This window comes from Hemitrygon akajei, chromosome 13, assembly GCF_048418815.1.
Source record: "Hemitrygon akajei chromosome 13, sHemAka1.3, whole genome shotgun sequence".
Classification (NCBI taxonomy): domain Eukaryota; kingdom Metazoa; phylum Chordata; class Chondrichthyes; order Myliobatiformes; family Dasyatidae; genus Hemitrygon; species Hemitrygon akajei.
In genome coordinates this window covers 82,211,509-82,499,866 of record NC_133136.1, presented here as the reverse complement: position 1 = coordinate 82,499,866, position 288,358 = coordinate 82,211,509, and the positions used below count along the sequence as shown (strand labels likewise).

The window sequence follows — 288,358 nt, the reverse complement described above, 5'->3', positions numbered from 1 at the left end:
ATGTACAGCATGAAGCAGGCCCTCTGAGCCTGGGCTGAGCATTACACTAATCCTTCACTAATCACATTCCCTCCACGTTGCTACCATCTGACTCTAGATTCTAATGCTTGCATCAACACCCTTAACAATTTACCGTGGTCAATTAATCAAACAACCCAGCCAACAGAGGGATGTGGGAGGAAACTGAATCTCCAGAGGAAGTCAATGCGATAATGCAAACTCCACACAGACAGGACTGACTGGCAGTCACAGCTGAAGATGTGTCACTGGAGTGTAGGGCAACAGCTCTGCTATCTATTCTGCTGTACCATGGTATGCAGTCTAACACCATTACATTTCTCCAAGTGACCTCTTTCATGATACCCATGATAATTAAAGGCATTCGGGAGCAAATTTGCTGTACTCATTCAAACACAAAAAATTAACAAGGTAACTTAAAACCACGTATCACTGATGTAATTTAATTACAGAGATTGATATCAATTAAAGTAAATTGAAGAAAAAAATTAACTTCACTTGCCTTTTTGTTGAAGGCTAATGGGGTGGCGCGGTAGCACAGTGGTCAGCACAACGCTTTATAGTACAGGTGACCTGGGTTCAATTCCTGCTGCTGTCTGTAGGGAATTTGTACATTATCCCCGTGACCACGTGGATTTCCTCCAGGTGCTCTGGCTTCCTCCCAAAGAGGTTGGTAGATTAATTGGTCATTGTAAATTGTCCTGTGATTAGGCTAGGGTTATATCGGGGGTTGCTGGGCTACGCGGCTCAATCAATCCATCCATCAGACCATAAATGGAGCTGCCCTTGATGCATCAGCTTGGCTGGTTTAAGGGGAAGGGCAGAGTGGCCAGGTACAAGATGTCTCTGGTTCTTTAGCTCAGTCTTTAGGAAGCAGCCCGAGACTCAGTGGTGACACCAGGGCAGAGTGAGCGGTCGGATCTCCAGTGAGTGTTGTGCTTCTGTGCTGCTGGGCAATGGAGTGGAAGCCTGGAATGCATTGATGCATGTGCAACAGCTGGTGGCTCTGCACGGAACAGTTGGTCAGCTATTAGTGCAATCTGGCCAGAGGATTCAGAGTTACCATCGTGGCAAATACTATTTATAGATTGCTTAGAGGAGAAATTTAGTTCTGTTCACCAGTGCACGCAAGAGCACCTGCCTCCTGTATTTACCCCTCACACAGTCAGCTACACTGAAGAATGTAACCTTATGCATCACATTGCTCACTTGCATTCATTGCTAATGACCCGAGATTAATTTTTCCCTAGTACACGGCACACAGAAGAAATTCAATTGAACCATCAAGCTTGCATCATCCCTTACAAAGTACAATCTTACTACTCCCTCAAATTCTTTCTTCTGGGAATGGTGGAGACAAGGAAGTTAGATAATGGACGGAGGGACTTTGGTGTACTTTGGACTTTGGTGAAGGCTAATGGAACACTTCCCTTCGGCAAGGTGGAACACAGAATGCAAGAGCAGAGAGGTAATGGTGCAATGTTGGTTAGAACACAGCTTGAGTACTGTGTGCATTTCTGGTCACCAAACCAGAGGAACAGTGTGATTGCTAGGAGTGGGTGCAGAGGACATTGACTAGAACATCTAGAACATTGCATGAGATTGAGTGGTTCTACAACAAGGAGAGACTAGTTCTCCTTGCAGTGGAGAAGGACACGATTTAGGTAAAATTAGGGTTGTAGATAGCAGGAAAACATTCCTTTTAGCAGAGGTGTCCATAAGCAGAGGGTGTGTACTCAAGGCAAGAAATAGAGGATTTATAGGGTGTCTGAGGAAGAAATCATGGGAATGAAGAACACTCTGGAAACATGAATAACTGTTTAAAAATTACCTGAATGAGCACCTCAACCACTATTGCATGAAAAGCTGTGGGACAAGTGCTGGAAAACATGAGTAGTGTAGATAGATCTATTGCCCAGTGGCCCTCACATCTACAGTGATGAAGTGCTTTGAGAGGTTGGTCACGGCCAGAATCGACTCTTGCCTGAGCAAGAACGTGGACCCACAGCAATTTGCCTATTGGCACAATAGGTCTACAGCAGATGCAATCTCACTGGCTCTCTACTCAGCCTTGGATCACCTAAAACTTACAGCACGTTGCTGCTTGTTGGCTTCAGCTCAGTGTTCAACACAGCCCTCAGTTTTAATCAAAAAGCTCTGAAGCCCGAGCCTCTGTACCTCCCTCTGCAACTGGATCCTTGACTTCCTCACCGGGAGAGAACAGTCTTGTGTGGATCAGAAAAAAAATATCTCCTCCTTGCTGACAGTCAACACTGGGCACACCTCAAGGATGTGCGTACTCTCTCTACACTCACGACTGTGTGGCTAAGCTCAGATCTGGAAATAGCACTGGAAATAATTAGCAGTTATTCCGGTCGTATTTTTTTCCTGCAGCTTCCGCATGACTGTTGGTGGGGATTTACCATAATTGCACTCTCTCGCTGAACTCCACTAGGAGTCAAATGTCACAGTGTAGACAGCAAAACCATCACAGACAGCTGATGCCTTTTTCCCTTGCCATGTCATTATTAGCTCACACTACCAACAAGTTACATGGCAAAAAATATTCAGCTGAATGATACAGGTTGAAGCCTAACTAACTGTGTTTGCTGTAAAGTGTCTCGCTGTAGTCAGAAAGTGCCCAATAATCACAGCTCTCAGCCTGTAGGGAATGCATGACAACACACACTTCTGATAAGCTTACGTTTCTAGAGATAGCGGATTAAGCCAGGGTAGGCAGATAGGTACGTCCTACAAAAAAAATTTTCCTACTGAATTGAATTTGCTCAAATTACATTCATGAAGGAATATCTGTTCTGGCAGGTTGAGATAATGAACTAATCCAGGTGAAGTACTTTCTTTGTATTAAGACTATTCTCCTATCACTGTTTCAGCAGAAAAATATTTCCATTAGACAAAACCAAGAATTTTATTTAATGTGTATTAACATGTTGATCCTGGCCCATTTAGATTGAGTTGAACTTAAAAAGATATGTTTCTTACTTTTTATAGAAGAAATTAACTTTTAACCAGTAAAAGTATATTGTAGTTCCACATCCAAATATCAGAAGATTATTAGTATGGGGCAGCGGAATCTAAATTAAATATGCCTCTTTTGCAGTGAACAACTCCAAGAGAGTAGAGTCCTCTGCTCGACCTTTGCTACAAATTTCATACAAAGCCTCTTATAATTTTCCAGAAATGTGGAATGTCACAATTACTGTATGGTGCCATATGACTGCCTGGCTTGTAGTTCATATCCTTAAGAAACAACGTATCATCTATGGAGAAATCTGAAAGCAGAAAATCATGAATTATTTTTGAAATTCCCAAATTCATGCAATATTAAAAAAGTAAGATTCAGTGTCAAGTGTTCATGCTGCCGTCATTATTTATTTGTTTTACCGTCAATGTTTTGGCATGAATGGCCTGCTACTGAGCAAATGAAATACATCTGTAGAGATATTTACCAACCCAGTATTAGTAAACCACAACAGAATTCCTGAGGTTTGCTTTTATATTACCAAAACTGGAGATGACTTTGATGAGTTATTTAATTCAGATCACAGACACTTCTGCAGCAAGAGTTAAAACAATTATCAGAGATGGAACTAGCTGTGGAATGAAAGAAAAGATTCTGAAAGTTTATTGTCCATTAAGTATAAAGTTGAGCTTTAACCATTAAGGATAAAGGTGCCAGGGATCTGAGAGGAGATGTTGAGGCTGGGATTTAAAAAAACGGCATAAACAAAAGATTATAGTCACAGGAATGAGAATTTGAGCGAAGACATGAAATAGGCAGAATTTCTACGGACAATACACTTAAGCTATGGAGGCATGAGAGGATACACACAAGAAATTAAATTTGAAAAGAGATGGATACAGTAACAAAAACATCTGCATATCTATTTGGAGACGTTCATGTAGAAATAGTGCGTGTCCAAAGAAGTCAGAGCATGCAAAATTTTACTCTGAGCCATGTAATGAAATATTAAAAGAGTTACCTCATTTCCAAAATAATATCTTTCCACTGTCGAGAATTGATGAGGACATTAATATCTTCTCATTCGGTGACACTGTGTCTGCAGTCATGGTATCCTGACACATCACCAAAACTATTCACAAACAAGAGAAAATCTGAAGATGCTGGAAATCGAGCAAGACACAGAAAATGCTGGAGGGACTCAGCAGACCGGGCGGCATCCACGGAAAAGAGTACAGTCAATGTTTCAGGCTGAGACCCTTCAGAAGGACTCCAAAACTATTCACTTCATTGGATAATGAAACAAGGCAGTAATGTTGCTGTCTAAATATTTTCACTTTGTTTCTATTATTAGTGTAGAGTTGGTGATGGTAGGGAATATGGCTATTGGGAAATAGGTACACATGAACATAACATTTAAATCTACAATAATCCTTTGAAAGAAAATAACTTAGAAGCTAATTTGACAAGGCAGTTAAACATAACATTTTATAATCGTGTTTATGCAAATATTACAAATTATGACATAGATTCACAGCTTTTCATAAATTCAAGCTACATCTCATGTACCAACAACAACACACACAAAATGCTGGTGGAACACAGCAGGCCAGGCAGCATCTATAGGGAGAAGCACTGTCGACGTTTTGGGCCGAGACCCTTCGTCAGGACTAACCAAAAGTAAAGATAGTAAGAGATTTGAAAGTAGTGGGGGGAGGGGGAAATGCGAAATGATAGGAGAAGACCGGAGGGGGTGGGATGAAGCTAAGAGCTGGAAAGGTGATTGGCGAAAGTGATACAGAGCTGGAGAAGGGAAAGGATCATGGGACGGGAGGCCTCAGGAGAAAGGAAGTCGGGGTGGGGGAGCACCAGAGGGAGATGGAGAACAGGCAAACAACTAAATATGTCAAGGAGGGGCATTAACGGAAGTGAGAGAAGTCAATATTCATGCCATCAGGTTGGAGGCTACCCAGCCGGTATATAAGGTGTTGTTCCTCCAACCTGAGTTTGGATTCATTTTGACAATAGAGGAGGCCATGGATAGACATATCAGAATGGGAATGGGGTGTAGAATTAAAATGTGTGGCCACTGGGAGATCCTGCTTTCTCTGGTGGACCGAGCGTAGATGTTCAGCGAAACTGTTTCCCAGTCTGCGTCGGGTCTCACCAATATATAAAAGGCCACACCGGGAGCACCGGACGCAGTATACCACACCAGCCGACTCACAGGTGAAGTGTCGCCTCACCTGGAAGGACTGTCTGGGGCCCTGAATGGTGGTGAGAGAGGAAGTGTAAGGGCAGATGTAGCACTTGTTCCGCTTACAAGGATAAGTGTCAGGAGGGAGATCGGTGAGAAGGGATGGGGGGGGACAAGTGGACAAGGGAGTCGCGTAGGGAGCGATCCCTGTGAAAAGCAGAAAGGGGGGGGAGGGAAAAATGTGTTTGGTAGTGGGATCCCGTTGGAGGTGGCGGAAGTTACGGAGAAATATACGTTGGACCTGGAGGTTGGTGGGGTGGTAGGTATGGACAAGGGGAACCCTATCCCGAGTGGGGTGGCAGGTGGATGGGGTGAGGGCAGATGTGCGGGAAATGGGAGAGATGCGTTTGAGAGCAGAGTTGATGGCAGACGAAGGGAAGCCCCTTTGTTTAAAAAAGGAAGACATCTCCTTCGTCCTGGAATGAAAAGCCTCATCCTGAGAGCAGCTGCGGTGGAGACGGAGGAATTGTGAGAAGGGGATAGCATTTTTGCAAGAGACAGGGTGGGAAGAGGAATAGTCCAGGTAGCTGTGAGAGTCTGTAGGCTTATAGTAGATATCAGTAGATAGGCCGTCTCCAGAGATGGAGACAGAAAGATCAAGAAAGGGGAGGGAGGTGTTGGAAATGGACCAGGTAAATTTGAGGGCAGGGTGAAAGTTGGAGGCAAAGTTAATGAAGTCGACGAGCTCAGCATGCGTGCAGGAGGCAGCGCCAATGCAGTCGTCGATGTAGCGAAGGAAAAGAGGGGGATGGATACCGGTATAGACTTGGAACATGGACTGTTCCACAAAGCCAACAAAAAGGCAGGCATAACTGGGACCCATACAGGTGCCCATGGCTACACCCTTGGTTTGGAGGAAGTGGGAGGAGCCAAAGGAGAAATTATTGAGAGTGAGAACTAATTCCGCTAGATGGAGGAGAGTGGTGGTAGAGGGGAATTGGTTAGGTCTGGAATCCAAAAAAAAGTGAAGAGCTTTGAGACCGTCCCGGTGGGGGATGGAGGGATATAGGGACTGGACGTCCATGGTGAAAATAAGACGGTGGGGGCCAGGGAACTTAAAATCATTGAAAAAATTCAAAGCATGAGAAGTGTCACGAACATAGGTGGGAAGAGATTGAACAAGGGGAGAGAAGACAGTGTCAAGGTATGCAGAAATGAGTTCAGTGAAGCAGGAGCAAGCTGGGACAATAGGTCTACCTGGACAGGCAGGTTTCCCATTTCCCGCACATCTGCCCTCACCCCATCCACCCGCCACCCCACTCGGGATAGGGTTCCCCTTGTCCTTACCTACCACGCCACCAGCCTCCGGGTCCAACGTATAATTCTCCGTAACTTTCGCCACCTCCAATGGGATCCCACTACCAAACAGATTTTTCCCTCCCCCCCCCCCCCTTTCTGCTTTTCACAGGGATCACTCCCTACGCGACTCCCTTGTCCACTCGTCCCCCCCCCCCATCCCTTCCCACCGATCTCCCTCCTGGCACTTATCCTTGTAAACGGAAAAAGTGCTACACCTGCCCTTACACTTCCTCCATCACCACCATTCAGGGCCCCAGACAGTCCTTCCAGGTGAGGCGACACTTCACCTGTGAGTCGGCTGGTGTGGTATACTGCGTCTGGTGCTCCCGGTGTGGCCTTTTTATATACTGGTGAGACCCGACGCAGACTGGGAGACTGTTTCTCTGAACACCTACACTCAGTCCGCCAGAAAAAGCAGGATCTCCCAGTGGCCACACATTTTAATTCTACATCCCATTCCCATTCTGATATGTCTATCCATGGCCTCCTCTACTGTCAAAATGAATCCAAACTCAGGTTGGAGGAACAACACCTTATATACTGGCTGGGTAGCCTCCAACCTGATGGCATGAACATTGACTTCTCTAACTTCCGTTAATGCCCCTCCTCCCCTTCTTACCCCATCCCTGACATATTTAGTTGTTTGCTTGTTCTCCATCTCCCTCTGGTGCTTCCCCCCCCCCCCTCCCCCCGGCCATCCCATGATCCTTTCCCTTCTCCAGCTCTGTATCACTTTCGCCAATCACTTTTTCAGCTCTTAGCTTCATCCCATCCCCCCCGGTCTTCTCCTATCATTTTGCATTCCCCCCTCCCCCCACTACTTTCAAATCTCTTACTATCTTTCCTTTCGGTTAGTCCTGACGAAGGGTCTCAGCCCAAAACGTCGACAGTGCTTCTCCCTATAGATGCTACCTGGCCTGTTGTGTTCCACCAGCATTTTATGTGTGTTGTTGTTTGAATTTCCAGCATCTGCAGATTTCCTCATGTTTGATCTCATATACCAAGTGTGTACCTGTTTCAGCCCAGCCTTGCTAAGGTCATAGAGCAAATCTGCTGTTGCCTTAAACAATAGAATTGAGATATTTATTCGTTGGTGTCACATTGGAATGCAATACATTATTGGATGTTGCAGTTACTTTCATTTAAAGTTGTTTTGATTATTTATGCAAATGATACAAAATAATGCACAGAAAGTAATCATATGACATTACCTGTGTATATATGACAAACTATAAAATATTGACAATCTTTTCAGAATTTTCAGGAAAAAAGTAATCATATCAATGTTAGAACATAAAACAGTATAGGAATTGGTCCTTCGATCTACAATGCTGTGCTGAACTAATGAAATTAATAATCAAATGCCTAACTAAACCAATCCCTTTTACCAATATCGTGTTCATATCCTTCCAGTCCCTGTATGTTCATTGCCTACCTGAGCCCCTCGAATGCCTCTGACCCACCTCAAGTAGTACAATCCAGGCACCCATCACTCTCTCTATGCAAAACTTGCCCTGCACTTATCAAAGCAACACACACAAAAAGCTGGAGGAACTCAGCAGGTCAGGCAGCACCTATGGAAATGAATAAGCGGAAGATGTTTCCGGTCGAGACCCTTCTTCAGAACTAGAAAGGAAGGGGCAAGATGCCAGAATAGAATGGTGAGCAGAGGAGGAGGAGGCCAGCTGGAAGGTGATAGATGAAGCCAGGTGGGTGGGAAAGGTCAAGGGCTGGAGAAGAAGGAATCTGACAGGAAAAGAGAGTGGACAATAAGAAAAAGGAAGGAAAAGGGAACCCAGAGGGAAGTGGTAGACAGGTAAGAAGAGGTAAAAGGTCAGAGTGAGGAACAGAGGAAGTCGGGGGGGGGGGGATTTTTTTTACTGGAAGAAGAAATCGATATTCATGCCATCAGGTTGAAGGCTACCTAGACAGAATATAAGGTGTTTCTCCTCCACACTGAGGATGGACTCATCTTGGCACAAGAGGAGGCCATGGATCGACATGTTGGAACAGGAATGGGAATTGGCCACTGGGAAGTTGGGCACTTGAGGCAGATGCAGCAGAGGTGCTTGGCGAGCGGTCCGCTAACTTGAAATGGATCTCACCAATGTAGAGGAGGCTGCATCAAGAGTACTGGACACAATATGACGACACCAGCAGATTCACAGTTGAAGAGTTGCCTCATCTGGAGGGACTGTTGGAGGCCCTGAATGGAGGTGAAGGAGTCATCTTCCCCTTTCTTCCCAGTCCTGAAGAAGGTTCTCAGTCTGAAATGTCAACTGTTTATTCATTTCCATGGATGCTGCCTGACCTGCTGAGTTTTTCCAGCATTTTGTTTGTGTTGCTTTGGATTTCCAGCATCTGCAGACTTTCCTGGGTTTAGGATTTGCTGCACCTACGAACTTTAACTTTCCATTACACTTATCTACTCTCACCTCTAATGTATATACTCTGGTATTAGACATTTCAAAGCTGGGCAAAAGATTACAAGCTGTCCACTCTATCTATGACTCTCATAATCTTACCAACCTCCATCACATCTTCCTTTATCCTCCATCATTCCAGAGAAAATAACCCAAGTTGTCCACAGCACATATTCTCTAATCCAGACAGCATCCTGGGAAACCATTTCTGTACCCTGTTCACAGCCTCAACATGCTTCCTATAATATGGCAGCAAAACTGAATGCAACACTCAGATACAGCTTAACTAGAGATAAATCTTTCAGACTATTTCAGTTCAACAGACTTAAAGAGTATTATTATTACTGTTGGCTTCACACTTACACATGCTCATGATAATTTTCACGCTCAGGATTATCAGAATCGTATTGAGAAATAAAAAAATTCCATCATGATTGAATGCCAGGGCATTCAAAACAAAAGGAGAAAAGAAAACAACTGAAATTGAGCCATGGTGTCAACAGAGATCGCAGCTCGGTGCCTTTTTGAGGAGCTACTAAACACTGTTTTCGACTGTCAAAACTCTATCCAATCAGACCAGCAGTTAAAGTGACTATCACCTTCTGGTTGGATACTTGGAACTGACATATATTTTTGAAGAGTGACCATACTACCTTTAGACAGATATCTTTGCCGCCAGCACAGAACAGGTTTAGATTGATGTTAGTGTGAACTGAGTAGGATATTGTCAGGAAAATCTCACAGGAAATTTGAACCAGTCACTTGGATTAAATTTCCCTTAGTATTCAGGAAAGTGAGGTTTTACTTTTTACAGATTAGAATGTGAATTTATATGTAAAATACCTGTTGCTGTGATTCAAGTCTTTATGATTATAATTCAGCAGTGATTTGGTTTAACTTAGAAAAACATTCAAGCTACTTCGTAAAAGTGAGATCTACTAAAATCAATGCTATGAAGTAACATTTGGTGGGATGATATGAAGCTCGATCACAGAAAAGAGTTTTAGAGGACCTATTAAAAAAGAATGACACAGGGGGGTGGTCTACATTTTTTAACAGGGGATCCATTTAGGCAGGTATTGTTGATACTCTCTCAGAAAGAAACAAGTTTAAAGAGAGTACAGTGAAAATTAAATGGGACGGGGGAGGTGAAGGTTATCCATTTGCTCCATAAATACTGAGACTAATTTTGTCTTTCCAGCTGTTTCTGGTTTTTGAATAATGGAAACTATTTTCGGGAAAGTATTCGATTTCAGCAATTATTGTCATGAAATGTGATGGAAATCTTCATCTCGGTCCAGGATATATTATTTAGTAATTATCTATTCTACTCAGCACAGGTTGATTAATAGAGCTGGACATTTGGAGAAACATGTAGGAATAAACCCTGGAGGGCAGGACAAAAAAAAACAAATGCCAAGGAGATTGGAATAAGCAGGTAACAAGCTGTTTGACTTAAGTGTTTTGGCCTGAAGCAAACAGAAATGTGATGGTACCATAATATATTATAGTTTTGTGCTTAGTGAAATTGAATGTATTAACTGCTTAAGTAACATTCACTTCAGAGCTTGTCAGTACTAATAACTTCTTAATTCCCAATTGTTGCCAATGAGTTAACCAGCCCAGAACCACGATGACAGCCCTTAGCTCAACGTGCACTTGGCTGTAAAACTTCAAGCACACAAGCTGTAATATGGAATTGCTCATCAACATTTTTTGGAACATCAACCAACATTGGTAGCTATTCTATTAAAAGTTCCACTCTGAAGATTGTTAATTAATAAGAGACACATGCAAAGACTTGATTTCTTGAAAATGTCTTGAAAGACCTGTAAAGGGGTTCAATAATGCAAGTGAGACTATACTTCCTTATAAATTCAGGAACACAATTTCCCAGATGGAGACAACCCATCCTCCCACACCCAAACCCTGGCCGTGCCATGTCATTCCTTACATTTTCCAATTCCTCCGCGCCTTTTAAGAAAGGGCTACAGTGCATACACGGTCTCTTTCTTGACTCTAGAGATAACTTTGGGATCTAATGTCAGTAAAATAAAAGGGACGTAACAAAAAAAAACATAAGCTGACAGCTCAGAAACAGGCTAAGAAAGAAAATCAATAGCTTTCATTTATTTAGTATCTTTTTTGTGGCCTTTAGACATCATGTCTTGCTTTTATATTTTTGAAAAGTAGTCAAATTTTGTAACTCAGGAACAATGACAGCCAGTTTAACTGAAGCCCACAGCAACACAGAATTAACTGTCTGGATCATTTATCTTGGTGCCATTGGCTGAAGAATAAACATTGTGCATCTTCAGATGGATCTATTGGGTCATTTAGATCCACTTGAATGTACAGACAGGATCCCATTTTAAATCTCACTTGAAAGCTGGCATTGCTAACAGTGTACCAGTTGCTCATTACTAGCTAAAGGATCTGAAGTGAAGACCTGAAACCATTACCATTTGACTCAATAGTGAGAATTTTATCGATGGGTCAAAGCTATCACTTCAAATGTGATTATTATTTTCTTAAATGATCCTTGAATAAAATAGTCATATAAGCTGATGGAGATTAGTTACCAACAGACAACAAAATATGGGGAGTGGTGGGGAGAGGAGGTGGAGTGGCTGTGGACAACCTAGGTCACAGTCAGAGGTTATAGAAGGGGATAACAAATAATAGCTGTGCAAACGATGGGAGGAGGAATCAGGAGGATAAGAAACAAAGAAAATCCATGCTTTCACCAGCAAATTATTGAATGGAATTTTCCACTGCAATTATCATAAGATTTTTGGCAAGACTCCTCAGCACTATTCACCAACAATGTACATATTCCTTATCACAACACCACCTTGCTCTCTATTTAAAGCTGAAAAAAACCAGCAATACTTTGCCAAATCTTGAGTTTATATGCATAACTGCATAAAAGCTAGTTACGGAAATGTTTGATTTGTTGCCCATCTTGTGAATTATTTACATGCAATGTACCGTTCCTTTCCTTCTCCAGTCAATTTGGTGCATGCTCCATTTTAATGACTTTCAGGCACAGATGTTGCTGATACATCCATACTTCAACAGCACCAGGAATTCAGTGCGGTGTCCCAGAAGCTCTGGTCCATTAATGCCGTCTTGTCAGATGGGCTGATCACCGCACTCCAGATACTGGGAGTAGCAATGACAAATTACAGCGGCTGAACTGGTTCATTTAATATAGAATTTCACAAACTGGGAAATACATCGACAATATAAGTATTAGTAAGCGTTGCTGATATTGTGCTTCAGGGACAATTTAAGGAGCTGAGGATTCCAGTTTGAAAGACTACCAATATGTGAGGAGTGTGGTAATTGTTAAAATCCCTCCAATAGGTTGTGATTATTAGCAGGATGCCAAGCAGTTCTGCAAACTTTTACACATGGCTTTTAGACTTACTTTTTTTTTTAACTTCCTTCCTTTCCAAATGGCTTTGTCCAGAAGTGAAATGTCATTGCCAATTTAAGTGATTTGACATTTGAGTGCTTTTGGGAGTAAAATTCCTACAAGTGTGTGTGAGTAAATACAATCTCTTTTTCATTGGATTTCTATTCTCTAATAAATAAATTAATTTTAATCTTTTTTAAAATCATATTTTAATTGGTTTACTTACTTTTTATATGCTAGCATTATATTACTTGCAGTTATAGAACCCTTGAGACCACAAGTGTTCCTTGGCCTTTGTATGCGTGAAAAGGGTTCCATTAAACCCAGACTTATAATGAATGTTGAAGCTGTATTTGACCTTGGAAAGCTTTAATGTCCTTATTCTACTAAATTCTTGAGAGGTAGCATTAAATAAGGAGCTAGACAGGTAGGTCACCAGCTGCCAATGCACCCACAAGCAGTAGATCATGGCAAGAATCCAAACCCCACAAAGTTTACAAAAAGAACAACAAGGCCCAAGCCTTACTAAGAGAATACCTTGGGAATGCAAAAGCAGGATCCCACTTTTTTACAGCCTTATGTATCATATTATACAAGATTATCATAGTAGCCAAAAGGCTATAGTGAGCTACAAACCTTGTTGTTTTGTTCTGCGAAAAGCACAGATGCAAAATCAGGTTAGCCAGGCCCTGAAGTGTCGAGGGTAAAAGCCAAGAAAACAAATTTAGCAAAATTCTGAGTGAGAGAAATATTAATTAAAATTAAATTGCTGCCGTACCAATCCTTGTGCTATATTCTACTTAACCTCAATTATCATTATTTATTTCCACTTACAGAAATAGATTAATTATAAATTGATTTAATGAATGATATAGAAATAAAATTCACCATATTTATTAAGCATATTTCTTTGTGCATTATATGTGGTCTTATTTGATCAGTTGAGAGTATATAGGTTATGTCTAAATCTTTCTAGTTACTATTTACTGAGGAGGGGAGCGAGTTAACTACCTGCTGAGAATTTTGGATTGCACATCAAATAAAGGTGTCTTCCTACTATGAGGTGACACAAATTCAACTCTTAAGGCGACTCAGAACCATGGGAAATTTGCAGGGAAGGTGGTGCAAAATGTGTAACTAGAGAAAATCAAGAGCAGTGGATTACATTTCTTAATATAGCATAACTGTATGGATATCTCTAATCATATTGGTAAATCTAGAGGTTATATAGCACACAAGTGCCTTCTGAAAACTATTTCATGAAGCTGTATCAATTGAACTGCATTATATGTCTTTTGTTTCTTCTGTTTAAGCACATGTATGAGTGTACATGTGCACATGTTGTATGTGTGTGTGTGTGCATGCCCGTCCTTCAGTATACAGCATGCACACATATAATGCGATAATGTATAAGGTGTGTCTCCATCTTTCACATGAGCAGATTTGAAAATTACAGAGAAAATTGCTCTGTATAATGATTTAATTAAATTAATTGTGAAACCAGATTTGGACTTTGGAGGTAAGCCAGATCATTTGGAAAAGACCACCACTTTTTGAAGATTTAATGTTATAAAACATTCTAATAATGGTTCAGCCATTAAAATTGATTGGAAGTCTGGAAACTGTGCTGAAGTTTTGCTTATGGTGCCAAAACCTACAGATGAAGTAAGAATTAGGAGCAGGAATAGACCACCGAGCCCTTCAATTATGCCCCGCTATTTATTAAGATAATCCATGTCACTGCACAATCATTGTAACTCTTGATTCCCTTGATGCCCACAATGATGGAGCCTCAATAACTGTAAGAGGTAGAACATTCCAAAGTTCACTTTGTGAGTAAAGAAGTGTCTTCTCATGTCAGTGCTAAATTGCTTGCCCATTATTTGCAATTAATGACCACCCCTCATCCTCCAGTCCAGGAAATCCTAGCCTTTCAAGCCATTTAAGAATGTTGTAAATTTAAATGAGATCTTCTCTCATTATTCTAAACTTTACAGAATATGGCAAACACAACATCCCTGGAATTAGTCAAGTGTACATCCCTGGAATTAGTGAAGTGAATCTCCACTGTAGTCAAGGAAAAGTTATTAAAGTTGTACACAGTATTCTAGGTGTGATCTCACTAAAGCTCCCTTTCTGTTCAACATAAGTTTTCCTGTAAAAAAGCCCAGCATACTATTTGTCTTCTTAATCGTTTATTTCAGCAGCTTGAGGGAGTTGAGTACAAGCACACCTAAATCCCTTTGAACATCAACACATCACATTTTACCACACAATATTTCACCTAACATCTTTACACAAATCACATTGTTTGTCCATGTCCCAATAAATCCTTTTGACACCCTTCTCTTACTCACAATCCAATTTATTTAGTATTGTGACCAAACATAGAAATACAGTATTTAGTTCCCTCATCTGATATAAATTGTGAATAGACCCCAAGCACAATCCCAGTCATAGACTGCCAAACTATAAATAATCCATTTATTCCTACCCTTTACCTTCTGTCCAGTAACCTATTTCTATATCAGTATATTGTCCTGAATTATACGTCAGCGATTTTTGATCAGCATTGAGATCCTCTTGAAACATCACATCTCTATACCTATTCTACTAATAATCTATTAATCACTCCTCACAAGAAGTCCAGCAGAATAGCCAAACATATCTCTCTTATTAATTGTATGTTGATTCTGCTTATTATAGATGCTGCTATTTCCCCTAGTAAGTTTGGTAGTTCCTCATTTATTCCCTCCCTCACCTCCTGGTGAGCTCATACTTGCTCTGCTCCAATCCACAGGAAGGAGTGTTAAAAGACACATGAAAAATATTAAAATCAGATTTAAAAAGACATTTCATTTTTTTTCATCCAAGTATTATTATTCAGAATATACATTTTTGAAAATTAATACTATGCCATTGTTGCAATAAAGTTGTCCTTGAATTTACCAGTTTACATTTTAATCCCCAATATTGTAACTTGCTTGAAGCAACTAGAATCTTTCTGGAATATGTGTACATGTTCTGCATATCTGTAAATATTCATAGTGGGGCGTTGTATTTTCTGTAATTAGAAAAACTTCTGTAACTCAGTTAACATGATGTTGCACTTCTGAAACTGCTGATACCATCAGAATCTGCACACTAGCACAATTGCTGCATTGATAGTAAGCAGCTAAGCCCTCATTATCATGTTGCAGAATTATTCTGCAGGATACACAAATATAAAAAAAGAGTTTTTGACAACCAACTACCTAATTGTGGTTTGGAAAATAAAAGGGGACTGAAGTGCAATGAGACATATTATGTCTGCCTATTTTATGTTTGTATTTCAACTACAAGACTACGTAACCACGTACTATTCATAATCTTCACTAAAACCAGCAACAAATACGAAGGATGCCCATTTGATCTTCATATCCTCACCACTTACTCAATCTACAACTTAATCTTTAGGGAATCTTGCATAGGGACTCCCAACTCACTTTGCAATTCAGATTTTTGAATTTTCTCCCCATTTAAAAAAAGTCTACGTTTTTATTTCTCCCATCAAAGTGCATGACCATACACATCCTGACACTGTATTACATCTGCCACCTCTTTGTTCATTCTCCCAAGTCCTTTGCAGCCTCCCTGCTTCCTCAATACTACCAGCCCCTCCATCTATCTTTGTATCATCCCCAAACTTGGCTACAAAGCCATCAATTCCATCATCCGAATCACTGACATACAACATAAGAAGAAGTGGTCCCTAGCCAACCTCCTGTGGAACACCACTAGTCACCAGCAGCAAATCAGAAAAGGCTTCCTTTCTTCCCACACTTTGCCTCCTGCTGATAGGCTAATGCTCTATCCATGCTAGTATCCTTCCTATAATACCATGGGCTCCTACCTTGCTATCATGTGTGGCAGCTTGTCAAAGGTCTTCTGAAAATCCAAGTTCTCAGCATCCACCAATACCCCAAAACCTCATCCTTAACAATCGACTCCAACATCTTCCCAACCACTGAAGTCAGGTTAACTGGCGTATAATTTCCTTTCTTCTGTCTCCCTCTTTCATGAAGAATGAAGAGATATTTACAATTTTCCAGTCCTCCAGGACCGTGGCAGAATCTAGTGATTCTTGAAAGTTCATTACTAAGCCTCCACAATCTCTTCAGGCACCTCTGTCAGAGTGCTTGGATATATTCCATCTTCTCCAGGTGACTTACCTACCTTCAGACCTTTCAGCTTCCCAAGTATCTTCTCCTTAGTAATAGCAACTGCCCTTCCTTCTGCCCCGGGACATTCATGAACATCTAATGTCTTCCACAGTGAAGACTGTTGCAAAATACTTATTCTGTTCATCGGTCGTTTCCTTCTCCCCAATTCCTATCTCCCCAGTGTCATTTTCCAGTAGTCCGATATCTACCCTTGCCTCTCTTTTACTCTTTATGTATCTGAAGAAACTTATTGTATCATTTTGATATTTGGTCTAACTCATCTTCATATTTCATCACTTTGCTCCTTATGGTTTTTTTTTTTGTTTGCCTTCTTTTGGATTTTAAAAGCTTCCCAATTTTCTAACTTCCCATTAATTTTTGCCCTGTTATTTGCCCTCTCTTTGGGTTTTATGTTGTGTTGACTTCTCTAGTCAGCCACGGTTGTGTCATTCTGCCTTTAGAATGCTTCTTTTTCTTTGAGATGTGCTTTCCAAATTGCACCCAGAAATTCCAGCCAGTGCTTCTCTACCATCCTCCCCGATGGGGTCCCCTTACAAGCAACTTCAGCCAATTCCCCTCTCATGCCTTTACTTCACTGTAATACTGATACATCTGACTTGAGCTTCTCCATCTCAAACTGCAGGGTGAATGCTATCATATTATGATCACTGTCTGCTAAGGGTTCCTTTACCTTAAACTCCCTAATCAAATCCAGATCATTACTCAGCACACAATCCAGAATAGCTTATCCCCTGGTGTGCTCAACCACAATCTGCTCTAAAAAAAAACATCTTGTAGCCATTCTTTCTCTCTTTGGATCCAAAATCAGCGCCAACCTGATTTTCTCAATCTACAGTATCTGCATATTGAAATCCCCCAAGATTACTTTAACATTGTGCTTTTGGCATGCATTTCTATCTCCCATTGTAATTGGTAGCACACATCCTGGCTACTGTTCGGAGGCCTGTACGTAACTCCTTTCAGGGTCCTTTTACTCTTGCAGTTTCTGAACTCTAACCACAACAATTATACATCTTCCGATTCTATGTCACCTCTTTCTAAGGATTTGATTTCATTTTTGACTAATAGAGGCACACCACCCCCTCTGTCTGCCTGCTTGTCCTTTCAATACAAGTGTACCCTTGGATGTTAAGCTCCCTGCTATGTCCTTCTTTCAGCCACGACTCAGTGATGCCCACAGGTCATACCTGACTATCTCTAACCGCACTACCTTTACTTTATTCTGTATACTATGTATTCAAATATAAAACTTTCAATACTGTATTCATCACCCTTTTTGATTTTGACCCCCTGCTACATTGCAACTCATTCCACTGACTGCAATTTTGCCCTATCATCTGCCCGTCCTCCCTGACAATCTCACTACACACTGTCTCTGTTTGTATAACAAATGCCCCATCATACACCCTGTCACTCAGTTTCTCATCCCAACCCCCGCTAAATCATTTTATACCCTCACCAAACCTGTCCGCAAGGATATTGATCCCCCTCAGGTTGATCCCTTTTGTACAGGTCACACCTGCCCCAGAAGAGAACCGCCAGGACTTAAGAACTTTTTAAAAGCTATTATTAATGCTTTTTGAGATAGTGATTTAGATGCATATCATATTTTTTACTGAGTTAAGTATTGTATGTAATTAGTTTTGCTACAACAAGTGTATGGGACATTGGAAAAAAGTTGAATTTCCCCATGGGGATGAATAAAGTATCTATCTATCTATCTATCTATCTATCTATCTATCTATCTATCTATCTATCTATCTATCTATCTATCTATCAATGATCCAGAAATCTGAACCCTTGGCCCCTGCGTCAGTTCCTCAGCCATGCATTCATCTGCCAAATCATCCTATTCTTACCTTCACTGGCATGTGGCACAGGCAGCAATCCAGAGATTACTAACCTGAAGGTTCTGCTTTTCAGCTTTCTACCTAGCTCCCCAGATTCTCTCTTCAAGATCTCTTCCCTTTTCCTCCACATGTCATTGATACCAATATGCACTCAGACTTCCGGCTGCTACTCTCCCCCTTTAGAATGCTGAGGACCATATCCAAGATGCCCTTGAGCCTGGCAGCTGGGAGGCAACATACCATCTGGGCGACTCTTTCGCGCCCACAGAATCTCGTGCCTGACCCCCGAACTATGGAATCCCCTATCACTACTGCAGTCCTCCTCTCCCCCCTTCCCTTCTGAGCTACAGCATCAGACCCAGTCGTCAAGGCTTCCTCCCAGTAGGTCATTCCCCCCACTAACAGTATCCACAGTGGTATACTTATTATAGAGGGAAACGGCCACAGGGGTACTCTCCACCCTCTGCCCATTCCCCTTCCTTCTCCTGACAGTCACCCAGGTACCTGCCTCCTGCAACTTTGGAGTAACTACCTCCCTGTAGCTCCTACCTATCAGCTCCTCAGTTTCACTCCCCGCTGAACATCGACGGCTCCTCGGTAGAGATCGTTAAGAGCACCAAATTTCTTGTTCACCTGACGGAGAATCTCACCTGGTCCCTCAACACCAGCTCCATAGCAAAGAAAGCCCAGCAGCGTCTCTACTTTCTGTGAAGGCTGAGGAAAGTCCATCTCCCACCCCCCCATCCTCATCACATTCTACAGGGGTTGTATTGAGAGCATCCTGAGCAGCTGCCTGGTTCGGAAATTGCACCATCTCGGATCGCAAGACCCTGCAGCGGATAGTGAGGTCAGCTGAGAAGATCATCGGGGTCTCTCTGCCCGCCATCACGGACAATTACACTACACACAGCATCCTCAAAGGAAACAGCATTATGAAGGACCCCACGCACCCCTCTTACAATCTCTTCTCCCTCCTGCTGTCTGGGAAAAGCATTCGGGCTCTCACGACCAGACTATATAACAGTTTCTTCCCCCAGGCTATCAGACTCCACAATACCCGAAGCCTGGACTGACACCTTGCCCTACTGTCCTCTTTATTATTTATTGTAATGCCTGCACTGTTTTGTGCAGTTTATGCAGTCCAGTGTAGGTCTGTAGTCCAGTGTAGCTTTCTCTGTGTTGTCTTTTACATAGTTCAGTCTAGTTTTTGTACTGTGTCATGTAACACCATGGTCCTGAAAAACATTGTTTCATTTTTACTATGTACTGTTCCAGCAGTTATGGTCGAAATGACAATAAAAGTGACTGGACTTGACTTGACTTCCTGTATGAGCTGAATGTCATCAAGCAGCAGCTCCATTCCCTTAACACATTCTCTGAGGAGCTGCAGCTCGGTGCGCCTGGTGCTGATGTGGATCCTGCGTAGTCTCCTCCCTGCTGTGAGTGGGACAAACAGTCTCTGCGTAGGGTGGGTGGGATCCTCCATAATGGCACTGGCCCTTTTCTGGCACTTTTCTGCAAATATGTTCTTGTTGGTGGGCAGGCTGGTGCCAGTGTTGCATCGGATCATTTTGACTACCCATTGTCGAGCCTTCCTGTCCACACAGTGAAGTTTCTATACCAAACAAAGATGCAGCATGTTAGGATGCATCTGTAGAATGATGTGAGTATAGATGTGCAAAGTCCAGCTCTCTTCAGCCTCCTAAGAAAGTAGGGGTAATGTCGAGCTTTATTAACTGTATTCAATACGGTCTGGGACCATGAGAAGTTGTGTGTGATGTGGGCTCCCAGAAGTTTGAAACGGTTTGTAATTTCCACTGCTGTGCCACTGACCTAAAGACAGGGTGTGAGTGGTTTCTCAGGTGTTTGGCCATGCAGTCATGCGTAAGCAGATTATACAGCATCGGGCTCAGCAAACAGCCCTCGGGGCAGGGGCACCCATACTGAGGATGCTGGGGAGGGAGGAGTGGTTGTGCACCCTGACCATCTGAGGTCTGTTGGTTAGGAAGTCCAACGCCCAGGTGCACAGTGGTGCACTTGGATCGAGGAGCAGGAGTTTGTTCACCAAGGTGTGTGGGACAATAGTGTTAAAAACCAAACTGAAATCCAGAAGTAGCATTCTAACTTAGGTGTCCTTGCTTTCTCGGAATGTAAGGGGAGGTCCTGTGGCATCTGTCATTGAGTTGCTCCATCGGTAAGCATGTTAGTGAGAGTCCAATGTGGCAGGCATAGAGTTTTCAAAATGTCAGCCATTTAAAGCATAGCACATGGTTGTTATGCCAATTGCGTTGTCAGAAATCATGGTTAGTATTTCCAATGATGATCATGCAGAATGAAGGACTAGATCAGGTTTTTAACACACTCAGAACACAAAGGGGGTAAATATCAGCCATTATGCAAGGGAAATTGACACCTCCCTGTGAACCTGCAAAACTGATTTACGCACTTAACATTAGGACCTTCAGGAAGATGGAACTGAACTCCTGCACTGCTTGAAGAGATGGTAAATTATTTGTACAGTAGTTTTGTAGGGAGTCAGTTGCAGCAGACCTTGCTGGCCTCAGCAAAAATACATGCTTGGAGTTGCAATGCATCTGGAGCGAAATCTTCTGATCTTTCCTTTAAAGTATGGGCTGCAAAAGTTCAAGAAGTTGGCTCACCACCACCTTTTCAGAATGTGTGTAATCATTGCTGGACTTGCTAATACTGTGTGCACATTCTGAAAAAATGAATCAAGTAAAACAGGTTAATCATTAGCTCTGCCGTTCCAGCAAAATCCATCATCTATGATTAATAATGAACCCAGAGCAACAGGTAATCTGGCAGATGGGCTCAACATCCTCTGTGGGGACAAAAGTGCTGTGTATTTATGTTTTGTAATATTTGAGTAATATTGTAAATATTTTGTTTGATTAAGCATCCTTTTTTAAAAAATAATTCACTACAGGTTATATGCAAAATTACATGAATTGAATACGCCATGATGCGACCACGTGATAGGTGCTCAAACAGCTAAGAGTAAATCAGAACTACGTACTCGCATCTCTCAGCTCCTGTGCCTTTCTTTCAATTAGCTTAATGTTTGCAATTGTACAAAACTCAACAGTGGTGACAAGGTTTTTTTAAAACGAACCTGAGACTACTACCTACCCGTTGAAGAACAGCGAGACATCCAAGTCTTTTAAAAATAAAACAGAAATGAGCTTTGCTGATATCGTAAAAGTAACGCGGGAACATTTAAAACCAAAACCATTGTTGGTTGCAGAATGCTTTAGGCTTCATAAGTGGAATCAAAAGGAAGCATACGTGGCTGAATTGAAGAAGTTGTCTGAGCATTGTCAGTTCAGTGACACCCTGAGAGATTATTTAGTTGGTGGAATCTTACACGAAAGCATTCAAGAAATGGCTCCTAACTGAAGTTCTGAATACTATTTGCTTGTTTTTATTATTTGCATGATTTGTTTTTCTTTCTGTACATTGGGCGTTTGACTGTCTTTTTTTAATGGGTTTGTTTGGCTTTGCTTTGCTTTTGTACTCGAGTGAGAGGTCTGAGCTGCTGAGCTGCACCGTAGTGCATCACTGTTTTGTGGAGGCAGACCTGAGCTCACCAGTTTTGTACTCAACTGGTGAACAATGCAAGACCTGACTCCACCAGTACTGAGCGCCAGTGTCACAAAATGACAACTGCTGCCAGACAAGAACACCTCTCTGCTCTACACCTGTCTGTGCTAAACTTAGCTCATTATTTTTACTGATGTAGGGTCTTCAACTTGAAACAAATACTCCGTTTCGTTTTTCACAGATACCGCCTGACCTGCTGTGTGACTCCAGTATTTTCTGACTTCATTTAATTACTTTTCTTTTTTTCTTCTTCTCTTAAAGCTGAAGTTTGAGATGAAAGAACTGTTCCAGTGTGACAGATTCTTCAATAGAGCCACCAAGGGGTTAGAGGATTAATGCACATTGTACACAGGGATTTTCAGAAAGCACGGAAGATTATCAATTAAAACAAGGGCATATGGGACTGGAATCAACCTTGTGGCATATCTGTAAGATTGTTTTGGGAACAGGAGGTGAAAAGTTGTAATAAAAGAGACATTCTCGAGTTGGTAGTTGAAGTCCTCTGGGGTTTGTTGCTAGAACTATCACTTTTCTTTCTATACACAAATGACTTAGATTTAATAGTGCCAGGAAGCATATCTGGGATCTGCAGATGATGTGAAGGTTAAGGTTTAAGAGTAAATTTTCAGCAAGTGACTTTGAAGTGGAATAGGCAAGAGATTTTCTGATAAATATAATGAAAATTAAGCAATCATTTGAGTTGTACTTTTCAGTTGGGGCTGAATCTTATACATCCATTGTGGGATTTGAGAAAGTAGATATTCAGGAATTTTCAGCCCAAACAATACGGGACCTCTGAGGAAAAGTGACCAGCAAAGACAATGGACAACATCACCCCAGCTAAAGTGTTGAACCCAGGAGTTCGAGCAACAGCTGTTACTCTTGCCAGACATTTGTAACAGTGTGGATATTCCCAGGAACACAAGTACAATGAAATCCATAAGACCATAAGATAGAGGAGCAGAAGTAGGCCATTCGGCCCATCAGCCCAATCATGGGCTGATCCAATTCTTCTGGTCATCCCCAATACCCTGCTCTCACACCATACCCTTTGATGCCCTGGCTAATCAAGAACCTGTCTATCTCTGCCTTAAAAACACCCAGTGACTTGGCCTCCACAGCCACTCGTTGCAACAAATTCCACAGATTTGCCACCTTCTGAGTAAAATAGTTTCTCTGCATCTCAGTTCAAAAAGGACGTCCTTCAATCCTGAAGTCATGCCCTCTTGTCCTAGAATCTCCTACCATGGGAAATAACTTTGCCGTATCTAATCTGTTCAGGCCTTTTAACATTCAGAATGTTTCTATGAGATCCCCCTTCATCCTCCTGAACTCCAGGGAATACAGCCCAAGAGCTGCCAGATGTTCCTCATGCGGTAAACCCTTTCATTCCTGGAATAATTCTCGTGAATCTTCTCTGAACCCTCTCCAATGTCAGTATATCCTTTCTAAAATAAGGAGCCCAAAACTGCACACAATATTCAAAGTTGGTCTCACGAGTGCCTTATAGAGCCTCAACATCACATCTCTGCTCTTATATTCCATACCTCTAGAAATGAATGCCAACATTGCATTCGCCTTCTTCACAACCGACTCAACCTGGCGGCTAACCTTCAGGGTATCCTGCACAAGGACTCCCAGTCCCTTTGCATCTCTGCAATTTGAATTCTCTCCCCATCTAAATAATAGTCTGCCCATTTATTTCTTCCACCAAAGTGCATGATCATACACTTTCCAACATTGTATCCAGTCAATTACTGGGCTGTAGGTGACTTCAAATCATCAGCAAAATAATGGACGGTACCATTGCTAGTGCTGTCAAAGAGCCCACATCCACCAGTAGTTTGGAGATACAGAGGAGTGGTGATGCTGGAAGCAATTCAGAAGGCACAGGATATATACATACCAAAGAGGAAAAAGTGTCTAAAGAAAAGATGACACAACCATGGCTAACAAGAGAAAGCAAAGCCAACATAAAAGCCATAGAGAGGACATATAATAGAGCATAGACTTGTGGGAAGTTAGAGAATTGGGAAGTTTTTAAAAACCAACAGAAGGCAAGTAGGGGATATTCTTGCGGGTAGATTTACTAGAGATGTTTGCAGTGGTATAAACTAATATGGCAGGGGAATGAGAGCCAGGATGATAGAGCTGAGGATGAGCAAGTAGGTTTACAAATAGATGATAGGTGTAACATGAATGTAACGAAGAACAAGCCGATGACTGGGTGCAAATGGAGAGCGAGCAAAGAGGTAAATTGTACCACAGAGGCAAAATTCAAAAGGGAAAAGAATGCAGGACTGAAGGTGCTGTATTTAAATGCGTGTAGCATTTGGAATAAGGTGGATGAACTCATGGTGCAACTAGAGATTGGTTGGTAAGATGTTGTGAGCATCATTGAGTCCTGGCTGAACGAAGGCCATAGTTGGGAGCTTAACATCAAAGGATATACTTTGTATTGAAAGGACAGGCGGGAAGGAATAGATGGTGGTGTGGCTCTGTTGCTAAACGATTGAATTATATTTTTAGAAAGACGTGATATAGGGTCAGAGAATGTTGAATCTTTGTTGGGGAGTTAAGAAATTACAAGGGTAAAAAAACCATTATGGGAATCATGTATAGGCTTCCAAATAGTAGCCAAGATGTGGGGTTGAGATTGCAAAGGGAGCTGGAAAAGGATGTAATAAGGGTAATGACACAATTGTAATGGGGGACTTCAATATGCAAGGGGACTGGGAAACTCACGTTGGGCCTGTGTTCACTGGAATTCAGAAGAATGTGGAGTGACCTCATGAAACTTATCTAATGGGGAAAGGCCTTGATAGAGTGGATGTGGAGAGGATGTTACCTACAGTGGGAGAGTTTAAGACCAGAGGACACAGCCTCAGAATAGTGGGGTGTCCTTTTAGAATGGAGATGAGGAGGAATTTCTTGAGCCAGAGGATGGTGAATCTGTGGAATTCATTCATTACTACAGGCAGCTGTGGAGGCCAAGTCTTTATGTATATTTATGGCAGAGATAGATTCTTGATTGGTCAGGGCTTGAAAGGATTCGGGAGAAGGTAGGAGATTAGGGCTGAGAGGAAAATTGGACCAGCTATGATGAAATGGTGGAGCAGACTTGACGGGCCAAAAGGCCTAATTCTACTACGATATCTTATAGTCTTGTGCTGGAATTCAGAGCTAAAAAAATACAGAAACTGCTAGAGCAAGTCAGCAGATTAGGTAGCAGCTGGGAAGGAAAGGTGGTACTTGATGTTTTGAGTTGAGATATTGTACCAGTCGACCCCTTTTTCCCTCCACAGATATGGTCTGATCCACTGAGTTCCTCGAGCAGTTTGTTTCCTGATCCACTAGTTGTTCCCACACCAAATCTGTATTCCACCAGGACAACATATCTCCAGATTTTACTGAAACCTTGCTCCAAACAAAGATCAAAGCAATAAATTCTAGGGATAAATGCGATTCTGCCTTATTTCAAGGAGCGCTATTAAAATAAAATCAATAGGAATACTGGGAACAACTCTATTGACTGAATTCATACTGAATCCAATGAAAGATGATAATAATTGTGATTTCCTCTCTCTCAGAGCAGAGTTCCGTAGGACTGCATCTGATGTCTAACCATCTTCGGCGTAAAATGCATGATTCTCTCCTTCATAGAGACAACAGTGGGCATTCTTACTAATGACTGTATAGTTCCAATCATAAATCATTAAATAAGAAAGTATTCTGTCCTTACAAGCAACAAAATCACCTGGACTTGGCCAGTTCACATTTGTACCACACAAGTGTCAGGTAGCAACCATCCCCAGCATGGACGTCCGCTCTTCTTCTTCACCATTATCCTCACTCAGTAAACCATCAACATAAATACATTATCTACAAAAGCAGCTATGAGAACAGATGTCCTACAGTGACTCAGGTCCTCACACACCAGAGCTTTCCCATACAAGCTTATGAGGGAAGATTGAGCAAGTTAGGCTTTTCTCTTTGGCGTGAAGGACGATGGGTGATGGTGACTGTTCAAGACTGTAAGAAATCAGAGTCGACATCTAGTACATTTTTCCCTGGGTTGCAAAGACTAATACCAGAGGACATCCTTTGGAAAATTTATGGGGGGCAGGAGATGTCAGATTTTTCAGAGGTTAGGCATCATATAGGTTTTTTACATACAAAGTGGTTGGTATCGGAAATGCACTGCCACAAGTGATAGTAGAGGCTGATATAGTAAAGAACATTTAAGAGACTCTTAGATAGCGACATGGATAAAAGAAAATTTTGAGAGTTCTGTACTGTGTAGGGCCAAGTGTTGGGTTGATCATGAAGTAGGTTTGTACAGGTCGACTCAGTATTGTCAGCTGAAGGGCCAGTACGGTTCTAGGTCCTTTCTCAGCTACTGCCTGATTGAATGCGGCTCCAGGAAGACTCAGTATCATGGAGACGAAAACAGATCTTTTCAATTGTTCACTCTAACTATCTATCTCCTTTCCTATCAGCACACTAGGGCTTCATTGTGAAACCAGGCACACTGCAGCAACAGCTGAGGTCAGCACTGATTGGTGTCAGTCAGCATAATCCTGCTGTGAGTGCCAGTAGCACGGCCCACTGAATTCTGACCTCAATAATTTCATCTTTATCCTTACATCTATTGCAGCAGAACACTTTCCAAGCATGAGTGGTTTTTGCTGACTCTTGCTGAGAATCTGCTCTGCACTCTATTCAACCAGATGAAAGAGGCAGTGTTTCTGGTAGATAGTTTTTAAGTGTTTCTGGCATTACAGAAATCAGAGATCATCAAAAAGCGATTCTTTTCTTTCACTTGGAAATATTTTCTATTTTCAGTACTAGTATTCTCATATTTCTTTCAATATTAAGATTCCTCACTTATTCAGTGTAAATTTACCGTATATTACATTGCCTGCTTTTCTTTATGGGCGATTGAGTCTATACAGGCTGAAAGAGCAATCCCTTTCTCTCACTAATTTTTTCCTATGACTAATTATCCCCACATTCCCATTGAATCCCACCAGATTCTAACTAGTCACTTACACACTAGGGGTAATTTACAGGGGCTAGGTCTTTCCAACAATTTGGGATGTAGGAGGGAACCAGGGAAGGCAGGCAAAAGTCACACAGTTATGGGGAGAATATGGCAACTCTGCATCAACAGTGCCAGGGATCAGGCTTGAACTGGGCCATTGGGACTCGGAGGCAGAAGTTCGAATCTCTGCACCACTGGGTCACACTTCCTGGTTCCATAGGAAACCAGAGCACAGGAGAAGGCCACTTAGCTTCCTCTGACAATTCCAAAGCCCTTCTGAAGTAACTGGAATCTATCATCACAGTGGGATCACCCTTCATTTCCCTGTATCGGCATGCTGCAGCAGCACTTTGCATAAAGTCAAAGCCCTACGAAGATCCATCTACAGAAAAAGTATGGCTAGATTGTACTGCCTCTTGTGGTTTGATCAAAAGACCATTAAACATTCCCCTGGTTCTCTATCCAAGTCCGGTGTCCAGCCTGCAGATCATTTACAACATTTTCTATTTCCATTAGATCTTAGAGGTACCATTTCATGAATGGTGCATTGATGCCCATGGTGGGACCTCCAATTAACTTCTGGCACAGAGGTGCCCGACAGTAATATTACAAACCTCGACATTTATACATCAGGTTTATTTCAGTTCTCATAGAGTCACAGAGTACTGCAGTATATAAACAGACTTCTTGGTTCACCCAGTCCATATTGACCTGATCTTCTCCCTAGTTTCATCCACCTGCTCTCAGTACATATCCTTCCAAACCTCTCTCACCCATGTACCTATCCAAACTTCTCCGAAATGTTACACTTGAACCTGCACTACTACTTACACTGACACCTCATTCCATGCTTGCGTCACCCTCTCCGTGAAGAAATCACCCCTCAGGTTCCCCTTAAATATTTCACCTTTCACCCATGAGCTAAGATTCTAGCTCTGGTCTCACCCAACCTGAGAGGAAAAAGCCTGCGTGCGTACATTTACCCTCTCTCTACCCTTCATAATTTTAGTATCCCTCCGTAAGATCTCTCCTCATTCTCTTGCACTCCAGGAAATAAAGACCCAACTTTTTCGACCTTTCCTATAACTCAGGACCTCAAGTTCCAGCAACTTCCTCGTGAATTGTCTCTTTCCTGAAGGTAGGTGACTGAAACTGTTCTAAATTTGGCCTCACCAATGACAGGTACAACTTCAGCATAACAACACCTGTATCAATGCCCTCATTTATGAAGGTCAATGTGTGAAGAGCTCTCATTACTACCCAATCTACCTGAGATGTCACTTCCAGCAAATCATGATCAACCCAAACAAAGTTCCTTTGTTTCATTATGTACCCCAGAGCCCTACCATTCACTGTGAAACGAAATTCTTACCCCGGTTTGTCATTTGTCACAAAGGATACCAGCAAAGTTATTTAACCTGCTGATCATAGCTACATCAAGTGGGTGTCAGAAGCACAGTTTTATACAGAAAACAATATTATCAGTGTTAGTGACTGGCATTGTAATGATGGAATTCAATACTTAGCTATGATACAGAATAAGCTTGTTAGTCCCTACATCATAGATTGTGGTGCAGGGTAATGTAATGGCTAACGGATGACACATATTGTTCAAAATAGAAACTGTTCTACAAAATTCACAAACACCCTAATTGAGTTGTTGCATTCACTTTAAGAGATGGAGTCTGATGTAATGGCGCCGGTGTAGAGTGACTGCTTTTGGTTTGTTTGTATTGGAAGTAAAGGTCTGCGTCTTTTGTTAAGCACATAAAACAATCCTCCTGTTTAATCCACAAAATCCTGCTTTAGGATTCTCGGACAATTCCAGAGCTCCTCAACAACGTGCCCACCAATGTAGTTGCTATGAAGCTGCTGGCGTTTTGGGGGCAGCATGCTATGGAGTGGTTTGCACAGGCAGAACCGCAGTTCACACTGCGAGAAATCACTGTGCACAATATCAAATTTTACTATGCCGTAGCATCACTCAGTAGTTCCACTGCAGCCAGAGTGGTGAATCTGCTGGAAGACCCACCTGCACATGATAAATCTGTCACTCTGAAAACTCACCTATAACAGACTTCTGGACTGACTGAGTCTGAGTACGCCAGACAGTTGCTCTCCTTGCCTTGTCTGGGTGACGCTAGGCTTTCAGAACTAATGGACCACATGTTATCTCCTGGGCAAACACCACCCTTGTTTTAGTTTTAAAGAGCTCCTTATACAACTAAAGCCTGATCAAGTTTGCACAGGCCTCACTAATACATCTGTGAAGAAGTATAGGGAGCTTGTTAAAATAGCCGATAGTCTACACTCAGCCAGAGAGAGGCGCATCGTTCCACCTCTTTTCCCTAACTCAATAAGCCATCAGCAGAGTCTCCAGCAGACTCATGCCTATGGCTCTGAACCAGACAACACTAGATTTATGTTTTTATCAAGCACGATTTGGCACAAATGTCAAGAAGTGCTGACCATCATGCAGCTTAGATAGCGCCTGTGCATCAGAACATTGCAGGACTTTGAACACCCATGGGTTCCAGCTGCCAGGGGCATCTATTGTTCTTTATGGACACCCTTTCAGGGCAACGCTTCCTATGGGACACGGGTACTCAAGTGAGATTATGTGACCACAGGATGTAGGAGCAGATTTAGGCCATCCAGCCCATCAAATCTGCTCTGCCATTCAATCATGGCTGATCCTTTTATCCTTTTTTTTCCTTCCTCCTCAACCCCAATTCCCATAAACTTTGATGCCATGTCCAATCAAGAACCTATCAATCTCTGCCTTAAATACACCCAACGACCTGGCCTCCAGAACTGCATGTGGTAACAAATTCCACAGATTCACCACTCTTTGGCTAAAGAGATTTTTCCGCATCTCTGTTTTGAAAGGGCACCCCTCCGTCCTGAGGCTGTGCACTCTGGACCTAAACTCTCCCACCATGGGAGAGATCCTTTCTACATCTTCTCTGTCTAGGCCTTTCAACATTCGAAAGGTTTCAGTGACATCCCCTCTCATCCTTCTGAATTCCAGCAAGTACAGATCCAGAGTCATCAAATGTTCCTCATATGATAACCCTTTCATCCCTAAGTGAGTGTGCTGCCAGTATTGCTTATTGATAAGAAAGCACAGCGTGACAGATCCTCACTGGAGGCTGCCAACGGCAGCAGGATCCAAGCCTATGGGGTACTTTGGGTGACGCTGTGTTTCCGTGGGCGATGTTACACAGGGGACTTGGTCCTGACTAAAGTGGCTAGCCGTCTGCTCAGTGTAGATTTCCTATGTGCCAAAGGACTGTTAGTAGATGTTAAGAACTGCTAGCTTGTGGATGCAAAGGACATTGGGTCGTTATTCTGTACCCCACCCCGTAAGTTCCCCATGACGACTCTGTCTAGTACATGCACCATCACGTGTGAATTCACTCATCTGCTGAGCAAATTCCCAATCCTCATCAAGCACACATTTTTCACTGCAGCCACAAACATGGGGTCGAGCACCACATTTCCACAACTGGCTCATGGTCCACACCCTCACATGCAGACAGGGCTCAGAAAAGCTGGCCAGCACGAAGGCTGAATTTGCGAACATGGAAATGCTTAGCATCGTAATACAGATTGAGTAGCCCTTGGACCTCACACTTCCCCACAGCTCTTCAGCCCAATGGTGCTTGCCATCCATGTGACCAATACCACTGCCTTACTGAGGCCACCACACTGATCGTTACCTGGTTCCACATATTCAAGACTTTTTGGCACATTTTGCTGGAATAATAATTTTTTCTTAAGTGGTCTTTGTCAGAGGCTCCCGTCAGGTGCCAGGGAACACTGAGGGTGTTCCCAGAGCTGCTGTTATAACCCCATTTGGCCTATTTGAGTTTCTGCACAGGCTGCTTGGTCTGAAAAATGCAGCACAGAGTTTCCAATGGCTGATGGATTCTGTGTTAAAAGACTTAGAATTTCTATTTACTTGTCGGCAATGCATCCAAAACCAAACGCTTAACACATCTCCACACACTTCTGAAGCACTGGGCTGATTATTAACACCCCACCCCAAATGCTAGTTCAGGTTGTCTACCATTGACTTTCTCGGCTTCCTCATTTCTGCAGAAGGTGCGGCACCACTGCCATCAAAATTTGCCGCTATTATGGACTTCCTGCTGCCCTGCACTACCAAAACACTGCAAGAATTTTTAGATATGGTGAATTTCCATCACAGCTACATTCTATGACCTGCTGAAATTATGCTCCCCTGGTATAGTGCCCTTAAAGGCAGTGTCCCTAATCACATGCCTGAGTGGTCACAGGCATGACCAGAGCATTTGTGCACACCAAACAAGCTCTTTCAAAAGCAAACCTGCCGGCACACCCACTCCCCAACGTACCTACAGCTGTCACCACTGACATCTCAGACTACGCTGTGGGTGCTGTGCACAAACGGCTGGTTGGAGGCCTGTGGCAACTTCATCAGCCTTTTTTCAGCTGCCACTTCCAACCCCCTGAAAGAAAGTACAGGATGTTTCACCATGAGCTTCTAGGTCTCCAGCTGCCTGTCCGCCATTTTCGCTTTCTACTTGAGGGTCGACATTTCACAGCGATCGGTGACCACAAACCCCTGGAGCACGTGATGGCCGAAGCGTCAGACCCCTGATCTCCATGGCAACAACATCACCTGGCCTACATTTTGGAATTCACGACTGACATACAGCACATCGAAGGGAAGAATGATGCTGTAGCCGATCGCCTATCACAGCCTGCCGTTGATGCCACACACATCCGGGTTGACCAAGCTACCACCCAGAAGTCCAGGACAGCAGTCACAGGACTGTGATTGGCTGATATCAAGTTTGGGACGCAGGAGTTTCTCTCCAGTGCAATGTCTCAAGTAGTCACCCTCGCCCCACGGTGGCTGCGAACATGAGATGTGCTGTTTTTAACTGGATTCATGCCCTCTTGATTCTGGGGGTGGGGAAGCTTCACAGAAACTGTTTGCTCTGAAGTTTCTGCGGCACAGCCTTAGGATGGATGTGCGAGACTGGAGTGCAGCCTGTGTTGTGTGCCAGCCGGCAAAAATTAACCGCCATGTTTGGGCACCCTCAGCTCCTTTTGAGGTCCACAAGCAATGGTTTGACCACAGCAATGTGCACCTAGTTGGCCCTCTCGCGTCCCCTCCCATGATTTCATCTATCTCCTTACCATGGTGGACCATCCCATCAGCTGGTCAGAGGTTGTCCTTCTAGCGTTGATGACGGCTCTGCTTGGTTCAGCACCCCATCTGATATTTCTTTTCCTACCACGGTCCCCAATTCACGTCAGACCCCCAGGCCACAATTGGCCAGAACCTCAGAGTGAAAAATGTATCACACCGCAGTGTATCTCCCACAAACCAAAGGCCTGTGTGAGTGGTTTCACTGTTCCTAAAGGCTGCTCCCATGGACAGGTGTTGGCACGGACATCTCCCTTGGCTGCTGCTGGGGTACCCAAAGAGGATGGGCTGCCAGGTGATTTTATTGCTGATACTGACTCCTGGTTGGCACCTCAGGAGTATTCCGCCCTCCTCAGCAAGCACTTTTATATCTCCTATTGTGGCGTACATCAGACCTATGTCCTACCTCGCTTCATTTTTGTCTGCCATAATACACATCAACACCCCTCTAAGCCCCCTTACCATGGTCCGCTCTGCATTTTGGAATGGGGTAAACCTGAATGTATTTCTGTAGATCACCTCAAACTGGCCCACCAACACCTGAATGGTTCCATACCAAGCTCCCTGCATCACGACATGACAACGTGTGTGTCAGCCACCCCTGGATGAGCCAGAGGCACCTACTGTTACTCCAACGAAGCAGGATGGCTCGTACGAGATCCAGCCAGCCTCACAATGTTGGTTTTGATGAAGTCTGGGTGGTGCGGGGGTGTGTGTAGGGCAATGTAATGGGTGACAGATGACACAATCGTTCATACTAGAAACTGTTCTACGTAATTCACAAACACCGTCATTGAGTTGTTGTGTTCACTTTAAGAGATGGTGTCTGGTGTAATGACGTTAGTGTAAGGTTTGGTTTGTTCATATGAAGGGCTGCAGCCTTTGTTAAGCACATAAAACAATTCTTGCATGTTTTATTCACAAAGTCCCACACTGCCTTCAGTCTTCCCATTCTAACTTAGACAATCAAAAACAGGACCATGCAAAAGGTTATCAGTTGTCCAGTTACAGTGCCTTGAAAACATGTTCGGTCCCCACCACTATTTTCATGTCTTGTTTTCTATATTTAAAATATATTGAAGTAGGATTTTTAAGCTAATCTTCAAAACATTATGCATCATGTCAAATCAAAAGAAAATTCCAAAACCTGTCAATAGTTTATCAAAAATTAAAAACCAAAACTGTAAGGCTGAGAATGTATTCATCCCCTTTGTAAATACTACGCTAACTTTCCTCAGGTGCAGTATATAGTATGACCTTGCCAACTCACCCAATTTGATGATGTAATGTAGAAATTTGGAGGATCACCTGTTTTCAGTGAATTCATAAGAATGAATACCCCTCTCTCTGTCAGTTCCAACAGTATGGTAGACGGAACCAACCTGAAGACAAAAGAGCATTCAAGACAAGTCAGATAAATGATAACAGAGAAGCACAAATCTGGGGAAGGGTACAAGATGATTTCAAAGGCACTGAACATACTTCGGAGCTCAGTGCAGTCCATACAGAAAAAATGGAAAAAATATGAAACCATTGCCACACCGTCTAGTTCAGGCTGCCCGTCTAAACTTAGTCGCGGGTGAAGAATGGCACTTGTAAGAGAGGCTACTGTGACGCCAACAGTCACTCAGAGTGCACTGCAGAAGTCAGTGTCTGCAACTGGAGATGAAGTTCATGACTCCACAATCTCCAGGGCCTTGCACATGAAAGGTTTTTATGGAAGAGTGGCAAGGAAAAGGGCCTGGCTAAAAAAAAAGCATATCTTTGTCTGTAAAGACTTTGCAAGGCATCAGTTAGAAGGTACTGTAAGGTTGTGAAAGAAGGTCTTGTGGCTCAGTGAGCCTAAAGTGGAAATTTTTGATCTCAACACCAAGCAATACGTGTGGCATAAGTATCATACTGCACATCAGTCAGGTAACACCTTCCCAAGTGTGCAGTATGATAGAGGTAGCATAACACGATTTTCAGCAGCAGGGACTGGAAACCTGGTCAGGATCGTAGGGAAGATGAACGCTGCAAAATACTGAGAGATCCTGGATAAAAACCTGCTAGCTTCGACCAGAAAGGAGGTTCATCTTTCAGCAGGACAACACACCAAAGCACACTGCCAGAGCAACCACGCAGCAGCTTCAAATGAAGAAAACTGATGTCCTTGAATGGCCCGATGAACATCTCAGGCAAGACCTCATGATTGCTATCCGCCACTGCTCTGAAACTCAGCTGACACAGCCTGAACAATTTGGCAAGGGGGAATGGGCAGATCTTGCTCCATCGCATTGTGCAAAGCTAATAGAGACTTATTCAAAAAGACCCCTGGCTGTAGTAGCTGCGAGAGGAGGTTCATCCAAGCACTGAGCTAAGGGGGATGAATATATTTCTACTGCTGACATTTCAGTTCTTGAATTTTTACTTTTTCATCCTCTACGATTGACCCTTTTTTTTTAGCTTATTTCGAGGATAATGAGCTGCCATACTCTAGCTCTGGCTTCAAACATCATAAAAATACAGAAGTATTGCTGATTTAGTCAACAGGAAGCATTATCAAACTCAGAAAAGACATGTTCAATTTCTAATTCAGATACAAAGATATATCAGAAAATATTCTATAATTTATTACCATACTGATGAAGAACTTGGAATATGCAGCTTTCCTTCCTCAGCCAGAGATTACTTGAGGTATGTAGAGACCCATTGAAGGATATGCATGACACACCTTGCTGAATGTAAAATCTGTTCTTGACAAAGATTTGTCAACTGCAAAAATTGCTCTGTTGCTCGGAAGCTCAAGAGAGATGAGTTCATGTCTTGCCTAGTCCCAGTGGCACATAACAGAAGGTGTGCATCAAGGTGTATGCTGGTTGATTCAGGCCCAGTGGGAGAGGGTAGGGGAATCGTCTTTTGAATTATACCTGTGAAGAGAGTCAAGAATGGAATCAAACCACCCTGATTCAGCTGAATTGCAGCAACAGCTGTGAATCCTTTTGGCTTCTGACTAACGACAGTAGTCTGAAGATGTCTTCAGATTAAAAAGAAACATTTGCTGGACACACCTTCCTTCCTGGGTGACCCTTTCTCTCTCTTTACAATGTCTCTCAGATCCTTTTAATCCAAAGAAGTTCAACTTCCATTTCAAGATCAAGTTTATTGTCATCTAACTGTACATATATACGACCAAACAAAACAACGTTCCTCCAGACCACGGTGCACCACGAAACATATATCACACACAGCACATAAACCACGATATTACCATAAATATAAGTATAAATTTACCTAAGGCAGAAAGGAGTTGCAATCAGAGCATCAATGTTTAAAGATGACAGTGTCCAGGAAGAGGGATGAGGTCACAGTGACGGAGAGTGTTTCAGCGGAGCTGGGAGAAGCAGCAGCCGGAGGATTTCCTGCTGGAGCAGATTGAAGGTGCAGCTTGGGACGTCCTTGGACATGTGCCAGCTTCATCAAAGGGCAGCTGAGGAAAACCTTCGTGCTGATCCCATATTGTGTTCCGAGCCACCAAGTGACCATTTCATTTCAACCAGCAGGTTTGAGAAGATTGGAATTTGAAAACAACTGCAACCATTTTTTTTACAATTATCATTCTGAATTTCTCAAAAATGCACAATTGCCCACATGCTTTATAAAGTAATTTAAGAGATATTGTTGTTTACATGAATTTTATGTTATGTAGCTGATGTAAATTATAGGTGTATTTATCATCAGGAGTACCAAGGATCAACTTTATTCCACATAAACATTTATATGTATTAAGAATGATGTGCAACAAAAAACAATTATAAAATGACAAATTATGTAAAACATAGAACATACAGCAGTACAGCGCAGAACAGGCCATTCAGCCCACAGTGTTGTGCTGAACCAGCTAAAAAGCCAATCAAAAATACCCAAACACTAATCCCTCCCACCTACACCATATCCATATCCCTCCATCTTCCTTACATCCATGTGTCCATCCAAACATCTCTTAAAAACCTCCAATGTATTTGGCTCTACCACCAAACCAGGCATCCACCACTCTTTGAGTAAAAACTTACCCCTCACATCCCCCTTGAACCTACTCCTCTCACTTTCAATGCATGCCCTCTGATATTAGACTCTCCAACCCTGGGGACTGTGGATATGGAATAAAATGTGCAGAAATACGTAAATACCAGCAATGCTGACAGCATTATAAAAAGTGGTTTAAGGTGTTTATGGCACAGTGCAGTGACTGAGGTAATAGAGGGGGGTATATCACCCTGTCCATGTTTCTATATCTATGGCATGTCAATGTTGTAGGCAAGCTCACCCTTGATTTTCTTTCAGATGCTATAGTTTGTGTGATTAGGGTAATGCCAAAATGTTGCTGGGGAGGGAATTCCAGGATTTTCTCTCCCCACAGCTGATGTATTTCAGGGTCATGACTTTAAGGCTGAGATGTTACAAAGTGTGGTGGGGTTTGCAGATCTGCCAGGTGTTAACTTGGCAACTTTCTGCAGTCCTTTTTACAAATGTTACACATTGCGAAAACAGTTAAGAGTGAAAGATATAAATACTTAAGGTTGTGCAAAGAGGTAAAATTAAATGGATTTCTTTATTTTGGGAAGTGCTGAGTTTCTTGAGCTTTACGGAAGCTTTACTCATCAAGACAAGAGGAGAAAATTTCATCACAGAGTCATGATCCTAGATAGCGAGAGTTTTGAGAATCGGGATTGAGTTTCTTGCCATAATACATGGCTTCTAACCCATACCTTTAGACACAGCATTTTTGTAGTTGGTCACTTCTGATCAGCAGTAACTGCCAGGGAATTAGTCAAGGATGAAGTCACTGAATGTTAAATGGAGATTGTTAGCATTTCCTTTGCTGGGGATGGACATTACCTGACTCCTATGGTGAGTTATAAAGAGAGACTGGATAGGTTAGGCCTGAATTCCCTGGAGCAAACAACACTGAGGGGTAACCTTATAGAGCTCTATAAAATAATGAGGGGTATAGGTTCGAAGTATCAATGTATGCTTGCAGAATACAATGCCGAGATGCACCCTCTTGCAGGCCGCCACAGAACAGAGAAACACCATGGAAAACTGAAACACCCAATGTGTGAGAAATGAACAAGTTGTGCGAACGGCAAAAAGCAAGCAAGCAGCACGTAGAGTATCAAACATCAAGCTAGGAGTTAGTATTCAGTTCCACGCTGTGCTGCACTGCTCGCCCACTGCAGGCCGCAGGGCCACTCTTTGCCCTGGTCCGCATCAGTCACCGTGATCAAACTGCTCAGAAGCAGAGCAACCAGGATCCAGGCGCACGTGGTGTTGGGTCATGACCCTGGCCAGGTGACTGACCTTTCAGTGGGTGGCCAGTTAGGCAAGAGCGACCACAACTCCTTAACCTTCAAGAGTAGCTATAGATACGGATACGTATGGTCTTCGTGGGAGAGTTTTAAATCGGAGTAGGCAAATTATGAGGGCATTAGGCAAGAACTAAAAAGAGTAAATTGGGAACACCTTTTCTCTGGCAAGTCCACATCACACACATGGAGGGTTTTTAAAGATTAATTGCACCTAGTGCAGGAAAGGAATGTTCCTGTTATGAGGAAGGACAGGAGTAGGAAGATAAACATACCTTGGATGTTCAGAAAGGTGATGAATTTTGTGGTAACTTCTACTTTACAAAAGATCACTCGACAATTTGATGGCCAAAAGAGCATCTTTATCAGGGACGGCAAATTATATTTACAATACAGAGGCTTCCAGGTACCTCGTGCGGCATGGGTGGAGGAACTATATACAATTCATACTGGGAGTAAAAAGAGCAGAAGTAAAGACCCCGCCAACCCCGGATCCCACCTCTTGCTACCAACAGCTTCCTGATTAGTATTAACTCACTTTTAATAATACTCACATTACGACACTTCTCCCCCTTTAAAATCCAACATTCCCCAAATATAGAAGAACTGGGAAATAAAAACAGTGGTATCATTAGTAACAGGTTACCAATCAGTCAGCTTAACAACATAGGAGACTGGATCACTCTGCTCAAGAATAACCCTAGGTAGCCATTGCTGATTATTGCTACTGCTGAAGTTTCTCACATAGACATTGTCATCCGGTTCTAACTGTCTCTCTTGCGCATGTTGATCATGTCCCTCCTTCTGCTTTTCCTGCTTTCTCTTCACTTTTGCCTTCATGTCTGGGTGTAGCAGGTCCAATCTTGACTTAGGCCTACGCCCCATCAGCATCTCTGCTGGAGTGCGTGCAGTCGTAGTCTGTGGAGTGAGGCGGTATTTAAACAGGAAACGTGAAAGCCAGGTACTAGGAGACTCCCCTGTCATCCACTTCAGGCCTTCCTTCACTGTCTGAACAGCCCGCTCAGTCAAACCATTTGAGGCTGGGTGGAAAGGGGCCATCCAAATGTGACAAATGCCATTCTGCCGCATTAACTCAGTGAACAGCTCACTGGTGAACGTCGGGCCATTATCAGTGACCAGAGTGTCAGGCAACCCGTGGACTGCAAACACTTGCCTGAGTTTGTCTATGGTTGAGGGGGCTGTGATGTTGCTCATGATGTGAGCTTCGATCCATTTGGAATGCGCATCTACCATTACAAGAAATATTTGTCTCATAAAAGGGCCAGCAAAGTCCAAATGTAGCCTAGACCAGGGGTAGACTGGCCACTCCCATGGGTGCAAAGGAGCCGGTGGTTGCATGTTCTGATTGGTCTGACATTGCATACATGATTTTACCTTGTTCTCCAGATCCTGATCCATTCTTGGCCACCAGATGTAGGATCTTGCAAGGCTTTTCATTCGAGACACCCCTGGGTGAGTCTCATGAATTTCCTCCACAATCTGTGAATGTCCAAGGGGAGGCACGATGACCCTCACCCCCCAGAAAATGCAACCATCCTGCAAACTCAGTTCCGTCTTGCGTTTGGCATGAGGCCTCAGTTCCTCTCCTTCCATGACCCTGGGCCAACCTTGTAAAAGAAAAGTCTTGACTTGAGACAGGACTGGGTCCCTCTCTGTCCACAGCTTGATCTGGGTCGCCTTACAGGTGTCGCGGACAGCCTCTCCAATGAAAACACAGTCTCTGGAGGAACCTATGTAGTAACAGGCGTCTCAGGTAAAGGGAGTCGACTCAGCACATCGGCATTTGTATTATCCCCACCCACTCTGTACACGATAGTATACTGGTAGGCTGACAATGTGAGAGCCCAACGCTGTATCCTGGCTGAGGCTAGCGGTGGGATGCATCTGGTCTCCCCAAAAAGGCTCATCAGTGGTTTATGGTCCATATAAATTGTGAATACACGTCCATAGAGGTACTGATGAAAGTGTTTGACCACAAAAACAAAGGCCAGACCTTCTTTGTCTAGCTGTGAATATCCCTTCTCAGTAGCTGTCAGGGTACGTGAAGCAAAACCAATAGGCTTCTCTGAACGGTCCACCGTTACGTGTGAGAGAATTGCCCCGACTCCATAGGGCGAAGCGTCACATGAAAGGGTGATCTCCTTGTCTGGGTCATAGTGAACGAGCAGCTTCTCTGAGTGTAGGAGTTCTTTCACTTCCTTGAAAGCTTCCTCCTGCTCTTCACCCCACCGCCACTTAGTGTCATTGTGAAGCAGCTTATACAGTGGGGCCAAAACCTTTGAGAGGTCAGGAAGAAACTTGCTATAATAATTCACCATGCCCAAAAATGATCTGAGTTCAGTGACGCTCTTGGGGCTTGAAGCCTCCTTGATAGCTCTCACTTTGTCCTCCACTGGGCAAAGCCCCTCAGCTGTAATCTTGTGTCCCAGGTAGGTCACACTCGGAGCCAGGAACACACATCTTCCGCATTTCAATCGCAACCCTATGTCTGAGAGTCTCTTCAGCACCTGTTCTAAGTTAGCCAGATACTCCCCCTCCGTGGCTCCCGTGATCAAAATATCATCAAGATACACTGCTACATGCAGAATACCCTGCAGCAAAGAGTCCATTGTCCTTTGGAAAATGGCGGGGCTAGACGCCACTCCAAACACCAGGCGATTGTATTTGAATAGTAAACACAAAGTACACTGCAGATGCTGTGGTGAAATCAAGATGTACAAACAAGCTGGATGAACTCAGCAGGTCGGGCAGCATCCGTTGAAAGGAGCAGTCAACGTTTCGGAGAGACCCTTCATCAGGACTGGCGAAGGGTCTCAGCCTGAACCGTTGACTGCTCATTTCAACGGATGCTGCCCGACCTGCTGAGTTCATCCAGCTTGTTTGTACGTCTTGATTGTATTTGAATAACCCCTTGTGCGTATTGATTGTGATGTACTCCTTTGAATCCTCGTTGAACAGCAGCTGTTGGTAGGCGTGGCTCAAGTCCATCTTTGTGAACAGCTTACCCCCTGACAGGGTCGCAAACAGGTCATCCACCCGTGGCAATGGGTGCTTAGAGACCTGATTCACTGTAAGCTTGTAGTCCCCACGTATCCTCACTGTTTTTTCTGCCTTCAAAACTGGAACAATAGGAGCCACCACCTGGAAAACTGGATGGGCTCAATGATGCCCAGCCCCTGTAAATGTACCAGCTCTGCCTTGACTTTGCCTTTCTTGGCAAAGGGCACCGACCTGGGCTTAAAAAACCCCAAATGTGGCCTTAGGGTCGACATGGAGTTTCACGGTCACGCCCTTCAGTGTGCCCAGCTCGTCCCTGAAAATGTCACTATACCACTGCAGAATGTCCTCCATTGTGTGTGCATACTAATTCCATGCCAGTTGAGCCGGATTTTGCAAAGCCATTCACGGCCCAAAAGACTGGGCCCACTGCCCTTAGCTATCACCAGCCTGGTTTCAGACCTTCTGGCCCCCGGCTGAAATATCCACATATAACACCCCTAAATGAGGTATGAGCTGCCCCATATAGGTCCTGAGTTGGAGCTTAGATGGTCTGATGGGAGGCAGGTTGGATCCCCATGTCCTCCTGTAGGTCTCTTCACTAATGACTGAAGCAGTAGCCCTGAATCAATCTTGAACTTAATGTCCTTTCCCTTGACAGTGACTGTGGCGTAATATGGTTCAGGTGGTCCTTCATCCATTTCCACCCCAAAAATGTTGTAGGCACACGCTGCCTCCTCGTCTGCTTCTCCTAGGTGGTGTGTGGCTGCCTGAGTCTGTTGAGCTTTCCCCTGCCCAGGCTTAACCTTACCCTTTATGCTCCTGCACTTTTTAGCTAAATGTCCCTTATTGCTACAAGCATGGCAGACAGTATCTTTGAATTTGCAAACATTTGCATAGTGCGTTCCTCCACACCGAAAACATTCCACCCGCTTTTTCTGTTTACCAGTCTCCCTCCTGACTTGGAGCTCCGCCGTCGACTGCGACCCCCCCATGTCCTTTCTGTACATCCTTGGCATTATTAGCAGCCATCTCCATGCCTTGAGCAATCTCTAGGGCTGTCTTGAAAGACAACGGTGGGGTTTCCCCCAACAAGCAGTGTTGTACGGCATCATTATTAATGCCGCATACTAATCTATCACGGAGCATGTCATTCAACACAGCTCTGAAATTGCAATGCTCCAACAGCTGCCGAAGCTCGGCCACAAAATCACTCACAGACTGACCTGGCTTCCGGACATGGCTGTGAAACTTGAACTGTTGAACTATCACCGAAGGCTTCGGATTGTGGTGGTTCCCCACGAGCCTGGCCAGTTCGTCGTATGGAATTTCTCCCAGTTTCCGCGGTGTAGCTAAGTTCCTTATCAGCTTGTACGTCTTTGCCCCACACACACTCAGGAGAATAGAGCACTTCTTAGCCTCCTCAGTAATTCCATTAGCACAGAAGAAGTGTCCCAACCTTTCCTCATACTCCAGCCAGTCCTTGGTCCACTCCTCGAACTCACTGATATTTCCGAAAGTAGCCATCCGAATGCGAGGCTCCTCATCCGCGCACAGCTCCTGTTTGAAACATGCCGACCCATCCACAAAACCAGTTTACCTCGTTGCCAAAAATATGTGGTAATTTCTACTTTACAAAAAGACCACTCAACAATTTGATGGCCAAAAGAGCATCTTTATCGGGGACGGGAAATGATATTTACAATACAGAGGCTTCCAGGTACCTCGTGCGGCATGGGTGGAGGAACTATATACAATGCATACTGGGAGTAAAAAGAGCGGAAGTAAAAACCCCGCCAACCCCAGATCCCGCCTGTTGTTACCAACAGCTTCCCGATTAGTATTAACTTACTTTTAATAACACTCACATTACAACAAATTTAGTCAAGAAAAAAAAGGAAAAGTATGTAAAGCTCTGGAAGTCAGGATCAAATAAAGCACATAAGGAGTATAATGAATCCCGAAAAGAACTAAAGATGGGAATTTGGAAAGCCAGGAGGGGCCTTGAGAAGTCCTTGGCAAGTGGGATTAAGGTGAATCCCAAGGCATGCTATTCAAGGGTGAGAAGGTATCTAGGGAGAGGGTGGGACCACTCAGGGATAAAGGGGGGAACATTTGCTTGGATGTGGAGAATGTGAGTGAGGTACTTAATGATACTTTGCTTCAGTATTTACCAAGGAAAAGGATATGGAGGCCCAGGAGATCAGTGCTGAGTGTATAAATATGTTAGGGCATTTAGAGATCAAGGTGGAGGAATGCTGGGCCTCCTAATGAGTATTAAGGTGGTTAAATCCCCTGGGTCTGATGGGATTTACCCCAGTTTATTAAAGGAGGCAAGGGACGAGGTTGCTGGGCCCTTGTCCAGTATCTTTGTGTCCTCTCTAGCCACAAGCAAGGTCCCGGAGGATTGGCCAGTTATTTAAGAAGGAAACAAAGGAAAATCCTGGGAACTATAAACAAGTGAGTCTCACGTCAGTTGCAGGGAAATTGCAACTTAGGGATAGGATATATGAGCATTTGGAAATCCATGGCCTAATTAGGGAGAGCCAGCATGGCTTTGTGCTTGGCAGGTCATGTCCTACCAACTTGATTGAGTTTTTTGACAAGGTGATGAGAGAGATTAATGAGGACAGGACAGTGGATGTTGCCTACATGGATTTTAGTAAGGCGTTTGAAAAAGTCCCTCATGGGAGCCTATCCAGAAGATTGAGATGCATGGGATCCGCAGTAATGCAGAACTGGCTTGCACATAGAAGACAGAAGGTAGTGGTTGAGGAGACTTATTCAAGCTGGAGGTCTGTAATCAGTGGCGTTTCGCAGGTATCACACAACATGAATCCACAGCCTCGCCGATCAATCCTTGCTGCAGGATCTCAGAACTCCTGCATTTTCCTCCAACAGAGAGGGAGAGGAAGTGAGAGAGCACAGCAGCTAGTGAGAGAGAGAAGAAGACCAGTTAAACGCAGGCAGACAGTGCTGAACATCCACCCATCCTCATCAACTTCAACCTCAGCTGGAGAGAGGCAATGGAGTCGGTCATGGGCTTGAGTCCCGTCTCTTGACTTTCAGGCCTCCGGGCTGCACAAGCCGCTCCAAACCTCACCGAACTCCCTCGGAGACAGCAAAGGACTAGATTGCTCAATCAGACCAAAAACACACCATCAAAAGATAAGGGTGATGTTCCCAGCATTTTTCCCCATGATAGGGATGTGAAAAACTAGCCAGCACGGATTTAAATTGAGAGGGGAAAGACTTAAAGGGGACCCGACAAGCAAGTTTATTTTATACAGAGGGTGGTGAGTAATTGGGACGAACTGTTCAGGAGGAGGTGGAAGTGAGTACAATTATAACAATTATAAAAGGGTCCGTTCCCACGCTGTATAACTATATGACTCTGAACGTTTCTTTGCATGATCTAGTCTGAATATTGCCTAAAGCTTCTCCGTGGGCTGTTTCAACAAGCAAGGAAATGCAAGCTGAAATAAGTACTCCATAATAATCAGAGAAATTACCAACCTCAGTATTTAAGCTGGGGGCAAGGTCACTGTTAAAGGAGGTGAAAATAAATGCACCTAGAACTTGTCCTGCTGCATACTTGGAGGTTTACATAATAGGAAAAACAACCACAACCGTCATCCTTTCTATTATGTTTGGCTCCATGCAGAGGAGTTTTTCCCCTTAATTCCTACTGATTCCAATTTTACTAGCTCACCTAGGTACCTTACTGAGTGAAATTCTACCTGATGTCAATGGTAGTCAATCTCACTCCACACTTGGAAATCAGTTTGTTCATTCACGGCTGCAGTAAGGCCTGTTAAGAGCCAAGTGGTCCTGGTGTGACCCCAAGAGAACATTTCAGAATAAGCTCTTTGTGAATGCGTGTCATTAGTTAACACTTTGCATTAAACCTTATATTGTGTTGTTGTTGAGTAGTGTAGACTGAAGCAAATGTAACTACCCAGATCATTCTTCTTAGGACATGATACGAATGCTTCGAATTGTTACTTGACGAGAATGTTCTAACAATATTTTCACAGCTTGGCCGGAACGGTGATTAATTTGAGAATTCATGTCTTCGTTACTGAGTTGGAATATTGTAAGGATTGATGGGATTTTGACCCCTCCTTTTCTTGCTATTGTGCTGAATGAATTGAATTTATTGATGGATTAGCATCTGTGATGGTACATGCTGTATCTCAAGAAGCCAAAATAAATCACTCATAAAACATTTCAGAGTGAAGATGACTGCAGTAATGTCTCATTTTTCATTGGATATAGAGGAATATTTGAGGTGACTTCAGTCCAGTAATTTTCTTATTATTTAATTTTTTGTAAGCATTTGAAAATGGATATTAACCATTCGTTAAGCAATGATATTGGACATTTCATTTAATACTATCAGCCTTTTAAGTTGCAGAACTATAATAAAATCACTCAAATCTGTTGGTTTTGCCATGTCCAAAATTAGCCCAATGAAGGTATGTGTCTTATAGCGAGCTTGCCTTGAGACCACATTGGTAGGCACAAAACTCATTCATATCCTTACAAGTGTAGTTGAATGAGGTTACTTTTAAATTGTATTCAACCTGTACTGAAATATATAACACATGGCACAGGAAACTCCCTGTTTTGTTCCAGTTAAATCTTGAGTATCTTGAAAACCAAATCATCAGTCATCATTCAAATGGGCTAATTGTTAAAGGTTTAGATATTAGGGAGTGGAACCAATGTTTTTTTCTGACACTCTCACCTTTCTTTATCAATCAGCGTTCTCTTATTACTGATTAGGTTTCAAATATGTTCTAGAGTATTAAAAGAACTCCATAATGTGTTAAATATATTATGAGGCCCACATTCATTAAGCCCGGAAACATTGCTGCACACCAGTAATCCAGTGATTTAAATTATAGACTGGTAATTCAAAAATCCTGGACTAACAATCTGGAGATGTGAGTTCAAATCCTGCCATGACAGCTGTAACATTCAGTCAAGTACATAATCTAGCCCTTGTGAAACTACAGATCACAATAACAATCTACTGATGTCCTGAAGGGAAAGAAATCAAACGTGGTTACCCAGTCTGCCCTAAATGTGACTCCTGACAATCACTCGCCAACATACTTGAATATCAATTGCTCACTGAAAAGTGTTGGCAAACCACACAATTGAACAACAGCTGCTACAATTTAAAAAAAATGACTGTAATGGTTCAAGAAGCTTTCTAGCACTTTTTCAGTTTGAGATAGGCATTGTGCTGACCAGCTGTGATAGCCACATAGAATAAGTGAATAATAATACTGTGAGTTGGACTTTGTTGCCTCAGAATCCAGATCTCCTGCTTAAACTAATTTTCCCTGTTACAACTATTGCTGCACACTCTGTTGTAACTACTTCTTACCACAACTGTGATTAACTTCATATTGTTTAGAGGAAGAACTTCTGGCTATTTCAGTAAACTTCCGGATTTTAACACACACTCCCAACACTCTCCACTCTCAATCCAATCTCTAGATTTGCGGTCTTGCGTTATTTTTCTCTGCTGAAGGCAGCTTCTTGCACCACCTTTGCAACTTAAAAGCCAAAAGCTTACAGTTATCAAGGAGGAGTCACATTCCTATTTAAGCCTCACCTGTCATTCATGCTGCCGGATATTCAATAACTGCTCAGCTGTTGTAGATTTCTTTCCATTGCTGCCAGTGATGTAGGTTTTTTTAATTTATTCACTTTCGGGATGTGGGCGACGCCAGCTGAGCCAGTATTTATTGCCCATCCCTAGTTGCCCTTGAGAAGGTGGTGATGAGCTGCCTTCTTGAACCACTACAGTCCCTGAGGTGCGGGTACACCCACAGTGCTGTTAGGGAGGGAATTCAATGATTTTGACCCAGAGACAATGAAGGAACGACGATTTGTTTCCAAGTCAGTGACTTGGAGGGGAATTTGCAAGGGGTGGTGTTCCCAGGAATCTGCTGTTCTCATCCTTCAGGATGGTAGTGGTTGTGGGTCTGGAAGGTGCTGCCTTAGGAACTTTGGTGTGTTGTTGCAGTGCATCTTATAGATAGTACACACTGCTACAACTGTTCGTCAGTGGTGGAGGGATTGGATGTTTGTGGAAGGGGGACCAATCAAATGGTAAACACAAAGTACACTGCAGATGCTGTGGTCAAATCAATACGTTCAAACAAGCTGGATGAACTCAGCAGGTCGGGCAGCATCCGTTGAAAGGAGCAGTCAACGTTTCAGGCTGAGACCCTTCGCCAGGACTAAAGAAGGAGGGGGCAGGGGCACTATAAAGAAGGTGGAAAACCAATCAGAGGAAAGATCAAGGGGTGGGGGAGGGGAAGCAGAGAGGGGATAGGCAGGAGAGGTGAAGAACAAATGGGTAGTAGAAGGAGATGGAACCATGAGGGAGGTGATAGGCAGCTGGAGGAGGAGGCAGAGTGAAACTGGGTTGGGGGAAGGGAGGGGGAGGGAATTACCGGAAGTTGGAGAATTCAATGTTCATGCCAAGGGGCTGGAGACTACCCAGCCCCTTGAGGTATGAGGTGTTGCTCCTCCAACGAGTTTGGCCTCATCATGGCAGTAGAGGAGGCCATGTATGGACATACCCGAATGGGAATGTGAAGGAGAGTTGAAGTGGGTGGCAACCTGGAGATCCTGTCTGTTGTGTGGACTGCCTCATACTGGATGGTGTCAAGCTTCTCGAGTGTTGATGGAGCTGCACTCACCCAAACGAATAACAAACAAGAACAAAATCAGGATTCAATCTTTGGTTCTGTTCTCCTATTGCTATATCTTTGCCACAGGAAAATAAAACTGGTCAACCAGGAAACTCCCTCAATGCACCATCAATACCTCTTTATACGTAATTACACAGGAAGTATGTTGGTAATCTAAGACATCTTAGGTGAAGTTGAGGGTGGTGTTAAAAATTATTGGAATCTGGAGAATTATACTGACTCATACTGAGTCTAATGTAGAACAAGAAATAGAGGCAGGATTTGGCCTTTTAAGCCTGCTCTCCTATTCATCAAAATGATCATTCGTCCTTCACCTGAAAACTATTCCAGCACTTTCTCCATGTTATTGTTATCTGTTAATAATTATAAATCTATAGTTCTCTGAATGAATTCAATGACTGGAGCTCCATAGTGCTCTAGGGTAAAGACCAACCTCTTCTGTAGGACCTGGCTGGAAGTCTTCTGATAACATTATAGATTTAACAGATTTAAAGATTAGCTTTACTTGTCTGAACGTTGAAACAGACAGTGAAATGTGTTGTTTGCATCCACAACCAGCACACTCTGAGGATGTGTTGGGGGCATCCCACAAGTATTGCCATGTTTCTAGTGCCAACATAGCACATCCACGGTTTACTGACCTTTGGAACGCAGGAGGCATCCGGAACAGCAGGAGGAAACCCACGTGGTAATGGGAGAACGTAGACAGCGGCAGAAATTGAATTCAGGTCACTGGCCCTGTAAAGCCTTATCCTAACCGTTACACAACCACTTAGATAAATCACATCTGCTGTGTGCTTAATCCACTGGTCACACCCTCAAAGAACGACAATAGATTTCTTTTTCATCAAACCTTACTGACTCTGCTCACTCCCACTCTCCCCAGATCATAACATCCCCTCGTACTTTTATCCCTTAGCTTAGAACTCTAGTCACAGAGCGGCAAAGAAGTGGTCATTTTTGCCTAAGCAACATTTCCTCAAAGCAAGTTCCATGATTTGCTTCTGCACCAATTTTTTTAACCTAGCTAAGTAACTTGATTCCGGGCTACAAGGTATTTCCAAAATGATGCTCAGAGTATGGAGCATTTTTCTCTTCTTAATGAAATGGTTACTATTAGAATTATTTCTAATAGTTAACAGCAGGCTGCATGGCCCAAGTCTGCTCCTTCATCTTATTTTTGCAAGATTTATGATTTTACTATTTGTACCAAATGCAGGAAGCCTTCTTATGTTTATATTAATGATACACAGGAGGAGCCCTGCAGTTAACCACAAAGCAATAATTCTGTAAGCACGCTGTGGCTTCTTTTTCGCTATGTTTTAAATACACACAGAGACATGAGTACAAGGTGTTTACCAGAATCATCAGATTTTGGAATTACTGCTACAGTGACCAGCAGAAACCCTGTTGGCTCAGAACAACTCACAATTTACTTGCGTGTCCAAACAATCTAAAAACTGCTATAAGAAGATAAATCCCCTGAGAATGGAGTATTAGTTTAGAAACTCCACACATTCACCTGAAATTCTTTGCAGTACTTGGTAGGGTTTGTATTTATCTCTATAAGATTAATACTTCAGCTAAAGAGGCCCAGGGGAATTTTGAAAGGATACGTCAAGCATTTGGATACTAACATCCCATGGCTTACGTCTAGGGGCAAAACATTTGCTTTCTATTGATTTCTTATATGTGAGAGAATAATTTATATAAAAAAACATTAGCATTGTTCTGAATAGGCAGATTTAAAATATTTAATATGTTTAATGTGATAATGAATATTATGCTGGTTGTGTTATGTTTTGTAACTTCAAAACATTAACCTAACTCAAACAGAGACACAGGTGTCTAAAATGCAGGTCTAACTTCGAGTTTACATACTTTAAGTGGGGCATGCATTAATAACATGGTTGTGTGATAATGTATGCAATTCATTAATGAATTATTTAAAGGAACAATAATGCTTAACAATACACACACACACACACACACACACATGTATATATATATATATATATATATATATATACACACACACACGTGTATATATATATATACACACACTTGATTACTCAAATATTACTGAAGTATTAAATACACAACAGTTTGCTTATATTTCCAATTAAAAGGGGTGAATGCAGTTATATGGGCATTATATTTCAGTAAATGTCTAGCTAGTCCTGCATTAACCCTCCCTACTTCATGAATGGCCTAAACACTGCAACAACATTTTTGCAATTCATGCTGATGTGCATCGCTGGTTAGGTTTCCCTTGCCCGGGTGTCTCTCACCATAAGGCCTGTCTGCATTACAAATGTTCATTAGAAGCTAGCAGACTTCCAGATGAATCTTGGATTATTGCATAAACTAATACCAATAATCTTTAATTTTAACAAAGCATAGCAAATAAAAGGACAGTAGAGAATGCATTCCACTTCATGTTTACTATGTAAACACATTCTGGTTCAGTATGAGTGTGCATATTTAGGCTGCTGCCATTTAAGGACTCCTTAGACTGCAAAGAAGGGAGGGTCCACATTTGATTTATGAGAGCCTGCCTATGACATTTGGCAAGCAGGAAACAAATTATAGTTATTGAAAGAGGAGTTTTCTCAGACCAATGATCTTCTTATAATAGGAACTGCCTTGGAAAAAAATCAGCACAATAATGACACTCTTGTACTATTTTTTGAACTTACTCATTATATAATGTCAATTGTTGGGCAACTCCAATTGAAACACTTTCTTCAATATTTCATTGCTCTGTCAGCTAAATAGAATACCTATGTGTTGATGTTAGTAATATTAATCTTAATTTTTCTAGATAATAAGCTGTAATTCAAACCACTGATGATTCACTCAGTGGTAATAACTGGTTATTGATATTTATAATTATATCTAAGTATTTTAATCGAGGAACATTTAATCAGTGTTTGCTTTCTACAACACCTTCTTTCAGAGTGTAAGCGTGGTCATAAACCTTTGGGTGGTTCTTTCATGCTAGAAGACCTGCACCATTAGACTGAGAATATGGGATATAGTATATATTCACAGTTCAGAGACCAGAATAATTAATCCAGATTCTGTCATGGCAATTAGCCATCGTCATAGAGTTATACAGCACAGAAAAAGGCTCTTCAGCCCAAATCATCTGTATCAATCCTTGTTAGTCCCATTCGCCAGCACTTGACCTGTTTACCTCTAAACTTTTTCTATCCATGCACCTGTATAAATGTCATTCTAACATTGTAACTGTACAGATTCCTCTGGCAATTTGTTTCATACGCTCACCAACTTCTGAATGACAAAGTTTTCCTTCAGCTCCCTTTTAGATCTTTCTCATCCCACCTTAAATCTGTGTTCTCTAATTTTGGACTCCAGTACCCTTGGAAAAACACTGTGCCCATCTACCTTATTCATGCCCCTCATGACTTCATATATCCCTCAGCCTCCTGCACCAATACCAGCCTATCTAGTCAGTCCTTGTATCTCAAGCTGTTCAGTCCCAGCAATATACTTGTGAATCTTTCCTGCACGCTTTCTTTCCAGCTTAATGGCATCCTTCCTGTGGCCGTAGAACCGGAAATTAGCCACATGCTCCAAGATGATCTCAACTACGATTTCTACAATTGCAACATGATGTCCACGCTCTTGTACTCAATGCCCTAATTAATGAGGGCAAGCATGACAATTACCTTCTTTGTCATCTTGTCTACCTATAGTCTTCTTCAAGAGAACCATGCACCTGTACCCCTGGGTCTCCCTGTTCTGTAACACTCTCCTGATGGGGCACACTGAGGAGGAACAGTACCTTTTCTTGCATAACGGACAATAATGAACAGCTCTTTTCTAATCACAATCTGACAGCTTCCTGGTAACACGGTCCCGATGACCTGAATTATTGGCCATTTCTTTCACACTACAGATGCTGCCTGGCCTGCTAAGTTTCTCCAGCAGTTTGCATTCAGCTTCATGGTCACATCACAGACAGTTTTCTTTTACTGTGCAAAATTCAAATTGAGTAGATCTCTGACCTGTGGTCTACTCAGCAAAAAGTGCTGTTGTTTGTCATCTATTCATCTTGTTGGGAACAATGTGTGCGGTTTTGCACTTCACATTATATGTTTAGCCACACAGAGGTGAAGCTAATAGCCGCTGTCTCACAGCACCGGAGACCCAGTGCTCTCTGTGTGGAGTTTGCACGTTCTCCCTGTGACCATATGGGTCTCTTCCAGATACTCCACTTTAATCCCACATCCCAAAGGTGTGCAAGTGTGTAGATTACTTGGCTACTGTGAATCACCTCCAGTGTTAAGGTGGGTGATGATGTCTGAGGGGACTTTAAAAGAATGGGGGTGTGGGAGGGGGACAATAAGAATGAAAATTGGGAATAATGTAGAATTAATGTAAAATGGGTGGTTGGTGTGCAGATTTACAATACAGATGCTATCTAGTGGTGTGGGAAAAAGAAATTATAAGATAATTGACCTTTGTATTAGCACAGTAGAGATTCAGGTATCTCTAGAGTCTGGGCTTTTCCACTATTGCTGATCAGAAAGTTAATAAGAGGTCAAAATATCAACAAGTGATTCCTTATTAAAGGCAATCAATTCTCAACTAAACTGTACTGGATGATCCAACAATGTATCTAAGCCATACCTTAACTTGTTTCTTAAAGGTGCATTACATTTGCAGCTGCAGTGTTTCTCCTTCAATAAAAAGAAATAAACCTTAAAAATGAAATTGGGCAAATAAAGCCCAGTATACAAAAGACTAATGGATACACAATTATCGATTCAACCATTTATAAATCTAAACCATTTAATGGTCATTTTAACTTTGATCGCGTTAGCTGCACAGGTACCTTGGTTATTCCTAAAGTTACCAATTCCGGTGTGTCATCTGAACAGTTCCCAGTTCCCTGTGGCTCCTGACACATGTCCTAAGCAAAATTGGCTTGCTCGCACATGACCCATCATATAACTCAGATCCACGCTTGCTCTGCATATCATATTCTCAGTAATCAGCTACTTGGGTGCTATACGCATGTATCTACTGATCAGCATGAACCATCCAATTTCTGTCTCCTTTCTTCACCGATACTTTCACAATCTTATCATGGTTCCACTTTGACAATTCTTTGTGGCCAAGAGGATCAGACCACCCTCACAGTGTCACCCCCACCCCACTCCAACCATCTCTCTTGATCTTGTTACTTGTGCCACTTCTTTTGGCTCCTCCACTTTACCTCCATCTACTTTTCCAAGTCAGATGACACCAAGGCCAACCAAGCTTCAACGAATCAGAGATGGGGAATACCCTGTGGTGGAAAGTGGGATGGCCTTGCATATATGCATATGTACATGTATTGTAAACTAAAGGTTAGGAAGCAAAGGAGGGGGATATGCAGCATTACCAAAAAACCTGATCAATAAATGTAGGATTAATGAGGACACTAGAGGGGGAAAGCCAGAAGAATTTTAAAAGACAATCCCAGAAGTAAGGGGCAAACCAACTGAGGGAGAAATGGCTATGTTGGTGTGAGGACGGGGATTAAATTAAAAACCAGAGAAAAAGGAAAGGGGAATTCTGAGAGGGTGAAGTTATAGCCCAGGAGTAAAGTACAAGGATGGAAACAAAAGCATTGTCACAACAGGCTTTCAAACATTTGAACAAGAATGTTAAATGGCCCAAGACAGAAAGGACTACAGATTTAGTTAAATGAGTTGAATTTTACAGAGAGCAAAGAAGATGGACAGGAGAATATTGGTACACTTATATAAGTGATAACACACATATGGATTTGAGTTTTGATAACATATGGGCTGAGGTTAGAAGTACACCATTTACAAAAATAGAAACTGACTATTGTTGTGAACGAGGACAGAAGATTACAACTGAAAATGGGGATTGCAAAATAAACTAACCAATAGGAATTTACATCAGTTTTACCACGTCTAATATTTTAAAATTTCATGTTTGTAGTACGATCATATCTACTGATATTTTAACCTTTACATTTCAGTGCATCATAGACTTCTTTAACAGAGAAGGCTACTTAGCTCATTGACCTTCTAGTAACTCTTTGAATGTCTAAGCACTCAATTTCAATTCCATTGCCATCCCCAAGGTGTGATGCAGTTTTCCTTATCACACTTTAATGTTCATCTCATTTGTTTGCAAGCATTGCAATCAAAGGTTCAGCAGTAAAGTTGCAGTTTAATAAGTCTAAATGCTGTTAAATAATCTAGTACATCATGAAAATTATATAAATCTTACAACTATCTAATCCAGTTAAGATATGAGTTCAATATTAACTTCGCTGCAACATTTTGAAAAGATTGCTACAGGCAGATTTCAGAAATGATGATAAGGAGGGTGACCTGTACATTTGCACTGGCATATTCTTTTACAGTGGATATGCAGTTGTCTACATCCCATAAAAGAGAATTGAATGTTCATTTGTATATATACTGTTAAATCAGGTTCTTACAGCACACTTGAGAGCTTGATTTACATTTTGGGACTGTAATTGAGTTTCTTTTATTAAGAATTTATTAGGAACCACAGTAACATGGGTTGTTAGCTCCAAAAGACAAGTACGTTGGAATGCTGTTCATAGACTTCAGCTCAGCATTCAACACAATCATCCCTCAGAAACTGATTGGAAAGCTGAGCCTACTGGGCCTGAACACCTCCCTCTGCAACTGGATCCTAGACTTCCTGACTGGGAGATCTCAGTCAGTCTGGATCGGGAACAGCATCTCCAACACCATCACACTGAGCACAGGGGCCCCCCAGGGTTGTGTGCTCAGTCCACTGCTGTTCACTCTGCTGACCCACGACTGTGCTGCAACACACAGCTCGAACCAAATCATCAAATTTGCCGATGACACGACCATGGTGGGTCTCATCAGCAAGAATGATGAGTCAGCATACAGAGAGGAGGTGCAGTGGCTAACGGACTGGTGCAGAGCCAACAACCTGTCTCTTAATGTGAACAAAACAAAAGAGATGGTTGTTGACTTCAGGAGGGCACGGAGAGACCACTCCCCACTGAACATCGATGACTCCTCGGCAGAGATCATAAAGAGCACCAAATTTCTTGGTGTTCACCTGGCGGAAAATCTCACCTGGTCCCTCAACACCAGCTCCATAGCAAAGAAAGCCCAGCACTGTCTCTACTTTCTGCAAAGGCCACCCCCCATCCTCATCACATTCTACAGGGGTTGTATCGAGAGCATCCTGAGCAGCTGCATCACTGTCTGGTTCAGAAATTGCACCATCTTGGATCGCAAGACCTTGCAGCGGATAGTGAGGTCAGCTGAGAAGATCATTGGGGTCTCTCTTCCCGCCATTACAGACATTTACATCATACACCGCATCCGCAAAGCAAACAGCATTATGACAGACCCCACACACCCCTCATACAAACTCTTCTCCCTCCTGCCATCTGGGAAAAGGCACCAAAGCATTCAGGCTCTCACGACCAGATTATGTAACAGTTTCTTCCCCCAAGCTATCAGACTCCTCAATACCCAGAGCCTGGACTGACACCAACTTACTGCCCTCTACTGTGCCTATTGTCTTGTTTATTATTTATTGTAATGCCTGCACTGTTTTGTGCACTTTATGCAGTCCTGGGTAGGTCTGTGGTCTAGTGTAGTTTTTCTCTGTGTTGTTTTTACGTTTTTGTACTGTTTCATGTAGCACCGTGGCCCTGAAAAACATTGTCTCGTTTTTACTATGTACTGTACCAGTAGTTATGGTCAAAGTGACAATAAAAAGTGACTTGACTTGACTTGAAAATGTAAATGGCTTTCCCAGTACCACTGGAGCAGGATTAAGAATAGCCCCGTGTTCTTCAGTGATGCTGCCAAACTCTCCCACCTATCACAGAATTCTCGCTTCCCTACTGTTGCAATTGCCTCCCACCTGATTCCTAGCATTTCCTTCTCTAAAATCCCATCGACTGACTCCCCCCCACCCCCTCGTGTTAACTGAGCTATTGTTTTACCTTGCAAAAAAATTGTTAGTGAGCTTCTGCTTTTAGGTTTGACAGGATCAGTATGTTACTAGCCTGGCTGTGTATTTCAGATATTTTGTCCTCTGCACCTTTCCTGCCCTCTCTGTAAATATTGACTTAAAGCTATTGGTTATAACCACTGGACTTAGATTAGATTTTTAAGTAGCTTAAACTTTAATCTTGTGATTTATACTGTATTCTGCTTTGTTCAATCATGTTGGGACGGCAACAAATTCAAAAGCAAATGTTATTCTACACGCAACAGCTGAGGAAAATACAGAAATCGCGTTGCTGATGCCTGTGAATTAGGAGTGTCGGGGTTGTGCAACTTGAGATGAATTAACGATGTGACAAGGCCTGCAATATGAAGGACAAAAAAGTTCCTTTTTTATCATTAACTGATCATTATTATCTGGTTCCATACTGAGTTAGAATCCTGATTATAATTAAAGATAGTATTCTTTCAAATAAAACATTAATTCTTTTATTACACATGCAATGTATGCAATATAGCTGAAATATGAGTCAGAGATGAATATTTCCTGATTTTAGTATATATATCCTATGTACTATTGTAGATAGGACTATCTATACCTATAATAGTCTCCAGGAATCAGGAATTTCAAAACATGTTTGTAACTTCATTGCAGACTAACAACCAACAACTGTGCTAATGTAACCTGACCAGCAACATCATGCTCACTTAACTCATTTACATACAACTAAACTGCTCCACTTTCCCTCCTTAACAAACGTTTTGCAGTACCTTGATAACAATAATCAGTTTGTTTCTGCTAAATGATTTTCTCAGGTGCCTAGACCTTGTGTTTAACTCACTGACATTACAGTTAGCACTTGACCAGAATGATGTCAATTCACTGTTGACCTATATCTCCTCTTCAGTAGTTGCTTCTACGTCTACTGTATTTCTGTATACAGACTGTCATCATGTATTTTCCCATTTTGCAGTGTTTTGAGTGTGCCTCTTTCTACAGTCTGATGATCAATGTGGACGGTAACCTTCCACAAGATATTATTTTGTGTTGCACCTTTGTACTAATGGACAAGTATCCCACTTCAATGGTGCCGTGCTTTTTCATTTTTTCTCTTACTTTCTTAGGAACTGTTTTGCTTCACCTCTTCCCAATGAGTTGATAAAATGTGAATCACGATTTTGCTTTTGTTCAAACTGTTCTTTTCCTTCCGATTCATAATTGATCAGATACTTTGTTGTTGTGAGTCATACAATAGGAAGAGAAGTTTTCTGATGGTACAAGGAGTTAGTAAAATGATAATTCATGGTTAAATTCAATCAGCTTGGAAAACAAATCTCTGTTAGATGTCCTTAAGAACATATACAAACCACTCAAGGTGCAGGATGTGATAGGGAGGGAATTAATGAATACTTGAAATTACTCTACTTCATCAGTGGACAATATAAATTGATGCTCATCATTTGAGACAATATAAGACCACAAGACATGGGAGCAGAATTAGGCCATTTGGCCCATCAGTTCTGCTCCACCATTTCATCATGATTGATCCATTTCTCTCTCAATCCCAATCTCCTGTCTCACCCCATATCCCTTCATGCCCTGACTAATAAAGAGTTCATCAATCTCTGCCTTAACAATATCCAAAGACTTGGCCTCCACAGTTTCCTGTGACAACGAATTCCACAGATTCACCACTGCCTGGCTAAAGAAATTCCACCTCAGCTCCGCTCTAAATCGACAATGCTCTGTTCTGAGGCTGTGCCCTCTAGTCTTAGACTGTCCCACCATAAATACATCCTCTCCACGTTGACTCTATCGAGGCTTTTCAACATTCAATGGGGTTTAATGAGATCCCCCCTCATTCTTCTGAATTCCAGTGAGTACAGGCCATCAAATGCTTATCATATGATAAACTTTTCAGTTCTGGTATCATTTTTGTGAACCTCTTTTGAACCCTTTCCAATATTACACATCCTTTCCTAGATATGAGGCCCAAAACTGCTCACAATGCTCCAAATGAGGTCACAGCAGTGCAGGGTAAAGCTTCAACATTATACCCTTGTGTAAAGGAGGTATCTTCTTCTTCAAACCGTTTGGACTTTGATAAGTTTGGCGCCTTTTCTTTATTTTCCTCCGTGTATACTGTATCGTTATTAATTACTTAGTTATAGTAATCTTTATAAACTGTAATCATTTAATTGCATACGGTGTACTGTCTGTTTTTGGGCGAGGCGGGGACATCACACAGCATCCACACCAGCTGATTACCCAGTTTGGCGGGGCCAAAGGCTGCTCCCCCTAGACGAGAATGAGCTGAGCGAGCCTGAGGTGACCCAGGGGGTTACACTTGCTTTTATATGTTACTCCTCTCCAAATGAATGCTAACATTGCATTTGCTTTCCTCACCACTGACTCAAACTGCAAATTAACTTTTAGGGAATCCTGCAAAAGACTCCCAGTCCCTTTGCAATTCAGATTTTGGAATTTTTTCTCCATTTAGAAAATAGTCTACACTTTTATTTCTTCTACCAAAGTGCATGACCATACATTTCCCAACACTGCATTCCATCTGTCACTTTTATGCCCATTCTCCTAATCTCTCTAAGTTGTTCTGTAGCCTCTCTACTTCCTCAAAACTACCTGCCCTCCACCTATCTTCATATCATCTGCAAACTTGGTCACAAAGCCATCAATTCCATCATCCAAATCATTGACTTATAACATAAAAATATGTGATCCCAACACAGACACCTGTGGAACACCACTAGTCACCTGCAGCCAGCTAGAAGAGGTTCCCTTTATTCCCACTCTTCGGCTCCTGCCAATCAGCCAATATCTGTCCATGCTAGTATCTTTCCTGTAGTACTATGGAACCTTAACTTGCTAAGCAGTTTCATGTGTGGCACCTTGTCAAAGGCCTCCTGAAGATCCAAGGATTCTCCTTTGTCTATCCTGCTTGTTATTTCTTCAAACAATTTGAACAGATTTATTATGCAAGATTTTCCCTTTAGGAAACTATGCTGACTTTAGACTATTTTATCATGCACCTCCAAGAACCCTGAAACCACATCCTTAATAATTGACTCCAATATCTGCTCAACCACGGGGGTTAGCCTAACTAGCCTATAATTTCCTTTCTTCTGTCTCCCTCCATTCTTAAAGAGTGGAGTGACATTTGCAATCTCCGCTCCTCTGGAAACATGCCAAAAATCAATTGATCCATGAAAGATCATTACTAGTACCTCCACAATCTGTTCAGCCACCTCTTTCAGAACCTTAGGTCCTGATCATCTGGTCCAGGTGACTTATCTACTTTCAGACCTTTCCACTTCCCAATCTCCTAGTAATGGCAACTTCATCCAATTCTGCCCCGATACTATCGAATATCCAGCATACTGCTTGCATCTTCTACAGTGAAGACTGATGCAAATTACTTATTCAGTTTGTCTGCCATTTACTTGTCCCCCATTACTACCTCTCCAGTATCATTTTCCAGTGGTATAATTTCTACTTTTGCCTCTCTTTTACACTCTATATAATCTGAAGATGTTTTTGTATCCTCTTTAATATTATTGGCTAGCTTATTTTCATATTCCATCTTTTCCTTCTGTATGACTGCTTTAGCTGCCTTTTGTAGGTTTTTAAAAAGCTTCCAAATCCTCTAACTTCCCACTAATATTTGCTCCATTATATGCCCTCTCTCTGGCTTTTATGTTGGCTTTGATTTCCCTTGTCAGCCATGGTTGCATCATCCCGCCTTTAGACTACTTCTTCTTCTTTAGGATGTATGTATCCTGCATCTTCCGAATTGCTCCCAGAAACTCCAGCCATTGCTGCTCTGCTGTCACCCCAGCCAGAGTTCCCTTCCAATCAATTATGGCCAGCTCCTCTCTCATGCCGCTGTAATTCACTTTACTGATCACTGGCCGCTAAGCCTTAAGCCTTCAATCCATTCTGGTTCATTGCATAGCACCCAATCCAGAACAGCTGACTGCCTAGTAGGCTCAATCATGAGCTACTCTAGAAAGCAAAATCGTAGGCATTCTACCGATTTTCCCGCTTGGGATCCAACATCAACCTGCATTTTGAAACCCCATGACAATTGCAATATTGCCCTTTAGGCATGCATTTTCCAGCTCCCAGTGTAACTTGTAGACTACATCTTTGCTACTGTTCAGAGGTCTGTATATGGCTCCCATCAGGGTATTTTTAGCTTTGCACTTTCTTAGCTCAACCCATAACGATTCTATACCTTCTAATCCTATGTCTCCTCTTCTCTGTCTAATGATTTGATTGCATTTTTTCAACAATATCATGTACTGAAAAAAAATTATTCTTAACTTCTCAACAGGATCCCAGATGACTAATCCTAATCCTTTTAGAATGAATGTCATTAAATATTAGAAAGTTATTTTTGCTCTCCTGATAAAAATTTGCATGGATTCCCTGAAATGGTCCTGCTTGACATCTCATTTTGAAACTAGTGTCCTTGATCCTTTCACTCTATACCCTTAAAAATCTATTAATTTTGACACTAAAATTTCTGAAGCTTGGACCAACACATTAAGCCTCAGGCAGTTTTTAATATTAATAATACCAATAAGTTCTCATTCTAATTCATCTCCAGTCTCTCATCTCAGACCATCAGGACTGACTTTTCTTTCTTCATAGATGTCATTATTTGTAATTACTTTCATTATGAAAAAGAGAATCTGGAATGTTAATGGAAAATAAGCAACAGCAGGTGAATAAAATGGATATCTTGCATTAGAGAAACAAGTAATGGCTGGGTCTGTACCTGGTCGAAGGAGGTGCAACATGATCAAATCATAGAAGATCATGAAGAGTTCTGACAGGGTGACAATTGGTGACATGTATGTACTCTGATAGTAAATCTTACTTTGAACTTTGAAGAGTTCTGACAGGATGAATTTGGAGATGATGTTGCCACTTGTGAGACAGTCTGGGGCTAGGGGAGGTCATTATTGAGATGGGGGTGAGCCATTTTTCTTCTTCAGTTATGAGGTCATGACTCTTCGGAACCTTCTTCCTTAAAGGGTATTTAAAGCCAGAAGGTTAATCTAAGGTGAACAAAGACCACGGTCTTTGTCCATTGTTAAGACAAATAGATTGCTGATAAGCAAGGAATTAAATGTTTTTGAGGAGAATAGATGGAATTGAATCAGCCACGATCTTCCTGAATGGCAGAGCATGTTCAAGGGCCTGAGCAGGTCGTGCCTGTGCCTAATGTGTGCATTTGTATAATCAGTAGATGATGCACATTTTCTGCTGTAAAATAATCGCACATTGATCTGAACGTTTGAAAACCTGCTCGGGGAGTCACTTTCAAATTGCACCTATTTATGTTGTCTCAGTGACTGCTGCAGCTCTGACCAGTTCACTATCCCGTGCTCGCGCTTTCATTTTCAACATTACAACCGTCACATCATGGTCTGGATGGAGCAGTAAAAATACCTGCCCATTGGATTTACGACCTTCTTAGACAATTCTTGCCTAATAATTTCACCCTAGGCAGTCAGATGTGAACATTGGCAAGTCTAATAACTAGCCATCATAACGCATAATACATTGTATTTGATTGAGTACATTTAGTATTTCACCACAGTACATCTCGAGACTAAATGTACTTTTTGCCAGTGTAAATGGTTGGATTTTCTGCTGTAGATATGTATCTCTATCCCTGATAGAACAATTGGCTGCAGCATTGATATTCATTTCTATAGTGCAGTTATTAATATCAAGATCTTGATGGTGGAGATGACATCTACTGGCTCACATTTCAGAACATCAGGAATGATTTTTCTTTCTTCATAGATGTCATCGTTTCCAGAAATAATGACTAGCTCTGCTCAGGCAGAATCAGCTTGGGTATTATGTATTCATTCTCTCTGCATTTTTTCTGGATTAACAGAGAAATAAATGTGCAATAGCTTCTTTCTGAATAGCTCTCCAAGCAGCAGAATTCACTGGCCATGCACTTTTCAAAATAATCTTCTACTTAGGAATATTGTTAGCCATAACTATGATGATCTCACATATTCAGTTACAATCACTAAAACCCGCCCACTCATGAGACTTGGTTTTGTCCCACTTTCTGTCTGAACAATATTGCTTCTCAATGCTTCTCTGCGCTAGTCTTGTACACAGTGTTTAATTTCCCCCCTTTTCCATGTTCCTATTGCAGGTATCATCACGGTGTTTAATTTCCCCCCTTTTCCATGTTCCTATTGCAGGTATCATCACGGTGTTTAATTTCCCCCCGTTTTCCATGTTCCTACTGCAGGTATCATCACGGTGTTTAATTTCCCCCCTTTTCCATGTTCCTATTGCAGGTATCATCACGGTGTTTAATTTCCCCCGTTTTCCATGTTCCTATTGCAGGTATCATCACGGTGTTTAATTTCCCCCCTTTTCCATGTTCCTATTGCAGGTATCATCACGGTGTTTAATTTCCCCCATTTTCCATGTTCCTATTGCAGGTATCATCACGGTGTTTAATTTCCCCCCTTTTCCATGTTCCTATTGCAGGTATCATCACGGTGTTTAATTTCCCCCATTTTCCATGTTCCTATTGCAGGTATCATCACGGTGTTTAATTTCCCCCCCTTTTCCATGTTCCTATTGCAGGTATCATCACGGTGTTTAATTTCCCCCATTTTCCATGTTCCTATTGCAGGTATCATCACGGTGTTTAATTTCCCCCCTTTTCCATGTTCCTATTGCAGGTATCATCACGGTGTTTAATTTCCCCCATTTTCCATGTTCCTATTGCAGGTATCATCACGGTGTTTAATTTCCCCCCCTTTTCCATGTTCCTATTGCAGGTATCATCACGGTGTTTAATTTCCCCCATTTTCCATGTTCCTATTGCAGGTATCATCACGGTGTTTAATTTCCCCCCTTTTCCATGTTCCTATTGCAGGTATCATCACGGTGTTTAATTTCCCCCCTTTTCCATGTTCCTATTGCAGGTATCATCACGGTGTTTAATTTCCCCCCGTTTTCCATGTTCCTACTGCAGGTATCATCACGGTGTTTAATTTCCCCCCTTTTCCATGTTCCTATTGCAGGTATCATCACGGTGTTTAATTTCCCCCGTTTTCCATGTTCCTATTGCAGGTATCATCACGGTGTTTAATTTCCCCCCTTTTCCATGTTCCTATTGCAGGTATCATCACGGTGTTTAATTTCCCCCATTTTCCATGTTCCTATTGCAGGTATCATCACGGTGTTTAATTTCCCCCCTTTTCCATGTTCCTATTGCAGGTATCATCACGGTGTTTAATTTCCCCCATTTTCCATGTTCCTATTGCAGGTATCATCACGGTGTTTAATTTCCCCCCCTTTTCCATGTTCCTATTGCAGGTATCATCACGGTGTTTAATTTCCCCCATTTTCCATGTTCCTATTGCAGGTATCATCACGGTGTTTAATTTCCCCCCTTTTCCATGTTCCTATTGCAGGTATCATCACGGTGTTTAATTTCCCCCATTTTCCATGTTCCTATTGCAGGTATCATCACGGTGTTTAATTTCCCCCCCTTTTCCATGTTCCTATTGCAGGTATCATCACGGTGTTTAATTTCCCCCATTTTCCATGTTCCTATTGCAGGTATCATCACGGTGTTTAATTTCCCCCCTTTTCCATGTTCCTATTGCAGGTATCATCACGGTGTTTAATTTCCCCCCTTTTCCATGTTCCTATTGCAGGTATCATCACGGTGTTTAATTTCCCCCCGTTTTCCATGTTCCTACTGCAGGTATCATCACGGTGTTTAATTTCCCCCCTTTTCCATGTTCCTATTGCAGGTATCATCACGGTGTTTAATTTCCCCCCTTTTCCATGTTCCTATTGCAGGTATCATCACAGTGTTTAATTTCCCCCCTTTTCCATGTTCCTATTGCAGGTATCATCACGGTTTTTAATTTCCCCCATTTCCATGTTCTTATTGCAGGTATCATCACGGTGTTTAATTTCCCCCCCTTTTCCATGTTCCTATTGCAGGTATCATCACGGTGTTTAATTTCCCCCCCTTTTCCATGTTCCTATTGCAGGTATCATCACGGTGTTTAATTTCCCCCATTTTCCATGTTCCTATTGCAGGTATCATCACGGTGTTTAATTTCCCCCCTTTTCCATGTTCCTATTGCAGGTATCATCACGGTGTTTAATTTCCCCCATTTTCCATGTTCCTATTGCAGGTATCATCACGGTGTTTAATTTCCCCCCCTTTTCCATGTTCCTATTGCAGGTATCATCACGGTGTTTAATTTCCCCCATTTTCCATGTTCCTATTGCAGGTATCATCACGGTGTTTAATTTCCCCCCTTTTCCATGTTCCTATTGCAGGTATCATCACGGTGTTTAATTTCCCCCCTTTTCCATGTTCCTATTGCAGGTATCATCACGGTGTTTAATTTCCCCCCGTTTTCCATGTTCCTACTGCAGGTATCATCACGGTGTTTAATTTCCCCCCTTTTCCATGTTCCTATTGCAGGTATCATCACGGTGTTTAATTTCCCCCCTTTTCCATGTTCCTATTGCAGGTATCATCACAGTGTTTAATTTCCCCCCTTTTCCATGTTCCTATTGCAGGTATCATCACGGTTTTTAATTTCCCCCATTTCCATGTTCTTATTGCAGGTATCATCACGGTGTTTAATTTCCCCCATTTCCATGTTCCTATTGCAGGTATCATCACGGTGTTTAATTTCTCCCGTTTTCCATGTTCCTATTGCAGGTATCATCACGGTGTTTAATTTCCCCCCTTTTCCATGTTCCTATTGCAGATATCATCACTACTATCTACCGCTGACTACAGATTTATCAGCTTATTGTATATTCAGGAAACATCAGTGACTGAGCCACTTTCTCATCATGCCTGCAGGGTTCTGGGGCCCTACGTGTTATATTTTGTAACTCCAAAACAAAAAATTAACCGAGAGAAAAACACAGAGTGGAGAATAACATTTCTGTTTTGTTCTTTACTTCTAGCGAGGCGCACGCACTCATGACAAACCTTTCTGCCAAGCTGCTCGTAGCTGGGTGGTACGGTGCAGATGTAATATGTCTTATTCCATTCATTTTCAGGAATGATTGAAACTCTTCCGCAACAAACTGTGATCTATTGTCACTGGCTAGGAGTTCTGGAACACCAGTCCTCGGGAAGAGGCTTCTTAACACATCAACAGTATGCGAGGCTGTAGTGGAGGCCGTTGGGAACACTTCTGGCCACTTCCTAGCTGCATCCACTACTACCAAGAAGTTTGTGTCCATGAATGGTCCAGCAAAATCCACATGAATCATCTGCCCGGGAAGTGCAGGCCATTCCCAAGGATGGAGAGGTACTGCTCTTGGCATCTTCTGGATGTGTTGGTCCAGAGCATGGCAAGCTGCTCGATCTGCTGATCCATCCCAGGCCACCAGACAAAGCTTCGAGCCAATGCTTTCATTTGACCACACTTGGATGACTGGCACATAGTTCCTCCAACACTTCTGCTTTCAGCTCTTAACTCAAAATCTCCACGTAGGGCAAGCTCCATCAAAGGAAAGTTTATCCTGGCACTGAGAGAAAAGAGGGAACTGGAATTTCTGTACACATTCCAGTCATTTTGGCTTGCCACGTAGACCTGAGACAGTGTGGGCTCTTTTCTGGTTTCCGTTTGGATTATCTCTGCCCTAATAGGGAGACTTTCGATTTGGTTAGGGAGAATACTTTTGTAACTCGCTGCTTATAAACCCATGAATTTCATCTGCATCCTGCCTTTTTATAACTCAACTGTCTTTCTCTTCCTCTTATGAAGAAACAAACGTGCTGTGCTTTAGTTTTCAACTTGAGCGTCTCGCTGCACTTCGACAGGTAGGTAGTCATCTCGGGTTCATTTTAAAGCTTACTTGTTACTATTGTTATGTTTCGTAACTCTAAAACATAAAACTAATTGAAAGAAAAAGTCACAAATAGCGTGTCTACTTGGTTCTTTACTTCTCGTGAGGTGCATGACATCATAACAACCGTTCACCTAACCCAGAGTGATTATGTAACAATGAAGAATGCTTAATCAAGTGATATATTTACAATTTTACTGAAATATTAAACAGGAACACTGGGGTGAGGGCTGCCCCTCAGCAGTGCTCACTGGGTGTTTCTTCAAAGCAGTGCACTTGACTTTCTAGAGCAGAATAACAGCTGTTGTTGTGACTGATAACAACAGAAGTGTATTTTAAGATGGACCTTTAGTATAAGCAGATAATCGTCCCCAGAGGACACCAGGATCTTCAAAACATGCCTGTATAATATTCTGCAGATTAACAACTACTAAAACATGTATAACTATGCTCCCTCTGTAATTCCCTTATCCGTTGTCCCTCCCCACTACCTCCCTTCTGGCACTTATCACTGCAAATGGCCAAAGTTCTATACCTGCCAGTTCACCTCCTGCCCCACCTCCACTGTCTTTCCAGGTGAGACAACACTTCGCCTGTGAATCTCCTGGGGTCATCGAGTACTCCTGGTGCAGTCTCCTCTTACGTTGGTGACACCCTTTGTAAGTGGGGGATCCACTTCGTCAAGCCCCAGCTCTCCATCCAGCAAAAGTGGAACTTCCTGATGGCCAAATATTTTAATTCCGATTCCCAACCCTGTTCCAACATGTTGGTCCGTGGCCTCCTTTTCAGCCACGATGAGGCCACCCAAAGGGTGGAGCAGCAACACTGTATGTTCTGCCTGGGTAGCCTCCAACCTGATGGCATGAACATCAACTTCCCCTTCCAGTAAAAAAATGTTTCTCTGCACCTCCTCTCTTTTTCTTTTCCGCATTCTGACCCCTTACCTCTTCTCACCTGCCTTTCACCTCCATCTGGGTCCCCTCCTCCTTCCCTTTCTCCTATGGTCCACTTTTCCCTCCTAATACATTCCTTCCTCTCCAGCTCTTTACCTTTCCTACCCACCTGGCTTCACCTATCACGTTCTAAATGTCCTCCTCCCCCTCCCCTCACCTTTTTACTCTGTCGTCTTCATTTCCAAGCTTGAAGAAGAGTCTTGGCCTGAAATGTCGTGTTTATTCATTTCCATAGACGCTGTCTGACCTGCTAAGTTCGTCCAGCATTTTGTGTGTGTTGCTCTTGATTTCCAGCATCTGCAGAATCTCTCATGTTCCATAAATCATGTGTTTATATCCTATGTACAATGACATAATTTGCAAACAAATATGTCACAATGCAAAAACTAAGCTATACTTTGTAAGCTTTTTATTTTCACCGACTTTCAACTAAAAATCCAGTGGACCTGCAAATTGAGTTGTGAAACATCTTTGTAAAAATATCTCCTAAAACTAAGATGTAGTCAGCATTCAAAAATGATTTGGCTGATAATGGACTGGTAACTTGGAGACAGACAGTAAGTTGTCCAATTTTCAGTGACGCAAGCCAAGTCTAGTCAGTGTGACGTCCAGTGAAAGTAAAGCAGGATCCTATGATGGGGCACTTCCTCAATTGTAAGCATTGCTGTGCACCCTTCCCAGCATCCTTTGCAGTAAAAGCCATTCATGCTGACGTGGTTATTCTCATAGAAACAGCAAGCAGTTTTAAGAATCAAATTGATGTGCAAATTAGTGCATGGTACAGGAAATTAATACCCACACCCACCAATGTTGACATCTTTAGCACAATAGAAAGCAACAAATAATAAGAAATCATCAAGACTGTAAGAGCTGCATTAAAATGATTTCAATTTTTAAATGCATCAGTTAAAACAATAACAATGCAGAATAAAGTTTAAAAGCTACTGAAAAGTACAGTGCAGGTAAATGATAAAGTGCAAGATCATAACAAAGTTGACTGTGAGATCGAGTCCATCTTATCGTACTGTCTCTCAACAGTGGGATAGACGCTGTCCTTGAGCCTGGTGGTATGTGCTCTCGGGCTTTTGCATCTTCTGCCTGATGGGAGAGGAGAGAAGAATGTTCAGGGTGGCTGGGGTCCTTGATTATACTGGCTGCTTTACGAGGTAGTAAGAATTACGGACAGAGTCCATGCAAGGAGATTGGTTTTCGAGATGTGCTGAGCTCACTTCACAAGTCTCTGCAGTTTCTTGCAGTCACAGTTCAAAGTGCATTTGCTCTCGAACTATGTATCCTATATACAACCTTGAAATTCATCTTCCTATAGCAGCCACACAAACAAAGAAACCCATTAAAAAAGACCAATAAAACCGGTAATGTGTGGGAAAAGAATGAATTGTGCAGACAATCGAAAGCAAACAACTAACACTAAAGTTCATCAACATGAGTCCACAGCCATAAAACCTGTTCATCACCGCAGCCGGTCCAGGACCCCATTAGTTGTCGATGTCTCAGTTCAGCATAGAGGTGAGTAGGACTCGTGGAGCATCAAGCTGTCCCTCATCTTCAGCCCCGACACCCTGACCTTTTCAATCTGGCCATGCTTAAATCAGCCAAATTTCAGTTTGTTCCGCGCTCTCAGACCCAGGTCCTGCCACAAAGCAGTTGCTGTATGGAACTGTTGTGCTAAGAAAGCTGCTTTTACTTCTGCCTTGAATACCTCCAAACCTTCTCACATTTCTGCACTGTATCATTCTGCAATTATCTGATTATACATAACTCTGACTTAACTGCTGTCAACAAAAAAGTGCCTAGCAAGAAACTCACAAAAGTTTACATAACACAGAGACCAAATTTGGATTCATAACATGTTAGACATGGGAGGACTCATTAGTTCAAAGATATTCATGTTTTTCTTTGATGGTGTCTTCTCATCAGCTGCCACTTGCTTTCATAGTTTTGGACATGATTAATACTCAGTGAAGGCTATTCCATCATGTAAGATGCTCCCATATAATTTTGTTCAAGTCCGAGAAATAAATAACATTTTTAGAAAGGATACGGGGTTTCCTGAATACATTTGCTTCTTAGATATGCAAATCGTCATATTTCAAAATAGTTCAGGGAAATACCTGGAATCTGAGAATAGAAAGATTTTTTGTTAGCAAAGTTCAAAATGCTTCTGTAGTTTTTGACGCATACAAAATGTTCTCTATTTTATTAAAGTAACATTGCTTAAGGAAAATATTGCTTATTACTGTCACTGATTAATTGCTCCCAACTCTTCTCCTTTCCAACCTCCCAATATGAACGTCCAGAATAACCGGCTGACCAGAATCAAAACCACTTCTAGCATCTGCACCAGGGCATATTTCCTATTTCAGTCACTTCCAAATAGAGATCCTCAGCTAGACATTTGTCATGTCACGTGAGCATATCTAATTGAAGAAAAGACAACTGAGTGTACTTCAGCCTTGTCACAAAATAGGGAGGAGATTCCAGTCAAAACTTTTGGGTAAGCAGTATGGAAGATTACACTTCAACATTTTTTTGAAGAGAACTTCCATCTATTTTTTATATATCTGCTTATTTTAAGTTAACTAACTGTGCAGCGATTAAAATCTGCAATACAGGTCAGAGGAACGTAGATCGTGGGTTAAAGGGTGAAAAGTGAAAAATTTAAGGGGAACATGAAGGGAAACTTCCTCACTCAGAGGGTCCTGAGCGTGCGGAACGAGCTGCCAGTGTAAATGGTGCCATGCGAGCTTAATTTCAATATTTAATGGATGTTTGGATAGATACATGGATGGTAGGGGTATGGAAGGCTACAAACCAAGTGAAGGTCAATGGGAATAGGCAGTTTGAATGGCTCCGGGCCAAAGGGCCTGCTTCTGTGCTGTACCTTTCTATGACCCTATGACTCAACTTCAAGCATGTTTGCGTAAAGTTCAATTTCAATCATATTATGGAACAAAGAACATTATTACACAGTACAGGTCCTTCAGACCACGGTGTTGTCCTGATCCTTTAGTCTACTGTAAGATCAATCTACCTCTTTCCTCCCATACAGACCTCCATTTTTGCTGCATTCATGTGCCTAAGTGCAAAAATAAATATCAGTTCTCATTGATCTTACTGTTTTACTTCATTCCCAATGCAGCAAATTCTTGATTATTTATCTTGTGACGAGCCAATCCAAAGAAAATATCTCTAAAAATAGAAAATGTTATATAGTTCAAATGAAGGTGCAGGCTTTAATTTCCTGCAGTGACATTCAGAGGCTGAGGCATGGCAGCCCGGTGCAAATGGCATCATCTGAATGCAGTAGCTGGGTGACTTTCATTGCCTATTGATTTCAGCAGACATCAGAAGCACTGCCAGAATTCTTGAGCATTTCAGAAGAGATTGGAAATGTCTATTCAGCGAAGCCCAACTTAATTTATTTTGAACTGTAGCAGAAATCCAATCATTCTGGTTCTGAAGAAAATGGAACCACACTGCTTTTATATCTATTTTAATAGAGAATGAACATAAATAAAAGGACCGTTTCATGTTAAAGTATTGTACTGGTAGATATTTCATTACTGAATATGACCAAGGCATCAGCTTTGTAGCTTGAACAGAAAAATGTAATTCCCAAAATACCTGTAAAAATGGCAGAGCATCCCTTTTCATGCCTAATTCCATTGCAATTTGCTTTCCTGGGCTGTGTCTTATCCACCTAAGATTACTGTCCTTCAAGGTATCGTTTCATTCCCCTATCCCTAGGTTTCTTGAACTCGAAATTATGTTTTCTGGTTGACGGATTACTTTGTGGCCTTGTCCTTCCTGATTTCTCCAAGTCTGTATGCCATTCCCCCAAACCTCCTTGTTTGCCCCATGAAACATTGCCTTCTCTTCACTTCCCCAGCTATTTAACTCCCTTTTTATACCTGTTTCCTTCATCTCTCCAGCACCACCCCTCCCCACATTTTCAATCAATAATTCAAAATTCTTACCAAGTTTCGAGTAACGTGAAGCCTTTGCCAACTTTTACTGAGTAATATTATCATGACTTTTGTACCATCTAGACTACCCAAAGTCAAAACCAATCCGACATTGTTGTAGAAAACACAAAAGCAATGTGTGCATTATAATTAGCCAAGATCCAAAATGAAGTAAATAGTCAGAGTCTATTTTTCATGATGCTCACTGATTGATAACAGATAATGATGGTGCTAGCTGAGAGAGGTGGGAAGCTGTATTAGTCACAGATGGATACCTCAAAGTGGATGTTGAACAGATTTATATTCCGATTCATTTACCCATCACACGTACATTGAAGCATGGCAGTGAAATGCTCTGTTTGTGTTAACAACCAGCACAAGCTAACAATGTGCTTGGGGCAGCCCACAAATGTCACCACCCATTCCAGCGCCAACATAGCATTCCCATAATGCTCAGCTGAACAACACAACAGTGGCAAAACAACTCCCACCCAACCCCCCAAGCACCCAACCCCCAAACTCAGTCTTCCAACCCCAGGACAGGCCGTCCCCAGCGGGTTTGGGAGTTTGCAGACGTTGGGTCTGTGATTTCCCTAGCAAATGCACAGAAACTTGCATATCCAGGGCTTCTTCTGGCCATCAGGCCTCAACTTCCAGACTTCTGATCGACTTTCAGACTTCCATCTTCAGTATCAACTGAGGACTCACCAATGTCAATAAATGAGGACCCCGAACTCCAGGCATAGAACTCCATCCTCACCAACAATGAACACTAGCCCTCAAACTCCAGATTTGCCAATGCTGGGACCCCAAGCTCTAGGCCACAAATTCCAGTTCCACCGACTCACATGCCTACTGTGTTACTATCACTCATGCCTTCTGCCCACATGGAAATCCGATCTCAGAACATGACGATGAATCACTGACCCGGGGGATGGGGGTCACCAGCAACTTGTGCTTGCTGGTCTGCAGCCCAACATCAGACCAGAGAATTAAAAAGTGACAAACAACTGGAAGCTAAAGGTCATCACTGAGAACGGAATAAGATTCTTCTGCAAACTAGTCACCCAATTTCAGTTTTGTTATTCCATTGTAGGTGAGAGTGCACTGTGAGCTCCAGATGATTTACACTAAGTCAGAAGGAGAAGTGAATGACTGGTTCACCTATAATGGATATTTGGTTCCCTTGCATTGGGAAAAAGAATGAATTCGAAGGCCAGGTGTTACCTCTCCTGTAGCTGTGAGGAAAATGCCATGAGGAGCAGAGAGGGAAGACTGAACCTGGTAGTAGTAGAAAGGATGGTCTCAAATGGGGAAAGGGACAATGCATTTGCTGATCGCATCACATTGAAGGTGGAAGAAATTCTGGAGAGTGATCCCCTAAATGTGGAAGTTCTTGGAGTGGAACCTGAGGACAAGGGGAAACCTGTCCTGGTTATGGATGGGAGGAGAGAGAGCCAGCAAAAAAGTACAGGAAATCAAACACAGTAAGCATTTGAGAAAAGTTTGTCAACCCTGGTTAAAGGGAAATTGGAGATTCCCTCTCTAACTCCTTGGTTCACCTTGCCATCGCCAGTAGTACACCATCACCCTCTAACAGCAATTTTCCATGCAACTTCTAGAAATGCAACACCAACCAGAGATCCGAACGATACATCCAAGCAAAGCAGTGATCCATTTGTATTTCTTCCATCTTAGTTTGTTGCACTCTCTCTCACAAAGTGGTCCACTCTGTACAAGACAAACCAAAACTGGAATAGATGACAGTATGGCAGAACATCTGCTTTCACTTTGCAAACTTATTCTTCAGTTTTCAATTGCTTATTACGTTAGTTCCACTCTCACCTCCATCTTCGGGCTTTTATACTATTCCAATGAAGCTCAGTCCAACCTCGAGGAATAACCAATTATGTTACAGCTCTCAAGACTCAACATTGAACAACTTCAGATAATCAGCTGTTTTTGAGTTGGAACCAGCGTCAGCATCAGGTTTAATATCACCGCCACGTGTAGTGAAATTTGTTGTCTTTGCAGTACAAAGAAATACATGATCACAGAAAAAAATGTGAATTACAGAAAGTATATACATATTAAATTGTTAAATTAAACAAATGATGCAAAGGTATAAATAAAGAAGCAGTAAGGTAGTGCTCATGGGTTCAATGTCCAGTCAGCAATCAGCTGGCAGAGGGGAAGAAGCTGTTCCTGAATCACTGAGTGTGGCCTTCAGGCTTCTGTACCTCCTTCCTGATGGCAACAGTGAGAACAAGGCACAACCTGGGTGATGGGGGTCCTTAATGATGGATGCTGCCTCGAAGATGTCTTGGATACTGTGGGGGCTATTGCCCGTGATGGAGGTGACTGAGTTTACAACTCTCTGCAGCTTACTTTGATCCTGTGTGATAGCAACCCCCCCCCCCCCCCCCCACAACAATACCAGAACCGGTCAGTTCTAATTTCGTGCCTTTGACCTATAACTTTCGCTCTGTTTGCCTTTCCACAAAGGCAGCCTAGTGTGTCAGTTATTTCTATCATTTTCCGTGTTCATTACAATTGGTTTGAATAAATGGGAAGGTTGATTGGAAAAGGTTTGGGATTCTTTATTCTGAATTGGTACTGATAACTGTGTAGAATTCGATCAAGGTAATCTTCCTGGCTGGCAAAATTCTCACCTTCTTCCTTCTTCCTATAAGGGTAAACTTATAAGATGCCTGTTTTATTTTCCAATTTATTAGCAAGGATTATGTGAAATACCATGAAATCTTTTCTGTGGGATCTACAGGACCATGAAAGCGTTTCCTCTTGATTCCAGCAAGAACTTACTTTTTTAATTTAAGAGAATTTCATGCTAAATAACGGGCTTGCTTCGGTTCATGAATCGCAAATCTAGCCCAGGGCTGAGCACTTCAACCCCACAAACCCACACCAATTGTTCTACCCATCTACATTAACATGTTCCGGATGCTCTAGGAGTATCCTTCTATGCCTTGCCTACTGAAGTGTCTGCCTAAAGACCCTGTAGTGAAGAGCAGCCACCAGAGATCACTATTCATAGCTCATCCCATTTCCCAACTTATTATTTATTCATCTGTTTACAGATGCCGCCCAGAATGAGCCCCTCCAGCCCTTTGAGCCGTGTTGCCCAGCAACCTCCAACATCCCTGATTTAACCATAATCCAGTGACTGGACAACCTACTATAAGCAAATAACCTATTTGGTACGGCTTTTGACTGTGGGAGGAAACAGGAGAACCCGGGGAGTACCCACGCATTCCATGGGGAGGACGTACTTCCACAATGATTAACCTTTGTGGTTCAGTTGGATGCTACAGATTTGTCCCGTTTACTAATGGCTCCATTGAGTTTGTAACTTCTGTCAGAATCAAGTAGAACGATCTTATAGAAACATATAAAATTATGAAAGGGATAGATAAAATAGAGGAAGGAAAGTAGTTTCTACTAGTAGGTGAGACTAGAATTAGGGGATAAAGCCCCAAGATTCTGGGGAGTAAATTTAGGACAGACATGAGGAGGAACTGCTTTTCCCAGAGAGTGGTGAATCTGGAATTCTCTGCCCAATGAAGCAGTGGAGGCTACCTCAGTAAATATATTTAAGACAAGGTTGGAGAGATTTTTGCATAGTAGGGGAATTAAGGGTTATGGGGAAATGGCAGTTAGGTGGAAATGTGTCCATGGTCAGATTGAATGGCGGAGCAGACTGAATGGGCCAGCTGGCCGACTCCTGCTCCTATTTTTATGCTCTTATGTTAAGCAGTCTTCCAGTGATACCTAGGCAAATATTAATTTTCATCATTTTTTTACAAGAGATGTAGTTCAATAGTTTACATTTTCTTGTCAAATCCAACCACAGCCAAATGTTTGCTCCAACTATGGCTGTGAAGGTGCCAATTCCATTACATTTTTGCACCATCAGACGTTTTATAATGTAGGCTCATTGCATTAATAAATGAGAACTGAACTATCAAATGTTTCATCTTTTGGATAATAATTTAAGTAGAATACTTTGGTAAACCTCATGTGGAGATAAAAGTAAATCCCATGACACTATTCAAAATAGAACAGGAGCCAATCTCCAGCCGACATCCATCTCTTAATCAACATCACATGTACACTTTTGTTCCCCATTTCCATGGACATGGCCACATGAAAGCGATTGCAGTGTTTTCCAGTACAACACATAACCACATTTCAAAAAATTACCATCAAAGTTAATAGCAAATTCCGAAGTAGTGAAAAGTTACATGGATGCAATTCCTTCCCCATTTCTTTTATTTCATCTGTCGGGCTTGGGTTATATTAGGCAAACTGATCTCAACGTTCTCTGCACAAGGTCTATTGACAACTCCCACAAATGAAGAATTCCTGAGCCTGGGGCTAGGGCAGGGCTTTTGTTTCTTCACTGTTATTTCCCCATACTCTTTTCACCTGTGCTACGTGCTTTGCAGTGTGTTCCCTCCTGAAATGCCATGTTTAATGATACCTAATCTAGCGCTACATAATCAACTGTGTGCTACAGATACAGCCTTATGTTAGGGGATCTCTGTATGAAAGGAAAGAAATTACAGTATGTTTGCACGGAAATTGTTGGAATACTTGCAAACAATATTTTGTTTGACTAATGATAAAATAAATCAAAGTCAGCATGGTTTCTGTAAAGGGAAATCTTGCCAGACAAAACTGTTAGAGTTCTTCAAGGAAGTAACAAGCAGGGTGGACAAAGGAGAGGTAGTATGTCATTTACTTGGATTTTCAGAAGGTGTTTGATGAGGTGCCACACATGTGGCCGTTTAACAAGATAAAATCCTATGGCGATACAGGAAAGGTACTGGCATGGATAGAGGAATGGCTGACAGGCAGGAGGCAGTGAGTGGGAATAAAGGGGACCTTTTCTGGTTGGTTGCCAGTGACTAGTGGTGTTCCTCAGAGATTAGTGTTGGGACCGCTACTTTTCACATTGTTCGTCAATGATTTAGATAATGGAATTGATGGCTTTGTGGCAAAAAATTGTGGATAATATGAAGATAGGTGGAGGGGTAGGTATTGATGAGGAAGCAATGCAATTGCAGCAGGACTTGGAAAAATTGAAAGAATGGGCAGAAAAGTGGCAGATGGAATAGTGTTGTGAAAAGTATGATAATGCATTATGGAAAAAGGAACAATAGTGAGGACTACTAGCTAAATGGGGAGAAGGTTCAAACGTCAGAGGTACAGAGGGATTTTTGAGTCCTCGTGCAAGACTCTCAGAAGGTTAATTTACAGGTTGGTTGGTAAAGAAGGCAAATCCAATGTTGGCATTTATTTCAAGCTGAATACAATATAAAAGCAAGGAGAAAATGCTGAGCAATTATTAGAGCTAGTCAGGCTGAATTTGGAGTATTCTCAATAGCTTAGGGACCTATATCTCGGAAAGGAAGTATTATCACTGGAGATACTCCAGAGGAGATTCACAAGGATGATTCTGGGAATGAAGAGGTTAACATATGAGGAGTGTTTGGCAGCTTTGGGCCTGTACTCACAGGAACACAGGGGGTGCTCATTGAAACCTACTGAATGTTGAAAGGACTAGATCAGGTGGATGTGGAGAGGATGTTTCCTATAGTGGAGTGTCCAGAACTAGAAGGCACAGCCTCAGAATTGAGGGGCAATCTTTTAGAAATGTGATAAGGAGGAATTTTTTTTTTAGCCAGTGTGTCTGAGGAATGCTCTGCCACAGACTGCGGTGGAGGCCAAGTCCACGCGTATATATAAAGCAGAAGTTGATAGTTTCCTGATCGGTCTGTGCATCTAAGGATATGACATAAAGGCAGGTGTATGGGGTTGAGTAGGATCCGGTATCAGCCATGATGAAACAGCAGAGCAGACTTGACGGGCTGAATGGCCCAATTCTTATTGTCTGATGGTCTTAATACATTCGGGGGGGGGGGGGGGGGGTGGAGAGGGGGCGGTGAGAAGTGCACACTTTAACTCCTAATATCCTACATTAAAGTTTTATCCAAAGCTTCACATGCATGAAATAACATGCTGTCAGCCATCTTAATGTGCAGGATTCAGGAGGGAGAACCAAGATAATCAGTGGAGATGCTGTGGTCTGTGTGAGACGTCTAGAGATGATCTGAGTGCCATGGATCATAGTTTATGGAAGATCTGAAGGTTGTATTTGTTCTTCCACGTGTTCCTTTATTGATGCTGCCTCAAGCTATGACTCATTATGCATGCTAGTCAATATATTAATCTAAAATTGCCAATTATGTTTCTCCTTGCCAGTTCAACTTTTCCACTTCTTGCCTCATGGTCTTAGAAAATAGAAGAATTGTTGACGTAATCTGTCATTTCCGGCATGTCTGTTCTATAATGGGCAACATGAAAGTTTTCTATTAGTTATAAATAAGGACATTTTTCTACATTGGAAATAATCCAGGGCTTCTACACCAAAGGCAACAATCTTCCTACATCTAGACTACTGTCCATCACTGACTTTACTTATTTACTGCCGCAGAAAATTACTTTATGTTTAAACACTCCCTCTCTTACTAATTGGACTGCTTACACCCAAGAACATGCATGGAAAACTGTTCTAATGATTTTCACATGCTGACCTTGCCAGCTTTACTCACTGTGACATCTAGCAGAGGTGCAAATACTGTACAATCAGCCAGAATGATAAAATACAATTTTAGACACGCAGATACCTCTCTCTCAGTACCATAGTGTGATAATCGGTTATCATAAGTCCCACAAATGTCTTATCTTGTTGCCTTTAAATATGTAATTTTTTCACCAGAAAAGAGAATTTCAAATCATGAAAATTAGAAAACAGACACTTGTAAAATAAATAGAGGGTTTCTTCCCCTGATGGGAGAATTAGTTCAAAATATACATTACAAAGAGAATAAAAGTCAAGGTTAAATAAGATTTTTTCTCTCCAGAGGTTAGAGAAGTGCACAAAAAACTGATCCTTTATCCAGGTATCGATGGACTAGTGTCAATGGCATTTCTAGTAATGGGCGTTTCCTCAAGCACTACTTCATTATTCCTTTTTTGCACTATTTATTTATATTGTAATTTATGTAAATTAATGTCTTTGCACTGCCTCACTGCTGCAAAACAACATATTTCATATCATATAAGACAGAGATAATAAACCTGATTCTGATTCATTTATCCCATTCCTCAGGGATTTTTCTACCAAAGCAATAGCATGATTTTCAGAGAACCTGTGTAAAAATTTTAGCACAAATGTTCTATGCCCACAGAAGTTAAAGTGTGACATATTTAAATGTATTACATCATTATTTGAGAAATAAGAGTATCGGGGGCAGGAAAAGGATATTTAAATGGAAAGTAAAAATTCTGAAGGAAGTTAAAAAGGAAACAAAATCTGATTCCATCAGTTTCCCACTAGATAAACTAAGCTGCAAATATGCTTTATAATGCTGAATCAATTTCAATTCTAACTCTGATGTTGCAAATAGATAATAGAACAACAAAACATTCATTTCTATTCACATTGTCCTAATGTTTCTGAAAATAGTCTCCTCCATTCCAGTGACTTATTATTCCATGCCTCCTAGTACTTTACCCTCTTGACCTCCCTCATGCCTGAGCCTAGCCATTAAACATAAACTTAATTATGAGATCATGCTTACAGAAGGAGCTCGTGTTAGTAATAACTTCCCTTTCACAAATTTCCTTTTTCAATATACATATAAATATGCACATACATGGTAGATGAGATATTTATAAAACTTTCAATTAAATGACAAGAAAAGAATTGTCACAACCACACCAAAGCGAAGCCGATGGTTGGTGTTGCCTACAAGGCACACATAGTTCGAAGTCCCAAAAGCCAATCAGATTTGGGAAACCAAGTTAGTTTGCTGCTACCTTCCTCACAGCACAAAGATCAATCACAAGATCCATATCGTCTACCTGGTATTCGTTTCCTCAACTCAGTCTGGGGATCAAACCTAGATCCTTGATCTGTACAGCTGATGTTCTAATAGAGGAATCACAGGAATACACTGCATATCTCTGTTAATCACCTTTCCTCTGAACTCTTTATGAAACGGTAGATAAATATGCAAAAATTAAAAGCTGGATTTTAGTGACTTCTGCTCTCACCTTTATATTCATTAGTTATTGAAACAGGAAAGATGGATATTCAGGCTGAGTGTCCAATTGGAAGAAATTCACTTGAGCATTGGAGGCAGATTTACCAGAAGCTGGTGTTTTTTAATTCCAGAGTGTTCCAAAGCTGAAAAATGCAGCTGGAATTTCAGGATTTATGCAATCTCTTTTTTTTCTACTATAAATAGAACATTAGTCATTTATGTTATTTGGCACGCATCTATCCTTGGTAATTCTGCAGAGATTTTTTTATTACATTTTATATTTTGTTCCTTTGGCTTAAATTTAAAGAAGCCATTCTTTGCATCATCATATTGCTGAGGGACTTTGCATCAGTGAGATGGATTTAGACAATTAGCCTGGGGGTCTTAATTGGACATCAGAATGTCAAAATCTAAATGCCAGGTGAAACCTTTGAGTGTAAAATATTAACCTAAGCAAACTAACAACAGTCATGATTACACGAAGTTGGTACCTTTTATTGTCCATGCTCCTATAGAACAAAAGAAAGATAGCCGAATTTCAGAGCCAGCATCTCTTTGGATGCCATTTCTTCCCAATCTCTATAGCTAACCAGACACCAGGTGTTAAGTTTACCTTGGAATCCAGGTTTTTACTACTGACATTTCAGCTGATGGAAAATAAATGCATAAAGCTATGAGATTCTAGTTTTAATTAAATAAACTTGAGCAGTTTTATCATAGGTGAAGTATTTTCCATCAGTGTTTCGCAGTTCTTTTCAAAAAGGAACAAAGTTAAAATTCTTAAATATACATAAATAATCCCTTTGTCTGTTATTTGTATTCATGGATTGCTCCAAGTCCTGGGATTGCTGAAACAGCCAGTATTTATTCCTCTTCCCTGAGAAAGTCACGGTGAGCCATTCACCTGATCAGTGCAGCCCTCCTCGTTAAGGTACTCCCACTGTGCTGTTGTAGGGAGTTCTAGGAGTTAGATCCAAAGGCAGTGAAAACTTGGCAATCTAGTTCCACACCTAGATAGCATGTGACTCAGAGGGTGATCCTAGATTCATTCACATTGCCATGTATCTGCACACCTCGTCCTTCGCAGGTTTGGCTGTTGCTGTTGGAGTAGTCAGGATGAGTAACTGCAGGTCATATTGTAGCTGGTGAAAGCTGCACGCACTATGCATCAGTAGGGAACAGAATGATGTTCAGGTTTGGATGTATAAGCATCATGCTTTGCTCTGCTTAAGAATACTGGAGCCCCGGTTATCCAGACTGCAGACTGCTGCCAGCTTCAGACAGTTTCTGCCCGGCTGCCATCAGGCTCCTGGACTGACTACATCCACCTCAGTGACTCCGCCGCTGTGGACTCACTTTCAGGACTCTGAAGCTCATATTCTATGTATTATTGTCTTTTATAACTATCTGCACAATTCGCCTTCTTGTGCACATTGGATGCTTGTCAGGCTTTTCGTGGATTCTGTTGTGTTTCTTTGTATTGTGGCTGCCTGCAAGAATATCAGTCTCAAGATTATATGTTGTATACATAATTTGATAATAAATTTGAATGTTGAGCTTTGATAAGAGAGAGTATTTCATCATGCTCCTGATCTGTACCTTGAAGGGCTTGCAGTGCCATGAGATGGCACACTTTCCACAGGACACCCAGGTTCTGACCTGCTGCTGTAGGGTAATAACAGTTCCTGAACCTGGTGAGTAGGACCTAAGGCTTCTGTGCCTCCTGTCTGTTTGTAGTAGAGAGAAGAGGCTGTGGACTGCATGGTGGGAGTCTTTGATGACGAGCGCTGCTTTCTTGTGGCAACACTTCACATAAGTGCACCCAATAGTGGGGAAGTCTTTGACCGTGATGGGGTGGGTAGCATCTGTCACTTTCGGTAGCCTCTTTCAATTCCTGGCATTGCTATTTCCATATAAGGCCAAGCTGCAACCAGTACTGTGCATCTATAGAGGTTTTGTCCTTACTCAAAAGATTTGCTTTCAGAAATCATTGATCATTAGAAATATGCAAAAGTTTATAATAGCTGCTCTTAATCATCCTGAATGTTTTATTGGGAAGATCAAGGGACTAATTATAGACTTCAGGAGAGGGAACTAGAGGTCCATGAGCCAGTCAGTGCTCATCAGAGGATCAGAGGTGGAGAGGGTCAGTAACTTTAAATTCTTGGGGTGTCACTATCTCAGAGAACCTGTCCTGTACACATCATATATAATTGCAAAGAAAGCGCAACAGCGCCTTTAATTCCCCAGGACTCTGCAGAAATTCAGCATGTTGTCAGAAACCTTGACAAACTTCCATAGATGTCTGGTGGGAAGTGTACTGACTTTCTAATAGAAGGGTGCATTATGGCCTGGTATGGGAACATCAATGCCTTTGAGCAGGTAATCCTACAAAAGCTAGTGGGTGCATCAAGGGTAAATCCTCCCCAACCGTTGAGCACATCTACGTGAAACATTGGTGTAGAAAAGCAGCATCCATCATCAAAGATCCTCACCGCCCAGGCTGTGCCCTTTTGTCTCTGCTGCCGTCAGGTAGAAGGTCCAGGTGCCTCAGGACTCACACAACCAGGTGCAAGAACATCACTATCAGGTTCTTGAATGAAAGGGGATAACTACTCTCATCCTACTTCCAGTGTTCCCACAATCGATGGTCTCACTTTAAGGACTTTTTAACTTGTTGTATCATACTCGTTCTTTATTGCTATTTATTTATATTTGCACTTGCACAGTTTGTTGCTCATTGATCCCGTTTGCAGTTACTGTTTTATAGATTCGCCAAGTATGCCCACAGGAAGAAGAATATCAGGGTTGTATGTAGTGACATGTATGTACTCCGATAATAAATTTGACTTTGAACTTTGTACTTTTTTGGATTAGTATACAAAATTTCCTCCTTACTAGAAACTGTGCTCCCAATAAAGACGAGAAGTGATGCTACAATTATAAGTGGCAAGGGATTGGGGCAAAAAAAAAGTGGAGCCACAACAGGGTTAGCAGCCTCTGTGAAGGAAGAACATGGGCCAGAGGAATTTGGGCTGGTGACCACTGCCAGATCAGGAGTCAAGGCCTAATGTTCAGGGCCCTTTTAGCAGCCAGTCCGAAGCTTAAGACTTGGATTTTGGGTTCTTATATGGAGTCTTCATTGGTTATTACCTGTGAGTCCTGGGTCATAAGGAAAATTAAAGTCTGAAGATCGATCAGTGGTCTAGGTTGAAGCGCAGAGGTCAATGAAAAGTCAAAAGTCAAGGCCCAATATCCAGAGGTCTGAGTCTGTGAAACTCTGAAAGTCAAAGACCCAGTATCTGCAAATCCACCAGTCCAGTAGGGCTCAGGCCTGTCAGATTAGAGGACTGTGTATCTGCATGGGTGGGTGGAAGGGAGGTTCAGGGAACACACACAAAGGCCGGGCATCATCTAAGAAAAAGAAGAGTGTCGATTTTTCAGGGAGATTTCCTGCATCTGCAAATTTTCTCTTGTTTGTGAGGGAGGAACAGGGCTTGCTTTGCTGTTGTTGTTTAGACACCTGTTTTGTTGTATTCTGTGTTGCTCTTCCAAGCGTAGTGAGCATACTACGTTGGTGCTGCAACGTGTGATGATACTCACAGCTGCCCCAGGACATCCTTGGGTATGTTAATGCAAACACACATTTTGCTGTGTATTTCAAGCACATGTGATAAATACATCTGAATCTGAAACTGTAACTTGGTCGTACTTTGCCCATAAACCTAAAGAGAGACAGATACATTTTTGCAGGATTTAGATCCCAATAATTTTCCATCTTCATGGCTGCTCCTTCGCAGGCCAGACATTGCTCACCAATAAATGTGTGTCAATTAATTGGGAAAAAACAATTGATTAAGATATTCTACAAAATTTTAAATTACAAATGCAGCATTCTCTTTTGAATTTCTGTGGTTTGCCATTAAATTGCTGGATTTATAATGTAACAGGGACTTCAATTGTTTCAGGACCCTAAAGAGCATATTAATAATTCTATGTATGTTTCATAACTTTATCAATCTACATATGGGACAAACTCTCCTATCCTTGAACAGCAACTTCAGTAAGCACTTAATAGCAATGTAAATGACTTTATTTTCCTCTTGTGTTAACACTAATAGTCACATAATTCTAGAACACATGCGTTGACAGAATTTAATTTGAATAAATTTTGAGTCACCAAAGATCTTCAAAATGATATTATTAATGACACCGTTGTACATAGCCAATAACTAATTTCAAACTCCACAGCACTCTGCTTATTATAATTATTCCTTATCATTTAAATGCAAATGAATTTACAGAGGGATAAGAAAAACAGAGACACTTGAGTGGGAATATAATACAGCCATAAATAAATTCTGATGGTTGACCTCAGTCTGATAGCATGTGACTTCAGGTCAAATTGTAATATTTGTTTATTTTATTTTACTTCACAGATCCAGTTTTGCATTTTTATCCACCCTAATCTTTATTCTCCTTTTCCTGAACTATTTGGTGAAATGTACTTTCTAACGGATTATAGTGATTAAAAATTGCTGTTGCTATGTGATTATGCCAATATTTGAACTACAGCTGAATTAATTGAGATTTCAATTGCTTCTTCCAAGAGAGTTTGGTGCCCTGTAGTATTGAAAATACCATTGCTGTTTCACTTTGACAGCTTCTTACTGATCAGCTATCGTCTTCTTACCCTATGACATAAGGGACCAAAATTTGACAGATTCTGTTTACAGTGCCAGAAGAGATCTTTCCCTTCTAACTGCAGATTAACAAAATTGAAACCAACAAAACACCACTTATGAAAAAAACCGCTTTCAGATTTTGGTATTCTGCTATGCCAATTCAGTAAGAAAGGGATTATTGTTCCTATATGTGAGTGTTATTAACGAGACAGTGTTTATTGCCTATCCTTAAGTGCCCAAGTGATCTACAGAGAGAAGAAATTGTCAGGAATAAAAACTTTTTATATACCCAGAAGATTCGAAAGCACTTATAAGCCAATAGCAATGTTTTTTGAAGAGTAGTGAAGTTTGATGTTGAAAGCATACCAACAAATTTAGAATCTACATGATTCCACAGTAATCAGTGAGATAATGACCAAATAATCTGTTTGTAATTTTGTTGATTGGGAGAAAAATAGTAGCTTGGACACTCCTGTTCCTCTTTGAAGTGGTGTCGTGGAAGTTTTTATGCCTAAGAGGAGAGATTTAATTTAACATGTCAGCTGAAAATTGCCACTTCTGTCAGTGCAACTCTCCCCTTGTGCTACTCCAAAATGTCAGCCTGGTTACATTTTCTCTCTGAAGTGTGATTTGAAACCACAATTCTGATCTGCAGATGCTACCACCGAAAGAAATAGAAACAGGTTTTGCCCTTTATAGAGTTTATCATATACCCTGCCTTAGCATCCTGCATTACTAGCAAATTACTCCGAAGCTTATACAGTATCTCAGCTATTTTGCAGGTAAAGAAAAAACTTGATTAAGAAAAACAAGGCAAGGATTTATTAACAATAAATTTGATCTGCTTTGATTACAGTGGTCGATTGAACAGTATTGCTTAGGATGCTGGAAGGAACCCTTTTATCCTATGAATGATATCCTTTAGTTGATTTAAACTACAGAAGTAGGTTTGCCAAGAATGTAGAGCATGGAATACAAATCAGAAATATTCTCCTGCCGAAAGCACCTGGCTCTGGGCCTGTGGAGGCCTCTGTGGCCCATTTTACGATGAACGCGGACCTGCAAATGTGCTTTTCCACCTTTTTATTTGTTCCCTTTAACCCTCCAGGGTCTACTATCCATTACTTCTTCCATCACTTTGTTTTTCTTTTGAAGAGTGGAGCTGGAAGAGTGCTCTGAGTAATGTGTAAACCTCTTTAAAGGCTGGTAGCTGTCTAGATCTTGTCATAGATAGATAGCATGGTATGCTCTATTACACAATATTACGCAGGGCAACCATGCTATTCTGAGAATCTCACAAATAAAAAAAAATAAACATTAAGGTGCAGTTTTAACACCTTTAAAATGAGGAAAATTAATCTTTCAATTAATATGCTAACAAATAGCCAAAGAGAGAATGTCTTCCATACAGTCACCATTATATTATGCTAATGGAAACATAATAAATTGGCAGTGCCATAGTAATCACTGGAATTCCATTCAGGTGTCAAAGGTGACGGGGAGAAGGCAGTAGAATGGGTCTGAGGGGGATAATAAATCAGCCATGACAGATTGACAGAGCAGACTCGATGGGCCAAATGGCTTAGTTCTGCTCCTATGTCTTAAGGTCTTATACAATAATCAGCTGCCACTCTTTGTGGTCACAGAATTCGGTTCTGTTGTACCTATTGTTTGGGGTGATAAAGAAGTGGAAAGTGAGTAAGATTTAGTAGGAATATAACAACTACCTGGTCTCTTTGCTGTCACAGATTACACACTCTCTAATGATAGCTCCACTTGTATTGCCAGGATAAAGGGGATGGGGGGGGACAAGCCATTGAAATTGTAGTTTGATGCTGCCAGCACTGGCTATGCCAAACTTTCTGCAAGTGAGGTGGAGGAGATTCACTGAGTGTCATACAATGTTTAAAGTCATAGAGTCATAGTAAAGTACAGTTTGGCCCATCTTTTCCATGCTGACCCATTTAAAATGCCTAGTCCCAGTGACGTGAACGCAGACCATTGCTCTCCATACCCCTCCTATCCATGTAACTATCCAAATTTCTCTTAAACATTGAAATCAAGCTCACACATACCACTTGCACTGGCAGCTCCTTCCACACTCTCATAACCCTCTAAGTGGAAAGGGTTTCCCCTCATGTTTCCCTTAAACTTTTCACATTTCACTCTTAACTCATGATGAATCAGTATACAGGAGGGAGACTGAAAATTTGGCTGAGTGGTGTCACAACAACCATCTCTCACTCAATATCAGCAAGGACAAGGAATTAATTGTAGACTTCAGAAGAGGGGAAAATGAGGTCCATGAGCCTGACCTCATCAGGGGATCAGAGGTGGAAAGGGTCAGTAGCATAAAATTCATTGGTATTCGTATCTTAGACAAAACATATACATGTAATTGCAAAGAAAGCATGCCAGTGCCTCAACTCCCTTAGGAGTCTGCAGAGATTTGGTATGACATCAAAAGCTTCGGCAAACCTCGATGAATATGTAGTGGAGAGTGTATTGACTGGATGCATCATGGCATGGTATGGGAGCACCAATGCCTTTGAATGGGAAATCCTACAAAAAGTATAGGATTTGGCCCAGTACGTCCCAGGTAAAGCCCTCCCAACCATTGAGCACATCTACATGAAATGTTGTAGAAAAGCAGCATCCATCATCAAAAGTCCCCACCACCCAGACCATGCTCTTTTATCACTGCAGTCATCAGGTAGAAGGTACAAGAGTCTCAGGACTCACACCACCAGTTTCAAGAACAATTAATACCCCTCAACCATCAGGCTCTTGATCAAAAGGAAATAACAACACTCGGCTATTGAGGTGTTCCCACAACCGATTATCTCACTTTAAGGACTCTTTATCTTATTATTTCATGTTCTTGTTATCAATGCATTTATATTTGCATTTGCATAGTTTGTTGTCTTTTATGTTCCACTTGATCTTTCATTCATCCTGTTTACAGTTACTATTCTATAGATTTGCTGAATATGCCCACAGGAAAAAGAATCTCAGGACTGTATGTGATGACATGTACTGTACGTACTCTAATAATAAAACTTACTTTGAACTTTGAATTCTAGTTATAGTCCCACCCAATCTCAGTGGAAATAGCCTGCTTGCATTTATCCTGTCTATACCCTTCATAATTTTGTATACCTCTATCAAATCTCCCCTCAGTCTTCTATGTTCCAAACAATAAAGTCTCAGCCTATTCAATTTTTCCTTATATCACAGGTATTCCAGTCCTGGCAACATCCTTGTAAATTTTCTCTGTACTCTTTCAACCTTATTTACCTCTTTCCTGTAGGTAGGTGCAGAAATAGTAGCAGAACTAGGCCATTTGGCCTATCAAGTCTGCTCTGCTATTTCATCATGGCTGATCCAATTTTCCTTTCAGCCCCATATCCCTTTAAGCCCTGACCAATCAAGAATCTATCAACTTCTGCCTTAAACACACATAAAGACTTGGCCTCCACAGTTTCCTGTGACACAGAATTCCACAGATCCACCACTCACTGGCTAAAGAAATTCCTCTCTATCTCTGCTGTAAAAGACTGTATAAGAACTACCCTGGCTAATCCCACCAAAGTGCAACACCTCACGCTTATCTGTATTAAATTCCATCTACCATTTTTCAGTCTATTTTTCTAGCTGGTCCAGCTCCCGCTGCAAGCTCTGATAGTCTGTCTCGCTGTCTACTACACACCCAATCTTGGTGTCATCCGCAAATCTGCTATCTAGTTAACCAGATGTCATCATTATCATCCAGATCATTGATATAGATGACAAACATCAAAGATTATATACGATGTAGATTATATATTTGTCAAATATTACACACAAGCTGTGTGATATGGATGTAAGGCTCAGTTTAGGGCCGAAGTGTTTGGATGTGGTGTGCACGTGAAGGTAGGTCTCAATAGTAAATTGATTGAGATGAATGCGGAAGGTAAGCAATGGCTGCCTGCTTTTGATCACTGAGGATCGCTCTGGCACGCTAACGGAGAGAAGACAGCCTGCCACTGTGCCCGGAGAATACTACCCAAGTTTTCTGTGTTTTGGATGTGGACTTGCACTATAGATTTTTATCAGTCTTACAGGTTTTTTTGTATTCTGTGTTTTTTGCCCAATCTTTCTCGTATTTTTGTGCGGGGAGGGGGGTTTTGGGGTTGATCATTGTGCTGCCTTTTTTTTTTCTTTCTTGGTTTCATGACTACCCAGAGAAGAATTTCAGAGTGGTATACTTTGATAAGTCAACCTTCGACATTGTTGAAAGTTGAGTAGTAGAACACATAGCACTGAGCTACCATTTGTTAATGGTGCAGTTGTTGGGAATTAGGGTTTGAAGATCTCTTAATTGACCTCAGCTACATGTGCAAAGCCATAAACATTTTTCCACATTGTATCAATGTCACTAGAGCTTATTTGCATCCTCACCGCTCCCCTACCACTATGCTGACCTTGATTCTGTCTTCTTTTATTGTTGGTGAAGGAGCTTCTTCTTACCTCCTCCTTCAAAGTTCAAAGTACATTCATTATCAGAGTACATATATGTCACCATATACAAGCATGAGATCCATTTTCTTGTGGGCACACTCAATAAGTCTAAAATAGAATAATAAGCATAACAGAATCAATGAAAGACACGACTAACTTGGGTGTTTGACCAGTGTGCAAAAGACACAAACTATGCAAATAGAAAGAGAAAGAAAGAATAATTAATTAATTGACTGATTGATAGATAGATAGATAAATAAATAAATAAACAAGCAATAAATATCATGAACATGGGATGAAGAGTCTTGAAAGCGAGTCCATAGGTTGTTGGAACATTACAAAGACGGGGCAAGCAAAGTTGAGTGAAGTTATCCCCTTTGGTTCAACAGCCTGATGGTTGGGGAGTAATAACTATTCCTGAACCTGATTGTGTGAGGCCTGTAGCTCCTGTATCTTCTACCTGATGGCAGCAGTGAGAAGGGAGTATGTCCTGGGTGGTGGTTGTACCTGATGATGGATGCTGCTTTCCTGCAGCAATATTTCATGTAGATGTGCTCAGTGGTGGGGAGGGCTTTACCCATGATGGACTGGGCCATATTCACTATTGCTTGTAGGATTTTTTTGAGAGTATTTGGGCAGTGGGCGAATCATCCCTCTTGTGTTTCTTGATCGCGATACTTGAGATTCAGTGCCACACAACCCACTCCACTTTGATCTGGCCCACGCCTTCATTAACCAGGTTCAGCACTTGCCTTTATTGCATTTTGCACCTCCTTACACAAGACATCAGATTTGTGGGGGTGGGGTCAGGGTTAATCGGGATGCGCCTAGGGTTATTGGGGGATGTGTACCCCCTTGGACCTTAGTATTAGGTTTGAGGGTAGGACTGGTGGATGTATATGTGGGGTTGGGAGTGATAAGATTATGGAGTTTAGTGCGGTGGGGATCAGGGGTTCTGGCGGATAGGGTAGTGTAGTGGCTGTGGGTTTGTGGGGGTGTGGTCAGGGTTAATCAGGGTGTGCCTTGGGTTAGTGGGGGTGTGTGCCCCCTTGGACCTTATGATTAAGTTTGAGGGTAGGACTGGTGGATGTATAGGTGGGGCTAGGAGAGATAAGGTTGTGGAATTTTGTGTAGTGAGTTATGAGGAGCTATGGTGAATAGGGTTGTGTAGTGGAGCCACTTTAATCTGGCCTATGCCTTTTTTGGGAGGAAGTTCCCAGTGCTTCAAAAAGGCAATATTATACCACTGCTTAAGTAGAATAATGTGGGCTGCCTTAATGACTATCGCCTAGTAGCACTCACATCGACAGTGATGAAATGCTTTGAGAGGTTGGTCATGACTAGACTGAACTCCTGCCTCAGCAAGGACCTGGACCCATTGCAGTTTGCCTATCACCACAATAGGTCAATGGCTGTCCACACGGCTTTAGACCACCTGGACAACACAAACACCTACATCAGGATGCTGTTCATTGACTATAGCTCAACATTTAATACCATCATTGCCACAATCCTGATTGAGAATTTGCAGAACCTGGGCCTCTGTACCTCCCTCTGCAACTGGACCTTTGAATTCTTAACCAGAAGACCACAATCTGTGCGGATTGGTGATAACATATCCTTCTTGCTGACGATCAACACTGGTGCACCACAGGGGTGTGTGCTTAGCTCACTGTCCACTCTATATACCCATGACTGTGTGGCTAGGCATAGCTCAAACACCATCGATAAATTTGCTGATTGTACAACCATTGCTGATAGAATCTCATGTGGTGACGAGTGGGTGTACATGAGTGAGATATGCCAACTAGTGGAGTGGAGCCACAGCAACAACTGGGCACTCAATGTCAGTAAAATGAAAGAGCTGATTGTGGACTTCGGGAAGGGTAAGACAAAGGAACACATACCAATCCTCATAGAGGGATCAGAAGTGGGGAGAGTGAGCAGCTTCAAGTTCCTGGGTGTCAAGATCTCTGAGGATATAACCTGGTCCCAACATATTGATGCAGTTATAAAGAAGGCAGGACAGCGCCTATACTTTATTAGGAGTTTGAAGAGACTTGGCATGTCAACAAATACACTCAAAGACTTCTATAGTTATACCGTGGAGAGCATTCTGACAGGCTGCATCACTGTCTGGTTTGGAGGGGCCACTGCACAGGACCGAAAGAAGCTGCAGAAGCTTGTAAATCTAGTCTGCTCCGTCTTGGGTACTAGCCTACTAAGTATCCAGGACATCTTCAGGGAGTGGTGTCTCAGAAAGGTAGTGTCCATTATTAAAGACCTCCAGCACCCAGGGCATGCCCTTTTCTCACTGTTACCATCAGGTAGGAAGTACAGAAGCCTGAAGGCACACACTCAACGATTCAGGAATAGCTTCTTCCCTTCTGCCATCCGATTCCTAAATGGACATTGAAGCTTTGGACACTACCTCACTTTTTTAATATACAGTATTTCTGTTTTTGCATGCTTTTTAATCTATTCAATATATGTAATTGATTTACTTGTTTGTTTATTATTATTATCTTTATTTTATTTATTATTTTTTCTCTCTCTGCTAGATTATGTTTTGCATTGAACTGCTGCTGCTAAGTTAACAAATTTCATGTCACATCCCAATGATAATAAGCCTGATTCTGATTTTCTTTTCAAGGGTATTAGTGTTTCTGTATCAGGCTGTGATGCAGCCAGTCAATATACTCTCCACCACACATCTAAAGATTTTTGTCAAAGTTTCAGATGTCATGCTGGGTCTTCACAAACTCCAAAGGAAGTAGAGGCACTGCTGCGCTTTCTTCATAATTGCACTTATGCGCTGGGCCCAGGATAGGTCCTCCAAAATAATATCACTGAGGAAATTAAAATTGCTGACTCTCTCCACCTCTGATCTTCCCATCAGAACTGGCTCATGGACCTCTGGTTTCCTCCTTCTGAAGTCAATCATCAGCTCCCTGATCTAGCTGACATTGAGTAACAGGTAGTTATTGTGCCACCACTTAGCCTGATTTTCAATCTCTCTCTTACATACTAATTCATCACCACATTTGATTTGGCCTATGACAATGGTGTCGTCAACAAATTTGAATATGGCATTGGAGCTGTACTTAGCTATACAGTCATAAGTGTAAAGCGAGCAGAGCAGGGGCTCAGCACACAGCTGTGTGGTGTACTTGTGCTGATGAAGATCATGGAGGAGATGTTGTTGCCAATCCGAAGTGAATGGGGTCTGCAAATGAGGAAATCTGTGATCCAATTCCACAAGGAGGCATTGAGGCTAAGATCTTGAAGCTTATTGATTAGTTTTCACGGGATAATGGTATTGAATGCTGAGCTGTAGTCATAAAGAACATTCTGATATAGGCACCTTTTCTGCCTAGACGTTCCAGGATTGAGTGACGAGGCAGTGAGATGGCATCTGCTGTGGACCTGTAGCCAAAATGGAGCGAGCCCAAGTGTCCTCTCAGGCAGGAGTCGATATGTCAACCAAGTGCTCCAATTACCACCAATACATCTAAGTGCAGTGAAACATGACTGGCCTGTATTCTAGTAATCTCCTAAAGCCTCTGAAGTGAAGGTACATAACAGTCCAACCACAAAGCATGATGCACAAGAGGGGCGAGTGGATTTTTGATCCTGTGAGCTAGATTCAACTGTTATAAGGAACTGAAATATTATGGCCAACAGCAAAGTGCTGTGGTTATGTCTAGCCTTGCAAACTACTTGCTGATTCTTATCCTTTTGATACTGTGTCAACCTCTTCCGATCTAATCTCAGCATGTCTTTTGTCCTTCCATTCTTACACAATTCTCTCTACTGATTCCAGCCCTATCCCTTTTCTGAGCTCTGATCCACTCCTGTGCATTCAGTAATGTGCAATGGTGACCATGTGAAACCACTGTATTACAATAAAAAATTCTGATTCACAATTTGACAATGTATATAGAAGAAAGCCGATTATTCTTAATAGATCTGTGCTCTCTGTCACTTCTGTGGTGCAATTAGAGATAGACAATAAATTACAGCCTTGATACCAACATACATCTGTAAGATGTGAATAAATCTAAAAGTAATTATTTCCAAATGTCCCTGTTACCTTTACCTCCACGATCTCTGAAACCCGACCTAAAATTAATAGTGCTACAGAATAGACTTCATAGAGTAATACAGCAAGGAAACAAGCCTGTGTTCCATTTGTCTGTGTTTGACCCATATCCCTTTAAGCTCTGTTTCCTATCCATGTACCTACCTAAATGATTGTTAAATGTTGTAATTGTACCTGCCAAAACTATTGGCAGCTTATTCCAAATACCCACCACCTTCTGGAAAAACTTTTGCCTCAGATTGACTTAAATCTTTCCCCACTCACCTTAAACCTATTCCCTCTAGTTTTATGGGCACTTGCATGGGCCCTAGCTATGCCTGCCTCTTCGTGGGTATGTGGAACAGTTTATGCTCCAAATCTATACTGGTACTGCTCCCCAACTTTTCCTTCGATACATTGACGACTACATTGGTGCTGCTTCCTGCACCCATGCTGAGCTTGTCAATTTCATTGACTTTGCCTCTAACTTTCACCCAGCCCTCAAATTCACTTGGTCCATCTCGGACACTTCTCTCCTCTTTCTCGATCTCCCGGTCTCCATCTCTGGAGATAGACTGTCCACTGACATCTTCTATAAACCCACGGACTCTCATAACTACCTTGATTATACCTCTTCACACCCTGCCAAATGTAAAAATGCTATTCCCTATTCCCCGTTCCTCTGTCTCTGCCGCATCTGTTCCCAGGATGAGGTTTTCCATTCCAGGACATCCCAAATGTCCTCTTTCTTTAAGAATCGTGATTTCCCTTCTGCCGTCATCAATGATGCCCTCACCCACATCTCCTCCATTTCCCACACTTCAGCCCTCACCCCATCCTCCCGTCACCACAACAGGGACCGTGTCCCCCATGTCCTTACCTATCACCCCACCAGCCTCCGGATCCAGCATATTATCCTCCGCAACTTCCGCCACCTTTAACAGGACCCCACCACTAAGGACATCTTTCCCTCTCTACCCCTCTCTGCTTTTCGCAGGGATCGTTCCCTCCGCGACTGCCTGGTCCACACGTCCCTCCCCACAGATCTCCCACCTGGTACTTACCCCTGCAAGCGTAAGTGCTACACCTGTCCCTACACCTCCTCTCTTACCACCATTCAGAGCCCCAAACAGTCCTTCCAGGTGAGGCAACACTTCACTTGTGAGTCTGTTGGGGTAATCTATTGCATCCAGTGCTCCCAGTGCGGCCTCCTCTACATCGATGAGACCCGATGCAGATTGGGGGACCACTTCGTCGAGCACCTACGCTCCGTTCGCCACAACAGACAGGATCTCCTGTTTGCCACTCACTTCAACTCTCCTTCACATTCCCATTCAGATATGTCCATACATGGCCTCCTCTACTGCCTTGATTAGGCCAAATTCAGGTTGGAGGAGCAACACCTCATATACCGTCTGGGTAGTCTCCAGCCCCTTGGTATGAACATCAAATTCTCCAACTTCTGGTAATTCCCTCCTTCTCCCTTCCACCATCCCACCTTCACTCTGTCTCCTCTTCTAGCTGCCTATCACCACTCATGACTCTGCCTTCTTCTACTACCCATAGTGCTTTCCCCTTAGATTCCTTCTTCACCTCTCCTGCCTATCCCCTCCCCCACCCATTGATCTTTCCTCTGATTGGTTTTCCACCCTCCCCCCACCTTCTTTATGGGGCTCCTGCCCCCTCCTTCTTCAGTCCTGACGAAGGGTCTCGTTGACTGCTCATTTCAACGGATGCTGCCCGACCTGCTGAATTCATCCAGCTTTTGTACATCTTGATTTGACCACAGCATCTGCAGTGTACTTTGTATCTGCCCTTTAGTTTTAGACTTCCCTGCCCTTGGAAAAAGACTGTGGCAATCTAATCTATCTACATCTATTAAAATATTATAAACCTGTGTGAGGTTTATAACCTCAGCCTCCACTATTCCAATGAAAACAGCTCCAGCCTTTCCAATTTCTCCTTATAGCTCCAGCCCTCTAGTTCAGGCAACATTCCTATGAAGCTTTTCCGCACCCTCTCGAGCTTAATTATATCCTTCCTACAATGTGTCATCCAAAATAGCACCCAATATTCAAATGCAGCCTACCGAATGATTTGAACAACTGTAACGTGATATCCAACTCCAATACTCAATGCCTCAGCAATTATCTGCCTTATTCACCATTCTGTCTACCTGCGTCACCCACTTTCAGAGAACTAGGTACTTATACCATAAGGTCTTGCTGTTCAACAATGAATGCGGGCCCTGAAGATTATTAATGAACAATGGGCCCTTGGGAAATATACTCCCTTTGCTTGCTCTGGCAAAGGCTTTATTTCATGCAAGGACAGTAAACTGGCACACGTCAGCTGAGGACTTTTAAATGTATTTGTGTTATTCCATTTTCTCTTGGGCCACCGTTTAGCCTTCATTTTCAAGCATGGAGGTTTAGAAGAGGAGTAAATAAGCAAAATAGATTCGACTAAAAATATTCTACAATTGCAGCCTGTAAATGGTGCAACTATTATAGATGACTACTAAATGCCTCAGTTTTATTACATATACAAGGTTAGATATAAACACGGACAGAGGATTTGGAATAGAACTACACATGTCCATGCTCTTCAGCCTATCGTGCCTATGCCAGCCATAATATCAAACTGACCTCATCCCATTTGCCTGCACCGTCAGAATCCCTCTATTCAATGCTTGTTCACGTGTATGTCCAAATGCCTCCTAAACATCTCTAGCGTATCTGCAAGATAAGTACAACTTTCAATTAGATCACAAATTATTCAACTAGATTATTATCAATCAGTTATGAGCAGCTCATACTACAAAACTAACAGCCTGAAAATCTTGAGACACCCTCTGGCCTTCCAACATGAAATGCAATATGAACTTATGCTATAAACTGGCATGCATCAGCTTAGGACTTTTAAACATATTTGTGCCAGGACAGCAAACTAATCAAATCGACTTTCTCATTGTCCTATACCTAGAGGAAGACTGGCATTATTAGGAAAGTTGAATGAGGCATCTGAAACTTTGTATCTGCTCGGCTCACTAAACCTACCAAGATTTGGCTAATCCTTCATTACTATTTATTTATTAATATAATTTCATTGAACAACTTCGAAGAACTCTCAAAATGTTGTTGAATGATTGTCTACTAAGCTGATATACGTGATTGCAAATGTTTTTAGAAATAAAACCATAGCACTTGTACTTGTGCTGCAGTAGCTGATGTTTAATATGGCTTGTTACATGTCACCAGATGACTTTATTTCAACAAAACAAAATGTCTTCACTGCATTAATTTCAGCATGATTCAACAACAATCCCAAGAGTTCTTGAAACAGATGCAGCCGTACTAATTAGTTGTGCTGCTTTTCCTACAGCCCTTTGTAAAATCAACACCTTTTGAAGCTGATTCTCTGGGGTTAACAATAACCCTTGTGTCACATTACAGAATGTGCTATATGACTTTGAGAGGAGAAAATGCAATGAACAGTGACTGCACACCCCATTACTCCACCAAAAGCCCACTACACAAGTGGTATGGCAGATGTGTTCTTACACTACATAAATGTGAATACAATCCCCAAACTATTCTAATCACCTTAGAAATCAGAATGCAGACTCCTGCATCTACAAGAATTACTATCTTATTCATTATGATCTAACAGAGATCTTAATTTACATTTGTCTTACAAATTCTGAACTCAGATCTATTCACTTATTTATCACTTTTTATAAGCCATGGAAATCACATACATATCTTGATACTTGATGTATTAGAAGAGACTTCTTTGTTCCCATCTAGTTTATCGCCATGTCAACAATGATTAATTCATCTTCAGTGCTACCACATATATTTCATTTAGTACTTCTAACCAATTTAATCATACACTACCTTTGAAATTATTCCATAATAAATATGTAACTTTTCTCTGATGGTTTTCTGTTTCAGAATTGGTTTGTACATGTGCATTCATTTTCATTAATGAATGTTTTTTATGTTGTACCTCATTTAACCTAAACTTAAAGAGATTTCCTAACTCTTCCAGAGAAAGGTTTCTGGTTGTCATCTTGTGATATGATTGAAACCAATTCCCGTCTCTTTATTAAATCTTAGCATGGTCTATGCCAAAGTGTAAGGCCATTATACTTATAAATAATACATCCACAGTAATTTAATACATAAACTATGCCTACTGTAAACCAAATTTGACAATCTTCATTTCATAGTCTCCAAAAAAGATTGCTTTTGTGTTACTTACAATTCCCAGTTTATTAAGATTCAACAGTTATTAAATTTTAGTTCAGTACAGTTCGAGAGTAACCAATCATTCTCACAGGATTCAGCAATTTCCCATCATGGACTAAAGAAGTGTAGGTGACAACATTTGATTGAGAACTGGATTTTTCTCTGATTTCTGCTGACGAGATTTTAACTCCTCAGAAAGTGCATCAATTAACTAATATGGTAACCATGATTTTTTCCCCAAAATGGGTCAGATTCAAACATTTACATGCTCTTTTACCCCAGGGTTCAGAAGTGCTTTCTGAATACACGGCACAAGACCCAATGATAATCTTCTATATTAGTTGAAGACCTGAATGATGAAGCAACCTTGGCTTCCCTTTTAGACCAAACATGCCACGGTGAAGTGTGAGCTAAAATCTAAGTTTCTGTACAATTCCCCAGGACTCACAATGAAACCTTGGTTTAATTCTGGATTTGTTGTGAATTTCCTTGGCCACTTTTGCCCAACATTTATTATCTCCCACCTCTATTTCTCCTGCCCCAGTATCTCGCATATCCTTTTAACATTTACGTAACAGCTATGTTACAGTATCACAGCTGTCTGACAGTGGCTTTCTGCCTATAACATCCCATACCTGCCTGCATTTGGTATAGTAGAGGTGAAAATCTGATGAGTGATATGGAAATAAACCCAGATTTACCAGGCCACATTCCCAGTTGCCATCACTTGCTTAGGGAGTCATGCGCACAGTATTCACTATCACAAGTACCCTCACCTTAAAAGTCAGCACCAGTCAACCACATTCAAAATTGCTCATTGTTTCAAGCATTAAATCTTTCAGAATAGAGGTCCATTTCCTTTCTTGACACATTTTTCTTGCTGAAAATGAAATACAAAGAATTAGAAAGTATATAAAAGCTTTCAGTAATTCAGAATTCAGAACAATTTTGGAATGAAATGTTAAAATATGACTGTAGTTAATGGGCACTGAAATGTAGAAGCTCTCTGTCATTAAGCTACAAGCACAGCTTGTCAGTTCATAAATATTCTGACAAAAAATACTGCAGCATCAAAAAATATGCTCATCCGGTGCTAAAATGTAAATCTGAGCTCCTGGTATTTATAAACCTCACACATATTATCATATTAATAGAGGAACATTTAATTACAGGATTAACATGGTGCTGGAAGGTAGGAGACAACAGGGCCACTGAAATTTACTGCAATCTGCTTCGCATAAAATATTGGTAATGTATTGCCTCATACAGAAGCAGCATCCACATTGCTTCGGACTTCATTAACCTTGGAAGCGTATCAAAGTAAATTAATGCAAATATGTTGCAGGACTTGCAGGTCGGATTCCGTTTAGAAAAAAAAATGCTTCCTTAGCTCCCATCCTCTTAATCACCTTCGAGCGTGACTGCAGGAACTAATTCAATGCACACAACTAAAGCATTGCAAAAATGAATCAGAGTTGGTATTTCCAATTTTCTGAATAATGACAAAGGTGCCAATGCATGTACTTTTTCTTTGGCATTCAGGAAACAAAAACAAGTTACTTCTCAATTTGTTTTCTTGACACCATTGTGCATACATAGCATGTTTCTTTTACCCAGAATATTTCTCAAACATATACATTTATAGTAAATATCACACGTTATAACTTGATTAAAGATCAACAACTTGTCTCTGACTAACTGGTTAAATATATTAAACATTATATGGATAAATTAAGGAAATCAATTAGATTGATTGACTGCAGTTTAATTAATTTTTAGCTATATTTTTTCTCTCTGTAGTTACTCCTAGTGAATTTCTTTAACATTTTGTTTTATGCTTGTTATTCAAATCTCTGGCTAAAACCATTTCAAAAGTCCATTTGACTTCACTTAAATATTGAAGAAATGTGTATGGACCTATGGATTCATTAGCAAGGGCAAATGAAAATAAGACAGGGACTAGTATAAGTGGACGAGTGTTGGAGTGGGGAGGCTTTGGCTCATTTGACTTCTGTGAGAACAGGCTTGTGTGAGGTACACCTCTGGGAAGCTTCTTCTCCATTCTTCCTCTGTTAGCACATCAATAGTGCAGTGAAGGTGGCTCCAGGGGGTGTGATATGTTCTCTGTCTGAGATGCGGGAATTCCAGCTCTCAGATAACCACATCTGCACCAGGCGCACCGAGCTGCAGCTCCTCAGAGAACGGGTTAAGGGAATGGAGCTGCTGCTCGCTGGCATTCAGTTCATAAGGGAGACTGAGTAATTGACAGAGAGGAGCTACAAGGAGGTGGTCACTCCTGAGTTGTAGGAGGCTGTCAGGAGAGGGAAAGGAAATGGGCAGCCAGTGCAATCCCTTTCGACATTCCCCTCAATAATAATTCCCCCCACTTTAGGCTTGCTGGGGGGATGGCCTACCAGGAGGAAGTCACATCGGGTCTCTGGCGATGAGTCTGGCGCTATGGCTTAGAAGGGAAGGTGGGGGGAATGAAGAGGACTGCAGTATTCAATAGTTAGAGGAGTAGACACAAGGTTCTGTGGATGCGATAGAGATACCTAGATGGTATGTTGCTTCCCAGATGCTAGGGCCATCTCGGATTGGGTCTAAAGGGGGAGGGTGAGCAGCTAGAAGTTTTGGTGCATATTGGCGCCAATGACATAGGTAGGGAAAGAGAGGAGTTCCTGAAGAGAGGATTTAGGGAGCTAGGTAGAAAGCTGAAAAGCAGGACATCCACGGTAGGCATCTCTGGATTACTGCCTGTGTCACATGCTATTGAAGGCTAGGATAGGATGATTTGGCAGATAAGTATGTGGCTGAAGAATTGGTGCAGGAGGCAGGGTTTCAGATTTCTGGGTCATTGGGATCTCTTCGGGAAAATGCATGACCTATAGAAAAGGGACAGAGTGCACCTGCACCCAAGGGGGACCAATATCCTTGTGAACAGGTTTGCTAGAGTTGTTGGGGAGGGTTTAAACTAATTTGGCAGGGGAGGTGGGAAACTGAATGATAGGGCTGTTTGTATACACGCAGAGGCAGTGTGAAGTGAGATTGTCAGGAAGGACAGCCAGATGATAGGGCAAAATTGCCCTGAGTGAAATGAGTTGCATTGCAACAAGGGGACAAAATTGAAAAGGCTGACAAATATAGGACTGAAGGTATGACATTTGAATGCATGCAGTATATGAAATAAGGCAGATGATCTTGCAGCACAGTTAGGCATTGTGGGCATCACTGAGTCATGGCTGAAAGAAGATTATAGTTGGGACCTTAATATCCATGCATACATATTGCATCAAAAGGACAGGAAGAGGGGGTGGCATGCCTCTGTTAGTAAAAAGTGAAATCAAATTCTTAGAAAGGAGTGACATATAATCAGAAGATGTAGAATCTTGTGGGTAAAGTTAAGGAAAAGCAAAGGTAAAATCACCCTCATGGGAGTTATATACAGGCCTCTAAATAGTAGCCAGGATGTGGGCTACAAATTACAATAAGAGATAAAAAAATGTAAAATAGGCGATGTTACGATATTCATGGGGAATTTCAATATGCAGGTAGATGGGGAAAATCAGGATGTCGCTGATTTTGGATCACAAGAGAGAGAATTTGTAGAATGCCTATGGCTTTTTAGAACAACTGATGGGTTGAGCCCACTAAAAGATCAATTATTCTGGATTGGGTATTGGGTAATGAATTGGATTTGATTGGGGAGCTTAAGGTAAAGGAACCCTTAGAAGTCAGTGATCATAATATGATGGAATTCACCCTGCAATTTTGAGGGAAAAGCTAAATTCAGATATATCAGGGTTACAGTGGAGCAAATGGAATTACAGAGACATGATAGAGCAGGGGTGTCAAACTCATTTTAGGTCACGGGCCGGATTGAGCAAAATGCAGCTTCATGCGGGCCGGATCAGTCGGATGCGTGCAAACGCAGCTTTCGTTGCCTCCGTTTTTTCAGCCTGCTCTCATGTGTCTCAGTCTCTGCTATAACTACAAAGTGTTTCACTTTACAAATTCCGTTTCTTATGAAGAAGACTGCCGAGCAAGACTACCGAATAAACACTAAAAACCCTGAAAACCTGGTACCTGAATAAACTCAGCATTAGCCATATCATGCGCCATAGGCGCTTCGATTACTGGGGCCAGCTTTAAAAGTAATTAGATATTATCTCACGGGCCGGATTTGGACCGCGGGCCTTGAGTTTGACATATATGTGATAGAGGAATTGGCCAAAGTTGCCTAGAAGGGGATACCAGCAGAAATGATGCTACAGCAGCAATTGTGGGAGATACTCAGAGTAATTTGGAAGGTGCAGGATAGATACAGTCCAAAGAAGAAGAATTATTCTAAAGGCAGACAAGGGAAGTCAAAGCCAGCATAAAATCAAAAGTGAGGGCATATAATAGAGCAAAAAGAGTTAGAGGATCAGGAAGCCTTTAAAAACCAACAGAAAGGCAACAAAAATGCCATAAGGAGCAAAAAGATGAATTATGAAGGTGAGCTACCCCATAATATCAAAGAGGATACCAAATGCTTTTACAGATGTATGAAGAGTGAAAGAGAAACAGGAGTAGATATGGAACCATAAGGCCTTTAACAAAATGCCACACATGAGGCTGCTTAACAAGATAAGAACTCATGGTATTACAGGAAAAATACTAACATGGATAGAGGATTAGCTGACTGACTGGCGGCTAAGAGTAGAAATAAAGAGAGCTTTTTCTGGTTGGCTGCAGGTAACTAGTGGTGCTCCACAGGAGTCAGTGTTGGGACCACTTTTTACGTTATGTCAATGATTTGGATGACGGAATTGATGGCTTTGTTTGCGGAAAATACAAAGATAGGTGGAGGGGCAGGTGGTGTTGAAGCAGGGAGGGGGCAGAAGTATTGAGGTAGATTAGGAGAGTGAACAAGGAAGTGGTAGATAGAATAAAGTGTCAGGAAATGCATGGTCATTCACCTTGGTAGAAGAAATAAAAGCTTAGACAATTTTCTAAACAGGAAGAAAATTCAAATCTCTGAAGTGCAAAGGGAATTGAGAGACCTTGTGCAGGATTCTCTAAAGGTTAATTTGCAAGTTGAGTCCATGGTGAGGAATGCAATGTTAGAATTAATTTCATGAGGACTAAAATATGAAAACAAAGATGTAAGGCTGAGGTTTTATAAGGCACTGTTGACACCACACTTGGAGTATTGTGAGCAATTTTATGCCCCTTCTCTTAGAAAGGATGTGCTGACATTAGATTGGATTCAAAGGAGGTTCACAAGAATCATTCTGGGATTGGAGGGCTTATCATGTGAGGAGCGTTTGATGACTCTGGCCCTGTACTCAGTGGAATTTAGAAGAATGAGAGGGGATCTAGTTGAAACCTATTGAATGTTTAAAGGCCTAGATAGAGTGGATGTGGAGAGGATGTTTCCTATAGAGGGAGATTCTAGGACCAGAGCGCACTGGTGAATTTGTGGATTTTGTTGCCACATGTGGCTGTAGAGGCCAGGTCACTGAGTGTACTTAAGAAAAAGGTTGATAAATTCCTAATAAGTCAGGGTGTGAAAGATTACAGGGGGTGGGGAGGGGAGGCATGAGGAAAGGGGTTGAGAGGGAAATGGATCAGCCATGATCAAATGGTAGAGCAGACTCAATGGGCTGAATGGCCTAATTCTGCTCCAATGTCTTATGGTATTATGGCCTTATGATCTAAAAGACCAGAATATTTTAAAGGACCTTGGCATAGAAACTGTGATTCTAGGTGGGATGGTAGTTAACAAGTACAGATGGGTTCATATCCTATTCTATTATGCAGAGAGCACTACATATCCTATGATGAACATGGCAACGACTCTGTGGGAAGAAGAGAATCTTTGCAGACTAAAATATTTAAAGTGAGGTCAGATAGGTTTAAAATTTATCAAGGTTTCTAAATATATCATCAACCAAATTTCATATCCCCCTCGATTTATCCATTCTGGATGTCTCAAACCATATGAAGTTACAGTTTCTATGCAATAATACGGTAAAAGAATTTAACATCATGAATGACAGAGAAGTGGACAGTTCTCAGGAGTTAGCAGATTAAATTTGGAGTCATAGATTTAGAAAGAAGAACAGGTGAACCCTTAGAAAAGTTAGTGCCTCTATGACAAAACCATGTCAGTAATCAAAATCAAATGAAAGAGAAAGATTGGGTAATCAAAGTTCAAATTTCAAAGTATATTTGTTATCAAAGTACATATACGTATGTCACCATACACAACCCTGATATTTATTTTCTTGCAGACATTCATAGTAAATGCAAGAAACACAATAGAATCAATGAATGTCAGCCCCCAACCATTGTGCAAAAGGCAACAAACTGTGAAAATACAAAAACCAAAAAAAAATCTTGGTCATTGTAAATTGTCGCATGATTAGGTTAGGATTAATTGGGGTTGTGGGGTCACTGTGGCAGGCTGGCTTGAAGGACCAGAAGGGCCTAATCTGCACTGTATCGCTAAATAAATGAATAAATGTCGAGGACTTGAGATTAAGAGTCCTTGAAAATGAGCCCATTGGTTCAGTAATGGGGCGGGTGTAGTTGAGTGAAGTTATCCCCTCTATTTCAAGAGCCTGACGGTTGAGGGGTAATTACTGTTACTGAGCCTGGTGGAATGTGTCTTGAAGCTCCTGTACCTTCTTCCTGATGGCAAGAAGAGAGCATATCCTGGATGGTGGAGATCCTTGATGATGGGTGCTACTTTCCTGCAATATCTCTCCATGTGGCTCAATGGTGGGGAGGGATATGACAGACTGGGCCATATCCACTACTTTCTGTAGGCCATGATGCAACCAGTCAATATAATCTCCAACACATGTCTATAGATGTTTGTCTAAGTTTTAGATGACATTCTTAATAATTCAGAGCAACTGGCACTCACAGAGTAAGTACCAATACAGACTGCATGGCCCAATGTTTTGTTTCCATATTCTATTTCCATTTTTGATTTTCAATTGACGTTTCTGCAGAGACATACAATTTATCTACTTATATTGTAAAGCATCCCATCAGTATGAAATTTGCCTTTATATTTCACATTCATAAGTGGAGTCTTAAATTCCTATCACTAATTGTTCTATTCTTATTAAAACACTTGGCCTTCTGTGCTATTATGAGAATAACAAAAGCATTATCATTCTACCTTCTCCTCTCAACTTATGACATTGCCCTGACATTATACTGGTGCCTTGCTTAACACAAGGATGTGGCCTCACGAATAAGCATGAAAAGGAATCAACATAGCATCATATGGAGAGAGTTTGATTATGGACAGATCTGGTGTACCAGGACCCTGGTGTGAATCCATGATGAGTCATTCCAATGCTCAACAGCTAGTAGCCCTGCTTCAGCCTGTCACTGCAAGTTAAAAGCCAAAGCCTGGACGGGGCTGTGCAGCCAAAGGGAAGGGGCAATGGCAGTCTGCATCATATCCAATAGACGTGATGAGGGAGGCCAAACAATCTAGACAACAGTAACACGTGTGGCAGGCTGCTGTTTATTGACTACAGCTCCACGTACAGCACCCTGAGTACTAATCAACAAGCTTCAAAACTTGGACCTCTCTACCTCCCTCTGCATCTGGATCCTTGACATCCTTATCGGGAGACCACAGTCCATGCGGATAGGTAATAACATCTACTCCTCACTGAAAATCAACAGAGATGCATCTTAGAATGTGTACTTAGCTCACTGTTCTTCTCTCCGTACACCCATTGTGGGAATAAAGGGATCCTGTTCTGGCTGCCTGCCGGTTACCAGTGGAGATCCACAGGGGTTGATGTTGGGATTGCTGCTTTTTACTATGTATGTCAATGATTTGGACTATGGGATTAAGGGATTTGTGACTAAATTTGCTGATAATACAAAGATAAGTGGAGGAGCGAGTAGTGTTGAGGAAACAGAGAGCCTGCAAAGAGACTTAGATAGTTTAGCGGAATGGGCAAAGAATTGGCAAATGAAATACAAGAGCAAACACGAGGAAATCTGCAGATGCATGAAATTCAAACAACACACACAAAATGCTGGTGGAACACAGCAGGCCAGGCAGCATCTATAAGGAGAAGCACTGTTGACGTTTCAGGCCGAGACCCATCATCAGGATGAAATACAATGTTGGAAAGTGTATGGTCATGCACTTTGGTGGAACAAATAAATGGGCAGACTATTATTTAGTTGGGGAGAGAATTCAAAATGCAGAGATGCAAAGGGACTTGGGAGTCCTTGTGCAGAATACCCTAAAGGTTAACCTGCAGGTTGAGTCGGTGATGAAGAAGGCGAATGCAATGTTGGCATTCATTTCTAGAGATAGAGAATATAAGAGCAGGGATGTGATGTTAAGGCTCTATAAGGCACTCTTGAGACCACACTTGGAACATTATCTGCAGTTTTGGGCTCCTTATTTTAGAAAGGATATACTGACATTGGAGAATGTTCAGAGAAGATTCACGAGAATGATTCCAGGAATGAAAGGGTTACTGTATGAGGAACATCTGGCAGCTCTTGGGCTGTATTCCCTGGAGTTCAGGAGAATGAGGGGGGATCTCATAGAAACATTCCAAATGTTAAAAAGCCCGAACAGATCCGCTATAGAAATATAGAAACATAGAAAACTTACAGCACAATACAGGCCCTTCGGCCCACAAAGCTGTGCCGAACATGTCCCTACCTTAGAACTACCTAGGCTTTACCCATAGCCCTCTATTTTTCTAAGCTCCATGTAGCCATCCAGAAGTTATTCATGGTGGGGGATTCTAGAACAAGAGGGCACGACTTCAGGATTGAAGGACATCCACTTAGAACAGAGATGCAGAGAAATTACTTTAGTCAGAGGGTGGTAAATCTATGGTATTTGTTGCCATGAGCGGCTGTGGAGGCCAAGTCGTTGGGTGTATTTTAGACAGAGATAGATAGGTTCTTGGTTAGCCAGGGCATCAAAGGGTATGGGGAGAAGGCAGGGGAGTGGGGATGACTGGAAGAATTGGATCGATCAGCCCATGATTGAATGGCAGAGCAGACTCGATGGGCCGAATGGTCTACTTCTGCTCCTATATCTTATGGCCTTATGGTATTATAAATGTGTGTCTAAGCACAGATCAAGCAGAATCTATAAATTTGCCAGTGTCACCCTGTTGTTGGTAGCATCTGAGATGGTGACAAGGAATGAGGTAGATCAGCTGAATGAGTGCTGTCACAACAACAACTTTGCACTTAGCATCAGCGAGGCCATGAAATTCATTATGGACTTCAGGGAGTGGAAGGTGGGAGAACCCAGACCAGTCCTTGCTGAGGGATCCATGGTGGTAAGGGTGGAGAGTTTTAAGTTCCTGGGTGTTAATGTCTAGCAGAATCTATCCCGGGGCCAGCATATTGATGCAATCATGAAGAAGGCACACCAGTGGCTGCAGTTCATTTGGAGTTTGAGGAGATTCAGACCTCACCAAAGGCACTTACAGGTTTCTATAGGTGTACAGTGGAGAGTGTTCGGAGTGGCTGTATCAGAACCTGCTTTAGAAGCTCCAATGCACTGGATCACAAAAGGCTGCAGACATTTGTAGACTCAGCCTGGCAAAACCCTCCCCACCACTGAGGACATCTTCAAGGGGCAGTGCTTCAAGAAAGTGGCATCCATCATGAAAGACCCTCATCATCTGGGTCATGCCTTCTTTTCAATACAACTACTGGGGACGAGGCACAGGAACCTGAAGACCCACACTCAGTGAGTAAAAGCAGCTTCTCCCCTCCACCATCAAATCTCTGAACAGTCCATGAATGCACAAACACTACCTCATTATTCTTTTTTTGCACTATTGATTTTTGTAATTTATAGTAATTTTATTGCATATCTGCCACAAAGTAAATTTCAATCATCTAAATCAATGATAATAAATCTGATTCTGAGGCCACTAGATCAGTGCATCTTGTTAACACATGGAGCAGTTATGGGCAGTATCCAGCAACAGAATGCACTTACCATGCTGGCAAGAGTACAGTCCTGCGTCCCAAATCTCAGTATTCATCAATGACTCACCTCTGTCCATTCAACCTGCAGCCCACACAAACACATTTATGCATCAAGAGACGGGAGGATCCACTCATGGATTTGCAGTAGACTCGTAGCCCAGCACTCCAAGAGCCTGTAAAAATTAAGAAAGAGTCAAGAGATGAATAAAGATGCATAGGTTAAATGTTAAATGTCCAAAGCAAATAAGCAAGGTAGTTTATATTCCTTGGGTCCAGAAAAGAAAATTCAGATCAGTAGATGGCAATTAAATCTTTACTGCAGCTAAATGAAGATGCAGAAAAAGAAAGATTATATATTCAAAGAACAGTAAAGTCACAGACAGAGAAGAAATGATTTAAGTGGCTGAAAAGTAAAAAAATGCATGCAGTGGAAATCTGAAATATGCTGAAATGGAAATGCTGGAAACACTCAGCAAGTTATACAGCATCCGTAAAAAGTGAAACTGTTTTCAATTGAAAATGGGAAGTGGGGTGGGGGAAAGGTCTTTGATCTGAAGCAATAACTCCTCTTTCCACAGAAGCTGTCCGACCTACCAGGTGTTGGCAGCATACCTGTGCTTAAAGTACCATTGTTAAAAGGAAAGGAAAGATATCATGAAATAGAGGTTGAGGCTAGAGAAAATGAAAGGATGGTTGAAAGATTGAAAAATTGCAAAGGTCTCTCCACTCTTCAAGAAGGGAGAGAGGCAGAAGAAAGGAAACTATAGGCCAATTAGTCTGACCTCAGTGGTTGGGAAGATGTTGGAGTCGATTGTTAAGGATGAGATCAAGTCAAGTCAAGTCAAGTCTAGTCACTTTTATTGTCATTTTGACCATAACTGCTGGTACAGTGCATAGTAAAAATGAGACAACGTTTTTCAGGACCATGGTGTTACACGACACAGTACAAAAACTAGACTGAACTACATAAAAAAAAACACAGAGAAATCTACACTAGACTACAGACCTACACAGGACTGCGTAAAGTGCACAAAAACAGTGCAGGCATTACAATAAATAATAAACAGGACAATAGGGCAAGGTGTCAGTCCAGGCTCTGGGTATTGAGGAGTCTGATAGCTTGGGGGAAGAAACTGTTACATAGTCTGGTCGTGAGAGCCCAAATGCTTTGGAGCCTTTTCCCAGACGGCAGGAAGGAGAAAAGATTGCATGAGGCATGTGTGGGGTCCTTCATAATGCTGTTTTCTTTGCGGATTCAGCGTGTAGTGTAAATGTCTGTAATGGCGGGAAAAGAGACCCCAATGATCTTCTCAGCTGACCTCACTATCCACTGCAGGGTCTTGCGATCTGAGATGGTACAATTTCCAAACCAGGCAGTGATGCAGCTGCTCAGGATGCTCTCAATACAACCCCTGTAGAATGTGATGAAGATGGGGGGTGGGAGATGGACTTTCCTCAGCCTTCGCAGAAAGTAGAGACGCTGCTGGGCTTTCTTTGCTATGGAGCTGGTGTTGAGGGACCAGGTGAGATTCTCCGTCAGGTGAACACCAAAAAATTTGGTGCTCTTAACGATCTCTACCAAGCAGCCGTCAATGTTCAGTGGGGAGTGGTCACTCTGTGCCCTCTGAAGTCAACAACCATCTCTTTTGTTTTGTTCACATTCAGAGACAAGTTATTGGCTCTGCACCAGTCCATTAGCCGCTGCACCTCCTCTCTGTAAGCTGACTCATCGTTCTTGCTGATGAGACCCACCACGGTTGTGTCATCGGCGAACTCAGAGTATTTGGAGGCACGTGATAAAATAGGTCATAGTCAGTATGGTTTCCTCTTGGGAAAATCTTGCCTGACAAATCTATTGGAATTCTTTGAAGAAATAACAAGCAGGATGGACAAAGAAAAATTGGTTGATGTTGTTTACTTGGATTTTCTGAAGGCCTTTGACAAGGTGCCACACATGAGGTTACTTAACAAGCTACGAGTCCTTGGTATTACAGGAAATATTCTAGCATGAACAAAGCAGTGGGTGATTGGCAGGAGGTGAAGTGTGGGAATAAAGGGTTGGCTGCCGGTGATTAGTGGTGTTCCATGGGGTCTGTGTTGGGACCGATTCAGATGATGGCATTCATGGCTTTATTGCAAAGTTTGAAGATGATATGAAGATAGGTGAAGGGGCAAGAGTTTTGAGGAATTAGAGAGGCTACAGAAGGAATTAGGCATATTAGGAGAATAAGCAATGAAATGACAGATGGAATACAGTGTTGGGAAGTGTATGGTCATGCATTTTGATAGAACAAATGAAAGGGTAGACAGTTTTCTAAATGGTGAAAAAATACAAACAACTCCAGCACAAAGGGACTTGGGAGTCCTGGTGCAGGATTCCCCAAAGGTTAATTTGCAGTTTGAGTCTCTGGTGAGGAAGGCAAATGCAATGTTAGCATTCATTTCAAGAGGACTAGAATATAAAAGCAAGGATGTAATGTTGAGACTTTTTAAAGCACTGGTGAGACCTCACTTGGAGTATTGTGAGCAGTTTGGGGCCTTTAGCATAGAAAGGAGGTGCTGAGACTAGAGAGGGTTCAAAGGAGGTTCATGAAAATGATGCCAGGATTAAAAGGCATGTCATATGAAGCACATTTGATGGCTCTAGGCCTGTACTCACCAGAACTCAGAAAAATGAGGGGTGACCTCATTGAAACCTATCAAATGGTGAAAGGCCTTGATAGAGTGGATGTGGAGAGGATGTTTCCTATGGTGGGAGAGTCTAAGACCAGAGGAAAAAGCCTCAGAATGGAGAGAGATTAGGAGGAATTTCTTTAGCCACAGATTTGGTGCATCTGTGGAATTTGTTGCCACATGTAGCTGTGGAGGCCAAGTCTTTGTGTATATTTAAGGCAGAGGTTGATAGATTCTTGACTGGTCAGGGCATTAAGGGATATGGGGAGAAGGCAGGAGATTGGAGTGGAGAGGAAAATTAGATCAGTTTCAATGATCACGGAGCAGATTCAATGGGCCATAATGGCCTAATTCAGCTCCTATATCTTACGGCCTAAACATTTTCTGCAAAATTGAAACTTGGAATACCGCCCGTGTTTAGGTACAACAGAACATTTAAACTCTTGGATAAACTTGGTATGTTCAGAGTGAAGCAATTAGCTCTAGCATGGGAGAGGTATACTTGACTTATTGAACACAATTTTAACATTATGAGTTCAGTACATCGGATAAGCATATACTCTACTCCCAATTTATCTGCATACTTTAATAATGAAATTCAGCTGCCTGTCTGGTGGATAAACATCCTATCCATAGGGATCCATCGCAGTGACATACAGAACAAAGTTCTGTCTCCATGCGTCTTGAATCTATTGCATTTGATTATGTAAAAGTTGTTACTTTGCATCAATCCAAACTGCTAAGTTTGGGAAAGCTAGCAGATCAGAATCAGGTTTAATATCACTGGCATATGCCATGAAATATGTTGCTTTGCAGCAGCAGCCCATTGCAATCCATAATGAAAAACCTATACAGATTTACAAAGGTTGAGCGTTCCTAAGAAACCTTTCTTAAGCGGACACGGCACAGAGTGAAGAACCACTAATATATATACGGTATATAATAAATTAAATTAAATAAGTAGTGCAAAAAGATATTGAAAATAGAAAACAAACAAGTGAGGTAATGTACATGGGGTCAGTGTCCATTCAGAAATCTGATGGCAGAGATGAAAAAGCTGTTCCTGAAACATTCAATGCATGTCAGGCTCCTGTATCTCCTCCTTGATGGTAGCAATGAGAAGAGGGCATGTCCTGGGTGATGGAGCTCCTTAATGATGGATGCTGCCTTTTTGAGGTGTCGCCTTTTGAAGATGTTCTCGATGCTGGGGAGGGTAGTGCCCGAAATGGAGCTGGATGAGGTTTCAATTTTGCAGCTTTCTTCAATCCTATGCAGTGACCCCTCCACACCAGACAGTGATGCAACTAGTTAGAATGCTTTCCACAGTACATCAGTAGAAATTTGCGAGAGTCTTTGGTGACATTCCAAGTCTCCTCAAACTCTTAATGAATTATAGCCGCTGCCGTGCCTTCTTGGTAATTGCATCAAGATGTTGGGTGCAGGACAGACCTTCAGAGTTGTTGACACCTTTTCCACTGTTGATCCCACCAGTGTGTGTGTGTTCCATCAACTTCACCTTCCTGAAGTTCACAATCAGTTTCTTGGTCTTACTGACATTAAGTCCATGGTTGTTTTTTCAACATTTCTCAAGCAGCTGATCTATCTCACTCCTCTACACCTCAGGCTGCTAACTTTTTTTGTTAATTGTACAGTTGAAGGCCATGCAATGTTCTATGAGCTGTTCTGTCCACGAAATTTATATTGCATTTAATGAAGATTTGATTTTTTTAAAAAGGAGCCTATATTTCAATTTCAAAAATCTTCTGTATAAAAACTCTTTACATCTTATTTGTTTGCTACTGTTTACTCTGCGTTTTGAGAACTCTACTATCGGTGATCCCTTCAAAAGTCATCTTCCTGCAAACAGGCAATATCCTTTCACGACAGCTGATGTGACACAATTTAAGAAAATGGACTTATCAGGTCTGATTTTCTTTTTTAAATTAATTCCACACTTCATTGATTCTGTTCAATCTATCAAAGTTACAAAAGTTAGGTATCAGCTGATCACTATTAAAAGTTGTGGCTCTAGAGAAAAAAATAAACAGCAGTATTAATCTAATATGCATTGGCTCCCAAAATATTATCAAATATTTGCACTACAAGTTTTCATTGTACTGTAAGTGCATTTAGTTAATCGGAAACTGGCAGCTTAATGTTCCAGGGTTCCGATGTTTCGGACGTGATAGAGGCAGAGGGATGAAGGGTGGGGGTGGGGTGTGGCATCGATAATCAGGGAAAATGTTACAGCAGTGCTCAGGCAGGACAGATTAGAGGGCTTGTCTACCGAGGCCATATGGGTGGAGCTGAGAAGCAGGAAAAGTATGACCACATTGATGGGGTTGTATTATAGACCACCCAATAGGCAGTGAGAATTGGAGGAGCAAATCTGCAGAGAGATAACAGACAACTACAGGAAACATAAAGTTGTGATAGTAGGGGATTTTAATTTTCCGCATATTAGTTGGGGCTCCCATACTGTTAAAGGTCTAGACGGGTTAGAGTTTGTAAAATGTGTTCAGGAAAATTTTCTAAATCAATATATAGAGGTACCGACTAGAGAGGATGCAATATTAGATCTTCTATTAGGAAACAAGTTAGGATAGGTGACGGAAGTGTGTGTAGGGGAACACTTTGGTTTCAGTGATCATAACACCATTAGTTTCAACTTGATCATGGATAAAGATAGATCTGGTCCTCGGGTTGAGGTTCTAAACTGGAAAAAGGCCAAATTTGAAGAAATGAGAAAAGGATCTAAAAAGCGTAGATTGGGACAGGTTGCTCTCTGGCAAGGATGTCGTTGGTAAGTGGAAGGCCTTCAAAGGAGAAATTTTCAGAGTGCAGGGTTTGAATGTTCTGTCAGGATTAAAAGCAAAGTGAATAAGAATAAGGAACCTTGGTTCTTGAGGGATATTGGAACTCTAATAAAGAAGAAGAGGGAGATGTATAACATGTATAGGAAACAGGGAGCAAATAAGGTACCTGAGGAGTACAAAAAGTACAAAAAAATACTTAAGAAAGAAATCAGGAGGGCTAAAAGAAGACATGAGGTGAAGGATAATCCAAAGAGCTTCTACAGGTATATTATGAGCAAAAGGATAGTAAGGGATAAAATTGGTCCTCTTGAAAATCAGAGTGGTCGGCTATGTATGGAACCAAAAGAAATGGCAGAGATCTTAAATGGGTTTTTTGTATCCGTATTTACTAAGGAAACTGGCATGGAGTCAATGGAAATAAGGCAAACAAGTAGTGAGGTCATGGAACCTATACAGATTGAAGAGGAGGAGGTGCTTGGCATCTTGAGGCAAATCAGAGTAGATAAATCCCCAGGACCTGACAGGGTATTCCCTTGGATCTTGAAGGAGACTAGTGGTAAAATTGCAGAGGCCCTGCCAGATATATTTAAAATGTCGGTATCTACGGGTGAGGTGCCAGAGGATTGGAGGATAGCTCATGTTGTTCTGTTGTTTAAAAAAGGCTCAAAAAGGTAACCCGGGAAATTATAGGCCGGTAATTTTAACGTCTGTAATAGGTAAATTATTGGAAGGAGTACTAAGAGATAGAATCTACAAGTATTTGGATGGACAGGGACTTATTAGGGAGAGTCAACACGGTTTTGTGCGTGGTAGATCATGTTTAACAAATCTATTAGAGTTTTTCGAGGAGGTGGATGAAGAGTGGATGAAGAGAAGGCAGTGCATGTTGTCTACATGGACTTCAGTAAGGCCTTTGAAAAGGTCCCGCATGGGAGGTTAGTTAGGAAGATTCAGTCGCTAGGTATACATGGTGAGGTAGTAAATTGGATTAGACATTGGCTCAATGGAAGAAGCCAGAGAGTGGTAGTGGAGGATTGCTTCTCTGACTGGAGAACTGTGACTAGTGGTGTGCCACAGGGATCAGTGCTGGGTACATTTTTATTTGTCATCAATATCAATGATCTGGATGATAATGTGGTAAATTGGATCAGCAAATTTGCTGATGATACAAAGATTGGAGGTGAAGTGGACAGTGAGGAAGGTTTTCAAAGCTTGCAGAGGGATCTGGACCAGCTGGAAAAATGGGCTGAAAAATGGCAGATGGAGATTAATACATTCAAGTGTGAGATATTGCACTTTGGAAAGACAAACCAAGGTAGAACATACAAGGTAAATGGTTGGACACTGAGGACTGCAGTAGAACAGAGGGATCTAGGAATACAGATACAAAATTCCCTAAAAGTGGCATAACAGGTAGATAGGGTAGTAAAGAGAGCTTTTGGTACATTGACCCTTATAAATCAGAGTATTGAGTATAAGAGTTGGAATGTTATGGTGAGGTTGTATAAGACATTGGTGAGGCCGAATTTGGAGTATTGTATACAGTTTTGGTCACCGAATTACAGGAAGGATATTAATAAGGTTGAAAGAGTGCAGAGAAGGTTTACAAGGATGTTGCCGGGACCTGAGAAACTGAGTTACAGAGAAAGGTTGAATAGGTTAGGACTTTATTCCCTGGAGCGTAGGAGAAGGAGGGGTGATTTGATAGAGGTGTATAAAATTATGATGGGTATAGATAGAGTGAATGCAAGCAGGCTTTTTCCACTGAGGCTAGGGGAGAAAAAAAATCAGAGGACATGGGTTAAGGGTGAAGGGGGAAAAGTTTAAAGGGAACATTGGGGGGAGGGCTTCTTCACACAGAGTGGTGGGAGTGTGGAATGAGCTGCAAGATGAAGTTGTAAATGCGGGCTCACTTTTAACATTTAAGAAAAACTTGGACAGGTATATGGATGAGAGGTGTATGGAGAGATACAGGCCAGGTGCAGGTCAGTGGGACTAGGCAGAAAAGTGGTTTGGCACAGCCAAGAAGGGCCAAAAGGCCTGTTTCTATGCTGTAATGTTCTATGGTTCTATGGAAATTCGTTCCACAAATAACAAACAAAGCACAGATAATTAGTTATTTAATGAGTTACATATATATGATAACTCACTTCATGTTGAAATTAGGTGGACAAAGAATGAAAATACTAAATTCAATGTGCTTGGTTATCTGACTTTATTGAGATACAAACTTATTTCTGGCAACGCATGTTAAAACTAACCAATGTTCTTTCTCCAAGTTATTACACATCACTCACCAACGATCCCAGGTAATGATAGGATTAGGTTTAATTGGCTTACCATCTTCTTCACATTTCACTGTATGCTTTGATGTATATGTGACAAATAAAGCTTATCTATTAAAGATAAGGAGATTAAACATGTTTTTTTCAGTGAGAAAAAGCATAGGAATACCTGTGGATGGTACTTGAATGGTTATTTGATAAACAAATGAATAAGAGACTATCAATAAAATTAGAAGATAATGGAAATAAAGACAGATTATTACCTGTCTAGGTGTCTGACCTAGCAACAAGAGACTGAGATTATGCACAGATGACAGTAATTTAATTTGTAGCATGGTGGACTATGGGTTAAAACAATGCAATACGTCTATAATGGATTTAGATGTGACAGCAAGCCATGATTCCAATTGGCTAATGGCATAAGATATATTACCATTTTTTGAAGGAAGCAATACATTAAAAATGAATTATTAATGTCTTTAGTAAATAAACAAAACCCTGGCCTGTGAATTTCAAATAAAGGCAACTGCAAGACTATCTACAGTCAAGCTGAAATATTTAGAACTGAGTAATTTGTAAACAGTGTGAAACAATAAAACAATAACTGTGGTTTGGGACAGGTTGTTTTCTGGCAAAGGTACAGTTGGCAAGAGGGAGGGCTTCAAAAGTGAAATTTTGAGAGTACAGAGTTTGTATGTATCTGTCAGAATAAAAGACAAGGATAACAGGTTTAGGGAACCTTAGTGTTCGAGACATATTGAGGAACTGGTTAAGATAAAGAAGGAGGTGCATAGCAGGTATTGGCAGGAAGGAGTAAATGAGGTGCTTGAGGAGAATAAGAAATGTAAGAGAACACTTAAGAAGGAAATTAGAAGGATTAAATGAAGGCATGAGGTTGCTTTAATACACAAGGTATAGGAGAATCCCAAAAGCTTCTACAGACATATATTAAGAGCAAAATGATAGCAAGGAACAAAATTGGTCCTCTGGAAGATCAGAATGGTCAACTACGTGTAGAGCCGAAAGAGATGGGGGAGATCTTAAATAGATTTTTTGCATCAGTATTTACTCGGGAGATGGACACAGTCTACAGAAGTGAGGCAAAGCACCAGAGAGGTCATGGACCGTAAACAGATTACAGAGGAGAAGGTGTATGCTGTCCTGAAAAAGTTAGGGTGGATAAATCCCCAGGGACAGATGAGGTGTTGCCTTAGACACTGTGGGAGACTAATGCAGACATTGCACCAGCCCTAGTAGTGGCATTTCAAATACCCTTAGCCATGGGTGAGAGGAGGTACAGGAGGACTGGAGGATAGCTAATGTTGTTCTATTGTTTAAGAAAGACTCGAAGAATAAACCAGGAAATTATAGGCTGATGAACCTGACATCAGTAGTGGGGAAGTTATTAACAGGTTTTCTAAGGGACAGAATATATAAGTATCTGAATAGACAGGGACGGATTACAAATAGTCGGCATGGCTTTGTGTGTGGTAGGTCATGTCTAACCAATCTTGAAGAGTTTTTTTGAGGACGTTACCAAGAAACTTGTTGAAGGTAAGGCAGTGGATGTGGTCTACCTGGACTTTAGCAAGGCTTTGGACAAGGTCCCACATGGGATGTTAGGCCATAATATTCAGTTGCTTGGAATTGAAGATGAGCTATTAAATTGATTAGAGATTAGCTTCGTGGGAGAGCCCAAGAGCGGTAGTTTCTGGCTGGAGGCCTCTGACTAATGGACTGCTGCAGGGATCAGTGCTGGGTTCTTTGTTTGTCATCTACATCAACAATCTGTGTAATAATGCAGTAAATTGGATCAGCAAATTTGTGGATGACACCAAGATTGGGAGTGTAGTGGACAGCAAGGAAGACTAAGAAAGTTTGCAGTGGGACCTGGACCAGCTAATAAAATGGGCTGAAAACTGGCAGATGCAATGTAATATTGACAAGTGTGAGGTGTTGTATTTTGGTAGGACCAACCATGGTAGGTCTTACATTGTGAGCAGCAGGGCACAGCGGAGTGCTGTACAAAAAAAGGGATTGGGGAACGGAGATCCATAATTCTTTGAAAGTGGTGTCACAGGTAGATAGGGTCATAAATAAAGCTTTTAGCACATTGGTCTTCATAAATCAATGCATTGAGTATAGAAGTTGGGATGTTATATTAAAATTGTATAAGATGTTGGTGAGGCCTAATTTGAAGTATTATGTCCAGTTTAGTCACCTGCCTGCAGGAAAGATGTAAATAGGATTGATAGAGTGCAGAAAAAATTTACAAGGATGTTGCTGGAACTGAGTTATAGGGAAAGGTTGAATAGGTTAGGACTTGATTCCCTACAATTTAGATGACTGAGAGGAGATCTGATAGAGGTTGTGACAGCTCGCCCACACGGCAAGCGAACCGGCTCCAGCAGTCGCGGGCGAGTCCGCAGCCAGCGGTAACCGAGAGGGCTCTGAGTGCAGGGTAGACCTCGGCCCGGAAGCCGACGTCACTTCCGCCCCGCAAAGAGCGAGGGATGCTGGGAGCAGGCACTTAAAGCGCGCGCGGATTTGAAACAGTAGACATTTCAATCAGAGCCTGCTCGACTCAGTATGTTGCTTTCACTCGTTGCGTATCAGCGCAACCACATTGGTGACTCCGACGGTCCAACGGCATTTGGACCCAGCATGAATGACTCGGCTCTGTAGAATGCAGTTTCCCTTAAACTGCTAACCTTCTGGACCACTCAACCCCTGGTCTGGTTCGAGCAAGCAGAGGCCCAGTGCCAGGTCAGGCAAATTGTCTCAGATGCCACCAAGAATTACTACGTGGTGGGCGCCCTCGACCAGGAGACAGCAGGCCGCATTATCGACTTTCTGCATCGGCCCCCAGCAACAGACAGGTACAAGGCACTCAAGGACCTGTTAATCCACACGTTTGGCCTCTCCTGCCACGAACGGGCTGCGCGGTTACTGCATATGGACGGCCCGGGCGACCGCGCGCCATCAGCCTTGACGAGTGACATGCTAGCACTGGCAGATGGCCGTAAGCCTTGCCTCTTTTTTGAACAGATCTTCTTGGAGCAAATGCCAGAAGACTTCCGCCTCCTGCTAGCAGATGAAGACTTCTGAGACCCGCGCAGGGTGGCTGCCCGCGTGGACGTGCTTTGGCGCGCCAAACAAAACGACGGAACCACCATCGAAATTACTGCTGCGGCACAGCCCTCCCACACCCCAGCAGCGGAACACGTAACAGCCACACCAAGGGGCGGCACCACTTCTGAGTCTTGGTGTTTTTATCATCAAAGGTGGGGTTCCGGGGCCCGCCGCTGCCGACCGCCATGCTCGCTCCAGGGAAAGCACCAGGACCAGCCATCGCTGATGGCTACGGCGGCTGGACGCCATGATAGCCTCCCCTACGTCTGGGACAAGCACACCGGGCGTCGATTCCTGGTGGAGACGGGAGCGGAAATCAGTGTCCTACCCGCCTCGAGCCACGATACCCGAACTAGAAGAACAGGACCAGAACTTACGGCAGACAACAGCAGCACCATCCGCACCTACAGCACAAGAACCATCCCCTTGCAGTTCGGTTCCAGCTGCTTTACATGGACATTTACGCTGGCCGCAGTATCACAGCCATTGCTAGGTGCGGACTTCCTCCGCACACACTGCCTGCTTATGGATTTGACGGGACGATGATTGATCGATGCGAAGATGTTCCAGACTTTCTCCCTCGGTGAGGCCAGGTTACCGGCTCCACACCTGGACTCCGTCACGTATTCCAACGAGTTCGCCAGAGTGTTATCGGAGTTCCCATCTACCATCACGCCGCAGTTTTCCTCAACAGCCCCCAAGCACAGCGTGATGCACCACATCCCCACACAGCGACCTCCCCTTCATGCCCGGGCCCGCAGGCTACGGCCTGACAAGCTCTGCCTCGTGAAAGAGGAATTCAAGAAGATGGAGGAGATGGGGATTGTGCGGCGTTCTGACAGCCCATGGGCCTCCCCATTCCATATGGTGCCCAAATCCGCGGGAGGGTGGAGACTGTGCGGCGAATATAGGAGGCTGAACTACGCCATGTCCGATCGCTATCCGGTACCGCACATCCAGGACTTCAGGGCCAACCAGCACGTAGCGCGCATCTTTTCGAAGATTGACCTGGTCCGAGAGTATCATCAGATTCCCAGTCCACCTGGATGATGTACCCAAGATGGCCCTCATTACCCCCTTTGGCCTGTTCGAATTCCTCAGGATGCTGTTCGGGCTCCAAAATGCGGCACAGATGTTCCAGCGCCTGATGGACACAGTAGGGCGAGATCTGGACTTTCTGTTCATCTACCTGGATGACATACTTATCGCCAGCCGCTCCCGCCAGGAACATCTAGCACATTTACACCTGCTCTGCCACAGCCTAAGTGACTACGGCTTGGCTATCAACCCCGCCAAGTACCAGTTCGGCCTACCCACCATTGACTTCTTGGGACGCTGGATCGACCGCCATGGAGCTGTGCCCCTGCCGGCAAAATTTGAAACCATCCGCCAATTCTCCAGACCCAGCACTGTTAAAAGCCTGCAGGAATTTGTTGGGATGGTTAACTTTTACCACAGTTTCCTGCCCTCAGCAGCCTGGATCATGCGGCCCCTTTTCGGCTTGATGTCCAGCAAGGTCAAAGAGGTCACCTGGACAGAGGAGGCAATGGCGGCTTTCGAACAAGCCAAGAACATACTAGCAAACACCATGTTCCTGGTCCACCCCCGGGTCAACGTCCCCACTGCCCTCACTGTGGATGCCTCTGACGCGGCAGTTAGCGGCGTCCTCGAGCAGCAAATCGAAGGCCAGTGGAAGCCGCTTGCTTTTTTCAGCCGGCAGCTACGACCCCCAGAACTTAAGTACAGCGCCTTCGACAGGGAGTTGCTGGCCCTGTACCTTGCCATCCGGCACTTCAGGTATTTCATGGAAGGGAGGGAGTTCACGGTCTTCACAGACCACAAGCTCCTCACCTTCGCATTTGCCTAAGTGTCAGACCCGTGGTCGGGCTGCCAGCAATGCCCCCTGTCGTACATCTCGGAGTTTACCACTACGATCAAGCACATCTCCAGGAAGAACAATGTGGTAGCCGACGCGCTGTCACGCCCCTCCATCCAATCAGTGCACTCTCTGTCTCCGGGGGTGGATTATGCAGCGTTAGCTGAACAGTTATCTCAGACTGGACAGTGAGATGTCGGCATACAGAACCACAGTCTCAGGACTCTGCGATGTGTCCACCGGGCAACCTCGGCCCATTGTCCCGGCCGCTTGGAGGCTCTGCGTTTTCGACGCCTTGCTCGGTTTAGCCCACCCTTCCATCCGGCTGATCGCAGACAGGTTTGTGTGGCACGGCCTATGCAAGCAGGTCGGGCACTGGGCCAGGACGTGCACGCACTGTCAAATCTCCAAAATCCAGAGGCACGTGAGGGCCCCACTGCGACCCTTCCAGCCAACACATAGGAGGTTTGAACATGTCCACGTGGACATGGTGGGCCCACTGCCGGTTTCGAGAGGAGTGAGATACCTGTTCACCATGGTGGACAGGTTCACGAGGTGGCCGGAAGCTGTCCCACTCGCTGACACGGCCACGGAGACATGCGCCAGAGCCCTGATTAACACCTGGGTGGCACGGTTCGGACTCCCAGCCCACGTCACTTCAGACAGGGGTGTGCAGTTCACATCGGCTTTGTGGTCTGCACTGGCACAACTCCTCGGAACCCAGCTCCACCGAACAACTGCTTACCACCCTCAGTCCAACGACCTGGTGGAATGTTTCCACAGGCACTTGAAGTCAGCCCTAATGGCACGCCTCCGAGGGCCAGACTGGGTTGACGAACTCCCCTGGGTGCTGCTTGGCATCCGCACGGCACCCAAGGAGAACCTAGCCGCATCATCGGCCGAACTTGTTTACGGTGCCCCGCTCACAGTTCCCGGTGAGTTTGTGCCAGCACCCCATGGCCAGGAGGACACACCTACGGCGGTCCTAACTAAACTCCGGGAGCGGATTGGAACACTTACCCCACTCCCGACGTCCCATCACGGAACAGCACCCTCTTTCGTGCCCGAGGAACTACAACAGAGCAAGTATGTTTTCATTCGTCGAGGCACGCACAAACCACCCCTGCAGTGACCATACGAAGGACCCTACAAGGTGGTGCGCCATAATGGGACGACCCGCTTTCTCGACATCGGCGGTCGTGAGGAGACTTTTACCATTGATCGTCTCAAACCGGCGAATCTAGACCCTGAATGCCCGGTTGCGGTGCCACCCCCACGACGACGAGGCCGGCCACCTAAAAGAACTGACAGTGTGCAGTCTGTGGACTCTGCACCTCCTAGTGCCGGTTCTGGGGGGGGTGGGGGGGGGGTCATGTGGCGGCTCGCCCACGCGGCAAGCGAACCGGCTCCAGCAGTCGCGGGCGAGTCCACAGCCAGCGGCAACCGAGAGAGCTCTGAGTGCAGGACAGACCTCGGCCTGGAAGCAAAGAGCAGGGGATGATGGGAGCAGGCACTTAAGCGTGCGCGGATTGAAACAGTAAACAAGACCAGACCCTACTTGACTCAGTGTATTGCTTTCACTCGCTGTGTATCAGTGCGACCACGAGGTATATAAAATTATGACGGGTATAGATAGGGTGAATGCAAGCAGGCTTTTTCCACTGAGGTTGAGTGAGACTTCAAATAGAGGCCATAGGTTAAGGATGAAAGGTGAAGTGTTTAAGGGGAAGATGAGGAGGAATTTCTTCACTCAGAAGGTATTGAGAATGTGGAATGAGCTGCCAGAGCAATGGTGGACTTGGGGTCAATTTCAACATTTAAGAGAAATTTGAATAGGTACATAGACGAGAGGGTTACTGTCTGGTTGCAGGTTGATGTGACGAGAGCTGTGATGGAGTATTTTTATTAACTATGCAGAAAATATGTCATCTAATATTTCTCTAACTATCAGGCAAGCACATTAAATTCACCATTCTACCTGGAGAGTATAAAAATGTATTTATTGTTTAATATTCAGTTGAAGACACTGAGCAACAAATTCATATGAGCACTGTCATTTATTGGCAGTTAAAGCCATCATTTATTTCCCAAAGGATCTGAATTAACATCAGTCACATTTTAATTGAAGTTGGAATTCAATAAATATTTAAAAAGATAAAAGATAAAATTTAATAAGAAGAGTTCATTTGAAATTGATGTACAGACCAATTCTTCTAAATGCTAAAAAGTACTTGAAACCTATTCTAATACTAGCACCTTCCCAACAAATCAAGATTAATTTAAAGATACACAAGTGGATATGATCCTACTGTGATTAGATACTGATACCATTCAAAATTGGTGTGAGATCATACATTATTGTTAATATTTCTACAAGTTATTTTATTACATCTGGGTGTCATATTTGAGCCTAATTAGAGTTTCGCAACAGATACCTATGCTATCACCAGGACACCTTTTTTTCACTTCTATAAATGACTATTCCTTCAACACAACTCAACCAAACCTTTGACAAACTTTCACAGAACTTTCATAAAACTTTGACAAACTTTCACTGCCACAAGGAAGCAGCACCATCCAGGCCTTCTCTTTTCTCACTGCCATCCAGAAGGAGGTACAGCAGATTTAGGTCCTACTCCACCAGGTTCAGGAACAGTTATTACCCTTTAACCATCAGGTTCCTGAACCAGACTGGATAACTTCACTCACCTCAAAACTGAACTGATCACCGAACACAACCTATGTACTCACTTTCTAGAACGCTGTGACTTATGTTCTCACTATTATTTAATTATTATTAGGATTGTTTTTTGTATTTGGACAGTTTTCCTTCTTTTGCACACTGGTTGCTTGCCAGTTTTGTGTGTAGTTTCTATTGTATTTTTTAATATTGTGAATGCCTGGAAGAAAATAATTCTCAGGGTAGTATTTGGTGACATATGCTTACCTTGATAGTAAATTTAGTTTGAACTTTCAACCTGATGACAAAATCTTTACCTGTGCCTTTATTGCCTCTAGAGTTGACTATTCCAATGCACACCTCTGATGGACCTTCCTTGTTCTATTTTCTGTGGGCAAATCCAAAACTCTGCTGCTTGTATGCCAAAGCACATCACATTCCATTCGCCTATCAATCCCACGGCTGCTGACCTTTTCTCAGAATTCTCATCACTTTAAATTTCTCTATTGTTTCACTATTCATTCCTGCTCTCTCCTCCAACAATTCCACACATTGTGGTGTCCATGCCTTTTACCATCCCCAGTTTAGTTTACTTCACCAATGATTGTGATGCCTTCAATCAAGCTCTGCAATCCCTTTCCGAAAAACAAAACTCTACTCCTTTCTACATCTTTTAATGAGTTCCTTAAAGTCTATGGCCAACAAAACTCCTGGTTTTCTCCTATGATATCTATTTTTTTGCTTAGGGCCATATTTTGTTTGATAATTTTCCTGTGAAGCACTTTCATAGGTTTTGCTAATGAACTGTGTGACATAAATGGAAGCTGTTTTCAGCATTAATGTTCTATTTTCAAAGCTAAGTATTTCTTATGCTTTCTCATGATAAAGGTCTGAATTCTAACTGCATGCAAAATTCAACAAGACCTTACACTCTGTAAGAATTAAGCAAGATTTCATATAATGTCTCTAGGATTCCAGTGCGGATATTTCTGCCAGGGGCTTGCTATCTTTTTTCAATCCATTCTTAAGGGACAGCATAAATTATTCTCTAGAAAGACACGGATTAATCAGGAACAGTCATTCCTGACTAACTTAATTAAATTACCCAAGGAAGTAACAACAGGGTTGATGAGGGCTATGTGTTAGCAAGGCTTGTGCAAAACTCCTACATGGCAGACTGGTCAAAAAATTAAACACCATTGGATCTGAGAGAGCAAGTGGCCAATTAGATCTACAATTGCCTATGTGCCAATAAGTAAAGGGATTTCTTTAGTTTCAGAATGATTGACTGCACTATGTGACTGGAGCTTTCTGTCAAACTAATGCAGCCTCTGCCTTTAAGTATACTCTTGATGGCACTTTCCTTTCCTTAACCTTTAACCTTTAACAATACTGATCCAGTTATATTTATTCAAACAAATGAAGAATAATCAATCACGTTCCTGATCTAAACTTGATGTATGACAGATTGCTCAGGATTGTTCCATTTTCTTGCTCTTATCAAAATACTATTTGCGGCTGTTTTTTTTAGTACCCCAAATTTTAATAATTTATTACACAGTAAAGGTGACACAGCAACCGGTCAGCAACTCTAAACCCTGGAAGATTAACCAGTAAGAAAGACAAAAAGCAACAAGTACTTAGATACACAGTCACCTCCAAGTCGCACTCCATTGTGATTTGGAAGTATAATGTCACTCATTCAATATTGTTGGATCACATTTACCATTTTCAGTACAGCAGAGCAGTTCAATCAATGGAAACATTGCTTCAGGATATTAATGACATATTCTATCAGCACAGATCTTCGTAGTAGAATGGCTATTATTGTACATGCATGGGCTCATGTGCTTGGTTTGCATAATAGAATCAACAACTATGTTGACAGTGAATAATGTTGTTTTACAATAGTCATCATTTGATCTGCCTCGATGTCTTAAGTACAGCTGGTGTTCCGGACCGCCACGTGATGAAGGCATTCAGATAGTTAAGTCCCTGGGCTGGATGGGATATACTCCAGGCCATTGATGGAAGAGACTGTTGTACCTTTGGCAATGATCTTTCCATCCCCACTGGCCACAGTGATATCAGGAGATTAAAGGATTGTAGATGTTATTGCTTTGTTCAAGAAAGGTAACAGGGATAATCTGGGGAATTATTGACCGGTGACTCTTACATCAGTGGTAGGCAAAATATTGGAGAGGATTCTCAGGACTAGGTTAATGAGCATTTAGAGAAGCATAGTCTGATTAGGGCTAGACATCATGGCTTTGTGAGGGGGAAGCCATGCTTCACAAGTCTGCTTCTTTGAGAAAGTGAAAAAAAAACCTGTTGAAGATAGGTCACTGGATGTGGTGTATTTGGCAAATAGGTAAGGTATTTGACTACGTTTCCCATGTAGGCTCATTCAGAAAAACAAGAGGCATGGGATCCAGGAAAACTTGGCTTCATGGATTCAGAACTGGCTTGCCCACTTTAGGCAGAGAGTGATAGCAGATGGAACATATTCTGCCTAGAGCTCAGAGACCAGAGGTGTCCCACAGGGATCTGTTCTGGGACCATGGCTCTTTGTGATTTTTATAAATGATTTGGATGAAGAAGTTGGGGGGAGGCTTGATAAGTTTGCAGATGACACAGAAGTTGTAGATATTGTAGAATAGGAGGTTTGCCATAGGTTACAACAGGACATTGATAGGATGCAGAGCAGGGCCGAGAAGTGGCAGATACAGTTCAATCCAGAGAAGTGTGAAGTTTGGAAGGTCGAATTTGAAGGCAGAGATCAAGATCAATGGTAGAATTCCTGGCAGTGTGGAGGAACAAAGCGATCTTAGGGTCCATGTTCAAAGATCCCTCAAAGTTGCAATGCAAGTTGTTAGGGTGGTTAAGAAGGCATATGGTTTATTAGCTTCATTCATTGAGGGATTGAGTTCAAGAGCAGCAAGGTAACATTGCAGCTCTATAAAATTCTGGTCAGACCACATTTGAAGTATCGTGCTCAGTTTTGGTTGCCTCGTTATAGGAAAGATGTGAAAGCTAGAGAGAGTGCAGAGGCCTTTTAGCAGGATGGGGCCTGGATTAGAGAGCGTGTCTAGAACTACCAGGGGTGGTGGTAGAGGCAGATACATGAGGCCCATTTAAGAGACTCTTTGATAGGCACATGGAAGAAGAAGAAATGGAAGGCTTTTTGGGATGGAAGCATTAGACTAATCTTGGAGTAGGCTTAAAGATTAGCACATATCCTAGACTAAAGGGCTTGAACCATATTGTTCCATTCTAACTTCTACATAGAAACTTCCTTTTATTTTGTAAAGTGTATCTGAAGTTTTAATTTTTGTATACAGAGCTTTGAATAATTTTTAGTGCCACAGTTTCTTGTATTACAATTTTAGCTGTTCTTCTGATAATTAATTAACAGCCCTGCAATTTGAAATATCAGATTAAAAAGTTCCACATTCTAAAATAAAAATGATGTAAACTCCATGGCATGTGTATTTGACCCATGTGATTCTATCATTGAAGATATTTGAATCAGAAAATACAATTTCTCTTGGATGCTAAAATAATCCATCACCTTTGACAAAAATCCAGATAGAGATTTCTATGGACTGAAAGAAGCAATTTGGAGTTACCAGGATCTGCAGCAGTCATGATCTCTGAGTATCACTGGGCAGGTTTCATCGATGCAGCCCTTGCAATTCACATTTCAGTTTCCTACAATCATCTTCACAGAACATTTTGTTTGCTGTTATGAAACTTGCTGCTGGATTGATCAGAGACAACAGTGTGCAATGGACTTAGCATGCAATACCGTTGACCTTTTAGCCAAAGGTCCGACATCCATTCAAGATGAGCGGTATAGCATCTGAAGGTGAAAGTGTCAACTAGTTTCCAAAATATAACTTTTATCACAACTGTACAAATAAAGCTATGCTTAACAGAGCTATAAACATCAAACCCAAGTGATTATTAGGAGCAGAAGGTAATATTAAAAAACAATTTAATTGAATGATGAAGAGTAAAACACAATCAGTTTGTTGAAGTTACAGGAGAATTGTTTCATTCTATAATTTGATCTAATACCCTTTCTAATTTAAAATAATTTCCAAGCAGCACATTTTATCTACCAGTGAGCAAGCAAAACATTTCAGTCAGCTATTACTTTAATTAAATGCATACCCTTAAACATATCAAATGCCTTCTGGCAATATGCTTTAACACACATCCTTGATATTTAAGAAACACAACCTAAACAAACTCTGTTCCAACAACAACTGAGGAATGATAAATGGTGTTGAGAATAAAACATAATAACTACATTGCAGCAATGGACCAATCATTTTCTTTAGTATTGTGGTTTATTTAAAATACATATACCTAGAACCTTCCAGTGTGCACTCCTTCCCCTCCGCACTCCTCCCCAACCTTCTTATTCTGATTTCCTCCCCCTTCCTTTCCAGTCCTAGTGAACGGTCCTGGCTGAAAACCTCATCTGTTCAACCCTTTCCACAGATGCTACCCGACCTGTTAAGATTCTCCAACATTTTGTGTGCATTATCACAATATCTTGATGTCAAACTCTGTGACATCAATACTTGTCAGGGTCCATATTCTGTTCTTTGCAGATTAATTGACACATTCTGCCATCTATTTATTTTTAGTGGATTTTGTGACATTCTTAGACTATATTTTTCTTATAACACAAGGGAATAACAGAGCATTTTTAAAAAAGTAGATTGCAATATGTAAATGAAGTTAAAAACCTTAATTTTAACGGTCCTTGGATATGAAAGCAGACTGAGAAGAGCTTCTATATTTCAGATTCTACTTCTTAAATCAGAAATAAAATGAGACATATGGTTTTTTTATGATTGCTGAAGTCAGAGAGTGAAGATATCCTCTGTGATTTTCCTGGTGCCTTCTACGTTGCAAGATTGATATGTCTTCTGTTCTTTAAGAGCAGTACACAAAAGACATTAGTAAACAAACAAGAACAACAAAATTTGTGAAGCACATCATTTGCATACAATAAATAGAGGGTTGTATTCCCTTTGACACTGCTCAAAGTAAGTTAAATGACACACTTATTTTAAACACTTGCCATGCAATATAAGTTGCACTATATTGCTTAGAACTGCTTTGCATCTTTGACAAATTGTCACTTGTTGAGCATGCCACAGAAGGAACATCCACAATACTGCTCTAACATTTCTTCCCACCAATCCTACTATTGCTATGGACCATATCATCTGGTACAATGTGTTCATCAATAGAAGGATTCATGACTTTACTAGATGGTCTCGAAAAGAATTGTGTTATCTGCTCACTGGTCCAGTTTTTATTAACTGGGAAAGAGTCAGAATGGAAAGCAACAATCAAGGAACTGTCTACTTAACCTGAAGGACACACCTGGGTCAGCATATTATAAATGTGGCCAATGTGCAGGCAAAAATTTCTTATAATCAGGAGTTTGATTGTGTTTGCCAAGAATATGTGAACCACTGCAGAATTTGTTCCACAAACAAGAGACAGGCATATCAGCCTTTGTCTTCTCCACAATGTCCTATTATGTACAAGGCCATGAGTACTATACCACACACATTGATTACTAAATCCATTTCAAGCACCATTTCATGTCCATACTCCCCAGAACACTTAGACAATATGCTAGCAGGATGTGTACTGAGTGACAGACGTAGACAGTAACAAATAGCTTCTCACGGTTAAAAGGCAACCAGGTGCAGTCTTCGTACCAGTTTAACTAACGTCGTTGGTAACCTGGACTTCTGGTATTTATTTTGTTGGAAAGGATTGATATCTAAGCATTAAGCATTGATGTAATAATTTGGAGGGTTCCAAGCAGCACACTGCATGTTCTTACCGATAAAGGGACATCTATGAGCTTTTTTTTTGCAAGAGTGATTTATGTAGCAATTCCAGTGATAATTCCACACTAACTTTCGAGTTATTTGATGCTTCTACTGTAAGTGTACAGGGTGAAACACTAAGGACTGAATTGAATAGCATATGTCAAGATGCCTGGAGATCATTTAGAAAAATACTGAAATTGTGTTTATTGATTCTCTTTGGTTCATGTTTATCTCGGATTGAATCAAATAAAAGGATCCAAACTGAATATGCTTGATTATTATGTATGCCAATGGAAATGGCTGTGGCTTGTATGGGTAAGTGAACAGAATGGGTGGTTCAAGAACTGGTGAGGGTGAAAGGGGTTTTGACTCTTGAGAAGGTAGCTACAATGCTGGAAAAGATAGGGCTGTACCATTGGGCCAAACTCCACCGAACCAGACCTTAGACAGAACTCTCGAATAAGAAAAGGTAAAATAGGTAGAATGGCTTAAAGATGGTTCAGGTGCAGGAAAGATTACACATTATTTGGAAAGGGAAAGGCAACAACCATAGAATAAAAAAATGAGTACAATAAATGTGGCAGGGTTTAACTGTGGTAGCACATGAATGAACAGTCAAATTAATGAAAAATGATAATAAGTTAAAATTATTATTATATCTGAATGTATAAAAAATTCATACCAATGAAGACAAAGCTGTGACAGAAATTAAAATAAATCCATTTGACTTAATAGCTGTCAGAGTCATGAATGCAAGATGACTAAGGCCATGAATTAAATTTTCAAGACTGCTTAATATTTAGAAAATTTAAACAAAATGGAAAAAGATTGAGATATCCCTGACTAATAGAAGAAATTATCTTGACACAGAATAACAAGAAATGAAATCAGTATGGATGGAGTTTAGAGTGGTTAAGGGCTCATTAAGATCAGCAACATAGTTGGAGATGGAATTAATCAAGAAATAAGGAGAGCTCATTATTTATTGTAGGTAAAGAAACTATTATGGAAACTTAAATCTTAATATAGATTGGACAAATTAAATTGGCAAACATTACTTAGATGGTGAATATATCAAGTACAATAAGCTTGTCTTCTGGAGCAATAAGTCATGAAACCAGCAAATAAGCAGATTTTATTTAAAATGTTAGTGTTAATTTTAATTTTATATTAAGGAAACCAGTAAGGTAAAGTTTCTGGTCAGTGATGGAATTCATGCTGTGGGATCCAAAGACGGTAATGCCATTGAACGTCAAAGCTAGTTGGTTAGGCTCACTATTGGTGGTGGCACTTCACCACCTGGTACATCACCTGGCAGTTCTGTAGTGCAAATCTTACTTGCCACCTACTGTCCAATTTTAAGTGTTTGATTTAATAAGGATTTGCTAATGGAATTGAACATAGAAAGAAAGATGATTAAATAGCTCTGATGATGAAAGTATGGTTATTGACAAAGCAGTTGAAGGCTCTTTCCTGTATAAGTCCTGCAATGATGCCCTGGGGCTGGGATGATTGACATGCAGCAACTACAGTCATCATCCTGTGTGAGGTATAATGCCAGACGTTCAAGTGTTTTCCTTTTGATCGTTATTGACTACATTTTTACCATGTTGTTTTGATGGACACTCAGGCAAATACTACCTTGATGTCAAGAGCAGACAGTCCACAATTCAGCTCTTTTGACCATGTTTAAAGAAAGACTGCAATGGTCCGGAGTCAAGAGATTCTCTCAAAACCTGCTGGTGTCAGTGAATAGGGACAGTAGAGTACATTCTACCTCATAGTACTGCCACTAACAACTTTTCTGTTGATTGAGAGTGGACTGACTAGGCAGTGATCGCTGGACAGATTTCTGAGTGAAATGCGTTGAGGCAGTTTTTCATTGTCAGGCAGATATAAATGTTCTATTGGAACAGCTTGGCAAGAGGTATAAATGGTTCTGGAACACAGGTCTTCCATTTTACAAAAGCCATGTTGGCTGGTTTATTTATTCACTTATCAATTTATTTATCGATCTATTTATCTATTGTTTAGCAATAGAGCGGTAGAACAGGTCCTTCCTGCCCAAAGTGCTGGACGGCTCAAAATCCACTAATTTAACACTAGCCTCATCAAAGAACAATGTAGAATGACTAATTAACCAACTACCTGGTACCTCTTTGGATGGTGGGAGGAAACTGGAGCACCAGGAGGTCAAGGGGAGAACATAGAAACTCCTTATAGATAATACTGGAATTGTTTGCTGTATCTACTGCTCTTATACATTTCTTCAATATCACGTGGTGTACAGAATTTGCCTTAACACTGGTTTCTTTAATATTGGCGATCTGAGAAGGAAACTGAAGTGGATTATCTATTTGGCACTTCTGACTGAACATAGTTGTAAATGCTTCAGCCTTTTCTTAGGCACTCATATGGCAGACACTACCATCACTGAGGATGGAGATGCTTTTGGAGCCTCCTCAATCTGTTAGTTCTTTAACTATTCATCAGCTTGCCATCTTCAGAAGTTTTCTGATGACTCTGCCATAGTTGGATGCATCAGCAAGGGAGATGAGGTGGAGTACAGGGCTACAGTGGGAAACTTTGTCACATGGTGTGAGCAGAATCATCTGCAGCTTAATGTGAAAAAGACTAAGGAGCTGGTGGTGGACCTGAGGAGGGCTAAGGCACCGGTGACCCCTGTTTCCATCCAAGGGGTCAGTGTGGACATGATGGAGGATTACAAATACCTGGGGATATGAATTGACAACAAACTGGACTGGTCAAAGAACACTGAGGCTGTCTACAAGAAGGGTCAGAGCCGTCTCTACTTACTGAGGAGACTGTGGTCCTTTAACATCTGCCGGACGATGCTGAGGATGTTCTACGAGTCTGTGGTGGCCAGTGCTATCATGTTTGCTGTTGTGTGCTGGGGCAGCAGGCTGAGGGTAGCAGACACCAACAGAATCAACAAACTCATTCGTAAGGCCAGTGATGTTGTGGGGGTGTAACTGGACTCTCTGACGGTGGTGTCTGAAAAGAGGATGCTGTCCAAGTTGCATGCCATCTTGGACAATGTCTCCCATCCACTCCATAATGTACTGGTTAGGCACAGGAGTACATTCAGCCAGAGACTCATTCCACCGAGATGCAACACTGAGCGTCATAGGAAGTCATTCCTACCTGTGGCCATCAAACTTTACAACTCCTACCTTGGGGTGTCAGACACCCTGAGCCAATAGGCTGGTCCTGGACTTATTTTCACTTGGAATAATTTACTTATTATTATTTAATTATTTATGGTTTTATATTGCTATATTTCTACACTATTCTTGGTTGGTGTGATTGTAACGAAACCCAATTTCCCTCGGGATCAATAAAGTATGTCTGTCTGTCTGTCTGTATCATCCATTCACATCTCAATGTGGTAGAAGCTCATATGTTGGTTTGGGGCTTGCATTGGTGTTTTTAGTATTTAAAATGCAGACAGTACTCCACTGCAGTTTCTCTGAACTGGAACCTCATCTTTCTTTGCATGTTGCTGATTCCAATAAACCCATCTACACTGCACATTGAACTACATTGAGCCCCGAGCTTCTTAGCATGGTAAAATGAGGAATATGCCAAGGCACAAAGTTATTGATTATGGTTGTATACATTTCTGCTGTTGCTGATGTTCTGGTGCCTTGCGGATGTGTAGAAGTTACTTAGAAAATGACTGAGGGTGGGCTTAATGTCAAGACATTATTTTGTCTTCACTAGACTATATGATAACAATGCATTAGTCACAGCAAAATTCTGGTGAAGTAATGAAGTATGTTTATCCCATGATTATTCACTCATTACCTGACACAGACCCAGACTACCAGCTACAGGACTCAGTTAACTCTCTCTGTTGTGGTGCTATCAAGCCACTCTTGGTGTTGAATACTACAGTCCCTCCCCGCTCCCTTCCCCACTCCCCATATCCAGCGTACATTCTGTGCTCTTGTTAATTTCAGTCTTTCTCCCAAGAGTTATTTAACATGAAGGACTGCTGATTCATAGCTGGGGGGGTGGGTGGGGGGGAGGGGGTAGTAGTCTGGGTTTGGTAGGTGGTAACAGGATTCCTTACCCATGCTTGACAATGCCGTGGAACTTCAATGGGATGTAAAACTGATCTTCTTTCCTGCACGCCACTCTGCCACTAACTCTGGATCTGTTCTGCCAGGACAGAATATCTCCAGGGATTGCATTTGAGTGCATGGCACATTGTTTGTAGGGCATGATTCAGTGACTACACATGTTATGCTATTGCTGGATTAGTTTAGCTCCTACTCCCCAAATCGTTGTGTGAAGGACTTTGCAAGCGGGCTGAGAGTGACTTTCTTATATCAGTGACTAGGTCAGTACTAAACGTGATCCCTACTCTGCTTAAATGTTCCATTAATGATACAACCGAGAGGTTTCCTTAACCACTTCAAAGGACATTTGAGAGTCAACTATTGGTGGTGACTCTTAAGGCACATGTAAGCCAGACTGGATAAAGACAGATTTTCTTCCCCTGAAGAACCCTCATGAACTGGATGTTTTTTTAAAAATGACAATCTGGAAACTTTTGTCATTTTTAAGAGTGCTTTATTTCTCAAAATTCTAGATTACTTGAACTTAAATTGCACAGCTACTATACAGAACTGTGCTACTGTACAGAACTGTATGCAATATTCAAGATACAGCCTAACTAGAACTTTATGAAGTTGCAACATAACTTCCTGATTTTTGACAAATAAGGGAATATCTGCAGATGCTGGAAATCAGACCAATACACACAAAATACTGGAGCAACTCCAGCAGATGAGCCAACATCTATGGAAAAGATTAAACAGTCGATGTTTCAGGCTGAGACCCTTCATCAGGACTAATGCTGCCTGGCCTGCTGAGCTCCTCCAGCATTTTATGTGCTTTCCTGACTTTTGAACTCAATGCTTCGACTAATAAAGGAAAGCATGCCACGCGCCTTCTTAACCACCCTGTCAACCGGTGTAGTCAATTTCAGGGCGCTATGAACATGGGCCTCAAGATCCCTCTGCTCATCAACACTGTTAAAGATCTTTCCCTTATCATAGTACTGTCTCTTTGACCTACCAAAGTGCAACACTTCACATTTGGCCAGGTTAAGCTCAATCTGCCATTTCCCCACCCATTTCCGTAACTGTTCTATATCCCGTATAATCTTTGCCAGTCATTTATACTATCCACAACACCACCAATCTCCATATCATCAGCAAATTTACTAACAGATCCACCTCTATTTTCATCCAAGTTATTTACTGTATGTACATCACAAACAGCAGACATCCAAGCACAGAATCAGGTGTAATATCATCGGCATATGTTGTGATATTTGTTAACTTTACAGCAGCAGTACAATGCAATATATGATAATATAGAAGAAAAAGCTGAATTACAGTGAATATATACATCATTAAATAGAAGAGTTATATAAGTAGTGCAAAACCAGAAATAAAAAGTAGAGATGTAGTGTTCATGGTTCAATGTCCATTTAGAAATCAGATGGCAGAAGGGAAGAAGCTCTTCCTGAGTCACTATGAGTGTGGCTCAGGCTTCTGCATCTCCTTCCTGATAGTAACAATGAGGAGAAGGCATACCCTGGGTAGTGGGAGTCCTTATTGATGGACATCGTCTTTTTGAAGCACAGCTTCTTGAAGATGCTTTGGATACTATGGAGGCTAGTATCCATGATGGATCTAATTTTACAACTCTCTGCAGTTTACTTTGATCCTGTGCAGTAGTCCCACCACTCTCGTACCAGAAAGTGATGCAGCCAGTTAGAATGCTCTCCATGGTACATCTGTAGAAATTTGCAAGCATTTTAGGTGACATACCAAATCCAACTCCTAATGAATCATAGCTTCTGTCTTGCCTGCTTTATAGCTGCATCAATATGTTGAGACCAGGTTAGGTCCTGAGAGATATTAACACCCAGGACTTGAAATTGCTCACTCTCTCCACTTTTGATCCCTCCATGAGAACTGGTGTGTGTTTCCTCATCTTACTCTTTCTGAAGTCCACAATCATCTCTTTGGTCTTACTGATATTGAGTGCAAGGTTGTTGTTGCAACACCACACAACGAGCTGGTATATCTGGCTCCTGTACACCTTCTCATCACTATCTGAGATTCTGCCAACAATGGTTGTATCATTAGCAAACTTACATATGACACTTGAGCTGTGGTAAGCCACACAGTCATGGGTGTAGAGAGAGTAGAGCAGTGGGCTAAGCATACATCCCTGAGATATGCCAATATTGATTGTTAGTGAGGTGAAGATGCTAATTTCCAAACCACACAGATCTTGGTCTCCCAGTTAGGAAGTCGAGGATCCAGTTGAAGAGGGAGGTACAGAGGCCCAGGTGCTTTAGCTTTTCTGTCAGGATTGTAGGAATGATGGTGTTAAACACTGAGCTTTAGTCGATAAACAGCATCCTGACATAGGTATTTGAATTATCCAGATGAGGGAAGGCTGCATGGGGAGCAAGAGAGACTGCATCCACCATAGATCTATTGTGGCGATAGGCAAATTACAGTGGGTCTAAGTCCTAGCTGAGGCAGGAGTTGGTTCCTGTGAAACATCACTAATCACAGACTTCCAGCTAGAAGAAGACCCTTCGACCACTGCCTTCTGTATTCTATGGGCAAGCCAGTTCTGAATCCAAATGGTCTATTCACCACTGATCCCATGCTTCTTAATTTTCTAGATGTGACTCCCAAGAGGGACCTTGTTGAATGCCTTACTGAAATCCCTGCAGAAAACACCAATAGCTCTAGCTTCCTCAATTACCTGCGTCATCTCTTCAAAAATCTCAATCAAGTGCCCCACACAAAGCCATGCTTGTGCTCACTGATTAGCCATGGTTTTCCAAATGCTTGTAAACCCTGTCCCTAAGAATTCTTGCCAGTAACTTCCCTACCACAGGAGGCTCACCAGTCTATAGTTTCCAGGATTATCCCTGGTTCCCTTCTCAATAATGGAAGAACATTAGGTACTCAATTGTCTTCCGGGACTTCACCTGTGACTAGGGAGGACATGAAGGTATGAGTCAAGGCCCCAGAAATCTCTTCACTTACCCCTCTCAATAATCTGGGGTGGGTATATCCTATCAGGGCTGGACCTTATCTATCTTAATACTCTTCAACAGATCCAATACTGCCTCCTGCTTTACTTAAAAATGCCCTGGCATATTAATACTCTAAGCACTGATCTCCCTATCCTCCATGTCCTTAGTATAATGTAATGATCACACAGAAATCTGCCAGATTACAATTGTATTTACTCCTGAGGTAGTTTGGTATTCAGTAACTCCTCAAAACATATGTATACACAACATATATCTTGTACAAACAGGTTTGGCCTCTGTACATTAGACCATCAAAGAGGTGCTGAGGTGTGTGCGAATGTATCCGAGTGTGCACGAGTGTGAGACAGTGTAAGAGAAAGTGAAAGAGTGAGTGTGTGTGTAAAAGAGTGTGTATGAGTGTGTGACAGTGTCAGTATATAAAAAATACAATATAGTTATTGGCCTAGAGCTTGATGTGAGATCATGAACTGTCTTCCACATTGCTCCATGACATAGGATTTCTCACTCTTTGGGTCAGACGACAGTAGGCACTTCAAGAAACATCTCTGGCAAGTATCCTGTGGCCATCATCCCGCACCGCCCTCTCTCCTCCCTATCCAGCACCCCGAAACTCCAGTCAAACTCCACCAAACTATGCAACTCACACCTAATCAAAACAAAATTCACTGCCTCCTCAGCTTCCCATCCCGCTCCTCCACTATAAGACGGGGGGCTACTCAGGCCTCCATTTCATTGGCCATAACTTCAATACCTCTGTGTGAAATTTGGTGCCCTGTCCCTCTTTCTGCCAGCTTCTCTCCTCAATAGTAGCCTGGGACATATACCTTTAGAGGTTCAATGCTTCATTGGTTCTTACACTAAACCAGGGGTTTCCATCCTGGGTTTCATGGCATAAAAAAGGGTGGAATCCATCTCACTAAATTAAAATCCCAATGGGAGCCAAAATAAAGTCAAAACTATATGTTCATAACAAGCTTTAAACTAATCTTTATCTTGAAAAAAAGTTGTCAAGCAAAGGAACATTTCACATCTGTTTAAAAAAACTTCATTTTAGTTCATAATTATAGACACTGCCAAATATTTTAACAAGCAGAATACGCAATACTGAACTTTTTTGTGCTTTATTGCCCTACGAGCATGCTTTGCTGAGCTGTGTGCCAAAAGGTTTTGCAAGTATTGCATATTGAATTACCATGCAAGAGACTATTTCATTGCTTAAAGAAATCTTAGGAATTATTGCAAATAAATCATTTTTAAACTCTTTTCCTAATGTCAGATTCTATTATTTACTGAAATATTACATAAACAATTTATCAGTCAAACTTAGAAAATGACAAAAATTGGCACCATTTGAAAGAAGATAATAGAGTATAAACACAGTATCTCTTACATCATCTGTTGACATAGACTTGTGTATCTGTGCATAGTCCAGCTGACAGTTACCAAAGGTGGCACATCGAAAATGATCAAATAGTGCTGAGTCATCAGTGAAGGGAAAAGAAAGACCGAAGTTTGTATACCAGATACTAAGTCAGTACTAACACTGCAGCTGAGACACCTAGCATAACACCACATAACTGTGCTTAATGTTATCATTATAAAAAGAAGCCCCTACATCCTAGGTTAAATATTAAAATCAACCGGCCAATGAAGAGTGAAGATCACAGAAAGGCTGAGAGATTCACGATAGTAACATCAACAGCTGCAGATCTATTTCGGTCTAGGGTTTTACCAGCAATAATGAGAATGCAATTTTTATGACAACTAAATTAAAGTGGAGAGAACAGATAATCTCTGATGATGCAACAATTAACAATGACATAAACTCGTTGTTTGTCTTATAAGATATATATTTTGACTTACCAATAGTTTATATTTAACATAAAATAATCTTAGATTCAGAAATATTTTAATAAATATTAAAATGATAAATCATAAAAAAAACAAAAATGCTTTAAATAACTAAGTAGCATTGCAGGACACTGTATGTTAACAGCTAAAGAAGATCAGTACTTCTCCTATAAATACACATCTTGACAAATTATCCGAATGCTCAGATTTGTCACTTTGCATGAAGTTAAGAGCTATTCACAACGAGTGGTGTCAAAGGACTTACGGTATATGTGGTGTTTGTTCTAACAGATTAATAATATTTGAATACAAAACGGATACCCCTTGAATTGTAAAAGCACTAAATTTGTAAATGTTTTTAAGGATTTTTAAAATCAGAAACATTTTATTATGTATTTAATTTATTACATTAATGTAACTGGAACCGCTTGATCATTATGCAACTTATTAATTTTAACATGATCCTTGTGACATTTTCTGAAATTTAAAAAAAATATATTTTAGGAGTCAACACTTTTCAAGTTTATTTTGTTATCTAAATTTTCCCTATTGATAAGAAAAACCTCGCAGTTTTTTTTATAAGAGTATTCCATTCAAACTTCACTCAAAGGCCCCAGCTGGTTGAAAGCCCATTATTTTTGTCAGGTCTTGTCTCGTTAATTATTACCACTGATTATTCACCACTAAACAGCACTATCACCTGCCTCAGCTTGACATATTTATTTCATCTGTCCCATATGGCAAAAGAACATAACTGGCATTGGGTCATGGAAAGGGACAACTATACCCTATTATAATATTAATGTGTCTTTAGAAACAAACAACTGGAAGTATCTAGACAGAACCACATTGGATAACAAGACAACATGGAATCTAATGTTTCCATATGCTGCAAGGTTGATGCAATGGAAATTCAGAGCCCTAGTGTTCCAATTTCCTGACCGATTCCTCCCCCAAATACCTCAGCAGGGTGATCTATCCTGGGATCATCTCTTAAGTGTTTTACTGAGATGTAATTAGTTCATATCTTCTGATCCTGTGTATTGGAGTTGCCAACGCACAAAATCAGAAAAAGCTACAGAAGGCTTTAAGTTTAGCCAGTTCCATCATGGATTCTCACCTCAAGAAGGTGGCATCCATTTTGAAAGGCCGTCACCATCTAAGACATGCCCTCTTCTCATGATTACCATCAATGAAGAGGAAAAGGAGCCTGAAGATGCACATTCAACATTTTAGGAACAAATTCTTCCCCTCTGCCAACAGACTTCTGAATGGTCTATAAAAACTACCTAATTAATTTGCTCTCATTTTGCACTATATTTTTATATGTTCATATTGCAATTTATAGTGTTTTTATGTTTTGTTTCATATTGCTGCTACAAAACAACAGATTACACACATATGTCAGAGGTAATCTGAAATCTCACACAAAAAATTGAAAATTTATTCAGCATACAGAGAAGTTCATCGGTGACACAGGATCAAGGATAGGTCATGCAGATGTTTCAGCCAGTTCTACCAATCTATACACCGTATTTCAATTACTGCTGTTCTTGACATCCAATAAAATTATTTAATAATGTATCATCTCAGAATTAAAATAAATTAACTGCCAGATACAGGAGTGTGTGAGAAGTGTTTTCAACTTCACTGCTAAAAGTCATTCTAACTTTCATACCTACTTCAAATTCATTCAACCAAGTGATTTCTCTCCATTTCTCCTTTCATTGTATTCTTATCTTCAAATTCCTAATCAAATCAACCTTCAATCTTATAAATTAGGGATTAGATGTACCTTTGGTTTATATAATCTCTCCTAATTTTTTCTTCTGAAATTCAGTGTCATTCTGCTAAATATACCCTCCACCCTTTTCATGGCTTATCCCTGGTTCTGAGAATGACTTGAAACACTCTGGTTGTGTTTTAATCAGGGAGTATGTTGGAACATACTTTCAACCTTGTACTTCATTCCCCTAGGTATAAATAACAGCATTGCATTATCCTATTTATACTGTCTGCATTTTGCTTCAATGCAATTAGGTTTCCAAGTCCTTCAATCTCCACAGATCTTTGCTTTACATGATTTAGAAAGCATTCTGTTCCATACTTTCCAGGTACAAATTAGATGACCTCACTTATGCTTCTGTCAAATTTCATTTACATAATTGCAATGTTCCTGGTCCCAGCCTGATTAATATGCCACTTATTTCAGTGATTTTGTTCCTCCTGTTCAAGCACTGGGAAGAATCTCCCATGAATGCAGCCCCTCTTTCCCACATTATTTCAGCTGCCTCCTCTGCTCCTCCATACACTAACTACACTTGAGATCAAGAGATCACAGGAATAGAACAAAAAGAAATGAAAGTAACATGAGAAAAGCTTTTTGACACACTATATGGTTGCAATCCACTGTTCATTGCCTACAGATGTGATGCGGGCATATTCCATTGTGGCCGACAAGAGAGAACTGGATATATACAGTATAAATATACACAGTATATCAGAATCAGAATAATAAACAAGTAAATCAATTAAGTATATTTAATAGATTTTGAAAAATATGCAAAACCAGAAATACTGTATATGTAAAAAAAAGTAAGGTAGCGTCCAAAGATTCAATGTCCATTTAGGAATCGGATGGCAGAGGGGAAGAAGCTGTTCCTGAATCGCTGAGTGTGTGCCTTCAGGCTTCTATACCTCCTACCTGATGGTAACAGTGAAAAAAGGGTGTGCGCTCTGGGTGCTGGAGGTCCTTAATAATGGACACTGCCTTTCTGAGACACCACTCCCTAAAAATGACCTGGATACCTTGTAGGCTAGTACCCAAGATGGAGCTGACTAGATTTACAACCTTCTGCAGCTTCTTTCAGTCCTGTACAGTAGCCCCTCCATACCAGACAGTGATGCAGCCTGTCAGAATGCTCTCCATGGTACAACTATAGAAGTTTTTGAGCATATTTGTTGACATGCCAAATCTCTTCAAACTCCTAATAAGGTATAGCCACTGTCTTGCCTTCTTTATAACTACATCACTATGTTGGGACTGGGTTAGATCCTCAGAGATCTTGACACCCAGTAACTTGAAGCTGCTCACTGTCTCCACTTCTGATCCCTCTATGATGATTGGTATGCGTTTCTTTGTCTTACCCTTCCTGGTCCACAATCAGCTCTTTTATCTTACTGATGTTGAGTGCCAGGTTGTTGCTGCAGTACCACTCCATTAGTTGGCATATCTTACTCCTGTATGCCCTCTCGTCACCACCTGAGATTCTACTAACAATGGCTGTATTGCCAGCAAATTTATAGATAGCATTTGAGCTATGCCTAGCCACACCGTCATGTGTATATAGAGAGCAGAGCAGTGGGCTAAGCATACTGAGGTGCGCCAGTGTTGATAGTCAGTGAGGAGGAGATGTTATCACCAATCTGCCCAAATTGTGGACTTCCGGTTAGGGAGTCGAGGATCCAATTGCAGAGGGAGGTACAGAGGCCCAGGTTCTGCAAATTCTCAATCAGGATTGTGGGAATGATGGTATTAAATGCTGAGCTATAATTGATGAACAGCATCCTGACGTAGGTGTTTGTGTTGTCCAGGTGGTCTAAAGCCATGTGGAGAACCACTGAGATTGCATCTGTCGTTGACCTATTGTGGCAATAGGCAAATTGCAATGGGTCCAGGTCCTTGCTGAGGCAAGAGTTCACTCTAGTCATGACCAACCTCTCAAAGCATTTCATCACTGTCAATATGAATGCTACCGGACGATAGTCATTAAGGCAATTCATGTTATTCTTCTTAGGCACTGGTATAATTGTTTCCTTTTTGAAGCAAGTAGGAACTTCAGCCTGTAGTAGTGAGAGGTTAAAAATGTCCTTGAATGCTCCCACTAGTTGGTTGGCACAGATTTCAGAGCCTTACCAGGTACTCCATCAGGACGTTCCACCTTGCAACGGCTCACTCTCTTTAAAGACGGCCTAGCATTTGCCTCTGACAGAGATCATAGGGTAATCAGGTGCAGCAGGGATCCTCACATCTGTAGTTGTATTCTCCCTTTCAAAGCGTGCATAGAAGGCGTTGAGTTCATCTGGTGGTGAAGCATCACTGCCATTCATGCTATTGGGTTTCGCTTTGTAGGAAGTAATGTCTTGCAGACCCTGTCAGAGCTGCTGTGCATCCGATATTGCCTCCAACCTCGTTCAAAATTGTATCTTCGCCCTGGAAATAGCCCTCCGCAAATCATACCTGGTCTTCTGGTACAGGTTCGGGTTGCCAGACTTGAATGCTACAGATCTAGCCTTCAGCAGATGACGTACCTCCTGGTTCATCCACGGCTTTTGGTTTGGGAATGTACAGTAAGTTTTTGTAGGCACACACTCATCCACAAGGTTTTAATAAAATTAGTAACAATTGCAGCATACTCACCCACCCAGGTTCAAAGATGAATCCCTGAGTACAGTCCAGTCCACCAACTCAAAGCAGTCCTGTAGGCACTTCTGTGCTTCCCTAGTCCAAACCATCTTGGTCCTCACTACTGATGCTGCAGTCTTCAGTCTCTGCCTATACTCAGGGAGTAGAAGTACAGCTGGGTGATCAGACTTCCCAAAGTGAGGGCATGGGATAGCACGGTAGGCATTCTTGATGGTGGTGTAATAGTGGGCCAGTGTGTTGTTTCCTCTGGTATTGCAAGTGATCTGTTGATGGTAATTGCTTAGTAATTTTTTCAGACTGACCTGGTCAAAATCTCCCAAAACGATGGTGAAGGCGTTAGGGTGTGCTGTTTCGTACATGTTGATCCCACTGCTCAGATCATCTAAAGCCTGATTGACATTGGCCTAAGAAGTAATGTAAATTGCTACCAAGATGACCCCAGAGAACTCCTGCAGTAGGTAAAAAGGATGACACTGAACTGCTAGATATTCCAGGTCAGGTGAGCAGAATTGGGACAGCACTGATGTATTTGTGCACCAAGAAGAGTGAACACACACACACACACACACACACACACACACACACACACACATTCACTCACTCTCTCTCTCTTTCTTCTTCAGCTGTCCATTGATTTCGATGTGACTGCGCTGAGAGTTTAGTCTCTGCAGGCACGTTAACGGGCCACAAGACCATCACTGGATTGGCACTGTTTCCCACATCGGTTGCACTTGTGATTTGACTGGTCTAGTACCGAATGTCTGCGTTCATGACCTGCTTCATTATTTCTTCCGCCTTTTCTCCTCGATAGCTGGGCTTGACTTCTTGACAATGCAGCACCAACTTCTTCTGTCCAAAGCATCTTTCTCCCAGGTGTTGACATTCATGTCAGTGTTCTTCATATGGCGCTTGAGAACATCTTTGTAGCGTAGCTTCTGACCTCCATGCTTCCTCTTTCCTTCATGTAGCTCGCCATAGAAAACAGCTTTGGGTAAACTATCATTGCTCATTCTTGTGACATGACCAGTCCAATGCAGCTGAGAGGCTGTGATGAGCGATTCTGCACTGTCCCAGCACGTTTGAGCACCTCCACATCTGGTACCCTCTCTTGCCACTTGATGTGTAATATTTGGCGTAAATTCCTGAGTTGTGTCTTGGTCAATTTCTTGATGTGCTTCCGATACAATGTCATCGTTGCAGTTGAATAAAGCTTTGATCTTGGTTGCCATTTTAATGTCATGGCGAGACCAAAGTCACTTCTGCAAAGCACCAAAGACTTTTGTAGCTGATTGAATTCTCCTCTCAACTCCCAGATCTGATGAGTTGGTGTTGGTCACAGTGCTTCCTAAGTATGTGAAAGAATGAGAACATTTCAGCGCTACCCCATTGACCGATGTGACTAGTGGGTGGGTCTCACTGGGACTACACAAAGGAGGAGGCTGGTACATAAATTCGGTTTTGGAGACATTGATTCTTAGGCCAAAAAGAGTGGCAGCAAATGAGAAGCGGTCTATAATTTCTTGAATCACATTAACATCAGTAGCAATCAGGGCTGAGTCATCTGCATACAGAAGCTCTCTGACACATATCTCTCTTGAATTGGTTGAGGCTTTGAGTCTTGACAGGTTGAACAATTTTCCATCTGAGTGAGTCCTGATGTACACACCTTTGTCCAAATTATGGTCCATTATTTCCAAAACTGCACTAAGATATAATGTGAACAAAGTTGGAGCAAGAACGCATCCCTGTTTTACCCTGTGGTTGATGGTGAAAGCTTCGCTGACATCTCCTCTGATAGATACTTTGCCAGACGTTCTCATGAAACAACTTGATCATCGTAACCAGCCTATCTGGACAGCCATAAGTTTTGAGCACTTCCCAGAGTGTTTCTCTGTCCACCGTATCAAATGCTTGTGAGAAATCAACAAAGACAATGTACAATGGTTGCTGCTGTTCTACCGCCTTCTCCTGCAGTTGCCTCAAAGTAAAAATCATGTCAGTGGTTGCTCTTCCAGCCCTAAAGCCTCATTGGCTTTCAGGAAGCACATCTTCTGAGATGATCTTGATCCGGTTGAGCAATATCTTCACCATAATCTTGCCAGCAGTGGACAGAAGGGAGATTCCTCGGTGGTTTCCACACACACTACGGTCGCCTTTCTTCTTGTAGATGGTGACTATCTGTGAATCTTTGAAGTCCCGAGGGAGATATTGATTCTGCCAACAAGTGTTATATAGTCAGAGCAGGACCACCTTGCTTCAGTACATCTGATGGAATGCCGTCTTGCCCAGGTGCTTTACCACTTCTGGTATCTTTTAAAGCCTTACTAAGTTCTGTCATAGTGATGAGTCCACATAGCTCTTCTCTTACCGGTCTAGTTCTGAGCCTTTCACATGCATTGCAGTCAGCCGCACCTTGTTGGTTTAGAAGGTTACAGCGGTGTTCCCTCCATCGCTCAATGGTGTCTTTCCTGTCAGTGCCTAGCTTGCTCCCATCTGCAACTTTTACTGGGGCCACTGTATTGCTTCTTGGACCATAGACAGTTTCCAGTCCTGAGAAGAGCCCATGGTAGTCATTCCTGTCTGACATTGATTGCAGTTCTTCCACTTTCTTATTCCACCAGTTGTTCTTCATAGCCCTGATCTCCCTTTGAACTTTGGCTTTCACGGCCTTAAATGCTGCTTTGCATCTTTCAGAGTTCTCGTTCAAGTGACACATATAAAGCCTTTGTTTCATCTCCAACAGGTTTTGAATTGAATCATTTTGTTCTTCAAACCAGTCAGGAGTTTTTCTCTTAGGGTGGCCAAGCACCACACTTGTAGTTGAATGGATGGTTTTCGAGCTGCTTCCAGCATTCTTCAATATTGGTTGGGTCATCGCAAGGGTCTTTGTCTTCTTGGAGAGATAATACAGGTGTACTGTGACAAGTCTCCTCTGATTAAGAAACATTAAGAAATATTTATAAGACTACATAGAAAATTCTAGTGGGCAGAACTAAAGAATTGCTCAGATGTGTGCAAATAAACATTCTAAGACTTTATCTAAATTCTCCCTTCAAGCTCTTGGCGCTGCATATCAAGAACATGAAGTCCTATTCCTTCGCAACTTGCTATTGAAGAAAAGTATATTAAAATTTATTTGGTTTTGAGGAACTAAAGAGTTTATCAAGGTGCTAGATCCAAGCATGAATTTAATTCATGCTACCATTATATCAAGCATAAAGTGGTTGAAAAAATTGTAATTGGCATTGTATTATTCCACTTATTCAACAACTACCGTGATTCTAAAGTAGCTTTTTTTTTGCCATGGAAAAACATCTTAATTCGAAGTAAGGTTTTATTTAAATTTGTAAAGTTTACCAAAGTTGTACCATTCTCCAAAATTTGCATGCTTAACTTTAGTTTCACATGGCCCAACATTTAGTTATGATTTTTAAACATTTATCATTGGAAATAAATATATAAAATTCTAAAGAGAATTCAACATTACTATAAAACAATTTTAGAATTAAACAACAGATCTCAGGGTCTAGTTAAGGTTCATAACATTTTTATAAAACTTGTTCAAATTAAGTGGAACTCACTTAAAATTATACAGGCAACACACACAAAACCCTGATGAAGGGTCTCGGCCTGAAACATCGACTGTTTATTCTTTTCCATTGATGCTGCCTGGCCTGCCAAGTTCCTCCACCATTTTGTGTGTGTTGCTTGGATTTCCAGCATCTGCAGATTTTCTCTTGTTTGTGATTGGAATAATACAGGATACTTTTTCACAAAATAAAGTCTGAAGGGAAAAACAATTGATCATTCTTCAGTTATATCTATTAAGTAAAGACTTGCAATGCTCTAATCTCTTGATATGTTACCATATGCACATCTTGATTCAATTAATATAAAAATATCAATATTATTCTTTATTTCCAGACTTTCACGATTATTTACAAAACAGTAATAGTTAAACAGCACAAGAATAAATATTTGGTGTAGCACATTAGGTTACGATTAGGGTTGGTGCTGTAGCCTCACAAATGCAAAGAATTGGATTCCATCACCTTGTTGAACGCAGGCAACTGAAAGAAACAGAAAATAGTTTTTTTGAATATTTATAAACAGGAATGCTATATGCACTCTTTTTCATTCCAAACTGATATAAACACTACCAGTAATTTTACCACCCCTCCATCATATAACATAAAATAATGGACTTGTGGAAATTATAGATTCAAGCTCCATTTCTCTATAGTTCACCTCCATTTCTCTGGAAGGTATCAATATCATAGAAAAATAAGAAAAGACTACAGACTGAAGTCATTGACCCTACTTAGAAAGATTATAGTTAATATAACCTTGGTCTCAGATCCACATTTTCATTTACTGACTGAAACACTTGAAATTTCCTATAGACCAAAAATCTATCTCAGTTTGGAATAGCTTCAATGATTTGACCCCAACTCCTCCTTGGGACAGAAATTTCAAAATATTCATGAATCTCTGAAGGAAAAATTGCCTAGTTCCTGGTGTAAATATATTACCCCTTACTCTGAAAACAATTCTGGTTCAAGATTCCTTCATGAGTGGGAAATGTCCTTGGAGCAAGAACTTGTCAAGTCTACTCAGAATCTTACAAGTTTCAATAAAATTATTTATTACCCTTCTAAATACTAATTAACATAGGCCCAATCTTACCTCATTAGTCAATCTTTCCATCGACCATCTTCATGATTCTCTGAACTGTTTCCTGTGTAAGTACATTTCTCTTAAATAAGGAGATCAAAGCTGTAAAGAGAACTCAAGGTGTGGCTCAACAATGTCCTGTACCTCCATAGCAAGAGTTTTCTACTCTTGACCTTTGCAATAAAGACAAATAAACCGCTCATCTTCCCAATTACTTGCTACACCTGCATGCTAACCTTCCATCTTCCATACACAAGAACACCCAGGTCTCTGTCCAACTTTTTCTACATTAAAACAATAATCAGACCTACTATTCTTCACACCAAGGAGAATAACTTCACATTTGCCTACATTATAATCCATTCTCCAAATTGTTATCACTCTCAATATCCCTTTGCAGATTCTTTGCATTCTCCTTAAAAATGTAATCATTTCTACAATATACTCAGTCCCTTTATCTTGGTCACCAAAATAAATTGTAAATGGTCGATTCCCTGACATTACCATGTCAGTAATTACAGCTTGCCAACCTGAAAGTGATTCATTTATCCGAACTGTCTGTTTTCTAGTTAGTCATTCCCCTATCCTGGCCAATATATTACCCTTCATGTGTTGAGCACAAACTTTGTGCAGTTAACTTTAATACACCAACTTATCAAACGTCTTTTGAAAATGAGTGTATACTCCATTTATTAGTTGCTACATTCACAAAGAGCTCTAAGAAAATAGTATTACTTCATTTCACAGTGCTACCATCTTTAAGCAACATATTCTCAAACAAACTGGTACTGGCAGCCATCTGTCACTGAATTATTATTACATAAACTATAAAGCCTATGGCACCCATCATTATCCTGGAAATATTAACATAGCTTACAGTACATCATATAAATTACTGAAGACTGCATGCAGTTGAAAATAATTTTAGTCATTTATCACAGTAATATACATATTACAAATCACAGAGATTTACCATATACAATATGCTGAAAAATACACACACTTTGTAGAAAATAGATTTTAATGAACTGGCTTACATTCTTGAAAATATTGAACAACCCACAAACAGAAAGCATACTATTCACAAAACTGGGCAAGTGGCAATATTACAACACTTTTCGTGACATGCTATTGCTAACCTTAAATATATCTCAGCATAACTGAATCTACATGAAATGTCACCCACCCACATCTTCATTTCCTCAACATCTAGGTAATTTTTCACACTTGCAGAATTTCCCTCAGGTTGGAAATCATATCCAACTACCAACATCAGGAAGAGAACATTTCAGGAAATCTCTTCCACCTATCCATTCTCCATTTTCAATACCTCACCCCCATTTGACCCCTTTCCTATTGTCACTCCCTTCACTCCTACCTCTCACCCATCCATCCTGTTTTTCTTCCTTCCTGCTATAGGCCTCTTTTTCTCTAATCTATAACCTCCCTTCTCCACCCTCTCGACATCTCCCCCTTACTCCCCTTTTCCTTTACCATCTCTGCTTTCTCTTCCCCAGCCCCTGCTCTATGTTGTCTGAGAGGAAATGAAGGGAGAATTATTGTTAATAATTGTTTCCCTTGAAGAGGCAGAGTGAGGATCTGACAGAAGTATGCAACATTATGAAAGGTACGGATAGTACACCAGAAGGCACAGGTTTAAGGTGAGTAATAAGAATATAGGGTGGTTCTAAGGAAGAATATTTTCACCCAGAGGATGGATATACACTTGCTAAAAAACTTAAGGAGGCATATACAAAATTTACAAGTATCTAAACCAGCACATTAATTGCCAACTCATAAAAGACTATACTAATAAATGGGATTAGTACAGATGCAAACTTGAGCTAGCATAAACTAGAACCAAGCCTGTCCTCCACCCACCACACCAGCACACAAACGGTTAAATTACTGCGTGTTTGTTTTCCCACGGCGCGCGATTACTACGCGCTTCGCACGTGCTACTGACGTCAATGCAAATAAAGGGGGCATCTCGAAACTGCGCCGCTCACAGTGGCAGTCAAGTGCGCACGCGCAGCCCTGGGGGGCGGGGGCGGTTGTGTAGGAGCCCATCGATTGTGAGCGAGGGGGAGCCTAGAAACAACCAAGCGGGTTGGGGGTGGGGGGGGGGAAGGTCAGCGGGACCCCGGCGGAGACGAGAGGTTGGGATCCGGCACTGTGTGGGATCGGTGGGTGGGAGTCAGTCTGGAGACCCGTGCCCTGAACATGAAACAGTCAACACACTATGGGCTTCCTCGGTGAGAAATAAATCTTTACCCACCCCTCACTGACCGGCCAAAGCCACCATGATCTCCCCCTGCCGGTGCTGAACGAGCGGGCGGCCCGCCTTGGCGCGGACGGCAAACACTGAGTCACGTTAGAAATGAGCGACTTCGGCTTCGCCTTGTTCCAGCCGGCGGGCGGCTGCGGCGGTGGGGGCGGGGGCGGTGTTGGCGTTTACCGATGCACTAAGCCGGTGTTGGCGGCGGCCACGTCGTGCCCTTCAGTTTCCTCCACCTCCCGGGCTGCCGCCGGCGCCGCCTCCTCCTCCGCCTCTTTGTTTTTCCCACCAGTCAGCCGGGCTCCACACACCAGCCCTATTATGCAGGATGATGACCTTCTGATACCGGACAGGACGACAGGCACCGCCATCACCACCACCATCAGCAATAGCAGCAGCGCCGTGTCACTAGCTCCGGTCCTGAACGCCAGCCGGCCAGCTTCCACGCCCAGGAGTGATCGGCGGCCGCAGCTCAGCCCGGACCCCCTGACCAAACGAAGTCATCAGCACCCGGCTCCTGCCCCGCCGCCTCAGCTAACCAACCCCGGAGAGCCGCCGCCGCCGCCGCCGCCCTGCCGCCAGCAGGAGGAGGAGTTGGAGAAGGAAAGGACGGGAGACAGCGACGCGCTCGCCTCCACCGATGCATGTACTGCCGCCGTGAACATTGCAGAGTGCAGCCACCACCCCCAGCAGCAGCCTCACCGAGGGCAAGGACTGATGGAGGCGACTGGTAACATGACGACGGCCGGTGGCGGTGGAGCTGGAGGCGGTGGAATCGGGATGTTGCCGGGGCTCGGAGCTGGTTTTCAACAACAGCAACAGCTCCACCAGCAGCAGGAGTCCGGGCCGGCCGGGAGCAGCAGCGCCGGCGGCAGCAGTAGCAATGGTTCCTCTCCGTCTCCGGTGGCTGTCCTGGCCGGTTTTGGCACCGCCTGGTCTCCAGCACCCGCCGCCAGCGCGGCCGAGATGAGCACTTCACCGGGATCCGGTGGTGGTCCCTGTCCGGTGCCCAGCCCCGCCGACGACAGCCTTTTCCACGGCATCCCGTCCATCAACGGCACAGTACTTTTCCAGAATTTCGCCGCCAACACGGCGGGTGTGGGCCACGGCTACGGCGGCACCTTCTCGCCTTTACCTCAGCAGCAGCAGAACCGACGGTCCCCTGTCGGCCTTCAGCATCACCACCACCCGCAGCACCAACACCAGGCTGCCTTCCCCCACCAGAGGAGCACCTACAGCCACCACCAGGTAAGGCCGAAGGCGTCCCTGCCCCTCATCAGCCTCTGCAGTTTATGTGCAGAGAAACATCACTTTTTAAAAAAAATATGTGCATCCGATATATGTTTCCTATCTAAAGCTGTACCTTGCGTTCTCCCTCCTCCCCTTGCTTGTGTCTACGAGGTTGCGCTTCAGGGAGCCTTGCTGATTACGGCTGGGTTTTGTCTGCTGAGGGAGGTTGATCCTTGTGAAAGGATCCGGTTCTCCGATTGCTCTCGATCGCTACTGCGGAGTCGCTAGGAAAACCGGAGGGCTATGTGACTTGCTCTTCTCCATTTTTGAAATATGGTGCACTGAGTGAGCTGTCAACGCCTAGGAAAGGTTAAGAAAGACAAAATACTATTTTTCCCCCTTTGGCGTTCTGCAGCCACACCTCGACTAAAGTTGTTTACGCCTTAAGAAAAGCGGATTTCGTACTGCTGTCTAAATATATACGCAAAATAATTTATTGGTATATTCGAGTGAATTGGCACTGGCACGTTGCCAATTGCCGGCAGTGGGTTATGTTGTAAGATTATTTCTTCTAACATAATGAGGGACGTTTAGCACTTGCCTACACGTACCCCGCCCTCTCCCAAACAGCTGGCTAATTTGTGAAGTTTTACTTTAATTCTACATTAGTTAGACAGAGATATTGGGATGAAGAAAGGAAATTAATGCAATATTCGGCCTGATACTGCATTTTAGTTGGATGAATAAAAGTGTCATGATGCGGAAAAGAGTGGTTATGGAAATTTATTGTGCAGTTTAGTGTTTACGTTTTCAGTTCTCTGCCGGTTTTAAATAGGGAACAAGGTTCTTAGCTAACACAGAATTTCAACTCTTTGTTTTGCAAATCATTAAACGACCTACATCCTTAATCTAAACATAGTTTCATTATCTATAGTTTAAGATTGGTGCTGCATAAAACACGTAGTGTTTCTTGAACTCTAGGTAGAACAATGCTGAACGGTGAAATACCTAACTGCTGTAGATAGATACTAATGCTTCGCGTTGTCGGAAATTGCTAGGTAATGAAAACTGGAAAATGCTGTTGTACGAAAACAAAAAAAAACTATGCTTTAATAGGTATGATTTGAAAATTATATTTCTTTTAGTCTTGAACTTCTAATTTCATTTCGTCTGAATCTACTTCCATCCCATGTTGTGTAATATCAATTTGGAAATTTTTAAATATTTTTATCTGGATAGGTTGAATTGAAAAATGCGATCAAGAGACTGAATTTGTCAGGTTGCGTTTTTGAAATTAATATTTACAGTAATATGTACTGAGCAATATTAATGCCCAGTATTGAAATACAAACATTGCCAAAAATAGTTTTATATTACATTTAACTTTGCTGCTCTTTTTGTCTATTGGATGGAGCTGCAATCATTTTTTGAAAGGAGATTACAATATTGAAAGGATATCTAGCATTGGTGGTTTTATATATATAATTTAATATTAATCCTTGGGGAAAGAGTATGTCGACTAAGCCTACCTGTGGAAGATATATTCCTGGGGTAAATTCTTTCTCGATATGAAACTACTGGTAATTTTAAAATGGAGGAATACAGCTGTAGCCAGAGTGCACAAATGTTGGGCAGCTGCTTTAGTGACAGGGTTTGTACAAAGTTTCACACAACTTGTGTTCTGTTAATTAAACATGTCCAGTTGCTAAATATTATGTATGTTTAATATTATCAGCCCATAATGAAACAGTCTCCATGGAACAGCCATCAGAGCAGTGGCTGGAGTGCAGGCGTCTCATGGGGAGGCCTGCAGACAAGAGATCACCGCAGAACTGGAGGTGTGGGAATGCCAACGACCATGAACCAAATCTCTCCACTGAAGAAACCTTTCTCCAGTAACATTATAGCACCACCCCCACCCAAATTTCCTCGTTCAGCCCCAACACTGACACCAAAATCTTGGATTGAAGACAATGTTTTCAGGACAGACAACAATAGCAACACACTGTTACCTTTACAGGTAAGAACAGAACATGCTGTTTTATTTGTATGCACTAGTCAAAAATATATTGTGCTCTGCTGTAGTTTCCAGAACGGTAAGATTAATTAGAAACTTTCTGAAGTCCTGATCGGAATAGTGCTGTCATGTTTTCTATGTGCCACCGTAAATGAGATATTTGAACAATAAATGCCAATCATTTCTAGTTTTGGAGAAGTTTTCTCATGGGTCTTTAAGCATAGTGTCATGAAGGAATTAAACATTATTTAAATGATCAGTTATTCTGATTCCGTATAGACATTTTTGAATTTTTTGACAGTGACTGTTTTCCAAAACACTAACAGTATTTTATGCCAGTAGACTTTAAATTCAGCAAGGATCTAACTAATCGTTAATACTGCGTGGTGGAGAGATATTGACTGGCTGCATCACAGCCTGGTATGGAATCACCAATGCCCTTGAACAGAAAACCCTACAAAAAGTAGTTGATATGGCCCAGTCCATCATGGGTACAGTCCTCCTCACCATTGAGCACATCTATATGGAGTGATGTCGCAGGAAAGCAACATAGAGGAACCTCAGAACTCACACCAGCATGTTCAAGAATAGTTATTCTGAACAGTCCTCAACCATCAGGCTCTTGAACCAAAGGGAGTAACTTAACTAAACTTCACTTGTCCCATCATTTAAATGTTCCCAGAACTTATGGGCTCACTTAATATTTATTGATTATTATTTCTTGTATTTGCACACTGGTTGAGTGCTCAGTTGGTGCGGTCTTTCATTGATTCTATTATAAATTTATTGAATATGCCTGCAAGGAAATGAGTCTCAGGGTTATATAAAATTATATATGGTGACTTGTATGTTCTTTGATAATAAATTTACTCTCAGTGGTTTCTGCTGTAGCCCGTCTACTTCAAGGTTTGCTGTGTTGTACATTTATAGATGCTCTTCTGCATGTCACTGTTGTAACGTGTGGTTATTTGAGTTACTGTTACTCTCCTCTCAGCTTGAACTAGTCTCCCTCATTAACGAGTCACTTTTCATCAACAGAACTACTGCTCACTGGATGTTGGTTTTTTTCTGTCACTCTCTAAACTCTAGAGACTATTGGCTGTGAACATCAGTAGTTTCTGAGATACTCAAACCACTCTGTCTTCTACCAACAATCATTCCATGGTCAGTCGCTTAGTTAGCATTTCTTCCCCATTCTGGTGCTTGGCCTGAACAACAACTGGACGTCTTGACCGTGTCTGCATCCTTTTTGTGCATTGAGTTGTTTCCATGTGATTGGTTGATTAGATATTAGCATTAATGAAGTATACAAGCGTACCTAATATAGGGTCCACTGATTGTACATTATTGTGCTAAGCCATTCAGACAAGAATGGTTGTAGATTTGTTTTTAAGTATGGCTCTAGAGTTAAGGGATGGGTTGTGTTTTGTTAGTACCCGATATTAAAAGTATTCTTTTGAAGGCATACAAATATCTGTGTTGAATTAAGATGAGCTGATTTGTGATGTTGTCCTGAATGTAAAAGCATTGTGTTGAACATTTATTTCATCTTCTGCATCACAAATATTAATCCCAAGGGGAAAAGCAAGGAATTAGTGTTTGTAAATAATGAAAACTTGTGTATACAGTTTACTTTGAATGATAGAAGGCATCTGTCAAGATAAAGGCCATTTGAAGGCTGCTATCATAATACTAAATTTGGTGCTTTTTTTGGCCAGGATGCAGAATTTGTCCCAAAAAACTCATGGTTTGCAGTTTGCAAGTTAATGCACAGCTTGTATTTGTCAGAATATCGGATTCTAACAATTTTGAGCTGGTTTCCTGGGTTCTCTCCCATTTTAAATGGACTTGTGTTGGAAAGATTCCAATTCAATTGGATTGTTCTTGAATCAATTTAAAGACCATGACCTAAATGTTGTACAGGTATTGCTTGCAATCTATAATTCAGTAGATGGCATCTGGAGTAGCTACTTGCGGTTATATAAGTGGACAGCCCTTAAATGAAGATGTTTCACAAAACATGTAATATTTTTAGCACAAGCATTTGTGACAAAGATCAGTTACTCTTGAGTATTGCTACGTATACAGGTCTTCTCTGTATGTACAGTAAGTGATGTGTGTCCATCTAGATCATTTTGGTTTTTCTTCAACTTGTGGATTGTATTAGAAATATGCTGAAGTATTAATTTTATAAGTGCTTATTCAGTTGTCATTGTTCTTACTATATAAAATTGCTGTGTTAACTTAATAAATTCCTTTGAGACATTGTTTTGTCAAGACCATCTGGAAACTGATGCACACAGCCATGCCACATAAGAAGAATCCATGTGCAGACAGTATTGCCTCTGAAGTATGTCATCCTCAACTCTAAGGATCTCCCTAAGAAGGGCAGACACCAAGAACATAGATATAGTGTATTTTGCTTTCTCCAGAATACTTTAAAAGAAAGAAATTTATTTCCATTAATTAACAAATTATTTTAGAAATATATAAAGTGCAGAGGATACTCATAAACCATAAATAGGGAATATTGTTGTCCCCTGAACTCTGATACATTACCTCTCTAAATTATGCTTTTAGATTGAAAGCATGTCATGATGATGTTTTTCATAATTGCTCAGCATTTCTCTAATTACTACATCCTTAGAGGAGACAATTTCTGTTCAAATTCACCAACAATTACAACAGCTGTGCTTTTAGGATCTGAAGCTCAATATTCTGTGATTCCTAGGTGGAACTACAAAACCAAACTTAGAGAAGATAAGTATTCAATATTCAAAGTAGTCAAAACAAGCTTACTGGGGAAACAAACTTGTTTTTAAAGAAAATGATGCTGAATTTTTATTTTATTTTCTCCTTTCTGTACTGACAGCCATGATTATGCATATATTTGTATACAACTTTGTTCTTGGGGAAACATTCAAAGGAAGTATTGAGACCTCAATTTTGCTTTTCACAAACATAAGAGTCAGACTGATTTCCACCTTCATTAAAGTTAATTGGTTAGAAATAAAACAGAGGCTTTTCAGTGCTGTTCATTCATTGTTCTATATTTACTTTGTGTGAGCCATCTCACTTCATTTGTTTTAAATCCATAAATTGATACATCTATTCCTGTCTGTGTACAGTACTTATCTAGCTTGCTTTAAATGTATCCTTGCTTTTGTTTTTGATGGTAATACATTATATAATACTAAGAGTAGAGGGGAAAATGCATTTCCCTTTATATTTCTCAGACTGACTTACAAGAAATAAATTGAGCATCTGCATACATCTTGGACCTTAAGAGTGTTTCAGCTTTTAAAAGAAGATCATGGATAATCTAGTTGTATATGTAGTCTTTCAACACTTAGGTATGACTACTTATAACTTGGTGGGGTTGGGGAGGATATTCAGAGGCTCTACTTCAAATGCCTTCTCCCACAGGAGGACATATTTTCTCCACACCCATAACTTGAAATCTCTGTTTCAATCAAGTCATTTTTCATTCTGAACTTAAGCAGATATAAGCCTGATGTGCAACCTTCACGTACTAGATGACCACCTACTCTAGATTTTAGTCTGACCAACTTCTCTAAACTGCCTTCAATACAATAATGACCATCAATTAAGGAGGTTATTAGTGTACACATTGCTCCAGATGTGGTCTTACAATTTCTCTGTATTTATGAGGCAAAAGCACCCCTACTTTTACCTTCCATCCCTTTCACAGTAAATTATCCTGTTAGCTTTCCTAATTACTTGCTGCACCTGCCTACAAACCTTTTGCAAATCAACTACGAAGGCAATCAGATCCCTCTGCTTCTCAGGCCTCTATAATTTCTCACCACTTAGATTACTACATTTTTTAAACTTTCCTGTCAAAATGGACAATTTACCATTTCCCCACATAATCCACATGTCTAAACAAACTACAAAGGTTATTACACCAGTTGATTTTTCTACCATCTTTGTGTCATCAAAAAATGTAATAGCCATAACCTTGGTGTCTTCATCAAAATCATTTATGTAAATTATAAGAAATTGAGGAACACAACTCATTATATCTTGTCCACAGGAAGAAAAGCATATCTGCTGTTTTGTTATCCAACCAGTCTTCAATACATGCTAATTTGCTACATCCTACACCATGCTTTTATTTATAATAACTGTTGATGCAGCTATTTAACAAATACTTCTGGAAATCTAAGTATAGTTCAGGATAGTCTGTGTTACTACTTTAAAGAGCTCCAAAAGTTACTCCTTTCACCAAACCATGTTGACTTTGCCTGATTACCTTGAAATTTTGTATGTGCCCTGCTATCATAATATTTTTAATAACAATCTTTATGAATTTTTCTTAAATGGACGTTCAGCTAATTGCTCTGGCATTTTCATGATTTCATTCTGCCTCTTATTGAATAAAGGAATTATATTTGCTATTTTCCAATTTAATGTGACCTTCCTTGCATTTATGGAATTTTGGAAGATTAAAAACAACACCAACTGTTCCACTAATCATTTATTTTAAGATCCTAAGATGACTTCCCCTAAAGATATGGAAACTTGACAGCCTGTGACTCTTAACAATTTCATAAGTGCCACTTCCCTGGTGATTGTAACATTCCTAAGATCTTCCCAATTCCTTGTGTATATCTACTTTCAGATGTTACTCATGTCCTTTGTGGTGAACACTGATTCAATCTAAATCTCTTGTATTCAGAAAATCCCAGTTTATATTAGGGAACTTTTAGTCCCTCATGACAATCCTACTTTTTTTAAACACCTTTCCTTAATCTGCATGCATATCTGTTCTTTAGTGTCCCGAAGGCTATTGGGGTGTCTAGTATGATCAAATCAGAGATTACACCCTTGCTGTTTTGAGATCCATATACTCGGGGGACAAACCCTCCATAATGTCCTGAGTGCAGCTGTGATATCATCCCTGATTGGTACTGCAGCTCACCCACCTATTTTACCTCCCTCTCTATCTTTTCTAAAACATTGAAACCCTGGTGTATTAAGAACTCATTCCTATCCTCCTCTTAACCAAGTCTGTGTAAAGGCCACAGTATCATAGTTCCATGCATCTTTACCCTTTTTAATGCTAGGGGAGTAAGAAAATACACACACTTCAAGCTATCCTGATGCTCTGATTCCCATCCCCCATTAAACTAGCTTACACTCTCCCAAGCAGCACCAGCTAACCTCCTGACCATGATATTAGGTCCCTTCTGGTTGAGGTACAACACATTGCTCTTGTACAGGTCACCCCTGCCTCAGAAAATGTTCAGGTTATCTAATAACCTGAAACCCTGCCCCCTGCACCAGTTCCTCTGCCACTCATTCATCTGTACTATCATCATATTCCTGCCCTAACTACCACATGGTACCGGGAGTACTACCAGATACCAGAGATTACTACCTTGGAAGTCCTGCTCTTCAACCTCTTTCTAACTCTATACTCACAACACAGGACCTCTTCCCCCTTACTACATGTCATTGGGGTCAATGCACTACTACCTCTGACTGCTCATCCTCCCTCTGGAGAATATTCTGCAGAGACTCTGAGATGTCCTTGACTGTAGCACCTGGGACACAACACACCTTACAGGCATCTCTTTTGTAGCCACTGAATCTCTTGTCTGTCCCCTAATTATGGAGTCTCTTATCACTATTCCTGTACTGACTTTACCCTTCCCTGCAGCTACAATGTCACAGGTCTGGCTGCTGCAAGCAATGTAATCTGATGTTATATACATCAATTTCTCCTTCTGGTTAAAATTTTCCCTCGCCCTTCCCTCTTATATTCCACACTCTGTCCTTTTACCTCTTCTTACTTGCTTATTACCTCCCTCTGGTGCCCCTCCTTCCTCTCTTTCTCCCATGGTTCACTCTCTTCTGCCTGATTCCTTCTTTACCAGCCCTTCACCTTTCCCACCCACCTATCATCTAGCTAGTTCTCCTCTCCACTCCACCTTTTTATTCTGGCATCTTCACCCTTCATTTCTAATCCTGAAAAGGGTCTCAAACAAAACAATGACTGTTCTGGATTTCTAGCATCTGCAAAATCTCTTGTGTTTATCTTATATAGTTGTAGAATTTGTTAAAACTACCTGTATAAAACTGAACATATAGGGGGAAATGTGCATTGTTAGAAATAGCTACCCAACAACCGATTTTTGTCAACACACACAAAATGCTGGTGGAACGCAGCAGGCCAGGCAGTATCTATAGGAAGGAGCACTGTCGACGTTTCGGGCCGAGACCCTTCGTCAGGACACACTGAAAGAAAAGATAGTAAGAGATTTGAAAGTAGGAGGCGGAGGGGGAAATCCAAAATGATAGGAGAAGACAGGAGGAGGTGGGGTGAAGCTGAGAGCCGGAAAGGTGATTGGCAAAAGGGATACAGAGCTGGAGAAGGGAAAGGATCATGGGACGGGAGACCTAGGGGGAAGGAAAGGAGGAGGGAAGCACCAGAGGGAGATGGAGAACAGGCAAAGAGTGATGAGCAGAGAGAGGGAAAAAAAGCAATTTTGTGTTGGACTTTGGGTGCTTAGTGTTTCTTCTAAGGTTACAAGTCATTCTGTTGATTGACTTACTCTGTTAACTTTTGGCCATTTAATAGCTTATGCGGTGTATGCCCATTTTCATTATCTGGTGTGTGGAGGAACTTGTGCTTCCATACTTTCTCAAATTGCATGTTTCAACATTATCTCAGCCCATCACAGGAACTAGCCTCTGCTCTATCTGTCTATACTGCTTGCTGCCTCAGCATAATCTCAAACCCCACCCATCCCTGACATGCTCCTTTCTCCCTCCTCCCATTGGGCAGAAGATGCAAAAGCCTGAAAGCACATACTGCCAACTCAAAGAAAGCTTCTACCCTGCTGTCATCAGACTCTTGATTGGGCCTGTTGTAGAATAAGGTGGACTCTTGACCTCAAGTACCTTAGATTTTGCACTTCATCATGAACCAATACAGCACTTCTTTAGTAGCTCTTACACTTTATTCTGCATTGTTATTGTTTTGCCTTTTTGTACCTTAATGCACTATGTAACAATTTGATCTGTAGAAAATGAAGGTGATGAAGGTAAGCTAGCCAATAATATAAAAGGGGATACCAAACACTTTTTTTTTTCAAATATCTAAAGACCAAAAGAGATGCTAGAGTGGATATTGGACCATTGGAAAATTATGCTGGATAGGTAGTAATTGGAGAAAAAATGGCAGATGACTTGATAAGTATTCTGTGTCAGTCTTCACTGTGGAAGACTCTAGCAGTATGCCAAAAATTCAAGAGTATCAGGGGACAAGAGTGAGTGTGGTCACTATTTCTAAGGTGAAGCTGCTTGGGAAGCTGAAAGGTCTGAAGGTAGATAAGTGGACCAGGTGGACTATACACCAGGGTTCTGAAAATGGTAGCTGAAGAAATTGTGGAGGGGTTAGTAATGGTCTTTTAAGAATCACTAGATTTTGAAATTGTTCTGGAGGACTGGAAAGTTGCAATGTCACTCCACTCTTTAAGAAGAGAATAAGGCAGAAGGTAGGACATTATAGGCTAGTTAGTCTGACTTCAGTGACTTCAAAGGATGACATTTCAGGGTACTTGAAGGTATGATAAAATAGGCCAAGGTCAGAATGTTTCCTAAAGGGGAAATCCTGCCTGACAAATCTGTTAAAATTCTTTGAGGAAATGACAAGCAGGATAGACAGTCATCAGTGGATGTTGTATACTTGGATTTTCAGAATGCCCTTGACAAGGTGCTGCACATGAGGCTGCTTAACAAGATAAGAGCCTATGCATGGTGTTACAGGAAAGATACTAGCATGGATAGAAGGTTGGCTGACTTGCAGGAGGCAAAGAGTGGGAATATAGGGAGCCTTTTCTGGTTGGCTGCTGGTGACTAGTGGTGTTCGGCATGGGTTGGTGTTGGGACTGCTTCTTTTCATGTTATATGTCAATGATTAGAATGATAGAATTGATGGCTTTGTGGTGAAGTTTGGAGATGGGTGGAAGAAACGGAGTTTGCAAAAGGTCTTAGACAGATTGGGAGAAGGGGAAAAGAAGTGGCAGGTAGAATATGGTGTAGTATTGCATAGACTATTTTCTAAGCTGAGCAAATTCAGACATCAGAGGTGCAAAAGGACTTGTGTCCTCATGCAGGATTCCCTAAAGGTTAACCTGCAAATTGAGCTGTGGTAAGGAATGCAAATGCAATTCAGCATTCATTTCAAGAGCACTAGAATGTAAAAGAAAGGATGTAATGCTGATGGTTCATACGACATTGATCAATACTGTGAGCAGCTTTGGCCCCATGGTGTGTGCTTATTCTGTGTAGAATCTCAGATGGAGATGAGCGGGCATACAGGAGGTACCTTGGGTTCTGAAGGAAGTAGCTGGAGAGATTGTGGAGGCATTAACGATGATCTTTCAAGAACCGATAGATTCTGGCATTGTACCAGATGACTGGAAAATTATAAATGTTACTCCACTATTTAAGAAGGGTGGGAGGCAGCAGAAAGGAAACTATGGACCTGTTAGCCTGACATCAGTGGTTGGGAAGTTGTTGGAATCGATTGTTATGGGTGAGATTATGGAGTACCTGGAGGCACATGACAAGATAGGCCAAAGCCAGCATGGTTTCCTGAAAGGAAAATCCTGCCTGACTAACCTACTGCGATTCTTTGAGGAAATTACAAGCAGGGTAGACAAAGGTGATGTAGTACATGTGGTGTACTTGGATTTTCAGAAGGCCTTTGACAAGGTGTCGCACATGAGGCTGCTTAGCAAGATAAGAGCCCATGGATTTACAAGGGAGTTACTAGCATGGATGGAGCATTGGCTGATCGGCAGAAAACAGTGGGAATAAAAACATTCCGAATGTTAAAAGGCCTGAACAGATTAGATAGTGCCAAAGTTATTTCCCATGGTAATTGGATCAGCCCACGATTGAATGGTGGAGCAGACTTGATGGGCTGAATGGCCTACTTCTGCTCCTATATCTTATGGTCTTACTATCATGTATTGCATTGTACTGCTGCCAGTGATAATAACCGATTCTGATTCTTATCTAAGAAAAGATGTGCTGGCAATGGAGTGTGTCCAGAGGAAGGTAGTGGGAATGAAAGGGTTCATGTACGCGGAGGGTTGATGGTTCTAGTCCTGTACTCACTAGTTTAGAGGAATGGGGGGCAGGCAATCTCATTGATCCCTTTCAAATATTGAACGCCTATACACCCTATCCTCGTTGTATGCGGGGGATACGTTCCTTACAGTTGATGCAAAATGTGAATAATTATTCAAATGGAGAAAATAGGGATGCATTCCGGAGGGCTTCTTAAATATGTTTTCTTTTCAATCTTTTTATTATTATTATTATTATTATTATTATTAAAAAATAACACAGGTACATCGAAGCAACAACACTTTTTTTTTCTTTTTAAATCTTTTTATTAATTTTAAGAAAAACATAGATGAAATATAAATACAAAGTGTTTGAGAGTACATAATTAATAGTTTAAATAGACAATCAGATATATAATAATCAATATATAAGGCCTCCCAAACTCACAGTATTTATGTAAAAGAAACAGAAAAAGAGAAAAAAAAAACCCAAAAAAAGAGAAAAAAAACTAACCAACATGGGCCATTATATAATGTTAAATACATACAGTAGTGCCAATAACTCCGAACCTCCATCCAAATAATTAAGGATAATAAAAGTAAGGTTTAGGAAAAGACCATTTAACGCATATGAAAATGTTGAATAAATGGTCTCCAAGTTTCTTCAAATTTAACTGAAGAATCAAAAACCACGCTTCTAATTTTTTCTAAACTCAAACAAGAGATAGTTTGAGAAAACCACTGAAATACAGTTGGAGGATTAATTTCTTTCCAATTCAGTAAAATAGATCTTCTAGCCATTAATGTAACAAATGCAATCATTGGTTGAGATGAAGCGGATAAACGGTTATTATCCATCATTGGTAAACCGAAAATTGCAGTAAAAGGATGCGGTTGGAAATTGATATTTAAAACTCTTGAAATAATATTAAAAATATCTTTCCAATAATTTTGTAAACAAGGACAAGACCAGAACATATGAGTCAATGAAGCAACATCAGAATGACATCTGTCACAGGTTGAATTAACATGAGAATAAAATCGAGCAAGTTTATCTTTAGACATATGAGCTCTATGTACAACCTTAAATTGTATTAGGGCATGTTTAGCACAAATAGAGGACGAATTTACCAATAATAAAAAATTTTCCCATTGCTCAGTGGATATAGGACAATGCAATTCTTCTTGCCATTCCTTCTTAATTTTTTCTGATCCATCTGGCTGTAAATTCATAATCATATTATAAATGATAGCTACTAAACCCTTTTGACAAGGATTGAGGGCTAAAATTCTTTCTGTAATGTCCAATGGACATTCTTTTGAAAAAGACTTTAATTCATTATACAAGAAATTTCTGACTTGCAAATATCTAAAAAAAAATGGGTTTTAGGTAAATTATATTTATTAGATAGCTGTTCAAAGGACATAATGTTATCATCCAAAAACAGATCACAAAAACATGTTATACCTTTTGTTTTCCATAAAAGAAAAGCTTGATCTATAGATGAAGGCCGAAAGAAGTAGTTAGATATTATAGGACATGATAGAATAAACTTATTCAGACCAAAAAATTTACGAAATTGAAACCAAATTCGTAATGTATATTTGACTATGGGATTAGTTATCTGTTTATTCATTTTGAATAAAGAAAAAGGAAGTGAAGATCCTAAGATTGAAATCAGTGAAAAATCTTGCACAGATTTACATTCCAAATTTACCCATTGTGGGCAACCAGCTATAGTCAATTCTTGTGTCCAGAATATTAAATACCGTATATTAACTGCCCAATAGTAAAATCTTAAGTTTGGTAGAGCCAAGCCGCCCTCCTTCTTAGGCTTCTGTAAATATTTTTTGCCTAGTCTAGGATTTTTGTTCTGCCACAAATAAGAAGATATTTTAGAGTCAACAGTATCAAAAAAAGATTTAGGAATAAAAATTGGTAATGCTTGAAATAAATATAAAAATTTAGGTAGTATCATCATCTTAATAGCATTAACTCTGCCTACCAATGACAAAGATAGTGGACACCACCTAATAGCAAGTTGCTTAATTTGGTCAATTAAAGGTAGAAAATTAACTTTAAATAAATCTTTGTTTTTTAGTAATTTTAATACCTAAATAAGTAAAATAATCTGTAACAATTTTATATGGTAAATGTTTATAAATTGGAACTTGCATATTTAATGGAAATAGTTCACTCTTATTAAAATTCAATTTATAACCAGAAAAGTTACTAAATTGAGCAAGCAAAAAAGAAATAGCAGGAATAGATCTTTCAGGGTCAGATATATATAATAACAAATCATCAGCATATAATGATACCTTATACGTCGTCTCCCCACGGGTAATACCCAGAATATTGGGTGATTCACGAATAGCTATAGCCAAAGGTTCTAAAGCGATGTCAAATAGTAAAGGACTTAACGGACAACCTTGCCTTGTACCACGAAATAACTGAGAAAAAGGGGATCTTTGATTATTGGTAAAAACCGAAGCTAAGGGTTTATGGTATATTAATTTAATCCATGATATAAATTTTGAACTAAAATTAAAATGTTGCATTGTATTAAATAAATACGGCCATTCAACTCTATCAAATGCTTTTTCGGCATCTAAAGAAATGACACATTCTGGTATTTTAGATGAAGAGGTATAAATAATATTAATTAATTTTCTAATGTTAAAAGATGAATAGCGATTTTTAATAAATTCAGTCTGATCTTCAGAAATAATTTGAGGTAATCTATTTTCTAATCTAATAGCCAAAATTTTACTAAAAATCTTAAAATCCGTATTCAACAAGGATGCAACAACACTTAATGCCTCAAAAAAGTTACCTTAAAGATTGAAAATTTTTGTGAATAAAAAAAGCCCGACTAATTTATTCACATTTTCTTACCAATACGACACTAAAGCAGTACCACAAGGCCACATTCATACTATATTTCATCAATTTAAGGTCATATTCAACGTAATAAATCATAGAAAGTTAACATACTATGGTGCACAGTACTCACCACCAGTGGCAGGTGTGTTCGCTTCTGGAAATGAGTGGTTGTTGTGGTGTTGGGATCATATCAAGCACAGCGAGGGGTGAAGGAACTCTTAGAACTGCTGGCAACAGGAGATGACACTGGTTTGAATAAATGGTGGGGTTCGTTTGCAGCATTTTGTTTTACAGCATAAATTTGCTTGTAGGGAAGAAGGGTTGATGGCAGGGAACGACAGAAATGCTGACTCTGCTCTAAGCTTGGGTCCATGTCCATCGCCATTTGTGCCAAGTGTTCCGACTTCCACCATTCCCTCACCATTGGTAAACTCCCGGGATTTTCAAAATCATCTGTTGCTTGCAGCATCTAGAGATAGTTCGCTGTTTAAAAAAAAAATACACCTTGAATGTGGATCACACCTTGATCAAGTGGTTGAATCAGCGATGTTGTGTTAGGTGGCAGGAAACGCACTGTTGTGTTAGGATGCTGTCCAAATGTTTAGGATGGGTTGATGCATTGTCAAGCAACAAAAGAACTTTAAAGGCAAGATTCTGTTCCCGGCAGTAATAACCCAGACCTGTGTTACCTTCACTTGATGCCGCGCTGTTTATAATTTCCAACTTTTTTCGAGGGTTAAAGCGGTTCTCTGCCACTTGGCTGATGACCCAGGACATGACATCGGACGCTTAGGAGGCATCGTTAAATAGTTCAAGCACAAAATCACTGCACCGTAGGTAAAACCAACAGAAGTTTAAAAGCGCAAGATCGCACATCCACACCTTGCCAAAACCAATGCGAGACTGGCGGGATTGAGACTGTGAGGTGTGCGCACGTGCCTTGTATTGATGGGAAAGCAGTGCTCCTCGCATAACTGTGAGTTTTGGATGCATATAAGGAGACGTTGGTAGAAATAGGTTCCCCGCATAACTGTGATTCCGCATTGTCTGAAGACGCATATAACGAGGATAGGGTATATAGAGTGGATGTGGTGAAGGTGCTTCCTATAGTGTGGCAATCTAAGACCAGAGATTTCCAGCATTTTCATAGGCTGTGGGCCTCTGTTTTTAGAGGAAAGTTTTTTTTGACCGTGGTTCTGGATATCTGTCACCTTGTGGAAGCCTAACAAGAAAACCCAGAAAGAAGTTGAGAATTGCTGCATCTGGAACCAAATACAAACTAGAGACTATGAATCTAGATATCAACAATTAGACTTTGTGCTAAATTAGGGAATAATTTTGCAAGGAGGAACAATAAAAGAAAAATGTTAAAAACGTTGCTCAGCAATCTGAACCTTACGCGATATAATGTGAATTCTGTGATTCCGTGTTGTTTATATTCTTTTCTTCAAACCCCATGAAATTTAAATGATTTTGCACTTTTTAATTAAAACCTACCCCTTTTAAATGTTGCATTCATTTTTATAGACAAACTAATTAGAGTTAAAGCTCATCAGCCTACTATATTAGATGGATGTAGAGTTAGCTTGAACTGCATTTTATTGATGTAATTGCTGTTTGGTATTCAGGATTAGTTTTTTAATAAAACAGTAAAATTACAGGCAATAAATTGCATAAACGGGTACCAAGCTCAGCATCCAGGGTGCACTCCCAGAGACGTGTGTTAATGGAAGTGACACCAAGAGGGGTCATTATAGCTTTTTATTAATATAGACACATTACCCATGGCAATGTAGGACTCTTCATCAGGACTGCTGAGTTCCTCCAGCATTTCCTGTCTGTTTCTTCAGTGCCAAGTTTTGTTTTAATGTATTCAGTATATCTTGTCATCTCTCCTTTCCTAGAAAGAATAAAATAGACAATAAAGAACAAAAAGGAATTTGGCAGCATGCATTCATTTGTTAACTGAAAATGTAGCATTTTTTTTTAAATGTCTGTTGTTTTTACCTACAAACACCATTAATCTTACCACTCCCCAACCCACTTGACAGATTACCATAATAAACATCCCACAAAATACAATACATGGCTTTTACAAAAATATTTCATAATTAAGTTAGAATATAGGATTATAGTAACAAGTTATGCAAAGCATTGTTTAAGACAAAGTTGCATTGCGAAACAAATATTGGAGAGCATTTTCTGTATTCATACAAGGTTATAAGGGAGGAACATTGCTAAGTGACTTGTAAAAATGAATAGCTTGAGTGGAGCAGATTCTGAAGTTTGGATAGGGGTTTTACTGCTTTGAATGGTGCACATAATTGATTTTCCTACGGCTCCAGTTTAGTACCGTAGATGTCGGATTATAAGCCGCTACTTTTTTCCCATGCTTTGAACAGCATTGAACATAGCGGCTTATAATAAGGTGCGGCTAATAGAAGGTTTTTTCCCATGCCGCCAAAACATTTTGCCTCGTAACAGTAGACCAATAAAATTGATGAGTAGTTCACAGAGGTCCAATGAAATTGTACGATAAATCAAGCGCACTTCACAAATTATTGTAAATCAGCCATTTGTACTCACCCTCATCAACATGGAAAACACTCGAAGAAAAGCATATGATGCAGCTTTTAAGTTAAAGGCAATCAATCTGGCGGTTGAACAAGGAAATCGAGCTGCTGCGCGTAATCTTGGCATACATGAATCGATGGTGAGACGGTGGAGATTTAATTTGGGACTGCTGCTTCAGGTCAGGAATGGCTCGCGTGATATTAGACAGCAGTACAAGGGAGGGAGGGAGCGAAACTGAGGATTCCACTGCACCGAAACTGCTAGCGATTCAGTAAACAAAAAAACAGTAAAACTCGTGTGTGAATGGTATCGGGCCAATAAGGACACAAGTGTCCGATGTTACCAAATACTGGTAGGTATAACAAAGTTTAGCCTTACCAAATATGTGTAGCGAGGGTTTGGTTTGGGGGAAAAAGGAGTATAAATAAGAGCAGAATGTAAGGGGAAGGCAAAACGCGTTCTGCAATAAAGCCACGCTGCACTGTAATCCGGTGTTGGTTGTCTCTCTTCCAAAACGAACACAGGGCAGAATTTGAAGCCCAACACGTGTAATATCTTTCTGTGTAAATATCTCATATTACAAGCGGCCGAAAATCCGGTCCGCCGGAAATCCAGTGCGCCGAAAATCCGGTCCGCCGGAAATTCGGTGCGGCCTAAAATCCGATGCGGCCTGTACAATTAAAAAATTGATTTTATTTCTAAAATTAGAGCCAGCGGCTTTTAATCAGGTGCGCTCTGTAGTCCGTAATCTACGGTATATGCCATTATAATGGTCACCAAGGGCAAGGAGATTTCTTTGGAGAAATTTCTTCATGAATATAGTTGCTCTGCTGTGATTAAAGCTGTATGAGTAAATTTGAAATGAGGACAGTAGAGCTTTATGGGAAGAGAGTAGGACAATTACGGTAGATATGTTTTCATTAGTGTAACAACTGGCACAATGTAAAACTGGCAAATGAATCCTCTGTGACAAATTCCAGCACTTTTTTTTGGAAAATTTTGATCAAAAAATTACTTTTCTATACTGGTGATAATTACCATTACTGTTAGGTCCTGTTACGTCGACCCTATTAATTTCATTGTGTGTGTGTGTGTGTATATATATATCTCCATTGTATAATCATAGACACTATCAACATCTACATAATTTGTCCCTGCATAACTGATCCTTTTTGCTTTCGAGCAAATTTTTTAACTGCTTTACTGATTTTATGCCCCTAATGTTAGAAAATTTGGAAAATTGCTAACCAAGTAAGTGTTTGTCATTTGCACTTTAGTTTTTAAGCAAGTCTGTATTCAGCAAAAACTGCTTATGATTGTGTTCTCTATTTTTAATACAGATCGGAAGCTCTGATCTAAGCACTGTTGTCTCAAGGCTGTACAATATCACCCTTTCAATCTGATTTATACCTTCTGTATACACTTCTGTCTGTCTTTCTGGATAACCTTTCTAATCAAGCTTTTCAAAAGAATTTTTCAGACACTTCGCACTTGTCCAGAAAAGCCATTTAATTTTCTGTTTCAAAGTCTCACAGAACTGTACCAGATGCAAAAAGCTACCATCACGTAAACCAGATGCATACTACAACTTCCATTCTGCTGTGGTTTCTCAATATGAAAATATTAATCCCTTCCTTATTTCCCATTATTGTATCTTTATATTCTCAACTATGCATATTTAGCACTAATTTAATGGGAAATTTGGCATAAGGATATTTAACTTTTTTTGCCAGACCCTTTCAGCAAGTAAGAAATTCATACTGCACTAAGATTTGAATGCAGAAGCCTTTGATCTCAGATATATTTTACATGCAAGGAAGTTGATCTTAGAATGTGAGTGGAGCAATCAAGCCAAGAAAGCACAAAATAAGTTTTGATTGAAAATTCTGTTCAAATCATAACCTTGATAGGTTATTTTTGATTGATCAGTATAAATTTACTTGCTTTGCATCACTACTTTTGTATGTGTAACAGTAAAGGTTAAATATTTTTTTTATACGTCTGACCACGTTCTCACTCTCGCTTTCATACAGTGCTGTACGTGCTTGTGCCTGCTCTAAAACATTGGCGAAAATGGTATAATTTTAACTTCATTCTTAGCAGGAGCAATGTCTGAAGTGCAATGTTACCAGCAATTGAAGAAAATTTTGACTGAAAAGTACTTTGGGGCAGGTGCCTGAAATTTTGCATCGTTGTGTAGTAGGCTGTTCTTCTGCAAATAAGATTATGAACACCCCATTTGCAACGAGAAAAGTTATTTAGTGAGTGTGGACAATTCTGAAATAGAATGTACTTAAATTTTATCAGTTCCTGATGATGTGGGAAGTGGAGTAATATGCATGGTACTTTTGATCTGAGGTAAGAATGCACCAGCCAAGCCTTTGTTATGCTGGCGTTCCTGCTTCTTTCACAAATATTATGTTATCTACAGCTCACGATATGTTGGCGTGATCAAGTAAGTTGAACGTATAATAATCCAAAAATTATTGTCAATGCTCTCTTGAGTAGAGAATGAATTTTAGCCAACTTTTCTTGAAAAAACTGGTAGTTAAGCGTAGTTTACCTTTCTTGAAATTAATCTCTTCCTTTCATAAAGTTTTAAAGCTCATAATGCAAACATAATAAGTTTCTATCTTCAACAAAACTGGAGAATTTCTGATATCCTTCCTCACTCAAGCCCAAGCAGCAGTGGAAACATTTCAAGATTTCCTTTTACAGTATGATTTTTTCCAAGGATTCAGTTTCCTTTTAAATCCAAGAATCTTGTCACTTAAAGGCAAAACATTTTCTCCAGTGGCTTGCAGAGACTTGTTCAACTGGTTCATATGATGAAGGATGTCTACTAAGTAGGCTAGTTTCTGTAGCCATTCTTCTTCTTCAAAGCTCTCAGCAAAATCTGGCCTACTATTTTCTTGGAAGTATTCCTGAAATTCACCTTTCAGCTCAGACACCCTGTTAAGAACTCTCCTTTGCTAAGCCACCGGATTTCTGTATGTAGAAGGAGATTGGTGTGCTGCTTGACCAGGTTTGCACACAGTTTTCTAAACATTCGCAAGTGAACTGGTCTTTAATAAATTTAACCAATTTTGAAACATCATCCAGAACTTTTTCATTTCATCTCCAAGAGTTTTTGATATTTGCACCTCTCTGAGGAGAAAGCAGTGTGTTGTGACATCAGGATTTTCTTTTTTTTATTACAAGAGAAACGAAACCTCTCATAGGACCAAGCATTGATGGGACATCATCAGTACAGATGCCAACACAGTTATTCTGACTGTGACTGACTCCAGATATGAAGACAAAACGTCATCTTGGTCTTTGCATGTTTCGGGCAGCTCTTTGCAACAGAAAATGTTCTCTTGAATTTCACCATCATTTACACATTTTACAAATGCTACAACATGACATTTATTCGTGAAATCTATTCACCTATCAACCTGGATAGAGGATTTGTTGTTTTTCAGTTTATCATACAAAACCTGTTCAACATCATGTGACAGGTCATCAATATGTTGACTTGTTGTACAGTTTGAGAATGAAACAATTTCAGTTTCTCATATTGCATCTTGTCCTAACACAGGGATTAATAAAATGTAAAAAAGAACGGCATAATAAATAACTAAATGAGAAAACTATAAAAAAAATAAAACCTTCACAATTCGCTTCTAACCTACGCAATCCAGCTTTTGCAATGTTTACAACAGTAAAGCAGCAGGCCAGCAGCTGTGTCATGGTCTGTAAAAATAACTCCCCCTTTAGAATGAAAATTTCCTTCCAGTTTTCTACTACACCTGCAGTTTGTTCACTCCCAAAAGTCACTTAGCAGCAAGTTGGGGGAGATAATTCTGGAGGGAGAGGCTGATGTCACAGCTGAAGTTGTGTGACTCCATTCAATGCTCGGAAAATGCACTTCATGCTCCTCATGGGCCTACCGGCCTCCCTTCTGTATATTACAGTGCTCACCAATTATCAACGGCCTCCCCTATCTCATGTCAAAAAATGAGAATGGACTCAAGCAAATAAACACGGTCCTACTGCACACTGCCATACTGGGCTGAGAGACCTCTAATGAGGTTGCTAAGAGGGCTACTGGGTCACTGCCCTCTGCTGTTAGTGCTAGCATTGCGTAAAGTTCAATAAATTTTTTTAAAATCACAATCTCTCATGGAACCCCAACGTCCTCTTGCAGAACCCTGGTCTAAGAGTTAATTGGTAGCATATTTGAAGTCTTCTTTTACTTTGCAAATGATTAAATGCACTTCAATAAGTAATAATATTGGTTAGTTTCATTTTGCTTTTTTTCTCTCAACAAGCCTACTTTGGCAGTCTTTACATTGATGACTCCCCCCCCCCCCCCATCCCAAATAGTCAGCAGGTGTTAGAGGAGCATTTTTTAGATAAGTGCAGGTATAATAGGTTTGTGATAATAGGTGATTTTTACTTAAATATAAATGAAGTGGGACTACCTTATCGTTAAGAGATTAGATGGAGTATAATTTACGTGTGTCATGGTAAAGTTTCTGAAACACTATGTAGATGGCCCTACCAGAGAAGGAGTTACTCTGTGTCCCCTTGGGAAGTTAGTGTGTCATTGCGGTTGGTGATCATAACTAAGATAGTCATGGGAAAAGATGGATATGAGATTCTGCAGATGCAGCAAACATTAAAATGCTGGAAGAATTCAGCAGGTCTGGCAGCATCCATGCAGTTACATTTCAGGCCAAGAACCTTCATTAGGAATGAAAAGGAAGGGGAAGAAGTCAGAATAAGAAGTTGGGGGGGGTAGTACAAGCTGACAAGTGATAGATGAAACAAAGGTGAGAGGGTAGGTAGTTGGGTGGAGGAGTGAGGGGGGACATGCAGTGAGAAGCTGGAAAGTGATAGGCAGTAAAGGTGAAGGGCTGAAGAAGGAAACTAGTAGGAGAGGAGAATGGACCATGGGAGAAAAGGAAGGGGGAGTGGTGCCAGAGGAAGGTGTGGACAGGTAAGATGAGAAAGGGTAAGACGGGAGCCAGAATGGCAAATAGAAAAAGAGAAGATGAGAGAGAAATTACCAGAAGTTAGAGAAATTGATGTCTATGCTGTCAGGTTGGAGGTTACTCACATGGAATATGAGGTGTTGCTCCTCCAACCTGAAAGTAATCTCATCGTGGCAGAAAGGAGACCATGGATTGACGTGTCAGAATGAGAATAGAAAGTAGAATTATAATGGGTGGCCAACAGGAAAATCCCAACTTTTGTGGTGGATGGAACAAAAGTGCTCGATGAAGCAGTTTCCCAATCTACATCTGGAAACAGATGGGACTGGTTCTCCAGTTAAAGTTTTAAATTGGGGAAAGTTAATTTCAATAGCATCAGACAGGACTTTGCAAAAGTCGATTGGGAGAAACAGTTCTGGCAAATGGGTAGCTTTTAAGAGTGATAGGGACAGATATGTTCCTGTTGAGGTGAAGGCGAGGTATTCAAGGTTTAGTTTAGAAAAATGAGGCATATGTAAGATATAGAGAGCTGGGATCAGTGGAGGTCTCTGGAGTATAAGGGAGGTATAAATGCACTTAAAGAAGTTAGGGCAAGACATGTCTACATGATATCCCTGCCAGATAAGGTAAAGGAGAATAAAAGATTCTTTAAGTATTGTAAGAGTAAAGGGGCATTTTGGGAAGAGAGCCAAGTCCCCACAGTGGATAAGGACATGGAAACTAGTGAATTGGAGGGAGGAAATAATGATATTCTTGAATATACAGCACTATGAAAGAGCCTTTTGACCTCGACTTTTTCTACCTATCACTTCCCAGCATCTCGCTTCATTCTCTCCCCCACCACTCCTCCACCTACCTGATTTGTGTCCCATGGTAGGGATATCCAAAATTAGGCATGGGTTTAAGGTCTTAAGGCAGAGAAATCCCTTGTGCCTGATCTGGTGTTGCTAGGATGTTATGGGAAGCAAAGAAAGAGATTGCTGGGCTCCTGGCAATTATTGTTGTGTCTTTGTTAGCCACGAAGTATCAGAAGACTGAAAAATAGCTAATGTTCCAGCTTTATTTAAGAAAGCAGCAGGGACTACAAGTTAGTGAGCCTGACATCGATAGTGGCAAAATTATTAGAAGTGATTCTGAGAGATGGAATTTATTTGCATTTGGAAAGGAAAGACCATTTGGGGTTAGTCAACACAGCTTTGTACATGATATATCATGTCTCTCAAATTTTGAGGTTTTTTGAAGAGGGGACCAAGGATTGATGAGGACAGGGTAGTAGATACTGGTATATAATTAGTATAAAATTCAGAGGTGCATTAAATTGAGAGGCATAGATGGGATAGATAATTTTCTATGGTAGGGATATCCACAATTAGACATGGGTTTAAGGTGAAATGGAGGAGGTTAAAAGGGGACCTGAGTATGACCTGACAGAATAGTTGATATCTGAACTGAACTGTTAGAGGAGCTGGAGGGAGGAACAGTAATAAAATTTAGGAAACATCTGGACAGGTACATCAATGATAGGGCATTAGGAGGATGGAACTAATTGAGGCAAGTAAGATTAGTACTTGATGGTAGGCATCGATGTGGGCTGAAGGCCCTTATCCTTAGTGTACAGTTGTCTCTGTGGTGTGTTGGACTTGGATTCTTCATTAAATTCTAAGTAATCAGCACTCTGTAGATCAGAAACTGCTTAGATCAGGGTGAAGCCAGAGAAATCATTAACTTAAACTATAAACTCCTTCCATGGATCCAATAGCATCTGTTAAGTGCTTTGAACTATCTCTGTATTTGAATAAATATTCTTCATTCACTCTGAAAAGTTAGGACCATTTTTATTGCATTTTAGGATGTTTCCTTATGAAATTAAATTGAACAAGATTGGAGGAGCAGGGAGTCAGGATCTAGTGCTTGCCCTGAAATTGAGAAAGAAACTACAAAAATTCCCATTCGGGAAGCAAAAATGATTTTATAGTCTATATGTACTCTGCTGAATTCATAAGAAGAACAAGCTTCACATTTCCAGATTTATTTTATTAACTTTGGACTTTGTACTATTGACTTTCTGAAACACTGTACCTTGGTTGCATAAGCAAAATGGATAGCCCTTCTGTGTAAGTGGAAGTATTGAGACATCTTTGCCTTCCTTGCATTAGATAACTTTGAAAGGTTATATTCTTGATATACTTGGGGGTACGTGACCTTTACAGTGCACTATCTCCCCATGATTCTGAATCTTCACATTTAGCTGCTCTTGTTACCATTGATGGAGTCTGATGTGTAGGTTTCAAGTGGATTTTAATATGTAGTAATTGCTTTAAATCTCTATTTTATTGAATTGGTTGGATTCACACAAAAAAGTGTACATTTAAATAATTTTCCAGGTTGACTATGAAATGCCACTGAGTTTTCCAAAAGCTAATTTAAGTGGAGATTTTTGGTTGCCTTCTCAGATATGAAGTGCAATGTCCTTCCTGTAGAGTTTTCATCTATGTTCCGGAATTTCTTTAAGCTTTTTTGCTTCTTCTCATTCCTTTAAGACTTCTGAAGCTGATTTACTTAATTGTATCTATTTAACTTGTACCTCAAAGCCTGAAAAGCCTATGGATAGTTTTCTAAATTATGTAACCTATTTAAATGTTGAATAATGTCTGTTTTCATCTTTCACAACAGTTGTTTATCCTAATTTCAAAGCATGCAATTTTATATCATTGCAAGTTTATTTGTGTAGCATTATATATATGTGTGTGTGTTTCACATGCATTTGGACCGTATCAGTTAATTGTTGGTCTGTTTTTGACACTTCTATTCACTTTATCCAAAACTGTTGCTATTGTATAGAGTTTGGCAAGAAACTAGCATGATGCATAATCTATCTTACAATTGTTAGTTTACAATTTTGAGTTGTTAACTACAATTGGTCATATAGTTGTAAATAATTAAACATGTATTTTCAATAAAATGAATGATGATAGCTGCATTGTAGCACAATAGATTTGTTTTTATCATGCTACAGCAACTGGCCTATTCAGTCAGCATCACAAGTACTTCCTCTTAGAGTCAAGAATTAGAGAAAGTAAGTATAGTACCTGTATAGGCAACACACACAAAATGCTGGAGGAGCTCAGCAGGCCAGGCAGCATCTATGGAAAAGAGTACAGTTGACATTTCAGGCTGAGACCCTCAAGTAGGTCAGAAAGTATTCCTCTTAGAAAGGCAGCGTCCATTATTAAGGACCTCCAGCACCCAGGGCATGCCTTTTTCTCACTGTTACCATCAGGTAGGACATACAGAAGCCTGAAGGCACACACTCAGCGATTCAGGAACAGCTTCTTTCCCTCCGCCATCCAATCCCTGAATGGACTTTGAAGCTTTGAACACTACCTCATTTTTTAAATATGTAGTATTTCTGTTTTTGCATATTTTTAATAATTATTCAATATATGTAATTTACTTGTTTGTTTATTATGTTTTATTTTATTATTATTTTCTTTGTCTCTTCTAGATTATGTATTGCATTGAACTGCTGCTGCTAAGTTAACAAATCTCACATCACATGCCAGTGATAATAAATCTGATTCTGATTATTTTAATGAAAACAGTTCCTGCCATAGTTTTTAATCCTGCACAAGTGATTTGTCATGTAAACAAGTACTGAGTAGGTTAATGATGACTGAAGTATCACCAGTTTAGCATTTAGACAATACCATTAAAATTTTTGGTCGACATACAAATTGGCAAAATGACCTTGGACATTAGCAATGTAATAGAACAGCACAATGAATATGTGTAGAATTTAATAAATCTCATTTATGTTTTGCATTTTACAAGGGAAAGCTATCCTTGCAGAATATTTGACATTGAGATTTTATTCACTAGACTGTTTAAAAAAACTAAACTGTTTAAGAAAACATTCAGAATCAGTTTTATTATCATTAACATGCTCAATGTTGTAAAATTCGTTGTTTTGTGGAAGCATTACTATACAAGACTTAAAAACTTGAACAGGTTTTCTGAGCACTTTACCAAGTTGCATTTTTGACCACTAAAATTTTTAAGAACAGGTTTTTGTGGAACAAATTGCTGTGCATTGATCAGTATGTCATACTATCAGCTTTGAGTGACCCAGATTTTATTCCTCCATTTTATTTTCAACGTTAAAACAAGTATAACCATAAAATGAATTTTTATTCATGCCTATGTTGATATTACCCAACCTAAAATGTTTTGTTTTATTGGTGAATGTAGTTATGGACCAAATCACTGCATTAAGGAAAGGCTAATCAACATTTTACAAAGCAAAAATCTTAAGCATTGTGTGTCTATGAATAAGGTTTGCTTAAATTCTGTCTTGAGAATGTTAATTGAGACCAGGAACTTATCTTTTGACCTTTTTCCTTATCCTTCAGGGAATGAGTAGAATAGATGAGCAAGGAAGTAACCTTGTGCATAGAATAGTCTAGAAGAAGAATCAATAATAAAAAAGGGTTAATGAGGATCAAATAATGTTTTAGTTTGCATGAGGTGTTTCATTTAACAAGTTTTAAAAAGTGTTAAAATTATTATAAGAACCTGAATTCTTGGCAAAAGATAATATTTCAACCTGATTACAGTGAAAAATGCTATATAATATATTCTGCTCAGTCAAGTTGTTTTGTAGAAAGGATAGGGAGAAGACTATTTGTGTCTAGGCTTCTCTGACCACTTAAGAATTACAAATTGCATGTGATTTTAACTGACAGATTCTCTGACATATTTTAAACCATAAACTGTTAGATTGTATCTCCTGTGTTCAGTGAGGAAGTTTTTTTGGCAAAAGCAAATGCTGATCTTTATATGAAATTTTCAAAACATCTGCATTTGGCTGCACAGAGCTTTGTCAACTGGAACTTTGGAGTTGTTTGATTTTTTTTTTAATAATGCACAATAATTTTCATGGCTTGTTTTTTTTTATTTTTGTCTCTCCTGTACACATGGTGCATTAGACATCTATTCTGGTGAATCAGTGACTAATTGCAACCTTTGAGGCATAGACCCATTTTGCATACTGTTCATTAACCAACTAATGAACTAATCGGCTGAACTTTAATGTTTGCATTTAAAATATGGACATATAACAGGGAAGATATCTTGTAAATGTGCAACAAAATTATAACATTTAATGAGTTTTGTTTAAAGTCACATTTGAATTTTAATCACTTTGAAGTATTAAATACATATTGAAATTGTTGATACTTTTGACTATTTTACAGTACTAAATTCTTACAGTTTAAATTTCTATTGCAATTTTCAGCTTATTTAGAATAATCAAACTTTTTTAACCTTTGCTAAATTAAAGTACAGTGGATTCCAGTTAATTGGATCACACCGGGGACCAGTACATTTTGGTCCAATTAAACAGCTGCCCCAATTAGCTGAATTTTTATGAAAAGAATTAAAGCTATAAAAAAGGCAAACTACCATTTAACTGAGTAACATATTATGTATTGAAATGAAATACAGACTTGGAACACCACCAATACTATAACAGTTCTATGAAACTGTGTTATTTCCTAATAGTTATCAATGGAGGAATTGATCCAGTGCTTACTGCTGCATTCTTTTGGTTGACTGTAAATGAACATATTAGCATAGACACAAAGTGCAGATAATGGATTGCCTTCAGACAATGCTTTCAACAATTGCATCCTCCAAGTTATTAATTTTCATTGTGACATTCAAGATGATTGTCATACCTTCAAATTTATTGTAGTTTCTACAGTTGCAAGAAAAAGCTTGTGAATCCTTTGCAATTATCTGGTTTTCTGCATTAATTACTCATAAAATTTGTTCTGATCTTCATCTAAGTCACAATAATAGACAAATACCATCTGCCTAAACTAATAACACACAAATAACTGTCTTCTCATGTCTTGATTGAATATGCTGTTTAATCATTCACAGTCCAGGCTGGAAGAGATATGGGAAGCTTTGTATTTAATCACTGGTAGAACATCCTTTAGCAGCAATAACCTTCAAACGTTTCCTGGAGCTGCTGATTGGATTTGTACAAAAGTGAAGAGAAATTTTAGACCAGTCCTCAGTACAAAACTCTTTCAGTTCATCGGTATTTCTGGGATACCTTGCAAGAACAACCCTCTTCAGATCATGGCACAGCATCTTAGTTGGTTTAAGGTCTGGATTCTAACTTGGCCATTCCGAAACACACATTTTCTTCTTTTTAAACCATTCTGTTGTTGATTTGCTTGTGTTTCAGATCATTGTCTTGTTGCATCATCCAGCTTCTACTAAGTTTCAGGTGAAGGACTGCTACCCTGGCATTCTCGTGTATGTCCTGATACAATTTTGAATTCATTGTTCCATCAACGATTGCAAGCTGTCCAGGCCCTGGGATAGCAAAGCATGATGCTTCTTCCACTATGCTTCACTGTTGGGAAGAGGTTTTGGTGTTGGTGTGCAGTGCTCTTTCCCCTCCAAGCATAGTGCTGTGCATTTCTGCCAAAAAGTTCAACTTTTGTCTCATCTATCCACAGAATATTGTCCCAGAATTGTTGTGGGACATCCAGGTGGTCTTTTGTAAATTTGAGATGTGTAGCCATTTTTTTGGAGAACAGTTCTTTCCTTCCATGGTGTCCTTCCATAAACACCATTCTTGTTTAGTGTTCGTATAGTGGGCACATGATCAGAGACTTTAACAAGTTTTGGAGATTTCTGCAGGTCTTTAAGGTCCCTTGGGTCTTTCTCACCTCCTACATCATTGCACATTATGGTCTTGCTGTGAACTTTGCGGGATGCCCATTCTTAAGGAGAGTTGCAACAGAACTAAATTTCCTCCATTTGCAGACAATTTTTCTCTTGTTGATGAGCACTCAGGTCTTTAGAAATGCTTTTGTAGCCTTTTCCAGCATGATGCATCTCTACAATTCTTCAAATGTCCTCTGAAAGTTGTTTCGATTGAGGCATGGTGCACGTAAAAAGATCTTTCTTGAGAAGAGCAGGCTCTGTCAGTAATCTGGCTTTGTGTGTCTTTTTATTTAAGAGTGCAGGGCACTTCTACAACCCACACCTCCAATCTCATCTCATTGATTAGAACACCAGACTCCAAATAGCTTTTATAAACTTTTTCTAGCAACTGTAACTTGTTGAAGTAATGAAATTGTTTCATTTTCACTTCCAGCTGTTTCTGGCATCTCCAAACCTGAATGCCTGAAACTGCATTGAGCTGAACAATTCTGAATTATTTTACTGCTTATTTCTTGCCAACTATCAGTGACAAAAATCGCCATTTTTGAACACAAGCACACACAACTGACACTATTTAAAAACTCCTAGCTCGAAACACACTCAAAAGAAGTATGCACGTCTGTCATTAGCTAGAAGCTGTTTGGTAATGGTCTCCTGTCCAAAATAAACAAAGGGAATCCCAGCTGTTTTCTCAATTAGTTTTTGTCCTTTAAGAGTTGTCCCCAATAACGACTGCCCTGATTAATCAATGGCCCAATAAACTGGAATCTACTCTATTTGCTTTTTATGTAACATCTTTTACAATGAAAGAATGTACTTTATATGAATAATGAAATATCTTGAAGTGTAGTCAATGTTGTAACATCAGAAACTATTTCCTCATACTGTTGTTCAAACTTAATATAGTAAATTCAATTTTATTAATTTGTATCTGGTATTCATATTGCCTATGACACTGGGAAATTTCTTCTACTTTTCATTGAAGGAATCCGTGGAATGTTTTACATCAGTATGAGAAGGCAGGCATAGCTTTGTTTAATATTTTGATCTAAGTGCATGTCCAAATGTGTAACATTGTCTTAAGATTGAATTAAAGCGTTATCCACCCTAGGTTTTCAGTCCAGGTTTCCCATGTGGGACAAGAAACAGCTTTTTTTTGGGTTGATCTGTTTTGGAACCTTCTTCACATTCCTGTAGCACAATTTTAAACACTTGTTTCCACTATGATAAATAAGTCACATGAGTTGATTGTTGAGGTTTGTCTGATGATCTTGGTATAACACTCTCATGACTCTTTTATTTATTTTTTTCTTTTTCCTAAATATTGTAGATAATTGTCCGCGTCTTTGCTGCCAGCATTTTTATTTCAACCACTTATTCCTTTATGCCTGTGTGCTTCAATTGGCTACAGAGTTAGGTCCCTACAGTACAAGATTGATTTCACTGTAGGAAGTTGACTAAATTTTATATCCCATCACTCTGGCACTATATTGGATGCTATGTGCAGTTTACTGAGAGTATTTACAAATTGATTTTCATCTATTATGTTTTTGAATTCCAGCAGTAGCATTCAATGTGTGCATATATTATGACTTTTATCGTTGAGCCATTTGGATGTTGGAGCTACCGATATAATTGGCCTTTGCAATTATGAGCTGATTTTAGCCAGGATGGCAATGGGATGGCACAGACTAATTTAGCCAGGAAGTGTTCCAAATGCTAAATTCTATTAATTATATTATAAAGCATTACTCGTGTTGATTAATGGTTTTCTCTTAAATCACTGTTATTGCTCAGCATGAAAAATAATTTGTAATGTGATCATTGCTATCATAAGATTGTAGATACAATCACATCATTGTATTTTTTTCTTTTGGGTAATGGAGTGACGCCTGCCATCTTCTGCACTAGGGTGTTGTTTAAAGTCAAGAATAGATTGATTACGCTGTGAATTTGGTAATATTTTAATGAAAAATTCATTTCCTTTATAAGGACAAAATATTGTATTGATTAATACATTAGTTGACTTGAATCCATTATTTCTTCTAATGTATTGGCTACATTTAATATAAAACATTAATACAATGATGCACTAATTTCGCTTCTGAATGTCAACCTTGATATGTGAACATGCAGTGGTGAATTATTCAAATTATACTTAGAATTCCAGATTTTCTACTTGGCTATGGAGTCATCTTACAAGTTATAAAGCAAAACCATTAAAAGACTGAAGCCAACTGTATAAGAGGAAAGGTACTGACAAGGTTAGCAGATTGTCTGCCTGGCAGGAGGCAAAGTATAGGAATAAGAGTGTATCTTTCTGGTTGGTTGCTGGTGATGGTGTGCCGCAGAGTTTACTGTTGGTATTGGGGCTGCTTATATGTCATGTTATATGTCAGTTATTTGGATGAAGGAATTGATGGCTTTGTAACCAAGTTTGCAGACAATATGAAGATAAGGTGGAGTGACAGGCAGTGTTGAGGAAGTAAGATGCCTGCAGAAGGGCTTGGATAGATTGGGGGAATAGGCAAAAAAGTGGCAGGTGGAATATAGTGTAGGGAAGTGCAGAGTGCATCATCGTGCACTTTGGCAGAAGAAATAAAGGTGTAGACTATTTTCTCAGTAATGAGAAAACTCTGAAATCAGAGGTGCAAAGGGACTTGGAAATCCTCATGCTTGATTCCATGAAGGTTAATTTGCAGGTTGAGTCTGTGGTGAGGAAGGCAAATGCTATGTTAGCATTCACTTAAAGTGGACTAGAATACAAAAGCAAGGATGTAATGTTGAGGCTTTATAAAGCACAGGTCAGACCATTCTTGCGAGTCACGTGAGCAGCTTTGGGCCCCTATCTAAGAAAGATGTGCTGGCATAGGAGAGGGTCCAGAGTAAGTTCACATAAATGATCCCAGGAATTAGAGTTAACGTATGAGGAGTATTTGATGATTCTAGGCCTGGAGTTTAGAAGAATGAGGAAGGATCTCAATGAAACCTATCGAATATCGAAAGGCCTTTGAAAGAGTGGATATTGAGAGGGTGTCTACTACAGTGGGGGAATCTAGGACTAGAGGGCACAGCTTCAAAGTAGAGGGATGTCTATTTAGAACCAAGATGAGGAAGAAGTTCTTTAGCCAGAGGTTGGTGAATCTATGGAATTCACTGCCACAGTCAGCTGTCCAGGTCAGATCATAAGGCGGAAGTTGATAGGTTCTTCATTAATCAGAGCATCAAAGTTTAGGGGACACAAAGTACACTGCAGATGCTGTGGTCAAAGCAACACGTACAACAAGCTGGAGGAACTCAGCAGGTCAGGCAGCATCTGTGGAAATGAGCAGTCAACATTTCGGGCCGAGACCCTTCGTCAGGACTGACGAAGTTTAGGGGAGAAAGCAGGAGAATAAAGAGGGATAATAAATCAGCCATGATGAAATGATGGAGCAGACTCAGTGGGCCAAATGGCCTGATTCTGCACCTTGTGGTCTATAACGTGTGCTTTCATCCAGTGTTTAAAAGCAATAAAGGGATTGTTGTTTATCTATGCTATTCACCTTGACTTGTCCTCCCTGTCTGTTTAATGTAAGCTGAATGCATCAGCTGTTCTCATGCATGGCTTGAATTATTAAATCACTATTTCCCACTTCACCAATGCTCAGTTGGAGTTTGCTTTCAGGTACCAAATGTGTACTTTAAGTATTTCAATTTATTTTTCAAATTCTCTATTCATTTGGGAAGGCAATTGTCATACAATTAATGCTGTATGTAGTACTGTATACAATGCTTACTGCTCAAAATTCATGTACTGCATTACCACTGACAGCCGTTATTATTACTTACAGTAAATATCACGAGTTTGTTTCTTGTAGTGGCTGGATTAAATTGTAACTTGCAGTTTGTTTTAACAGATTTAACAGATGGTTATTTCCTCCCCTTGAACATATAGTAACTTGTCCCATGAACGTCCCAATAAGCTGCTGTTTAAAATAACCAGCTGTAATAATCAGTCAGTTTGGGCCCATGCTGATAATTCTGGATTTTAATGTAATTAGTGCTCAAGTATCATCCTGAACTATTAAAATGGTGGTTATGACTTGAAACTGGCACCTGAATCCCAAGATGAATTTTATAAGTTTCAACTTTATTTTTCCATTTGCATACATCACTTAAAAATGTAAACAATTTATTACATTATTTTATTGAAAAATTGCTGACCTTGTTTTAAAAAGAGTGCACTAATGTGAAATTGTATGGTTGATGTACAATTTTGGTTTATAATCTGAATGTGTTATCTGTAGCTTTGCAGAAGATCCTGATTTGGATGGATCTAATGAGTGACTAGTTTTTCTTGGCCTACAAATTGGATGCAGGTTATTGAAATAGCAAAAATTTTAAGAAATTTCGGTGGAATTCAAATTAATTTCCCTTGGCTGCCTGTTTGAACTTACTGTCCATGATCCTGGGGCAACCTACTTCGTAATTTGATGCTTCCATCCTGGAAAATTGAACCATTTTTAATGTTTTCCTCTGATGGATAGCTTTAAAGGCAGCTTGATTTTAAGACTTTATTTTAAACTTATTTTCTTTAGCTAAATTACTTCAATTGTACGCAGCAACCTGAATTTGTTCAAAGGCAGCACTTTTACACAGTCACCAGTTATGTCCTCCATTCTAGTTTACTGTGTACAGTGGTTTGTTGGTTCTTACAGATCTTCAAAATGCTAGAGGGTACATATATATTTCAAACACAGTTTAGTTTTATTTTCTGGAGTCATGTGACCTGGATGGTGCTTTGTTTCAAAAATTCTTGTGGTAAAATTCAATGTATTGAGTAAAAATGAACAAAACACATTAATTAGAGAAAGCTAATCTCTTACTAAGTGTACAGTGTAGAAGGCTGAACATTATTTAGAGCACCTTATTTCTCTTATAATCAGTGATGTTGCAATAAACACTTTGCATATGTACTAGAAGTTTGAAAGACTAACTGGAAAGTACGAGTTCCAGCACATCAGGCAATCCCTGGATTTCCTGTTGGAGAATAACAATTTTGGTTTAAAAAAAAAGGTTAATCAAATATTTGGATCCTATTTAATTTTTGTTAAACTACAGATGAAAACTGTACAGAATATAACTCATTTTATGCATTTATTCTGAATCAGATTTATTATCTCTGACATATATTATGAAATTTGTTGTTTTGCACCAGCAGTGCAGTACAATACATAAAATATATTATAAATTGCAATAAGAAATGTGTGTCTACACATTTGAATACACACAAATGTGTGTATTCAACAATAGTGAGGTAGTGTTCATGGACCGTTCAGAAATTTAATGATGCAGGGGAAGAAGCAACTCGTAAAACATTAAGACACTGCACAGGATCGGAAAAAAAGCTGCAGAGGATTGTAAACTCAGGCTCCTATATTACCTCCCTGATGGTAGTAATGAGAAGAGGGTATGTCCTGGCTGGTGGTGCCTTTTTTGAGACATCAGCTTTTGAAGATGTCTTTGATGGTGGGGAGGCTTGTGCCCGTGATGGAATTTATGATCCTCTGCAGTCGCCCCTCCACACCAGTTTGTGATGCAGCCTGTTGTAATGCTTTCCATAGTACAGTTGTGGAAATTTGTGAGTCTTTGACGTACCCAATCTCCACACACTCCAAATGAAATATAGCTGCTGGTATGCCTTCTTTGTAATTGAATGAATGTGCTGGGCCCAAGATAGATCTTCAGAGATGTTGACTCCCATGAACTTGAAGTTGCTCACCCTTTCCTCTGCTGACCCTTTGTGTTCCCTTGACTTCCCCTTCCTGAATTCCACAATCAATTCTTTGATCTTACTGGTGTTGAGTGTAAGGCTGTTGTTGCAACACGATTCAACGGACTGATCTACCTCACTTCTATATACAGTGGCATGCAAAAGTTTGGGCACCCCGGTCAAAATTTCTGTTACTGTGAATAGTTAATTGAGTAGTAGATGAACTATCTCCAAAAGTCATAAAGTTAAAGATGAAACATTCTTTTCAACACTTTAAGCAAGATTAGTGTATTATTTTTGTTTTTGTACAATTTTAGAGTGGGGGGAAAAAGGAATTGAGCACCATGCAAAAGTTTGGGCACCGCAAGAGATTTGAGCTCTCAGATAACTTCTACCAAGGTCTCAGACCTTAATTCGCTTGTTAGGGCAATGGCTTGTTCACAGTCATCGTTAGGAAAAGCCAGGTGATGCAAATTTCAAAGCTTTATAAATTCCCTGACTCCTCAAATCTTGTCCCAACTATCAGCAGCCATGGGCTCTTCTAAGCAGCTGCCTAGCACTCTGAAAATTAAAATAAATGATACCTACAAAGCAGGAGAAGGCTATGAGAAGAGAACAGAGCATTTTCAGGTAGCCGTTTCCTCAGTTCGTAATTAATTAAATGGCAGTTAACAGAAACAGTGGAAGTCAAATTGAGGTCTGGAAGACCAAGAAAACTTTGCAAGAGAACTGCTCGTAGGATTGCTAGAAAAGCAAATCAAAACCCCCGTTTGACTGCAAAAGACCTTCAGGAAGATTTAGCGGACTCTGGAGTGGTGATGCGTTGTTCTACTGTGTAGCGATACGTGCACAAATATGACCTTCATGGAAGAGTCATCAGAAGAGAACCTTTCCTGCGTCCTCACCACAAAATTCAGCGTCAACAGTTTGCAAAAGATCATCTAAACATGCCTGATGCATTTTGGAAATAAGTCCTGTGGACTGATGAAGTTAAAATAGAACTTTTTGGCTGCAATGAGCAAAGGCATGTTTGGAGAAAAAAGGGTGCAGAACTTCATGAAAAGAACACCTTTCCAACTGTTAAGTACGAAGGTGAAGGGAACATTTGGTAGAGGGAAGAATGAATTTAATTAAATACCAGCAAATTCTGGAAGCAAACATCACACTGCCTGTAAAAAAAAAGAGCTGAAGATGCAAAGAGAATGGCTTCTACAACAGGATAATGATCCTAAACACACCTCAAAATCCACAATGGGACTACCTCAAGAGGCACAAGCTGAGGGTTTTGCCACGGCCTTCAAAGTCCCCTGACCTAAACATCATCGAAAATCTGTGGATAGACCTTAAAAGAGCAGTGCATGCAAGACGGCCCAAGAATCTCACAGGACTAGAAGCCTTTTGCAAGGAAGAATGGGCGAAAATCCCCCAGACAAGAATTGAAAGACTCTTAGCTGGCTACAGAAAGCATTTACAGGCTGTGATACTTGCCAAAGGGGCTGTTACTAAGTACTGACCATGCAGGGTGTCCAAACTTTTGTTTTGGGCCCTTTTCCTTTTTTTGTTATTTTGAAACTGTAAAAGATGGAAATAAAAAAAGTAATCTTGCTTAAAATGTTAAAGAAATGTGTCATCTTTAACGTTATGTCTTTTGGAAATCAGGTCATCTTTTACTCGCTTAGCTATTCACAGTAACAGAAGTATTGACCAGGGGTGCCCAAACTTTTGCATGCTACTGTATCTCCTCATCACCATCTGAGATTCTGTGTCATTGGCGAATTTATAGATGCATTTTGCTCTGTGCCTAGCCACACAGTCCTGGGTGTAGAGTGAGTAGAGCAGCAAGCATCCTTGAGATGCGCCAGTGTTTGTCAGAAAGGGGGCGATGTTATTTCCAATCTGCACTGACTGTGGTCTGCCAGTGAGGAAGTCAAGTGTTCTGATGTGCAGTATTAGGATTGATATTTAATTTTCTGCACATTTAGTGCTCTGATTTCAATTTTGTTGTCTAAACTTTAAACAATTTTCATTTAAAAGTTAGCATATCAACTGGGCAACTCATTAAATTTATTTGCATTCATTAGTTGTGAAGGTCTGTCTTTTTTTGTGAATAGTGGCAGGGGAATAGATACTATCTGGATGTTAGGCACAAATAAATGCAAAGACTTGTTATGCCAGGACTCCACTGTGTATTACTGATAAAACATAAAATAATACAGCATAGGAACAGGCCCCTCGGCCTGACCATGATACCAATTTAAACTATTCCCATCTGTCTGCACATAGTTTATTTTTCTCTATTCCCCAACTGTTCATGTACCTGATACATGCCTCTCATAATCGTGTCTGTTTCCACCATTTCACCTGATAGTACATTCCAGGTTCCTACTATCTGTTTAATAAAATTGCCTTGTAAATCTCCTTTAACTTCTGTTCCTCTCTCCTTAAAACTGTGTCTTCTAGTACTTGACATTTCCACTCGTGGTTGAGTAGGGATTGGGGGAAGGCTGTCTGTCTACCTGTTTATACCTGTCACCGATCATTCCTTAGCCTCCAGTGGTCCAGAAAAAGCAATTCAAGTTTGTCCAATCTTTCTTTACATCTAATACTCTATGTAATCCAGACAATGTTCTGGTGAAGAACTTCTGCATCTTCTCCAAAGCTTCCACATTGCAACCAGAATTGCGCACACAATAATTCAGATAAGACCTCGTTAAAGTTTTATACAACTGCAACAAGACTTCCTGACTTGTATACTCATCACATTGACTGATGCAGGCAAGTATGCAATACAGCTTTCACCCCGTCTTCTTGTGTTGCAGTTTTCAGTAATTTGTACACTTGCTCTCCAAGATCCTTCTCCACATTGTTGCTCCCAAGAGTCCTGGCATTTACTAATTTCCTCTTTCCATTGACTTCTCCAAATTGCTATTGCTCAGGCTTTGCTCAAAGTCTGTAGGCTTGTGAGCCTGTTGTGAGATAGTCCAGGGCAGATTGCCTAAATGAATTTGAAGGACACATTCCAATGCTTTAGCTTGTTATTTGAATACTGCCCAATGAAATAAGCTTTTGGGCTTTGAATGTGTCCCTGATTGATGCAATGAAGCAGAAACCCTTCACTTTCTAGAGATTTAAGGTCTGCTAGCTTCTGTTTTCTGAATTTAAAAAAAACTATAGCAGCGATAAATCTGTCAGAGTTGCTACTTCTCCATTTCCAGGCTTCAAGATTTGCTGGGAATTGTTGGTACATAAATACAATCAAGCCATTCAAATTTGTTCAAACTGGCCTGAGTAGTGTTTTGTTGCAACTCTTCTTGTATTTCATTAGTTGTAAAATGCTCCGTATATGTTGCAAAAATTTAGAAAGTTATCAACAATTATAAGCCTGAAATAAATAAGTATAAATCAGTATAAGCCTGAAATAAATACGTTTACAACCATGTACATAAGGTGAAGGACATGCAATATAGGCTAAAATAAATCAGTAACTCCGAATTTGAGAAAACCACAACATTATGTGCCATATGAGTTTCAATCTGTCCCTTTTTGTTATCTTGCCTAGAATTACGACAAGCAATGCAAGGATTACCATATAGTCTGAATGTATTTTTCTCTTTACAGGATCGCACTCGTCTGCATGATTCCCTCAATATGATTTCACTTGAAAACTCTCTCATTGATATAATGAGAGCTGAACAAGATCCCCTGAAAGGTTAGTGTTATTGTACAGGTATTAAAGTAGATGTGACATAAGAAGTGATTATTCAGTCCTATAGCAAAAGGTGGAACACCTGTGTAAGCAATATATAAATATTTGAGACCTAAAATAAGAAAGAATTAAACATAAAACTGATGCAAGTCTACAAAGCTGTAGAAGAGTAATCTTGTGCAGTTGAATGTATGCCAGGAGAATTTAGTAACTAGAAGATTTTTTTAAAAAAAAAGCAAATAAATGGTCTGAGATAAAAGCAGTATGTTGGAAATGCTCAGCAGTCCAAGCAATGTCTGTGGAGATGTACACAAGCAATTTAGAAAGAGTAACTTTCTTTCTCCATAAATATTACACAACCTGAGTATTTCCAGTGTTGTATTTAATAAAAATAATGCTTTATTGCATGCAGAAAATATTTTCATTTTTCAGGATGACGTAAATCCAAACATGTCCTAGTTGAAATCAGTTGATAACTAAGAATAACCTAATGATTGTAAATAGTATTGTGTAGAATTTTGTGGTGCAGAAAGAGAACTTTCAACTTCAAAGTTTGTTGCTGATTAACTCATTCCCCTTTAAATCAACCCACTCAACAAATCTTTATATTCTTTGCATCTTTCTGTACTTAACTAGTTTCTGCTATATACAAATCTATGGACTTTAGGTATTCCATACAGTACTGAAGATTGGTAATAACACAAAATTCAAGATACTGCCTCCTGATAATGATTTCATTTTCACTGTTGTTAATGTAAGTTATATATGCTATAGTCCAACTTGTGCATTTTGTGCAATTCTTTTATTTAGAAGTTCCATTAGTGAATGGCATTTTTGAATATATGGTGACACAGTGGAGAAACTGTCATTGTTGGTACCTCACCTTTATAAGAGCCCAAGTTCAGTGTTGACGTGTGGAGCTTGCACATTCTCCTATGATTTCCTGGAGTTCCACCAAGAAATGCTGCTGGTTCCTTCAAACATCCCAAAGGTTAATTACTTAAAATTACCCCTTAGTTTAGATAGCAAAATAATCGATAGTGAGTTGATGGACATGAGAGAATGGGTGCAACTGTATAGGTAAATAAGGAGAGAGGAATAGAAATAATGGGATTACTCTGCTGGAAGTTAGCAATGAGCTAAATGGACTTTTATAGCATGTGTGAAAGATTCAACAAGAGAAGCAAATATACTCCATTTTATGAGTAATAAATTCAGATTTATTTATCAAATGTACATTGAAACATACAGTGAAGAGCATCATTTGCATTAATAAGCAAAACACCCCAGGGCATGCTGAGGACAACCTGCAAATGTCATTACACATTCTGGCACCAACATTCCATGCACACAATGTTCATCAGAGTGATACAAACGGCAACAAGAACAGAACAAAACAAGACAACAGCAAGACAAGCCCCTTTCCTACCTTCCCCCTCTCAGACACAGAAAGACTGCCTCCGGTCATTTGTATTGGACTCTCAGACTCACCAACTTTAATCTTCGATCTTCGGGTTGTCTGCCTCTGGACTTTGACTTTCAGCTTTGCTGTCTGGGCTTTGCTGACCTTTTGATATTAGACCCCAGGGTTTGCTGATCATGGGCCTGACCTTCAAGCATCAACTTCTAGACTTGGCACAGCTCTCCAACCCTGATGACCTTGGGCTCACCGGCCTGCATGACTCCCACCCATGCAAACCCCTGAGCCTGGACTTGATGACTTTGGAATAGGTAATTTCCTCAGTGTCAACTGACCCGATCTCCAGGATCACTGACTTTCGACTGTTGGTCTGCAAGGAGCACTCTGACTCAGACATTGAACACTGGCTCTGCCCCTAACGCTTCCTTTTTTGTTTTCATTTATTCTTGTCACTAAATGTTAACCTGACCCATAATTCTAGACACTGGACACTAGAATACTACAGCACAGTACAGGCCCTTCGGCCCTCGATGTTGTGCCAACCCATGTATTCCTTAAAAAAGTACTAAACCCACACTACCCTGTAACCCTCTATTTTTCTTTCATCCGTGTGCCTGTCCAAGAGGCTCTTAAGTACTCCTAATGTTTTCGCCTCCACCACCATCGCTAGCAAGTCATTCCAGGTACCCACAACCCTCTGTGTAAAGAACTTACCCCTGATGTCTCCCCTAAACTTCCCTCCCTTAACTTTGTACATATGATCTCTGATGTTTGCTATTCGTGCCCTGGGAAACAGCTACTGGCTATCCACCCTATCTATGCCTCTCATAATCTTGTAGATCTCTATCAAGTCCCCTCTCATCCTTCTACGCTCCAAAGAGAAAAGTCCTTGCACAGTTCTCAAAACCATCCCTACGAACCTAAAACAAAATCGAAACTATAACATCGATGGCCATCACAGTTCAGTACCATCTTGACACAAACACTGGCTCTTGCCACTCACCTCTAAGTCTTCTTCATCCCAGTCCCTAAACCCTAACCTGACTGCTAATTCCCCAAGCTGCCTCGAAAACTATCTCTACAAAAAAATGCTATTAGCGATATTAATTATTTAAAAAATATTATTGAAACACAAAAGTATGCCTGATACGATAGACAATAATAGTAGTTCAGCTATTATTATAGGTGAAAGTGCTTAGTTGGAATCTGGATATTTCTGACAAAATATCTTGTTTGTTTTTCTTTGTAATGAATTTAAATACATTTGTAGTCTTGACTGACAGACGCATAAAATAGGCCAGAATATTTATAAATTATGCAGTGAAAATAATTTTTAACTTGTTCACCTACTGTCAATTTTAAACTTCCTCTGATTTAATTGGAGACAAAGAAATGAGGATATAATAACAATTCTGGAACTGCTGCAAAAGCAGTATGTGGTTTCTCCTCTCACGGACAATGGAAATCAAATCACTATACTTTATAACCATAGAAGGTGAGGTGTCTATAGCTTCCTTGGCCAGAGTTTGTGTTTTAAAGAGCATCACATCTCTTTGTTATGTTATCTAAATATTGTGTGCAGGCAGGCCCTTGCCTTGTGAGAATTTGTTAAACCTTATTAGAACCTGTTGAAATGACAATAATGAACATCATTTTCATCAGTTAACATTGTTACTTCAAATAATGTAAATATTTCATTGGTCTGTGATTATTGTTCTATCTAGAACTTTACTTAGCAAGCCAGACATTGTTCTTATTAACTAACTTAGCATTTGTCTTGGTGTAAGATTGTGTTTGGAGAAAAGGAATCCATGAAACTTACAACTTTTGATGGGATGACCAAAACTGTAGTCAAATAAAACACATTTTTCTGGAGGATGATGTTAAGAGCACAGTATCGGGAATATAGTAATAGCTTCAGTATTCCTTCAAGTGGTGCAGACAATTTTTATCCCTTTAAGTTCACCTCTATTTTTGGCTCTCTTATATAGTGGACTCTTGGGTGTTTGAGCATTTTGGAAGACTAAGCCTGCACTGCCCCCTGTTACTATTGGTGGTGAGGACCTACAGGTACCTGGGGGTGCAGATGGATGAGTGACTTGACTGGGGCATCAAAGAGGCTGTGTACAAGAAGGGCCACAGGTGCCTCTACTTCCTGAGGAGACTGAGGTTCTTAGGAGTAAGCAGTCCTTCACATGTTCTACCAGTCTGTTGTCACCAGTACAGTCTTCTAGGTGGTGGTGTGCTGGGGCAATGGCATCAACACAGGTGATGGCAGCAGGCTCAATAACTAATTAAAAAGGCTGGGTGTGTTATAGGAGTCAAACTGGACACACTGGAGGCTGTGGTAGAGCAAAGGTCTACAGAAAATCTTGACAATGTTTCTCACCCTCTGTGTGCCACCTTAGCTAAACAAAGGAGCTCTTTAATTAAAAGACAGCTACACTGCTCCAAAGAGTGCTATATGAGGTCATTCTTACCCTTGGCCATTAGGCTCTATAACAAGTCAACCTATAGCCGGGAAGTGATGACCCCCTCCTTTTAGACTTTTTGATGTAACTTACTTTTTATTCTTTCTTACTTCTCTTAATATTTGTATATCTGTGCACTTATAATACTGCTGTGACACTATTGATGTCAAAAGAAATTAACAAGTATCTATCCATTTGTTAATAATTTGGCAGTCAGCAAGTTTTCCTGCACATCATTTTTAATTTGGATCATAATCATTTTCTATTGAACTTTGACATTCAGGTGCCAGTGGAGTTGTTTCTTATGAGTGTCATGTTGCTAGGCACTTTAAATTGTGTCTGTTTGGATATACTAGATCTCCCATTCAGTCTCACTAAATCAGGTACTTTTGGGCAAATGGCAAGAATTTTTTCACAGGTGCTAATTTTGGTTAACTTTAGAACACTCCAGACAGAGTGAACACTGCAGCTTCCTGTTGGTTGTGAGTTATTGGGTATCTTTGAGCTGTTTTCTGGGGAGAGCTATCCCACGCTGGCTTTCTGCTAACATGCCTGTTCTTATGAATTGCTTTTCCATCTCATTCTTTATTAGAGAATTATGAGTTAAGTTCTTTAATAAAATGAACTCTGTAGCTTCTATGATTCAAGAAGAAGGGTTTAATTTAGTTCAGGTATTCTAATAACAGCAGAATAAGGATGTTTTAGACTTGTAAAAGATATACAGAATATTAGGACAATGTCCAAAGACTTATGAACAAAATGATGAAAGCAGCAAATGTGTGCTAAAGGTTAACTTCTGAATACTGAAAGGGCTAGGTACTAATGTGTTTCTGTCAGCGTCTGTCCTGAGCTTGAAGTGTTAAATAGTCTGTGTATTGGTTTTATTATTCTATGTGGATAATAATCTGCTTTTTTTTGGCTGTTCCCTCTGGTGTGTTAACCTACTTAAACTAACAAAGAGGTTCTTGTCACAACACCAGCAGTGATTCAAGAAGGCTGATTTGGTTGAATGGCAACATCAAGTGTAAGGTTATAGCACATAATATGGTGGTGCAAGGGTGTAATCCAATTCAAATGCAAAAAAGTGTGCAATGGTACAAAATAAAGAGAATGGAAAATGAGCATAGTGTGAGTTAACATACGTGGTAGACTTCGTAGGAACAGATTTTACTAAGTATATGCTGTTTCAGCATGTTTCCAACTTTAGTTTCCTATTTTTATTTACAGTTGCATTTCTGTTTTGAACATTTCCTTAGTCTTCCTTTAATAATTGCAGTTTTTAAAGAAATATTTATGAATTGACATTTTGTCGTATTCATTTCACACTTCTCTTTGCTCCTGCACTACAACTGTGGTAATGCTTAAACTTTATTGGCTGTGAATCACTTTTGTATTGTCCTGAAAGATGTTATATAGATTAATAAGCATAAAAATTTACTTTTTGCTGGTTTCTTATGGCCTTGCATGCTTAATTTTTTTTGACCAATTCTGTCACCCTCTATAAATGTTAGTTGAAGAGCAAGTAGGAGAAGAAAATAATACATGCAGAATAGCCACTTTTTAAAAGGTGTTAATAGCATTTTGAAAAATATCTTGATTGCAGTCTGTGATCAGCATGTTAGAAAACTTGTATATCTTTTTGGTGGATGATGAAAGAATAGCATACCTTTGGGTAATGATCTTCATAATGGTATGTTCCTGGTGCAAACAAATTAATAATTTTTGCTAAAAGTTGCAGAGGTTGCAGCTATTGAGTCATGAACATTTCAGTTTGGAATTTGATTTTCTCTGTTCAAAGGTATAATTAAAGTCAAATCTGACTTAATTTAGCTGGACATTTCAAAATTTGTTTCGGCAAAGAGAACTGTAAAACTGAATAATTATCCACTTTTGGGAAAAATGTTTTTTTTTTCAAAGCACTGATAAGACCTGAAGTAGGTCTTGTGAAGGTTGCTTTGTTTTAACTTGGTGAAAGTCACGAACAAAACACAATGATCTTATTCTCAGACTTAGAATTTGTTTACAACCTAATCTTTAAGTAGAAAGTTGAAACGAACTGAAACAGTACATCTTTTATGTTGTATAGTTGTGGTTGAGAATGAAAGCCAATGGAATGTTGAGCCTGTGTCTTAAGTTTAATTTACTAAGCAATGTGGACTCAATACCCCGATTACATGCTGGATATGACCAAACAAAACATTCATTGCAATGCAATTCGTATGAAAATAGCTTCAAAAATATTTGCAAAAAGGACAAGGGTTAAGTAGCTGTGTGGCCAGTTGTCATTATTCTGTGTATCATTTGGGCATCTTGCATATAACACATGCATGGTATTAATAACATAGTGCCGATTTCTAGAAGTGACCAGTGGCAGTGATATGTTGGGTGTGAACTCAGCAGCAAATGCTTATGGAACATGAAATTGATCAGCTTTTGCATTATGTAGGATACCTATTGTTATCTGCAAGGACAGTTCTTTTTTTTGTCGATTCCTAATTGCTCATGAACAGGTGGTGATGAGCTGTTTCTTGGACCATTGCACTCTGTAGTAACAGTATGTCTGTTGATGATAGGGTACCCAGCATTTTAACTGTGACTTTAAGGAATGATCACATATTTACAAGACATTCTGGTATGATACATGAAAGGGAATTTGGAGATAATTGCAAGTACTTGACACCACTTACCACTTGAAAGATCAAAGTTAGCGAGTTTGTGAAGTTTTGAGTTATTAGTAGTGCGTACAGTACCCAAAGTGACGTGGTGGTAGAGGAAGAAACTGTTACAAATGGAGAAAAGAATGCCAACAGAACTTTGGCTTCATGAAAGGTGGGGGGGAAGAAAATATGCTTCTGTTTGCAATAAAGTTGCTGAGGGCAAGAGGATTAAAAAATTTCAAGTTCCTTAGAGTCAACATCACCAATGGCCTGTCCTGGTCTAATTATACACAAGAATGCTCACCAGTGCCTCAGCATCCTCAGGAGTCTATGTCCCCTTTGACCCTCACCAGTTTTTACTGATACACCAAAGAAACCTTATCCAGATGCATCATGCTAACTGTTTGGCCTGTGACTGCAAAAAACTGGAGAATGTTGTGGACACAGCTCAGTACATTGTGGAAACCAGCTGCCCCTCCGTGGATATACTTCTGTCTGTCTATACTTCTCCCTGCCTCTGTAAAGCAGCAAAAGGCAATAAAATGACCTCTCACTCTGGTCATTCCCTCATCTGCTCTCTTCCTTTTGGTAGAATGGACTCTTGACATCAGTTGACCTTGTTATGGCCTTGTACATTTTCTCTCTAACTGTAGCACTTTATTCTGCATTCTCTTATTGTTTTACCTTGTACTTCCTGAATGCAGTTTTGTAATTAAATGGATGAGCAAAATAAAGTTTTCTTGTACTTCAGTGGCCACTTTATTAGGTACAGGAGGTCCTAATAAAGTAGACACCAAGTGTATGTTCATGGTCTTTTGCTGTAGCTCATCCACTATAAGGTTTGATGTTTTGGGCATTCAGAGATGCTCTTCTGCACACCATTGTGGCGATGAATGGTTATTTAAGTTACTGTCACCTTTCTGTCAGCTTCGACAAGTCTGACCATTCTCCTCTGCCTTCCCTTATTAACAAGTCATTTTTGCTCACAGAACTGCTGCTCACTGGATTTTCTTTGTTTTTCACACTATTCTCTGTAAACTCTAGAGTCCAAGTGTGAAAATCCCAGGAGATCGACAATTTCTAAGATACTCAAATCACCCTATCTGGCACCAATATTTAAATCACATTTCTACCTAGTTCTGATGTTTAGTCTGAACAACAACTGAACCTGTTTACCATGCCTGCATGCTTTTGTATATTGAGTTGCCGCCACATGATTAGCTGATTAGATGTTTTCATTAATGAGCAGGTGTACCTAGTAAAGAGGCCACTGAGTGAATGTGACAATAAATGAATTTATCCTCTGGTAGTTTGGAGCCTATGCAACTGGAACCTCAACTCATTCACTGGCAGTCCTTGTCCGTATGGATTGGCAACAACATCTCCTCCACATTCACCATTAGCGCAGGTGCACCACAAGGCTGTATGCTTAGCCTACTGCCCACTACTCTATACCTATGATTATGTGACTAAGTACAACTCCTATGCCATATTTAAGTTTTTTGGCCATACCACTTGGTCGAATCAAAAGTGGTGATGGATCAGCATATAGGAGGGAGATTGAAAATCTGGTGGAGTTGTGCCACAGCAACAATGTCAGCAAAACCAAAGATCTGGTCATTGACTGCAGGAGGAAGAAACCGGAGATCCATGAACCAGTCCTCAATAGGGAATCAGCGATGAAGAGGGGTTAGTACTTTTAAATTGCTTGGCAGTATCATATCAGAGCAGCTGTCCTGTGATCAGCACATAGGTATCATTGCACAGAAGGCACAACAATGCCTTTACTCTGTTAGAAGTTTGCATAGATTCAGCATGTCACCAAAAACTAACTGGTTGCAACACTGCTTGATATGGAAACACCAATACTCAGGAATGAAAAATACCACAGAGTGGTGGATACAGCCCAGTCCTTTGCAATCAAAGCTTTCCACACCATTGAACATGTTTATATGGAGCGATACCACAAGAAAGTAGCATCCATCATCAAAGATCCCCACCACCCAGGTCATACTCTATTCTTACTACAATCATCGAGTAGGAGGTGCAGGAGCTGTAGTTCCCACACCACCAGATTTAGGAACAGTAATAAGCCTACAATCATCATATTGCCGAACCACCATGAATAACTTCACACCACAACTGTGAACTGATAAAACAAGCTACAGACTCACTTTCAATTACTCTTAAAACTCACTGGTCTGATATTACTATTTATTTGCACAGTTTTATTTCATAAATGTTATTGCATTTCTTTATTTCCCTGTAAATGCCTGCGAAAAAAATTAACTTTCAGTTAGTATATGCTAACATTTATGTACTCAGATGAACGCTAACTGTAGGCCAGTTAGTCTAACCTCAGTGGGTGGGAATATGTTGGGAGTCAATTATGTAACATGAGGTCTCAGGATACTTGGAGGCACATGATAAAATAAGCCATAGTCAGCATGGCGTCCTCAAGGGAAAATCTTGCCTGGCAAATCAGCTGGAATTTTTTAAAGGAATAACAAGCAGGATTGGCAAAAGAGATGTTGTTGTGTACTTGGATTTTCAGAACACCTTTGACAGGGTGTCACACGTGAGGCTTTAACAGTCTACGAGCCCTAGGTATTACAGGAAAGATTTTAGCATGGTTAAAGCAGTGGCAGATTGACAGGAGGCAAAGAGTGGGAGTAAAGGGCTCCTCTTCCAGCTGGCTGCCAGTAACTAGTGGTGTTCCACGGGGCAGATTCTTTCTATGTTATATATCAATGATTTTGATGATGGACTTGATGGCTTTGTTGCAAAGTTCACAGAAAAATTGAAGATGGGTGAAGGAACGGATAGTTTTGAGGAAGTAGGGAGGCTACAGAATACCTTCAACAGACTAGGAGAATGGGCTAAGAAATGGTAGATGGAATATAGTCTCGGTAAGGGTATGATCATACACCTTGGTAGAAAAAAACAAAAGGGTTAACTATTTTCTAAATGAAGAGAAAATACAAAAAAACTGATGTGCAGAGGGATTTCGAAGTCATTGTGCAAGAATCCCTAACGGTTAATTTGCAGGTTGAGTCTGTGGTGAGGAAGGTAAATGCAATGTTAGCATTAATTTCAGAATATAAAAGCAAGAATACAATGTTGAAACTTTATAAAGCACTAGTGAGGCTTCACTTACAGTATTGGTAGCAGTTTAGGGACCCTAATCTTAGAAAGGATGTGCTGAAACTGGAGAAGGTTCAAAGGAGGTTCATGAAAATGATTTCATAATTGAATACCTTGTCACATGAATAGTGTTTGCTGGCTCTGGGCCTCTATTCACTAGAATTCAGAAGAATGAGGGGTGACCTAATTGAAACCTATCGAATGATGAAAGGCCTTGATAGAGTGGAGGTGACGTGGAGAGGATGTTTCCTATGGTGGGAGAGTCTAAGACCAGAGGGCACAACCTCAGAATAGAGGGATGTTCTTTTAGAACGCAGGTGAGGAGGAATTTCTTTAGCCACAGAGTGGTGAATCTTTGGAATTATTTGCCATAGGCAGCTGTGGAGGCAGACTTTGTGTATATTTAAGGCAGAGGTTCATGGATCACTGATTGGTGAGGGTATGAAGGGATACGCGGAGAAGGCAGGAGGTCAGGGTTGAGAAGAATATTGGATCAGCCATGATGAACTGGCAGAGCAGGCTCACTGCGTCAAATAGCCAAATTCCGCTCCTGTAGCGGCATGCTACACACAGCGCTGGAATAACAACGCGCAGACAGTGAGTTGCAGTTGCGTAAAAGCTTTATTCAAACTTCACGGCCTCGCTTTTAAGCCTTCCCGTTTCTGCCGTCCCCAGGCGGGAATGCTGTAGGGGGCACATATTCACAGTCCCTTCCCGCGCGCGGGCTTTTCCCCTTGCTGGTGAAGAAGGCCTGGCGCCCTTTTTGGGGCTGGCCTCTCTGCCGGTGCACGCCATTTTGTGAGCCGGTTCGAGTGTGCTGGAAAGTGGGTCACCACACTCCTATATTTTATAATCTTATGGTCTTAGATAATAAATTTTACTTCCAACTTTTGTGTGGCTAGAGCTGGACTCATTAAGCCTTCCTGACTTGTATATTGTAAATCATAAGAAATAGGAGTAGGAGTTGGCCATCTGGCTCGTCAAGCCTGCTCTGCCATTCAATAAGATCATGGCTGATCTGGCCATGGATTCACCTCCACCTACCTTCCTTTTCTCCATAATCCTTAATTCCCCTACTATGCAAAAATCTATCCAACCCTGTCTTAAGTATATTTACTGAAGTAGCCTCCATTGCTTCATTGGGCAGAGAATTCCACAGATTCATCACTCTCTGGGAAAACAGTTCCTCCTCATCTCCGTCTTAAATCTACTCCCCTGAATTTTGAGGGTTTGTCCTCTATCTCTAGTTCAAATCATGGAAATGCTTTGCTGCAGCATCCATAATCTTTTACAAAGTCTTGATTCCATGTACATGGTTCTGTACAGTTTTTAGCCACTGCTGAACCCCACCCCCATCTTAGCCATGCATTGATATTTTGGTAGTGATTTAACTATATTAATACTATTGTAAATGCCTGCAAAAAATTAACTTCAAGTTAGTATATGGTAACATAAATGTACTCAGATGAAAGGAAACTATAGACCAGTTGGACTGACCTCGGTGTTTAGGAAGAAGTTTCTTTTGTTGGAGACGTTCAATCTCCTTGCATAGCACAAATTTAATTTGCAGCCCATGATTGAAATTTATGCTGGTATATTGCATATAACCGTTAACCTGCTTTGTTTGAAGAAGTTGTGAATGGAGTTGCAAGCTGTCAACATCAAGGACATCTATATATGGTCAAAAATGAGGAAGGAAGGTCATTGATAAAACAGCTGAAGATGGTTGAACCCAAGATGGTCAGATACATTTTACCTCTGACGACAACAATTCTCTTCCTTTGTTTTGGGCATGAATCCAAACAGTGGAGTGAATTTCTGCCTAACTGTTGACTTCAATTTTTATGGGACTGTTTAATGTCACACTGTATCAAAGCTGTATTCATCTCAAGGATAGTTATCATCCCATCATTGGAATTTAGATGTTTTTTACATTTAAAGCAACACTGTAATGACGTCTGCAAATAAGTTCTGGTGGAGTCCAGACTTGACCATCAACTGAAAAATAAAAACATGTGGTTTGCTTGCTTGTAAATGGTTTGAAGGTATTTTAAAAATGAACAAGATAAATCCTCAGTTTGACTTGAAGTTTGAAAGATTTTGAGCGTGTTTCAGATTTTTTTCATAACCTAATTTTGCTGTCGATGTGATAGTTTTGCAGTGTTCAATAAAAGGAATCCATTGTCTCCTTTTGAATGCTCTTTTATTCTGTTAGTTGTATTTTTATTTATTCATTTTTGGGATCAGGCAAGACTAGCATTTTCTTACTATTCCAGAATTGCACTTGAAGAGGTGCACTGAGCTCTTGTTCTTGATTTTCTTCAATGAAAGTACTCCTTCCAATTCTATGGTGTAGGAAATTGCAGTACTTGACTGTGATTTGAGGGTTTTTACAATTTGGAGAGGAATGTGGAAGTGTTCCCATGCACCTGCTGACTTCTTCCTCAGTGGTTCAACTATGTGGTTATTGAAGGTGTTAAAATTGTAGTTTAGTTTGCAGATGGTGCACAATGTAACCACCCTGTAACAGTGGTAGAGGGAGCTAATGTTTATGGTATGGATATGGTACCATTCAAAATGGCTCCTTTGCCCTGTATGGTGTCATAGATCAAGTGTCATTGGAGCTGAGCCCATCCAGGAAAGTTCAGTGTATGGCTTTGCATATGTGACTGATACCTTGTGGATGATTGACAGGCTTTAGAGTATCTTGAGCCTCATGACAGTGTACTTACCTCCTGACCTGCTTATGCTTTTGGGATTAGTGCACTTGAGTTTCTTGTTTAGATGATCTCTAACACGTTGATATTGTGGGCCTCTAACTCCACTCAATGTCTAAGATAGGTGATTAAACTATTGATTGGTGATGAATATTACTTGGTATATCTGTGATAGAAATGTTGCTTTCCATTTATCAGCCCATGCCTGAATGTTCTTTAGGTCTTGCAGTATGGACTAGTTCATTTGTTGAGGAGTTGAGTGGAATTATTAGTCAAATGTTAGTGCAGGACCTCACTGGAATGATAATTGAAGCAGTTGAAGAAAGTGCAGTCTCCTCCAGAAATGTACAGGTTACCCCCGCTATCCAAAAGTAGAGCATTCCTGTGAAACCTTCCGTAAGCCAAAATGGCGTAAAGCGAAGAAGCAATTTCCATTAATTTATATGGGAAAAATCTTTGAGTGTTCCCAGACCCAAAAACTAACCTACCAAATCATACCAAATAACACATGAAACCTAAAGTAACACTAACATATAGTAAAAGCAGGAATGATATGATAAATACACAGCTTATATAAAGTAGAAATAACGTATGTACAGTGTAGTTTCACTTACCAGAATCGAGAAGACAGCGAGCACGCTGCAACATTCACGCATTTTTCTATCATACAGTTCCTTGTAAGCACTCAGAACATCCTGCAAACCTGCCCTAAACCTATGTGTCCTTTCAAAATTAAAGTCATACTTTTCTGCGTTCATTGTAGCACTGTAAATCGTAGTGAAAATCTCATGCAGTTCAAAGCTGTGGTGGCTTGATGCCGAGAACAGAACAAACGCTGAACACTATTTTCGCTTTTCTCCACTCCCGCTGCTCGGGGTATGCGCTGCCTCTATAACGGCTCACTGCAAAGCAAACAGTGAACGCTATTTTTGCTTTTCACCTTTTTTCATAAAAGCGAAAATCCTCTTCAGATTTCCTTTGGTTAGCGAAAACAGGTACTAATGTAGGTCTTTTGTCAAAGTGAGGTGGCGTAAAGCGGGGGATACCTGTTCTAGGGCAGAGATGTTAATGTTTGCCAACCAAATCCATTTTTCTTTGTGCAGAGTATGACTCCCACCACTGTAGTGTTTCAATTTTGTTGCCCATTGACCTTTGCTCTGCCTAAGTTGCTTGATTCCCAAAATCTGTCAAATGCAATGCACCCTTGATGCTAAGTGCAGTTATATTCACCTCATTTGGAATTCTACACTTGGTTTGTGTTTCAAAAATAAGCTAGGCGTAAATGAATAGGTTATTGGTAAGTAATGCCACTTCAGAACACCACCACTCACCACTTTGAGAGTAAACTGGTTGGATGGTAATAAACCATTTTAGATTTATCCTTTTTGTGAATATTCCCTGCTTCTAATTAACTATATATGAAGTAATTTATAGTTAATTAGAAACTGATTTGGTTTTCCTTGAAGTTATTTGAAAATTACATTAATTTGAAATCTATTTGTAAATTAGGTTGGGTTTGTTTTTAGTGTATATTTTTAAATAGCAAGTAGGGACATTTAGTGCTTGTTGATCTAGAAATGTATTAAGCATGAATTATTATCACTGATAAAAGAGGAAGGGGATGTGGAGAAGTGTAACAAAAAGGCTTTATTCTATTGTATCAGGTTCCAAGAGCTTTGCATAACAAATTGTGATGAAGGAATTAAGATTAAGCTGATCTGTGTTCCTTTATACTTGGGTCAAGGGCATGGCATTCATGATTGTTGGCTAGTATTTTAATGAATTCTCAAAGTAATTTTAGCACTGCATTTCCCGAATGTTTTATCTTTTGTGAGATGTTAATTACAGTCAGCCCTCCTTATCCGCGGGGGATTGGTTCCAAGACCCCCCACGGATACCAAAATTTGCAGATGCTCAATTCCCTCATTTAACCTGAATCAGTGCGGTGGTCTTTAGGACCCAGCGGAACCCCGGACTTTATTTAACATGTTCAGAGCGGTGGGCATTAGGACCCGGCGTAGCTCTGTATCTGACGAAGGGTCTCAGCCCGAAACATCGACAGTGCTTCTCCTTATAGATGCTGCCTGGCCTGCTGTGTTCCACCAGCATTTTGTGTGTGTTGTTTGAATTTCCAGCATCTGTAGATTTCCTCATGTTAGCTCTGAATCTGCGGTGTTTCTGTTCATGAAAATAATCACGATCGTGATTGAAAATAAGGTGGAAGTAATAAAGTGATCGGAAAGAGGTGAAACACCATCGGTCATTGGAAAAGTGTTAGGCTACGGTTGGTCAATGATCGGAACAATGTTAATGGAGCATTTGAAAGGCCCGGCCCCGATGAAAGCTATGATTATTACTAAGCAACACAGTGGTTTAATTATTGAAATACATATGTTTGTTAAGTGTTTTATATGCATAGAAAGGTAAAATATGTAATATATACTAAGAAAAACGTTTGACTAACTGACGCTAAATAATACCGGATGTACCTGTTCCGACTTCAAATCCGACTTAAAGACGGACTCAGGAATGGAACTCATTCATAACCTGGGGACTGCCTGTACTTTTAAGTCATTTCTAGACTACTTATAATACCTAATACAATGTAAATGCTATGTAAATAGTTGTTGTACTGTATTGTTTAGGGGATAAAGACAAGAAAAAATAGTCTGTACATGCTCAAACAATGAGTGCTGGAGAGAGAACTTACGGGTTTTCCCAATCCACGGTTGGTGGAATCTGTGGATAAGGTGGGCCGACTGTAATTTCTAAGTGATTATAGACTTGCAGTTTAACTTGATTTTGACCATCAGTCGAGATATTTACAAGCTCTTTCCCCTTTGTTCACTTGGCTTGTAAACTTAGTTTAATTCGAATATTTATTAGACTTTATATTGTGGATTGGTTACACTGACTGAAATGGATGTTGTTGATACCGCATGGTATGGATCAGCCCATTGTCTAGAGGGCTATACCCAGTAAGCATCTGGTGGGTGTACTCTGAGCATATCTCTACTGTCAGCATATTCCTTGTCAACTCATTGGCTATGAAAAGCTTTATTTTGTTGTTTGTAATAGAGATATTTATGGAAGGTATGTTAATATGTAAAACATTGAACTGCATTTACTATTTGTACAGAATCGATTAAATGAGTACCATTGATGTTCATTGGCCAAGCCATCCTCTATCCTAAAATGGAGACACGGATTTAAGGGCGTCCATAGTGTCTCCTCTTTGATTCAGTATTGCAGTGGAGCATATAGATGCAATTACAATATGTCCCAGGCCTCTGTCTTTTGCTGCACACTTATATGAGCTGGCAGTACCCAAGGAATTTGGAACTCTATAAGTACAATTTAGCCATTTTTGCAGATGTAAATGTTTTAATGATCAATTGCCTTTACTCTTCAGAAGTTTGAAGTGAGAAAGTTTAAATGGAAAATTGTCCTGTAGAAAGAGAAAATAACATGCCAGTTGCTCTGGCGTTATCTCCTGAACCCTAATTTCAATGAAGTCATTTATAATTAATTACAAACTGATTTAGTTTTCTTTTTTAAATTATTTTAAAATTTAATTTAAATTAGTTTGAAATCGTATTTGCAAATGAGGTTGGGTTTTTTTAAAAAAGCAAGGAGGGATATTTTCTACTGTTGATCTGCCAATGTATTTAGATGGATTACTATTACTGACTGAATAAGAGTATTGTTGGCACAGCATTGTATTCTGCTTGATATGTAACTATTGGCCAGGTCATCCTAATCTTGCTGAAAATGCTGGAGGAACTCAGCAGGCCAGGCAACATCTATGGGGAAAAAAGTACAGTCAACGTTTTGGGCTGAAACCCTTCCGCAGAACTGGAGAAAAATTGCTGAGGAGTAGATTTTAAAAGGTGGGGAGGGGGAGAGAGAAACATCAGGTGATAGGTAAAATCTGGGGGGGGGGAGGTGGTAGGGATGAAGTAAAGAGCTGAGGTTGATTGGTTAAAGAGACAGGAGGCCATGTATAAAAGAAAAAGGAGGGAGGAGCACCAGAGGGAGGCGATGTGGGGAACACATTTTTCAGAGACACTTAAAGGGATTAGTAGTGGTATGGTTGGTACTTGGTGCAGTGTCTGAAGTGAGCCTCAACGTATTCGGGTGCAGTAGGCAGAAGGCCTGGCGGGCTCAGACTTACAGTGATAAAGCTTTATGGTTGCAGCCCCTTTTTGAGTTTCTCAAGGGGCTGCTACTGAGGTTCTGGCTGCACATGAGGTCCCGCGCCCCTCATACAGGCACCCAGTTCTGAAGGGGGTGGAGCGTGTGGAGGATCTCCTGGGTTTGGTCCTGGGTCTGGCCAAGATGGCCATTCACGGGTCTAAGTGGTGGAAGTGGAGGGCACTGCCTGGGCTGACTGCCTCCCCTTTTCCAAGGATACGTTTGTGCCCGGCTGTCCTTGGAGAGGGAGCACGCAGTCACGATGGGCACACTGGGAGATTTCCGTGAGCAGTGGGCCTCCTGAGTTATTGACTGTTTTATAGTCGGCAATAACCATATTTTAATTTGAGCATACTTAGTGTCTTATAAATATTGACTGTCCGTACCTTGCGTATATGTGATACGAGTAATACGGTACTTTTAATCATCTCTAGATTACAGTACTTTACGCTCCCTCACAGAAACAAAGGGTGCACACCACACAAGTAGCGAGCGAACAAGACACGAGGCGAATAATGCTTAAACAAAGAGTGCTGGAGAGAGAACTTCCAGGGTTTTTTTAAAATCCCGATCCGTGGTTGGTTGAATCCACGGATGCGGAACCCGTGGATACGGAGGGCTGACTGTAAATGTTTATAGCTTTGTTTAAAAAAAAAGAGGGAGACAATGGTCAGGCAAGGAGATACGGTGAAAGAGAGGAAAGGGGATGGGTCTGTTGTGGTCATTTATTATGTTCTGTGCTCCTGGTGTGGCTTCCTGTCTAGTGGTGAGACAGGACTTGGATTGGGACACTGCTTTGCCAAGCATCTATGCTCTGTCCCCAGAAGAAGCAGGATCTCCCAGTGGCCACCCATTTTAATTCCACTTCCCATTCCCATTCCGATTATGTCTATCCATTGCCTCCTCTACTGTCGTGATGAGGCCATATTTAGGTTGGAGGAACAACACCTCTTATTCTGTTTGAATACCCTCCAACCTGATGGCAGGAACATCGATTTCTCAAACTTCCGGTAATGCCCATTCCCCCCCCCCCCCCCCCCCCAATTTCCCATCCCCTTTTTCCCCACTCTCACATTATCTCCTTCCCTGCCAATCACCTCCCTCTGGTGCTGCTACCCCTTTTTCTTTCTTCCATGGCCTTCTGTGTCTTTCACCAATCAACTTCCCAGCTCTTTATTTCATTCCTCACCCTCCAAGTTTCGCAAATCACCTGATGTTTCTCTCTCTCCCCCTCCCCCCACCTTTTTACATGTGCTCCTCAGCTTTTTCTCACCAGTCCTGCTGAAGGGTTTCGGCCCTAAATATCGACTGTGCTTTTTTCCATTGATGCTGCCTGGCCTGCTGAGTTCCGCCGGCATTTTGTGCGAGTTGCTCGGATTTCCAGCATCTGCAGATTTTCTCCTGTTTGTGATCCTAATCTTGCTGTCCACTTGCACTCACAATTTACAGATGGGAAAGTTTGATATGGGAGTTGTTTAAAGGATCCTCCCACTTACTCACTGAACTTAAATATACTCACTGAAATATAATCAGAATTTTCTTCCACTGTCCTTTGAGGATAAGACCCTAAAAGAGGGGTTCCCAACCTTTTATGCAATGGACCCCTACTGTTACTGGGAGGGTCTGTGGATTCCAGGTTGGGAATCCGTGTTCTAAAAGGAGTAGAGTATTTTTCTTTTGTCTGAAATGGGTAACTCCTTATTTTTAACTGGTGACTGTAATTCTTGATTCTCCCAGAAGAAGCATCTTCTCCACATCCATCCTGTAAAGATCTGTCAGGATCTTGTATAATTTAGTCAGGCCTCATCCTGCACTTCTAAACTCCAGCAGGTACAAGTTTGGCCACTTCAACTTTCCTTGTGAGACAACTTGGCAATTCTAGGAATTTGTTGCCTCTGAATTACTTCCAAAACTTTAATATTCTAAAACAAGGAAAGATCCATGCTGTGTATATTTCTCCAAATATGGTCTCATACACACCCTCTAACTAAAAGTATAACTTTTCTCTATTCCTTCCTACTAGCAATAATAACCTAGTTTTCATGATGACTTGCCATGTTTTCCCATGCTGAAATCTTATATCAGGTCCCAGTTCCAAGCCACATGGATCACCACACATTACATCTTGCCAACCAGAAAAAAGCCAATAATAACTTCCTATATTTTATCCACACCAATCTGCTACCTCAAATTTGAATTTTTATTTTTTATTGTGATATTTACTGTTCCTATTTAATAAATGGTTCGACTTCACCTACAGTACCTCTTACAACTTCAAAGAATTTGGGTATATTTGTTAAGTATAGTTGCCATTTCCTTTTCTCAAATCCATGTTAGCATTGCAGCTAACTTTGAATTTTGCCTTAATAGTTTCTAATATCATCCCACTCCTTCCACGGCAGACATTAAGCTTCATTTCCCATCTTTACTGAATAAAGGAATTACAGTCACCATTTTCCAATCTAATTGTTCCCAGCTTGTCAAGAAATAAAATCAATCTTCTGTTTATAGTCAAATCCTCCATCTTTGTAGTGTATTGGCACATCCTCTTTAGAAAAATTTTCATCTCACTCTTGTGCATTTCCTCCTAACACATTCATTTGCAATATTTGTTGTCACCTGTACTGCGGTACTGTGGAAAATCTTGTGTCTCATGCTGTTCATATAGATCAATTCATTACACAAGGTAAAACAAAAACAAAACGCACAATAAAGTGTTAGAGTTTCAGAGAAAGTATAGTGTAAGTAAGCACTCGGTGCAAAAGTTGGGTCAAGAATTCAACTTGTACTAGGAAACCATTCAATAGTCTTGTAACAGCAAGGTATACAGTGCCTATAAAATGCATACCCCCCCCCCCCCCGGGAAGTTTTCATGTTTTATTGTTTTACAACATTGAATCGTAGATTTAATTTGGCTTTTTTGACACTGATCAACAGAAAAAAAACTTGTCAAAGTAAAAATGGATCTCTACAAAGTGATCCAAACTAATTACAAATATAAAACACAAAATAATTGATTGACACACCTAATCATCACTGGTGCAGCCAATTGATTTTAGAAGTCATATAATTAGTTAAACGGAGATCACCAGTGTGCAGTCAAGGTGTTTCAATTGATTGTAGTAAAAATACACCTGTATCTGGAAGGTCCAACTGCTGGTGATTCAATATCCTGGCAAAAACTACACCAGGAAGACAAAAGAATACTCCAAGCAACTCCACGAAAAGGTTATTGAAAAACACAAGTCAGCTGATGGATACAAGAAAATTTCCAAGTCACGGAATATCCCTTTGAGTACAGTTAAGTCAGTCATCAAGAAATAGAAAGAATATGGCATAGCTGTATACATGCCGAGGGCAAGCCATCCTCAAAATCTGATTGCCTGTGCAAAAAGGGGACTAGCGGTGAGGGAGACCATCAAGAGATCTATGAAAACTCTAGAGGAGTTACAAGCTTCAGTGGCTGAGATGGGAGAGGTTTAAAGAGAAAGCCACTGTTGAAAAAACACATGAAATCTCTGCTAGTTTGCCAGAAGGCATGTGGGAGACTGAAGTCAGCTGGAAGAAGGTTCTAGGGTCTGATGTAACCAAAACAGTTCTCCTGTTCAGTTTGGCCTGAAATGTCAACTGTACTATTTTTCTTAGATGCTGCCTGGCCTGCTGAGTTCCTCCAGCATTTTGTGTGTGTTGCTTGGATTTCCAGCATCTGCAGATTTTCTTTTGTTTACGAATCACCAGTAAGCTTTCTTAGCCCTGATGTCAAATGTAGTTTGACCAGAACAAGTTATTAATGATCTTTCTTAATAACTTGAAGCTCTTGATTGTGACTTCAGCAACATTAATGTAAACAGGATTATGTACACTGCCCTGCTCCTTCCCTACCCCCATCTCACTTTCTGAAATCAGTGACCAGCACATTGTTTTACTGACATTGTAGGGTACGGTCATTATACCATGTGTTTTGGCTCTGTATTCCTTTCTGTACTTTGACTTATGGTTATTTGAGATACAACCCACTATGGTGATGTCACCTGCAAACTTGTAAATGGAATTAGAATCTGACCACGCAGTCATGATTGTACAGGGAGTAAAGTAGGAGGCTAAGGACGTAGTGTTGAGGGTAATTATGGTGGAGCTATTGCTGTATTATATTAGAGGTCAGGAAGTCAACATCCAATTGCAAAGTAAACTGTTGAGTCCGGGGTCTGGGACTTTGGAAATGAGTTTGCTTGGAGTTTTAGTATTGATGGTGAACTTATAGTCAATAAACAATAGTCTTATGCAATATACAGAAAATGCTGGAGGAATTCGGCAGGCTAGGCAGCATCTATGGAAGAGAGTACAGATGACCTTTCAGACTGAGACCTGATGAAGGATCTTGGCCTAAACTTTAATTGTACTCTTTTCCATAGATGCCGCCTGGCCTACTGAGTTCCTCCAGCATTTTGTGTGTGTTGCTTGAACTTCCATTGTCTGCAGATTTTCTCTTGGTTGTGAGTAGTGTTTCATGTATCTTTCCTGTCCAGATGCTCCTGAAATGGGTGTAGTGCCGTGGAGATGGCATCCACTGTATCTGTTGTGGCAGTAGGCAAATTTCAGTAGATTGAAATTGTCTGGGAGGCTGAAGTTAATGTTTGCCGTAACCAGCCTCTCAAAGTTCATGATGGTGGATGGCAGAGCCACTGAGTGGTAGTGATTAAAACAGGTTGCCTTTTTTTTAAAGGTATCAGGATGATAATGGTCTTAAACCAGGTGAGAAGCTCAGATGAAAGCAGAGAGAGCTTAAAAAATATCTGCAAATGCTCCCACCAATTGATCTGTACAGGATCTTAGGACACGGGCAGGAACACCACCTGGGCCACATGCTTCAGTGGGTTCACACTCTAGAAGTTACAGTGACTGTGGATTCATGTGCATTCGAGGCTGATGGAATGGGTGGTGACAGTCCAGGCCTCTTCTGTTCAAAACATATAGAACACATTAAACTCATTGGGAAGTGGTGTGCTGTTGTCAGCAATGCTTGTTATAACACGTAAGTCCTGCTGCAACTGACTGTTGGTCCATGACTCGATTTTGAACTTGTATTGTCTCTTGGCATCCCTGATAGCTTTATGGAGATCATTTCTCAATTTCTTATGAACGTTAGGGTCACCTGATTTCAGTCCCAGATGCTCAACAGTCTGCTTGTAGCTTGTGTTTCCTTGCCATGTTTTGTTGGCCTGATCTTTCCACTTTGCTCTCTTTTGTGAAGCTCCTTTCCAAGCTTTTGTTCATTGATATACTTTTCTCTTTTTACTGTTATTGACTATTCCAAAACTGCTTTGGAATATTTTGAGGATTTTTGTCAGACAAATTAAACTTCAGCTTTTATAGCCACAGTGAAGATTGAAGCTGCTGCAAAAGTAACAATTTTACTAAATATAAATTGTGCCTAAAGTAGTAAGATTATCATGGGTCTTTGTGGTAACTTCGAACTCATTTCACAACCCTGTGTCCAGAAGGGAGAGAAATTTAGATAAACCAAAATACTGTGGCTTTGATGAATAGTTTCTGTTGTAAGGTAAGGAGGAGTCATACTTAAAATTATAGGGGTCTGTAAGGTTTAAAGAACATTGAGAAAATGCTTCCAAAAATGCAAAAAAAAATTTAAAAAACACACATAAGTTTAGCTGTTCCCAGCTGCCGGGTAGAAGTAGGGAAAATTTGAGTGAATATTTTAAAAAAACTGAATCCATTTTCTCTCATTTGAGCTTCTATGGAAGTTACCAGCAGAGCGCAAGGGAAAGAATACGGTGGAGTAACCAGGGTCGATTTTTTAAAAATGTATTTTTAATTCAATAATTTGGTATTGATATGTTGCATTTTCCCTTTCATTTAGAAATTGTTAATTATGTTATTTGCCCTATTCCAGGTCGTTTAGGATATCCCCATCCAGGAACTGACAATTTTCTGATGCTTAATGGTAAGTATTGTGAGTATTATATTTTTCCTTTGTTATTATCAGGAAGCCACATTGATTGGCAGCACATGAAACACATTACAGGATGTGGAATGGGCAACTGGTAAAAATTCAATGGCAGTATTAACTTGCAGCAGCACTATAGTGGTACAAATGCGCATGACCTGATTTTCAGTTTTGAAATTGATTTCTTTATGATATCTTTGTTATCTCATAATTTAGTTCATTTGTTTCTACATCTGTAATATTACCTTCATTCAGTATGTTTTGTATGAACTAAGCTTGATTTCAAATGGTGCATTAAAAAAGTGTGTACTTGCGGGCAAGAAGGCAGAATGACAAACTTTTAGACGATAAGAGAAATCCAGTACAGGTTTAAAAAGCAGAACAGAAATACTTAATAGCAAAATGTTTTCTGTGTATAACTGTAGGCAAATAAATTGACTAAATAATAGAGGGCAGATGAGTTGTTTCTTTACTTAATGGAATATTGAATGGTTATCCACTAACAGTTGTTTCGGACTCTCAGCTGTTCACTTTTTAAAAAAAGGTTTGGTTAATACATCAAATCCATAGCTTGCTGATGGCCAGGAAAATGGGAGATATTGTAGGCAAGATAGAGGGAAGTATACAATTAGAAAAGTCTAATGAGATTCTGACAACATAACTTGGGAAAGATGCACAGTCCTGAAGGGAGTGGAATCTTGATTTAGTAAAATAATACTAAGGTTTCCAAAGAAAAAGAATATTCAAATTAAGGTTCCTGTCGCAGAATTCACAACCAGAGTAATCAGATAACAGTTTTTGAGATATTAAAGAGACCAGATTGGCTGCACTTCCTAGTGTGTTCTTTGGTTGTGGAGTCTTAAAAGTAAGGTACACGATCTACAGTTGGAGCTCTTTGAAAGTTGAAAATAATTACATATGCAGAGTGGTAAAATGTGAAATAATCTGTTCAATCAATCTTTAATTTTAAGTCTTAGTTTTTTTTGTTAATTAAAAGTATAAAGTAGTGTGAGACAAAGACTGGTGATTATTTGGTGACAGTCATTAAATGATGAAAGGATATGCACACTCCAGTATTTTTAATAGTACCTATAAGGCTACGTCCACACAACACCGGATAAATCCGTAACCGAAGCTTTTTCTCTTCGTTTTTACCCTCCGTCCACACTAAAATGGCGTTTTCGTCCCCCGAAACCGAAGCTTTTCAGAAACGCTGTCCAGGGTGGGTATTTTTGAAAACGCTGCTTGGACAGATCAGTGTGGATGGGGTAACCAGAGAAATCTGAAAACGCTATCAGACAGCAGCGTGCCATTTTATTGTTTTCCTGAACGCAACCCCCCCACACAATCTAACAATTTCAGGACAGAGGGCAACAAGAATAAAGCCAAAAGAGTTAGAAATGTACTCACCAAATACTTTGACCCATAACTTACTGAATAAATAAGTATTCTCACTTGGCCCTGTTTTCTGTCCTTGCTTGTATGATGGTGGTTTACCTATTTATTCAAGTACTTCTCTGACAATAGATGTGTAACAGCTTAATGTAACATTGTATGGAAATACAAGATAATACTGATGCAGACATGTTTTACACATTTAATAAGGTGCTTTATTAATGCAACAGAGTTGGTCAGTTTTTCAAAGTTCGTTGTCAGCCGGTTCATACTGTCCGTGAACTCCCTGTCGGTTGCCTCCATACGCTCCAGTATTTGTTTTTTTTTACTTTTAAGCCCTCTTGCGCGAGAGCCAGCAGCTGCCCATCGTTTAAGTTTTTCCAGTCTGTAACTGCACAAAAGCGCACTTTCACAGCGAGATTCAACACCAAACATGTCACTTGTTTTCTGTAGATGTGCCCTGCGCATGCGCAGTAGGAGGAGATTCGCCAAAATCTCCATTTCAATGTGGACAGAGATATTTTTAAAAATGCCTAGTGTGGATGCCTATCATTTTTACGCAAAACCAGCATTTTCAAAATTATCCGGTCTTGTATGGATGTAGCCTAAAAGTGATCTACAACTTATTGGATTAACATCAGTTGCCTTTCCAATGTGCTAAGTACTTGCATTAGATAGAGACTCATCAAACCATATTGAGTGATAGAAATCTTATATTGAAATCACTATACTCTTTCATTGTACTGTATTTGATTGCAGATTTCTTTTTAATTTTTGCTTGGGTTTATGTGTGAATAAACAATGGACCAGGATTATTTTGTACAGATAATTGTGATTGTTATTTTGGAATCAGAATCAGGTTTATTATCACTGGCATGTGATGTGAAATTTATTAACTTGGCAGCAGCAGTACAATGCAATACATAATCTAGCAGAGAGAGAAAAAATAAATTAAATAAAACAAATAATAAATAAACAAGTTAATTACGTATATTGAATAGATTATTAAAAAATGTGCAAAAACAGAAATACTGTATATTTTTTAAAAAGTGAGGTAATGTCCAAAGCTTCAAAGTCCATTTAGGAATCGGCTGACAGAGAGGAAGAAGCTGTTCCTGAATCGCTGAGTGTGTGTGTTCAGGCTTCTGTACCTCCTACCTGATGGTAACAGTGAGAAAAGGGCATGCCCTGGGTGCTGGAGGTCCTTAATAATCGATGTTGCCTTCTGAGACACCTCTCCCTAAAGATGTCCTGGGTACTTTGATGGCTAGTGCCATTTGGAATTCATTTTATATTGTATATTCAGGTTTTTGAGAAGTTGTACGGTTGTCAATCTAGATGTGCCTAACACTACATTTTTTGTTCAGTTCAGAGTACTTGTTATTCTGATTATGGCAGTTTATTTTACTTCTAGAAGTAGAATCTATTTGATGTATGTACAGAGTTATTTTAATCATTTAGCAAAGTAAAAAATATTTAAATGTTGGACATTAGAAGTAAAAATCAAAGCTTCTGGTAATAGTCTTTGAAGCGTGCAGCACCTGTGAAGACAGTTAACAAATGTGATAGATAACAGTCGAAGACACTGACTTAGACCAGACAAGTATACTATCCCCTGTGCTAGCCAGGATCACCCTTTGGCCAATCATTTCAGAATTTATTACCACTGATTTACAGTGCCTTGTAACAGTATTCAGCCACCCAGCCATTTGTTCACATGTATTGCAATCAGGGATTTTGATCAATTTAATGGAGAATTTTTATTTGTTAATCATATGCTCCTTTTTTTCCACAGTAGAGCCCAAAAAACGGAAAACTGTAAAATGCAAAAAACTTTAAAATTCAAAAACTGAAATGTCCGCAATTCAAAAGTATTCATCCTCCTCTACTTACTATTTAGTTGAACAACCTCTTGTAGCCATTACAGCCAGTAGTCTTTTGGAGAAGTCTCTTTTAGCTTTACACAATGTGATGGAGTAAGGTTTGCCCTTTCCTCCTTGCAAAATTGTTTAAGCTGTGACGGGTTAGTTAGGGAGTGGCATTAGACAGCAATCTTGAGGTCTTGCCAGAGATGTTCGATTGAGTTAAGGTCAGGACACTGGGCACTGAAGGACAACAGTTTTCCTCATTTGAAGCTCTCCATGGTTCCTCTGGCAGTGTGCTTTGGGTCATTGTCCTGCTGAAAGATGAACTTCCTCTCCACTTCGGGCTTTCTGGCAGAGGCCAACAGGTTTTTATCCAGGATCTTTCTGGATTTAGCAGCATTCATCTTTCCATCCATCCTGACCAGATTTCCAGTCCCTGCAGCTAAAAAGTTCTCCCATAGCATGATGCTACCTCCACCATGCTTTACAGTAGGGATGATGTTACCTGGCTGATGCATGGTATTAGATTTACACCACGTGTAGTGCTTAGTGTTGAAGCTAAAAAGTTCCACTTTAGTCTCAATCAACCACAAGACTTTTTCACATCTTTATGGTATAGGTGACATTTTGCCAAGTCTTTATGGGCAAGGTTATGCTTTTTTTAAAAAAAAAAGCCAGGGCTTTTTCCTTGCCACTCTTCTATAAATATCTATTTTGAGATTGGAACCATGAACTTCATCTCCACTTGCGACCACTGACTTCTGCAGCTCATTCAGTGACTGTTGGTGTCACAGTAGCCTCTCTTACAGGTGCCATTCTTCTCTGGCAACTAAGTTTAGAGGGGAAGCCTGAAGTAGACAGTGTGGCTGTGGTTTCATATTTTTTCCACTTTTTCCTGTATGGACTGCACTGAGCTCCAAGGTATATTCAGTATCTTGTACCCTTGAGATGATCTTCTACACTTTCCCAGATCTGTGCTTTTTATTATCATTTTCCTGACCTGCCTTGAATGTTCTTTTGTCTTTATTTTGGTTTGTTGAAAATCTACCATACTATTGGACCTTACGGAGAGAGGAGGTATTTATTCTTATGAATTCATTGAAAACAAGTGATCCTCCAATTTTCTACATCAGCAAATTGGGTGAGTTGGTAAAGTAATATATCTCCCCTGAGGAAAGTTAGTGTAGTAATTACAGAGGGGATGAATACTTTTTCAACCTCACAATGTTGGTTTTTAATTTTTAGTAAATTGTTGACAGGCTTTGGAATGTTTCTTTTGATTTGACTTGATACACAATGTTTTGTAGATTAGGTCAAAAAATCCTACTTCAATATATTTAAAATTTTGAAAACAAGACAAAGTATGAAAGTAGTTGTGGGAGCTGAATACTCTTCCAAGGCATTGTATATTATGTGAAGTTTGTTGATATGCAGCAGTTGTAAAGAACAAAGACACAAAATCACAAAAAATTACAAAAATAAAGAGTGCAAATAAAGAAAGGAATATTGAAGTAGTATTCATATGTTCACTTCCCTTTCCAACACAAACATGTGCCATGGCTGAATGAAAATTAGCAGAACAACACCTTGTATTCTGCTTGGGCAACCTGGCAGTATGAACATTAAGTTCTCAAACTTCTGGCAACCACTACCCCACTGTACCTTCTTCCTTTCTACATTTTTTACTCTCTTGATTCAGCTGGCCCCCTCCTCAATTCTTTACCTTTCCCACACTGGCCATCACCCATACACTGCCCACTAGCTCCTCTTTCTACCTCCCTCCCTTTTTTCCAAGCCCCACCATCCTCTTAAATCAGATTCCATTATTTTCAGCACTATGTCACTTATATCTGTCACCTCTCAGCTTCTGACATCATTCCTGCCCTCATCACCCCCTCACCTGGATGCACCAATCACCTATCCGCTCTTGATTCATCCTTTCCCTTCAGCATTTTACACTAGCTATCTCTTTTCTTTCCAGTTCAGGTGAAGGGTCTTGACCTGAAATGTCAGCTCCATAGGTACTACTTGACCTGCTGAGTCCCTCTAGCTCTTTGTGTTGCTCAAAAAAATTATTCAAGATCTTTAAGCATTCTCTGTAATTTGGTTCACTTATTGTGAAAACGTGCCATATTATGCCAGTAAAATTGTCTAGTGTAACAAAGTGACTTAGTTACTCTTTATTATGAATGTTTACTGTTTGATGTAAGTGAGAATTAGCAATGACATTCTCTAGAAAACACAGTGTAAGACATTGAACTATATCTGGAGAAGTGAGATTATCTATATAATCAAATTTTCTCATTACTCAAGCTAACATACCTGCACATCTGTATGTTGGCCTATAGTGACTTGTGCATAAAACACCTACAGTTTTAAGAAAAAGATTGTAAACCCCTTGCAATTGCCTGATTTTCTGCATTAATGATGGGAACAATTTGAATTGTTGGTGTGTTATTAGTTTAGGCAGATTGTCTATTATTGCGATGAATCTTAGATCACATTTTGAGTAATTAATGCAGAAAACCAGGTAATTGCAAAGGGTTCACGTACTTTCTCTTGCAACTATACATCCCTTTGAATATTACTACCCAATTGGTCACTACTTTAAAGTCAGTTTTCTGTTTTGTGTGACCATCCACATTGGTAAATGTAGTTATATTTTATCTGCTGCATTCTCACTTATTGTGCTTGCTAATATCCTTAAGTCTTTTAATTTCCTACACCAGTCTTCTCACCTAATTTAGTCTTATCAGCAAATGTGTTAATATATTTGGTCATCTCAGTTAAATCATTATTCTAGGTTGTGAATAACTAGAACCAAACACTAATCATGGTAGTATCCCAGTTGGCTCTGCCGAACTGAAAAGGATCTGAAGATCTGTTTATTCCCACTCTGTCCTTTTGTCAGTAACCAATCAAGTTGACATGTTACCTTCATTTCATTGTGTGCTAAGCGTGTGGCTAATCTCTTGTAATACTTCAGTAAATTTAAATTCACCGCATTCACAAGTTTCTCTCCATTAGTATTCTACTGATCAGATCTTCAAAAATCTCCAGTATATCAGTTGAACTTAATTTTCCATTCCTAAGTGCATGTTGACTCAGCTCACCATTCCCCACACCCCACCTACCAAGGTGCTCCCCTGCCATGGTGCACTTCATTTTAGATTTTGTCTGAACTGGCCAATTCTGTAACAGACCAGAATCACTGTTCAAATTCAACCATTTTAAATTAAGGTTAGATTCTAAGAACTAAAATCTATTAAGATGGACAATACAATGCTGTTCTTTGAGCCTGTGTGGATTAATTCGAACAGTGTAGAAGACCAAAGGTTGAGTGGGATAGTGAATTAAAACAATATGTAATGGGCTATCTACAGATTGAATGGTGGTGTTGTGCAGGGTAGTTGTCCTGTCCCTGTTTGGTTCTCAAATTTGCATTTCCTTTTGAGGTTAACAAGCTTCACCAGGTACTCAGCTACACCAACACTATTACTTAGTCACTGTTGGTCTCTATCTGATTTTTGTTTTCCCTGGTCTTAAGACATTTAATTTTTAACTTCTCTCAGTTCTGATGTAATATTAACTCTGTTTCAGTCTCCACAGATGCTATCTTGCTTGCAGAATATTTCCAGCATTGTTTTTTTGACATTTTTATCAGCTATGAGTAGGATTCCCACGTGCATTGAACATGATGCACTTAGAAAATCCACAAAGTCTTTGTTTGGTGTTCAAAATCTTTTGAAGACTTTTGTAGAGTTGTGTATACTCCTGCGTTCTATTTTATGGGGTTGGTAATTCTAGAGCAGGACAGTTTGCTGAAGCTGGCCACTGGCTGGTTCTTAGAACTGTTGTATAACGTGCTGCAGAAACTATGACTCACTGCATCACATCATTCCCAAGAAAGGTCAGTGGTATAGATGTGAAGAGAATGTGCCACACAAGGAAGAAAAATTCATATCAAAATGTCACATGTGGAGCTTACTTTTTCTGCATCAGGGAATGGTCTATTTTTAGTCTGACCTTCACAGTTGTGTAAACTTTCCTTCTAACATTGAGTGAACTTCTTGGATATGTATAATTTCCCTTTGTAAAGAATTGAGTTGTTTTGATGCGTTTTAATAGATGGGTGCTTATTGTATCTATAGGTGATTTGTTTATTAATAAAAATTCCAGAAGCATAAACTTGTTTTAGACGTAAATTAATTATACAATTCATAGTTAAATTGCCACTTGTAATAATATATAATTACTCTATGGTGTTAGCAGTCTAATCTAAGTAATAAATGGACCTGTTGTTAAGCAATTTTAAAAGGATGGGGTAATATTTGTTCTGCTAAGGCTCATAGTTCAGAAAAAAATGAAGGAATGGTAACCTGTTACCTTTATTTACAGAATGTGATGCAATTCAAAGTGCATTTTGTGCACTTTAATAGTTAGGATTGTCAGCACTAACTGGAAAATCTCTTTGAAATCTGAATATGAACTGTCTAAGTGACTTGATTATGAAGTATGTGAAATATTAAAATATCAACAACCTCTATTTATGTTGTCCCAGGCACTGCTATTGCAAAAAAAAAAATAATAGGCACATAAAGGAGCTTATTACAGCAGGAAGTTTAGGGTTTGGTTTTAGCAGTTTTGTGGAGTATATAGAAGGAAAAACAACTAGAGAAGTTGAAAGGTTTCAAGGACTTAGAAGTGTCGGCCATTTAAAGTGCAGTCATCAATAGTGAATTGATTAAAATGGATTAGGTACAAAATCATAATTAACAAAACCCAGATTCTTTTTTGTCGGGTTCTGTTTCTGGGGGAAATTTCGGAGATAAGGTGGGATAAGGCATAATGATGAGAAATCAAATTGTGAGAGGAGAAATAGTTAAGAATGCTATGCAAGTATTGAGTTTGATACTACTGGTAAAAATGTGCTTGCATGACAATGTAGTGTCAAATTTAAAACTTGTGAATGCCAGAAAAAAGATTAAGCTACACATATTGCTAACATTTTTCCTGGTTGCGTGAGGGCACCTTGATGCAAGAATGGTCATGGTTAAAGTAATGCTGTCCTAAATCCTACATTTCAGTCTTTAATAAAGAAATGTAAAGTGTTGATGAGCAAATTGATGTGTGACTGATATTCAATATCTCCACAATGATTTTACAGGATATATTGTATGTATAAAACTGACTATGATTACATTCTCAGCAGCAGAGTAGCTGGAAGGGATACATTATAAAGAAGAGGAATTTGTCAAAAGACTCTTTGCTCCTTTTAAAAATTGAGGAAGGTTTTTGTAGGGTATATTACTATATACAGTTGCAAGAAAAGGGTTGTGAATCCTTTGCAATTACCTGGTTTTCTTCATTAAATACTCATAAGGTATGGTCTGATTTTCATCTAAATCACAATAATAGACAAACACAGCCTGGCTAAACTAATAACTCACAAACAATTGTACTTCTCATCAACAATGAGAACAGTTTTTAAACAATCACAGTCCTAGTTTCAAAAAAAGTATGCCACCTCTGGGGTAATGCCTTCTGCAAAAGCTACTTGGAGTCAGGTGTTCCAATCAATGAGATGAGATGAGATTGGAGTATGGGTTGTAGAGGTACCCTGCCCTGTATATAACAAAAGACACACCCAAGTCAGGTTACTGACAGATCCTGCTCTTCAGAAGAAAGATCTGTTTGTGCATCATGTCTCGATCACAACTACTTTCAGAGGACCTTAGTAGAATTGTAGAGATGCATCAAGCAGGAAAAGGCTACAAAAGCATTTCTAAAGACCTAAGTGTTCATCAGTCCACAGTAAAATAAATTGTCTACACATTGAGGAAATTCAGTACTGTTTGCTACTGTCCCTAGAAGTGGGCTTCCTACAAAGATGATACCAAGAGCACAACATGCAATGCTGAAGGAAGTGGAAAAAGAACCCAAGGGTAAGAGCAGAAGACCTGCAAAAATCTCTAGAACTTGCTAAAGTCTCTGTACATGGAAGGGCATCATTGTGGAAGCCACTACACTCCAAAAAAAAACATGGATACATATCTCAAATTTGGAAAAGATCACAATATTTGACAATGCTTCTGGGTAAATGTTCTGTGGTGGACAGATGAGACAAAAGTTGAACTTTTTGGCAGAAATGCACAGTGCTATATTTAGAGGAAAAAGGGCACTACACAGGAACACCAAAACCTCATCTCAACTATGAAGCATGCTGGAAGGTGCATCATGATTTGGGGCAGCTTTGCTGCCTCAGCCTGAACAGCTTGCAGTCGTTGAGGGAACAATCAATTCAAAAATTGTATCAAGACATTTTACAGGAGAATGTCAGGGTAGCAGTCCATCATCTGAAGCTTAGTAGAAGTTGGATGGTGCAACAAGACAATGATCCAAAATATGAGTAAATCAGCAACAGAATGGTTTAAAAAGAAGAAAATTAGTGTTTTGGAATGCCCAAGTCAAGAGTCTAGACCTTACACCAATTGAGATGCTGTGCCATGACCTGAAGAGGGCTGTTCATTCAAGGTGTCTCAGAAATATTGATGAATTAAAACAGTTTTGTATCGAGGAATGGTCCAAAATTGCTCCTTGCCATTGTGCAAGTCTGATCAGCAGCTATGGGAAACATTTGGTGGAGGCTTTTGCTGCTAAGGAAGGTTCTACCAGGGTTCACATACTTCTAGCCTGGACTGTGAATGATTAAACAATGTGTTCAATAAAGACATAAAAAGTATAATTGTTTGTGTTTTATTAGTTTAGGCAGTTGGTGTTTGTCTATTATTGTGACTTTGGTGAAGATCAGACTTTCTTGCAACTGCATATCAAAATTATTCATTCTGGTCATCTTTGTGCTTGGAACTGGTACCTATTTTTAAACAATTTAATTTTGGGATATGAAATGGACATGTACTTTAGCAAACTTTTCGGGAACATAGTAGGCTCTATCACTAGTCATGTAAGTTAGCAATATTCATATCCAGGAAGATTTGCTTTATCCCCACAACACAAATGAGTGGCTCAGAGAAGTTTGAGGGAAGATCTGATTCTTTATCTAGATAGAAGTTGGTTGATGGAGCAGGTTCCTGGTAGTTATAGAATAACTGATAGAAGAGCAGGGGTACTAAGCCATTCCTGAATTGTAGTGACCATAAGACATACAGTGCCTATAAAAAGTATTCATCATCCCCCCCCACCCCCAGAAGTTTTCATGTTTTATTATTTTACAACATTGAATCATATTGGATTTAATTTGGCTTTTTTTTAAATACCAATCAACAGAAAAGACTTGTGTCAAAGTGAAAACAAATTTCTACAAATTGAACTAAATTTAGACCAATTATTAAACACAAAGTAATTGATTGAATAATTGCTCACCCCCCCCCCCCCCCACCCTTCAAGTCAGTATTTAGTAAATGCACCTTTGGCAGCAATTACAGCCTTGAGTCTGTGTGGATAGGCCTCTATCAGCTTTGCATATCTGAACACTGCAATTTTTCCCCAATCTTCTTTACAAAACTGCTCAAGCTTTGTCAGATTGCATGGGGATCATGAGTGAGCAGCCTTTTTGAAGCCCAGCCACAAATTCTCAATTGGGTTGAGGTCTGGACTCTGACTTGGCCACTCCAGGACATTAACTTTAGTTGTTTTTAAGCCACTCCTCTGTAGCTTTGGCTTTACGCTGGTGGGGGGGTGGGGGGGGGGGTCATTGTCTTGCTGGAAAACTAATCCTCCAAGTCGCAGTTCTCTTGCAGACTGAATCAGGCTTTCCTCAAGGATTTCCCTGTATTTTGCTGTATTCATTTTACCCTGTACCTTCATAACCCTTTCAGGGTCTGCTGCAGTGAAGCATCCCCACAGCGTGATCCAGCCACCACCATGCTTCACAGTAGGAATGGTGTGTTTTTGATGATGTGTGGTTTTTGGCTTACACCAAACATACCGTATAGTCTGATAGGGCCAAAAAGCTCGATTTTGGTTTCATCAGACCATAAAACCTTTTTCCAGCTGACTTCAGAGTCTCCCACAATACTTCTGGCAAACTCTAACTGAAATTTCATGAGGTTTTTTTCACAAGGGGTTTTCTCTTTGCCACTCTCCCATAAATCTATGACTAGTGAAGCACCCGGGCAACAGTTGTGGTATGCACAGTCTCACCTATTTCAGCCACTGAAGCTTGCAAGTCCACCAGAGCTGTCATGGGTCTCTTGGTGGCCTCCCTCACCAGTCCCCGTTTTTGCACAGTCACTCAGTTTTTGAGGATGGCCTGCTTTAGGCAGATTTACAGCTGTGCTATATGCTTTCTGCTTCTTGATGATTGACTTAACTGTACTCCAAGGGATATTCAGTGAATTGAAAATGTTCTTGTATCTATCTCCTGACCTGTGCTTTTCAATAACCTTTTTGAAGAGTTGCTTGGAGTGTTCTTTTGTCTTCATGGTATAGTTTTTGCCAGGATACTGACTCACCAGCAGCTGGACCTTCCAGATACAGGTCTGTTTTTACTACAATCAATCGAAACATCCTGATGGCACACTGGTGATCTCCATTTAACTAATTATGTGACTTCTATAATCAATTGGCTGCACCAGTGATGATTAGGTGTGTCATATTAAAGGGGGTGAATACTTAGGCAATCAATTATTTTGTGTTTTATATTTGTAATTAATTTGGATCACTTTGTCGAGTTCTGTTTTCACTTTCACATGAAAGTTTTTTTGTTGATCAATTCAAAAAACAACAACTTAAAGCCACTGTGATTCAATGTTGTAAAAGAATACATTATGAACATTTAAAAGGGTGGTGAATACTTTTTATAGGCACTGTAAGTGCATAATTAGTCTATTTGACCCATTGTGTCTGTTTTGCCATTAATTCATGGCTGATTTATTTTCTGTCTCTACCCCATATTTTCTGCCTTCTGCCTGTAACCTTTGACACCTTTACTGATCGAGAACCTATTGACCTCTGTTTTAAGTATATTCAATGATTTGGCCTCCACAGCCATTTGTGGCAATAAATTCCACAGATTCACAATCCTCTAGCTAAATTAATTTCTCTTCCACTCTGTTCTAAAAGGACATCCCATTCCAAGGCTGTACTTTCTCGTCCTAAACTCGCCCACTATTGAGAACATCCTGTCCATGTCCACTCTATCCAGGCCTTTCAGTATTCCATAGGTTTCAATAAGATCTCTCTCCCTTTCTCACCCCCCACCCCACATTTTTCTAAACTCCGGTGAGAGAGCAATCAAAAGCTTCTCATACTTTTACCTTTTCTGTTCCAAAAGCGTTCTGGTAAAGCATCTCTGTACCCTCTCCAATGACAGCACATTCTTCGATGTGTAGCCAAAAACTGCTCACAATACTCAATGTTCTACACATTATAAAGCCTCAATATCACATTCTTGTTTTTATGTTCCAGTCCTCTCAATGAATTGCTTTTACCTTCCATACTATTGACTCAATCTGAAAATTAATCTTTAGTGAATTCTGCACTAGGATTCCCAAGTTTCTATGTACCTCCCAGGTTAGAAACTTTATTCCTTCTATCAATCTGCATAACTATACAATTCCCTATGCTTCCTTTACCCATTCTCCTAATCTGACCACAAGCTTTTGCAGATTTCCTGCTTCCTCAACACTAATTGCTCATCCACCTATCTTTGTATCACCCTCAAATTTAGCCACAAAGCCATCAATTCTGACGTGCAGATTATTTGCATTTAACATGAAAAATAGCAGACCCAATACCAACCGATGCAGAACACCACTATTCACAGGCAGCCAACCAGAAAAGGCTCCCTTTATTTACAATCTTTGTCTTCTGCCAGTCAGCCAATCTTCTGAGAATGCTAGTATCTTTGTTGCAATGCCATGGGCTCTTGTGTAGCAGCCTCATGTGCTGCCCCTTATTAAATGCCTTCTGGAAAAACCAAGTAAACAATATTCACTGACTCTCCTTTGTCTATCCTGCCTGTTGTTTCCTCAAATAATTCTAACAGATTTGTTAAGCAAGATTTCTGCTTAAGGAAGCCCTGATGACTTTGGCCTATTTTGTCATGTGTTCCCAACTACCCCGAAACCAAGTCCTCAATACTGGACTCCCAACATCTTCCTAACCATTGAAGTCAGGGTAACTGGCCTACAATTTATTTTCTTTTGCCTCTCTCCCTTCTTAAACAGTGGAGTGGCATTTGGAATTTTCCAGCTCAGTGGAAGCATTCCAGAATCTAGTAATTCTTAAAAGATCATTACTGGTGTCACCACAGTCTCTTTAGCTACTGTACCTTTTCCCAGAACCCTGAGATGTAGACCATCTGGTCCAGGTGACTTGTCTACTTTCAGACCTTTCCTCTTCCTAAGCACTTTCCCCTTAGTAATAGCATCTACACTCACATCTGACCTCTGACATTCTTGAATTTCTGGAGTACTTCTGGTGTGTTTGACAGTGAAGACTGGCACAAAATACTTACTGAGTTCATCCACCATTTCTTTACCACCACCCCCTCGATTTACTACCTCTCCAGCATAATTTTCTTCTTATATTATTGGCTCACTTATTTTCATATTTCATCTTTTTTCTTTGTTTGTAAATCTTCAAATTCTCTAACTTCCCACTGGTTTTTGCAATATTATATACCCTCACTTTTGATTTTATGCTCTCTTTGACTTTATCAGCCCTAGTTGTCTCATCCTCCCTTTAGAATACTTCTCCATCTTTGGAATGTATCTATCCTGGCCTTCTGAATTGTTTACAAAAACTTCAGTCATTGTTTTTCTTCCAGCATCTCTGCTAGTGTCCCTTTCCATTCTACTTTGGCCAGCTCCCTTCTCATCAAAGTTCAACATTGCCCTTCTATATCTCCCTTTATAATTTGTATTCCACAACACAGCTACTGGTCGGAGGCCTGTATATAACTCCTATCAGGCTCTTTTTACCCTTTCAGTTTCTTAACTGTACCAACAAGGATTCTACATCTTCCAATCCTAGGTCACGTCTTTCTAAGGGTTTGATTTCATTTTACCAGCTGAGCCACGCCACCCCCTCTGCCTGGCTGCCTGTCCTATCAATGCAATGTGTAGCCTTGGATGTTAAGCTCCCAAATATGATCTTTCAGCCACAACTTAGTGATGCCCACGACTTCATACCTGCAAATCTTTTTACAAGCCATTTACCTTATTCCATATACTGTGTGCGTTTTAAGATAACACCTTCAGTCCTGTATTCATCATCCTTTTTGATTTTGCCCCATGCTACACTTCAACTCATCCTCTTCCCACCCCCCCCCCCCCCCCCAACCACCCACTTTCTTATTCTGGCTTCTACCACTTAACTTACCACTCCTAATGAAGGGTCTTGGCCCAAAACATTGACAGTTTATTTCCTTCCGAAGATGCTGCCTGACCTACTGAGTTCCTCCTGCATTGTGTGTGTGTTACTCTGGATTTCCAGCATCTGCTGAATCTCCTGTGGCTTGCTTTATGCTGTAATTTGACTTCCCTTATCATGGTTGTTTCATCCTCCCTTTGGAATGCTGCTGCTAGAATAGTCTTGCATCCTTTAAATTACTTTCTGAAACTCCAGCCATTACTGCTTTGCCATCATTCCTTTTGGAGTCCCCTTCCAACCGACTTTGTCCAGCTTATCTCTCAGGATTAGGTAGTTACCTTTACCCAACTGTAATATCAAAACATCTGATTTTAGCTTCTCTGTCTCAAACTGCAGGGTGAATTGTATAATATCATGAACTCCGCCTCCTAACTGTTCCTTTACCTTAAGCTCCTTAAAATTAAATCCGGTTCATTACACAACACCCAACCCAAAATTGCTATTTCCCTAGTCGAGACCACAAGCTGTTCAAAGCAGTCATATCATAGGAATTCTACAAATTCCTTCTCTTGAGCTCTAGCACCAACCTGATTTTTCCAATCTGCTTGCATATTGAAATCACCTATGACCGTCGTAACATTGCCATTTTCTTTGCCCATTGTAATTTGTACCCCACATCCTGGCTACTGTTTGGAACCCTATATACAATTCCCATAATGGTCCTTTTACCCTTGCAGTTTTTTAACTCTACCTACAAGGATTCTACATCTTCTGATCCAATGTCACTCCTTTCAAAACAACTCACCACTTCTGCCCATGTGCCTGTCCTATTGATAAAATGTGTATCCTTGGAAGTTAATCTCCCATCTGTGATCCTTTTACAATCATAACTTTGTGATGCCTGCAATATTATACCTGCCAATTTTCAACTGCGCTACTACAGGAACATCTACTTTTATACCTAGAAAACATAATTCCATTTCTGCCAAGCTTCTGCTCTGCTTGATTAAACAAAATCTGCATTTATTTTTTGCAGAATATGTAACTACCTTGTATATTGTCTTCTGTTCCATTATATTGGTGTTGAAACACAGAAGCGTTTACAGCATGGCATTCGAGCTGAGCTGGGGCCTGGCCTCTCCTGTCGGAGCTGTCCTCCTGTGTTCAAGTGGTGGTGGAATGACAGGCTGGATTGCGTGTGTCTGTGTACTGCCAGGAGACTGCACCACCAGATATTGTTGCTCAGTGTCTTGTGCTATATATAGTTTTTTTTTCTAGTGAATGTGCTTCTTTGCTTGCTATTTTGAATTGTTACTTACTACTTTTGAATGTTTGCTTGCTATTTTGAATGTTTTGCACCTAGCCACAGAAAAACAGTCTCATCCAGCTATATCTGTGTATGATTTGAATAATAATTAAACTTGATTTGACAGTAAATGCAGTTCAAAAATGCTTAACTGGTTGCCGCTCCGAGGTATCAGCTATTTAAAATTCTTCGCATTAGGATTACTGCTGCGGCCACCTTTTAAGAATAGCATTTCGTCATCATTATTTGTCATATCGTATGACGTGGGTGATCGCAGTCTTTGACCATGGTTGTTCTTGGCAAATTTTTCTTCAGAAATGATTTGTCATTGCCTTCTGAGCAGTCTGTACAAGACGATTACCCCAGCCATTATCAATACTCTTCAGAGATTGTCTGCCTGGCATCAGTGGTTGCATGACCAGGACTTGTGATATCCACCACCTGCTCCAATGGCTTCACGTGACCCTGGTCAAGGGGATGGGGGGGGGGGTTAAACAGGTGCTACACCTTGCCCAAAGGTTAATGCAGGCTAATAGAGGGAAGGAGCACCTCACACTTCGTTTGGTAGAGACATATCTCCACCCCACCACCCAAAGAATAGCATTTAAAAGAGTAATCCTTCTAGCAAAAATTACTACCGGTATTTGTATTTAAAATCTTTTGAACAAGTTGTTTTTCCAAAAGGAACGCTTGTCTTTAAGTAGTGGTTTTCACAAACACAGCTTCTTAAATGCTTTGCAACCAAAAAAGTCTTCTGTAGTGTAGTTAATTTTGGACTGTAGGAAATGTGGCAGCCAATTTGTGCACCATAAGTTCCATAAATAACAGTGAAATAATAACTATGTAATCTGTTTTAATGCTGGCTGAGTATTACTTCAAAGAGCTGCGGATGCTTAGTCACTGTGATGTTCAAGATTGATTAGATGTTTCACTGCTAAGGGAATTGGACAATATTGGAAATGGGCCCCAGAGTGTACTAAGGAAACAGCCACGATCTTACTGAATGGCAGAGCAAGGATATTGAGAACTCCATATTTTATTTCCTAAAAACAACAAAAAGATTATCTTGTGGCTAATTACGAGAGTGAAAGGATGGTTAGTGTGAAAAGAGGTGTAGTACTGATGCAGTATTAAAATGTGACCCCACTAACATCAGCCAAAAGTCTCTTAGAAATCAAGGGGTCAAGGAGTTATACAACATAATCACATCCTTTGCCCAACTTGACCCTGCTAACCAAGGTATTCTCTTGTTAGTCCTATTTGACTAAGTTTTGCCTGTATCCTAGTACCTTTTCCTTTACATGTACCTGTCCAAATTTTCTGTGTTATAATTGGACCCACCTCTACTAGCATCTCCTTTGGTGACTTGTTCCATTACCTTTTGTAGGGGGATAAACCTATCCTTTGGGTTTCCTTTAGGTAGTTCCCTCTCATCTTAAATCTACGTTCTCTAATTTTAAGCTCTACCTTGGGAAAATACTGTGCCTCTCCACTCCATCTATGCTCCTCAGAATTTTTAAAATCTTCTTTAATGTCACTCAGTTTCCTTTGCTCTAAAGTAAACAGACCTGGCCTTTCCAGTCTCTCCTTATAACTCAAGCCCTTCGTCCCAGTGACATCCGAGTAAATCTTTTCTGCACCCCACTGACTTAATCAAATCCTTCACATAATGTGATGACCTGAACAGTGCACTCTCCAAATGTCTTATTAAAGTTTGTCATCTGTACAATGACATTACAACTCCTGTAATCAGTGTGCTGATAAATGCCATCCTACTTGCGTTGTCACCATTTTCAGGTGCTTGTAGGTATTACTATTCACCAACACTTCCCAGATCCCTGGCATTCACTGATTTACCTTCCCAAGATGCATCACTTCACACTTGTCCAAGTTAACTTTCATCTGCCATTACTTTGTACACTGCCTAAGGTTATAAAAGGATCTACAAATGCGAAATCTTCCTTACTATTGTCACATGTTCCGAGTTTCAGTGGAAAAACTTCTTTACGTTCATACGGATCAATTCAATGGTGCATTGAGGTAGTACATGATAAAATATTAACAGTGCTGAATAAAGCTGTAGTGTAGGTCGACAGGAAGGTTCAAGGTCCTAACAAGATAGGTTGTAAGGTTAAAAGTCCGTCTTAACATACTAGGAAGCAATTCACTAGTCATTTAACAGCAGGGTAGAAGTTGTCCTTGAGCCAGGTGGTATTGGCTTTTGTATCTTCTGTCCTTTGGGAGAGGGAGAGTAAAAAAGGAGTACGTCATGGGTGGTTAGGGTCCTAAATTATGCTGGCTTCTTTATGGAGACATTCTGAAAAATAGACAGTCTATGGAGCAGAAGCTGGTTTCCATGATGTGCTGAGCTGTATCCGTAATGCTCTGCAGCTTTTTCTGATGGGCAAAGCAGTTGCCATATCAAGCTATGATACATCTGCATAGGATGCTTCCTACAGTGCATCAGCTAAACATTGATGAGAATCAGTTGCTGAGAGACCTGTGGAAGTAGAGGCACTAGTAAGGTCTCTTGGCCGTGATATCTGAGTGGTTGGACCAGGACAGGCTCTTCGTGATTTTCACTCTTAGGATCTTTAACCTCCTAATCCTCTCAACCTCAGCACTGTTGATGTAAACAGGAGCATAGTCATTGACCACCCTCCCCCAAACACTCCTGAATTCAATGACTAGCTGTATCATTTTGCTAATATTGAGGTTACTGTCATGACACCATGTCTCTAGGCGCTCGATTTCCCTGTACTCAAATTCAGATTCAAATTTGTCACATACATGGAAACACACAGTGAAGTGCAGAGCTTACATTAACAACCAACAAATCCTGATGATGTGATGGGACAGCTTGCAAGTGTTTGCTGCACTTTCTGTGCCAGCATAGCATGCCCACAATGCTTGACAGAACAACCCAGAACACAAAACAATCCCCATTCCTCTCATCCTTGCATTTAAGCAGTCCTGCAACTCCAGTTCAAGGCATCTTCAACCTCCAGTGAACTCATTGATTTGCAGACATTCGGCTTTGAATTCACCAGTGGACTCGCAGATACATTTGCCGATGACAATGAATGGGAACGCAAAACACTAGGCCTTGAACTCCATACTTGCCGGTGACAGGACCCTGACCACCAGGCCTCGAACCTCGGACTTGCCAATTCACATACCTTAGGGGCCACTAACCCTCGTGCCTCCTACCTGCACAGGACTCCAATCCCAGAGCCTGCTAATGACCTGCTGACTTAGGGGCCACTGACCTTAGTCTTCACTGTCTACAGGCTCAGTATCTGACCATGGATGTCCTATGTCTGCATCACTAGCCTTCAAACACAGAGGGAAGGCCTAAACTTTGGCTTGAATTATTAACTCCCGCCCCATTTCTCTGTCCCTAAACCCTAACTTCCCTCTCAGTCCCCCAAACCATTTCTACAAACCTAACAAATACTAGAAGTAAGATCTAAGAGCACAATCTCTATGGATTCCAACTTTTGCTAAAGATAACACCACTATGGTAGTATCATTTGCAGACTTGAAGAAGGAACATAATCAGGCCACACAGTCGTGAGTTATAGGGAGTTGAGGAAGAGCTGAGCGGGACACAAATGTAATTGGTCTTTCAAATCATTTTTCTGACAAACAATAGGTCGCCCAGCATCAGTCACTATAGCACACTACTGGTCACAGATCTCCTCTACAATCCAAATGCAATCCTCCTCTACACTCTGCTTCCTACCACCAAGACAATTTTATATCCAGCTGGTTAGCTCAACCTAGATCCCATGTGATTCAAGCTTGAACTCGCAACAGCCTCAGTCAGTTAGTGCATTTCCACCTTAATAATACTTGGTTTTTCACAATAAGGGGTGAGAAATTGTTTTCCAATTCTGTACAAAAGATATAAAGTCCATTCAATTTGCCCTCTTGAAAATTGCCAACTCGACAAGATAAATAGTGTCTGTCTACATGAAGAATTGTGACAGCATCTCACCAATTTTTAGGTTTTTAAAGAAAAGAATGCTGGAAATACTCAGTGGGTCAGCTTGCAACTGTTGAAAGGGAATAAACGAATGGTTCAGATCAAAGACCCTTCATCAAATAATTTTGTTTTGATTTTATTTTATTGCAATCGATACACATAGCTTTACATTATAACTTCAATACAGTGGATTCTGGTTAATTGTGTCATTTGGTTATTGAGATAGCTGCTTATTTGGGACAACTCTTAAAGAGCAAAAACAAATCAAGAAAATGCTGGGATTCCCTTAATTTATTTGGGACACTGCGGCTTAATTGGGGCAGATGACTGTTGCCGAACATTTTTAAATTAATGCCAGTCATGTGCATGTCTTGTGACCATTAGACACTGCACCGTGCTTAGTGCAAACAGTTTTTAAATAGTGTCAATTTCGTGCACTTGTATTCAAAAAGCTGTAATCACTGTCACTGGTAGCTGGTGAGAAATAAGCAACAAGACAGTTCAGAACTGTTTTGCTCACTGTGGTTTCAAGCATTCAGGCTTGGTGATGCAGAAATGGCTGGCAGTGAAAATGAAATGATTTCACTACTTCAAGTTAGAAACTATGAAGAATTTTAAAGAATTGACTTCTTGAATGTCACAATAAAAATGATGACTTGGAGGATGCAATCGTTGAAAGCATTGTTTGAAGGCAGTCTGCTATCTGTACTAGGTGTCTGTGTTGGTTCTGTTCATTTACAGTCAATCAAAAGAATGTCAGCGTACACCGAATTCCTCTGTCGATAACTATCAGGAACTTGTAGAGTTTTGTAGTAGTAGTTTTGGTAGTGTTCTATTTTATTCTGTATTTCATTGAAATGCATAATTTGTTACTCAGTTTGTCTTTTTTATACGTTTTAACTATTTCAATGAAACTTTGGCTTATTGGGGCAGCCACTTAATGGAGCCAAAATGTACTGGTCCTGATGTGTTCCATTTAACCAGAATCCACTGTATGTCCTTAATTCCTGTTCTGGCATACATATAAATTCTGGAATAGTTTTAATTATTCTAGTTGATGAGATTTCCCCATGATCCCCATAGAAAAAGAAGAAGAAAGCTCATAACTTCGAGTGGAGCCATCGAGACACCGTCATGACGGCATTTTTTTTTAGCAGGTTTTCTTATTTTTACGAGGTCGAGTTGCTAGCTCGATGCTCAACCCAGCATGGATGGAAGACGTGCAAGGGAGCCGGCTAGATTCGAACTTGTGAGCCTTCGCTCCGAAGTCCAGCACTATGCCACCAGCCGGCCAATCCCCATTGGCTTAAATTTTATTTGTAGCATGCTCTGCTATCAAGCTCAACTTTGCATAGGATTATTTCCTGTATTTGAACGAAGGCTGTTATGTGCTCACGTCAAGCTATTCTGACCAAAATAAAACTGCGTGCAGTTGATAGATGGTAGATGAGCGCGTGTTGTGTCATAGAACTGTTGACAACAATAGCAATTGGACCTGCCCTGCTTTTAGTGATAAGACATAGCAAGCAATCTTGCCCTTTGCCAAATAGATAGCAGTGTTGTGGGATGTACTAAAACAGCTTTTAGTACATTCTGAAGCACATTTCTTCAGCTAGAATGGTATCAGAACCATAGACTTCAATGCCCCCATATTAGTTTGCTAGTTTTTGCAGTCTTCTATGATGGAGCAAACAAGTAGATCATTCATTCAGTACTTTGATTTGAGAATTCCATTTGCACTCAAGTACTTGGTGATTACCATGGAGCCATCTCTTTGTATCCATCATTTAATTTGAGACTTTATGACAGAGCTGTAGAACACGGGAAAAATAGGAGCAGGAGTAGTCCATCAGTCCCCTCCAGCCTGCCCTGCATGGACTCAAATCATCTTCTGTGTCAATTCTCTATAACCCTCAACACCTCTATTTTTCAAATATATGCTTTCTTAGGTATATCTATTGATCTGGCCTCCAGCACTCTGCAGGGCAGATATTTCCAGAGATTTACTATCCTCTAACAGTTCAGTGTACCTCAGTTTTAAATGACAGAACTGATTGTGACTGGACTAGTGAAAACATTGCAGTATGTTTTTTATATAAAATTTTATTTCTAGAAAATTTTTTTCCTGAACCCTTGAGTCAGTGTTAAAATTATGTAAACCATAGTTTACAATAACAAAGTGTGTCTATTAGACCACTAATAACAGAAAAGACTACCATTCAACAATATGCTTCACCACCACATTCACTACCGATTCCTCCACCCCCCGGAAACCTAAATATTTGCCCCATTTTTGAGTATAGATGTCCAATCTATCAAACTGTTTGTAAGACATGCGTTCAAAAGCTGCTTTTGCCCCGTCAGTGTAACCCTATCCTATTGCAGAATCAGTCTCCTCATCACATGCCATTCTACCTATTTTCGTATCATCAGTATACTTAGAAATGTTTCAGTTTTTGCCCTCAGTTTTTGATGTAAACTATAACAAATGAAGGCCAAGAACTAATCCCTGGGGTATTTTTGGTGGCACTTTGTCAAATGCCATCTAAAAATCCAAATATAGTAGAAGGCTGCGGGTAAACGGCTAAGGATTTCCGGAATGAAGGCAGTTTTACTACTCGGGGTAAAAGAGAGTCAAGACTGCGCAGGCGCAGGATGTCAGCCAGTAGAGCGGGAAAGGTTTAAAAACAAGACTGCCATATCCAGCAGGCAGCAGAGTGAGAGGGAGGCAGAGTGTTAGGGCATTGGCTCAACAAGTTTAGACGGTAACGGGATGAGGCGAGGTAGGTTTACCTGTGTTAATTCCAGAAAGGAAGTAGTATGTGTGTGAGGTCATTTTTCTGTGCTCGGTGTCAGATGTGGAAGGTCCTGGAGACTCCCAGCCTCCCGGATGGCCATATCTGTACCCTGTGTGTCGAGCTGCAACTCCTAAGGGACTAAGTTAGAGAACTGGAGATGCAGCTCGATGACCTTTGCCTGGTCAGGGAGAGGCAGGTGGTCACACTGGGGACACGAGAGACAGACAAGTGGGTCACAGTCGGGAGAAGGAAGGGGAAGAGTCAGGTACTAGAGAGTACCCCTGTGCCTGTACCCCTTGACAATAAGTACTCCTGTTTGAGTACTGTTGGGGGGGGGGGGGGCAGCCTACCTGGGGGGAGCAACAGTGGCTGTGCCTCTGGCACAGAGTCCGACCCTGTGGCTCAGAAGGGTAGGGAACAGAAGAGGAAGGCAGTAGTGATAGGGGACTCTATAGTTAGGGGTCAGACAGGTGATTCTGTGGACACGGGAAAGACACGCGGATGGTAGTTTGCCTCCCAGGTGCCATGGTCTGGAATATTTCAGATTGCGTCCAAGATATCCTGCGGTGGGAGGGAGAACAGCCAGAGGGCGTGGTACATATTGGTACCAATGAGACAGTGCGAGAGGGAGGATAGGCAGATGATAGAGAAGGGATGCGCTCAGACGGGCGGTTTGAGATGTGTCTATTTTAACACAAGGAGTATTATGAACAAAGCGGATAAGCTTAGAGCATGGATCAGTACTTGGAGATATGATGTGGTGGCCATTACAGAGACTTGGATGGCTCAGGGGCAGGAATGGTTACTTCAACTGCCAGGTTTTAGATGTTTCAGAAAGGAGAGGGAGGGAGGCAAAAGAGGTGGGGGCATGGCACTGATGATCAGAGATAGTGTCATGGCTGCAGAAAAGGTGGACGCTATAGAGGGATTGTCTGCGGAATCTCTGTGGGTGGAGGTTAGGAACAGGAAGGGGTCAATAACTTTACTGGGTGTTTTTTTATAGGACGCCCAACAGTAACGGGGATATGGAGGAGTAGATAGGGAAACAGATCCTGGCAAGGTGTAATAATAACAGAGTTGTTGTGATGGGAGATTTTAATTTCCCAAATATCGATTGGCATCTCCCTAGAGCTAAGGGTTTAGATGGGGTGGAGTTTGTTAGGTGTGCTCAGTAAGGTTTCTTGACACCTTGACAAGATAAGATAAGCCTACAAGAGGAGAGGCTGTACTGGATTTGGTATTGGGAAATGAACCTGGTCAGGTGTCAGGTCTGTCAGTGGGAGAGCATTTTGGAGATGGTGATCATAATTCTATCTTCTTGGAGAGAGATAGGAACAGATAAGTTAGAAAAGCATTTAATTGGAGTAAGGGAAATTATGAGGCTATCAGGCAGTAAATTGGAAAGAGATGTTCTCAGGGAAAAGTATGGACAAAATGTTGCAAGTGTTCAGGGGATATTTGTGTTGAATTCTGCATAGGTACGTTCCAGTGAGACAAGGAAGTTATAGTAGGGTACAGGAACCGCGGTGTACAAAGGCTGTCTAGTCAAGAAGAAAAGAAAAGCTTACAAAAGGTTCAGAGAGCTAGGTAATGATAGGAAACTAGAAGATTATAAGGCTAACAGGAAGGAGCTTAAGAAGGAAATTAGGAGAGCCAGAAGGGGCCATCAGAAGGCCTTGGTACGCAGGATTAAGGAAAACCTCAAGGCATTTTACAGGTATGTGAAGAGCAAGAGGATAAGGAACCGGAGGAAATAGCAGAGGTACTTAATGAATCCCTTACTTCAGTATTCACTGTGGAATGGATCTTGATGATTGTAGTGATGACTTGCAGCAGATTGAAAAGCTTGAGCAAGAGGATGTGCTGGAGCTTTTGGAAATCATCAAGTTGGATAAGTCGCCGGGACCGGATGAAATGTACCCCAGGCTGCTGTGGGAGGCGATGGAGGAGATTGCTGAGCATCTGGCAATGATCTTTGCATCATCAATGGGGACAGGAGAGGTTCCAGAGGATTAGAGGGTTGCGGATGTTGTTCCTTTATTCAAGAAAGGGAGTAGAGATAGCCCAGGAAATTGTAGACCAGTGAGTCTTACCTCAGTGGTTGTTAAGTTGATGGAAATCCTGAGAGGCAGGATTTATTTACATTTGGAGAGGTATAATATTCTTAGGAATAGTCAGCATGGCTTTGTCAAGGGAAGGTCGTGCCTTACGAGCCTGATTGAATTTTTTGAGGATGGTGCTAAACACATTGATGAAGGAAGAGCAGTAGATGTAGTGTATATGGATTTCAGCAAAGAATTTGGTAAGGTACCCCATGCAAGGCTTATTGAGAAAGTAAGGAGGCATGGGATCCAAGGGGACATTGCTTTGTAGATCCAGAAGTGGCTTGCCCACAGAAGGCAAAGAGTGGTTGTAGAAGGGTCATATTCTGCATGGAGGTCAGTGACCAGTGGAGTCCCTCAGGGATCTGTTCTGGGATCCTTACTCTTTGTGATTTTTATAAATGACCCTGATGAGGAAGTGGAGGGATGGGTTAGTAAGTTTGCTGATTACACAAATGTTGGAGGTGCTGTGGATAGTGTGGAGGGCTGTCAGAGGTTACAGCGGGACATTGATAGGATCCAAAACTGGCTGAGAAGTCGCAGATGGAGTTCAACCCAGGTAAGTGTGAAGTGGTTCATTTTGGTAGGTTAAATGTGATGGCAGAATATAGTATTAATGGTAAGACTCTTGGCAATGTGGAGGATCAGAGGTTTCTTGGAGACCGAGTCCATAGGATGCTCAAAGCAGCTGCGCAGGTTGACTCTGTGGTTAAGAAGGTGTACAGTACATTGGCCTTCATCAATTGTGGAATTGAATTTAGGAGCCGAGAGGGAACGTTGCAGCTATATAGGACCCTGCTCAGACCCCACTTGGAGTACTGTGCTCAGTTCTGGTCTCCTCACTACAGGAAGGGTGCAGAGGAGATTTACAAGAATATTGCCTGGATTGGAGAACGTGCCTTATGAGAATAAATTGAGTGAACTCAGCCTTTTCTCCTTGGAGTGATGGAGGATGAGAGGTGTATAAGACGATGAGAGGCATTAATCGTGTGGATAGTCAGAAGTGTTTCCACAGGGCTGAAATGGTTGCCATAAGTGGACACAGGTTTAAGGTGCTAGGGAGTAGGTACAGAGGAGATGTCAGGGGTAAGTTTTTTACTCAGAGAGTGGTGAGTGCATGGAATGGGTTGCCAGCAACGGTGGTGGAGGTGGATACGATAGAGTCTTTTAAGAGACTTTTGGATAGGTACGTGGAGCTTAGAAAAATAGATGGCTATGGGTAACTGTAGGTAATTTCTAAGGTTGGGACACGTTCGACACAGCTTTGTGGGCTGAAAGGCCTGTATTGTGCTGTAGGTTTTCTATGTTTCTATCTTCTAGTTCCTATCTATCAGCTCAGCTTTTCACCACTTCAAGGGTTTTGAACAAATTTTTCAAACATGATTTTCATCTCATTAAGCCACGTTGACACGGTTTGATTTTATTCAGATTTCCTACATGACAGCATCTTGCCAGCAGCAGATGTTAACTTAACTGGCCTATGACTCTCCACCTTCTATCTTCCTTCCTTTTTAACAGTAGAGTTACATTGGCTATTTTCCAAATCTTCTGATGTTCTCTTAGAACTTAGCTAGTTTTGAACATTTTTTAACCAATGTAACTATCTATATCACCACCTTAAATCCCTTGGGAGTAGGCAGTCAGGTTCTGGCAATTTGTCCATCTTTAGACCTGTGAGCTTCTCTGTCCCTTATGAGTGGGATTTTTACAAGTTCCTCCCCATTACTTGCAAATATATCAATGATCTAGATGATAATGTGGTAAATTGGATCAGCAAGTTTGCTGATGACACTAAGATTGGAGGTGTTGTAGACAGCGAGGAAGGCTTTCAAAGCTTGCAGAGGGATCTGGACCAACTGGAAAAATGGGCCAGAAATTGGCAGATGGAATTTAATGCAGACAAGTGTGAGGTGTTGCATTTTGGAAGGACAAATCAAGGTAGGACATACACAGTAAATGGTAGGGCACTGAAGAGTGCAGAGGAACAAAGGGATCTGGGAGTTCAGATACATAATTTCCTGAAAGTGGCGTCACAGGTAGACAGGGTTGTAAAGAAGGCTTCTGGCATTCATAAATCAAAGTATTGAGTATACGAGGGGTGATTGATAAGTTTGTGGTCTAAGTAGAAGGAGTCAGTTTTGGCCTAAAGTAGAAAGAGATGAGTTATTAACTTCAAACTTTCTGCATAAGCACTCAAAGAGTTGAACTGCGTGTACATGTAACGAGAGCTGTATAACTCATCTCCTTCTACCTTAGGCCACAAACTTATCAATCACCCCTTGTAGGAATTGTGATGTTATGGTGAGGTTGTATAAGACATTGGTGAGGCCAAATTTGGAGTATTATGTGTAGTTCTGGTTACCTAACTATAGGAAGGATATCCATAAGATTGAAAGAGTGCAGAGAAGATTCACTAGGATGTTGCCGTGTCTTCAGAAGTTGAGTTACAGGGAAAGATTGAACAGGTTAGGACTTTATTCCTTGGAGCGTAGAAGAATGAGGGAAGATTTGATAGAGGTTTACAAAATTCTGAGGGGTATAGACAGAGTAAATACGAGTAGGCTCTTTCCACTTAGAAGAGATAAATACGAGAGAACATGGCTTTAGGGTGAAAAGGAAAAGGTTTAGGGGGAACTTCACTCAGAGAGTGTGGAACAAGCTGCCATCTGACGTGGTAAATGCAGGTTCACTCTTAAGTTTTAAGAATAAATTGGATAGATACATGGATGGGAGCAGTCTGGAGGGTTATGGACTGGGTACAGGTCAATGGGACTAGTGGAATAAAGTTTCAGCACAGACTAGAAGGGCTGAATGGCCTGATTTCTGTGCTGTAGTGTTCTATGGTTCTGTGGTTATCTTGAGATAATTGTAGAATCATACACAATGAAGAATAATGAAAAAATTAATTTAACATATTTGTCATTTCTTTGTCTCATTAAATTCACCAGTAGTTCTCTAGAGGGCCCACACACCTCCATTAGATGCCTTTTTCCTGTCATTATTGAAATTCTTACTATTTGTTCTGATATTCCATACAAGTTTGATTTAATCTGTTGTTTGTGTGATAGCCTAGCTAAATCTAGGGAGTACAGAATCCATTGGATTGTATGTATGTGTTGTCCGGTGTTATCATTCCCACCAGCTTGGCATCTCATTTATTTTTACTTTAGATGCATCTGGTGTTCTTCTGGTAAACTCTTCAATACTCACTGAATCTGATTAAATGATAAATGACAGAAATGAGCAATATGCCAGGCCATGAATCAGTGTGAATTAGTAGGAACTAATTCTGCTACCATTGTCCTCCAGCTTTTCGTGGCTACCTAGTATTGAGTTCTGCAGCAATTCCTACAGTAAGAGTGGGTAACCATGCCTAGAATAACGGGACTAGGCAGCTATACAGGAGACACGAGCAACTGTGTAGAATTCCAAGTAACCAAAGCTCTGAGATACATAAGTTGAGCTGGGGTGTAGGTTTAGAATAGTGGGGAGCAGAGGATTTGTGAGTTTAAAAAATGTCTCTGTGGCTCTCAGTTAAAAACTTTAAAAATATGTGTGAATGATTTGTTAGTGTATAGTATAGCATTTCAATGGAATATGGGGTTAGCTTAAACAGCAGGTGCTGGGAATATTAAAATAATTGCAATTCCAACTAAAATGTACTCCACTTGTATATAATTCATTGAATCTGACTCAACCACTTTTTCGTACTGTAGCAATCGATTGTTACTATTGGAAATTGTGTTGGGCAGCTGACATGGACACCATACAGAAGGGGGAAAGAAGCTGCTAGCTTGGACCTTTTGGGGAAGGCACAGTACCAAACTTAATCTTGGATCAAAGTGGTCATTTTAATTAGTTATTTAAGGCAAGCAGTGTTTTGTCTTGAGTGAAATATATTTTTCTATAGCTGTATTTTTACTTATGGAGCTAACTCAATTTCTCACATTGTCATGTAATTTTTAAAGGTATTTTAAAATCGAAGGGCAGGGAGTATGACTTAGGAATTCATTGTGAATGAAGTAAGGAGTAGATTGTTCAGAAATGTGGAAAATCCGTGGAAGGATTCCCAAAGCCCTGCAAAATGTAACAGCATGGCTATGTTTCTTTTCTTCCTGCAAGCAGTCTATATGGTAAATCTGGGGGGGGGGGGGGTTCTGAATGTTAAGTGAGAGGAGATTGGTGAAGGTTGTGTCCATGTTGAGGGGATGGTGAGTGTTGTGGTAAGGCAGATGGTGATGGGTGGATTGCATACTGAAACAGACTGTGATGGAGCTGGAAGGGTAATGGTTTTTTAAATTGATGGAGGAATTACTCCTTATCTAGTGCATAAACTGTGTATAAATGTGAACTTTATGAACTAGGCCATTCCAGTCTCCTTTCAGCTGTCAGTTTTCTAAAGCCTTGGATCTCCAGTTTCTATAGTTAAAATGAGAATGCAAGAATGAAATCAGGGAGTCTAATTAGACTATTTGAATGACAAATCCACTTCTTGCAGACACATTGCTCTGCTACCCTTCACCTGCATCCTCAGAATTCTGCAGTCTCATTTACTCTCCGCCCATTCAAAATGTTTTAAAAACGCATGAAGCTTTAACCTTTCTTTCCCCTAAGAAATTAAATGTATTTATATGAACATTGTGTTAAGCCTGAATAAGTACAAGTTCATTCAATTAGCAGTAAAATGTCATATTGTCAAATATTTAAGATGAAACATGCAGTGCCAATTAGTTACTAAGCAGTTGATTTGCTTAATATTTATTCAGTAGTATACTTAAAACATTTTTGAATGCAGAGTTTGAGTTTAACTTTTAATCAGTAGTGATTTGACAGATCGGTTCATCATTTTGTCTTTAGTGTGAAGAAAACTTGTACTTTTAAAATTTAGGAATTGATAATTATGTACTGTACAAAGGGATGTGGATTCATTAAGATGTTTCAGTAGCTTTGTTGTAAAGGTTTTGATTTTACTTGGCTTACACTCTGTGAACTTTAAGTCCACATTGACATTTGATACAAATTCTATTTATCCTTTGCATGCAGCAAGAAGTTATGGGAGAAGACGAGGTAAAGATTTGGTTTTTAGTGCTGTCTAGATTGTTTCTTTTAAATGAATCACTACACTTGAATAACTATTATTTATTTTTGACAATTAATTGAATCATGGATTGGGTGTTGATTTCTTAATAGACTTTAGTTAAATAGAAAATAACTACAGTTGAAGATCTCTACTCATTTGATTTTTTTTTTCTCTTGGAATGTAATAAATATGTATAATTTTGTTTGGTGCTGAAGCTCTTCTCCCTAATCCAATGTTCAAATCTCCCAGTTTTATCACTAATTTCATACTGATTTTTCTCCTGTGATTCCGCACTACTACAGTTGTCATTAGTACCTTCTGATGGGTCAAAACCAAGGAATCAATCTCTTCATCTGGCAGACTCTGGCCCCAAATTTTTCCATGCCACAGTGTCATCTTTATAATATCATTATTAAACTAATCAGTGATCAGTTCTTTAGAATCCAAGCCCTTTTTATTTTACCTCCAAAGTGCAGCCAGTGCTTTCTGCAGTGTGTGATGGTGACGCTCTTGGATATCATCAGCAGCTTGTATCTCTGTATGACTGCTGTCTATACACACACAAGAATAGTCATTCTCTTTAATTTCCTTTAAGAATGTGCCTACAGTAATAGAAGAAGCTCATTTCATCTGTATTATGAATTTAAGTGAGATTTTCATTTTGCAATTACTATACATGCATCTCTGTGGTCTGTCTACAGATCTTGTCTTACTCCCCTTGGGTATCAAGCACAACTTCCTTGGTTTTTAAAAAGCAGTGCATGGAAATGCTTGAACATTTTTATCATCAGTTTTATTCAGCAATCATCTGGGTTTGAATGCATTTGGATTGAAGATCTTCTACTGTAGTTGCATGATTATAAAGCTGTATAATGCTACAAGGAATCATTAATAATTTTGATGTAAAAATGCTTATCTGGGATTTTGTATGTTAATGAAGGTTGTATGAATGTAGCATTAAAGTAGTTCTCTGATTTATTCATTTGTATACTTTAACCTGAACTTGTCCAGTAATTTCTCTGAAGCAGAGCTTAAAGTTCCTATTTTTATTCCATAAATTATGGGACAGCTTAGGCCATCGTCAGCAGGGTTTCTTTATAGACCAAATGGCATTGGTTAGAGTAGGACTGTGCTCGTTCTCATCTCTAACCCTTGTCCGCAATACTGAATGATCTAAAGAAATCGATGACTTGCCTGAAGATAAGAATTTAAAACATAGTTTGAGCATATGTATTGTTAGATATTAGTTTCAAGGCTATTGGTTAATGAGGGAAAAAGATAATACAGTCATGATTCCTATTGAATGGCAGAACAGATACAAAAAAGATATAAGGTTTAATACTGTTTCTATTCCTTCAGTTCTTATAACAGATATTAGGCCTGTCATCAACAAATCAGCTGATCGCCACATTTTTCTCAGTGAATTCTTCATTAACATTTTTTGAATTTCACGTTGTTCAGTCGAGAGAAGAAGGCTTTATTATACTCAAGACTGTTTATTTCAAAGGCATCTTTGATCTGTTGCCCAAGGTTCAAAATGAGCTTTTAAAAAAAGTCTTAGGCTAGAATTCTTCCTTTTCACCCTACTCCTCTGTCTGAAGATGTTCATTCTCACTAGAGGTATGCTGTTATTATGTTCAGGCAACTGACAAATGTCTTGCTGAAGTGACATTTTATGTGTGTAAACATTTGAGTGCAAGCAGCCTAAGGGGATGCCTCAACTAACCTAATTGTATCCTCGCAAATTCTCATTTTCTGCTGGAAAACTTACTGGTTTTACTTTTTCCTTCCTAGCTCAGGTAATATAGGCAAATTTTGTCTGTGCTTATGTACATCAGCTGAAGCAACCAAACCTGAGGTGATTTGTGTAATACGGATAGCTTCTGGTTGATTAAGCAAAGAGGTGTTTGTAGATCAAAATCTAAGACTTGGCATAACATTTATGGTCTTCCGGGCAATAATGAACCCTGGTCTTGTATGCTTCTGACACTTAGTCTGTCTCCAGTAAAATACTGAAGAGTAAAGACTATCGGTATCAGAATCAAGTTTATAATCACTAACATTTGTTGTGAATTTTTTTGTTTGGCAGCAGTACAGCACAATGCATTTTTTAAAAAAAACTAGTATAAGTTACAAAAAGAAATGCAACAAAATAATGCAAAAAGTGAGTAAAATAATGAGGTAGTATTCATGGGTTTGTGGACCATTCAGAAATCTAATGGCAGAGGAGGAAAAGCTGTTCCAAATGTGTGTGTCTTCAGACTCCTATACCACCTTCCTGATGGTAATAATGAGAAGATGGCATGTCTGAATGGTGAAGGTCCTTAATGATAGATGCTGCCTTCTTAAATGCGTGTGATGAAACTTGCTTAGTTTGTAAATTCCTCCAACTTTACTAAAGGGTTATTAAACCAGTGTCAGAGACATGTTCCCTGTAATGATTCCCTAGTTTTTGTCCTGTTAAGAGATCTCTTACTATCTTTCCTTTCAGTTAGTCCTGACGAAGGGTCTCAGCCCGAAACGTCGACAGCGCTTCTCCTTATAGATGCTGCCTGGCCTGCTGTGTCCCACCAGCATTTTGTGTGTGTTGTTTGAATTTCCGGCATATGCAGATTTCCTCGTGTTTGCTCATCAAGTACTATGCATTATTTTAAATTCAGCAAGAATGGAGACGTGCTTCAGATGAGGAAGGATTTGGTGGCGGGGTGGATTTATTTCATACACAAATAGCAACAATGTGTGCAAGAGATTGGCTTCATTTACGTACTTTTTTTAAAATCATTTTGTTGCCCCAATTTAATGCATGTAGTGAATTTAAGACCAGAAATAGACCATTTCATCCATCGTCTGCTCCACCATTTCATCATGGTTGATCCAATTTTCCTCTCAGCCCCAATCTCCTGACCCCCCCCCCCACCTGTATCCCTTCCTCCCCTGACCAATCAAAAATCTATCAGCCTCTGCCTTAAAAATACATAAAGACTTGGCTTGCACAGCTGCCTGTGGTAATGAATTCCACAGATTCACCATTTTGTCTGACTAAAGAAATTCCTTCTCATTTCTATTCTAAAAGGACGCCCCTCTATTCTGAAGCTGTGTCCTCTGGTCTTACTCTTCCACCGCAGGAAATATCCTCTCCACATCCACTCTATCAAGGCCTTTTACCATCCAATAGGTTTCAATTAGGTCATCCCTCATTCTCCTGAATTCTAATGAATACAGTCCCAGAACCATCAAGCACCCTTTATATGACAAGCTGTTCAATCCTGGAATCATCCTCTTGAACCTCCTTTGAACCCTGTCCAATTTCAGCATGTTCTTTCCAAGATAAGGGGTCCAAAACTGCTCACAATACTGCTAGTGAGGCCTCACCGGTGCTTTATAAAGTCTCAATGTTACATCCTTGCTCTTATATTCTTGTCCTCTTGAAATGAATGCTAACATCGTATTTGCCTTCCCCACCACAGACTCAAAACTGCAAATTAATTTTTAAGGAATCCTGAGCAAGGACTCCCAAGTCCCTTTCGACCTCACATTTTTGTATTTTGTCTCCATTTAGAAAATAGTCAACCCTTCTGTTTCTTCCACCAAAGTACATGAGCATTCACTTTCTGACACTATTATAGACAATAGGTGCAGAAGTAGACCATTCAGCCCTTTGAGCCTGCACCGCCATTTTGAGATCATGGCTGATCAATTCCTTATCAATGCCCGGTTCCTGCCTTATCCCCATATCCCTTGGTTCCCCTATCCATAAGATACCTATCTAGCTCCTTCTTGAGAGCATCCAGAGAATTGGCCTCCACTACCTTCCGAGGCAGTGCATTCCAGACCCCCACAACTCTCTGGGAGAAGAAGTTTTTCCTTAACTCTGTCCTAAATGACCTACCCCTTATTCTCAAACCATGCCCTCTGGTACTGGACTCTCCCAGCATCTGGAACATATTTCCTGCCTCTATCTTGTCCAATCCCTTAATAATCTAATATGTTTCAATCAGATCCCCTCTCAATCTCCTTAATTCCAGCGTGTACAAGCCCAATCTCTCTAACCTCTCTGCGTAAGACAGTCCAGACATCCCAGGAATTAACCTCTTGAATCTACGCTGCACTTCCTCTACAGCCAGGATATCCTTCCTTAACCCTGGAGACCAAAACTGTACACAATACTCCAGGTGTGGTCTCACCAGGGCTCTGTACAAATGCAAGAGGATTTCCTTGCTCTTGTACTCAATTCCCTTTGTAATAAAGGCCAACATTCCATTAGCCTTCTTCACTGCCTGCTGCACTTGCTCATTCACCTTCAGTGACTGATGAACAAGGACTCCGAGATCTCTTTGTATTACTCCCTTACCCAACTCTATACCGTTCAGATAATAATCTGCCTTCCTGTTCTTACTCCCAAAGTGGATAACCTCACACTTATTCACATTAAGCCCCATCTGCTAAGTATCTGCCCACTCACCCAGCCTATCCAAGTCACCCTGAATTCTCCTAACATCCTCATCACATGTCACACTGCCACCCAGCTTAGTATCATCAGCAAATTTGCTGATGTTATTTTCTATGCCTTCATCCAAATCGTTAACATAAATGGTAAACAGCTGTGGTCCCAATACCGAGCCCTGTGGCACCCCACTAGTCACCACCTGCCATTCTGAGAAATACCCATTCATCGCTACCCTTTGCTTTCTATCTGCCACCAGTTTTCTATCCATGTCAATGCCTTCCACCCGATGCCCTGAGCTTTGATTTTACCCACCAATCTTCTATGTAGGGCCTTATCAAATGCCTTCTGAAAATCGAGGTACGCTACATCCACTGGATCTCCCCCGTCTAACTTCCTGGTTACATCCTCGAAAAACTCCAACAGATCAGTCAAGCATGATTTACCCTTGGTAAATCCATGCTAGCTTGGCCCAATCCTATCACTGCTATCTAGGTATGCCACTATTTCATCCTTAATAATGGACTCTAGCATCTTTCCCACCACCGATGTCAGGCTGACAGGTCGATAGTTCTCTGTTTTCTCCCTCCCTCCTTTCTTAAAAAGTGGGATAACATTAGCCATTCTCCAATCCTCAGGAACTGATCCTGAATCTAAGGAACATTGGAAAATGATTACCAATGCATTTGCAATTTCCAGAGCCACCTCCTTTAGTACCCTAGGGAAATCTTCTGCCACTTCTTTGCACATTCTCCTAATCTAAGTCCTTCTGTAGCCACTCTGCTTCTTCAAAGCTGCCTGTACCTCCACCTATCTTCGTATCATCTGCAAACTTTGCAACAAAGTCATCAATTCCGCCATCCAAATTATTCACATATAACTTAAAAAGAATCAGTCCCAACACAGATCCCTGTGTAACACCACGAGTCACTTACAGCCAACCAGAAAAAGCTCCTTTTATTCCCACTCTTTGCCTCCTGCTAATCAGCCAATGTTCTATCTATGCTAGTATCTTTCCTGTAATTCCATGGGTTTGTAACTTGTTAAACAGCCTCATATGTGGCACCTTGTCAAAGGCCTTCTGAAAACCCAAGTACCTAACATGAACAACATGAACCGATTCTCCTTTGTCTATTCTGCTTGTAATTTCTTCAAAATACTGACTAGGGCTTATTTTATCATGTGCTTCCAAGTACCACAAGACCACATCCTTAACAATTGACTCCAACATCTTTCCAACTACTGAGGTCAGACTAACTGGCCTATAATTTCCTTTCTTCTGCCTGTCTCCCTTGAAGAGTGGAGTGACATGTGCAATTTTCCAGTTTTTCCTAACTGTTTCAGAATCTAGTGATTCTTGAAAAGATCATTACCGATACCTCCACAATCTCTTCAGCCACCTCTTTGGGAACCCTGGGGTGTACACCATCTGGTCAGGTAACTTAATTTAAGACCTTCCAGTTTCCCAGGAACCTTCTGCCTCATAATGGTAATTTCACACACTTCCTGATGCCTGGGACCTCCACTATACTGCTAGTGTCTTCCACGGTGAAAACTGATGCAAAGTACTTATTGAGTTCATCTGCCGTTTCATTGTCACCCATTACTACCTCTCTAGCTTCATTTTCCTGCAGTCTGATATCCATTCTCACCTCTCTTTTGCACTTTGTGTCTGAAGAAGCTTTTGGTATCTATTATTATTAGACTTACTTTCGTATTCCATCTTGACCTTCATGCCTTCTAGCTGCCTTCTGTTGGTTTTTAAAAACTTACCAATCCTTTAACTTGCCACTAATTATTGCCATGTCTTTGGCTTTTATAGTGGCTTTGATTTCTTGTTAGCTATGGTTGTGTCATTTCATCTTGAGGCTACAGTATATATATCCTGTGCCTTCCGAATTGCTTCCAGAAATTCCCGTCATTGCTGCTCTGCCGTCATCCCTGCCAGTGTTCTTTTCTAATCAGTTCTGACCAGCTCCTCTCTCAAGCCTCTAATTTCCTTTACTTCACCGTAATAGTGATACATCTGACTTTAGCCTCTCCTCAAATTTCAGGGTGAATTCAATCATATTATGATCATTGGCCGTGAAGGGTTCTTTTTACTTTAAGCTTTCTAATCAATTCTGGTTCACTGCACAACATCCAATCCAGAATAGCTGATGCCTTAGTGGGCTCAACCCATGAGCAGCTCTAAAAGCTACCTTGTAGATATTCTAGAAATTCTCCCTCTTGGGATCCTGCACCAACACAATTGTTACATTGCCCTTTTGGCATTAACTTCATTATTTGTAGTATTCTACCTTATGAGCAATTATATTGGAAAGCAAACGTTCTGTTATTTTAGTACAGATTGAATACCCCTTATCCAAAAACTTTTGAAATGTGCAATTTTTTGAGTGCTCACAAATGGAAAATTCCACAAGGCGCTGGGAAGGTTCCTAAACGATGCACAGGTCTCTGTACATTACAAAGAGTTCCGAGAAGTGACGTCACATATGTAATGAACAGAAGTTAATGTAAAGTAGAAAGACACTGCATAAGTGAAAATGAAGATCATGATGAAATATTGAAAGACTGGATTCGTCAGTGTTGGAGTGCCAATTAATGGTATGCTGATCGTGAAACAGGCAAGGATCTATCACGACAAACAGAAAATTGAAAGTATTTGTGAATATTCAGCAGGCTGATTGCAGATATTTAAGAAAAGCATGGCATTGATTTTTTTTTTAAGGATTTAGAAATTTTAAAGATTAAGCATCTGTTGATCACAATGCAGAAATTCATTGAGTTTCCCACGATCATCACTGATGAAAATCTAACACCAGAACAAGTTTATGATGCTGATTGGTTTTATAGCTTACATAAAACATAAACTACATATACAAGTTACAGTAATCTTTTAATCAAAACATGGCATCATAGGTGGAGACTGAAAAGTCTGCCGTTTTGTTGTGCAACAGCTGTTTCAGGTATTATCCCGATGCTGCAATGATGCTTTTGTTATCCTGTATTCCTTATTTTTCATTTTATTAATGGTATGTAATATTTTTTACTGTTAAGTTCATGTGTGTGATGAGCAAGTGTAAGACAAAGACTGCTTTTCACAGGTAGCACATAAATGCAGAGTCAAAAACACCTGCTGGTGCCACGCTACCTCACTATGTATTCCGAAATCCCAAATACTTCTGACCCCAAGCATTTTGGATAAGGGGTACTCGACCGGTATCACTTGATTTGAGAAGTAATCTATTGCCATCAATTTTTAAAATAATCTGAATCAGATTTAATATCACTGGCATATGTCTTGAAATGTGTTAATTTTACAGCAGGTCAATGAAATATGTCATAAGTATAGATAAAAAACTGAGTTACATTCAGTATATATGTCTATTAAATAGTTAAGTTAAAATTAATATTGCAAAAACAAAAGAAATAAAAAAGTAGTAAGGTGTAGTTTTCATGGATTCAATGTCCATTTAGAAATCAGATGGCAGAGGGGAAGAAGCTGTTCCTGATTCTTCAAGTTTCCATACCTCCTTGTCAGTAACAATATGAAGAGGGCACGTCCTGGGTGGTGGGAATCCTTAAGCATGAATGGAGTCTTCCTAAGGCTCTGCTTCTTAAAGATATCTTGGATACTATGGTGTCTAGTACTCATGGTACAGCTGACTAATTTTATAACTTTCTACAAATTATTTTGGTCTTGTGCAGAAGCACCTTCCCCCCCCCCCCCCCCCCCACCAATACCAGCTGATGATTGCAACCAGTCAGAATGCATTGCACAGTACATTTGTAGAAGCTTTGGTGTGTTTTAGTTGACAGGCTAAATCTCCTCAAACTCCTAATGAAATATAGCCACTGTCCTGGCTTCTTCGTAGCTGCAACAAAATGCTGTGTCCATGTGGGTCAGAGATATTGACACACAGGAATATGAAATTTCTCACTCTCTCCACTTCTGATCCCTCTGTGAGGATTGGTTTGTGTTCCCTGGTCTTGCCCTTCCTGAAGTCCACAATCAACTCTTTGGTCTTGCTGGCATTGAGTGCATGATGTTGCTGCGACACCACTGCTAACTGGTATCTCTCGCTCCTTGTTACCCTTTCGTCACCATCTGAAATTCTGCCAGCAATGGCTGTATCATCAGCAAATTTATAGATGGCATTTGAGCCATGCCTGACCACAGTCATATGTGCAGAGAGAGTAGAGCAATGGGCTAAACACACATCCTTGTGGTTCACCAGTGTTGATTGTCACGGAGGTGGATATGTTTTTTCTACTCTGCACAGATTGTTGTCTTCGGGTTAGGATATCGAGGATCTAGTGACAGAGGAAGATACAGGAGCCTAGGTTCTGTAGCTTTTCAATCAGATCTGTAGGAAAGATGGTGTTAAATGCTGAGCAATAGTCAATAAACAGCATCCATACATGGGTATTTACATTTTTCAGATGATCCAAATCTGCATGGTAAGCTATTGAGATCATGCTTGTTGTAGACCTATTGTGGTGATAGGCAAATTGCAGTGTGTCCATGTCCTTCATAGCCATGACCAACCTCTCAAAGCATTTCATCACCGTAGATGTGAGTGCTACTGGATGATAGTTGTTGAGGCAGCTCACGCTATGCTTTGTGGGCACTGGTATAATTGTTGCCCTTTTGAAGCAGTGGGGAACTTCTAACTGTAACAGTGACAGATTGAAAATGGCTTTGAATACTGCTATCGGTTGGTTGGCACAGGTTTTCAGAGCCTTACCGGGTACTCCACCAGGTTCTGCCTGCTGCCTTGCGAGAGTTCACCCTCTTGGAAGACAGCCTGACATCGACCTCCAAGACAGAGATCACAGGGTCATCAGATTCTGCAGGGATCCTCATAGCTGTGGTTTTATTCTCCCTTTCAAAACAAGCATAGAACAAGTGTTCAGAAACTTCTATTTTTGTAAGATGGTTAAATCTGGTATTAACATAAACTGGAGCCTTTGTAAATGCAGCTCTATGTTTTATTTATAGAGAGATATATTTATATTCAATCAGTATTATCTGGATGGGTCAGTAAATTTGTGCCTTAATTACATTGTTTCTTTAGTTTGCATGAAGCTGAATTAATTCTGTGTAAGGAATTATCACTTTCTTGTACGAAACATGAGGACTGTTCCAGCACATGTCCATAGATTCCTTGGAGCACATAATATGAGAGAATGTTTTTCTAGGCAAAGTTAATGTGTATTTCTTCTGTTAATGGTTGTCAGGTAAGTTTTTTTTTATAGAGGGCTAGTAGGCCACCTCATTTAAATAGCTCAGAATATATCCTTGCATTTCCAGTTTTTGGTATCAGTTATTGACAGAAACAATTTGCTGGTGTTGTTTAAAGCTCTTCTTTAAAAAGGCCACTAAAAGCAGATGACACATTTCATGAAAACTAATGATGAGTAGGGGTAGATTATAACTTATAATGACTGAATGAAAAATGTCCTTTTCTGTTTTGATCATATTCAAAGTTTTCTGTAATATTTGCTTAAGTTACTGATGAGAGTATACAATACTTTATATTTGTTTCTTCTCTATCCTGGAATTTACTTGCAAAACCTCAAGTTCCTTTTATCCAATTTTAAGTTGTAATCATGGATTCATTTAAATCATGTACTTAGTAAGCACTCCCTTCTCATCCAACATGATTAATTTCTCTGCCATTGAGTTGTTAAAGATTAGCAACCAAGATAAAGAATAGTGTGAAAACACAAAATGCTGGCAGAACTCAGCAGGCCAGACAGCATCTATGGGAGGAGGTAGTGACGACTTTTCAGGATGAAGGGTTTCGGCCTGAAAAGTCGTCACTACCTCCTCCCATAGATGCTGTCTGGCCTGCTGAGTTCTGCCAGCATTTTGTGTTTTTATTTATTTCCAGCATCTGCAGATTCACTCGTGTTGATTAAGAATAGTGTCTTGCGGTTCACATGCTTCAGTCTAATGAGAACTATAATGTGGATTCTACCTTGGGCATTTTCTTAATTTGGAGAATAACTGCTGATTTGGGCACCAAATTGGCAATGGAGAATATAGTATGAGAACCTTTAGAGGAGACAGTCACACTTGCTCTTCAAATGCATAATTAAAGTCTTGTTTAAAATGTAACTAGGATTTCAGTGTGAATGGTTACTTTGGCTTTACTTGTCATGTATGTTTTACCTAAATAGAACATAGAAAACCTACAGCACAATACAGGCCCTTCGGCCCATAAAGTTGTGCCGAACATGTCCCTACCTTAGAAATTACTAGATTTACCCATAGCCCTCTATTTTTCTAAGCTCCATGTACCTATCCAAAAGTCTCTTAAAATACTCTATTGTATCCACCTCCACCACCATTGCCGGCAGCCCATTCCACACACTCACCTCTCTCTGAGTAAAAAACGTACCCCTGACATCTCCTCTGTACATATTCCCCAGCACCTTAAACCTGTGTCCCCTTGTAGCACCCATTTCAGCCCTGGGGGAAAAAGCCTCTGACTATCCACACGATCAATGCCTCTCATCATCTTATACACCTCTATCAGGTCACATGTCAACCTCCATCGCTCAAAGGAGAAAAGACCAAGTTCACTCAACCTGTTCTCATAAGGCTTGCTCCCCAATCCAGGCAACATCCTTGTAAATCTCCTCTGCACCCTTTTTATGGCTTCCACATCCTTCCTGTCGTGAGGCGATCAGAACTGAGTACAGTACTCCAGGTGGGGTCTGACCAGGGTCCTATATAGCTGCAACATTTCCTCTCGGCTCCTAAATTCAATTCTACGAATTTAGAATTGAAGGCATACACTGTACGCCTTCTTAACCACAGTCAACCTGCGCAGCAGCTTTGAACGTCCTATGGACTCGGATCCCAAGATCCCTCTGATCCTCCACACTGCCAAGAGTCTTACTGTTAATACTATATTCTGCCATCACTTTTGACCCATCAAAATGAATCACTTCGCATTTATCTGGGTTGAACTCCATCTGCCACTTCTTAGCCCAATTTTGCATCCTATCGATGTCCCGCTGTAACCTCTGACAGCCCTCCACGGTGTCCACAACACACCCAACCTTTGTGTCATCAGCAAACTTACTAACCCATCCCTCCACTTCCTCATCCAGGTCATTTATAAAAATCACGAAGAGTAAGGGTCCCAGGACAGATCCCTGAGGCACTCCACTGGTGACCAATCTCCATGCAGAATATGACCCATCTACAATCACTCTTTGCCTTCTGTGGGCAAGCCAGTTCTGGATCCACAAAGCAATGTCCCCTTGGATCCCATGCCTCCTTACTTTCTCAATAAGCCTTGCATGTGGTACCTTATCAAATGCCTTGCTGAAATCCATATACACTACATCTACTGCTCTTCCTTCATCAATGTGTTTAGCCACACCCTCAAAAAATTCAATCGGGCTCATAAGGCACGACCTGCCCTTGAGAAAGCCATGCTGACTATTCCTAATTATACCTCTCCAAATGTTCATAAATCCTGCCTCTCAGGATCTTCTCCATCAACTTACCAACCACTGAAGTAAGACTCACTGGTCTATAATTTTCTGGGCTATCTCTACTCCTTTTGTTAAATAAAGGAACAATATCTGCGACCCTCCAATCCTCCGGAACCTCTCCTGTCCCCATTGATGATGCAAAGATCATCACCAGAAGCTCAGCAGTCTCCTCCCTCGCCTCCCACAGTAGCCTGGGGTACACCTCATCCGGTCTTGGCGACTTATCTAACTTGATGCTTTCCAAATGCTCCAGTACATCCTCTTCCTTAATATCTACATGCTCAAGCTTTTCAGTCTGCTGCAAGTCATCACTACAATCACCAAGATCCTTTTCCATAGTGAATACTGAAGCAAAGTACTCATTAAGTACCTCTGCTATTTCCTCCGCTATTTACATTAAATCAAATGTAACTCTAGAATTTTCACTGCAGTTTTGTAACCTTTGATTTGTACAGCAGTAAAACTGACAGTGAATTCAACACTTAATAAGTCGATATTTCCTTTATAAATGAAAGTGGCATTCTCTTTGTTCAGACTAAAATAAAAATTCTTTAACATTTTAAGTGCTTATGGAGCATGCAACACATAATTAAATTCACACTTTTCAGTTTGGTAAAATATCTTTTAATTTATATATTCTTTTGTCTTGCAGTAAAAGTCCATTATTACTTGTTTCTTTTCACATTATATATGAACATTTTCTCATTGTTTGCTTTAACTTTATTCTTCTTGTCCTGAGTCATTTTTCCCCTGTAAAACAAAAGATGTTAAAGGAAAAAAGTTAAACCAGTGTAACAGGAGCAATTACTGGACCAATAATCCTTTTATATTTCCACTGGCATTAATGTTTGAACATTACATTTGTGTTTCTACCATTCTTAGAGGTTTTAAACTTCTACATAAAACATATTTCAGTACTTTCACCTTTGCTTTAACTCATTAAACCCATGCGTACCGCATGCAGATATTATATTTATTAAGATAGGCATGGGGATATATGACTCAGTTTCAGTTTCTGATTTGTCAGCTGCTTGAACTTCTGACTCTATTCCTGATTATTTGAATGTAATCTTTAATACAAACTATATAATGCATTTTATATTCTGACTTTTGTGAAGTGAACTTTTTTATACTTGCATTTACTAATATTACAAGTTCAGCAAGCAGTTAACTTGCCTCCTCTGACTGTCCTGCACATGGCAAGTTTTGCCTGGCAGTAAAGTTTATCACATATAACTGAAAAATTCTAATTCCTATTTATTATCTAAAAGAGAAAAATGAACTAGATCTGCATCAATTTTAGAATAATCAGTAAAGCATGTAATAAGTCTGTTTTAAAATTCTAAAGTATTTTTATTTATTAATTTTTAAAATGTAAGGTGCTCCTACAATGCTATGGATAGGGAATTCCAAGGTTTAGGCAAGGAAGAATAATGTGTTTCCAAGTTATGCTGGTATGGGGCTTAGGAAAACCTGAAGGTTATGTTGTTCTTTTATGTTCCTATATTTCCTTTGATTTGGTAATAGAAGCTGTGGGGTCTGGGGGTTTCTTTCTGTGAGTGTAATTTCGTGTTCTTTGTCCAGAAGGATTGTGAAGACTCAGCTGCTGTGTACATTTAAGACTGAGATTAATGTGTTTCTAGATATTAGGGGAGTCAGGGATGTGAGGAGTGTGGAGAAAAGTGCTGCTGCAGTAAAAATCAAAGCAACACAGAAATGGGAAGATGTGAATCTTTGTTTTGAAATGAACAAATCATCCATAATGGCAATACAATTATTGGCATCATAAATTCAAAGTACTGCAGGTACTGGTAATATTTTTTTTAATGAAGTGTTGCAAATGATATGTCAGGCTATGTCTGTAGAGAGAAACTGCTGGTGTTTTATTCACTGACTGATCAAAGAGATACCTTCCATCATACATTTATCCATGAGTGATAATGCATCAAACAGTCTAGTTTAAGAAATAAATTACTATATTTAATTAAGATAGATGCAATAACACATTTATAGATTTTTTTTCCCTTTGGCAAACGTTTTCTACAAAGATAGTTTTAGTATTTCTGTGCATCTTTGAAGTCCTGGGGAAATGAACACTTGAATAATACTATAAACTAGTTGAACTGATAATCAAGTTGAAATTTTTAATTTCTACTTGTTAAGCTTTAAATGGTGTCATTTTATATATAAAAGTAGAGATATGAATATTTAGCTGAAATTTCAAAATGTTACCCTTATTTTGTTAGAGCTGAACTCTTTCAAAATTGTTTTTTATTCAGGTCGTTCCTCATTGTTCCCTATAGAAGATGGTTTTCTTGATGATGGACATGGTGACCAGACTGTCCCTGGCGTTTTGAATTCTGTTAATTGCTGCTCATCTCACCAGAATGGAGAAAGAATTGAACGATACTCACGAAAAGTATTTGTTGGTGGCCTTCCGCCCGACATCGATGAAGGTAAAGCTCATTGTGAAAATTTTTTGAAGTTCCTCCTTCAATTTTATACAGACCTTTCTAGAGATCATAACACATTGTCAAAATCTGCATTTACAGATGAAATTACAGCCAGTTTTCGCCGTTTTGGACCTTTGGTTGTCGACTGGCCACATAAGGCTGAAAGCAAATCTTATTTTCCACCAAAAGGTACGGCACTAATCTCATCATGAGTGAATTTATAGACTCTGGATGAGCTCCACAAAGTTATTATGAGGTCAAGGCAATATGTTTTGCTGATATAAAGCAGGCTCCTTTTTTTAAAAAAAAATTCTGTGAAGTCCCCAATCAATGGTAACCCATGTGCAAAGCCAAATCTCTGAGGGCAAGTAATACAAATAGAAAATGACCAAGATAAATGGTTTCCAATTGTGTTTGGGATGAAGAGAGATGGGATAGAGCACAGAAAAAGGGCTAGGATGTTTACTTGATTGCTTATTAGTTCTGTAGAAAACATTCCTGCACTCATTTTATGAGGTTTAAATTCAGCTTATTGGCTTATCGTCTTAGCTTTCTGTCCAAGCTATTTAAACGATACATGAATTTATTTTTAATTCAGCATTAAAATAATTTGTGTACCTGGTTAACTGCTTTCTGATTTTATTTTATCAAATAAGTATCAAAAAATTATTTTATCAAATTAAAGTATTATTCGAGTCAAACATTGCAAATTTGCAATGATAGATACTTTATTGATCCCAAAGGTAATTATGGTGTCACAGTAGCATTACAAGTACAAGATATAAATATTAGAAGAGAAGTAGAAAGAATAAAAAATAAATTACCTCTAACAGGAGGGGTCATCACTTCCCCAGCTATAATTTGACTCATTATAGACCCTAATGGCCAAGGGTAAAATTGACATCATATAGCGTACTTTGGAGCAGCATAGTTGTCTTAGTCTATTACTAAAAGTGCTCCTCTGTTCAGCCAAGGTGGCATGCAGAGGGTGAGAAACGTTGTCCAGATTTGCCAGGATTTTCCATCGGGTCTTTTGTTCTACGACAGTCTCCAGTGTGTCCAGTTTGACTCTTATAACAGAGCCTGCCTTTCTAATCAGTTTATTGAGCCTGCTGGAATCACCCTTGTTGATGCCATTGCCCCAGCACACCACCGCATAGAAGATTGTACTGGTGACAACAGACTGGTAGAACGTGTGAAGGCGAGGCCTTGTACGCCAAAGAACCTCAGTCTCCTCAGGAAGTAGAGGCAACTCTGGCCCTTCTTGTACACAGCCTCTTTGATGCTCCATTCAAGTCACTCATTCAGGTGCACCCCCAGGTACTTTTAGATCCTCACCACATCCACGGCCTCACCATCTCCTTTGTCTTACTAAGGGGGTTGAGCTGCAGATGATTCAGCTTGCACCATTTGACAAAGTCCTCCACCTGGGCCCTGTATTCCTCCTCCCTTTATACACCCAACTATTGCTAAGTCATCAGAGAATTAGATAATGAGAGCTGGAAGGATATTTGTTGAGTGCCAGAGCAAAATTTATATCATTATAACTTCCAGTCTATAATTACTGAATCTGCAATCCCACATTTAGTCTGGACTGAACTTTCATTTTGCACATTCCCTTGATCCTAAATTTGTTTTATCTCAGTCTGGTTTAGTCACTAAAGGTGGAAGGTCTACCTGGACTCCTCACTTCTTATCCCAGTTTCCTTTCCCATTTGTATCTCACCAAAAAAATACTATCCTTAGTTTGTCTGGCCATCAGTTAGAGGGAATTTATTAATACTATAGGTGGGGTGAAGGAAGTCGAGGATGCATAGGAGACCACGAAGGAAGGTGTGCAGGGTTCTGATGATTGCGAGATTGAAGGAAGTAACAAAAATCTAATGCTCTCAGGGATCTGAAGACTTTAAATTTTCAATTACATATTAGAGATAATAAAAGCAATTTCATCATCCAGTCTTCAATGATTAATCCATCTGTAGTTTCCAAGCTTAAAACTGGAGCAGGGTTATTTTTCTTAAGGTCATAAAGAGATTACACTACAGTCATTACAAGTGCTAAACTATTTTAAATGGTTGCCCATATAAGCTCATTGTGAAAAGAGTGAGTCTAGAATGCAGAATCTGAAACATAACCACAGAATGTGTTTTGTCCTTCAGATGTATCTTAACTTTACAGCATAGTTCCATTTAGTTTTCTGCTACCCCAATGCTGTCTGGTACAAAAGAGAATAAAATCTCGTTACAGCATTATTTCCTTCTAATGTTTAGTGGTGCCTGCCACTGAGTCCCATATGGAAATCATACATGATGTTTTGGGAAACTTCTTTAAAATAGCACGCAATTCTGAAGTAACGTCTGTATAATATGGAAGCAAAATTACTGTGTTCATGCATATTGCTTTTATGCACAATATAGGTACAGTTTTTGCCAATGTCCCCAACAATTACTGTCTTTTGAAATGCAATCAAAGACATGCAGTGGATTTGCTTGCTAATCTACAATGTGTTTTACTGTTGCAGGTTATGCATTTCTCCTGTTTCAGGAGGAGAGTTCTGTCCAGGCTTTAATTGATGCATGCATTGAAGAGGATAGCAAACTCTATCTTTGTGTCTCAAGTCCTACCATCAAGGACAAACCGGTAAATTTATAAAAATGTTTGTAGACAATAGCAGTACATCTGAAAATGTTGGTACTGTAAATTAAGCATTTGGCAAATGGGGTTCTGTATAATTTTGTCCTTGTGCAGGATGGCCTAATTATATTTTTGCAAATTTGGTGACAATAATTTTGCTTCTAGTTAAATGTAATGTTCCCTGATTAAACTTGAAATAAACAAAAAACAAATTGCTTAATGCCTAATTGTTGTAAATGTTGCCTTGTCTGTCAAACTAATTATCTTCAACATAATTTACCTTCACCAACATAATTTTTTACCGCATTTTTCTATTTAGAATTATTGACTAGCAGAGTTTTTTTTTAAATTGCTCAGACTTGCCAGTGAAAATTACTCAATTTTTTTCAAGGACTAGTTTTGTTCATTTTTGTAGAAAAGTAATTGTGGCTGTTCCAATTCTAATATTGTGTTTAAAAATAAGAATATTTTGAGTTATTCTTTTGTACTATATATATATCAAAAGCTGTTATTAATAGTAACAAGATTTTTACTATTTAACAATAATACTCCTGACAAGAGCTTATTTTGGTGCATTTTTCCTAAATGGTTGATTTGTATTAATGAACTGTTTAGCTGGGAATGCATATTTCCCTGAATCAATCCTGCCATTTGAAAGTCACAGGTGAATGTGACCAATCCCTTGAGCCTCAAAACAAAAAAATATCATAACTAAAACTGTTACTGGATGCTTCTAAAAGTTCATGAAAAGATGAACAATTCTTAGGTATTTAAAGATAAATTAATGTCTTGAAACACATTCATCAATATTTTAACATGCATTTTAGCTAAGAGACCACATACTTGCCTGTCCGTCATAGCCAACCCTTCCATTGAAATCAGTGGGATAGCTTTCCCTGAGCTACCACTGACCGTAGGTGTATCTTCCCCACCAAATGTAAAATGGAGTCGCATCCTCATGCACCTTCAACATTGTAATACAGTCAGCTGCCCAGTGGTGAATCACTGAGAGTGATTCCATGTGTTAAAATGAAGAATTTGTTAGTTATATATGGTATTGCCAATAAGCACTGACCATTTCACCAAAACGTCCTTGGAAAATCCAGTTGATTTTGATTATTTTAGTTTATTTAATTGATAATTCATATCAGTTGAACAATGCCAGTTACATTTCTCTGAGCAAAGATTTTTTTTGTATGGTAATAGCTGGACAAACTGAGCATTGCTATTCTTCAAATAGGTCCAGATTCGGCCGTGGAATCTAAGTGATAGTGACTTTGTAATGGATGGTTCACAGCCACTTGATCCTCGCAAGACCATTTTTGTCGGAGGGGTTCCTCGTCCTCTGAGAGCTGGTAAAAGAAAAATATTGTAGAGCATTTGAAAAACAAATTCTACATATTGCATAATAGTACATTTAAACATTACCGTAAATCACTTGCATATTAAATTTACCTTAACCTGAAATGTCTTCTATTGCTGACTCATGTACACAAACTTAATTGAATCAGCGTGCAACAGGAAGTATAAAGCTTGCAGACATGCTTCCTATTTCCAATGCAACTTAATTTCTATTCATTTTACCATATTCTAACCCATCCTTACTGACTCACATTCTACCTAGTTGAAAATGGTTACATTTCTGGTGACTGTCTCTGCTTTCAAAATAATTGTCATATTCTGATTCTTTTCTAAAAATAATATTCCTCCGTCCTTGCAAACAATCTATTTTTCCTAAATTCCTTTATTTTGTAAGTTTAGGAGACTACTAGGTAGGTATATGGAGGAGTTTAAGGTAGAGGGGTATATGAGAAGCAGGGTTTAAGGGTTGGCACAACATTGTGGGCCGAAGGGCTTGTACTGTGCTGTATTGTTTATGTTTCTTTGAATAGTCAGTATCATTTGTAATACTTTTTGAGCCCATCGATGTTTTCAGTCCCATCCACACAAATAGAAGTGGCCTACTCAAAATTACTAATGTATGCCGCCATTGTGCCAATGCTATATTGTTCTTCATTGTCTTCAATCTCTGAAGATGTTAGCATAGTTAATCACACTTTCTTGTGATTCTTCAGTTCATGGGACTGTTATTGTATGATTCTTCAGGTTCCTTAAGTCTAAGAATCTTTAGCAATGTCTTCTGTTATTTACATCACTTTTGAAAGTCTCTTTGTGAACCATTCTTCAATCCATATCAGCTTCATATTTATGTGTTGTTGCTGGGCAATATTATCCATATATATAGAACTGCCCTGTGTATCTTTGGTGATGTTAAATACTACCCACTACAAATGCCATTAATCACTCTGCTGCCTCTGTTTTGAGCCGGTTCCATCGAGAATTTGTTTTTTCTTACTCTTGCCGCAGTATTATATTCAGTTGTCATTAGATTCGCATCTTCTTTCTGATTCTATACATTCACTCTCTTTAACCCATTTGCTGGGCATCATGATTTCAATTATCTGAGTCTTGCATTACGAAATACCTCTACCTTTCTACTTTCAGCTCTCCTCGGAAGCCTATTTTGTTGAAGGTTTTTGAGAAACCTGCAAATATTTCCCCCTTTAATTTTCATCCATCTTTTCCATTAAATCCTATGCAAATCTGAATACTTAAGTGTTTAAAAACACATTCAACTTAAGTTGCTAATACTTGACATGAAACTGGGCAAAGTTTGTATAGTATATTCTCTTGCCCAGGACCAGAGTGCATTTCTGATTTGTATTTATTCCCCTTTTGATTGCAAATTGAACTAACTAATGTTGTAATCTAGGAGTGATAGGAATGTAAAATGCCAGACGTTGTAAAATAGAATTTAAAAAGCATAATATTGAAGGTTATTTTTGTTTATATTGAACTCTAGATTAACTCCTTCAAAATAGTTGACAGTACAAGTACATTGTTATAGAGTCTGACACCACTGAAACAGAACCTGTGGGATCATCAATTACCCAACCCCCCACGATCCTATCAGCCAACTGTTAGACTTTAATCTTCTATTCTTTGGTGATTCAATTGTTTGTTCAGATGCAAAATCCACCACCCACGCCAGCAGTGCCTGATTAATTCCTGATCCTCATCACTATTTGGGTGAATAAAATGCTTCTTCAAATCTTCCTGAAGCGTTCCTCCCTTAACCATAAGTCTATGGTGTCTTGAGGATAATTGCTTTCTCTAAAATCACCTCTGTCGTTGTCAATATCAGTCCTTTGATTTTGATTTTTTTAAATTAATTTTTATCATGCATCATGCCAATACCAGTGTATGGTTTCGGCAAAATGTTTTGATGCTGAAAATGAAGCCGATCAAAAAGCAGGATTGTGGGGGAGTTTATTAATAAACTGCCATCAGCAAAACAATCAGGCATTTTACACTAGCAGTAGGCTCAAGGAAAGGTTTTTTTTTATAAAATTACTTTCTTATATGATTCATTCATTTCAGTAAATTCCACTATTAATGGTTCCTGTACTTCCTTTTAGTGGAGCTAGCGATGATAATGGATCGCCTTTATGGTGGAGTATGTTATGCAGGAATTGATACTGACCCAGAGCTGAAGTACCCTAAAGGTGCCGGGCGTGTTGCTTTTTCAAATCAGCAGAGCTATATAGCTGCCATCAGTGCTCGATTTGTTCAGCTGCAGCATGGAGATATAGATAAACGGGTAAGTGATATCTTTAGAACTTGACACACTTAATTGCTCATTTAAATTTGATTTTAGAAGAGCTCAAAAATTCAACGGCTAAAACCTCCAGCTACAGAAAACTGCAAAAAGAAATGCACATTAAATTGAGTGACTTAGCTAAACAAAATAATGTGAAATTATGTGCAGAGAATGTAGCATGAATCGCTTGGTATAAGTGGGCGAAAAGTTAAAGACAATGGCCCTTGAACAAAGGTTTCTAAATACTTGTAGCTTTTAATGTGTAGATCTTAGATCAAGGAAACTTGTATATTTTTGCAGCTTTGCCTCCAGACATCCTTCTCTGGAAATGCTGCACTCGACATATTAGATAAGGATAGGGTAATAGAGAAAGAAGCTACAATTATGATGCACTTGGATGCTATTGTGCATTAGCGTACTGTAACTTCCATGGAGAATATGTTAGGTGGGCACTCCTTTGAATTTATGTGCACAGCTGTTAGATAGGCAAAATCTGTAATTTTAAGCTAATAGCCTCTTGTCAAATCATACATTAAAATATGGGTTATTTATTTGAAGTCCCGGAAGGCAATAGGGAAGAGTTCCTTGGGTGACTTAGCCAGAGTTAAAGGTCATAGAATTACTGGAAGTTTTTTTTAAATTCTGAACTACAGGACCAGCTGGGGATGTCGACATTGCAGTACATAGATAGGCAGGATGTCATTACTATTGGCTTGGAAAGCTACGTATTTGGGCTGGAACTACTCACCATCTTTATAAACAATTTTAAGAGCTGAAATACTAAGTTCCACATTGTGGTGATAAAACATGGATGTTGCAAGCATGAAAATACAAAGAGTAATAGATGTGGCTTGCAGTCAAAGTATAGCAAATGGATTTCAACACAGGTAAAAGTGAGGTCAGTCATATTCAACTAAAAAGGATAGAAACTGTTGCATAAATGGCAGAATCATGCAAGTGGTGAAGGTCCAAAAAGGCATTGGATTTTATATAGAGGACTCATTAAATATGTCATGCACAGAAATGAAAATAATCAAAGTGATTAATAAAATGATAGAGATTCTGTGGAAGATTGGAACACATCTCTGAACATCTGTTGCTAAACAATAGAACTTTTAAATGAGCCACTTTTCCGAGAATGTTCTTTGTGAGTGTACACAGCTGCACAATGTGTACACATCTCTCATGTTCCTGAATGATTAGTTGAGGGGTAGGGGACTGGTTAGGCAGAAATATTGATGCAGATGAAACGCCCTAAGCTTTAATGTTTTACTGGAATGATTAAGAAAAATGGAATAAAGTATCTCATGATGACTTGATAGTGGGGAGTAATTGCAAAACCTAGTTGCTTTTAACTACTTATTCTCACTGGTATGCTATATGAGTCCTCTAGATTGAAAGATGTTTTGTACTGATTTAATGTCAGAGCTGTTAATGTAAACCTGTATTTTATTCCAACAGGTGGAAGTTAAGCCATACGTGCTAGATGATCAAATGTGCGATGAATGCCAGGGTGCCCGGTGTGGTGGAAAGTTTGCTCCATTTTTCTGTGCCAATGTCACTTGCCTGCAGTATTACTGTGAATTTTGTTGGGCAAACATCCACTCTCGTGCAGGGCGGGAATTCCATAAGCCACTGGTAAAGGAAGGGGCTGACCGTCCCCGACAAGTTCACTTCCGCTGGAGCTGAACGTAACATTCAGGCGCCTGAAGGATCATGACGGATGAAAAAAGGAGAGTGCATGAGGTTTTAAAAGCAGAAGAAACCATGACTAGTTAGGAGAAATAAGTGCATTCCTCTGCCTCCTACCCCAGCTCAACGCATACATCATATGTAGCAGCTAATACACTACAGGCCTCTGTTTGTCACCAAAACCCTGCATCTCAGGCTTTACTAACTTTTTTGAGGTACTTTCATGTTTTTGAGAAAAAAAGGATTTTTTGTAGTTTTTTCAAGTTATTTTTTTATATAAAATAAACTTAGTGAGAATGTTGCCACTTAGGGGCGCACAGTTTGCTGCTATCTTAAATGGGTGGAGCATGCACTTATTTCAGGAAGCTCAGTTTCATCTCTAAGACCTATCCCTAGTAATTTTACCAAAGGTAGCACATAGTAGGAGGCGAGATTAGCTATAGATGAGTGATTTCTGCCACACAAAATTTTATTTTTTAATGTTGCTATTTGCAATGTATACACAAACTTAAAAAAAATAGGTTACGTTTTTGCTCTCCATTTTGACTTGCAAGAAATAATACCTCGAGATTGATCTGGTTTAACTATTTTAGCATTTGTATTATTCTTGAGCTACATTAGGAGCTTTGCTGCTATATAGTGTTATATTTAATGCCAGAACTCAAAAGTAACAAAATGGGATCAGAAACATAATTATAACAGCTGCATTAAGGAAGAATTAAATACAGGCAGCAATGGCCTAGACTGCCACAATATAGAATGTGAATTTAAACAACTGCATGTTTACTTGTACACCTATTGCATGCAGTAGTATATTTAGTATATTCATACATGTTTTTCACAACAATGAATGCAATGTCAGATTTGGCAAACATTCAGAAAAATTAGTTAGCATGAAAGATACAATAATAGTTTTTAAAAAAAAGAGGGGAAAAAAACCTAACTTGCATGTATAAATGTGACTCCTGTAACGACAATGTCCTCCTGCTACACTTTGTGTACATTATGCAAACTAGCTTTTAGAGTAGAAGTGCAGCCACTATCGTGACCTGGTGGGTTGTGGAGTTTGATTTCTGCAGACTGGATGTAATCTCGTATTTCCTTGTGCAATCTTGTTAATATGTGGATTTAGTTTTAGTGTTCAGCGAATTGTTGTCCTAAGTAGAAATCCAGAAGTAGCTAGCTAGGAATTTTAAACAAATTATTAAATGGGAAAAAAATGAAAAGCTTTGATTTCATTGCCCCTTTCATAACACTCTTTGGTATAATAGCTCAGACTTCCTCTACAAACCAAAGATGGTCAGCACACTGCAAACAATCACCAAACTGTTAAGGTCCTTTTCCTCCTACCAACCCTCCCACAAAAATGTAAAATGGTACTGATTCTGTCATATCAGAAACATGATTAAATAAACCTAACCATTTTAAAGTCAAAATGGAGATGAATATGGTATTAAATTAACCTGGTTTGGCATAGAGCATTGAATTTCTCTGCAGTTTAATCACACTAGGTTGGAAAAAAATGTATTAGTGAGCTGCAGAAAGTTATGCGGGTGTCAGTTATTTATTTTGAAAAAGGTGATCATGCCATTACAAGCTTTTGCTGTATAGAACAACCGTATATAATCCTTAGGGACAATCTTTTTATGTAAGCAAGGTGTTGGTCTTGAACATTGGTGGTCTCCTAGTGTGCTTTCGTGTATGTAGTTTGTCTAACTGCTGTTTAGTGATTGTGAAGCAACTTTTAAAAATGTTTGAAGTCTATGCTGTTTTGAAGAATAGCTTTTTTACTAATTTATTTATTGGCTAATGCTCCCATTTGTTACTTACCATGGTTCTCCAGGCTATTTGGAGTATTTGTTCTCTGCCAAATTTGTTCCCTTTTCAGACATCCATATTGGCATTTGTTATGCACTACTTTTGTATCTTGGTGAGAATTTTTTCCAACAGTCGGCTGTTTTAGGGCACACTTTTTGACTGATGGCATCTCCTTTGCAATACCTCAATTTTTCTGAATTTAGAAGAGAAATCAATAGTTTTGCTATGTTTATTATCAAAAGATCTGCATATATAATTTAACTCAACAAATAAATGATTTAACAAATTGATAATTTTATTTTTCCATACATTCTACTTCCTAAATCTGGAAGGGTCTAAACATTTGTAAACTAATGTGGTAACCTTAGGAGGGCTCTGCAGAAAGTAAGTGCAGTAATTTGAAATATCCCCAGCTCCTGAAAAATAACTAAAGGCATAATCACCCATGTATTTTGTTAAATTAATTTAATTTAAATATTAAGTGAATCCTTTTTAAGGGTGGGGTGGTGGTAGAATGATTTTTGTTTCATCTGCTGTCATTTCTTTCCCGTGACACTGTAGCACCTGAATTATTCAGCATTGCCATGAAGAAAATGGTAAACACTGTAATGCATCTTTTTTAAAGAAATCATATTTATTTCACTATTTTTGTAGAAATGTAATTATTTTGTTTTGATTGTATTATTTTTATATTCTAATAAGCTTGTTCACATACTGTGTTCCCCGAATGTATGTATTTCTGCCCAGATGCAGGGCTCTGCAGAGAAATTAATTTTTTAAAATCATGCTGTGTTTTGCAAAAAAAACATAAGCAAATATATTTTATGGGAAACACTTGACATTTTAACCCCTGTTGCATCTGGCCAAGCGAGGCCTTTCCTCAAAGATGCTGAAAGACTTGAATATAACACATTTTGGAAGGCTGATTAACCTCGACTCTGTGTTGTGATGTGCAATACTGTTTCTAATGTTTGTAAGAAAAGAAAAAGAATAACAGTGTAAACCTTTTAATGCAGATTTATTTTTTTCATTGCATATTTGCAGACTAGTTATCCACAATGTCATTTTTTTACTGTCAGGAATTTTACCCCTTTGTCATGCTAATATTTTTAAATCCAGAGATCTTTGTACTGATGTAAATGATTGTAGTTATTTTGGATAGTGTTTTGCTAAAAAAAAGAAAAAAAAGGAGATACTTTTCATGCATATTTGCCTATTTTGTTTTATTTTACTTTAAAAATATGACTACTTTTTCAATGGTAGCATGATACTTGGAATGATTTTCTTATTCAGCCAGTGTCATTAATATTATTTTGTATTTTTATGTGGAAAATATAATTTTATGATGCTAATTCCTAAAGTTTATTTTATGTTGAATTATTTTTGGAGCTAAATCTTTGTAATATTGTTGAAGTATCTAGATTCTAATGAAATGCTTGTGTATAGATTCAGAGCAGTGGTTTACAGGAGTGTTTAGGTTGTATTAGCAACGAATGGTTCTTTGATATGCAAATTAGACAGCCATCAACTTCTGCCATTTCTGTTCATTTTTGTACTTTATAGGGAGAGTTGATTAGTAATTTTTGTTTGATTTTTAAATAAAGGAGAACCCATGCTTTTTGGACACAAGATCACCTCAAGCTTGATTTAATTTTACTTTCAACTTTTATATTTCTTTTGCATACTTCTGTTGATGTCTAATTCCTCCAGTCTGTCTGTTGTACTGGTGATAATTCTGTACTGGAATGGTTTGCTGCCAACTATTTATATTAAGTCATTTTTAAATATTTGTAATATTAACTGTTGACTGAATTAATAAACCATTAAACTATTTGCATGTTTGCTCTATGCTAAAAATGTATCTGTCAGCTGTCCTATTTGAAATTAGAAAATCAGCTCATCCTTCCACTGTCTGACCATGAGTAGGAGTTTAGGTGTGTTTTCCTAAAATCTGTCTCTATTACACCAAGCCTCACATCTTTTCACTCTATCAGTTATTATAATTCCTTCTTTACTGTGGTAGGAAGTGGTACAGAAACTCATACCTGTCTAAATAGACAATATCACTACTAATAATCCAAGTGTTTGAGGTCTGTTCATCAAAATTGGTATAAGTGATCTGAATAATTATTAAGTTGAAGTTTATGGTTTACAATAAACTAGATAATTTGAAGCTCTGTCTAAGCAACCACAACATTAACTGTTACCTCTAGTTGTACAGAAGTCTCAAGATTAAAGAATATAAACTTTACAAAGCAGAGAATTAATATTATTACATCAATTTTGATGTATGTTGTGCAAAGCAAGTTTTTGAGATAAAATGATAAGAGATGGAAGCAAAATACTGTACTCAATGCCAAATATCTGAAAACTAATTTCTTATAACTAAACTCTGTTTAGTAATTGAATATTGCAACAGAAAGTGAAGAAAAACTAACATGTCGTTCTATGGAGAATATTGGAACAATGTACAAGTTCATGAGAGTATGTAAAAGCAAGTTAATGATAATTTCATTCATTGGAACTGACTGAGTTGTCTCAGAAAGTAATCACATTTTACTAAGTCGAAAAAACTTGAGGGTAATTTTTTTTTTAACATATTAGGAATAACGCATTGTACTTCACTGCTTTAAAAACCATTAATTCAATCAGTTCCAGATGGTTAAATGGATATACATTGCTAGGCATCAAGGTAATCATCTACTACCACTCCGGCTTTCCCTGTGAAGCCAATGTCAAATCCCATTTACCATCTTATGCTGAATGCCAAGCAACTGAATCTTATTGACCAACCTCCCATGCGAGACTTTGTCAAAGGCCTTTTAAAATCCTGTAGACAATGTCCAATGCCTTGCCTTCATCAACTTTCCTGTTAACTTCCTTGAAAAAACTCTTTGTCAGACACAGCCTACCACACACAAAATCATGTTGACTGTACCAAATCAGTCCCTGTCCTTCCAAATAATTTTCTTATCTGGTCCTTTAGAATACCTTCCAATAGCTTGACCTTTACTGATAGCAGGCTCACTGGCCTACAATTTCCCGGTTTATTCTTGGAGCTTTTCTTAAAAAGAACAACATTAGCTATCCTCCAATCCTTCGGCACCTCACCCATGGCTAAAGATGTTTGAAATGTCTCTGCTAAGGCCCCTGCAATTTCTGTACTTGCCTCCCACAAGGTCCAAGGTATTGCCTTGTCAGGTCCTGGGGATTTATCCATCCTAATTTTCCTCAAGACAGCAAGCATCTCCGCCTCTGTAATCTGTATACAGTCAATTACCTCACTGCTGTTTTGTTTCACTTCTACGGACTGTGTCCATCTCCCAAGTAAATACAGGTGCAAAATATCTATTTGTTTCCTGCATAAATGACCACTCCGATCTTCCAGATGACCAATTTTGTCCTTTGCTATCCTTTTAATATATCTGTAGAAGCCCTTGGAGTTCTTCATCTTGTCTTCTAGAGCAACCACTTGCTTTCTTTTAGCCCTCCTGATTTCTCAAGTGTTCTCTTGCATTTATTCTACACTTCAAGAACCTCATTTGTTCCTTGCTACTTGTATCTGCTGGGAACATCCTCCTCCTTAAACAGGGTCTCTATCTCTCAAGAATCAAGGTTCCCTAAACCTGTTAGCCTTGCTTTTTATTTTGCCAGGAGTATACAAAACTGTACTCTCAACATGTCACTTTTGAAGGCCTCCCATTTACCAAGATAACCTTTGCCTGAAAACAACTTTCCCCGATCCACACTTGTCAGATCTTTTCTGATATCATCAAAATTGACCTTTCTCCGATTTGGAATCTTAATGTGAGGACCAGTCCTATCATTCTCCATAATTTTAGAGTCATATAATGCTACAGTGTAGAAGCTGACCCTTTGGCCCATCTAGTCCATGCTGAACTGTTAATCTGGCTAGTCTATCGACCTGGACCATAGCCTTCCATACACCCGTATGCATGTACCTGTCCAAATTTCTCTTAAATGTTAAAATTGAACCTGCATCCACCACTTCTGCTGGCAGCCCGTGCCACATTTTCACTATTCTCTTGAGTGAAGTTCCCCTTAACCATTTCATCTTTCACTCTTAATCCATGATTTCTAGTTCTAGTCTCACCCAACCTCAGTGGAAAAACCCTATTTGCATCTACCCTATCTATACCCCTCATAATTTTAATACACCTCTACCAAGCCTCCCCTCATTCTTCATGCTTTAGGGAATAAAATTTTAACCTATTCAACCTTTCCTAAGAACTCAGCTCCTCAAGTCCTGGCAACATCCTTGTAAATTTTCTTTGGATTCTTTCATTCTTACTGACATCTGTACTGTATGTAGGTGGCCAAAACTGCACACACTACTCCAAATCAGGCCTCAACAACATCTTAATGGAACTTCAGCATAAAATCATAACTCCTATGCTGATTTATGAAGACCAATGTTCCAAAAGCTTTCTTTACAACCCTATCTACCTGTGATGTCACTTCTAAGGAATTATGGATCTGTATTCCCAGATTCTGCTGTTCTACTACTCTTGGTGCCCTACCGTTCACCGTGCAAGACCTAACCTGGGTGTCCTCCCAGAGTGCAACGTTTCACACTTGTCATCTTTAAATTATACCTGCCATTTTTCGAGCTGGTCCAGATACCCCCTGCAAGCTTTGATAGTCTTCCTCGCTTCCCACTACACCCCCCAATCTTCTTGTCATCACAAATTTGCTGATCCAGTTTACTGCATTATCATCCAGATCATTGATACAGATGAGAATCAACAACAGATCCAGCACTGATCCCTACGGCACTCCACGAGTCACAGGCTTCCAGTTAGAGAGAGAATCATCCATTGCGAAGCCAATGTTTAATCCAATTTACTATCTCATTTTGAATGCCAATCAAATTAACCTTCTTGACCAACCTCCCATGTGGGACTTGACAAAGGCCCTGCTAAGGTCAAAGTAGACAACATGTAGCCCTGCCTTCATCAAATTTCCTCATAAAAGCTGTATAAGATTGGTTAGACACAACTGATCAAACGCATATTGACTATCCCTAATCTGTCCTAGTCATTCCAAATATTTTATAACTGGTTCCTTTGAATACCTTCCAATAACTCACCCACCACCGATGTCAGGCTCGCCAGCCAATCACTTCCTGGCTTATTCTTAGAGGTTTTCTTAAATAATGGAACAAAAGTAGCTATCCTCTGGCATCTCAGCCATAGATAAGGACGTTTTAAATATCTCTGCTTGGGCCCCTGCAGTTTCTGAACTGGACTCCCACTGGATCCACCCTAATTTGCCTTAAAAGAGCAAACATCACCTCCTCTGGTCTGTATACTATCCATGACCTCACTGCTGCTTTGCCTCATTTCTATAGACTGTCTGAAACTGAAATACATACAAATGCATTTTTTATTATTATCTTGAAGCTTAATAGCATTATGATCACTAGATCTAAAGTGTTTCCCTGTACACATTTTTGTCATCTGCTCTGTCGTGCTCCCTAATAGGAGATCCAGTATTGGTGCTACTTGGAGCAACAAAGTTCAAATAAAGATGTTATCACACCTTTTGATTCACCTATCCAATCATATTATATGTTGCTGAAAGTGTACAGGTAATTTGGATATCAATTGATGCCTCAATATTAATATTAGTGGCTAACCAGTGCACAACCCGCACCACTCCACATAAAACTCTGATACGTTTAGGATCAGATGGTCACAGGATCCACCATCTGTATATCCTAACTATTCTTTAAGGTTTACTAGCAAATAATCATGTTTTATTTTCATATTCTAAGAAAAACATTTGAAAAGCCAATTGTGTTGCTGATTGTTAAGCTTATGACAACAACCAGATCTTTCTATTGTGATCTTTAATGAACTTTAAAACTCCAGCCCAAGGAGAAATTTATGAATGGACATAGACCATTGAGCTTGTATTTCTGCCAGTCAACTTTCCTCTTTTGCATAGATCCACCCCTTCCTCTGCTTCAAATATTTGTCTTATTCAAACATTGTTTATTGTGGAAGAGAAAGTTAGACAAAAACAAAAGCAGAATACTGTCTTGGGCATTTTCAGGGCATCAATTGTTTGGTGGGATCAGAGTAATTAATGCTTGACGCATCACTTCAGACATACTAGGAGAAATTAAATACAGTGGATGATCAACTGAGAGCCTAGGGACCAAATTTGGACTCTTGAGCATCTTGGCAAATAACATGTTTCTTTAGTGGGATTTCAGAATGAATTGTGCAGCCTAAGAGTAGCACTTTTTACACTTGTCACCAACAGCAATTACAGATATGAATGACAAGCCTGATGTTATTTGTACACAAGAACCAAGTGATATCCTTTATTACAGTGGAACACTTACGGGGCCAGAGCAAGCAAAAAGGTTGAAGATAAAAACTAACAGGTTGTCCATTCTTGATAATAAGTGGTAAAATGAAATCCTGCTCATCTTCGGAGGAAAAGGTAATTGAAAAATAAGGACTCCTGCAAATCAGCACATTTCTACTTTATGAGGAAAAATATGAAAGGTAATCAGAACTGATTCATGACCAACCTTTTTCATATGCATGGCTGGAGACCTGAACACATGCATCTGACACCTTCCTTTGATTGTAGATTTGAGTAAGTATTCAGAGGAAATCAAAGAGCCTGTGATGTATCTCTAACTTAACCCAGTGACTCTTCTGAGTCACAAATGAGAAAATCTGCAGGTGCTGGAAATCCAAGCAACACACACAAAATGCTGGAGGAACTCAGCAGGCCAGGAAGCAACTATGAAAAAAAGGATAGTCAATGTTTTGGGCTGAGACCCTTCATCAGGACTGGAGAAAAAAAGATGAGGAGTCAGAGTTAGAAGGTGGTGGCTGGGGGGTGGCGAGAGGAAGAAACACAAGGTGATAGGTGAAACTGGGAGGGGTAGAGGTGAAGTAAAGAGCTGGGAATTTGATTGGTGAGATGCAGGGCTGGAGAAGGGGGAATCTAATAAGAGAGAATAGAAGGCCATGGAAGAAAGCAAACGGGGAGGAGCACCAGAGAGGTGATGGGGAAGCAAGGATATAAGGTTAGAGAGGGAAATGGGAATGGGGGGGCATTACTGGAAGTTTGATAAATTTTTGTTCATGCCATCAGGTTGGAGGCTACCCAGACAGAATATAAAGTGTTGCTCTTCCAACCTGAGTGTGGCCTCATCACAACAGTAGAGGAGGCCATAGATGGACATGTCATAATGGAAATGGGAAGTGGAATTAAAATGGGTGGCCATTGGGAGATCCTGCTTTTTCTGGCAGATGGAGCATAGGTGTTCGGCAAAGTGGTCTCCCAACCTACGTCGGGTCGCACTGATATACAGGTGGATACACCGGGAGCACTGTACAGTAGAGGAGGCCATGGATGGACATGTCAGAATGGGAATGGGAAGTGAAATTAAAATGGGTGGCCACCGGGAGATCCCACTTTTTCTGCCCCCCATCTCTATTCCCCATCCCCACCCCCTTTTCCCTCTCTCACCTTATCTCCTTGCCTGCCCATCACCTCCATCCTCCCCCTTTCTTCCATGGCCTTCTGTCCTCTCCTATCAGTTTCTCTCTTCTCCAGCCTTGTATCTCTTTCACCAATCAACTTCCCAGCTCTTTACCTCACCCCTCCCCCTCCCAGTTTCACCTATCACATTATGCTTCTCTCCTCTCCCCTCCTCCCACCTTCTAATGCTGACTCCTCATCTTCTCCTGAAGGGTCACAGCCTGAAACGTCGACTGTACTCTTTTTCCATAGGTGCTGAGTTCCTCCAGTGTTTTGTGTGTGACTCCACTGAGTCGTCTGTATGGCCTGATCGCAACCAAAAGCCCAAACTTATCCACATCTGAAAGCAGATGGCTACACAGCAGCACAGTGGTTAGCACAGCGCTTTACAGTACGAGTGATCTGGGTTCAATTTCTGCCACCGCCTGTAAGAAGTTTCTATTCTCCCTGTTACGTAACCTCGTAACTAGGTAAACTTACCAGCAAAGATAGCGGGATCAGCTGAGTCAGATGCTACTATTTTCAAACGTTTTATTCAAAAAGGGGCACAAACGTATGGTTAATACAAAACATTCAGATCATATACGTCGTCACAACTCAATCTAAAACACCGGTGTAATAATAATCATTCAAAACACAAGCTCGCTCGTCGTCTAGGGGTAATGTAGATTTTATATCGTTCGCCGGACATCTAAAAGTCTTTTAGCTCATGGCAGTTTCACGTAGTTGCCGGCGGAAGCGTCGCGTTGGTGCACTTTTGTTAGAAAGACAGAGAGAGGGATTTAAGAGTTTACCCGATCGGGTTTCCAACCTGGAGTAGTTCAGTTTGTCAGAGCCTCGTTGGGGAATAAACGCTCATCGGTGGCCTTCCCCTGTAGCTAGGCCATCTTCCGTGGTGAAGTCGCCAATCCCAGGCAAGGGAAGGACGCACACGACCCCACCACCAGATGTAGCTATTAAAACGCTGTCGCAGGATTTCTAGTGTTTCTCCTTCGTGTGTTTCCTTGGTGTGTCTGAGGGGCCGTCTCTACAGCCCCTCTTTTATCTGGACTGGCAGGGTTGTAGATGTCAATCAGGGTGGGGGGGTTTGAGGCGATCCTTCCCCCATCACCCATCTCACATTGCCCTGAGAATTTGCACGTAGGCCAATTCCTTATCCCACAAAGGTGTCTCCCAAAACAATGGCTATGTCGGAGGCTTTTGTCTTGTTGAGCGGCCAATCCACATTCCAGACCGATTCTCCCAAAGGAGGGGGCTGAGGTCATAACATCCCCATGATTACATGGGTTTCCTCATACGTACTCAAAGACATACTGGTTGGTAGGTTAGTAGGCTGGTGTAAATTGTCCCATAATTAGGCTGGGGTTATATCAGGAGTTGCTGGGTGGCCTAGCTCGAGGGGCCACAAGGGCCTATTCTGCACTGTATCTCAGTGAATAAATAAAAAAATATTTAATGATATTTAAAATCCAGCAGAAAGCATGGTTAAGGCTTGCTGCAAAGGTAAAATAAAATCTAAAACAAGTATACTGCAGTTTTTTGAAGCACAGTTATGGGGGGAATAAATCAACAAAGTGATGTATTGCCAGCAGCCAAAGAGAGGCTTAAGGGAGGAGGGAGCAGAGGATATATCAGAGAACTGCAGCTTGTGCCAGAGGAGGACATCAAGGTAAGCTGCTGCAAGACCATGATTTAAAGCCATAGAGATAAAGTCAATTAGTTGGTGCAAGTTGAATCAGTGAATTCACGTGCGTGGATGATGGATGTTGAGGGAAAACAGAAGAACAAGGCGCTGAGTAAATCTATGCTGTTCATTAGTACACAGCTGTCATCACAAATGAGCAAAGCATTAAAGTTGGCCTTTGAGATAAAAACAGCAAATGCTGAAAAAAATTCCTGCATTGTTTTGTTTCCCCCCGCTTTTTTTTTTGCAAACTCCGCTTGTTCCGCTTGCAAGGATAAGTGCCAGGAGGGAGATCAGTGGCGAGGGACAAATGGACAAGGGGGTTGTGTAGGGAGCAATCCCTGCAAAAAGCAGAAAGAGCGGGCGAGGAGGGAAAGTTGTGCTAGGTGGTGGAAACCTGCTGGAGGTGGTGGAAGTTCCGAAGAATTATGTGCTGAATGCAGAGGCTGGTGGCGTGGTAGGTGAGGACAAGAGGAACCCTATCCCTGGTAGGGTGGCAGGAGGATGGCATAAGAGCAGACGTGTGAAATGGAAGAGATGTGGTTGAGGGCAATGTTGATGGTGAAGGAAGGGAAGCCCCTTTCTTTGAAAAAGGACATCTCCTTCGCTCTGGAATAAAAAGCCTCATCCTGAGAGCAGATGCAGCAGAGACAGAGGAATTGAGAGAGGAGAAGGCATTTTTACAAGCAACAGTGTGGGAAGAGGTGTAGTTCAGGTAGCTGTGAAAGTGTGTGGGTTTATAATAGACATCGGTAGATAAGCTGTCTCCAAAGATAGAGACGTTGAGATTGAGAAAGGGGAGGAAGGAGTTGGAAATGGACCAAGTAAATTTGAGGGCAGGGTGAAAGTTGGAAGAAAGTTGATGAAGTCGACGAGCACAGTATGTGTGCAGGAAGCAGTACCAATGGTGTCCAGAAAAAAACAGAGAGCTTTGAGGCTTCCTGGTGAGGGATGGAGGTGTATAGGGACTGAACATCCATAGTGAAAGTAAGATGATGGGGGCCAGGGAACCTGAAATCATTGAAAAATCCAGAGTGTGTGAGGTGTCACGGATGTTGGTCAGAAGTCAAGGTTTACAGATATGCGTTCAGTGGGGCAGGAACAAGCTGAAACAATGGGTCTACCTTGTCAAGCGGGTTTATGGAATTTGGGTAGGAAGTAGAAATGGGAGGTGCAGGGTATGGGAACTATAAGGTTGGTGGCAGTGGATGGGAGACCCCAGAGTAATAAGTTCAGTGATGGTGTGGGAGACAATGGCCTGGTACTCCTTAGTGGGGTCCTGTTCAAGGGGTAAGTCTGAGAGTTGTCGCGGGACCTCAGCAAGGTAGAGGTCAGTCCGCCAGACTACTACAGCACCTCCTTTATCTGTGAGTTTGATGGTGATAGGTTTCACCTATCATCTTGTGTTTCTCTCTCCCCTCCCTCAGCTCTTAAATCTACTCCTCATATTTTTCTCCAGTCCTGCCGAAGGGTTTCAGCCCAAAATGTTGATTGTACTCTTTTCCTAGATGCTGCCTGGCCTGCTGAGAGTCCCCAGCATTTTGTGTGTGTTGCTGATTTCTCTTGTTTACTGAGTATTTCCAACATCTTTTGTTTTGGTTTTAGATTTCTAGCATCTGCAGTGCTTTTTTTATGTTCAAGTTTTCTTTAGGTTTTGGTCAGAAGATTGCATTGTCCTCTTTTGAATAAATTTAGATATTAGCATTTGAAACAGCAAAATGCAACAAAAGAAGGCCTGGTGCAGTAGAAGTACCATACTTCAAATCTTTGGCTTGTGCATTCAAAAGAAATCATTCTCCTATTTTTGCTCCTTTTTTTGTTTTTCTTTTCCTTCCTTTTATGAATTTCAATAAGAGCTCTTTCACATCTTCTGCACTTCATGAACATTCACTATGTCCAAAATCCAAGGCAGGCACAGAAAATAATCCGTTACAACTTTAGAGAAAAGAAACCTTGCATACTTCTTTCAAAAGAAGTCAAAAAAATTATATTTGTGACTCATTGCATAGAGCTTACTTTGAAATGGTTAGAAAGTCCTGAGCCAGAAAGAGTGGTTCATTTATTAGACCAGTATCCAGAGGTCTGAACCATTGATCTGGAACAATGAATTTGAATTCCATCATGACAACTGAGGAACTTAAATAAAAAAGGCAAGCTAGTAAAACAATAATGAAAATGAATCTACAGATTGTCATTACCTGGATCGTTTGTCTTTCAAGAAATATATGTAGCATCCTGGGTCAGTCCAGCACTTGGATCCATCAATGTGACTGACATTTAATTTGGTCATCACTGCAAGATTAAATTGGAATGACATACAAGTTGCCCTTTCTAACTTAAGAAAACGATGAATCTAAATAACCGGTCCTATCTGATCATCAGCTTATAAGAGATATTGGCCCAGCATTCCCTCAGAGACTTCAATGCAACACCGATCTGTATACAGAATTGGAGTTCTGGTTCGAGCCATTGGAATCCAGTTGCCATTGATTAATCAATTCCATGGATTCCATCAAGCATTTGAGGTATTATTCTATGTTACCTAATGGTAGATTTTAATTTCTATCATTCCCTCCGTTGTTTAAGCGATGGGCATCAGTGACAAGACTAATGGTGGACCAGCTTCTTGTAGCGCTGCGGAATTTAGACCCGGTACTAGAGAAGGACTAGTGGTACATTTCCAAGTCAAGATGCCATGCAGATTGGAGTTCTATAATCTGCCTGTCTTTCTTTGAAATGGTCAGTCACTGAACTTCGATGGTGTGAGTGTTACTTATCACTTTACAGCCCATGCCTAAACGTTGTTCAGATCTTACTGAGCGCAAGTGTAAATAGCCTAATCAGCTAAGAAGTTATAAATGGAACAAACACCATGCGTTCCTCTGGGAACATCACAATTTCTGACTTTACTGTGAATGAAATCATTAATGAAGCACCTGGCAAAAGGACTTCCCCGAGGAACATCTGCCATAGTATCCTAGGGCTGGGATGGTTGATCTAAAACAATCACGGGCATCTTCCTCTGAGAAATACTTTGTATCATCATAATTACTATGTTGAGGTATTTATTTGGCTTATGTTGACTGGTATTCCTAGCATTCTGAGAATTCCACAGTACGTTTAAACAGCTGCATTCATGCTTCTTCTCCTGAAGACAATCTTAGCGTCTCACTTGCTCAGGGAAGCAATCTGAAGGCAGTAATGGCGTATCATAAACACAAAAGATTCTGCAGGCACTGGAAATCCAAAGCAAGACATGAAAGGTGCAAGAAGAACTCAGCAGATCGGGCAGAATCTATGGAAAGGAATAAAAAGTCGATGTTTTAAGCCCAGAGCCTTCATCAGGACTGGAAAGGAAGGGGGAAAATGCCAGAATAAGAATGTGGTGGGAGGGAAAGGAGGACGTGCGGGAAGGTGATAGGTGAAGCCAGGCGGGTGGGGGAGAGGGACTGAAGTAGGAAGCTGGGAGGTGATAGGAGGAAAAGGTAACAAGCTGGAGAAGACATGAGACAAGAGCAGAATTAGGCCAGTCAGACCACTGAGTCTGCTCCACCATTTCATCATGGCTGATCCATTTCCCTCTCAGCCCCAGTCTCCTGCCTTCTCCCCATAACTTTTCCTGCCCTGACTAACCAAAAACCTATCAACTTCTGCCTTAAATGCACCCAGTGACCTGGCCTCCACAGCTGCTTGTGGCAACAAATTCCACAGATTCACCACCCACTGGCTAAATAATTTCCTCCTTATCTCCGTTCTAAATGGATGTCCCTCTATTTTGAGGCTGTACCCTCTGGTCTTAGACACCCCCAACAAAGGACACATCCTCTTCACATCCACTCTATCTAGGCTTTTCAACATTCATTAGGTTTCGGTTAGATCCCCGCTCATTCTTATAAGTACCAGCAAGTAAAGACCCAGAGCCTTCTTTCGCTGCTCAGATGATAATTCTTTCATTCCTGGAATCATTCTCGTGAACCTCCTCAGAACCCTCTCCAATGTCAGCACTTCCCGAATAAATAAGAGGCCAAGTGAGGCCTCACCAGTGGCTTACACTGCCTCAGCATTACATCCTTGTTTTTATATTCTAGTCACCTCGAAATGAATGCTAACATTGCGTTCGCCTTCCTACCTCCAAATCAACCTGAAAATTAACCTTTAGGGAATCCTGCACAAAGACTCCCAAATCCCTTTGCACCTCAGATTTTTTGTATTTTCTTCCTGTTTAGGAAGTAGTCTGTACTGTATTCCATCTGCGACCCCTTTGTCCACTCTCCTAACCTGTGTAGTTCCTTCTGTAGACTCTCTGCTTCTCAACAATGTCTGCCGCTTATTTTCATATCATCTGCAAACTTAGTCACAAAGCCATCGATTTCATCATCCAAATCATTGACATACAATGTAAAAAAGAAGGGGTTCAACACAGACCTCAGTGGAACACCACTAGTCACCAGCAGCCAATCTGAAAAGGACCTATTTATTCCCACTCTTTGCCTCCTGCTAATCAGCTGATGCTTTATCCATACTGAGCATGTAGATATTAAAGAAAAGGATGTGCTGGAGCTTTTGGAAAGCATCAAGTTGGATGTACCCCAGGCTACTGTGGGAGGCAAGGGAGGAGATTGCTGAGCCTCTAGTGATGATCTTTGCATCATCAATGGGGATGGGAGAGGTCCAGAGGATTGGAGGGTTGCAGATGTTTTTCCCTTATTCAAGAAAGGGAGTAGAGATAGCCCAGGATATTTTAGCCCAGTGAGTCTTACTTCAGTGGTTGGTAAGTTAATGGAGAAGATCCCGAGAGGCAGGATTTATGAACATTTGGAGAGGTATAATATGTTTAGAAATAGTCAGCATGGCTTTGTCAAAGGCAGGTCATACCTTACAAGCGTGATTGAATTTTTTGAGGATGTGACTAAACACATTGATGAAGGTAGAGCCGTAGATGTAGTGTATTTGGATTTCAGCAAGGCATTTGATAAGATACCCCATGCAAGGCTTATTAAGAGAGTAAGGAGGCATAGGGCCCAAGGGGACATTGCTTTGTGGATCCAGCACTGGCTTGCCCACAGAAGGCAAAGAGTGGTTGTAGACAGGTCATATTCTGCATGGAGGCCGGTGACCAGTGGTATGCCTCATGGATCCATTCTGGGACTCCCTACCCTTTGTGATTTTTATAAGTGACCTGGATGTGGAAGTGGAGGGATGGGTGGCAAATTTGGATGGGATGGATGACACAAAGGTTGATGGTGTTGTGGATAGTGTGGAGGGCTGTCAGACGTTACAGCAAGACATTGATAGGATGCAAAACTGGGCTGAGAAGTGGCAGATGGAGTTCAACCCAGGTAAGTGTGAGGTGATTCATTTTGGTAGGTTAAATGTGATGGCAAAATATAGCATTAATGGTAAGACTCTTGGCAGTGTGGAGGATCAGAGGGATCTTGGGGTCCGAGTCCATAGGATGCTCAAAGCTGCTACACAGGTTGACTCTGTGGTTAAGAAGGCATACGGTGCATTGGCCTTCATCAATAGTGGGATTGAGTTTAAGAGCCGAGAGGTAATGTTGCAGCTATGTAGGAACTTGGTCAGACCCCACTTGGGGCACTTGGCTCAATTCTGGTCGCCTCATGACAGGAAGGACGTGGAAAACATAGAAAGGGTGCAGTGGAGAGTTACAAGGATGTTGCCTGGATTGGGGAGCATGTCTTATGAGAATAGATTGAGTGAACTCGGCCTTTTCTCCTTGGAGTGACAGAGGATGAGAGGTGACCTGATGGAGATGTTCAAGATAATGATCATGTGGATAGTCAGAGGCTTTTTTGCCCAGGGCTGAAATGGCTAGAAGGAGAGAGCATATTTTTAAGGTGCATGGAAGTAGGTACAGAGGAGATGTCATGGGTAAGTTTTTTATGCAGAGAGTGGTGAAGGCATGGAATGGGTTGCCAGCAGCGGTGGTGGAGGTGGAAACAATAGGGTCTTTTCAGAGACTCCTGGATGGATACATGGAGCTTAGAAAAATAGAGGGCTATGGGTAAGTCTAGGTTGTTCTAAGGTAAGGACATGTTCGGCACAGCTTTGTGGGCCGAAGGGCCTGTATTGTGCTGTAGGTTTTCTATATTTCTATGCTTGTATCTTTGCTGTAATACCCTAGCTTCTCATCTTTTTTAGTAGCCTCATTTTTGGTACTTTGTCAAAGGCCTTCTGAAATGCAAAGTACACAACATCCAATTCTCCTTTGTTTATTCTTGTTAGTTCTTCCAAAAATTCCAACAGATTTGTCAGGGAAGATTTTCCTTTAAGGAAACCATGCTGACTATGGCCTATCATGTGCCTCCAAGTACCCCCAAACCTCACCCTTAACATTCAACTCCAAGATCTTCCCAACCACTGAGGTCTGACTAACTGGCCTATGATTTCCTTTCTTCTGCCTCCTTCTCTTCTTGAAGAGTGGAGAGACATTTGCAATTTTCCAGTTCTCTTGAACCGTGCCAGAATCTATTGATTCTTGTAAGATCATTACTTTCAGAAAGGGAATCTGATAGAAAAGGAGAGTAGATTGTGGGAGTAAGGGAAAGAGAAGGGGCATCAGGGAGAGGTGACAGGCAGGTGAGGGGAGGATGTCAGAGGCCAGAGTGGGGACTTGAAGAAGAGGGATAGGAGAGGGGGAAAAAGGAAACTCCCATCCATTGGCATCAAACTCAGTTCCTGTACCTATTCGTTCATTTCTACCTCCTACCCAAGATCCACAGACCTGACTGTCTGGGTAGGCCCATTGCCTCTGCCTGCTCCTGTCCCACTGAATTCATGTCCGTACAACTTGACTTCATTCTATCCCTCTTGATTCATACCCTTCCCACCTACATCTGCAATACTTCACGTGCTCGCAATCTCTTCAACAACTTCCAATTCCCTGGGGCTGACCACTTCATTTTCACCACAAGTATCCAGTCCTTGTACATTTCTATCCCCCGTCAAGAAGGCCTTAAAGCTTCTACTTCTTTCTCAACAACAGACACAACCAGTTCCGCCTGCCATCATCTTACTCGGCCTGGCAGAACTGGTCCTCACCCTCAACAAGTTCTCTTTCCCACAGGACTCTCACTTACTGGAATTTTTTTTTGTTTTTCGCACCATTCTCTATAAACTCTAGAGACTCTTGTGTCTTAAAACTCCAGGAGATCAGCATTTTCTGTGATACTCAAATTTAGCACCAACGATCATTCCATGGCCAAAATCACTTAGATCACATTTCTTTCCCCTTATAATGTCTGGTCAGAACAAGAACTGAACCTCTTGACCAGGTCTATATGCTTTTATGCAATGAGTTACTGCCACGTGATTGGCTGATTAGATTCTTGCATTAATAAGCTGGTGCAGGAGGTGTATCTAATAAAGTGGCCACCCTTTATTGCATATAGGGTGGACTGTGGCAATAATGGCTTCAATGTTCAAGATATTAATGTGATAAGCAGTGTTAATCTCTGTGTTTTAAGGTTTATATTGCCTCGTTGGCACATGGCCTAGTGGATAAGGCATCGGTCTAGTGATCTGAAGGTCACTGGGTCGAGCCTCAGCTGAGGCAGAGTGTTGTGTCCTTGAGCAAGGCACTTAACAACACATTGCTCTGTGACGTCACCGGTGCCAAGCTGCTTGGGTCATAGTGCCCCTCCCTTGGACAACATCGGTGGTGTGGAGTGGGGAGTGCTTGCAGGTTGGGCAACTGCCGGTCTCCCACACAACCCTGCCCAGGCCTGCCCTGCCCTGGAAACATTCCAAGGTGCAAATCCATGGTCTCATGAGACTAACGGATGCCTATAAATTGCTTCAGTAATGCCTGTCCTTGTGTTACAGAATTCCACAAAAAATAATTTTCGTCTCCTAAAGGGGGTGTATATTTCAATTACCTCTTAAAGCTGGTGTATGCAGTATTTCAACTGCCTGATAGTTCTGCTTGTGGGGCTAAGAATCAGTTGTCTTTTACTTTGGTTTCAATTACATTTCGAGTGTTCCTTTCCTCCATTTTGTACTGTGGCAAATGAAGGTAGAGAAGAGAGAGGCCGCGGACGCTGGAATCCGGAACAACTGGTCTAATGGAAGGTCTCAGTCGATCAAGCAGTGTCTGTGAGAAGGAATAAACTGCTGACGTTTTGGGACAAAACCATGCCTCGGGACTAAGAATAGAGGGAGAAGATCGCCAGTTTCAAGAGGAAAGGGGGAAAGTGGAGCAGGAGCCAGAATTGATTCATAAACCAAGGAGGGGTGAAGTATGACGGGCAAATTGAATCAGGTAGGGGAAGGGAGGAGTGGAGCTGGGAGCCAGAGGCAGATGGATTCATGTGAGGAAAGGGAGGCTGAGGGTAATAAGCAGGAACACAAGGATGAGCAGGGCTGAAATCCTGAAGTGAGAGAGAGAGGATAATGATAACCAGTAGGGAAAATGCAGGCAGAACCATATAGGGGGCAGATGGAGACGGGAACCCAGAGGGAGAAATGGCAGTGTGGACAGAAATGGATAGAAGATGCTGGAATCCAGGAATCGGGAGGGGAAGGGGGTGGGACGTATATAGGAAGGGACAAAAAACTGGGAGGGCCAGAGGAGGGTGGGGGTTGTTTGGGAGGCGAAGGCTTCCTGAAATAGAAGGATGAACCTTTAGAACAGAGACAAGGAAGAACACCTTTAGCCAGTGAGCCTGTGGAGTTCATTGCCGCAGATGGTTGTGGAGGCCAAGTCATTGAGTATATTTAAAGCTGAGTTTGATAGGTACTTGATTATTAAGAGCATCGAAGGTTATAACCATATATAACCATAAAACAATTACAGCACGGAAACAGGGCATCTCGGCCCTTCTAGTCCGTGCCGAACACTTACTCTCACCTAGTCCCACCGACCTGCACTCAGCCCATAACCCTCCATTCCTTTCCTGTCCATATACCTATCCAATTTTTTTTTTAAATGACAATATCGAACCTGCCTTTACCACTTCTATTGGAAGCTCGTTCCACACAGCTACCACCCTCTGAATAAAGAAATTCCCCCTCGTGTTACCCCTAAACTTTTGCCCCTTCACTCTCAACTCATGTCCTCTTGTTTGAATCTCCCCTACTCTCAATGGAAAAAACCTATCCACATCAACTCTATCTATCCCCCTCATAATTTTAAATACCTCCATCAAGCCCCCTGAACCTTCTATGCTCCAAAGAATAAAGACCTAACTTGTTCAACCTTTCTCTGTAACTTAGGTGCTGAAACCCAGGTAACATTCTAGTAAATCTTCTCTGTACTCTCTCTATTTTGTTCATATCTTTCCAATAATTCGGTGACCAGAACTGTACACAATACCACAAATTCAGCCTTACCAATGCCTTGTACAATTTTAACATTACATCCCAAATCCTATACTCTATGCTCTGATTTATAAAGGCCAGCATACCAAAAGCTTTCTTCACCACCCTATCCACATGAGATTCCACCTTCAGGGAACTATGCACCATTATTCCTAGATTACTCTGTTCTACTGCATTCCTCAATGCCCTACTATTTACCATGTATGTCCTATTTTGATTAGTCCTACCGAAATGTAGCACCTCATACTTATCAGCATTAAACTCCATCTGCCATCGTTCAGCCCACTCTTCTTCTTATGGGGAGATGGCAAGAGAATGATATTGAGAAGGAAAGTAAATCAGCCATGGTCAAATGATAGAGCAGAATGGCCTAATTCTGCTTCCAAGCCTTATGGTCTAAACGTACAATGGTACGATTATACTCTCCAGTTATTATAAGGTAAACTGAGTCTTGCTATATAGCCACTATCTCAAGCTCCACTACCACATGACAGGGCCAGCACATTTTTTAAAACAGCACTTTATGCAATCAGTCATATTGGTCATAGACCTACAGAGCCATACAGTAAAGAAGCAGGCCATTTGGCCCATTGGATATGTAACAACCATCAAGCATCCAGTTATACTAATTCTGCGCTAATCTCTTCCCCACCCCCTCCCCAGCCTCCGACATTGCCTTTGTATTTCCGTGTGTACAATAGAAACAGTTTACAGCAGCTAATTAATATTCTCTATGAAGGGCATTAGCACATTGCCTCTCTCTGGAATCTATTTGCTGAAACGAACAGGGACCATGTCAGCAACCTGTTTGCAAAAGTTGTACTGTTGAGCTATCAGAAAATATTTATACTTCAGTTCATTTATTGCTCCGTTTCCTGGCAATCTAATCTTAACTATATAATAGTTGCCAGAAAATATACACATTAAATAATTTAGCTTTAATTATTACTGCAAATTCAAATGATACACAAGAGATCTCAGTTCAAAATCCTTTCAAACCTCCTCAGCAATTTTGTTCCATCAGTTACACCCTGCATGACACTTCACAACATCACTTGCTCTGATCAAAAGAGCCCGATAGTAACAGATCCAGATAATAATAACTTCTCTTGTTCTTTTTTTCCTACACTTTATACTGATTCTCATAACATTTTACATACAGACCTTCTACTAAGAATATTTTATGACGGAAATTTTACATTGATCGTAATAGTTTAAAAGGTCGGCACAACATTGTGGGCTGAAGGGCCCATACTGTGCTGCACTGTTCTATTTTCCATGTCCTAAATACACCGAAAAGTTATTAGTCACAAAGGAAGTTCAGTAGTTGAGAGACTGAAGGAACTTTCTGTTTGGATCGGATTTGCAGCTGAGACCTCATCATGAATAATGGATGAAAGAAGGGATTCATAACCCAGTCCATTTATGTTCAATGTTAAGTTTCACAATGGATTCTAAAGAATCCTTGTCCAAAAATAGCGCCAACAGTGAAGCAAATTCCTGAAATACACAGATCCCTTTGTATGCTGAACTTTGACCTGTTTATACAGCACCGTAATACAGGTGTGCATGGTCAACAATAAAGTCGCTTTACCAGAGCTGTACCCTTCCTAATTCCAGCAAAGAGCTGCTTCCAGAGGCTGCAGGAGGCTATGGCACTCCCATGGTATGGATTACAGAATTCAGTCAGGGTTCCCATCTCGATTTGGTGGCAGCTGCTGAGAGAAGGTCATTTGCAATAGAATCACAGAGGGTTGCCTTTTTAGTTTATTTATTGAGGTACTGCGTGAAACAGGCCTTCTGGCACTTTGAGGTACACTGCCCAGCAACCCCCTGCTTTAACCCTAGCCTAATCATAGGACAATTTACAATGACCAATTAACCTACCAACCAGTACGTCTTTGCACTGTGAGAGGAAACCCACACGGTCACAGGGAGAACTCCTTACAGGCAGCGTACCCGGGTCGCTAGTGCTGTAAAGCATTGTGCTGCTCAAGTCCATGCCAACGTCATCCACCTATCTTTTTTATTCTCCTCACATTCTCATCAGTTCTTTCCGAGTTCCACCACTCACCTTCAATGGCTAATTAACCTGCCAACCCTGGCATCACTGGGTTGTGGGAGGAAACCTACACGGTCACAGAGGGAGCTTGCAAGTTCCACACAAGGTCTATATTGAGGGTATGATTCGACAATTATATCATCAAATTCCCATTAGAATGCCCACCTCTGCAAACAAATCCTTTGTAAGAAACTTTGAAGTCAAGACAAACTCCTTCAGTGTTTAGCAGGTACTCCCTATAGCATATAGACATTTAAAAAAATCATAGTTAGTTTTGAACATTTGTAGAATTATAACACCTGCCAGCAAGAATCAATCAGCGGCCTGCAGGAAATTGATCGTACATTCAAGTAGCACTGAGGTGTTACCTCGTACTCATGAATGTCTGTACAGCTGTGTGAGATTAAAAGGGAACAGTAGCTAGAACAGCGAGTTTGACAGAACAGGCATGAAAATCAGTGTTGTATGTTAAACAGCGTCATTACCTCCCTGCCTCACCTACTTCGGATGCCATTTACAGTACATGTTCTAATAGTCATAGAAGTCTATGTTCCCACACCTATCAGTGTATTAGAATGAGACCAGAATTTTTAACAGCCAGATAATGAACACTAAGGAGTTGAAGTTTGTGGTCGTATTGCTGTTTTAATTTTCTCATCTTTCTTTCTTCACCCATGTCGTCAGCTTTGAGCTTTTCCTTTTCTTTCTTCTCTTCTCGGTACAAATGAGACCAGGTTGAGCAGACTAAGTCTTTTCTCGTTGGTGCAAAGGAGGCTCAGAGGTGACTTAATAGAGGTGTCTCAGGTGATAAGAGACATAGACAGAGGTGGACAGCCAGAGTCTTTTTACCAGGGCAAAAATGGCAAATACAAGAGGGCCTAATGTTAGGGTGAGGGGGGGAAGTAGAAGGACGATGTCAGAGGTAGGGTTTTACAGGGTGCTGGGTGCATGGAACACGTTGTCGAGTCAGATACATGAGGGGCATTGAAGAGGCTCTTAGCCTGCCACGCAGATGAATGAAAAGTTGAAGGCAAAGTGGTAAAGAAGGGCTAGATTAATCTTGGAGCAGGTTAAAAGATTGCCACAGCACTGTGAGCCATTGTACTGTGTTGTACTCTTCTTTATTCTATGTTCTTTGAGCCAGAAATCATGATACCTGGAAGGTCAAAGATCAAAGTAAGTTTTATTATTGAGTACATACATCCCTGAGGTTCTCCTGTCCTGCAGGCTTACTCAGCAAACCTATAGAACAGTCAATGAAAGAGCAAGTACTGCATAGAAGACAATAAACTGTGAAAATGCAAATATCAATAAATAATGAGAGCATGAAATAATGAGGCAACAAGTCTTTAAAGTGAGATCACTGGTTGTGGGAACATCTCAACAGATGAATGCAGTTAATTTATTATCGAAGTATACAACTCCGAAATTCTTCTTTTCCGGGTAGCCATGAAAGGAAAGAGAGGCGGCACGATCATCCACCCCAAATCCCCCCTCCCCACACAAAATAACAAACAAAAACACAACAGACACATCCACCCCAAATCCCCCTCCCCACACAAAATAACAAACAAAAACACAACAGGCACATCCACCCCAAATGCCCCCTCCCCACACAAAATAACAAACAAAAACACAACAGGCACATCAACCCCAAATTCCCCCTCCCCACACAGAATAACAAACAAAAACACAACAGACACATCCACCCCAAATCCCCCTCCCCACACAAAATAACAAACAAAAACACAACAGACACATCCACCCCAAATCCCCCTCCCCACACAAAATAACAAACAAAAACACAACAGGCACATCAACCCCAAATCCCCCTCCCCACACAAAATAACAAACAAAAACACAACAGACACATCCACCCCAAATCCCCCTCCCCACACAAAATAACAAACAAAAACACAACAGACACATCCACCCCAAATCCCCCTCCCCACACAAAATAACAAACAAAAACACAACAGGCACATCCACCCCAAATCCCCCTCCCCACACAAAATAACAAACAAAAACACAACAGACACATCCACCCCAAATCCCCCTCCCCACACAAAATAACAAACAAAAACACAACAGACATATCCACCCCAAATCCCCCCTCCTGCACAAAAAATCAAACAAAGTGGAACAGGCACATTGACTCCCAAATTCCCCCTCCCCGTGTCAAAAAATAGAGAAAGATCAGACAAAAAACACAATATAGAAAACTAGAAGACTGAAAAAAGTCTATAGTCCAAGTCCACATCCAAAAGGCAGAAAACCTGGGCAACACTCTCTGGGCACAGTGACAGGCTGTCCTCTCTTTGTCTCCTCTGTAGTTATCCTCTTTTGTTCAATAGCCTGATGATTGAGTCGCAGTAACTGTTCTTGAACCTGGGTGTATGAGTCCTGAGGCACTTGTACCTTCTACCTGATGGCAGCAGTGAGAAAAAAGCATGGCCTAGGACCTAGGTAGTGAGGATCTTTGATAATGGTTGCTGCTATCCTACAACAGCGTTTCATGTAGATGTGCTCAATGGTTTGGGAGGGCCTTACCTGTGATGTACTGGGCTGAACTCCTTACTTCCTAAAAACTAGCATACAATTAATTTTGACTATCTCATCCAGGATTTTACCTCCAATCTCCCTTTTCTTCTGTCCATCATTGTGTTGACACTTCCAAATATATAAAAAAACAAGATACCCTAATACTGTTAATCTGATGGCTTTCAGCCATTTAGATGTAACTCTTTGCAAACTGCTACATTTCTCCCTCATCCTTTCAACTTCCTTTTCAGACATGTGTTTGCTAAACCTTTGTTCTTAAATTATTTCCCAATGTGCTTCATTGCTAGCTAGTTATCTATCTAATCCATAAGATCCCCAATGCCATTAGGCTTTACAATTCAACCGCCAGGACTTAAGAACTTTTTAAAAGCTATTATTAATGCTTTTTGAGATAGTGATTTAGATGCATATCATATTTTTTTTACTGAGTTAAGTATTGCATGTAATTAGTTTTGCTACAACAAGTGTATGGGACATTGGAAAAAAGTTGAATTTCCCCATGGGGATGAATAAAGTATCTATCTATCTATCTATCTATCTATCTATCTATCTATCTATCTAGAATAGTGTGATTTTTGCTTAATAACTATTTGCTTAATATATCTCTTTGCACTAAAATTGACATTTTTTCTGGTTATGCTCTTTCTTGTAAAAACTGTGTATAATTTATCTTAATGAATTTTCTTGTGAATGCTGCTTACATGATGCCTGTGACGCTGGTGCTACTTTTTTATTGTCCTTTTGCATACATGTATATGACAATAAACTTGACTTTGACTTTGATTAATATGCTGTATAAATTTTCACTGTCTGCCTCTACTTTATGGATGATTCTCCTCAGCAGTGTTATATAAAAAGAATTCTAATAGATTTGTCAAGGAAGATCTTCTCCAGAAGAATACCCCAACGTGCTCCAAAGACTTTTAGGAGTTTCTCAATATCCTCCTTCAAGAATTCAATTAATTTGGTGTATCTGCATCATAACAAAAGCAATTCCAAATGAGCACAAGTGTTTCTGTTGATACTGAAAATCTTGAGCAACACAAACAAAATGCTGGAGGAACTAAGCAAGTCGAGCAGCATCTCTGCTGAGGACTAAGCAGTCAGTGTTTCAGTCTGAGGCCCTGCACCAGGAGTGGAAAGGAAAGAGGCAGAGCTGGAATAAGGAGTGGGGGAGGAGAAGGAGTACAAGGTGGCAGGTGGTAGATGAAACCAGATGAGAGGGAAGATTGTGGGTCGGGGAGAAGGGATAAAGAAGAAACTGGGAGGGAAATGGTACAAAAGATAAAAGCTGACAGGAGGCGCCACCCAACCGTGCCAGCTTTTGGGATTAAGATGCTCAAACTCCCCAGAGTACGGCTAGCTGACACAGCCCCTTTAAGGGTTTAGGACGGCCCCACTAATGTTATAAATGCCAAGAATTAAGGAACTCTTGAACTGTGGTTTGGTGCTCAAACGTAAACCTACTAGGGATATTGTCTAGTGCTTGTTTTCAGCTTCGATCCAGTCTTAAACCCTGCTTTCAATGTCCTTGCATTTGGGTCCAATTCCTCCTCATCAACAACTCTCATCACAGTACGACTGCACCAGCATAACACCAGCAGAATATCACAGCCTTTCATCAGCTGTGGCCAGCCACAGCGAGAACATTTCCAGACAGAGCCGGGAGATACACGACCTCTAGGTCACCGTTTGCAGGCAGGGATCCAAAGTCACTCAGCTGTGAGATTGTCGGTCACTGTGTGGAGCCAGCCTATCTTCCAACCCCGAAGATATTCACTGGTGTCCTGGGTTCTTGACAAGGTTTCCTTGTCCAGTGCTCATTAGTATCTGAACTCCAGCTGTCCTGCTTCCCTTCAGAGTGCGGAAAAGACGGCCTTCGTTTTTTCTCTTCT

General features: G+C 40.6%; 1 protein-coding gene across 3 annotated transcripts; it reads left to right on the top strand.

Annotated features, from left to right (window-relative positions):
* Positions 1-147,730: 147,730 nt before the first annotated feature.
* On the top strand, positions 147,731-265,123 carry LOC140738015 (cytoplasmic polyadenylation element-binding protein 2-like). 3 transcript variants are annotated; one of them, XM_073064984.1, is made up of 11 exons: positions 147,731-148,876; positions 150,594-150,878; positions 186,540-186,630; positions 209,142-209,192; positions 239,030-239,053; positions 253,308-253,484; positions 253,581-253,670; positions 256,003-256,121; positions 257,356-257,470; positions 259,595-259,776; positions 261,238-265,123. In XM_073064984.1, the coding sequence occupies exons 1-11, from the start codon at positions 147,731-147,733 to the stop codon at positions 261,463-261,465; spliced, it is 2,508 nt and encodes an 835-aa protein (XP_072921085.1). In that variant the 3' UTR covers positions 261,466-265,123. The 3 variants fall into 3 exon arrangements, with proteins under 3 accessions (XP_072921085.1, XP_072921088.1, XP_072921087.1); XM_073064987.1 differs by lacking the exon at positions 239,030-239,053; XM_073064986.1 differs by lacking the exon at positions 239,030-239,053 and having other exon boundaries at positions 209,142-209,201.
* The last annotated feature ends 23,235 nt before the right edge of the window (positions 265,124-288,358 follow it).

Bases quoted from the DNA above. Each gene is read 5' to 3' on its own strand.
- LOC140738015 (XM_073064984.1), top strand. From the start codon at position 147,731: ATGAGCGACTTCGGCTTCGCCTTGTTCCAGCCGGCGGGCGGCTGCGGC. The intron at 148,877-150,593 runs GTAAGGCCGAAG...TAATATTATCAG, and splicing joins GCACCTACAGCCACCACCAG to CCCATAATGAAACAGTCTCC. The intron at 253,671-256,002 runs GTACGGCACTAA...TTACTGTTGCAG, and splicing joins ATCTTATTTTCCACCAAAAG to GTTATGCATTTCTCCTGTTT.